This window comes from Plectropomus leopardus, chromosome 8 (assembly GCF_008729295.1).
Source record: "Plectropomus leopardus isolate mb chromosome 8, YSFRI_Pleo_2.0, whole genome shotgun sequence".
In the NCBI taxonomy this organism is placed as follows: Eukaryota; Metazoa; Chordata; class Actinopteri; order Perciformes; family Serranidae; genus Plectropomus; species Plectropomus leopardus.
In genome coordinates this window covers 25,631,437-25,919,794 of record NC_056470.1, presented here as the reverse complement: position 1 = coordinate 25,919,794, position 288,358 = coordinate 25,631,437, and the positions used below count along the sequence as shown (strand labels likewise).

General features: G+C 39.7%; 12 protein-coding genes, 1 long non-coding RNA gene and 2 other non-coding genes across 22 annotated transcripts in view; 9 read left to right on the top strand and 6 right to left on the bottom strand.

The window, feature by feature from the left end:
- LOC121946801 (adenylate cyclase type 6-like) overlaps positions 1 to 41,476 on the bottom strand; it is a 48,341-nt gene extending 6,865 nt beyond the window's left edge. The window contains exons 1-17 of one of the 3 annotated variants that reach the window (XM_042491558.1): positions 41,310 to 41,476; positions 36,132 to 36,396; positions 35,076 to 36,015; positions 10,093 to 10,242; positions 8,202 to 8,323; positions 6,612 to 6,723; positions 5,610 to 5,737; positions 5,340 to 5,498; positions 4,482 to 4,623; positions 3,645 to 3,773; positions 2,869 to 2,897; positions 2,633 to 2,780; positions 2,414 to 2,511; positions 866 to 953; positions 658 to 774; positions 402 to 560; positions 77 to 252 (exon numbers count right to left, since the gene is read on the bottom strand). In XM_042491558.1, coding sequence (XP_042347492.1) covers positions 77 to 252; positions 402 to 560; positions 658 to 774; positions 866 to 953; positions 2,414 to 2,511; positions 2,633 to 2,780; positions 2,869 to 2,897; positions 3,645 to 3,773; positions 4,482 to 4,623; positions 5,340 to 5,498; positions 5,610 to 5,737; positions 6,612 to 6,723; positions 8,202 to 8,323; positions 10,093 to 10,242; positions 35,076 to 36,015; positions 36,132 to 36,151 — 2,717 coding nt within the window. In that variant the 5' untranslated portion in view covers positions 36,152 to 36,396; positions 41,310 to 41,476. Of the gene's footprint in view, positions 1 to 76; positions 253 to 401; positions 561 to 657; positions 775 to 865; positions 954 to 2,413; positions 2,512 to 2,632; positions 2,781 to 2,868; positions 2,898 to 3,644; positions 3,774 to 4,481; positions 4,624 to 5,339; positions 5,499 to 5,609; positions 5,738 to 6,611; positions 6,724 to 8,201; positions 8,324 to 10,092; positions 10,243 to 35,075; positions 36,016 to 36,131; positions 36,397 to 39,727; positions 39,772 to 41,081; positions 41,156 to 41,309 lie in introns of those variants that run through there. The other 2 variants (XM_042491561.1, XM_042491560.1) reach the window with 2 other exon arrangements.
- A 7,622-nt stretch (positions 41,477 to 49,098) lies between these two features.
- Positions 49,099 to 76,557, top strand: cacnb3a (calcium channel, voltage-dependent, beta 3a). 2 transcript variants are annotated; one of them, XM_042492549.1, is made up of 15 exons: positions 49,099 to 49,448; positions 50,589 to 50,681; positions 61,421 to 61,540; positions 62,349 to 62,471; positions 62,554 to 62,669; positions 62,749 to 62,828; positions 62,938 to 62,957; positions 63,747 to 63,824; positions 64,243 to 64,301; positions 64,399 to 64,499; positions 64,580 to 64,731; positions 64,815 to 64,910; positions 67,047 to 67,217; positions 67,416 to 67,461; positions 70,715 to 70,778. In XM_042492549.1, the coding sequence occupies exons 1-14, from the start codon at positions 49,368 to 49,370 to the stop codon at positions 67,443 to 67,445; spliced, it is 1,320 nt and encodes a 439-aa protein (XP_042348483.1). In that variant the 5' UTR covers positions 49,099 to 49,367; the 3' UTR covers positions 67,446 to 67,461; positions 70,715 to 70,778. The 2 variants fall into 2 exon arrangements, with proteins under 2 accessions (XP_042348483.1, XP_042348482.1); XM_042492548.1 differs by lacking the exon at positions 67,416 to 67,461 and having other exon boundaries at positions 70,715 to 76,557.
- Positions 75,782 to 86,395, bottom strand: ddx23 (DEAD (Asp-Glu-Ala-Asp) box polypeptide 23). 2 transcript variants are annotated; one of them, XM_042492547.1, is made up of 17 exons: positions 86,310 to 86,395; positions 84,661 to 84,824; positions 84,355 to 84,474; positions 83,842 to 83,935; positions 83,684 to 83,749; positions 83,454 to 83,592; positions 83,237 to 83,370; positions 82,669 to 82,781; positions 82,400 to 82,543; positions 80,940 to 81,165; positions 80,553 to 80,698; positions 80,262 to 80,439; positions 78,950 to 79,192; positions 78,691 to 78,842; positions 78,488 to 78,596; positions 78,050 to 78,224; positions 75,782 to 77,873 (listed from the first exon to the last, which is right to left on the bottom strand). In XM_042492547.1, the coding sequence occupies exons 2-17, from the start codon at positions 84,816 to 84,818 to the stop codon at positions 77,650 to 77,652; spliced, it is 2,421 nt and encodes an 806-aa protein (XP_042348481.1). In that variant the 5' UTR covers positions 84,819 to 84,824; positions 86,310 to 86,395; the 3' UTR covers positions 75,782 to 77,649. The 2 variants fall into 2 exon arrangements, with proteins under 2 accessions (XP_042348481.1, XP_042348480.1); XM_042492546.1 differs by having other exon boundaries at positions 84,661 to 84,836; positions 86,310 to 86,385.
- Positions 86,396 to 88,685: 2,290 nt separating this feature from the next.
- Positions 88,686 to 92,407, bottom strand: LOC121947447. The gene is made up of 3 exons (XR_006106079.1): positions 91,901 to 92,407; positions 91,747 to 91,796; positions 88,686 to 90,028 (listed from the first exon to the last, which is right to left on the bottom strand). It is a non-coding gene; the product is annotated as an uncharacterized LOC121947447 (long non-coding RNA).
- A 12,612-nt stretch (positions 92,408 to 105,019) lies between these two features.
- LOC121946468 (rho-related GTP-binding protein Rho6-like) lies at positions 105,020 to 123,708 on the bottom strand. Its single transcript, XM_042491032.1, has 5 exons — positions 123,697 to 123,708; positions 116,092 to 116,179; positions 108,601 to 108,710; positions 107,867 to 108,001; positions 105,020 to 106,646 (listed from the first exon to the last, which is right to left on the bottom strand). Exons 1-5 carry the CDS (start codon positions 123,706 to 123,708, stop codon positions 106,401 to 106,403), a joined length of 591 nt encoding a protein of 196 aa, XP_042346966.1. The 3' UTR covers positions 105,020 to 106,400.
- A 25-nt stretch (positions 123,709 to 123,733) lies between these two features.
- On the top strand, positions 123,734 to 130,206 carry prim1 (DNA primase subunit 1). Its single transcript, XM_042492144.1, has 13 exons — positions 123,734 to 124,168; positions 125,144 to 125,301; positions 125,389 to 125,495; positions 125,581 to 125,654; positions 125,742 to 125,878; positions 126,900 to 126,958; positions 127,106 to 127,215; positions 127,336 to 127,427; positions 127,523 to 127,655; positions 127,748 to 127,817; positions 127,919 to 128,031; positions 129,846 to 129,944; positions 130,022 to 130,206. Exons 1-13 carry the CDS (start codon positions 124,060 to 124,062, stop codon positions 130,039 to 130,041), a joined length of 1,281 nt encoding a protein of 426 aa, XP_042348078.1. The 5' UTR covers positions 123,734 to 124,059; the 3' UTR covers positions 130,042 to 130,206.
- Positions 130,207 to 131,848: 1,642 nt separating this feature from the next.
- Positions 131,849 to 140,755, top strand: LOC121946691 (nascent polypeptide-associated complex subunit alpha, muscle-specific form-like). Its single transcript, XM_042491378.1, has 9 exons — positions 131,849 to 131,931; positions 133,389 to 133,463; positions 135,978 to 137,798; positions 138,370 to 138,455; positions 138,751 to 138,828; positions 138,919 to 139,065; positions 140,078 to 140,206; positions 140,303 to 140,425; positions 140,636 to 140,755. The coding sequence occupies exons 2-9, from the start codon at positions 133,394 to 133,396 to the stop codon at positions 140,648 to 140,650; spliced, it is 2,469 nt and encodes an 822-aa protein (XP_042347312.1). The 5' UTR covers positions 131,849 to 131,931; positions 133,389 to 133,393; the 3' UTR covers positions 140,651 to 140,755.
- Positions 138,573 to 138,646, top strand: LOC121947599. The gene has a single exon (XR_006106089.1). It is a non-coding gene; the product is annotated as a small nucleolar RNA SNORD59 (small nucleolar RNA).
- On the top strand, positions 140,486 to 140,559 carry LOC121947596. Its single transcript, XR_006106088.1, has one exon. It is a non-coding gene; the product is annotated as a small nucleolar RNA SNORD59 (small nucleolar RNA).
- A 3,516-nt stretch (positions 140,756 to 144,271) lies between the features above and the next one.
- ptges3b (prostaglandin E synthase 3b (cytosolic)) lies at positions 144,272 to 150,276 on the top strand. The gene is made up of 8 exons (XM_042491552.1): positions 144,272 to 144,453; positions 146,126 to 146,239; positions 146,383 to 146,452; positions 146,587 to 146,685; positions 146,831 to 146,920; positions 148,247 to 148,303; positions 148,448 to 148,475; positions 149,234 to 150,276. Coding segments are annotated over exons 1-8 (480 nt in total). The 5' UTR covers positions 144,272 to 144,451; the 3' UTR covers positions 149,254 to 150,276.
- A 2,406-nt stretch (positions 150,277 to 152,682) lies between these two features.
- Positions 152,683 to 173,700, top strand: baz2a (bromodomain adjacent to zinc finger domain, 2A). Of its 3 annotated transcripts, none has more exons than XM_042491044.1 (30): positions 152,683 to 152,752; positions 154,065 to 154,188; positions 155,398 to 156,306; positions 157,817 to 159,886; positions 160,858 to 161,133; positions 161,535 to 161,909; positions 162,027 to 162,090; positions 163,125 to 163,233; positions 163,375 to 163,476; positions 163,636 to 163,858; positions 164,292 to 164,353; positions 164,445 to 164,510; positions 164,606 to 164,986; positions 165,075 to 165,329; positions 166,068 to 166,282; positions 166,575 to 166,649; positions 166,758 to 166,932; positions 167,016 to 167,078; positions 167,172 to 167,316; positions 167,829 to 168,448; positions 168,551 to 168,908; positions 169,124 to 169,279; positions 169,498 to 169,658; positions 169,864 to 169,929; positions 170,046 to 170,329; positions 170,415 to 170,550; positions 170,672 to 170,818; positions 171,149 to 171,369; positions 171,515 to 171,658; positions 171,845 to 173,700. In XM_042491044.1, exons 2-30 carry the CDS (start codon positions 154,065 to 154,067, stop codon positions 172,002 to 172,004), a joined length of 8,142 nt encoding a protein of 2,713 aa, XP_042346978.1. In that variant the 5' UTR covers positions 152,683 to 152,752; the 3' UTR covers positions 172,005 to 173,700. The 3 variants fall into 3 exon arrangements, with proteins under 3 accessions (XP_042346978.1, XP_042346976.1, XP_042346977.1); XM_042491042.1 differs by having other exon boundaries at positions 152,699 to 152,860; XM_042491043.1 differs by lacking the exon at positions 152,683 to 152,752 and adding an exon at positions 152,992 to 153,143.
- Positions 173,701 to 178,470: 4,770 nt separating this feature from the next.
- On the top strand, positions 178,471 to 196,892 carry LOC121946417 (aquaporin-4). Its single transcript, XM_042490963.1, has 6 exons — positions 178,471 to 178,485; positions 178,879 to 179,073; positions 179,859 to 180,020; positions 180,119 to 180,283; positions 196,107 to 196,187; positions 196,677 to 196,892. The coding sequence occupies exons 1-6, from the start codon at positions 178,471 to 178,473 to the stop codon at positions 196,890 to 196,892; spliced, it is 834 nt and encodes a 277-aa protein (XP_042346897.1).
- A 4,085-nt stretch (positions 196,893 to 200,977) lies between these two features.
- mipb (major intrinsic protein of lens fiber b) lies at positions 200,978 to 202,401 on the top strand. The gene is made up of 4 exons (XM_042491823.1): positions 200,978 to 201,337; positions 201,628 to 201,792; positions 201,874 to 201,954; positions 202,216 to 202,401. The coding sequence occupies exons 1-4, from the start codon at positions 200,978 to 200,980 to the stop codon at positions 202,399 to 202,401; spliced, it is 792 nt and encodes a 263-aa protein (XP_042347757.1).
- A 2,753-nt stretch (positions 202,402 to 205,154) lies between these two features.
- Positions 205,155 to 229,730, bottom strand: rbm38 (RNA binding motif protein 38). Of its 2 annotated transcripts, none has more exons than XM_042491718.1 (5): positions 229,713 to 229,730; positions 225,659 to 226,080; positions 224,153 to 224,276; positions 221,589 to 221,643; positions 205,155 to 206,773 (listed from the first exon to the last, which is right to left on the bottom strand). In XM_042491718.1, exons 2-5 carry the CDS (start codon positions 225,878 to 225,880, stop codon positions 206,422 to 206,424), a joined length of 753 nt encoding a protein of 250 aa, XP_042347652.1. In that variant the 5' UTR covers positions 225,881 to 226,080; positions 229,713 to 229,730; the 3' UTR covers positions 205,155 to 206,421. The 2 variants fall into 2 exon arrangements, with proteins under 2 accessions (XP_042347652.1, XP_042347653.1); XM_042491719.1 differs by having other exon boundaries at positions 225,659 to 226,076.
- Positions 229,731 to 235,156: 5,426 nt separating this feature from the next.
- LOC121946689 (nuclear receptor coactivator 3-like) overlaps positions 235,157 to 288,358 on the bottom strand; it is a 75,745-nt gene continuing 22,543 nt past the window's right edge. Inside the window, exons 2-23 of the mRNA XM_042491374.1 lie at positions 264,613 to 264,701; positions 256,207 to 256,314; positions 254,568 to 254,728; positions 252,586 to 252,686; positions 251,934 to 252,108; positions 249,949 to 250,131; positions 249,405 to 249,491; positions 249,103 to 249,243; positions 247,378 to 247,525; positions 246,547 to 247,076; positions 244,833 to 245,953; positions 244,560 to 244,692; positions 243,480 to 243,641; positions 242,625 to 242,855; positions 241,860 to 241,965; positions 241,576 to 241,747; positions 240,932 to 241,258; positions 239,839 to 239,937; positions 238,672 to 238,924; positions 238,168 to 238,345; positions 237,165 to 237,369; positions 235,157 to 236,026 (exon numbers count right to left, since the gene is read on the bottom strand). Coding sequence (XP_042347308.1) covers positions 236,015 to 236,026; positions 237,165 to 237,369; positions 238,168 to 238,345; positions 238,672 to 238,924; positions 239,839 to 239,937; positions 240,932 to 241,258; positions 241,576 to 241,747; positions 241,860 to 241,965; positions 242,625 to 242,855; positions 243,480 to 243,641; positions 244,560 to 244,692; positions 244,833 to 245,953; positions 246,547 to 247,076; positions 247,378 to 247,525; positions 249,103 to 249,243; positions 249,405 to 249,491; positions 249,949 to 250,131; positions 251,934 to 252,108; positions 252,586 to 252,686; positions 254,568 to 254,728; positions 256,207 to 256,295 — 4,614 coding nt within the window. The 5' untranslated portion in view covers positions 256,296 to 256,314; positions 264,613 to 264,701 and the 3' untranslated portion in view covers positions 235,157 to 236,014. The remainder of the gene's footprint in view (positions 236,027 to 237,164; positions 237,370 to 238,167; positions 238,346 to 238,671; positions 238,925 to 239,838; positions 239,938 to 240,931; positions 241,259 to 241,575; positions 241,748 to 241,859; positions 241,966 to 242,624; positions 242,856 to 243,479; positions 243,642 to 244,559; positions 244,693 to 244,832; positions 245,954 to 246,546; positions 247,077 to 247,377; positions 247,526 to 249,102; positions 249,244 to 249,404; positions 249,492 to 249,948; positions 250,132 to 251,933; positions 252,109 to 252,585; positions 252,687 to 254,567; positions 254,729 to 256,206; positions 256,315 to 264,612; positions 264,702 to 288,358) is intronic.

Sequence of the window (288,358 nt, the reverse complement as noted above, 5' to 3'; positions counted from 1 at the left end):
ATTTAAATATGTAGTTTAATACACACAACATTATCCTGCCCCTCCCGCATTAGCATCCCCAGCCTGTGGCACTTACATGGCATTGGAGGTGACAAAGAGGTCTGCGTTGTCGAATAGTGCTACTTGTGGCCACTCGACCAGCAGCAGGAAGGTGAGCTGGATGAGCAGCATGAGGGCCAGCTTCCCCGTGCTGCTGATCTGCAGGAACACTGAGCAGGCCAGCAGCGTCAGCAGCACACTGTAGCTGAAATACTGGAGAGCAGCATCACAAAGAGGCGTTATCAACAATAGATCTCAGAAAAACGCAAATGCAAATGTGACATTTTCTTCTTTTTGAAATGGTTCGATCGGCCGCGCGGGGAAAAACAAGCAGTGAAGTGGTGATGTAACGGCGACCTCACCTCAGGAAAGGGGCAGGAGGGGCCTTGGCTCGGACAGATCTCTAGACCCCCTTCAACGGACACATTCAAGCTGCGGATCAAACAGGGCGTCACCAGCACTGCGGAGGTGTTCAGCTTCTCGGCAACGCATTGTTTCAAGCTCATGGTGTCACAGGCAAACTGCAGTGGAGCCAAATGTACACACACGCATATTCAGTGTGATTTTCAACATGTATGGTTGGTATGTTGTGGGGGTATGCTGTTTCTTTAATCCTACCATATTAACAAAGGCAGAGATGAAGACGAGGATGATGGTAAATACTCCAACCAGGGTGCTGTTGGTGCGAGACTGGACAATCTTCTTTGAAACAGTCTGCATTGCAGCTGGAAAGAGCTACAAGAGAAAAATAATAAGCTAAATTTAATATACAGTGAATGACATACGAGTAAAGTTTCTGTTTGTGAGTTTTGAAAAGATCCACTACCTTGATGCACGAATATATGGCACAGATGAAAAGGATGTTGGCGAGTATGACGAAGATACTGATGTAGATTCCCAGCATGACCGGGGTGCTGCAGGGAAGAATACAGAAACTCAGTTATAGAGAAACATTTAGACAGGTTTCACAACTAAAACTGTCAGTAAAGCTCTTTTGCCTGCAAGTGTGGTAGAGGAGATATATGTGGAGCATAAATTCACATTTAATTTAATTTGCTGGTTGTGAACTGTTAATATCTTATAAGCATTCTGTATATGTGAAAACAAAGGTGTTAACTTATGGAACAACTGTAGTGTGGAGTTAAAACGTAACGAGTTTAAACATGATTTTAAAAACAACATATTGAAGGGATATGAGCTGGTAAAACAGAGAGGAAAACAGGCACAGTAAATTGTTCTTGTTTTGTCTTAATTCTTGTTTGATTATATCAAAGTGTGTGGTGAGTATTGGGGTAGAAATTGTTTAAAATTAACTCTGTTTTTTATAAAATTGAAAAAAAAGGGGTAGGATCTGAAGCATTCACTTCCTCCTATTCCTTTTCGGACATGAAATACTCACGTTTGTTTACTGAATATGTCTGATGGGGATTCTGGTGGGTTTTTTTTTTCTTGCTTACGTTTTATTTTGTTCTCCTATTTTATTCAGCATGTCGAAATAAAGCTAAAATTAACTGATATTAATGTGTGTGTTGTGTTAAACTATTATTTCAGCAGACTATTTATCAAAACAGTAACTTTCTACCCTTAATTTTACAGAAAAAGACAGCCTTTTGTCCAGTTTCTTCAAGGACATGCAGATATACGTATATTGGGCTGTTTTGGAGTCTCGCCTAATAATATTAATTTTTAAAAAAAGAAAAGTCTCTTTAAACGTAAGTATGGATACAAGGTTTACAAAATGCAGTGATTTTAATTTCACTTTGTAGGGTGAAAGTTACCAAAACTGTCCAACGGGCTACCTGTCAGTCTGAATGACTTCCTGTTGGTTCACTTTTAAATGGGCGGCATAATATGAAGATATGGGGAAAATATACAATGATGTATGTGAGTATCGCTTTTTACATGCGATAAATACATACATTAAGTTGTACTCAGTTATGCCTTTCTGCTGCTTTTAGTGCACTGCTGAAGTACAACAAATTTCTTGGTGAATTTTAAAAAAAGGAAGGAAATTATTTCCAACATTTTTTAATAAACAAATTAAACATTGAACCAAACACAAAAAGAACCCATGAATAAAGAATGAGCTACATTTTAAAGTGCAGCTCTCTACTGATGCTCCTTTTTGAAAAAACTAAAAAAATCCTTAAGTGCAAGATTGCAGTGTTTCTTGCTAAACAGACATCTTAATGACAAAATATATATATACTGTATATCTTGTGCAGCCCTACTATTGATAAGTCAGGGTGAACACAAGGCATCAATTTTTAATTTTTTTTTATATATAGTCCAAACTAAATCAAGCAAACTACAGATGCAAAGGCAACCTTACTTATCAGAGGTTATACAGTATGTGAATATGTGAAGTACTCACTGTGGAAAGATAACAATCTGTATGAAGGATATGAAGCAGAATACTAGTAGAGTACACGCAACATAGCCTCCAAACCGATCGTCCACCTTCTTGGAATACTGCAACAGGAAACAGAAGAAGAAGAAAAGTCAGATATGAGCAGCAGCTGTTCCCTCCTCCAAACACGAATGCAATTTAATTTGACAAAGCACAAACAATAATGTGAGTTTTAGTTTGAACCTTTTTCTCCAGGCTCGACGTCTGGAAGGTGAGAAGAAACTTCTTAACGTGGTCTTTCCTCAGCTGGTCGATGCTGCGAGCATCAATGGCTCGCCCCAGAAATTCATCCACCTCATCCTCCGGGTTCATGGCCTCCTGAACGCCACGGCTGCAGAAACATAAAGGTAGTTAGTGAAATCTACGAAAGCAGCGCAGCAGTCTTCACAGATGTGTAAGCATTAAGAGTCAGTACTCACTTGTCTTTACTGGAGGTCTCATCAATCCCCTGAAGAAGAAAAAAACAGAAAATTTGACTCTCTCAGACGAGCTGCGGCTCTGTCACCATAAAACAGAATGAATGTAGGCTTTATTTAACATGTTACACATTGTATATATTGTATATCGTCGTTGTCGGACGCAAACCTCATATCTCCACATTTCACTATTTTTTTTTTTTCATAAATGAATTCCATTGGTCAGTGGGTTTTACCATTTCTCAACCAACAAAATACGTTTAAAAAGCTTGTGACTAAATGTCCTATCTCCATTGGAACCTCTTGAAAACTGCTTTTTTTAAATTTCTGAAAAACAGCAATTTGGGAGATAGGAGGTTTGCGCCCGACAGCAGCAAAAGATTCTTGGTATTCTTACTTATGTATATTTTTGTTGTTCATTTTTGTATATTTTTAAATTACATACTAGTTTTTTACATTGCATTCTAGCATAAGGCACAGTTTTAAATTTACATACTTTTCATGCTGATAATAATACTGTATTTTTTAAATGTATATTTTTACACACTTATATCTCAGGATACTATAAATACTTTATTTTAAATATTTACATACTGTGCTTATTGTTCATTTTTACTGTATTTCTATTTCATAATTTTATATACTTGTGCCGGTTCTTATTTATACTTGCAATAATTCTCTATGCTGGCATCAGAGCGACTGTAACGAACCACAATTTGCCCTCGGGGATCAATAAAGGATTTCTGATTCTGAAGCAGTGTGTCGGTGTGGAGTCTCACCATTTGTCTGAAGACTTTGGAGTCTTTGGTCCTGGAGAAGGTTCTGTCAGGGACCCAGCGTGGCATCAGACCCTCATTAGAGTTGGCTCTCGTCCGCTGCATCTTCGCCATCATCGCCTTCTCCTCCTTCTGCTCAGAGGGAAGAACATGAAGGCTTGACCAACTGTTCTTGTGCAGCACAGTCAATGACAATATATGTGACTAAATACACTAGAAGAGCTCGTTTTCATTCTTTTATTACGCCCACGAGGGAAGCGCAGTCGGTTCAGGATCTAGAAAGATGACTTCATTCACAAATCTGTCCACTCTCATCTGTTGCCTCCTTCACAGCTCTTTATGATACAGTTATTCGGCTGTTGGCCTGCACCTCAACACCACCAGCATGAAGCATCTAGACCCTGCTTACTTACTCAGTAAAGATGTTTCTGTTAACCAGTTTTCAAGTCCAACTTTGATCAATGTTTCATTTCAATTATATTTTTCAGATCTGTAAACTACTATACAGTTTGGGAAATTCATTTAGAGAAAACTGAAAGTGAAAAACAAGGATATCAAACTAAATTCCGAGAATACGGCTCCAAACAATTGGATATTCTTGTACGTGTTTGTTAATAAAGTGTTGGCTGTTTTAAATGAGCCATTATTGACCAACATTAAATATATGTTATTCTACTACTACTAATAATAATAATATTAATAATAGATAGGAGAGGTAGATAAAAAACAACAGTATGTTTTTAAAGTTTTCTTTAAAAAATATGGTGTTATTCCTGAAAAGCCTGCCGTAACAAACCTATTATGTCTTTATTGAGCTTGTGTGTGTTTTTAATCACTGACCCGTTTCTGGCTGCATCCAAGAACCAGGAAGGTCTCGATGCTGTTCTCCTTCAGATATGCGTTCCTCTCACCTCCAAAACCTGGTTCCACCTCATAGTCTCCATTTAGATACTGCAGGGTGGCTTTAGTGATGTGGATCCGCCTACACAGACATAAGGACAAGGAATTGTATATCAATTGAAATTTGAAAATCCAAAGAAAATTTCTGTTTTTGCAGGTTCTGGTTGTGATAAAAGCTGTCATTTTGGTGATTTTTAAACAAAACAAGGCTTCCAAAAATTTGGGATTTTTTTGTTCAATAAAAGTTTTCAATAAAAATTGCCAAGAGATTTTAAAGAAACCAAAATGATCAAAAATTAATTAAAAAAGAGGGGGAAAAAATGGCCACAATTTTTTAGAGAAAGCATGTCGAAAATCGAAAATTAAGAAAAGCAACAAGCCAAAAAAATCTTACAACACAAAAAAAAGAGCGGAAAAAAATCGCTTATATTTTTTAAGGTTTCTATAAAGATCTCCAACCATTTTAATGACAAAAGATTGCCAATGTTAAAAGAGAAGGAAAGGCACGCTTTCTTTCTAAAAAAAATGGTGGTAAAAATAAATACAAAATACAGTCATTTAAAGTTGTATGCCCTTCCCGTAAAACCAAAAGGGCTTAAAAAAATGTTTGACATGGCTCACAGGAAAATATGAAGGGAGAGATAGAAAGCAGGGGGAAATGAAGAAACTTTTTGATGCACAAATAAACAAAAACTCAACAACAAAACATCACACGTCAATGCATATCAGAGCTACACTAATGCCAACACATTTAAAAAATGCAAACTGTAAATGTGTGAAACTGTTTATTTGCCTCACCCTGCTTTGCCTCCCGCCTCCATGTGATTGGCCAGCGTGACATCATTTGACCACACGTCAAACTGCCACTTCCTGAGTCCCAGCACGCCGCAGTGCACACGCCCACTGTGAATCCCGACGCGCATGTTAACGTTGACCCCCGTTACCTCGCGTACCAGCCTGCAATCACACCGCACAGAACATCAGTGTCTCCTCCACAAAACTGTGCAAAAGACTTTAAACAACATAACCCTGAAGCAAACATATGTACCCAACGCAATGTCTACTCACGAGATCGCCTCTATCATGTCGACGCCCATCTCAACACAGCAGTGGGCGTGGTCGGCACGGGGCTCAGGCAACCCGGACACACAATAATAACAATCACCCAAGATTTTGATACGTAGACAGTGATTCTCCTGAAAAGAGAGAGGAAAGGGGGGACACAAGAAAATAACATAGATAAATATAAACAAAAAGCAAAAGGTGGACATTTTGGGAAAGCCGACTACTATTTATACCACTTTATTCTACTCATTTGCAATTCATAATGTGTGTACATTTTATGACCACTCGCCACTCGCTTCAAAACAATGCAAGCATGATTATAGAGAAACGTGCTTATCTGTCTGTATCAGTCCCGCCCCCATATGCTATATATGAATGCGTGTGTGTGTGTGTGTGCGTGTGTGTGTGTCTGAGGTTGTGTCCTGCCAAGCAGAGAGCGGAGAGTCATCTTCAGTGTTTGACAGATAATTTCAAAGTAACTAATGACAAAACACATTAAGAAATGCATTGACTGCACAGAAAGCGAACATCCACATTGGATGTGCTACTTCAGGAAACACAGGTCATTTTGACGTTTGCACAATTTACAGTAAAAGTTCTACACAAATTCTCCTTTAGAGTGAACCACTTTATGTTTAAAATCAAGAGGGCAAACTCATTAAAATATGCAATAATTAATATCAGTGCACATGATGAAACAGTGGCATTATAATGAGACAGAGAAGCCATATAATTTCGGGTAATTTTTCTTCAGGAGGGAACCTCCTAGCTTATTTTTCCCACTGGCTAGCTACTCCCTGTCCTTGTGGAAAGCGCTGGTAAAGCCCCCTGATATTGGGCTACATGAATATAACTTACCAGACTAACCTGGATCTATTTACTAAATCAGACTATCAGCACATCTAAAGCTACTTTATGTCCCAAAAAGTCAACCTACTCTAACAAACCACAACACGACGTGAAGATACAGACATATGTAGCTGACAGGACGCTGTGGATTCTTACCGATGCCAGTTTGTCGAAACGGGCAAAGAGTTCATTGAGTGTCATGACCAGCTCCTGAGCCGTGCACTGAGAGGCCAGGCTGGTGAAACCCTCGATGTCTGCAAACAGAATACTGAAAAAGAGAAAAAACAGGTGGAAAGACAGAAAAGAAAACTATTAATCCTCAAAAAAAAAAAATCAGGCATCTTCATTCAGGTTCAGAGTTGAATTTTGATGATTTTTCTATAACAACGCAGCAGCAGCAGTTCTACGGCATATTGCAGCATGTTACTATCAGGGCTGCTGACCTTGAGAGAGGTATGAAGTTTGACCTTAAACCTTGAAGTCTTCTGAAGGAGTGTATGTGTGTGTGTGTGTGTGTGTGTGTGTGTGTCAGGGACAGAGGGACTGTGTGCGGTGTGTTTGCTCAGTGCTGTAATTGAATGTGTGCTGAAGCTCTCCATCTTTGGGGATTATCTTATCTTGGCTGCTGGTGATTAAGTATTCCCTCACTAGTGTTAATTAGCCTCCACTCTGCCAAACCACTCTACCCTCTTATGACTCGGAGTGTGTGTGTATGTGTGTGTGTGTGTGTGTGTGTGTGTGTGTGTGTGTGTGAGAATGTCTTGAGAATGATTCTCAGGAAAAAACAGAAAAATGATTGTTTTGTGTTTGATTTTATGGGATTATACACACATGCATTTTTGTGTTTTGAGTAGGGGTGTGCCATATCATATTATTCACGATAATACCAGTATCATTTTTAATATAATAACAAAATTAATACTGCCAATGTTTTAACTTATTGACGTGATGACGTCATACCTTTACGTGCAGCAACAGTCATGCCTGAAGGTGAAATTGCTACCAGCTCCGCGGTGGGAGAGTAAAGGTCTGAGTGACTTCAGAGGTGAATTTTGTTACCAGCCTGTTGCAATGTAAACCTACATGACGGTCGCAGCTCTACAAAAGCTGTATATACAGTATGTAAATGTGCAACAGTAATTTAACAGCCTGTCAAAATAAATGCAGGTCTGTGTGGATGTGTGATGGGTTTGATGGTCAGTGCTGAGTGACACTGTATAAATACAATTGACAGATTCATGGGATTTTTTTGTATTTGGTAGCTGTTTAGATGTGTAATTTGTGGTTGATTTGATTTGTTGTATTATTTCTATTCTATACAGAGTCCGAAACTCACTCTGAGTTACTTTTTCAAATGAGTCTCATGAAGTGAGAGATAAATTTTGTTTAGTTTTTACTGAATATTTGAAATGAATATGTTAAGTTTATGTTGACATATAAAACCATAGTATTTATTTTGTTGCAATTTTATGTTCTTGAAATTAACAATATAATATTTTTCCGTATTTTGTCAAATTACCAGGAATATTGTTATCACAAAAATGCCCTGAAATATTGTGATATTGTTTTAAGGCCATATCGGCCATCCTTAGTTTTGCGTATGTCATGATATGCTACATCATAATACATAATATCATGTACTCTTAAATAAATATTACTACTTCTACTATAACAGGAAATAAGGTGGATAAAGTACGTGACGTTTTAATTTATGGGTAAAACCTGGAATCAAGTGTCCCGGCTGACCTGACATTGTCGTGTTTCTGGATATAGATTTTGTGGAACATCATGTCTTCCTTCTTGGCATTGATGTCAGCCTTCATCTCCATGGCAACGTGCCTTGGCAACACTGAAAGCAACAGACGTTCCTGGAAAAACACACAAAAAAAGAAACAAAATGCAGATTGTGTCATTCACAATGTTACTGTCTATGTGCAACATATCAAGTGTGTGTGTGTGTGTGTGTTTACATTTCAATCACAATACAACATGTTTGAGCTTTAGACTTTATTTATTAGAACATTTCTGACCCGTTCTCGATGACCAATGCTCTTGGTTAAAGTTAAAATTAGGACGCGCTTTCAGGCAAAAGTTAAAAGAGTCTGTCAACTAATCCTGTGAAAAGACAAACAATAAATGAATCCTCTAACTAAGTACTGTCTGTATCCAAAGCCTGGTGTATCTTGAGCTCCACTGTTGTCCATAAACTATTAAAAACACATCAGTGAGCGACACTGTTGCACTGGTTGACATGTTCCTTCATTATGATGAGCATCAGCGCTGTAGTTTATTTTGAGTTGACCCAGTATACACTGTCCTGCTGCTGTGACGACTCACCAGAACTGAGAAATGTGTATTAATGTGTAAATGCGTTGCTTATTAATAAACCAAGAAAGTCTTCTTTGCATTTTAATGTTATCTGAGGTGAAGACTGGATTATTTCAGACAAATTAAGATCAGTGCAGTGAGAGAGAAAAAAGAGCATTTTAAGATCTTAAATTAGGATCTTGCTGAGACAAGAGGAAGACTGTTTCTCAGGAGCTGAATTTCAGAAGGATGAGAAAAAAGCCAAAATATTATATTGATCTAAAACTGAGCTGAGTAACATCAAAGAGAAATAGGCTGGACAAGGATGAGATCTTATTTTGAATTAAATTTTCTCTAGTTTTGAGCCTTCATTTCGTTAGGCTAGCTAGTGAACACAAGTCCTTTAGAGTGTCTTTTAGAGGTAATCCAGTTTAATCGACAAATGTTTGATGCAGCTTGTGCTCGTGTTTTGCTGCCAGGAAGGAAATAAGTTCCTGATGTCTTTACTGCAGAAACTGACCAGGGACCAAATCAGCTGTCCAACAGCCAAAAATATCACATAATGTCACGATGAAGAGTTTAAACAGACAAAAGCAGACTGCCAGTAACTGCCTCCAAGAGCCCGAACGGAGAGTGTGACAGTACGAGGCTGAATTAGCTGCAATTGAAAACACATTTGGAGCTACACAAATGTGAGAATTACAATAAAAGGCCACTATAAAATGTGCCGTTTATCTTGAAAGAAATACATATATTGGGACTTAACATTACTAAGGCTGAAACCTGAGCAAATTGGCTTGATGTCTTCAAAAACATGTGAGGAAGGCAATGAGTAACAACAGAAGAGATGACCCAAAAAATACCAAAAATTGTACAAAAAACTAGCTAAAATTAGTTAAAAAAAAAAAAAAGAAAAGACAAAAGTAAAAAGAAAACAAGCAAATGAGTTATAAAAGTGCTTCAAACTGTAATAATATGGCATATATAGTTTTCCCTTGTTTTTTAAAAATCATTTACTCAATCTACTTCTTTCTTGCAATTTGTGAAACATTTCTTACCAAGTTTCTAATTGCCTTTATCCCTTGTTTTTGAAAGAAATTACACCAATTTGCTCAGGGTTCAAAGGTATAAATACTTGTGAAAGGCACTTGAAAGCAGCACAAGGAAAGAGTTTTCGCTCCAGTTTTTTAAGAGTTAATGGAACTATTTTACATCTTATTTTTATGAAAGAAAAGGCTTCAAGAATAAAGACACCTGAGGACATCCTGGCCAGTACAATCATATAGACAAATGTGTGTGTGTGTGTGTGTGTGTGTGTGTGTGGGCCTACCTGTTGCTGATTCTCCCTCTGCAGGTGTAGTCTGGCCTGGATGTATCCCCTGGTCTCCTGGAAGGCTTGTCTCTGGGAAACCTCAGCGGGGTAGTGGGTACAGATACCGATGATGTTAGTGCACAGGAAGATCAGGACATTAGCGCTCACCTGCAGAGAGGAGGGAGGAAAGAGGTCGTCAGGCTTAAGATGAGAGAAAGCAAGGAGGGTACAGCTCATAATGTGAGACAACAGAGTGAATGAATCAGGATTTAAAGATAAAAGGAAGCATTTGCAAAGTAAAACAGATCGCTGACAGTACTTTCTCATCAGACTAAACAAATGATTCATTTCTCAAGTGCTGGTGTTGTTGTTGCTTCCAGGTGAAAAGGGTTTCATGAATCAAAACCTCAGTCATAACAGAGAGAAAAGTAAACAGGATGTGCACATTTTAAAAAGTGTAAATAATTAAATATTAAATATATTAAAAAGAGTGTGCATGTCCTTTTTTGTTGGTTTAACCCTAAATCATGGTTAAACTGTCTGTTTGACAGTGAGAGTAAAACTGATTCTGACAGAGACAGAAATACAGCACATCTTAAGTGCTCGACTTCACCGGAAAATCTTTACATAAAAAGAAATAAAAACACAAACTGACAGGCTTTTATTGCACTCTCTGTAAGGGATACATTATGCTACTAGTGGCAGGAATTTCAGTCCCCTGTTTACGCCATCTCTCAAACTTTTCTGTTCCCCATCTCTCTCAAGAGACTAAAGACATAATGTATGTACATTAAGGCCCCTTTACACACAGGGTTTCTGGGCTGATAATCGTGAGAGGAACGTTGTCATCAATCCAAGTCTAAATCGCCCTGTGAGTCACGTTTGCTGAAGACTGAAATCTAAGACCAAATTCTCACAATGTGACTGCTCTAAAGACCCACGTCTATAGACCAACCAATCAGAATACAACATAAAGTGACGGAGGACACACAGGTTTGTGCGACATGCAATAAGAGACATTTTCACTACAATGTAGGGATAAAAATCACAAAAATGAAACAGAGTTTGTGGAATTTTGGCCAAACCTCATTCATTCAGTTTCAGGATTCCTACAGCTGAAGGTGAGTTAGATTTAAAACATGTTAAGAAATTTCTTAATGCCACCTGGAATGAAATTTAAGAACAGTTTTATAACAAAATTACTGCAATCAATTTAAAATAAAAAACATATATTGGCAATAAATCTGAGATTTTACAATGTAACGTCAGAAAAAAAGACTCATAAAATCCTTCTTTCAATGTCATGTGTTTTTAAAATTTTTGAAAAAATGTATTTAAGGCATATTTATACCAACTGAGGCCTTATTTTTTGGTTAATGGATTCAATGCCTTTTAATAGTTTTTAACAGTCCACAGGAACCCTGTGGTTTGCTGAATTTGCATATGGATGACATACCTCAGCTATTATCTTCTACTACTGTCAAAATAAACTGATACAACGCCTTTAAAAAATAGAATTTTTGGTACCACGGGAAAAAATGACATTGAGGGCAAAACATTTCTCATTAAAAGATAAATGTGACATGGCAATAACATGACAACGAAGAATTTTCACCTCAGTTTGCAATTATGGGAAAAAGAAAGAAGTTAACCAGATTTTTGTGGTTAAGCTTTTTCTTCATATAAAATATTATTCACTTTGTTAAACATACCATTATAATTTAGCTTTATCATATACCAATCTCTGTATCTTTGTAATTCATTTTGAACTCACAATACCAAATAATTACATTGAAATGCACCAGAGAGAAGCCTATAGATGGCACATCCTGTATCAAACACTGATAAGAGGTAAAGAAAAGTGTCTCAGCTCTGATTTGAAGCCTTGGATCAAACAGGATTTTACTATTTACCCTGCAGCTACTGAATGAGATTAGTTTCCAAAGAAAAGCTTTGTTTCTTTCTCAAGTATTGATGATCATTATTTAAACAGTATGTTGGTATGTGGCCAGAAACTCTGACACACTGACCTCTCCTGGGTAAAAATTGAAATACACAAATGGGTTCTATTAATGTTAGTATAATACTGTCCCTATACACACCGCAAACAAAAAAATAACACAAACACAGAGGATAGCTCTTATTATAATAAAATCAAAATTTATGACAATCACAATCTTTTGTGTTTATAATCAAGTGAATACAGGTTTATACATTTACAATTTAAATATTCTCATTTTATTCATCTTAATATCCAGAGAACTCAACAATCTGACAGGATCCTCACCACTTTTGAGTAACATGTTATGGGCAGACCCCATAAAAAAGCTCCCTTTTCAGGGCAAAAGTTTCCGTGTGGATGTCATCCAAAGAAATATCTTTGAAGCTTGACTATCTTTGTTGACTGATGAGCTACAAAATAATTCAGCGTATTTCCAGATAAAATTTTATTTTTTTATTTCCCTTTATTTAACCAGATTAGCAATTTGAGAACCAATTCTCATTTACAATTACATGTGAACTGTCCAAAGTAAAAGTCCACGTTGTAGGATTTAGTGGCATCTAGAAGTGAGGTTGCAGAGTTGAGACTTCTCTCATGAGCCAAGTCTGAACTACAGTGGGTGACACCAAACATAACAGTTCTTAGTTTCAAATAAGAGCCTTTGTGTGTGTATATGCCCAAAAATCCTATAAACTGCACCTTCAAAAGAACAGTGTGTAAAATTTAAGGACATTTAGTGGCATCGAGCAGTCTACAGTGAAGACTGCAGATTGCAAACACCTGAAACTTCTCCTGGTTAACATTCCTTCAGTGTTCATTGTTCAGGAGATTTTTACCGGGAGCTGAATTATCTGCAAAACAAATGGACTATTAGTAGCAATTTCCTGTTACAAATCAGTGTTTCTCCAATGCTGTCGTTGCTGAGACACTACTAAATATGATGGCTGATGCGAAAACGCGAGCCAGTGTTTGGTTTGTCCCTTCTGGGCAACTGTAGAAACGTGATGTTGCAACATGGAAATCTCCATGGACAGCGACCCCTCTGTAGATATAAATACTGCTGTACGGGGGGGCTGTCAAAGGGTAAAGATGACCCCGGCCCAAGGCCAAGGGGAGTCCCAGGGAAAGGTTCATGTTTGAGCCTTAAATGGGATCCAGTACAACAATTTACTTGCTGACTTAAATCACCGGTGACACAATTTATATGTATTTACATGTTAAATAAAGGAGAAGAGAGACAATGGCCAAAACAAATGTGAAGAAGCTCCCGGTATGACAAGCAGAGCTGAAGATGAGGAGTTTGTCAGACTAATGTTATCAAATAAAACCTACTATAACAGGCTTAGTTCAATAATACAGTGCAGACGCAGGTATTATGTTAAACAAGATGATCCAGGGCATCCATTAGTACTAACCATCTCATGCTTTTTTGTCAGGACGGGGGCTTAATGATGCTTAATGTTGAATATTTCAGTTTTGATTAAACAGTTGTTAAAGGCATTTTAACAAAGTTTTGCTTTGGAGTGTGTTATATTCCGGATTTTAAAAGATTTTAATTTTCATTGTAAATGCATATCGGTTCCATCTTTGCCTGAGGTCTCATTAACTGCTAACAATCGGTATCGGCCCTGAAAAAACAATATCGGTCGACCCCATGTAATTATTTATATTGTATTTATCTTAGAACTAATGATGATACATTTAGAAAACTTCCTAAAAACATGGAGCAAGAGCTTTCCCTCTGTCATAATGTTAATCAAATTAAGCTGGAGAACCTGTGTGTAAACAGAAGACCATAAATGAATGATAATGTATAGGGTGACTACAAAACAAAACACAAGACACAAGAATAGAAACAGATGGGTAATGGGCGGACGAGTTGAAAAAGAAAGCAAACAAAGCCTGGGGTAAAAAATAGACCAGCAGCATAACGGACAACACAGATAAAATGGAAGACGGACAGACGTTGAGGGTAGGAAGGAAATTAGTGGAAAGAAGCAGGACGAGGAAGGAAAGACACAATGTGACAAGAGTGAGAAGAGTTGGAGTGAGTGAGATCTGCGGAGAGAGAGCAGGACAGATATGGGCCACGGTGACATTAGGCAGATGGCTGCGAGCGCTCGGCTCTGTTTACATTACTCTCACTGATCAAGCAAAAAACAGCCATGAGACAAAAGTGAAACCTGCAGCAGCTCAGTGTGTGTTTGCAGGTGAACGCCTCCTGACAACTTGTTTTCTCTTTAAATGCAACGAGCTGCAGCTACTGAAAGTATTTATCTGTTTAGATTCACTCAACGTCCGTATCACACTCCATGTGTCTGAGCTCACAGACTCGAGCTAATTGCTTGCTTTTCTCAAGAGGGCAAGGGCTAGTGGGTTTATAGAGTACACAGGAAGGTCCTGTGTTTACGCAACAGCACTCCACCTCTTTAGGAGCTCTGCTTGGCAGCTTTTACCTGCTACCTGTGTACGCTGCCACGCTCCCAGCGCAGAGCCGCTGCACCTGCTCCGCTCTGCTCAACAACACACTCATTTATCTAAACTCATCACTTATTACCTTTTCCTGTGCTGGTTTGGTCCGGCACCATTATAATCGTACCACTACGCATTATGATCTGCATTGCTCACTCCCTGTCAGGTAGAGTTCATGACTGAGTTACCAATATAATTATGGCCTGCTAAAAGGGTTATGTTTGGTTTGTGGAGACGAAAATAAACCTGGAATTGAACATCACGTCACTCGAACATCACATAGTTTGTTTCTTTGTTTTTTGCCATAAAAGCAGTCGTCAACCCCCCGGGGGGGGGGGGGGGGGGGGGCATGATGGAAGCGTCCAGCCAGTCTGTGAAGAGAGGACCTCGGCCTAATCCCTGGATATCAAAATGGCATTATGTAAGAGCTGTTCTGATCTATGCACGACAGGCAAAACAGCAGTATTACTGGCTATTCAGCACAGCGTAGATTATTTTCCTTATAAAAACCCAACAGCTCAGGGAGGATATGCAGGCTTAATCAATAAATGATCAACATGGATGCTCTGCTGGATAAATGGCCACCTCTGCACTTAGCACATATGTCTGCAGCAAACCTGGGATACCAAAATGATGTTATTTAACCCTTTCGAAACCATGATCAGCATCAGTTGTCCTGTGCTGCTTTCAGGTGCCTGTAACAAGCATTTAAACATTTGAAACCTGAGCAAATTAATTCGATTTCTTTCCAAAACATGGGGAAAAAAGTAATGAGCAACTTAAAGAGAAATGTTGAGTAGATTGCAAAAAAATAGTTAAAGTGATGAGAAAATGACCCTGAAAAGTAGCTTACCAAAGGGGAGGATTACTAGAAATTATATTAAAAAACAGGGAAAGATGTCCACAAAACTACATTTATAATTATTATGATTATATTATCACAAAAAAACATACAAAACATATTCTTTTTTATCTTACAGAACTTTTGCTCAAGTCACTTGCATGTTTTCTTTTTAAAGTTTATTTTCTTCCCTTTTTTGTTGCTTATTTTATGGTAATATCTTGTGAAATCCCATTGCCTTCTTCCCATGATTTCATAAATAGAAAATAAACAAATCAAGCCACTCTGCTCAGGTGTCAACAGGTTAATGTCAGACATGATCGGAGATATTTAGAAGTCTTAATATATTAAGGAAGAGGTTGAATGTGTCTAACAAGGAATAACAGGCCTGTCTGGTGCTCTTCAGAGTGGGGAAATCCTGTATCAGGAGAGATTTCAGAGATTTGGTCCAATGTGTACCCGAGCAAACAGACTTGAGACAACAAACTTTATTTGATGGCTAACGTTTCAACGCCAGGTGCGTCCTCATTAAAGTCTGGCATTGAAACGTTGGCCCTTGTATGAAGTTTGTTGCCTGAAGTTTTATGTGCTCCAACACGCTTTGGACCAAATCGGTAAAGTTTCTTCTGATATTTGGAAGGCCATTTCTGCCATTTGTATAAAAAAGGAAAAAAAATGAAAGACAGGCACCTTGTATTCTAATGGACAGACTTACAATAAACATCCTGGAGCCACGCCGCCACATGACTAGTCGTGGACGACTAAACAAAGGAGTGGCAAATGCAACAATGATATCCACCCGCCCATCATTTGTTCATACACATCAAGCCTCAGCAGCAACAAAACACCTCAGCTCCACATCCAAACACTCATCTCGAGTCTGTATCTAATAAAACCCCTCTGAAGCTAAAGACTCAAAGTTGGACGAGTAGGCGAGGACGAGAGGAGCACTAATGGAACATTCAGAAACTTTATTTATAATTTTTCTCCTCTTTATGATGGATTTAACCCAGCAGCCATTAACTTTAGCAGGAAGTCTCTGGTCCTGACAGTGCGTCTATAAACACTGACTTTTAAGGCCATCAGGCCCCTTTTCAGACAGTAACAAAGTGCGTTCTTTGAGGAGCAGAGAGCAATGTGAGGGAATGTGGATAAATGGGACATTTAACAGCATCCTACAAGAAGGTGAGACATGTCATGTACCTTGATATAACGCTGCAGAGCCTCCGATCAAAACTTTTGTATTAGCATGGCTACTTGTATGTAAAAAAGGTCCTCAGCTCTACAGAGCTGTGTAACAGCTTTTAACTCATTGTTTGGGTTTTCTGGCCCTCAACTTTTCTGTTTTGGAGCCCTTTCTCTGCTGCAGCCATTGTTTAGCCAAAGCAGGCGGACAAAGTTAGTGACTAGCTGGTGAATGTATGGAGCATTTAGCATATACAGACCCAGATATTTCCCATAGGAGTTGGTAGAGAACAAAACAGAGAAAACAGTGAGTAAAAGTTGGACTTAAATTTGCCAACGCAAAAAAGACCAAAAACACAACTCAAAGTGAATGGAAATGTTGCTCCATAACTGCTGGATGTAAAAATAAGCAACTCTTTGCACCAAATCATCTCAAAAGGTCTAAAATATGTCAGTGGGCTTAATTTCTCATTTGTCTATTTTGTGCCTCCTCGTCCCCCCTCTCCTCTGTCCTCCTGCCTGTGATCTGGAAATCCATCTCAGTGCGCCATCTTGAAGAAAGTCTCAATTTTTACCAATCTCAAGGAGATCGGAGGCTTGCCTGAGGAGCTACGAGGGAGGATGCACAGGTTTGTCCTTTTCAGAAGTCTTTGCAGTACCGCTGATGTGTTAAAGAGATGTTACACACAGCTGGTAATGCAGCTGTGCCACAGGTCATATTTAGTAGGGGTGTAACAATGCATCATTCTGGATCAATGTATTGATTCAATGATTAAACATCATCGATGGAAAGTCAAAATAGCAGCCCATATTGCCATCTTTAGGGATACGTCTTTATTTTAAAATTACGTGTCACCACCTGCTAGTAACAGGCAGAAAATGGCAATCAGCCCAGAAAAGACAACAAGAATATTTAGTCTGCTCTTTGGGAATAAATCAGAAGTTTAGAAATATTTTGGATTTCAGAGAAATGACGGGTCAAAAAGCAAATCACATACCATATGTACAAAATGCCATTGCAAGATAAAACACTTGAAACATGCCGAACTTGGCTGCGGATCTCACTACACTAACTTGTTGCTCTCACTACGGAATTAAACGCTCAGTTTCAATAATGTTAGGCTGAGCAAACCTGCGTGCAGGCTGAAATTCAACAGTGCTGTTCTGTCCGGAGATTCTGTGATTTAAACCAACGATGAAGTAAAACTAGTAATACAGATATATATTACGCTGTGAGTAGAGGAGGAGTCAGCTGGCCACTACTATGGGTGTAAATCAAAAGTTTCATCATGTTATGATATGGCATTAATTCCATGGACAATAGCATTTGCTGATATCATGAAGTCTTCCACAATACAATTTTGATTCAACTCAGTTCAGGGGCCTGCGATCAACACGAGACCATGTCAATAAATATTCTCATTGTTTAACATTATCTGCCTGCTGCTAGGTCACTTGCACTGTTGAATGAATGTTTAAGGAAAGACGTGGACAGCAAAGATGTTACAGACGTGTCATGGGAATTTTAAAATAAAAGTGTCTCTTAAAGGTGATGATATGTATTGATGTTTTCACCTTGCCTCTAAAATGTATTTATGATCACTGAATCAATAAATCGATCCAGATAATTGTGTTGTTACACCCCAGCTGCAATGCAAAAGTGCTTAAGCTAATAATGGGTGACTGGCAAAAACTACTGTTTTTTCGATGACCCTTGATGGTTATTATTGAGCCAAATTGTATACTTTTGTTAAATGTTCTTGTTGTTAAGCCACATTTTAGTGTGTTTATAGAGTCAATTTAAAGTGTCTTTTACTGGTCACATTTATGTCCAATAATTTTTGGTGTCTTTTAAATAGAAAATAGCATTGTGGCAGACTTTTTGATATTGACAAATATACAGTTATCCAAAGAATTGATATAATATCATATCATGATGAAACTTGTGATTTTTAAAATCTTTTATAATAATAACTTTATCTATATAGCACCTTTAAAAACAGAGTTTACAAAGTGCTTCGACAAACAATGCAAAGCAGGAAAGGGATACATAGATGCGAAACAACAACAGAAAACCAAACAGTCCTACCGCACACGAGCCAGAAGAAACTAGGGTAGAGTTAGGATAAAAATTCAAACCAGATGACAAAGAATGCAAGAAGCAGGACGTATAATGTCAATATAAAATAATATAAAGAAATAAAACAAAAAACAAAAAAAACAGAAACAATCAAAGCAACCACAAATAAAAGGAAATAAAATTGACAAAACATAAATTTAAAAAAGATAAAAATAAATAAAAGATAAATAAAGAAAAGAAATAATTTTTAATTGGTGTCACTCTCATTTTGTTGAATGTCTGTTGCCTCATCTCCTCTCTCCTTGTGTCTTATCCTTGCCTCCTCTGCTTTAATCTCAGGTTTGAGGGACTAAGTCCCGAGAAGAGGAGATGGGGAAAGGAATCAAGGATGTACAAAATGTTTTGTTTTCAACTTTGTTTCCGCTGCCCTCAAGTGGCCCAAAGAATCCTGTGATTGCAGGTTAAAGGGCCAACATACAGGATCAACAGGAAAAACAAATATAGTCCGTCTGTGCAATGAAGCAGCTAAACAATCCTCTCCAACGCAGACAGTAGGATGTGACTAATAGTCAGCACTCACAAGCCAATTCCATTTCAAACGAGCTTAATCAAACTGCCCGAGCTTTCCGGATGCTGCACGGTCCTTCTTTCAGAACGTCAGCCGGGTATCTCTTTTCTTGTTTTCTCAGCATGTTCACACAGCAGCAGGCGACCTGACCCCACCCTGCTCTCCAACACCCAGCTCTCATCACAGAAAGGTGTGTGCGTGCATGTGTGTGTGTGTGCGTACATACATGCACAAAATTAGCAGGTCAGGAGAGATCTTAATATTTTCCCCTGACGCCCAGTATTACTACTGTACCCCTTAATTTACTCAGACCCCTTACAAGTCAGCTGACAGAATGAAAATTTCAGAGGCTTAAAGATGAAATGAATCTGAAGCCCAGAGGCTCTTTGAGGACATGAAATTTATACCTTAAATCCCTTAAGTTCAATAAAAACATGCTTTGTCTCTTCAATCATTCGCACCGTCAGTTTAGAAGTTGTTGATATGCAAAAAACGAGCGCTGCTTTAATGTGTATGCAGGTATTATGTTCACTTTCCTGACTTAATACTCCCGTTAGAGAGCTCATTTTGAAGCCAGCAGTCATTATAGACCTTTTATGTGTGGAAGATGGAGATGTGATGATGGTGGTGGTTTTATATATAACCCAATGTTGTTCAAGAGTCTCTCTCTCTTTCTCTCTCTGTGCTTCTTTCTCAGTCTTGTGAAAGGTTCTGCTTAGTGTTGGCCCGAGACTCACACCCACGGAGACTGTGAATTATCAGAGATGGCAGCGCAGCTTTCACTTAGCAACTATCACCCACATTCCACAGCCTCGCTCCAAAGACCTGCAGCCCCCCACCCAGGTTCAGGGAGGGTGCATCATGGGGACCAGATGAGGAGGGATGGAGCGGGGGGGTAGTGGGTGCAGGGGTGGACTGATGACTTTGTCCTACAGGCTCATTTCACCGACATACCGCAGTCAGAACATGCTGTATCTCTCAGAGTGTTCTGGTTGGCTCCTTACCAACACATTGTTTTTGCTAGCAATTAATAAATATGTCAAGTGTCAGATAGACGAAAAAATGTTCAAGTTCAAAGGGCAAAAATCCTAACCAATTCACTGTCTGTCTTGCACAGCACCTTTAATAATATGCAGATTACAATGATAAAAGTAGCAGATTTACCATCGAAACTCTGAGTAATTTTTGAAAAACAGTCTGTTCCTGATTTTAGACAGAGGAAGACAAAAGCAAACTCATTTCTAGCCATTCATTGGCAATTTTGCAGGTTGAAATAAAAACTGTCACCTGCAGATTCAGCTGCAGCTAGTTAGCTAAACATCAGTTCCCAGAGTTGGTTGAAAACACCACCACCTGCTGATTTTTTAATGCCTCAAGCTGACGAGTTTTAATCAGAATCAGAATCAGGTTCATGGCCAAATAGGTTTTCATATACAAGGAATTTGCTTTGTATTATTGCATTACATGAATGTAAGTTTCTTTACTAACGCAGGTCTGTAATATAACAATAGTACAGCTCGCAACAGTGTCTTATTGCCATCATTTCTCTTGTTCATATTGGTGGTGACAGGAAACATCAAATAGGCATGCATGCTTTTGCCACAGCTCGACCAAACTGGCCTCCACATTTTCCATCCACGTGAAGCATCATGTCTCCATGGCACTTTCAGATGTTCAGTTTGCCACTTTGCTGAGGCGCAGTGAGAATAAAAGGCATTAACTTTGGGGTATTAACTCTTGGCTCTGCTTCAAATGTGCGAGAGCCTGGCAACAGTTGACCAAAATTTCTGACATGTCAGAAATTTATCCGAACGCCCGACAAAGCTGAAATTGGGTCAGACTCAAAAATGAGTTGTGCAGCTCAAAATCAGGTCAGAATTGGGCTCAAATCATACAGTGTAGGAACTGACAGATTATCAGCCTGGACAATTATTGGAGCTGATATTTTGCATTTTGCCGATTATCTTAATCTGCATTTTATTTTAATGATCGCCGATAAAATTAATTAAAAAGTGCAAAGAGTCAGCATGGGAGTAGCAGAGTAACTTTTACTTAATAAACCTTCAGGGAGCTTTCAATTTTCCTTTGACTATAAAAAATTGCAGGGAACTTGCTGTATATAATGTTGAAAGATTCAGTTTTGATTAAATATTTGCTATATTTGCTCCAAATATCGGTTATCAGTCTCATCAAGTACTAATAATCTCTATTATACTGGCCCTGAAAAACAAATATCAGTTGACTCATAGTACAGTGTATGCACGGCTTAGTGTGGTTAGTTAACAATATGCTTACTCTTGTAAGTGCTGGATAACTGTTGTATGCAGTAAGTTAGTCAGTCCAACATGCTAACATGCTCGAATTTTTTGCTTCTGGGAAGGTTAAAGAAATAGACATTGCCCTAAAACTTTTTAAATGACAAATATCACCCATACTTAAGTCGTATAAACGAGACCTTAATGTATGGAGAGATTAAAAACTCTACAGGCCTGCTGTGCCTAGTTACGGTTGCTAAGCCATGATTGGACAGTCAATTAATCGACTAATTCTTTCAGCACTGTTTAACTTCAAATGGTTTGGAGCTGTCTTGGACTACAGGGGTCACTTGACTACACTGAGAACAAACATTTCATGCTTATGGAAAAAAATCATTGTCCAGAAAACTGTGTGGAGAACAGGACGCTGATTTTTTAAGACCTTTTCCCAGAGGGAGCAATGACTGATGGGATATTGTTGTTGAAACGGAGCCAACGAGAGTGCAAGTCAGAGCTCATCGGCCTTTGAGGAGCATCTGGAACTCCTTAGAACATCTGTGTTAGATCAGGCTCTGTAAAACACGCTCCAGCACCCCAAACACAATGACAGGACTTCACTCGTGACAAAACATAAGTCTCCTCCGTAGGTTGCCCTTTATCTTTCTTTGAGAGCGTCAGTTATTTATTTCTATATTCTTTCATTTCATTTATTTTTTCCTGCCTCCTCCCACTCTGACTCGCGCTCACTGTCACTTTTAGCCTTTGTAAAAGAGTCTGTGTGTGTGTGTGTGTGTGTGTGTGTGTGTGTGTGTGTGTGTGTGTGTGTGTGTGTGGTGAGTGTGTGTGCAGTGCCAGGCAGCTGCTGGGTTTGTGTACTCAGCCTGAGCCTCATGTCTACACACAGCTCGCACTGCCCTTATCTGAAATGACCAGAACCACATCAACAGATAAAGAGTCGAGCCCCGCCTGCGCACTCTGCCGGGTGGTCTGTACACTGTCTGGAGGTGAGCGTCAACCGGCTGCGGCTAACTGAGACACACTGCAATTAAACATTTGTGCCTTAATGTGGAAAAAAAAATCCCATTAAAAATAATAATCTTTAAAGCTGTGGTGAAAATATATTTTGGAGCACAATCACCTGTACAGTCTTGTCATTTTTCTAATTTGTGATGAACAGCAGGGAAGAATTTTGTCCTTTCTCACGAAATCATTTTTCCAGGACAAAATCGATCAGACTGTTTAAACTGGAGTTCTTAGTTTCTAAAATCTGTCATCATTGCCACTGACATGAAGCAGTGTCATTTGAACAACACATAAATGCACCATTGTGAGGCGAAGACACAAAATATATTACATTTTGCTCCAACATTTACTAGTTCTTTGGTAGTTTAATTTCACTTAAAGTTTGCTTCCATTGCAATGAACGACAAGTGTTTGGATTTATGGGAAACAATTTGCGGAAAATGTTTAAAGGGGACTTATTATGCTTATTTTCAGGTTCATACTTGTATGTAAGATTTCTACAAAAATCTAAAGTTTACATGCTTTCATGGTCAAAAAACCCCTTTTCCCCCCTCATACAGTCTGTGCTGGACCACCTGTATTCATCCTCTGTCTGAGACACTCTGTTTTAACACCTGTCCCTTTAAGACCACTCCAAAAAGCCTAGTCTGCTCTGATTCGTCAATGTCTTAGCGTCTCTATGCCGTCATTGCTGTCAGGGAATGACTGTAACACCTCTAACATACATCAAGCGAGGGAAATCTGGTGGTCCAGATATTCTACAAGCGAGCCTAAGCAACCGCTTGCCGTCGCTCATTTGCATCACGTCCAGTTAGGAAGGAGTGCAACAGAGTATAGCGGTACTTTCTACAGTGAAAAATCACCAATAAAAACTTTCAAACCAAAATCTTCACAGCTGGACATTTTCCAACAGGAACATGATCCGAAATCAGGGAGAAATTAACAACATAGGCAACCAAGATTACGTGTTTCCATCACGTTAGCATGTAGTTGTATTTAGCAGTGTAGGCTACATAATGTGTAGCAACAATGCGCAGTAGCCTGGAACAGATGACCGTGTAAAGAAACCCTGAACACTAGGACATCATAGCCAGGGTAGAAAAAACATTGTAAACTGTGTATTCAGAATAACCTGAAGCCTAAGGGATTAAATCTACATAACTTTACATCCCTATTTGAAACTTTGGCCATGTTTAATATTAACACCTTTTTTTGTAACACAGAGAAACATAATAGGTCCCCTTTAAAAATTATGGATATATCAAAATGATATCCTCTTTCACATTGAACGAGGATATTTGTCTCATCCATACACACTTGGCTCTATTTATTTCTGGTAAAGAAAAACAAAAAAGGAGGTTGACATGGAAACTTTTCATTATGCTGCTTAGATCTGTGTCCAAATCCCCCCCGCATTAACTGTTTCCTGTTACACTCAACAGGTCACTCATTGGTCTATAATGAGCAGTAAATTAAGATTTTGCATCATGGAGATTTTTAATCTATCATGGGAATATTTGAAAGGCACTATAACATAAATGTCATTAAATTTCCAAAGAGTAGCAGCTATAGTGCATTTAAGAGTAAATACAAAGTGATTTCGGACATAGCCTTGAGTCTGACATTTCAGTTACTGTAGCTCCGGAAATAATTTTAACGGAGATTTGTTCAATCATGACACATCTAGATTTGTTTTCTCATAAGCTCATAGAATAGATTCAGTTTATTGTAGAATGCATTAGCAGCTGGAATCTTGCAATCTGTGGAGGAAGTTGTGTATTTTATGTGCATTTAAGTAAAAAAAATATGTTTCTAAACAAGCCTGTGATACAAAAGATAAATCACAAAAGAGCAGGAAATGGGGAGACGACATTTTATCTGTTCCCTTAAAACAGGAAATGGTTAGAATGTTCGGCAATTGTTTCTGCTCCCCAAAGGGTAGTTTATTCAAAAAGCCAGTCAATATTTTTTTTATTAAAACAAACATGTTTTTTTTAAGACCAACTACAAGGAAAATCCAAATTTTAACCTTGAGCAAAGAAGAGAACAACGCCACGGATGAGCACTTCCCTCTTGGAGCTGCTTTGTGCCACTGACAGTGTCAACAACACGAGTTTCTCATGTCAAACACCTAAGGAACCAGTACCAGCAACTTGTAGACAATGGAGTATCAGAAGAGAAGCAGGTATAGCTACATATCGCTATTTTGCAATTTAAGATGCTGTTTCACTTCAACTTTTCAGAGCTGGCAACCAGGAACAGAGTTCATCTAACATTGTCAACACATTATTAGCTGTTTGATATTGTAGTTAAGTTATCTATTATTATCTATCTGTTATCTATTACCGTATTGACGCCTCTAACAAGAGTTTTGCCTGAACCTGATTGGGCCCAACCCAATCCATCACGTTAGGCCGTAATTTGTAAACATACCTGCAGTTGTAATTGGGTCAGGTTCTCGACAATCTCCCAGTGTTAGAGCGTTCGCTTTCCATGCAAATTAAACAAACAAGTTAAGTTTCATTTTCACTGTGCTTGGCACTCTGATCTATGCACTGCCGTTAACAGAGTGTGGCTCTCTGAATTGAATGGTATATTCTGAAAATGACCCAAATTTAAGGATGGTCCAATGCAGTCTGGAGCTTGGAGCAGCTATTTGCGAACGCACCTTGCATCACAAATGTCTATTACTGCATCAAAAAATTTTCACATTGACATTTCATTGCAATAAACATTTAAAAATTTAAAAATGATACAAAAAAATAATTTTCGAATTGAGATTTGGCCCAAAATTGCTGCTGTGGTTTGGGCTTGGGTTTGGGCTTGTAAAGAAACCACTGGTTCATGTAAGGTCAGGTCTAATTTATGGGCTCAATCAAAGCTCTATTTTTGTAGAGTCGGAGGTGAGTGAGGTACCCTCGAGCTGCAGGCGAGCAGCTGAGGTGTGGGTTTAGTAGTGGACTATGTTGCATGTTCATAGTTCTGTGCATACTAAACAAGGCAAAGGTGTAAAGTTATGTCTAAGCCATTTTAAGGCAGGAGGGGATTTTTTTAATTGAAAAAAAGTCTAAATATATCATTTTTAACACTGATTACACTGCTACATCTCCCCTATCACCACTGATAGTTGTGAAGAAATATTCTTTTCTTATCAGCATAAAAGTATGAATCATGACACAAAGATGTCTATAAATAGTTCTATTTCTTCACCTTTCTGCATTTCCTTCTGCCGTTTTAGACATCTTTGAGTATTTTAGAAACTATGCTCTGAAACACAAGACCATGCACATAACATAAATAATGCACAGCCAGGTGTGGGACTTGAAAAGTAAAGCCAGTTATCCTGATCATACTGGCCATGTTCAAAAACATTTTTCCTCAGTCATGTTTCTGTAAACAGGAACGTGCTGGGGGTCCCAACGCTGAACAACTACAAACCACACACATATCTGCTGGCAACCAGGCGGGTGTGACTTCTGTGGAGAGAGTGTGACTATTAAAGTATTTTGGCATCCGAGTTGCAAACGTGTTTTTATCTAAATAACAACAAAAAAAGAGGGGAGTTCAAGATAATTAATTTCTTCACCAAGTCTTCACCAATTTTTTCTCGAAGGCATGAGACCCCTGCAGGACGCTGCGTCTTACATGCTGTGGACAGACAACAGGTTCAGGGATAACTGCTGTGATTAGACAAAAAGCCTCTTAGAGGAGGTATGTCAACATTAGAGGAACATAAAAGAATTGTAATTAGCAATAAAAACAATTATCTGTGCCCGAAAAAGAAACTCATATAAATAACAGACCCATATGAGGTCAGTTATTTAAGCCAGAGAGCTTTCTTTAAAAAGTGTGGCCCATAAACACGTCCTGCGCTACAGACATGCACAGTCATAGCAAGCTGACCAGAGATAAGCTTCCCTGAACCACACAACTGACAAACAACATCCTGTGCATCCCTCCTCTCGACTCCCTACCACCTCCACTCATATGACCTCTCCTCTGTCATCGCCATGTTTAATTATGGACCGTCTCATTTCGACAGCAGGGGGGGAGGAAAACAAAGCACGGATCTATCAGTGCAGCCGAGCAGTAGCGTGTCTAGAAAGCTCGCCACCCCACCGACATCGAGGTCCTCGAGCTTTCTGATTCTCAGAAGAGAAAGTGAACAGCAGAAATCAATTTTGACCTGAATTTTCTTTTTTTTTTTTTTACTTGAAGCAACGGTTACCAAACTGTACGCCAGCAGGCTGAACTGGGTCTGCTGGCTGCTTGAGTCGTAGTTGTTTCCATGGCAACCACTGGACCAACTGAACACAAGCACTGAGGGAGACACTTAGCAATGCTGTTTATCCCCCATCATTCTCAGAAGTGATGCTAAACTGATAACTCGTTTTTCCAGCGCTCTTATTGGTCCACAGATTGGCGGTGGCGGTATGTGTGTGTCTCGAGTGTGTGTGTGCGCATAAATCTGCATCCATGTAATCCTCATATATGTAAACACAGGCAATTAGTGAGATGTATTTATATAGAGACACAATAACAGCAATGAGGAATCATATTGTACACAGACATATCCTTACTTAAAAAAAACATCCACTGCTGGAAAGATGATCTTTTAATAAAACTAGGATATCTGTGCAGCAGTAAGATGCGAATACTTTTGAAGATGGTGCTACATGACCAGAGAAAAATTAGAAAACGGGCGCTTTTGCTCAACAGGTAGCAAATCACAACTACCAGAATGCACCAGACTAACAACTGCTCAAGCTGGTGGGTGATGTAATGCGAACTGGTATGTGTGAAACAATGGTAGCCAGCAGGCAAGAGACAATCTCGTATTACATTACAACATTTTAAGCAAAAAATAGACAATGCGGTGACAAAATCTTGGTTCATATTTGTTCAGCTAGGCTTGAGGGATATCTGATTTTTCATACCTTCACTGGGGTAAACAATATATGAGTGTGCAGCCCTAACAACCAGACCGACGGCGAGTTTGGTACTTACTTTCAGCTTTTCACACTAATACACAATAGGAACACACAAAATGTTTAGAAAGGTAATTTCATTTTTTTTCCCCCGTTTTTCCAACGATCACCTGCTCTAGTTTGGTTGAAATAAATCCTTAACTCACCAAGTTAAATACAGATTTCTAGTTAGATTGAAAAAAAATTAAAATGCCGTTGTTCCCCAGTCTTTCTCTGCCTGCTGTTTACAGTCCTGTAACTTCTCCCTCCACCACTAGGTGTTGCGGTGTCTTTCAGCTCAGCTGTCTGTTCCACCAGTAGAGACCTGAGACTGAGCTCTTATGGTGCGTGCTGTGCACTACATACAACAAGTTTAATAGAAGAGAGAACAGAAGAGTGCCTGTATTTATGATGCTATTAAAAAACAAAAACTTCGGGATTTCTAAATACCCTTGTATACCATAATACCATGATACTGCCCAAGCCTATCATCGGCACTGCTCAGTTTTACTGTTTGATCTTCAGTCTTCATTTTCACTGTGCAGGAAGCAGTATGACGCCCACTTCCTATTCACAAACTTTCACCATTACAGCAGAAAACAGCTCTATAGGTCTGTCTCTTGATTTCACTTCAATTTGCATCATCTGGCAGAGTTTCACTGTGGGGGGTATCTAGACACCGATTAGATGGAAGGAATTTTACTACAGTTCATCGACATCAGGGGTACGCAAACTTTTTTGAAATACCTGGAGGCCAGCTGCTTGTCATGTCATTTGGGTTATTAAAAGAAAAAAATCACAAATGACACAAAACGCAACTTTTAAGTGAAATAGTATTCAACTTTCGACTGCTTCTTAAAGCTGCAGCCCTCGCTGTCGACGTGCTTCTTTACCGTGGCCATGCCTGCTACGTTACAGGGAAGATCTGCTGTTGGGTAACTGTTAGTAAGCTTCATTACCACCTGTTTATGAAAACACATTAGTTTTGCCTAAGTAGTTCCTACTGGGTGCATGTCTACAAACTGTGTGATTGTCCTGCCATCATGAGGTAAATGGAAAAAAAAAAATCATGCTTATTTAACCAATATTATGTTAATATTATAGTATATTTTGAAAGACAAGCTGAGGATATCTTTGAATCAATCTGAGGACCACAACTGGCCCCCGGGCCAGAGTTTGGACATGACGGATCTACACATATTGTTTTGATGCAAAGCTGGTTGAAAATCACCAAAGTCTCCCTTCAAATTTGATACACTGCAACCAATTGTGTAACTGCAGTGTGTGTGTGTGTGTGTGTGTGTGTGTGTGTGTGAGCGTGTAGGTGATCCCATCAGTCAGCACCCATCCTGGTCGTGAGCAAAGTGTACATGTGACAGGTGTCCTCGTTAAAATGCTACTGCCGCGTTAAACACACAAATTATTTATCAAGGAGGCTGTGGAAAAGGACTGCGTGGGGAGAATATCGGATTCTCTTCCGATCACACCGCCTCGCCTTCTCCTCCCTCACTTACACGGGGGTGTCTTATTCTATAGCTGCATCTAGGCACAGGTGATCATCGCACACTGACGCTTCCTCCACTGGGATCTGAGCACCAGTCCCATCTTGATGCATGATGCACACAAGGTTATTTGAGCACCGGGAGCTGCTGTGAAACTGTGAACAGCTGATACAGTTGATACGGTGTGAGATTTTCTCTGATTAAAATGCCTCTCTGTGTAACATCCTGGAAATGTGAAAATTGAGTAAACAGCCATTTGGAAAGTTTGACGTGAGCAGACTGAGCGCATTACTACATAAGCGGTACATTATTATTTAAACTCTATTCCCTTATCTTATCTACTGAATAAAAAAATAAAATCTTTAAACACTTAGTGGGAGCTTGACAAGGAGACCAGGGAAACATATCGACTGTCCCCTGACCCAGAGTCCATCTTGTGGCCTGATTTGCCCTTTGTGCCGTTTAATGGGCTTTTAGGGGCTTAACCCAACATCTCTACTGTGGCCAAAGATCAAAGATCCATCCCAAAATGCATTAGCTTCTGCTTCATTAACGTGCAGCGGAAAAGGATAAAGAAATCGTTGTAGTATCTGTGAATGTACAGTATTAGCCCTCGGGGTTTATGTGAGAACGCAAGCCCATGTGTATGCAGAGAAAAGTGGGTTAGAGTGACCTGCCTGTTGCTCTGACGCAGGCTCTGATAAGACTGTCCCATGTGACGCAACAGTTAGCAGAAACGCCAAGGGCTGGGTATTTTTAGGAACCAGTCTTTGACCTCTCACAGCACTTGTGTCAACAACATCCACACAACAATGCTAGCCTTTGTCGGGGACCATAAAGCAAATAACGGGGGGATGAAGAATGTACATTACGACGAGTCTCAGTGACAAAATTACAAAAAATGTCATCGGAAAGGATCAGAGTGTGCATGAAAAGCAGCATAGCAGCATCTATAAAACACACTTGGGCGCATTTTTCTGATTTAATCCTGGACAGAAGCACGCACTGTACATGTCACTCTCAAACAGACACCCACACATGCTGGCAGGACAATAGTTTTGTGATGTTCCTTCCTAAAGAAAACAAACAGCAGTGATCTGACAAAAATTGAATAGAGAGGAAGGTGACAACAATAACAAAGCATGGGATGGTGTGTGTGTGTGTGTGTGTGTGTGTGTGTGTGTGTGTGTATTGATGGGTGGCTGGGTGGGACATGCACATGTGTATGTACTGTACTGCTGGCTAATTGATTTCAGCTGAGGAGTCTGAGGATCAAAGACGTTGTGACAGAAAAAAGCAGCAGAGCGAAGCTCGAATGTAACATGACGTCTCCATCACAAAACCACTTTGGCTGGTGTTTGTTTTAAAAGCAGTTCTGTGTATAACAAGGTGGTCGAACTCTTATATACTGTAGTTATGGTGTGAGCGGGTACAATAAGACAGTCCACATGAAGCTAAGAACAGACACTCGATTCTACTGTACGCAGCTGTAAAAACACACATACCAACCAACGCCAAGAGCAATACAGCTTAGGAAACAAGCAGCTGGACTGCATGTTTTGAAAGGTTTGATGGGATTAAGGGCCATAAATTTCAAGAGACGGACATGAAATACTTCTTATGTAGCAGGCAGACACCATCAAGATGTCTGCAAGGGCCTCAATTTACATGACACACAAAAAAAAACAAGATACAAGAAAAGAAGTATACTACTTATACTAATATTTGATTTCATACACAAACATTGCTAATTTTATAATTACAGATTTATGTGATTATATTAATGTATATTTTTGCCATGAAATTCTGATAATGGTATTTTTGATATACGGATATTCTATAAGTTCTAAAGTAAACTATTTTTTACAGCTGTTCTGTCTTCTGTTTATATTCTTTGTGAATGAAGCTGGTCTTTTCTTTTGTGTTTTTAAAAAGACATCATGGTAATAAATGATCAAATGGCCTGACAAGCCATTTTATGAGGTCTTTTTATTATGGTTTTTAATTTCTCTAGTTTGGATAATTTCTTTTGCGTAAGTAGATAGTCAAAATATACAAAATATGTAACACAAATGTCGCTAACATGTAGACACAGTAAGTGCGTATGGCCTCACTCTTTTAGCAAGTCAATATTTTAAGCAGAATTTGAACACTATGCAAGGTTTTCCTAGGAAACAATGTAAAGACTCATACGAAAGTAATTCCTCGCAATCATCACGTATGAGCCACTATAAGTATGTGGGAGTATATTTATCTGCAGAGACTCTGGACTTTTCAGCACATTTCTGGTCACAGCGCACAGGTGAGGTACTTTATAAAAAGGTAGCAGTCAGATGCCAGATTGTAAGCAGCATGCATCCAGTGAGAAGCTAAGAAAATTGCGGACACAGTGCCAAATTCACAGCACCATTCCTGCATACACCTTCAATTTAAAGTCTAGTGTGTGGGATTTCGTGGCATTTATGAGCAATGGCTACAGATTGCAGCCAAATGAAACTTCTCCCATGTGCCACTGCTCTGGCTGACACGAAAACGCGGAAATACAAATAGCCCTATTTAGAGCCATTGTTTCGTTTTCTGTTCTGGGCAACTGAGGAAACAACATGGAGGACTCCATGAAAGAGGACCTGCTCTGTATGTAGATATAAATTTTAATGTAGCAAAAACAAGATTCTTATTATCAGATGATTATACACTACTGAAAACATAGGTATGAATATTATATTCCATTTCCGCCAATATATCACCCTTTTGCAGCTCTCTTGCGTATTTCTGAGTTCATCTAGGAGCTGCCGTCATAGATGCGGTGATCAGGGTAACACTGATATTGACCCCTGACCTTTGGCCCTGTGTTTCTAAAAAAATTAAAATGGGTGAAGCCGGTTCTCTGCTTTCTTAGAAAGCTATCAATAAATATTCATGTATTTGTGTTAATGTCTCAGACATTCCTGGTCTTACTGTATATGAACTGTGAGTTTGAAATAAAAAGGAAAATACAAGATTTTTGGTAAAAGGCATTCTACCCCCCCTCAATAGCTGCTCAGTTATTTAACTCAGCAATCCACTAAGCTCATGAAACTACAGTTTGATATACAAATAAGACAAATATTTATTTTATGGATGATTAATCAGCACTCATACTTTTTCAGAAATCAACTCATGAGAAGGAGAAATCCAACTGCACATGTTCCCTCTTAATTCCCTGTTTAAATCTGCAGAGCCGGCAGACAGAAGATGGTGATGAAAAGACAGAAAAGAGGATGTGGATTTACACCATTCTTCACACACAACTTCATCATTATCTGTACCCATCAACACCAGCGGAAACCCTGTGAGGTTAATGAGTTATTGGAGAAAGAGGAAATACTTGCACACAAGCGTGAAGCAGTGATTGATGACGCTGTTTTACTGTGTCACATATAGTACACTGGCGACCTTAGGAATAAACAGCACTGCCGGGCTGCAGCTATCTCATGACATTCATTCGCTCAATGACGGCAAACAATGTTGGCGTCTGTGATGGATTGCACTATAGTATATCATGCATGATGTTACAGAGCACACAGAGTTCCCACGAATCCCTAACCTCATCCTATTCTTCAGTAATTAATTTATAATCACAATACTGAAACAAAGTGATTTGTCTTTGAGCGACTGGTTTGGGTTGTTGTTGTTGTCTAGCTAACACGTGAGAGGATATGTTACTGAGTGCATACCATACAGGAATGGCAGAGACATTACAGTGACAATCAGTGATTCATCATTAAGTCCTATATCCCCCTATTGTTTTCATCTAATGGCTTCCCCATTATGTTGTCCATAACTTTTCCCCAAGGAGACGACAGTTGTAAAGCAGCTATGGTTGCACAGACAGCGAGCATCCACCATACTGATTGCTCCCCCACCACCACCATCGCCACCGCCAGTCGGCCTCACCCTAGTCACCCCACCCTTGGAGAAAAGTACAAAGCGTCCCTTGTGTGAGAGCACAGAGACCTGAGTGATACTGCTTTATATCATGGTATTCTCTCACTGTCACACTCACATACACATACAGCCGTCCAGCCGGGGCGTTTCATTCAGCCTGCTGACCTTCAGCGGGCCCATAGGTCCTTGGCATGATGCACAAACAACACGATCCATAAGCCCAAGAATACATGTAAATACACAGAAACAACATGGCGACACATACCACAGCAGAGCAATGCTGCATCCGCTGTGTTACAAGTTCACATGGTATAACACACCTCCTTATCATGACAGGAGACATTTTATATGCCCCTGGACATGTAACGTAGCGACGTGTCCAGTTCAGGCAAAGCCACAGCATAATGGGTATTCCTTGTTACAGCCATAACTTATCACTAGATATCACCATTGACAGATTCCTGATGTATCAATTACTTATCAGTGTTTTCAATTTTCTAGCACTTAAAGTAGCTTCATGTATTGATGTGTATGTATTTCACCGGTATACAGAGAGTCCGCACGTAAAACTAGGCTGTCTATGCTGTAGAAAGACACAAACACTTTTGAAATTGGTGCTACATGACCAGAGAAAACAGAAAAAAAATATGCTTTTGCTAAAGAGTCAAAAAACTATCAGAATAAAAAACGTGCCTTATCAGACCAATAAGCACTCCCACTGGTGGGTGATGCAATGTGGACTGGTTCATGTGAATCAATGGCTGTCAGCGGAAAAACAACTGTACATCACGATCAAACATCGGGCTTAAACATGTTTCTGACAAAATTTTTGATAAGAAATATGCAACTCGGTAACAGAATCTTGGTTCATTTTTCCTATGACCTGTAGCGCTCTTTATCAGTCTAGATTGTTTTGGTGTGACTTGCAGAGTGTCGGACATTTCAGCCATAAAAATGTCTGCTTTCTCTCCAATATAATGGAACTAGATGGCACTCAGCTTGTGGGGCTCCAAGCCCCAAGAGCATACATTTGAAAAACTCAACAGCAATGTCTCTTTTCAGAAATCATGACCTGGTTACTCAAGATAACCCATAGAACTTGTTGTGAGCAGTACTGTGTAGGAACTTTATTTATTTCTTTACCCAACTACACCTACCAACTGTATCACTGCGCTGAAGGAAGTGTGCATGTACTGAAGCACACCTACTCAATATTTTTAAATTAACAAAAAAAAAAACCCAGCAACCTTACTGCTTTAACTCATATTCAGAGTTCTCATTGACCCCTTTTTTAGCCATAGCAGTAGGGATGGGCATCAAATCTGGCAACACCCGGTATCAAACGGGCCCTGGTGGCAAAATTATTAAAGATGTTAAATTAGATTCGTCTCCACTGTGATATTAATACGTTTATATCGTGACTTTGTTGTAAACATCCGTGTTGCTGTTCTAGAAGCAACATTTAGTTATATTTAAAAGAATATATTTTAAAATATATTTAAAAGCAATTATTTAGTATTGAAAAAGAGACGGTAAGAGTATTGATAAAGAACTGCACCAATTAGGAGAATTGATAAGAGTAGTAGTATCTATAAAATCCTAACAATACCAATCCTTACACAGCAGGCAGCTGTTTTCAGCAAAAGTTAATGATAAACCTATATGCTGTTCTGCCCAACACCAAACGACACACAAACAAAGCTGGTACCTTGCTGGTGAACAAAGAGAAGGATTTTCCAGCTGAAGAGCCACACATTTCCCTCAGAGCTGGTGGAGACCAAAAACAGAGCTAAAAGGGCACTGATTATTGGCCTTACATTCATCAGGTGGCCGGAAAGACAACTCAAAATCAATGCCAGTGATGCCCTGTGTCTGCTGGATGTGTAATGACTAGATTATATTGACTTAACAGATAAATCTATCACAATGACTAGAACCTGTTCACCCTCAGAGGCAGTTATCAGCTTTACACAGGAAGTTTCAACTTCTCCACTACCACTTTTAACTCTCTTCACTCAGTAAACTGCAGGAAAAACTGCTGCTTTACACTGTCTGAGGTTTAAACATAACAGAGAGGCAAAACAAATGTAGAACTGCCAAAAACAGTTTCCATCCTGTTCACCATCAGTTCAGGTTAACCAGTAAAAAGTCAAACAGTCAGACATCAAGCCTCTCTTACCTGTTTCCAGAGGAACTGGTCTTCCTGATTGATCTGCCAGGTGGTGACCACGTGTATGATGGAAAGCACTGCTCCACTCAGCACCGCCGCCCTCATCCTCACAGGCAGCAGAGTGTAGATGATGTAGATGAAGAACACGGACCACCAGATGCCTTCTGAGGCGCTCCTGGGAGCCACCATGAGCACCCCAAACACCTGTACTGTCAGCAAGACTCCGATTACCAGGTAACTGACCATCCACATGTAGTCCTGGTGGAAGCCGTTGCGGTTGCAAACCACCATAAGAGCCATAAAGAGTGCCATCGCCACTGACAGGGCTGACGAGTAGGCCACGTGAGGGGCGGCGTGGACACAGTGGAAGGTCAGCATGATGCCGCACACGATGACAAGTACCCCCATGAGCATGGTCAAAGAGCTCTGGTTCAGCCTGAAGAAGTAACGCTGGTATAGGCGCTCCAGTTTTCGGGACTGGAATTTTTTCGACTGGAACACCTGCACCACCCTGAGCCAGCAGTCCGCAGCCGTCACCACCCCTGCTGCGCCATTGGGACCATCGTCGCCCATGTCCCCGCTTCCTCCGTTACATCCCCCTTTCCTCCCTTTCAGCTCCCCGTCCTCAAAGCCCAAGTCGACCGACTTTAGCCCCACCCCTTCCCCGGGAGCCCCTCCCCTCTTGCCGTAGTGGTCCTCCTGCCATCCGCAACGGACGCCGAAGTTGCCCCCGCCTCCCACAGCCCCCGCCACCCCTCCGCGGTGGTGCTGATGGAGGGGGGCTCCAGAGGGGGGCTCCATAGCATCTGGGTCCCGCAGACAGCTCATGTAACGCGGGTTGCAGAGAGATGAGCCTCCCTTCCGTTTGGACTTCTTGCCATTGCGCTCCCCCCACGCAGTCTTGCGGTCGTCCACTCTGGCGACTAGGAAACCACTGAACCAGGACATTCTGTGTGAGCAGAGAGAGGAATGTTCAGCACAAACAAGTCAAAGACAGATAACAGCACTGATACCACGTGGGAAGACTATTTCCTCCTCTCTCCACCTGTCAGAGTTGTTCATTACCTGTTGGGGTTCTGGTACATGTCCCAGCCCTTTCCTTTGCAGCCGGTTCACTCATTTATCCCCGTGGACAAAATTTTGAAGAAGTGAGGAGGGGTTTGTAGAGGCCACGCTGCAGGGTCGCAGGGTGGGACAGAATGGATGGGGTCGAAAGACGCACCAGTCGCTTCACAAAGCTCAAGATGTGCCGGGGCCGGTGATCAGAGACCAAGGTTAATGATGAGACCAGTCTCTGCTGCCAGGCCTATCTCCACGGCTTCTGCTGGATCTAGAGGAAAAAACAAACAAATACAGTAAATTATATGAAAGCACTAGGGTTGCAACGGTATGAGGCTTTGACAGTGCGATAACCGTTTCAGAAAATATCATAGTATTACAGTATACGGTATTAAAAAATTAGTATTATCTTAATTTAGTGCTATTACTGCTTAGGGCAAGCGGGATTTCCAGCTTTTAAGGACTTTGAAATGCCACTTTTAAGACAAATTTTTACCATAGTCAATGTTGAAGAAAAAAAACATGAACTAAAATCAATTATTTAAGGTTAGGAAGAATTTCATAGTATTTTTTAAATAAATATTGAAAGATAAAACGTGACTTTATGGTGATGTTAATGCAAAAGACATTTGGTAAATTATTATTAGTAGTATTTATTTATTTTTGAGGTACCCATTATTTTGAGCTTTTGCAATACAATGTCAGAAAAAAATTATTCCTTAAAATTCTACTTCTCCTGTCTGAGCATTTTTAAGACTTTTCTAAGACATTTTGATGCCAACAAAGACCTTATATTTGAGATTAATTGATTCAATTCCTTTTAAGACTTTTTAAGGATCCATGGGAACCCTGATTATTATCAGCTACAACTGAGAATGAAAACAGATTTTTTTTTTCATTTTTCTTTTTTTTTTTTTTTTCCAATAGTAAATATACATTTTATGATAACCGTAACCGTCAGTAAGGAGAAGCATCAGATTATGACAGTAATGTGGTTGTCTTGTCCGGCCAGTTGATGCTATTAATGAACAGCCTTGACTCACATTTAGCTCTTTAGGTTGTTAGCATCTACTTCATATATATCTGACAGGCTATAAAATGCATCCTTGTCTGCTCAATAAAATAAATCTCATTTCCTGGATAACAGGACACACTTGAGATTTCCTCTCATAAAAATTGAGACAGATTCATAGAAGAAGAGTAAGGTACTTCCAAAACTACGGGGGCGGAGGGTGGGGGGTGGGGGGTGGATACAACCCAAAATAGCTTAAAGGCTTGGGGTTTTTAAGGTGAACCAGAACTTGCTCGATTTGACCCCCGTGCAAAAAACACACCCTCTGCTATGAACACATAACAGTCAGGTTGGCTGAAGATAAAGAGCGACTCCTTCCATGCTCTGTTTATTATCACAATCAATGATAAACGACAAGTAATAAATACAGATAAATGCCACTGGACCACAGGACACTGTCAAGACAAATATAAAGACAGCGATGGGAAACACAGCATGACAGGATCTGTGAGCCCTGCAGCAACAAACCAAAAGTTGTTTTGAAATTACGAGAAAAATCAAGCCACTTCCCTTTTAACATTATACAACATACACATCACAGACATACATGTAATAGTATCAGCCTGTTATTGCTGGGTGACATCTACAATATATGTAGAGATTCCCTTTGAGTACCAGAGAAGAAGAAAGTTTCACCTGTGAATGAAACAATTTTAATATTCTACTGACCATCTGATCTTAAACTTTGAAATAATTCCTTAAAAATGTCTGCTGGATATCACTGTCTGTTTGACAGATAATGTGGAAATACACTGAGTTTGTTTTCAGTTCTTGTTCAAAGGACAGTTCACCCTAAAATCAAAAGTATATATTTTTCCTCATACCTGTAGCACTATTTATCAGTCTAGATTGTTTTGGTGTGAGTTGCAGAGTGCTGGAGATATCGGCCGTAGAGATGTCTGACTTGGCTTGACTATAGCGGTGCTCAAAAGGCCAAAGAAATACATTTGTCTCTTTTGAGAACTCATGACCCGACTACTAAAAAATAACCCACCTTTTTATAAGCAGTTTCACGTAGGAACTATTTTTTTCTACCAAACTACACCTGCCAAGTGTATTACTGCATAAAAGGAAGCGTGAATGTACTCACGCGGGGCTCACGAGAGGCTCGTGCTGCGTGAGATGTAAACATTAATTGCTTCCTTCTTGGCTGAGCTGTAACGTTGGCCAACTCAGTGGTGCATTACGTGAGCTAGCAGTAGATGCACGCTTCCTTCTGAGCTGCGCTATGGTCGGCTGGTGTAGCTCAGTAGAAAGAAAATATATGAAACTGTTCACAACAAGGTCTGCGAAAGAGACATTGCTTTCAAGCTCCTTAAATGTATTTTTTCTTATTGCGCTCGGAGCACCACAAACCAAGTGCCATTTAGTTCAATTACACAGGAGAAAAATCAGACATCTCAATGGTTGATATCTCCAGCACGAAAACAATCTGCAACTCACAGGAAAACAATCCAGAGCGATAAACAGCACTACATGTAAGAGAAAAAAAATAGTTTTGATTTTGGGGTGAACTGTCCCTTTAAGACCGTACCATCATTGCATTAAAGCTTGCATCTGATATTCTATGTTTCATAGATATTGCTTGTTATCCCTTGCAGCTGTATGAGTACAGAAAATCGTGTCTTGTGAGCCAGTGTGGGCTGGGAACCTCTGAGTGTATGACATTCACTTGTGTGTGAGTGGGGACGCATTAAGCCGACTGGGAATCGATCAGACGAGACTGAAAAACATTAAATACAGTTCTTTTGTGTTTCTATTATCAGTTACATTTATTCAGTTGTGGTGGGCCGCCGCTGACTCTGTAGTTAGGGCCACAGCAACGTCTGCCTTCATTTCCTTGTACAAGAAAATAAACCCAATGAGTTCATTACAGCTTGTATTTAAAATTTGGGAAATAGAGAGCCCTGGTATCAGATTGTGAATCTGTATCAGCAGATAACTTGAGTTGAGGTATCGTGAGAGGAAAAGTCAGATTTATGAGGCTACATTGTGGTTATAGTCCTGACAGAAAATACCTCAAATATCCCTCTAATGTTCTCTGGGGACTTAAATTAAGCATTTCTTTGTTATCTAATCGTAGGTTTATTCTGACCTGGTCACATTTTATAGTATCTATATCTCCAATACTACTATAATAACCCTACAGCATTTCTTAACCCTCTGAAACCTGGACTGACATCATTTTTCCTTTGCTGCATTCAGACGCCTCTCAGAAGCATTTAAAGCTTTTAAATGCAGCAAATTGGTTTGATTTCTTTCAGAAACATGGGGGGAAAGCCATTTATCAACTTGGAATGAAATATTTAGATTTCTTCTTTTTTTGAGGGTGAAAAATTAAAACATGGGAAATAAAGGCAATTATGAACTTGGAATTGAATTTCCCACAAACCGCAAAAAAAAGAGTAAAAGGTGGAAAATGACCTGGAGAAGGTTAATAGCAGTCATGATAACAGTAGAGTAGTTTTCGTCCTGATTGAATTATAAAACGTGCACATATGCCTGAGCAACTGCTACCAGCTGATCTTACCGGGCCTCTAGACGCCCTGAGCTCCACGCAGCGCAGAGAGACACGCAAACGCAACGCAGCCGCTTCTGCCGCCGCCTGCTCGACCGGCATTTTCACCGGAGAGGTGCGCTGTGTTGTTGAGGCAAAAATAGCATTTCCACGCTATATCTTGTCTGCATGCGCCTTCTCTGGCACGTATCCGTCCAAGCCTTATCCCTCCTCCCTGGCAGCGGATCGACAAGATTCAAGGAGAACCAGCCCCCCTCTCTCTCTCTCTCACACACACACACACACACACACACCTCCCCTCTCCTCTCCTCCCACCTCCACCTCCTCCTCCCCGGCTGCGTCCCTCACTCCCCTGCACAAGGTCGACCAGCTTGTACCCATTTGCAAACGTCGCGGTGTTGCCAGCCGCTTGGTGTGTGTGTTTGCATGGTGCTTGGCTGTACTCTCCGGTTTCCCCCACTAGCGTTAGGAGAGGGGAGGGGAAGCGGGGAAGCGGAGAAGGGAAGGCGGGGGTGACTGACTATTCCTAGGGGACATTTGCAACCGGACAGCCGCTATACACTGGCGTTACAGTCACAACCAGCGAGCAAAAAAAGTCATTCACTGAGGTGCTTGTTCCAGTAAGACATGCTGTGCATGCATGTATCTCTCTGTGTGGCTCAGCTGTCAAGATATACAGATGCGAAAACGAACCAATTAAGGATAATCAAAGACATGCAACGCGTTGAATTGCATTTTTTTTTCCTTTTCTTTATCATGTGCGGATGATTTATTTGTGATCCGGTGTATAAATGCCATGCAAAAGCAGGCCGTGTGTGAGGGCCCGCATTCAAACAGCGTAGGCTTCTTGTTACATAACACCATGGCCTATGTGACAACCATAGCGGGGACCATAAAACCACTCCGTTGAGTCCGGTTGTTCAACTTAAGACCAACACACGCATCTGCTGGCGATTTATTTTTGTGCAAATGTCCTTCAGGCTGCAGTAATGCAATGGCTTTGCAGAATAAACGTACTGACAAACACGAGTCTTGGGTAAATAAACAGATACAAACATGTTATTGCTGCTGCACATTCCTCAGCATCAGTCAATGGATGGAGGACTAGCGGCGGATAATTCTCTAAAACATTCACAAACCCCATGTGTTTGCTCAAGTACATGTAGGTGTTTAAACTTATGTTATGAAAAATATCTGCGGCTGAATCATTATGAGCATCAGATGCGTCCTGCAAGTCTCTGAATGTAGCCCATTAACATCCCTCAGGACTGTCAGCTGGGATAAGAAACACAATGATGCAGCTCATGTTATTTTCCACACACACAGATATGTTGTTATTGGCCGACAGTGGAAAACATGTACTGACCGTGGATCCTTTGCCAGTGTGAAGCGGAGGCCTTACAGCAACTGTTGCCAGCTATGTCATTCACTCCGGCAGACGTGGTGTATTGACAGAGAAGTGGCAGAGGCGTCTACGGCTCAGTGCAACAGCGTTTGAGACGTTTGTGTGACAGGAGAACATATATTATATATGTCGGCCTGCAGTGTGCAGCAGCAGCAGCAGCAGCAGTTACAGTCAGAAAGACGGACTCACCGTGATCATCTTGTTTCCCCGACAGGACCGCAGCGGACAATCCGATTCGGTGTGGTTGTGGGTCGGAGCGGCCAGGGTGGAGGACCATCTGTAGCCGAGCTGTCCAAGGATGGTCCGGTTAAATTGGTCACCCTGTGGTGGATCTCCTCCTGTCGTCTTCTCGCTCCACTCCCTTTCCTCTCCTCCCCCTGACCCTCTCGGCTCCAAGCACCACTGTCAAGACGGGCAAAACACAAACATCACACTTCCGGTTATGGTTTTCAAATTAAAATCGTTATATCAAGCAGTAGTGGCGGAAGTACTCGCAACTTATAGGGTTGCTAATTGTAAGTACTTTCCTTGATCGGTAAAATTAACAATCGATTAATCCTTGTTTGAAGAAAACAACACATAAAAACTTTGATTATTTCAAACAAAACCAAATGCGTTTTATTCTGTCAAAGCTCACAGTAACATATTGCATATATTTTGACATTTCATAGCCTTTCAGTAAAAAAGTTAAATTTCACGTTTGATTAAACTCTTAATGAGCAATTAATTGATCAATCAATTTATTCTAAAAAATAATAAATAATATCATAATAAATATAATAAAGAAGTTTTATAATTATTAGTAAACTAATTATATTAAATAATTCTAAAATAAAATAAATCTGAATGTTATTATCATCCCTACCTGCATCATTTGGTAAAATTATTTTTACACTTATAGAAATAGCCTAATGAAAACACCGATACTTTCATGTCTTGGTATTAAATATAAGGCTACATCTCAGAGACAGTTAGCGTAGCTTTGCATAAAGACTGGTAAGTGGGGGAAACAGCTAAGGGATTGTTTGTTCTTTATGAGAGAGTGTTTTTATTTTAGCTTAGGGAGGGGAATATATTCTCATAAGGTTGCTTTTTAAAATAATAATAATAATAATAACAATTTTAAACACACTCTGAACCCCAGAACACACTAGCAGACTTGAAAGGCATGTTTGTTTATTTCTTATTGCTAAAGTTACACCATTTACTGTAACAAGAAACTGTAAATGAAAAAAATGATCATTGGGTCTTAAAATTTCTGACAGTCCTTGAACACGTTATATGTCATAAACTTCTGTTAGGACAAACATAACCAAATTTAAGCTTAGAAATAGTAATATTTCATCAACATGACTTTAATCAAATTAATAAATAAATCAAAAATCTTGCACCATAGAGGGAGGGTCATGTGTTCACCTCCAGTCATTCTGGGGAATTTCATAGTTTAAAAAAGTCACACCCCAGCCTCCCCCCTCCTCTGATAAACAACGAACAGTCCCTGATCCCAGAAACCTAAAAATCACATTTCACCATTTAACATAGGATAATGTGTTAAACTAATGCAATACTTTCTTTTCTGATGTTGAATTAAAGATTACAGCCAGAAGCCCGTTTGCTTAGTTTAGAAAATTCCTGGAAGCCAAAGAGCAAAAAACTAGCACACAATTCAGACTATAACATCCTATAACATCCTAGATTCCTCCTGGGTTGCCTGGCAACTACCCAGAGCCAGTAAACAGTCCTGCACACAACCCTCACATTTATTTTCATTTCTGCGTTTGTGCGGATAAAACAAACACATTTTGGGGAAAAAAGGACATTTTGACAAAAAAATGTGGAAATTACCTTTTTTGTATTTTCTTCACAAAGTTCATGGTTCTTTTATATTGTCTGTGTAATCCATCATGTAGGCTATGTATTTTTTTAATGTTAAATACTGTAGGTATCCACAGATATTCATCTAAGACAGTCTATTGGCAATAAATATTGTGCTCCAAGGTATTGCTTGACAGTTTCGCTATCAGGAAAGTATACATTTAGGAAGGCCTATTATATAGTCTAATTATACAATTTCATATGCTTATATACATAAACGTAACCTTGTACATATTTTTTATATTTACACCATACCGCATTTCTGTGCTATATTTAACAACTCATTCAATAGTAATTATTTACATATATATTTTAATATTAAAAATTCTACACACCATGTGTGCATTACAATTATTCAGTGCAACAATATCATGGACATACAGTATCTGTATATGTATAAGCTGCATGAATGTTTTGTATAGTGTAGATTGTTCTTTTTTTGTTGATTTTTTAAATGTAGTTTGTATATTTACAATTTTTTGTCCTTATATATCATGCAATCTTTTTTTTTTCTTGTTTTTGAATCCTTAGTTGTTGGATTATGTGATTTTCCCTTAACTTTACAGTCCTTGTTTTTAGCTGCAAGCTTATTTCAATCCATCTTCCCATAAATTGTTCTTCTGTAAGTATATTTAACCTCAGCATGTAAATAACCAACTGCATCAACCTTGTTTTGTTGCACTCCTTTAGATGCTGTTCACCCTAATATCCGTATTTTTCCGCTTTTACTTTGAAATCAAATATCTCTTAGTTCCGGTGTCGTTCTGTGTGACTTCGGCTGGTTTGACGCAGCTCTCCTCAGCCCAGGCGCGCCGTTGCTCACACCACTCTCTCATTCCCTGTTTTAGTAACTCGGCACTCCCTCTAGAGGTGAAGCCGTGTCTGCAGCAGCCCGGGCGGTCAAACACCACCAGCTGTGATCTCCAGCACAACTCCCAGGAGGAAAAAACTGATGTGGAGGAGGGTAAAGTCGTCTTTCACCTTCATCATTATCTACTGAATAGTGTGCGTAAATTGCAAGACTGACATACAGCAATGGTGACAGATGTACTTAACTAGTTACTGTGTAACCTTTACTGTACTCAAGTACTGTTCTCAAGTACAGTTCGGAGGTAGTTTATGGCACTTCAAATAATACATTATGATATATCATTATACAAGTAGGATAAGATACCCAGCAGATTTGTATTTATACAGTCACATACATCACACACACATGCAATAACACCTCTTGTAGTGCCTGCTCCATCATGCCCGAGAGAGCCAGTTCCTACCAACAAGCACATAGCCATAGCATCATGTGACTTATAAAAGCGAAAAAAGTGTTTCCATTGAGTTTTCTTGAAACTGATGTGTTTCCGTTTCAATTTGTGCAATCTGAATGTTCATGGAAACCTGCCTTGTGTAACTTTTTTGGAGTCCAACACCATCACCACGTTTGCTGAAAATACAGCTGTGGTGGGCCCTGATCACCGAAAACAATGAATAGGCCTACTTTAAAGGAAGAAGAGGACCTGACCAACTGGTGTCAGAACGACAACCTACTCCTGGACGTGAGCAATAAGGAGCTGAAAGTGGACTTTCAGAAGAAGCAGGGAACGAACTAGGTGGTCACATCACTGAGAGCCTGACGCTGCATGCTGAGTCAGATGTAAGAAAGTCAAGGCAGAGACTGTTGGGCATCTGGAAATTACACGAGTCCCCTTAAAATACAGAGGAATTTCTTTCCTGGCACCATAGCCTCCTGTTAGTGAACATCACCGCCTTGTACACGAACAGCACCAAATGGGACCCGAGACCCTGCAAAGAGTGGTTTGTTTGGCTGAATATTCAACAGGCAGCTCTACCCTACCTCAACGATGTTTACACCAGGTGCTTCAAGAACAAGGCTATGAGAAACACTAAAGGTCTTAACCGCCTGGATAACAGACTTTTCTCCCTGTTGAGATCAGGAAGAAGGTACCTGATACACCACGCCAGCTGAGGCTCCAGATAAAAAGTTTTTGATTCCCAGGGTAGGAAATTCACAAGCAATTTAAGTCATCAGAATTAGCCTCACCTTGCAGAGGCAACATGGAGATGAATTATAAATGAATGCATCAATAATATAATAATCTAATAATAATATTATTATTATAAAATGGACCATTCTGCATAATGAGTACCTTTACTTTTGGTACTTTAGGTATAGGCCAAAATGTATGCCAAACATTTTTGCACATTTCTGCACAAAACTGTATATTTTTCTTATTCTAAAAGAGCTACACTGCACATATTTGCCATGTTATCATACCTTTTAGAACATCTTTATCATATTTTATTGTAAATTGAGTGTTGCAGTAATTATTTTCATTATTGTCATTTTTATTCATCTTAATATGTTTATTGCATGTTTAATGTTTTCACCAAAAATCAAAGAAAATTCCTTTTACATGAAAACCTAATTGGCAATAAATTATTTTCTGATTAGGATATTTTGATGGTAATACTTTTGTAATTTTTCTTAAAAGTATAAGTTAGTAAGGTGGTAGTGCTTCTTTTACTTAAGTAGCCTAACTTGTAAGTATTTATTCAACCACTTAGTACATACCATAAACAGCTGACCCTAAACAGTGTTACAAATGCTATTTTAAAATGTGTAATTAAACCAAATGTGTGTTAAAATAGTCCTTTGTAACTGCAGGAACATTAAGACATTTGAGAGAATGTGCTTAAATATAATCTTACACACAGAGACCATTAAAGGGAAACTTCACCCACTTTGAAAAATCATACATGTTCATCCAATGGTCTAAGACAATCCAAAAATATTAATAAAAATTAAAAACTCTCCCAAATCCAAAAGCAAGAGTGCTAAACCTTACAGGTCATAGGGTATAAAGTCTGGAGACGCTCCATGAACAATGAATGGAGGCCTAATTGTGCCGAAACACAGAATGTTTGTTTTCTTTTTTATACACAAATGAGCTTTATTTATTTAAATATTGAAACACTGTGCTGATTGTTTACTCTGACTGTACCTCTGTTTTGTATTTTATATTTTTATATTAAAAAAACTACTTGTAATAATTATCTGCATCAGAACAGCTGTAACAAACCACAGTTAAGTCACAGACTGTAAGGCTTAAATGTTGCCTCACACACAGACTGGAAGCTGACACCTACCAAAGTCAAAACTACATCACAGCCACAACTCTTAGTTACATATTGTGTATTTTATAGGTATGGAAATAGAAAATGAGATGTATTTGGAGGAGAAGTTAGCTTACCTGTTGCAGCTACTTCACCTGGCGTGGCTAGGTTTACTTAGCGTTACTTCGGTAGCTGTTGAAGTCGTGTTTGCTAGCTAACAAACAAGCTAATAAGTCCATTTTGGAGTTGGTAGAAGTTATATTTTTTCACTTAACACAGCCTAACTGTTTAAAATGTGACTGCTAAGAAGGCTAAAGCTGAAATATTTGGTCACTCGGGGCATCTCAGCTCTTCAACGAACACACAGACATCAAATATTAAAACGTTAGCCTTAAAAGTTGTTATGCTAGCGTGTTAGCATCGTTACTTACATCTAAAAGACACATCAACGTTTCCATCGTCTTTCCGGTTTGGATCTTCAGTCTCCAAAAAATAAAAACCCGAGCAAATATCAGGGTGTTTCCAGCAAGATATTTGTTTTTTCAACAGTTAGATGATCGTAGGACAAGCAGCCTCTTGTACAGGTGTTTTCACCTGCTGCCTGTCAGACTTCCTCAGGACTGTGATGGTGCGCAGATCATCAGGCAGCGATGATCTGCCTCACTCTGCTCATTTTGTCAGTTTTTACATTATTATCGCTGGTTTTTGGATCATTGTCATAGCTGCCATCCACTGATTAAAGGTCTAAAATTATAAAATATGTCTACATAAGAATGCTTAGCTGAGAATTATAGAAATATGTTTTTTTTCCCTTAACATGTTGGTCTTTTTTAGGGACAAATACAACTAATACATTCCCAACTAGGGGTCGACCGATATTGGTTTTTCAGGGCCGATACCAATACCGATTATTAGTACTTAATGAGACAATGACCGATATTGGGAACCAATATGCATTTACAATAAAAGATTAAAAATATTTCTGTCTGCCTTTGGCAAATATTTAATCAAAACAGAAACTTTTAACATCATACAGCCTACAGCAAGTTCCCTGCAACTGTTTTTAAATAAATTTCAGTGACAATTTAAATTTAAAAAAATGAATGAATAAAAATAGCTCCATGAGGTTTTAGCCATTTTGCTAAATGGGAAATCTTACTTTTGGGTAACTATTTTTAATAACCTACATACTTTTTCTCAAAAGTCATGTGTGTTAAATTTAGGGGCATCTATCAGTAGAAATGATGTTTCTATATGTTCTCATTATATTCACCAGAATCATTATGTTTTCGTCACAAGAGGCACTGATTTCTACAAATGGAGCAGATCCTCTTCCATGGTGTCCATGATGCTGTTTAACCGACGGCCAAGAAGGGGGACAACAAACACTGGTTCTAGATAGGGGTATTCTTGTTTTGACCGCAATATTTTTCCTACACACTTAGCACACTGTAGTCTTACACCTTCATACAGGACTACCGTCTCTTTGGACTAGGCTATAAGAACATGTGGTCATCATTTTCACTATTTTCCTCATTTTTAGAGTTTAACTATTAGAGTTTTAACTATCTGTTGATCAATAAAAAAATTAAAAATCAGCAGATTAATGCAATGATGAAATAATCATCAACTGCAGTCCTATGCAAGATACAGCACATAGGATTCGAATCTCATGACTTGACTTCAGGATTTTCTAAACTTGACTTGGAGCTTGAGTGCAAAGACTTGAGACTTACTTGTTACTTGCAAAACAATCACTGGGTCTCAGCTCTGTATAACATAATACTATGTCAGTCATGGGGGCATTTTTCTGATTCAGTACCTTTAATGGTAACAGAATATCTGAATACTTCTTCCAACCTTGCTTAAGCCTTTAAAACTGGAGCGACATCACGTTTCTTGCGCTGCTTTCAAATGAATAAGTGCACAAGCGATCGGGTTCCTCGGACGTCTCTTTACGCTGTTGTATATATATATATATATATATATATATATATATATATATATATATAATGGAATATATATATATATATATATATATATATATATATATATATATATATATATAATGGATGGATGTGTGGAGTATTATATTTTGATTGCATTTTCTGCAAATTATGTTGTTTTACTTTGTTTTCTGATATTGTGAGGTCTTGCATTGTGAAGCACTTTGAATCTCTGGTTTAGAAAAAACGCTAGGCTACAGAAATAAACTTTGATTATTTTTATTATTATTATAATTATTATTATTATTTTTATTAGACTGGTGTAATTTCTGTCGAAAACATGGGAAAATGTCAATGAGCAACTTAATAAGAAAATTGCAAGAAATTAGTAAATCTGAGAGGGAAAAAAGCCAGGGAGAAAAGTCAAGGGAAAAAAAGCAAGGGGAAAATCTTTATTTATAATTATCATAATTACATATTTAAAATTATGTTAAAGAATTATTAAAAATTTTGATGCATGTTTTCAGGTAATTTCCTTGTTGTTTGTTTATTTATGTATTTATTTTCAGATAGTTTTCTTATTGTTTTTGCTATTTTCTTGCTAACTATGGGGTCATTTCTTCTGTCATTGCTCATTGCCCTCTTAACCATGTTTTTGAAAGAAATTAAGCCAATTTTGTTTAGAATTTAAAGTGCCTTTTCATGATTTATCTATGTGTATATCTGTGTTACAAAAATCTCCCCTGTATTATGAATTCAGGGGTCCACTCTTTGAAGAGCCCACATATATTTGACTGTGGTTTTCAGTTTGAATCCTCCGTTAACAAACAAATAATACACACAAACGAGGGAGAGCACAGTGTTTACATAAACCAGCACGCGTCTAAATAAAAAAATATTAAAATTATACGCGTGTATCCTGTTTTGAATCGATTTTTGGGCCAGCAAAGCCAACCTTGACACCCCCGGCAGAGACTCACACTTAGTACGGACCTGTACGGTTGCTCGAGCGATGACGCTTCAGTCCTAACGGTTTATTTTAGCTCCGGTATTTTTCCTGCTCGCTTTACATTTTCACACCCGATGTAGCTTAAAACACACATTTTTTTTGTTTTTTGTTTTACCCTAGCTCATCTTTTAACATCAGCTGGATATAAATCGGATAATAATATTTTCCGCTCCTTCATGCCGCTTCCCCCGCTGCCTTTTACTGCATTTTAGATGTATTTGGTGTCCCTTGTTTCCTCCAGTAACCCATGTCTGTGTGCATCCCGCCTCCCTGCGCTCTCAATAGATGGTGCAAGTCAAAATGTCCAAGTCGCCCGTAGACCCTCTGTCTGCTGTGGAAACAGGCTCTCAATCGCACTATTTTCAGGTAAATCCACCACACTTCTCACACACATCTAAGGAGTCAAGTGCGTGTGGAGAGAAATGGTTAGCTAATGTCTTGCTACTTGTTGTTGCAATACAGGCGTCGCGATTTGGCAGGGAGCTACTTTTTTAATTTATATATTTATATATATTTTTCACCTCCGCCTTCACTGAAACTGCAGATTGATCGGTAAAAAAGCCAATGGGTGCGATCACTAAGTGGGCTCACATATGGTTATTAAGCCTCTCATGCACACAGAGAGAATAAAATCTATTACATGTTGATACATGCTGCTTCTGTCTGATCAGGCCTCTTTTTTTAATGGGTTTTTATTATTTATTTCAGTGTATTTCCTGATAGAGGTGTATGAAAAGAGGCATAAATAAGTGACATGAATATATGCTGATTTTTTTTTTTGGCATAAAACAGGCAGATCATGACTCTGACTCACCTGTAGCCTGAATCTACAGGGCCTGTCAGCACACTCACCGCAACATCCACCACGCTCTCTTATTAATGGACTGTGTACAAGAGGCCTGGGGAAAATCTGTCTCCTGCATTACACAGAGCAGCAGTGCAGCTGGAATAATTTAGTCCTGAAATGTAGGTGATATTGGCAAAGCTACAGCAGCTTAAGACTCAGATTCACTTTATTGTTGCATCTTATCATGTTAAAAAATACAAAAAGAGCAACATTTTTGTGTCATGGCCCCTTGACAATGATGTTGCACACAATAAAATGCTATTGTGGATACAATGTAAAGTGCATAGTATATAGTGCATAACCAAAGTGCCTTAAAGTGCATTGTAATTACACTTAAAGCAATACTGGAATTAATAATGTTCTATGAAATATTAAAATGAGTAGTTATCATAAGAACTACACTAAAACCTAAATCAAAAGACTTCATAATCATAGCAGAAATACACTAAAATAAGTAAGAAGCTGCTTGCCTGTGAAGGAGGGCAAGACACAGCAGCCTTGCACGGCGCCATGTTCTCCATTTGAGCTTATTTTAAACCACTTCTCCCCAAATTTAAGCTTTTATTTAGTCATAAATACAAGGCAAAATAGCCTAAAAAACAACTAACTGTCTATTAATCTTTCTTTACTCCCTCCCCTGTGTGTCTCTTTCATCATAGCTGCCCAGGAAGTTGCCTAAACGCAAGAGCCGCTTCAAACGCTCAGATGGCAGCACGTCTTCTGATACAACATCCAGCTTCATCAAACGGCAGGTAAAAAAAAAAAAAAGCTCCCAGAGCCATTTGTTGGCTTCTCTTTTCCTTATTTATGCATGCATTGAAGGCTACATCACAGTCACACTCACTGTCAGTGGGAGGGAGGAGCTGTAGCTTGTATGGAAAATGTAGGCCATGTTGTGCTCTGAAGTCTGAATAAACCTATAAGGGGTTGAAGTTTTCAACAGAACAGGTGTCTTATTTTTTTGGCACATACATTGAATTCACTTATAAGCTATAGGTGTGGAATCAAGTTTCCTCATTTGGACTTGCAGTGGCTACAAAAAGGCATGTGTTGCTCTGCATTCATTATTCTTATTTCCATGAATGTCTCAGTTCTGCATCTTTATCCTCAGAGCCACTTTCTCGGGTTCAGTTGTTGTTTTGCCCAGCAGAGAGCAGCAAAATGCTTGAAAAGTGCCAGTGCCTCACATCAAAATCCCAACACAGCCCATTTTTTTAATTAATGCTTTCAGGTCATGCACATGTGGAAGACTCAAGTGGAGATTTTGTGTTATTTAAGACAAAACTCTCACTGATTTTTGGGCTTTGTGGTGTTACTGCGGGACTGTTGTTAACCATACAATCTCATTTAGATCAGCTGATGTGATCAAGAACTGACTTGTTTGTTTCTGAAGATGTATTTGTGTAATGCGGAGCGGGCTGTAGCAGGGTGTCTGCAGGACCTTAAAAAGTCTTAAAGTGTCTCAAATTCAGTTGTGTAAATATTAGACGTTATTAAAAAGTCTTAAAGTCTAATTTGTGAGGTCTTAATTGCCGCAAACACTTCTATCGATCTAATTTCAGTTTTCCATTGTGAACATTTTTTGTCTTTTTTGGGTCATTTTTGACCTACCACCAAACAAAATATTTTATTTTACACTTATCTGTCCGCAAAAATGAAGATTACTTGACCCACTGTAGTAATATATTCCCTCATTTATTCAACTGCAATGCTTTAATAAAAAAAAAGATGATTTGTTCAAAAATCTGTGTTAAATTTGGCTAAAAATTATCTTGAAAAGGTCTTAAAAAGCATTAAATGTAGTGCCTGACACCTGCAGACAGCCTGTGCAGTGTCCAGCAGAGGGGAGAACTTGATCCCGGTACCAATCAGGTTGTAGGCAGTCAAGAGGTTTCACTGGGCTACAGACGTACTGTGCATGCAGAGCTTATCCCGAACCACAGTTACATCCCCAAAGTTCACGGGTCTCGATACATCAAAGAGTCAGGAGTTGGGAAGGATTCAAATATCTTCCCTCAAAATGAGCCTGATGCACTAATGACAGAAACTACAAAGCTCTCTCTACTCCTGCAGGGGTTTACAACATCTCAGCTATCCACTTAGTCCTGATTAATTAATCTAGAGCTGAAATGATCAGAGGAGGATAGAATAGTAAAAATTCACTTCGACAAACCTGGAAGTTTATTAAAACATTAAAACATACACATGTCAAATAACAATATTGACAGCACCAAGTAGTTGATTAATTGATAAGCTGTTTAGAGCTGCAACATTTAAAAATTAGATGTTAGCGGTTACATTAATCGCCAGATAAGTTGATAATTGATTAATCAATTTGATTTTTTTTTTGTAAGAAAAAGAGGTCAAAATTCTCTGATAAATTCTCATAAATGTGCGTATTTTTTAGGGTCTTTACTCTTCTATGACAGTAAACTGAATATCTTTTGTTTGTGGACAAAACAAGACAATTGAGGACGTCATCTTGGGCTTTTGGAAACACTGATGGATATTTTTCACCATTTTCTGACATTTTATAGACCACACAACCAATTGATATAGTTGAGAAATAGTTGAGAGATTATTGAATAATGAAAATAATTGTTAGTTAAAGCCCTAAGGCTGATAGAAAGAAAATTAATCTGCAAGTATTTTGAAAGTTCATTAATATTTTAAGTCATTTTTCAAGTTTAAATGCCAAACACACTCAATCATATAGGAAAAATAATCAGCAGACTGGCTAATAATGTGAATATTTGTTAGCTGAAACCCTGAGCTGTTTAAAGTAGTTTTTGTCCAGACTTAATCAACTAAATCCTTAAATGAAAATCTAAAAATCTAGGAGATGAAAGAAGTTGAAATGCCTCTTCAATGGAATAAAGTGGCGCTGATGAAACAATCAGTCAATGATCTAATCAGTTGTCAAAAAAACATATTTTGGGTAGTTGATTGATCATTTAATATGAGCCTATAAGGTTTCAAAAATAAATAATACAATCTCAAAGGGAAACTCAGCAGTAAATCTCTGATGTTTTGCTGCTCCAGCTTCACTTCTCAGCCTGGTAAGACCAGTGGCGTATAAGGGCTAATGTTGGCAAACGTTACCACAGAATAGAATAAAATATCTGTATTGTCATTTTACAAGTACAGTGAGGTTCAATTTGCAATTTATGTTTGATGAACTTATGTCAATGTCATAAAAATACCAGAAAGTACAGTTAAAATGGCAATAAAATGGCATTCAAGTTAGAACATTGTAAACTGTATCGGTAAAGTAATAAAATCGTGCAAAAAGCTCAGATGCTGCATTAAAATCAAACAGTGCAAACAGAGCACATGATGTAAACACAGTACAGGTGAGTGTATTAGTCCATGTACTCTGAGATTACTTGTTAGTTACAGCAGCTGTCACCGACTGTGTATATAGTGGATATAAATACACTACTGCTGAGTACTTGACATTGCTAAGATTGTTAAATGATGTTTAAGCGATTGTCCTTTAATTGTCTATAAAACATCAGAAAATAGTGAATAATTCCTGTCACAAGTTCCCAGGGCCCAATGAAATCTTATTACTTTACTTTTTTTGCATACAATATCAACTGTTGTATTTAAACTCAACATGAGGAAAGAATCTCTAGTTAATAAAAAAAGAAATATGTTTGCAATCCTACTGTGTTCAAAATACAAAGCTGATACATATTAAATGAATTACTTTAGTTAAAAAAAACACTCACAGTTTGTTTAAAGGAATATGTTATTCCCCAAAGAACCATTTTTATATCCATTAATTTGTTGAATTTGTGAGGGGAATCTCTGTTTTTCTCACAGGCTTCGATGGTGAACAAAGAATCCAAAAAACTGAAAAAGTTACTGATTTATTAAAGTTATAGGAGTCTTCCTTTAACAACAGTAGAACTAAGTTTCTTCGTTCACCGTGGAGGCATGTGAGAAAGTTTTCTTCACAAATTCAAGATATCTCGAAGTGAATAATTAAAGTACGAGTCATCATTTGGGGGGTTAGGTTTTAAATTCTTTAGTCCACTGCAACTAACCATTATTTTCTTCGTTATTATCAATATAATTATCAATTTATCTGCAGATAATATTCCTGATTAAATAAAAGCAGTGGAAATGCCAAAGTGAGGTCCTTGAATTTTTGGGTTTTATCGAACCAACAGCTGAAAATCATAAAATGTTTAATTTAATATTCCATATGACGTAAATAAGCAGCATATCCTCATATTTGAACACATATTTGGCAATCGTGCTTGAAACTGGCTCAAACAATTAATTGATGATCAAAACAGCTACCCATTAATTTTTTTTTTTTGATGAACTAATCATTGCTTCTGATATCAATATGCGGTTGAAACTCTTCATAAATTAAAATATCACTTTAAAATTCAATCATTAGAGGCCTGATATCCCCTCCTCACCAGAACGAGTCGTTGCAAACATCATGAAAAATACCTCAGTTTCATGCACATAACCATTAACATGAGGGAATGTGGAGCGGTCTATCTGAGAGACGTTAGTGAGAATGAGGGGGAAAAAGGGCTGAGCAGACATCTTCTTCAGGCGGGGACATTAGTTATCCTGATCGGGGGGCTTAATGACAATCTCCAGATTCCTCGAGAATATTGCACGGCTTAAAATATTCATGATGCTCATTTTGAGGGCCTCGGGCGGTGTGATGTGTGGTTTTCATTGTTCACACGAGCACCTTTTAGCTTCTTTTCAATCATTATACCTTCTCCCCGCACGCACAACAGGCATCCCCTCCCCAAATGATATGATGAAGGAGTGTGCAGGAGTAGTAGATCTCACAAACAGAGCAGATAGTTTCTTGTCTGTGATAGGGGTGGGGTGTCTGTGGAGGAGCAGTGGAGTATGACTCATTTCTGCAGCAGGATACAATAAGCAGTATGCTGCCATAAGTGTGGATATATGTGTTGTGTGTAGGACATGAGGAAGCAGCAGGAGAATTCTTGAGCTGTGTGTTGTGATTTTAACAGCTGTTTCCTCTCTACCTGTGCGGGTTGAATTTAACAGGATTTTAGTGAGGTGGTTTGATCAAGTGACGCAAAAAGCTGCGTTGGTTGGTTGGTTGGTTGGTGTGTGTGTGTGTGTGTGTGTGTGTGTGTGTTTGGATGGGATGAGGTGGGTTAAGAATAGAAAAGAAGGTGTTGCCGGATCCAGTGCAGGTCGTCCCTGGTTAGGGGACGGGACACAGTAGAGTCTGTCTGCATTTTACAGCATGTAGTGTATAAAGAGAGAGGGAGGGACCGGCAGCAGCATCAGCACATTAACTGAGTAAGTACAAATGACTCTCGACTGTCTTCTTCTTCTCACATCTCCCTCTTTCATCTTTGGTAGCGTTTCCATCGCATTGTTGCCATTCCTCTCCCTGTTTTCCTTTGTCTTCCTCCCTTGCCTCCCCCCTCTTCATCAACACTCTCTTGTTTCTCTCATTCCTTCACCTACTTTACTTTTTGATTGCCGTCACCCCGTGCGCGCTCTTCACAGTTCCTCGCCGACTCTCGTGATTGATCAATTTGACATACAGTATGCCTGAGCCTGACTTTGATATCGATGTAACCGCAGAGTGATTTATTGCGTGGTGTATCAAGAGAGCTGTGTGCATGTGTAACTTGCTGACATTGAATTATGACCGCACAGTTAATCGAACACTTTTTGAAATTGGATATTTGGCCACTGGATTTCCAAATCACTGGCGCTTGCAGGTTTTTTTTTTGTGTGTGTGTGTGTGTGTGCATTTCAGCCTCCTGAATAATATATTTTGCTGTTGTGCAGAATCTCCTTCCTGCACAGAGAAATTTGATTTTAGTAATAGTATGCACTCCCTGTATTTATTACAGATAATTATATGGAATATAATATGTTTCCCTTTTTTAGTCCCTTAATCACAAATAATTTATATTCAATCTTACTGTCAAACATTTTGCAGGCATGCAGTAGATTTTTGAGTCAGATTTTTCTTGCAATCCAGGCAGTCTTTTTTGGGGGGGGAGGGGTCAGTCAACCACTTTCAGTAGATTTACAAGATGTTAGAAAAAGTTTAATTATTGTGTTAGTCTGACCTAAACGAGATTTTCACAAATAAAAAAAAAATTGCGTCAAGTCCATTTGTCAATTTCGGGCTAACACACCTACACTGCAAAAACTGAAGTCTAAGTAAGATAACATAAAAATAAAAATAAAAAAACTCTTAAATCTTTTATCTAGACATATGTGCTTTTTTTTAAAAAAAAAAAAATCTGTCTGCACTACTTTTCAGATATCTGTGGTTCTTTGAGACAAGATATTTTACAAAACAATCTCTTTTCCTATTCTGTTGGCAGATAATTTTGCTGATTTTAAGTAATATTTTCCTCACTTTATTGCTTTTTTCCTTGTTTTTAGAGTTGACATTTTTGTGGAGTAAATAATACGGTTGGGGGTGGATTTACTTTTTCATGCATGCGCCTCAGTTGGACGGGACTGGTCAAGTCATTCTGCAAATGCTCCATATTCCCTGCGCTGGGCTTTAACCCGGAAGTCCAACAGCATAAATTCGTCTGCCTTTGGACATCACCATAAGCACGAGGGATAGCATGCATCTCATTTGTACAAAAAAATAAAGCGTAATGTACTTATGAAATGTACAGCGCAGAAAAAGTTAGCCATATTGTCACCATTCCACATGCAACCCGTTTGCTACTTGTTAACTTGTTTGGTATGGGACACAATAGGTCAACCGGAGGATGATCCAATTAAATTCATTAAATAGCAAATAGCCGAAAGGGGGCATTTCACCACCTACCATTGCAGAGTCGCACATACTTCTGTCAATAAATCAATCCCCCCACCCCCGCTTGTATACTGGAACAAGGACAGTAGTCCAGTTAAATGGCTTAATCGAGATATAACTGTGCATGTAAACGTACTATACGATCCAAACTAAAATATCTCAACAAATATTTGACAGATACTATATTCATGACTCAGAGGATGGATTATTGTAATTTTAGTGATACTGTAGTTTTTCCTCAGAGACGCAGCATTTTATTTTCCACAGTTACTTCAGTTGTTCCACTGTCTGCCATTTTTGCTACTGCTGATATTACCTGCAGAGAAGTTACACTGATATTGTTTTGTTACTGGGAATAGCTATCGCTAGCTAGTGGGGAAAATAGAGGTGCTACCCCACCTGTCTTGGTTGTGCTACAGTGCTACTTCTCCTACAAGCCTTGAAGTGAACCTTTATTTTCCTGGTAACAGACAGAACTGCACAGTGAAAGGGAGGCTTTTAGAGAAGCAAAGCGTATGGTGTCATTATTCTGTAGTGATTACATTAAGTAATCAACATTCACTTCATCGTGATAAGTTAAAGCATCACGTCGCGTCGCCTCACGTCGCTTCGCCTTTTGTGGTCAGGTGGACACTCACAAATGTCCCCAGCACAGAGCTCAAACTCCCACAGCAGCTACAACCCGTACAGTCTGTGTGTTGAAGTTGAGCGCAGCGTATTTGACAGAGTCGGTAGTTCAGCGTGAGATGCCACCAAAAGGTTTCAAAGTATAATTAAACTGCAAGGTACTCCATTCACATAACGGGGATCGAATAAAGCACTCAGCTGGTATCAGTATCACTTTAAGGATACTAGTATTGGAACTAGTATCATCATTTTTTAAAAGATACCAGCAATAACCAGCTATGTAACTTTCAAAATTAACACTTTTGTGTCTGGCCCAAGGGATGCGCAGTGTCGAGTGTGAAGTTGTTTGGATGAGCGGTTCTCGAGAAAGCTGCAAGCAGCAACACAAGAGGCGAAACAGTCTGCTCGATCTGAACAGACGCGCTTCAAACAGGCACTGCACTAACAATAATAACTGATTTATGTGTTTTCTGATGTTGTTCCTTGTGTTTAGTTTGGGGGTTTTGTTTACATTTTGATTAATGATTGTTGCTTTAATTAAAAATGCTATTTGGCATACTCTGTCATGGCTAACCAGTTATTAACCCTTTGAAACATGGGCAAATTGCATTCACTGCTTTGACTCAGAAATAAACAAGAAATTAGTAAAAAATATAGGGAAATTACTTTAAAAAAATAGCAACAAAAGAAAAAAAAAACATAACCCCAATACAAGAAAAATGACCTGAAAAAATGCTAAAAAACGATAATAATTCTGTAAAATAAATTTAAATATTAAATATTATAATTATGATAATTATATAGTTCTCTGGACATTTTCTTAGCTTTTTTTTTTTTTAGAGTTTAAATCTGCTAATTTCTTGCTCAAGTTGCTCAAGTTCAAAGGTTTATTAATATTTACTTTATATAAATACTTTACTTAAGACTTGCTTTATTAATACTTGTGATACTAGGTTTCAAAGGGTCAACCAAAAATTTGAGAAGCCACTCTTAATGTCTTCTCCAAAGAAAACTGAACACATTTGAATACAAACTGTTAAACCAGTGAACAGTAAATCAGTAAAATCGTGACAGAATTAAAGCAGAAACCCCCTGCTGCTCTGTCCCCAGACCGTAGGATGACTTGGCCCTCTCGAGGACTCGACGAGCTGGATGACACACTTCCTTGTTGGCCCCTCCCTGTGGAGTTGAGGCCATCAGTGTTGCAGTGTGTGAAGAATAATCACAGAAGCAGAATAGAAAGGAACAGAGTTAAATTTAGCCCCCAGACGGGGACATTAGCAGGAAAAACAAAAAACAAGACACCCTCGGACCAGACGATGAAGATGTACTCTCATCGTTACGCTCTGCATTGCAGCTCAGCTTCACCTGCAAAACACAGTTTTCTGCTCACTTGCATCTGCGCTGACACTGTTTTGTTTTCGGATTTGACAGGTAGCAGCAGAGGTCCACAGCCTCGTGTCCAAACATTAATAATGAACAGCAATCACAGCCCAGGTAGCTCTCTGTGTTCTCACATCATCAAACAGCTCTCTGACATAACGCCTTTCCCTCGCGCCCACCACCATATTTATTCCACTTTTATGTCTGTGTGTGTTTGAGCGCGTTCCCAGTGAAGACAGGGAAGCTGTTACAGTGAGAAAAAAAAATCAGATTCATGTCTTTATCAGACTCTAGCGCCGTGCTCCTAATCAGCCAGGTATGCAACTCTCTCTGACCGTCTCTTTCTGTGTGTCTATGTCTCTTCGTGGTCCTTCCTCCTGCTGCTCTTTTCTTCTATCTACGATGAGGATAGATATCTAGGTCTCACTCCACTCCTTCATAGCATTTTATTATGTTCTAATCTCATCTTCCCCTCGAGATAGCCTCGCTTTATCTTGTCGTATAAATCGTTTATACACTCGCTCGTCTCGCCAGCCATCCTTCAGTCACTCTCTGTCCTCGTAAACATCCTTCTTTTTTCAGTATATCTTGTCAACGACATCCCTCCCTCCCCTCCTTTTCTCTGTCTCTTTCCATCCATCCCGTTCTTCTTCCTCACCCTCCTTTTCTCTCTCTCGGTGCTGCTCTGGCACTGGTGCAGTGTTGCCTTGCAGAGCTTGTGAGTGCTAGAAATCAGATCTAGTTATCTAACATAGACACACACACACACACACACACACACACATAAAATAAACGAGGAGAGGTGTTCGCCTGCCGTTTCTCTGGGGCTTGAGGTGATAAAAAAATGTTTTGGATTATATGCATTCTGAAGTGCAGAGAAAGCTAAAGGTGGTGGCTGTTTTTTTCATGTCCGGGCACTTTTTTTGTTGTATTTTGAGCCTGAATTTCCTTTTGTTGTGCTGTTGCTAATTGGTCCTCCAGAGGATTCATTTGTATATGTTGGCAAGATGGATGACCAGGACTAAGTCACTGCACTCCGGAGGAGAGGAAAACCAAAGAGAAAACTGTATTGTGTGCTGTTTTTTTAGTTTCGTAACACCTTGGTTTATTTGTAAGAATATGCCTGATCGTCTCAGTATATACGTGTATTTATAATTATTGGATTTACATTGACCTGTGAGTGTTTTCTTGTCTCGTTCGTCACTTCTTGTATTTTTTTATTTCTTGTTTGCCTCCTGTCTCACCTCTCGCTTTCTCTTTCTGTTGCCTGACTTGGATTTGTTTTTGCTGCAGCGGTTCTCTTTACTGACAGATTCAGGACTGAGTTCCTTCAGAGCAGCCAAATAGATACCAAATATAGGAGCGCTCTCACACACACACACACGCACGCACGCACACACACACACGATACCCAGACTGCATCTAGATCACCACCTCTTATTTTTGTCTTTTTCACGGTTTTCTCTTTAATATTCAGCATCATGGTAACAGTCATATTTCCGCGTTAAATAAATATTTCTCAATAAAATGTCAGAAAATATTTTTTTTTAAAAGCCCATAATAATTTCCAGAGTCCGTAGTGGTGTTATTCAATGTCTTGTTCTTTCCCTCCAAAACCCAGAGATATTAAAGTAAACATGATATAAGACCGATATAAGCGAATTAACTTCACATTTGAGAACCAGTGAAACTTTTGCTTTAGAAAAGATTGAATCAGAATCAGTTAAATAGCAAATTGTCGCAGCTCTACAGGTTACAGCATGAATATTTAAGTAAATAATCGCAAAGAACATCTTACAGCAGCACCTATTAAACCATTTTCACCATTTTTACGTGTGAAATGTCTCTTTGTGCGCTCTTATCTGTTGCTTTCAGCACAATGTGCGAGCCATCCTGGAACGTGTCCTTAAACCTCTTAGAGTGAAAAATGATAGCTAGCATATATTTTGCTAATGAGGATCCGTCCTTGGAGAATAAACATGGGGAGCAGAGGATGTATACGTGCTGCACTGTGGGGGATGATGGGATGGATTGGGGCCAAGCAGGAAAGAAGAGGAAGCAGTTGCCTCCTTTGTGCTATATTTGGTCTACCAGAGGATGGCTGGTGTGGGAGAGCAGCGCATTGTGTTGGAGATACATGGATGTGTTCATGAATACAGACACGTATTTGCATGAGCACCTGCACACGAAGACTGCAGAGCAGAAAGACCAATGAAAGCATGAGTAGAAACTGTAGATTTCCCTTTCTAACCTGGTGGTGATATTCCTCAGCAATCTTTGCATGACTACATAGCGTTAATATTAAAAAAATTGCCAGGTCCTTCAAAATAAAAGCACCACCGCTTTGATTTATTTAATTATAACAATGCGTTTTAAATTTCATTATAAAAGTACTTTATTTACCTTCCTTAAAGCCTTATTTATTAAATGCTATTCTAACAGTAGTGTATTCAGCTTTATTATTTGACAGTAGCTACTTTAACTTTATTGTACTTTATTGTAACTTCAGTTCATTCAATATTTTTTTATTTAAGTAATTCACATTAGTTTAAAGGTCATTTAAAAAAATATTGGGATATATATCATGTATCGCGATATGGCCTTAATATATTGCAATGTTATTTTAAAGCCATATCGCTCAGCCCTAATCATAAAAATAATATGTTACAGGGGTCGGCTGATTCGTACACCAGTAGACCGTCGGATTCAGACCTGTCAGCAGAGGAGGACCGCGAGGCGTATCGGCGTGAAGCCGAGCGCCAGGCACAACTGCAGCTCGACAGAGCTAAGGTACGTTGCATAGCGAGTTACGCTACTATATAATGTAGTATTTTAACAGCGTTATGAGTCAAAATGTGTAGAGGTGAATTCTGGAGCCACATGTGGGCCTCTAGATGAACTTACATAAGGCCACTCCCCCCACCACCAACTCCAAATAGGATTTTTGTGTTTTTTTAAGATTATTTTTTGGTAATAACAGTGGATGGAGACAGCAGTTGAAGGGTAAAGAGAGTAGAGATATGGCATGTAGCAAATGGTTTTGCCATCCAGGAAACGAACTGTGGACTATGCTCAGGGATGTGCCCATGTGGTATGCACCCTAACCCTAACACTGCCTTCTTTCTATGTTTTTTGAGAAATCAACCCAATTCTCTCAGGTTTCAAAGGGTTAAGCTATAACTGGCCAAAGAGCATTAACACTATACTCAACTTAGCCGTCCTTGTGTACCCTCAAATGTCAAACACAGCAGGTCGAACATTTATGATTTCTGCCTTATTTTTGGCATGTTGGTGTCCGATCTTTTTTGTCGATATATCCCACTGTGATAATCTGAGGTCTCATCTGTCAAGCACACCTTTCCCTTCTGCTGTTCCCATGTGACTTTGCGAACCAAAGTATGTGTTGTCAGTAAAATAAGGACCTGATTTACTGCACTCTTTTTTTTCAATGTGATTTTTCATCTTTGTTCTCGAGGTCGAGATCAAAAGTTGAGTCTAAAGCCACCAGATTCATGATTCGAGTCCAAACATCTGTTTCTCGCGGTGTCATACCCACATACAGCAGTTTCCATCACCAACAAGTGTTTTTCTCATTCAGTCCAAACCTGTAGCGTTTGCAGTAAAGACGAATGTGAGTTACTGCGGAGCTCTGGATGAGGACTGTCCTGTCCAAGGAGCTGCAGTCAATTTCGATGCCAAAGACTTCCTGCACATCAAAGAAGTGAGTGATTATCTAATGATGATAAACCTTACATTAAAACAAAATAAGTGACACCACTCTGTTGTCTCTCTGAACTCAACAGAAGTATAACAATGACTGGTGGATCGGCCGGTTAGTAAAAGAAGGTGCAGACATCACCTTCATCCCCAGCCCTCTACGACTGGAGGCCATGAGACTCAAACAGGAGCAGAAACAAAGGTCGGTTAACACAATCAAATGTCTCAGAGGACTCGTTCCCTCGACGTAAGTCTGATAATTTAGTGTGTTGCTGTTGCAGGAAAACAGGAGGGAACTCCTCCAGTTTAGGAGACATGGTGACTGGGAGTTGGAGGACCACACCGCCATCTGCAGGTGAATGTAAGTACTACAGGTATTTCTCTCTGAATTATACTGGAACAAAAACCAACTTTTTTCTCTGCTGTCTTCTTTTTTCTTACATTGATTGTTATTATCTTGTTTTCACAAGCCAAACAGAAGCAGAAACAGGTAGGTTTTCATACTTCATGATGGCACAGCATTTTCTCACAATATGAACTTTGACTTTCCATTTTAAGGGACATTATCAGGGTCTTGAAAAACTTTACATAAGATTAAAATGTTATAAATTTCAGTAACAAAGGTCTTGAATATTTCTTTTTGCCTGCTGTAGAAACCATCATTATTTTATATTTTTTAAACAAGCTTTTGGGGAGATGTTACTACTTTATATTACTTTATCTATAAACTACATGTGAGACCAATGTTACAGTGGATTGAGCATGTAGGAGGCTGTTTAATCATTTTTTTATTTATTTATATATAGTCATTGTTATTATGAAGCTCATTGGCATGTACAGTTTTGGAAGAAACTTTAATTAAATTAATTCAGTTTTCGTCACCAAATTTCTGCCATATATCTGGGTCCAGGTCATGTTAATTTATGAAGGATATTACTTAGAAACACTGTCATAAAAATCACAAAAATACGATGCAAAAGTCATTAAATAAATGTAATGAAATAGCTTTCGGCCTTATTGTCACTACTGTTTTTCTGTCAATTTCTGACTAACATAAATATAAAAAAAGATATTATGAATTGAATGAGTTTAATATTTAAGTCTATGTGGTATTAAAACATCTGCTGTTTAATATGATCTCTGCAGAAACCCCAATTTATTTATTTTTTTAGCTTTTTTTTTTAGCTTTACACAACAAACAAACACAACCCCCATCGTTTACCCCTGTTCTCTCTGGTCTTCGTCCCCCTCCCCTTGTTGTATCCCCTATTTCTGGCAGGAACATGTCCCTCCCTACGACGTGGTGCCCTCTATGAGGCCGGTGGTCCTCGTGGGACCATCGTTGAAGGGCTATGAGGTCAGCCTCTCCCCGTTTCACCTCCACCACACAGACTGACTCTCTTTTTTGTTGTTTGAATCAGAATCAAGTTTATGTTTAAGCATGAAAGGAATTTGGAGGAGTAAAACCACCGTCACCATTTAACATCAAGCTTTTGGTGGGAATCTAAAATAAGGTTGGATACTTCTGAAACTTGTTTGTTTTCTCCATTAATCTTTAGATTTAACTTGACAGAAAAGCAAAAAGTCACTTTTAAAGTAAATTGTACTTGTTGGAATACAGTATTAGACATTACAGTTTTAATACAGTTTGTAAAGAATTCTTTTTACTGTCTCTCAAAAGTTACATTTTGGGACATAAAGTTATACCTCTACAAAACTACATGTGCATACATTTGTCAAAAAGTCTGTTTCTTACCTCTTTTCTTGCCCCCCAGGTGACGGATATGATGCAGAAAGCTCTTTTCGACTTCCTGAAACACAGATTTGAGGGAAGGTCAGTGAAATCTCTGTAACTGTAGAAAGTCGTTCGTTTAAAACAAATCTTAACAAAAGGTCTCACAGCATATTTTTCTTCTCTATTTATGCGGCAGAATCTCAATCACACGTGTAACTGCCGACCTGTCTTTAGCCAAGAGATCTGTCCTCAACAAAAGACCCATCATGGAGAGATCCAACACGCGCTCCAGCCTAGGTGACTAATGTAAAAACTCCTGACATCTTTTGGTTTAAAGAAACAATAAAAGTGAACTAAAATGTGTATTTTCTGTGCAGCGGAGGTTCAGAGTGAGATTGAGAGGATATTTGAACTCGCCAAAACGCTGCAGCTGGTGGTTCTGGACGCCGACACCATCAACCATCCCGCACAGCTCGCCAAAACTTCCCTCGCACCCATCATCGTCTACGTGAAGGTTTCCTCACCAAAGGTACAGCAGGTTACCTCGCTCATGAGCTCTGGATAACTCGTTTCTCTTGACCTTTAACGTTATCTTTACATCGTTTCTGTCAGGTGCTGCAGAGGCTCGTCAAATCCAGGGGGAAGTCTCAGAGCAAGCACCTGAATGTGCAGATGATGGCTGCAGACAAACTCTCTCAGTGCCCCCCTGTGAGTGCAGGATTTCTGTCTACTTTGGTTTTTCTTCGTCTTTGTGCACAGTATGAATATCTTTTATGAACATGTCATCTTCACTAGTGGAAGACGAGGAAGAAGAATGTGCTGAGTGTGCAGCACCTATTACAAACATTTGTGGAATATTTTCAGGGAATCAGTGTCAGTCGCTTCGTCCACCACTTTGACTCAAACTGAAATATCTCACTAACAACCCGATGGCTTTAGATTTTAAACAGACATTCATGGTCGCCAAACGATGAAGCCATCTGACTTGTTCTTTAGTGCCATCGTGAGGTTCACTTTTTTGACGTTAACTGAAATAAAGGATCGACCGATGTTATTTTTTCAGAGCCAATACCAATTATTAGTAATTAATCAGACCGATAACCATATTTGGAACCAGTATGTATTTACAATAAGAATGAAAATCTTTCTGTCAGTATTTAGAATTAGGAATATAACAAACGCCAACATAAACTTTGTTTGAATGCCTTTAGTAACTGTTAAATCGAAACTGAGACTTTCAACGTCAGATACACCAAGATCCCAGCGACTTTTTTATAAAGTCAACAGAAAATTTTAAAAAAAGAATAAATAAGAATAGCTGCCTGAGGTTTTACTAAGTTCCTCCCATGCTGACAGTTTCTTTTCACTAATACAAATAATCAGCAAAATGCCAAATATCAGCCCCAGTAATTGAAACCAAATGCAGACAGACACCAACAGTAAAAGGGAAGTTGTACTGAATCCGCAGGAGAGCAGGGATGGGGCAGAGAAAAGTGCAGGCAGGGTTCAGATAACAGAGTCTCAAAAGCAAAGACACAAAGCAACACTGACAGTCCGACAGAGAATAAGTGGAAATGGGCCGGATAAACACTGCAGGGCTGATGAGAGGAAGTGGAAACAGGTGAGCTGCAGGTGGGCGTGGAAGGTCAGGTGACTGGGTCTGGATGTTAAAGGTTACTGTAGGACAGACTGAGGGGATAAAGTAGAAACATTTGAGGCCATCTGGTAGAGAATGACTGAACATGTTTGAGGAAGTAATAATAATAACTTCATTTATATAGCACCTTTAAAAACGGAGTTTACACGGTGCTTTGACAAACAAAGCAAAAGCAGAGCGATACAACAACAGAAAGTCAAACAGTCCCATTAAACACATGCGAGAAGAAACGAGGGTGGAGTTTGGATAAAATTAAAAGCAGAGGACAAAAAATGCAAGATCCCTTTGCTGCATGTCTCTCCCTCTCTCTCCTTCTTTCACACTTAATCTGTTCTATCTAGAAAAGGCAAAAAATAATCTTGAAAGATTTTTCATGATGGCAGAGGGAACATTTTCTGACTTTTGAAACGGTGCTACATGACCAGAGAAAACAGAGAAATGGGACTTTGGCATTTGCTTTTGCTCAAGAGGTAGAAAACATACAACTACCAGAATGCATTGCGCTGCACCAGACCAATAAACACTCCTGCTGGTGGGTGATATTATGCAAGTTGCCTGTGTGAAAACAATAAGTTGGCCGTCTGGTATTTAACTATCTGAAATTACATTTTAACAGAAAGCTAAAATATGTTTCTGAAAACATTTTAGGTGAGAAATATGCAATGCAGTAACAGATCTTAGTTTATATGAAGTTTTGCTCCCTATTTTGACAGTTTGATCTGAATTTAGGTGTTTGTTTTTTTTATGACCTTTAAACACTTTTATGCTAGTTGTCTATATCTGTATATTTATGCTTATGATTTTACCTTGTAGCACTTTGAGACTCGTTCTAATGTAAAGTGCATCACAAGAAACTCTATTATTATTATTATTATTATTATTATTATTATTATTATTACTGAGAGAGAGAGGTGCGGCTCTCTCGCTCCATCCACGTCTATACGCTTTGTGACCTAATGTTGAAGTACAATAAATCCATCATCAGTGAAAATTTTGCTGGCAAAAGAGCGGGGAGATCTGGTCGTTGGTGGATTGTTTTGTACGTTTGTGTTTGTTTACACATGCTACCCACATTGTTGTGGTACACAGCTGGTTGAAAATTGGTGAAGTATCCCTTTAATACTGTGAAAATCCATCTTTTGTGCCACGATAGCCCTGATATTCATTTTCCTTTTGTTCACGTGCAGGATATGTTTGATGTCATTTTGGATGAGAACCAGCTTGAAGATGCATGTGAGCATCTGGCTGAATACCTGGAGGTCTACTGGCGTGCCACTCACCTCCCAGGAAACACCCCTCTTAACCCGTTATTGGAGCAGAGTCTGATGACCCCGCCTTCCGCCATCTCCAGCCTCCAGGTCAGTTTGTGTCCATCTGTTTAACAAAGCACTGTTTTAATAGTTATTACGACTCTCTCAGTAGTTTTGAACACGTTGTATGTTGTCGCTGTCTTTACCAGCTCTTCCCATCTCAGATTCGCACTCCTTTGTTTTGATGTGATTGTCTCCAGTTGTCTTGTCTGTCCTCTCACTCATTCATGCTTAACATTTTTGCAGTTTTCTGAAACACAGGAATTAATTGAATGATCGCTTACAAAATGGGGTGAGTAGTCAGGGTTTATATATGTATATAAATATAGTTATATATATTTATATTTGCACTCTAAACCCCAACAATCCCCTTGTACACACCTGAACACGACACGGCGGCTGAGACAGTGAATGAACAGCACTTTATTCATTCAGATCTCACCACAGAAAAGACAGCGTGTGTTTTCCTCACTGCATCCTGCCTCCTCTCCTTTAGTTGATGGTCTCAGGTGAATCACCGCTCCACAAGCTTTCTGGGAGGAAATTCACAAAGCAGCTTCACTTTAACACCATAAATGAGAACAGCATTTTTGGAAATCACAAAAGGTTTGAGTGAAATGTAAAAATCTGACCCTCTTTCTCTATTTTCAAACCTTCTCCAAGCATGCTTTGTGAATGCTGCCCCCGCTCACAGTGGCACATAACGCTGTTTTGAATGACGATTAAAGGCACCTGATCAATGCTTAAATAATGTACTCACTGGAAACTAAATAATGCATAATTTACACAACAATGAACTGAGACCATAACATCAGTACTGTAACATTTTTATGTTCTGGAATAACCTCCTGACCATCCATTCAACTGTTTCACTGGCATTTCTTTTGTTCAGTGTCTGAAATATTAATCTGTGTACACACAGACAAAACACTGTAAATTAAAAAGGACTTTGAAGAGACTTTATCAACACTGCAAACACTGCTGCATGCCAATTAATAACTCGCCAATCCTCTGTATATTGTATATGTTGTACAGTTCTGTCAAATTCTGTTAATTGCAGATTATGACCGCTGCTCCTTAGTGGTTTTTCACATCTAAACATTTTAGAAACTGAGCCGTGCACCTGCAGTTTGAGCTCCGATAATCTGACCTCTTTGTTGCTTTCTTTGTGTCTCTTGTGGCTTTGGACACCAGCAACACAGACAGTATTCAAAAATAGTTAAATCTGAGCAAATTAGCTTGATTTCATTCAAAAACATGGAAAAAAGCATTAAGCTATTTAACAAGGAATGACCCAAAAATTTGCAAGAGTAAAAAGTTACAAGAAAATGACCTGTAAAATAGAGCTAAATAGAAAGAAAAAAGTAGAAAAAAACAACAACAACAACAACAAAAAACAATGACAGACCTGGAAAAAAGGGCAAAAAATTCAAATAATGATAAAATAAAATAGTATTTTTTTCCTGTGACATAATTTGAAATATAAATTTATAAAAGCAAGAGCTATAGTTTTTTGGGAAATTTTCCCCTGTTTTTGTTTTGTTTTTTAATTTCATAATAATCTCTTTACCCTCTCTTTTTCACAATTTACAAATTTCTTGCATTTTACAGGACATTTCTTGTCAAATTGCTGCTTGGCTTTGCCTCAATGTATCTGAAAGAAATCAAACCAATTTGTTTAAGAAGTTTAAATGCTTGTGAGAGACCTCTGAATGAAGCAAACTGATGTTAATCCAGGTTTCAAAGGGTTAAAGCGATAGTTCAGTCCAAAGTCAAAAACAGCAGGAAGCGTGCATACCTCCAACACTTGACAACTCACACCAAAACAATTTAAACTAATAAATAACACTACAGAAGAAGAGAAATATGTAATTTTATTTTGGGGTTGAACTTTCCTTTTAAGTTTTTTTTTTTTAGCCAATTTTCTTATGCTATAACTGAAAGCAGTAATTTACACCTAGTTGCTGTATACAAAAAAAACACCAAAACAAAAACAAATGAAAAAAAACTGCAATACAAGGAGTATCGGCAAACTGGAATCACAGCAGCCTTTACTTTTATTAATAATCACCAATAAAAATAAAGGAGCTGTTTTTCCTTTTTTGTTTTATATTACCATGCGCTTATTGTCAAATCTGATTTTTAGCTGTAAAATACTGTGAATAATTAAATTGGCATCAAATTTTGTTGCAGTGTTTGTACTTCTCACAGATATTTAGGATACATATATTTTAAATTCTTTTCAAGTCTGTCTTAAAACAACATTGACATGCACAAAAAACTAGGCTGAAACAGTAACTGGTTGCTGTAATTGTTCCAACTGGTTAGACTGGGTGTAATGGTGTTTCCTCTTAAAGTGCCTTAAATGTAAAAAAAAAAAAAAAAAATCCTGAAATTATTGATAATATTAAACATTTGTAGAAATATCCTACTGCAGCTCAGTTAAGACTCTGTCAAAAACACAAAAACAGATTTATGATTTTGTTGAACTTTACGAGCACTTTAAAGAAGGGACGCAGCCAGGAGGAAAACAAGGAACAAGTGCAGCAACCAATAACTTTTTCAGTGTACGTACAAGCATGTTCAGTGCTGTCTTAAAGGAATACTTCACCCACAAAATGACCATTTGTGTAACAGTTACTCACACTGTGTGATGTTGAATTCTCGAAGAAATATTTGTTTTTCTTGCATGCCTCCACAAAAAACGAAGAATCCAAAAATTGAGAAAATTCTTGATGAACTGAAGTCACCGGGGGTCGCAATAAACAACAGGAAACTATATCAAAACATCTGTTCACACACACTCACAAAACCCGTGCAGTATAACCCAAGTCTTATATGTCCACTCGTGTACTCAGTACTTTGCAACACTGCAGGAGTTGTGTCAGAGTTTAACAAACGTTTCGATATACTTTTGCTGTTTTCGCAGCCTCCTTTTACTGAAGTTCATCAAGAATTTTTAAAAGCAAGCTCATGACCTACCTTTTTAGTTTGGCTTTTAATTGAACCTTAACTACTTATTTATTGACTATATATTTATGCATTTTAGTCTGTTATATTGTTTCCCTATATGGTATATTGTTTTATTATTTTTAACATTTTTATCTATTATTATTTGTGCTGTTATCCTTTCATTTACCTTTTATCTACTATTTAGAGTATTTTATTTATTTACTTATTAATATATTTATTCATTTTTATCTATAGTTTTTGCCTGCCTCTGGTGTCCGGTGTTGTGCTTTACAAATAAAGTCTGATTGAAGAATGTTTCCTGTTTTTTGGTTCCTCGTTCACTGTGGAGACATGTCAGTTTTCTTCACAAAATTCAATGTAATATACGGTGATTACCTAATATACAAATAACATTTTTTGAGTGAAGTATTCCTTTAAGATAGATTTGAACCTGTACCTCAAAGTCCTTCTTGATGTGGTGTTTGCATTATTTTGTCGACCCTCTGTGTGTTGCTCTGAGAAGTCGTCCAGGTTTCAGAGGCTTTTCTGACTCTCACTTTTTTTTCTCCTTCATGACGACTAAAATCGTCCAGAACCAGAACAAGAACCAGCCGCAGCCTCGTGAGGCGGGGGGACTGGAGGGTGAGGAGGAGGAGGAGGCAGGAGAGGAGGCCCACTCCCCCCTGGAGCAGGACAGTCTTATGCCGTCTGACGAGGCCAGCGACTCCCTGTCTCGCGGCCGGAGGGGGAGCCCGTGCCACAGGGGGGGCGAGGAGGACGAAGAGGAGGAGGAGGAAGAAGAGGAGGAGGAAGAGGAGGAGGAGGATGAGTACGCCTCCCCCTGCCATGCTCGCACATACAGGGACATGTACCCCCCTCACCGTGGGCACACCGGCAGTGCCCACAGTGCCAACGGGCACGAGTCGCAGGACAGGCTGCTCCAACGCGAAGCTCAGCAAGGCCACAACCAGAGGAACAACCGCCAGCGCAGCCGCCCCTGGCCCCGAGACACCTACTGAGGAACAAGCCCCTCCCACCCCCACCGGCCTCCAGATCAGCACCAAGCCCTCCGACTGTCCCAAACAAACAATTTAGAGATGAAAAATGTGCCCCAAAATCAGATGCCCAATATATTAAGTAGACAACTTTCGGTCTGTTTTTAAAGTCGCTCTCTTCCAGACTCCCAGTTTTAATTTGAGTTTCGGGGACGCACTGACCTCTCCGGGGTCACGTCGTTCAGATTAAAGTCAACAGGGCTACTCACCTCTGCAATGGAAAGGTTTCAGGCTACCAGCTGTACGCAAACTCAAACTTTAGCTGCTTTGCCTAAGGTTTCTCTATTGTAGGATGTCTCATATACTGGCCTTAAAATTCCTAAGACTTTTAACTATCTTTACTATTGCATGTATGAGTATAATTATTTTACGACTATTTGCACATTGACGTCAGAACAGGAACTGAATGATCTTTACGGATAAACTATGTAGGAATGTCTACCGTTGAATCCACTTATGGGGAATAGTAATGCATTTGATAACAATGTATATACTGAATGGGCACCTGGTTTTGTTTCATTGCTACTATATTTGTTTGATTTCGTTAATTATGGACTAGTTTGTTGTTTCGGAGAAATGTCGCCACCCATGTGTTCAGTCAGTTTTTACTCTGAAGACGGTGAATGGAGACACACACACACACACACAGAGTCAGTCAGACTGAGTCTCTGAGCAGTTACAGTGACTACGTTTACATGCACTAAATTTTTTGCCCTTATTTAAAAAAAGACAATATTCCTACTAAGATGTTTACATGCATACTCAGAATAACGTGCCCAAACATGCCGTTTATCCCGTCAAAATTAGTTAAAGTGGAATGGCTGATGCATGTGCCAGGATTTTTTGCAGCCAAATGTGAAGCAGTCTGGATGAGAGTCAGCACCTCCAAGTCTGAGGCCACGATTCTCGTTGGAAACTGTTGGATTGCCCCCTTTGGGTTGGGAGAAAGTTACTGCCCGGGGTTTTGTTCATGAGTGAGGATGGAGCGTGAGGTGGACAGGTGGTTTGGCGTGGCGTCAGCAGTGATGTGGGCGCTATGCCAGGCTGTCGAGGTAAACAGGGAGCTGAGCCAGGAAGCAAAGCTCTCGATTTACAGATCCATCCACATTGTGACCCTCACCGATGGTCAGGAGCTCTGGGTAGTGACCGAAAGAACGAGATCACGGATACAAGCAGCCGAAGTGAGTTTCCTCTGGAGGCTGGCTGGGCTCAGCCTTAAAGATAGGGGGATAAGCTTAGACATCCAGAGGAGCTCACAGTAGAGCCGCTGCTCCTTCACGTCAAAAGGAGCCACTTGAAGTGGTCCGGGCATCTGATCAGATGCCTCTTAGGTGCCTCCTGTTAGAGGTGATCTGGGCACGTCCATCTGGTAGGAGGCCCTGGGGCAGACCCAGAACACGCTGGAGGGATTATATATCTCATCTGGCCTGGGAACGCCTCTTAGTCCACCAGGAGCTGGAAAGCTTTACTGGTGAGAGGGATATCTGGAGTGCTGCTCAGCCTGCTGCCCCTGTGACCCGACCCAGACACAAATGTATGGATGTATACACGTCCAAAAAATGCTCCTGAAACCTGATCAATAACGGCATATCCCACGTCTTAATCAGAAAATACTACATACAGAAAAAAGACAAATTCCAAAAATCCAAACAGAATATGCTGTATGCTGGTTTCATCCCGATACAATATTATATCTCGATTCTTTGAACAACAATACGATATTTGCTGATATCACAAAGTCTGCCATGATACGATTTCAATTCGATTCAGGGGCCTTCGATCGATAAGAAACAATATCATCTGCCCGTTTAACACAATCTCTTACAGAAGAAGCTGCCACCGCTTTCTCTTTTGCTTTTGGCCATAAAAGATTAAAACGACACATAAATAATAAATAATTTTAACGGGAGTAAAGTTAACTTTAAATTGACACCACTAACACACATCAGACAGCAGATGGGATAAAATAACTCTCATGCACTTTTTTTAGCTTAACATTGTTGAAACAGAGCAGCTAATGTTGCTGCTAGAAGTTAGCAGAGTGAGATGCCGTCATGAAGTCTGTAACGTCATCGTTTACGCATGATGTGCTCTGTCTGTTGACCCTTATTTTCTCTGAAATCCAAAATATTTCCACATTTCTGATTTATACCCTTGGCTCGATGTTTACGCTTTGCATCGATCAAATAGCACATTGAATCAATATATCAATCCAGATCGATGGATCGTTACACCCCTAATGTTTACATGACCTGTATCGAAGTCAGAATACTGTCATACTTATAATATTACTGTGCATGTAAACGTGGTCAGATGAAGCGGTATGAAGCTGCAGTACAGCGTCAGTGTCATCTACAGTACAGTGCGTTCTGGGCATCACCCGTCTTTGCTGTTGCACAATCACTCTTAACACCTCTACAACAACAAAAAAATCTTAAAAAACGGGCACAGAGAATGTAAACACAACTAAGAAAAGGGAATGTTATCTTCTAAAGGGTGAATTATTTGCCAAACTTGCTTGTTTACATCAAACCATTCACATATTATCAAGCACACGCTGCAACCTGCTGCAGCTCCTCTTCAAATCTCCGGAGAATGTAAAGCTTGCATGCCTTTTTGCACCTCCAGCACCACCCGGTGTCTCCAAAAACCCAACCGATCGCCCTGTAATTCGATTGTAGCACGTTATTGATTGTAGCATCCACACACTTATCTCACTCCCCCTCCTCCCCTTGTGTGTCTTTGCCACATGTTGCGTTTCGTACTGCAGTTTATCAAAGCAGATCCTCAGGTGTAAAGTCCTACACACTCATCGTCGCGCTCAAACTCGAATGTGTCGTGCTCCTGAAGGACTCGTAGCACCCGTGACACGATGTCATTCTGTTCCTGCACCATTATTAGTCCATGAGCCGATAAAGTTGGACGTGATGCTGATGAGCAGCGACCCAAACAGAGGAGGGAGGGGGGGTCGACAACGTTATTAACAGCCGGCTTTTGGAGTTACTGGTTTACTGCTTCCATGTCTCACAGGTATCTCTATCTAGTGTTCTGTATATTTTGAAGACAAAAAAAATCAGCATGATTTAAAAAAAAAATCTATGCAAGTGTTGCATGAAATCTGATTGTTTCTTTTTACAGTTAAGTATTTCAGTAATGCATTGATTCTGATTCTCCTCGTTGTCTTGTAGTGATAGTCTTGTCTTTGGGGCTACTCACTCCTCACACCACTAACAACATGATTACTAAAAAAAAAAAAAAAAAAAATCAGAATGCATCACTTTATTTACCACAAACATTACGATTGGGGACATTTTTTTCTTTCTTCTCCACAATATTGGGTGGACACTGGCACTTTTAAAAAGTCACTCACTTAAAAATTGTCCCAGTCCCAGATCAGGCTTACAATTTTTATTTTAATTTGTGATAAAAATGAATGAGTGAATTATTATTATTAAAGCCCTGCATGTTTTAGTTCACCAATTAGCTCTTTCCATTATATTTTGGCAGAGTATGTTTTTTCAAAGCGGACCAATTCAGCAACTGATAAAGCAGTTGAGGTTTTTCAATTTATGAAGCACAATTTTTACAAAGGGTTATAATTTAGTCTCCTGTCTTATTCTGTATGCAATACTAAGCCTAACATTGAAAAACTTTAAACGCCTTAGACCATCTGGACTTCCTCTTTTTTGTGTGAGTAGATGAAAAAAAAATTGCACTACTTTTTTTTGGGATGGTTGCTTTGTAATGCAATAACTGCACTAAATATAACCGTGTATCCACCAGACTACCACAGCGTGCTAGCGTGACCCAACACGCCTCTTCCCTCTATTTATCAAAAGAGACAGCAAATGTGTAAAAAGTGAGACATTTCCTGCCTGATGCTGTATAGAATGCTTTCTATTTGAAAATAGATTTACAATGCTAAGTGAAATATGACTTAAAACAAAATAAACATGACATTTTATGTACTTTTAATAGTTTGGGTCCTTTTTTGTTTGCTGCCTGTACAATATAAGTTTTTATTTATTTATTAACTTTTTATCGTTTAATTATCAGATCGGTTCATGTACTGATGAATTTTCTTCTTCAAATGAAAAATTAAATGAACAGGTGTCATCCAGCGGTACATCAGAATAACAAATTATATAACGACAAATAAAGATAGATAATGACCGAAGTTACAGTACAGGTTTAAATCTTTTAAAAGTTACATTTTGACTGCCTGCTATTTTATATATTCAATAAGTGTTTCCTCTATCATAATTTTAACCTCACTGTACAGCAGTAAAGGGCTAAGAAAAAAAAACCCAAGTACATATATTACCATGTGTTACTACTTGTATTGTATTTTGTAATTTTATTTATTTATGGGTTTTTTTTTTTACATATTTAAATCTATTCTTCAGCAGTGCCACTTTTATACAGACATTTACATTACCTAAGGTGAATTTATAGGCTCTAATAACTTTGGTTCAAATCTTTAATGTTTCTATAGTTTTTTCAAAATAACCAAAAGCAAAACTCAAAGTTATGGCTCAGAAAAAAACATTATTCCTTAAGAGTTTCCACTCAAAAACTCGTCTAATCTACTTTTCCAGGACCGTGTGGGCGTGTTTTGATCAGATTTTATTGACTTAATGTCACATTTTGATTCACAATTGTTGCTGAACTAATCAGTGAGTAGAAATACGCGACATCACAATTTTACAAATGAGCCCTGTCAAAACCTGTGACTAACGCCGTCTTCAAAAGGAACCTGTGGTCGCGACAATTTTGTACACAGTATGTTTCTAGGCAACAGCAACATGGACGCTACTGTCGGTGCCCAGAAACCACAGAGGGCACAATTCAGCAAGCTAGCAAACACGTAACGCACATAAAATGTAAAGGACTAATGACAGAGGAAAAAATGAGACTGTTGGGAAAAGTCTAAAAAGCAAAATTACATTATAATAACTCAACGTCCATCATAATGGAATTTCATGGCCTCTGTCGTTTCTGAAAGCAGCAGACACTTCATAACTTGTTAACTTGAAACTTTCAGAAAATTTCCACTTACACGGTCGTGAATACGAGAAAAGCAGGGCCTTCAGACGGACTCTTCTCATAACTCGATAAACACGACACCATTTGAAGGCAGCAGACACATCTGAAACATTTTTGCAGAACATTAATGTACGACCTCATCGTCTAAAGTCAGACAGTGAGAAAAATACGTTTTCACGGCCTTTAAACACAGAGATGATGATTGGCTGCTGCTGTGTATGAAGTGTCGAGATAATCTGAACATGTGCTGCAGCATGGAGTAATGTGGATTTTGGACTGAAATCCTTTATTAGTTATATGGCTCATTCATATTTAATTGTAATTATTCACTTGGCAGGCAACAAAATAAAAAAACATACAGTACATAAATAATGTAAAGTATGTTTAAGTTCTGTTAAATAGTATGTTTTTCTGTATTTTGTTTTTGTTTGGGTGTTTTGGTTCTAAACGTTTTGGTTTGTTAATTTTGAAATATTTCTGAATGAGCATAATTATCTGCCATCACCAACTATAGTCCTAGTTATCTAATCAATGCAAATTCATCAATTTAAAAAAACAAAAAACGCATTATGATCTCCTGATTTAATTTGATCAAGATCACTGACATTGATCTGTGGATGCAAGATCAAAAACGGTAATTTTTTACCGTTTCATGAATTATTTCATGAACAAGCCATGTCACCAATAAAGGGTTTTTAATCAAAACACCACATTAATCCTGCTGCTCGATGTTCAAGTGCCTGATTTTACCTCTTCTGTAAAAGTTTCAAGATTTCTGCATCCAAATATTTCCCCTCTGAGCACATCAACATATATATATTTTTTTAACTGCTACAGAGATTTTTCCCTACATTTTTTTTTTTTTTTTGGACAATTATGAGCCGGGCGTCATTCACTTCATTACAAATGTTTATATTTAAAACAGTGAACTGCAGTTTAGTCAGAGGATGCGTCTGAAGCAAAATAAATGGCCAGAATTGGTCTCTTCAACAGTCAGGAAATCTAAATTATGCTGAACAGAAAATGAATGAAACACAGCACTTACTGCTCATCTACACTCACATCCCGGCTGCTTTTCATCACATTTGATATCCAGAGAGTCGCATTTATACAGAGCACATCAGCTGCATCGTCACTTTTAGAGAGGCAAACAAAACTTTTACCTCATTTACAAAAACAATCAAATTCACGCACAACGATGACCATCTGCCCACATCAGAGCCTCAAAATCTCAAAACCAGTGTGGTAAATTCCTGCTGAAAAGACAAAAACAGACAGTGAGGGGAGGAAAAGGTGGCAAAAGAACAAATGAAATGGGCGTTGATTACCTGTAGACAAAAACCGATGCGTGATTTCTGATGTGTGTGTGTGTGTGTGTGTGTGTTTATTGTATAAGGTCCAGTTTGTCTGTAAACTGCCGGGATGAATCAGGCAAAGATGGTCTCCTCGCGTCTCTTCTTGGTCAGGATGGTTCCAGGTTTGTGTGCAGCGTCCGGGTGGTTGGCGAGCTCTGGAGGGCAGGTGGAGACCGGGCTCTCCAGGATGGCCTGCTTCAGGTCGTAAAACACCGCCGAGTCCTCTTTGGTGAGGAAAGTCATGGCGACACCGCTCTTACCGGCACGACCCGTACGGCCGATACGATGGATGTAGTCTGCAGGAGCACACAAAGATGGTTAATAAACACTTTTATTTACATGTATGTGTTGTTTGTTAGAAATTCTGAACAAATCTGTTCTTAGAAAATAAATATCAACTTACCGGTGTTGAAAGTAAATGAAAAATTCAGGCAATAAAGAGAAAACAAATACTGAGAACTAGGTTTCTTACCTTCAATGTTCTTCGCCATGTCGTAGTTAAGAACCATAGAGACGTCCTGGATGTCGATACCTCGACCAGCGACGTCAGTGGCCACCAGGATGTCTTTGGCTCCTGCCTTGAGGTTGGAGAGCGCAAACTCTCTCTGCTCTTGACCTTTGCCACCGTGCAGCGTGCAAGCATTGTACTGCATGAAGAAGAAGACAACTGAGGCTGAGTTTTGCTTTATAGTTTCAGTATTTTAGGAGAAAATCCAGCTCACAGACAGGCATTTAACCCTTTGAAACCAGAGCAAATTAGTTTGATTTCTTTCAAAAACATGGATGGAAAAGCAATGACAAACTTAACAAACCATGGCCCAAACATTTACAGGATATTATTTAAAAAAAAAAAAACAAGAAAATGACCTGAAAATAAGCACAAAAGACCCAAAGGTCGACAGTGACTTACCCCCATCTTCTCCAGAGACTTTGCCAGCACGTCGCAACCCTTCTTCTGGTTGACAAAGATGATGATGGGAGGCTCGAATCCATGCGACAGCACCTCCAGAAGCTTCTTCCTGCACCACAAACAATCCAAAATCACTCAGTAACTCACTTTAGCAAAGACAGAAGGGATGTTGGATGTTTATAGCATCTTTGTGTCCGTCTCACCTCTTCTCTCCCTCTGACATCAGCAACACCTTCTGTTCGACTCTCTCGTGCGGTTTGCCGGCAGACCCGATGTAGACCACAGCAGGACGTCTCAGGTAGCTCCTGGCCAGTCTCTCCACAGCTGGAGGCATGGTGGCTGTGAACATGACCGTCTGAAACGTGCAGAAAATCAAAGCTTTTAAAAAACAAAATAAACAGTGAGAGCGCCCGGTGCCTCACAGCACTCCGGTTTATAAATGATGTTTGCAGAAACACATACTTGTCTGTATTTATGTTTTCCAGACTCGAAGTTCATCATCATTTTCTCGGGGTCTTCTGCTTCGTCTGTGTCTGGCTTCTGATTGGTCACTGGGATGTACTCCAGAATCTTCTGGACGTCGGGCTCGAAGCCCATGTCAATCATACGATCGGCCTCATCGAGGACGACGTAGGTGCAGCGGCCGAGGACCAGGTATCGGTTCTCCAGCACGTCAATCAGACGTCCGGGGGTGGCGATGACGATCTGAGATAGAAAAAGGAAAACGCTGGTAAATATGTGTGGGTTTCTTTTGTTCTAAGCATCACTACATCATTATGGAAGAGCAGAGCGGGCTTCCTGCCACGACGCTGCATTATTTACTGTATCTGCCAAAAAGGCTGCGGGCTCACATTATCACACCTGCAGGAGGAGTCTACACACCGTCTGACAGCTGTAGTAACCAGCAGATATACCGGATCTACAGCTAAACTTCAGCAGCTCGAGCGCCATTTACATCACCGAGAACACACGGCCGATACCATCACGAACAAGTCAAGGAAGTTTGATAAAACTGAGAACTGATAAATGTCATTTGGGCTGAAATCAAATCATTTTGTGAACATTACTGTCCCTAAAGGCAAATATTTGTCAACTAGGAAAGCTTTGATGACTTTTGCCCTGTAGACCAACACTGGTGTTTGTTTTGTCAGCTGACAGCTGCGTAAACTGACAGATAACACAACATTCAAACAGTTTCCCAGCCTTCGTCGTCACATGTTGAGAACTGAAATCCTGCAGACCCATCGAGCAGTTGTGAGCTACACCTCGAGCCCTGCATTTAAGCCTGAATTTGTTTCATTTTGGCAAACTTGCACCATTAAAAAAGTGCCAAATTAGCCATTAGCAGTTCGTGTTGTAATATAATCGTGAGTGTACGAGAGATTATCACTGAATTACTGTGATAATGAAGAAAACTTTTAATTATGATGATTATCAGGCAAGTTCTTAACTGCAGTGATGAGGAGCATCTTTATTCTGTGATTTCTACGGCAGATTTATGGATGTTTATTCATCCATCTATATCCTTGTTGTGCTGGAACTAATAACTGTATGTGTAGTGATATTTGGAGGATTTTTGTCAGAGGATGTAAAGAAGAAGAATTACTCATTTAGTTAACATTTTGTTACAAACAAAATGATTTAAGACAAATTATTCCTAGAGAGTAAGAAAACGAACTTAAGTGACATTTTCTTCTTGCGGGCTGCTAACTTTAGATTTTATTGTTCCTCAAAAAAAAAAAAAAAAACAAGTGTAAATTTCTGCATGTTTCACCTCACAGCCCATCCTGAGACGGAAGCCCTGGTCCTCTCTGGAGATTCCTCCAATCACAGCCACCGTGCGGATGCCGAGCGGTTTACCAAACTTTATGGTTTCTTCTTCAATCTGCTGCGCCAACTCACGAGTCGGGGCCAAAATCACAGCGTAGGGACCCTGATCTGAGTCTTCAATCCTGCAGGAGCAGCCGAACAGAGAGCAGAGGAGCGAAACAGTCGGTCAGACAAGTAAAACAAAAGCAGTTATTACTGAGTTTACTTCAGACTATCTGAGCCTGGACTGTGTTACCTGTCAATCTTTGGCAGGGTGGTGATCCAGACGAGCAGCGGAATCAGGAAAGCAGCCGTTTTACCGCTACCCGTCTCGGCCACGCCGATGATGTCACGGTTCTGCAGACCAATGGGAATGGCCTGCCTCTGAATCGGTGTCGGATCCTGAATTATAAGAGAAAAAAAATCACTATTAGTGATTAAATTTAAAAACAAAAGATGGTGAAAAAAAGGGAGAACATACAAATCTGTAGGCCAATCAGAATAAAATAAAAAAAGTCAAATACATAAAATGTATTTCAATCCTGAGCATTTTATTTTGTGCACAACTGACTTTAATTGTCAAAACTACAAAAACTAATTTTCCTCTGATGAAAACTTCCACATAGAGACTCAGAGCACCGACCTTGTAGCCGCACTTGTCGATGACCTCCAGGATGTGTGCGGGCAGTGAATACTCCTTCCAGTTCCTGATGGGATTCGGGATTTTTCCTCCCTTGGTGGTGATGCTGTAGTCCTCTCTGAAGATTCGCCAGTCTCTGTCCGTCATCTCGTCCAGCTTTTTCTGAGACCAGTGTCTGTCGTCCCAGCGCTGCTTCGCCTCTTTCTTACGCATCTTCTTCAGTCTCGTCCTGAGAGGAGGAGAGAATAAAGAAACCATCAGGAAGACGTTGAGTCAGAATGAACTGTGACGACTATAAAAAAAAACCTTTTATTAGATCATGTGAGAATAAACGCTGTAAAAAGGTTATTTCAAAACTATACCCTTGCCTTCAACAACTTCATAACTAAATTAAAACTTAAAGTCACAATAAGATGGGAAAGAGAGGATAATCTGACAATCACACAAGAAGAATGGGAGGAGAAATTTACACAACAACGGAAAACAACGAGCTCGCCATCCTGGAGAGAATTTAGCTGGAAGCATGTTGTGTTATTTCTGTAAACCTGCCCAGAAAAAAAGCTTATTCAAATCAAGCAGACTGTTGGCGATCCTGCAGAGACAAAGAGGCAAATCACTTAAAATCTGCGACATCCTGGAAACGCTTTTTTTCAACCAAAATTACTTTCAACTTTGAACTGATGTATCTGCTCAGGCTGGAGAATCTCCAACGGAGAAAAAAGGATAAATACCTGCTAGAAAACAATCCCTACACAAGAAATGGATGAAAAAAGAAATAGTGTTGACAAATGGACTGATGTAATATACAGTTTTTATGTGATGGAGAGCATGATTTTTAATTTCAGAAACCAGGATACCTTTGTTGAAAACCAGACAAAATGGATAGTGTTTGTTTTATGTATCAGACCTGACTGTGTGAACAAGTATTAGGAACACGTTGTAACTAGTAGCCACCCGTCACCTACATGTGTGGGCTCTGATCCAAAACTCTTCTCTACAGCATGTATTTTTTTGTGCTTTTTGACTTATTTTCTACGCCTATTTTATCTTATTGTTTTTATTTAATTACCTCCCTTTTTTTCCTTTTTCCTCACCTATTTTTTTGTTACACTTTTATATCTCACTTCTTTATTCATTTATGTACTTATTTATTTTTCATTTTTACATGATTGAAAGGGCTTCATGTTCATTTGGTTGTGTATTTTGTTTTTGTATGTTCACACAAACCAATAAAAAGAGAATTACAAAAAACAAAAAAACACAGAATGAACTGTGTATACTTTGCGTGTCTGTCAAACATTTTTCTCTGCATTTCCACGTGTTAAGACTGATTTTCTACCTTCCAGTCAGTTTTATTCAATATACATTTAATATTTTGGATTTAATTTAAAATCTTAAAGTTGCTCCTTAAAGCCAAAAACAGAGCTGATCATCTCTGTTTTTTTTTTTTTTTTTTAACTTACTCTTCCTGCTCCTTCTCTTCCAGTGTGCGCCGTTTTTCCATCAGGTCGCCATAGAAACGTGACTGCTCTCTTTTCTGCTGCTTCAAGTCGATGCCGGCGATGAAGCCTCGCCCGTACAGCTGCACGTGGTGCTTCTCTTTGTAACTGGGACACAGATTGGGAACATTGTGTTGTTCAGACTGTTGCACATTCAGAACTAAACAAAAGATCTGCTGCAATTCAGCACAAAACACGTGTTCCAGTGATACGACGTGTTGGCGTTTACTCACATCGGGTTGTAGTCGACTGAAGTGTCTTCAGAAGCGTCCCACTCAAACACAAACTTCCTGTCGTTCAGGTGACGAGTTCTCCGGCGTTTTTTGACCCCACCAAGATAACGCTCCTGGAAAGATCAGATGTACAAGTTTGTAAATAACATCATTCAAATGTCCGTGTGATCGTGTTTTAGAAAACTGCCTGAATACCAGAAGCTTTTGATATTACGAGACGTTAAATTTTATATTGTTGGCTGGTTCCCAAATAGGCCTGTATGTTTGTGTTTACATGTTTTAAGCTTCTGTTTATCCTTCATTATTTCAAAAAACTCAAATTTTTCACTGAGCTGATTTAAAAAAAGGGACAAGCAGCTTTTGGCAAACTCAGAGAACCGCTTTATAAAACAAAGTCAGTGATTAAAATTGGATTAAAATTACTGAAAAGCACTGGTAATCTTAAAATAACATCACCTCCCCAGAGACATAAATCCAACCTGAATCTGAATTTAAGACTCAATTCAACATAAATCAATACGACATTTTAAACTGCGGGCCAAAGCCACTGTTTCATCTTAGGACTAACCTTGATGGCGTGGAGTTCTTTGCTTTTATCTTTTTCCTCTCTGAGCTTCTGTCGTCCATCATCGTCTTCGTTACCGTTGTTCTCTCGCTCCATTCGTTCTCTTCGCTCTCGTCTCTCCCTTTCCTGAGGGTCCTCTGTAAACACACATTCTCAGTTACAACCATTATTCTTCTAAAAACAACATGCAGGACTGAATGAACCAGAGGCTGAAACACACCCAGCATTTTTCTCCCCATGTCCTGAAAGCTCCTTCTCTTCTTCCTCTCTTCTTCAATCAACCTTCTCCTTTCCTCCGTCTGCTGCTCCCTCCGTTTCAGAGCCTCAGCTTCTCGCTCTGCCTTGGAGAAGAACTTTGGCTGCAAAGGACAAAATAAAAGAAGAAGTGAGGGAAACGTAATCGTGGATTCAAAAAGAAAAAGACAAATGTGAACCTCAGAGACTTCTCACCTTTGCCTCTGCCTCCTCTTCTGCCTTCTTCTTGGCGAGAAGCTCCTCCAAAGATAAAGGCTGGACCTAAGAACAACCCGACACAGGTCAAACACCCAAAATACAAACCTAAGAAACAAAGAGACTCTATGAACAATTCAGCCAAACTGGATTCTTACCTTCTCTTTCTTCTTTTTTTCATCCTCCTCCTCTTCTGTTTTTATATCCCTCTCTCGCTTTAATTTGGCATCCTTTGACTTGGGTGAGAGACTTCTACAAAGGAATGAATTTAAAAAGTGAAAACAAACTCTTATTAAATTATTCTATGCTTAAATTATTCTATTATTGCTATGCTCAGGATTAAAATACATTAATACTCTAAATTATTACCATTACACATCCAGAAAGAGTCAGAAAAAGAAAATATTATATTAATGGAAACTTTCTTAAATACAAATAAATAATAAATACAGACAATTTGCCGTTTGACTAACGTAATGCAACTGTGGTTGTTTGGTTTGTTTGGCTTTCGTGCATTATTAAGTGCCAAGTCTGATATATCAAAACTTATCGCAGCATAAATGTAAATTATTTGTTTGTGAATCTTCAGAGTTGTGAGCAAAACATCTTTTTGGATTTGATTGAGTTAAGTAAATCAAAATGTTCATGAGTGTATTTTAGCATTCAAGTACCTGGACCTCTTGCTCCGGTCTTTATCACGACGATGGCCGTCTCTGTCCTTACGGCTCCTGTCTCTGTCCTTATCTCTGTCCCGCTCCTTGTCTCTATCCTTGTCTTTCATGCGTCGGTCTCTGTAATTATAACAGAAATCAAAAACGATGATTGCTTCTTTTTAATTTCAACATCAGACACACTAAAGTTTAGTTATGCAAAATATACAAACAACAAAAATAGGACAACAGCTATGTATTTAATATTACAGAAATTTAAAAACTTTAATACAGCGTCAGAGATGGTTTGCTTTGCATTTTAATTACCTTTCTGCAGACTTGGAGCGATTTCGTTCACGAGAACGCCGGCTTTTGCGAGAGGGCGAGCCCTTACGATCTCGGTCTCGTGAACGGCTGCGTTTCCTTTCTCTGTCTTTGGTCCCTGAGGATTCACCATCCTTCTTGTCTGTGGAGTCGGCCGCCATCTACAACTTCAGAGCATGCTGTTATTGTTAAAACCAGTGTTGTGACATTCACTTGAGTAGGTCTTCTATATGAAATTGTGCGCTAATTATTTTGAGGACATTATTTACTGAACATGACACTGTCAGGAGGACAACAAAGTTAAATTTGCTTAAACAGCTTTCCCTCACAGGATTAGCTTCAAGTAAACCTTCTTTTACAGATGAAGCTTTGGACATAATTCAGGCAGCGTATGATGCATGATGGTTGTTTGTGCCTGCTCAGTAAAAAGGGTAGAACTCTTTTGTTGTAGTCCACCAATAATATTTAATATGTTGCTCAGTGTCAGCATAACACTGTTTTATTTATGGTCCAACTTTATTGAACTCTAAAATGATAAATAACAAATAAGTAGGTATTCATAGCTAAATAAATACAAGGTATCTAAAACACTGGAACAGATAAAAACATGAATTACCAACAGCAGATAAAGCTAAATGTAGTCAAAGTTATGTGTACAGTCAGACTGCTGCATTGCTTCTTACGTTTAAGTTAATTTGAACATGGATTTAAATAGGACAGAGAATAAAAAACATTTTTCATAATTCTTACTTTTTGATCCCTTTTGGAATAAAGTGTAAGACTAATTTTCTAATAACCAAAACTGACTATGGACATTTCTATTTTGCCCAAATGGTTATCGTTATATAAAACATGACATTTTTTTAATGTCCAGTTAAATAGTTAGATTTTCTACATCGGATGTTGAATAAAACAACCCTTTTTTTAGAGTGGAGCAGATGGAAGACAATAAACATATAATATTACTATTATTATATTTTTTATGACTAAGAGTATCTATTTGGTATACAAACAGACGTGGGAGATTTCACTGTTTGGATTCACATCATGATGAGTTTAGAAGAATTTGCAAAATTATTTAAAAACAACAACAAAAAATAACATAATACCAACTATTTTGAGACTTTACAGTACACTGTCAGATAGAAAACGATTCCTAAAATTCTATTTCTCGTGTATTAACATTTGTAAGACATGTGAAAGATACATTTGAGTCAATTTAATACCAATTAAGGCCTTATTTTTAAATTAGTAAATTCAATACCTTTTAAGACTTCTCAAGGAGCAGCGGGAACTCTGGTGCGCTTAAGTTTAGCATTAATGAGAAGTTTCTCCCATTATTATCAGAAGGTTATGCGTGTTATCAGTGTTACGGCAAAAAATCAAAGTTTGTTTGGATCCGTAACAAAGTTCACCAGCAACGTTAAGAAACAAACGTGTTCAGAGGGACGTAAACAGCGAGACTCTGCACAATGAATGCAGAAAAATGTCAACGAGCTAGCTCCTTACGTTAGCTAAAAACTTAGCAAAACGGCTAATTATCGTCAATAAACCGCTCAAATATGCGACAATGAGACTCACCTGGAGCTAAATGTTTACATTTTATAAAACACAGCAATGACAAGGTTTGTTTTGTAAAATTTGAAGCTTACCTCAATAACTTGTCAACAAAACACTTGCGATTAATGTACGCTTCAAGAAGACGCCATATCGCTCCCCACGAGCGAAAGACAGCAAGGGATTGTGGGAGTCGTAGTACTGAGCGTTCTAAACAGAGTACAGACAGCAGCTGTTTACACTACATTTCCCAACACAGTGGCTATATTTTCGCAGGGCCCCTGTTGTTTGGTACGTGAACACCTAAAGTGCCTGAGCAAAAATAAGTTTTTCATTCTGACTGTTTGTGCGCCACGAGATGGCAGCTGTGTTTCAAGTTAGTATGATACAGATTTTGATACTGCATTATAGGCATAGATTTTTTTTTTATATAACAAATTAAACATAATAAATAACTCATTTATACTAAAGGGGCACACAGTTTAGTCTTTGTATAGTAAACAGCTTACTCTTAAATCAGGGCTGACAACGTTTCAGAAAAGTTTGATGTGAGATTTGGAAGGAGGTGACCTTTTTTTGTGGTGGCCCTGCCCGCAGGAGTGTGCCGTGCAGTATTTTTTTCCTTGCATAAAGCATGGCATAGCCTGGCTCATTTTGTGTAGAAGCAGTTTTGATTTAAAAAAAAATCTTTATTCTTTCAACTGTTACAACAAATAAAAACTCACCCACAGACATGCACTGAAAAATAGTAGAGTTAATGTCAACCTGGACTTTTTGAACTAAAGGGAAATTATGCCTTGACAAGCGCAGTAACTGTAGGCCTACTTTATGTCACACTGGGGCAGCCAGGTATATTGTGTGTGAAAACAGCATAACTTAATCTACAGCCCACCATCACTCCCAGTAAGAGAATGGGTGAAATCAAAGCCAGGCAGATAGACTGGGGCACCAGGCCCCCAAATCACTAAATCCGCTCCTGATAAAAAGCGAAGTAGCAGAGTGCAGCTGGATGATTGATGGAGCAAGAACAGTAATAAACCTTTATTTTTTAAAACTGCTATGCATGAAAACATGGGAGGAAGAGGGTATGACCCAAAACTTTTGATGTATGTATTTATTATGTATATGTATTATGTATTTATTTTTATTTTCATTCATTTTCATTTCACTGATTCATCCTTCCCACTGACACACAAACACAAAAGATTTAGTGGAAAATGTTTAATAGTGAGTTTAACACATTCAAACTCCTGCAAATCAAGAAACTTTTTTATTACATCCAAATGCAAAAACATAAGTTATTTGTTCTGTTTCACAGCTGAATTATTTGATTTTTAATACACATTGCTTTTATACAAATATACATAGGGATATATGAGATCACAGGATATTTGAACATTTTTATTATATCTTACATAATTCATGGACATATTCCTGTGAGGTGATATCATTGGCTTGACCTTGAAAAGACACTGAATGATATTCAAAGCCAGAGAGCCACCAGTGGAAAGATCACATTGATAGTGATAAAAACAGCTCATGTAAATACTCTGGGGAAATAAAAAACAAAACAAAACAAAAAAAAACAACCCAGCACTTACGTAACTTCCTCAGGAGAAAACGATCGTTGACTACCTGACATCGTTCTTCATGAGCAAAGGAGCCAAAGCACGTGGTGAGTATCTGCAGGACCTGGAAAAGCAAAGCGACATCTCCTTGCCAGCCTCCTGATTCACGCTCTCTTCCTGGACTGCACTCCCACTGGTCAACACAGAGCTGTAGCTGCAGTCACTGTCCACCCTCGACCTTCTCTGCAGCCCACCATCCACGTCCTTGTATTTGGGATCTCCTTGAATGCCATAAATAGCCATGGTATAGGAGATGTAGCTCTTGTTCCTCCTGATGGGCCGCTCCTCTGCGTCACTGTCACCAACGCAGTCACCAGCCTTAGCCATGTGCAGCTTGTGCAGCGGGTCTTTGTAGAGGCCAGAATCACTGGTGGATGGTGTGGGACCGTCCACTGTGAGGATCAATGATCATAAAGGGGCCAACAGTGCCATTCAGACCTATTAAAATTGCTTTTTTACAATGCAGTGGTAAACTTAGTCTGATTTACTTGCGTTTATATAACTGCTAAGGTCAAATGTTTTGAGACTCCTATAGTCAGATAAATATAAAAAAAGGTAAATTATCTCAGATGTGCATCTTAGTTGTCAGGAAAAAATAATAATAGCTCTTTCATCTCTTTTAGCAGAAGGAAAAATGTACTCCAGTCTTTAAGCTATGGCTCAAAGACCTCATGCACTATCTGAGAAAATGTGTTATTCTACAAGAGGGTGCCATATTATTAGACCTTATATTATATATAGTTTGCTTTTTAAAATTTTACTTTCTATTCTATTTCTGCTACTTTTTAAAAAAATATTTAATTAAGGCAGGAATGAGAAAAATATATGTAGGATATGTAGGAAGTGTAGGACTTAATCATGCTTGATTTTCTTTTTGAGGTATGGAAAGGCAACGAACCAAACGACCAAAGCAGTACATAAAGCATATCACAGCATAATGCACAGTGTACCACACTAGCACTGTGCAAGCAGGGACACGAGAGAGAGGTCTGTCTGAGATAAGGACAAACAGCTTCTTTAATTTATTCACAACTGATGCTGCTCCTTTCAAAATAGTGAGATAAGAAACTGTTAGTACTGATACAGTCCTACAAACTTTCCTGACTTTGTAACATCTTAAAGGTCTCTGACATGTTGACCCTCGTGGCATCATGTATTAGTTCCCAGGAAAAAAAGGTGATAATTTTTCCAAAGTAACCACACCTTCTCTGTTTCACGAGCTGTGGTCAAAATGTCTCAGTGGCCTGCTCCAGTGTTTCAGCGAACACACTCCTCCAATCAGATAACGTTCAAAAGTCTGGCAGCCCAGTGATGTTACGGTGGTATACTTTGACATTTCTTTGAAAGCTAACAAAGTCATTTCTGTAACTGCTTGAGTTAGATAGCTTAATGCAGGTTAGTACTGAATGATTGAATTTTTCCCTCACAGTCGCAACTTACCTATTTGTAAACAACAGCAGCTTAGCAACAAATAAAAAGCCAAACAGTAAAAGCAGTGGCTTTCGTTATCAGCGTGCATGTGAAGCCAAACATTGTCCATTGAGACAAAATACTAGGTTTTCTGTATCTCAGTGTCAAAAATAAAATATTGGCTGGGACATGTGTGCAGTATCAGTGTGAGAAGTGCACTCTGCTGTATTACGCTGTAATTTTGCATAGCAGGAGATATGATGTGTTATAGTTCCTGACCCACACACGTTATGTATGTTATTTGTTGCTTTCTTGAAAGCCCATTAAACTGGTTTTATTTTATTTTTGTTGTGTTTGGTGGCTTTAGTCCTGTGCAAACAAGTCCTAGTGTCTGACTGTTTTATCAATGGTATTATTTTAAGAGAACAGTTCATCATGACAGATATGCCAGGGTAGATGCATTTTTGGCTGATGAAACAATGTCCAGAATGACCAAAACAAAAATAATCTAAATGGTTTTTTTTTTAAATGCATCCTCATTTTTTTCCAAGACCTACTTTGTCCTATGAAGATTGCCATCAACTCTCCTCTGCGTCTCCAGTGACATTTATTCAGACCTCATCTTGCGCCAGGGCTTTCAACAGCTGCTGTGTGAATCAAAATGAACATGGGTGTGGTACTCATGTAGTGCCCCTGTAAAAAAATGATAGAGAGGTTGATGCCCATGGTGATGGCGAAGAAGACGGGAAGAGCTCTGAGGCCGTTGCAGGGTCAGCCTGTGTGAAGATCAGTGTGTTAGCAATTCAAATAAAGAGACATTTACTCCTTCAACTTCCTAACAAAGTTTAATGTAATGACGGTCAAGTTTTAAAAAAAAAAAAAGCAAAAATGATGAGTGTTGCAGAACTTTATTGTTTCCTCTTTCCTACCCCATTAATCATCTCATGACCCCATGGATTTATCTTGTGATCCTTTTGGAGGGGCTCGACCCTTTGGTTGGTAAGTGTCATTTTAAATGCTGGACTTTTACTGGTTATCCTGTTTTCTGCTGTGTTTAGACTCAAGTTATGACTCCTGGAAAGCTCTCTGGGTCATGGATAATTCTTTTTAATGCAAATTTCAGTGTTTGTGAATTGTATTTTTCCTTGGAAAAGAGCTTCTTAATCTCAGTGGAACCAACATGGTTAAAAAAGGATTTCATAAAATAAGTAATTGTGAGTTCTGCCACATTCAGGACATTCAGTTTCCTTTCTTAGACCTAGACTGCAGAAGCGTTAGTTTTGTTTTTGGAATTGGAACATTTTGATTTGATTTGTAATCCTTTAAATTGTAGAAAAGGGAGTTCATATTTATCTGACTGCTTGTATTTATTGATGAAAAAGTAGCCATGTGTATTAATATAGAAAATTAACGGGGGCGATCTATCATGATGCATTGTGGACTCGAATCCAATCCTTGACATGATAAAGATAATCATAATCAAATTGAATGTAGAGATTAATTAAGATGCACACCCCTATGATTTACTAACTAACTATATTAGGTGGAGTCAGTACATACTGGCATTTCCGATGGAGAAAATATCTCAGCATCTATCATTCCTAAATTATGCCTGCTGGTACCTAATGGCTTATGCCACATGATAATTACTGACTACAATTATTAACAGTAAATACTAAAAAATATGCCATATATATGCCTGGAAACTTGGCTGATTACATGATGTACAGTGCGATCGTGTTGATGGTTGATCGCGTTGTTTTTTATTTTGGCACTCATGTTATCACATTAGAGCTTTTACACTGCCCGCCTGTGCAGAAACGGTGGCTCACCGATTATTTACGCTTAACGCACGCATTTGTCAGCAGAAGAAGACGATGTATATGGTGTTTTGAAGATTATATTGACTCTATGCCACTTTTTACTGCAGTTTAAAAGTATCTCCCAGTCACAGACATGAGGAAATACAAAGACGTCTGTTTTACTCTAACTTCCCCGCGTCCCTTTCAAAACAAAAGCCCTCTGACTGTTTTTGTGGACAGAATCCCATCAGTTACGGATACAAGGCATTTTATTTTGAAACTTTTACAGGACGGTGTTGTGGACTGGGCAGGAGCTTGCACGACTTAACAAATGAGTGAAATTTGTGCTTGTAAATATGGAAATACAGTACTAATATCTGCGGGCTGTGATGCAGCAGCGACCTTGTAAACACAAGCATGAAACATGCTGCTGCCCCACGAGGCTGAAGTCACGCGCTCCTGACTCGCTGTGTGAAACCGGTCTAACATTGAAAAATGCGAATTAGGCTTAATACACCAACCCGGAATACCAAAATATAATCATCACCAAGACAGAGGACACGGAGCTGTTTAAACTTTAAACTGCACTGCAGCAACACAAACACATAACAGCAAAGAGGAAAAAAGGAGGGACTGTAGGCTACATGACTGTAGTTGTTGTTGTTAATATCATCTCGAGGTGTTGTACTCACCTGTATGAGTCACCCTGTGAGCTTTGTCCACGCGGACTCCTCCATCTGCACTGCAGCGAGAGAGAAAAAACATTTAGAGAAGCAAAATAAGGGACTGTGTACAATATTGCCTGTAGTGGTTGTTGATAATACAATCTCGAGTTGTTGCACTCACCTGTGTGAGTCACTCTGTGAGCTGTGTCCACGTGAAGCCCCCCCGTTTAGTCTGCTCTGTCAAACTTCTCTGCTCCTTCATTTTAAAACATAACGTGAATATAACAGTCTATTCGTCCTTTTTGTGCCACTGCGCTCCTCACAGTTTTCCGAAATGTTGAGCTGAATGCGGTCACATTGGGGTTTATTGTCAAAAACAGTAGTAGTAAGTAAACGTAAAATCCCTCTAGTCAAAGCTCTTAGGGACGCACGTGAACATTAGCGTGTTAAGCTAGCACCTGCGTCACGCAGCGTCACAGATGTGTTTGATTTTGGTCATTAGCATACACGCGCGTTTAGCATTAAATGAGTCAATAGTTAAGGTGGACGCAACCTTTCTTAGAGCTATGTCCAGGCACAGTAAGGCTGACCATAACCCACGCGGAAGCTTAATTTGATTGTGTCGTTGGGCATTTTAAATATTAGGTTCACGCGAGGTGAACTGCGTGAACCCAGGTGCTGCAGCAGCCTTCAGTCTGTACAGGAAGTCCCAGAAGCACCCACATCCTGTTAGATTGGATTCCTATTCATTCAGATCTTATCACATCGTTTATCAGTGTGTTTACAGTCATCAGTTATTGTTTTGATGAACAATTTTCAAATATTATACAGGCGATCTGTGATTTCTGTTCATGGTTCAGCCTTCATGTACATTAATTCTCATGTATATCTGCATTATATCATTTTGCTGCTGTATATAAACTGCTGAGTGCATCTGTCACCCTCAAACAACATCAATAAATCAAAATTATTATAACAGCTCTCAGTGCAGATCAGTCAGACAGCCTATGGTCAGGGCTTCACATCTGTACACAATATTTTAAAAATCCTCACATCCTACTTAGACTACTGACCACAAGTTGTGCTGTTTAACCCTTAATCCCCTTTTCAGTTAAAATACTATAGGCCTACAATAGACTGTATAGTTTATGATGATTGTATTTAGTCTTTGTGATTGCAAAACATCACCATCAGTCACAACATGTACTCTGCTAACAGAAAAGCCTTCAAATAAGACAATTCCAAATCTCTGAAATTCAACAAAAATAAAAAGTTTATCTGACACTTCATATTGGTGAGCCAACCAATAAATGTTGTCGATGCATTTTACAGTTTCAAGGGACTGTTCCTTATTTATGATAGGGGAGGGGTTGGTGTAAAGTGGAGGACATTTCAAATAAGTTTTTAAACACTGGGAGGGACTTAAGTTTTTTATTTTTGTTTAGGGAAGGGGTTTACAGCTTTAAATGGCTGTATTTTATATATTACAACCAATGGGTTTGAAAGGCATGTTTTCTGTGCAAATTGCCAAAATTACACCATTTATTATAACCAGAAACTGTAAAAACAAAAACAAAGAAATTATCATTGGATTTTCCAATTTCAGAAAGTCCCCATACACATTATGTGCATCATAGGGTATAGTTGTTGTTTTTTTAACTTTTGACTATGTGAAGTTAATGAATTGCTATTTAATCTATCTATCCATCAATCGATCTATCTATCTGTCTATAACAATAACAAGAGAAGAATTAAAAACATTTATCAGAATGCTCTAAAAAAAACAATGAAAACTGATACGTAATTATAAGAAAAGGCTTATCAGTCCATTGTCAGACTGTAGTGCAGCCATGATGAAACAGGTCGGCCTCCTCAGTATCACTTAAAATCACTATCTCCTGCAGCAGATTAACATTCAAGAAGTGCTGTTGATGCAGACTGTGTTTTTCCTGTAATCTAAACCATCCTCTGGTGTGTATGTGTGTGTACATGTTCCTGCAGACAGATAAAAGACATCTGAGATGCTGCTTTGCCTGACTACAGTCCGGATTGGCCCGATGCTGATTCATATTCTGGACCTGCCTTTTCATCCACGGGGAGATCAAGAGAGATTTATGGAGCCCTTCTGAAGGTGAAACAGTTTCAGTAGAAACAGATCAAAGTTGATGGTATAAAAAATAAAAAAAAAAACATACAAAGGGGAAAGATACAACAGAAGAAAACAACAGACTGTAAGACAGTGAAAGTCAGATTTGTATTTTATATTCTCTGCTGTTGCCTTTAGCATGTCTTTGTTTTCCCCTGATTAGCTCTTAATAAATATTTCAAACAAGTTTGGATAAAAGTCTTAGTATTAAAGCTACAAATTAAATGAATAATGAGCTCCCTCTGCCTCATACAGTAATGTGCAATGGGTTATTATGTTCTTTAACCCTTTGAGACCTGAGCAATTTGGCTACTTTTCTTTCAAAAACAAGGGAAGAAGGCAATGAGCATCAAAAGAAAAAAATGACCCAAAAAATAGCAAGAAATAAGTAAAAAGTACAAGAAAATTACCAGATTTTTTTTTATAAAGAAAAAAAGACAACGTGCACAAAAAAGAAAGAAAAAATGCAAACCAAATTTGGTAAAGTGTTAAAAAAATATTGTTATTTATGTAACATATTTTTAAATATGCACTTATGATAATTATAGATATATTTTTCCCTAGCTTTTTTCTTCTTTTTTTCCCACTAGCTTTTCTAAATCTAATAAATTCTTGCAATATGAGAAACATTTCTCTCCAAGTTGCTCATGGCTTTTTTTCCAATGTTTTTGAAAGAAATCGCACCAGTGTGCTCAGGGTTCAAAGGATTAAATGTATGAAAGGCATTTGAAGGCACCACACGAAAACATGTCACTTGCAGGTTTCAAAGGGTTAATGAAGGGACTCTTTTTCAGGGGTTTTCTTCAGCACAGGTTTAACTAATGACATTGAATACGGCTCTGTTCAGTTGAAACCTAACACCTAAATGCCATGTGGCCATACTGAATGTTCCTGATAAAATCAAGACATGTTCAAAATATCCATCAAATAACAGACGAGTCCATTCTGTGAATCTTTTATAATCTCATTCACATTCAGTTTACAGGATACACTGTTGTCTTTTTGTCTCAAAGAGTGAAATATTTATTTTTTTTATTTTCTGAGCACGAAGCAAGAGATCGACAAACAACAACCGAGAAATGTGCTGCTTTCTCTTGCCAGATTTTGAGGCAACACCAGACTGGACTATCTTGTCACAATGATATGCTTGACTCCAATTTTATAACAATCTAACACAGGATTTGATCCAAATGCAGGCATAATCAACTGGAATTAAAAAAAAAAAGTCTTGACTTATTGGTTAAACAGGCAAACAGAAGTAGTTAGGTTGAGCGAATAGAGGACATTTTGACTTTTCTTAAAAAAAAAAAAAAATTTAAAAAATATCTTGTTATTAGAAAAACCTGCTTTGTTATATCCAAATGTCCCAGTAAGCAATGAGAATAACAGTAAGCCAATTTAATTCAGTTCAATTAAATTTTATTCATATAGCCTACTATCAAAAATAGTAATTTGCCTCAGAGGGCTTAACAACATACCACACTCTCTGTCCTTGTACATTTGTACAAAAATAACATGTAAACAAAATGCAGAAGCACTGTTTAGTAATATAGTGTAGAAAATGAGTTGCACTTGTTTTTTTTTACAATTCTTATACCATATTCTTGTAGTTTTATTTTTAAGAATGGCAAATGGAAGTTTTTAATTTTGCAATAGTGTAGGTTTGGTTTGAATATTAGATTCATATGAAACAGGGGCTTGTCCCTTGCCAGAAAATTTTGCACATCAAACACTTAATTTTCTGTATTCTGGTGGATTGTTATGCACCAGTTTCTGCCTAAATTTACAGTGTAAAGTCTTTAATTTTGTCAAATAAAAGCCCCAGGACAATAATTGTATAATTGCACTTCACACACCAAAATATCAGGATGATGTTACTTCTATGCAATGCCCATAATATGTAGTGTCTGCCAAGTGCTGACACACCTCACTCACACACAAAAGCACTGCCTTGATACTTTTGTGCTTCGCGGTTGCCATGACTACCCTACGTTTGCTATTAAGAGCGTGTCTCATACAATAAGTCTTCAGCTGCCCCTAGCTAGTTATGCACAAAGTGAGGATTTAGTACACCAGCTGAATCTAAAAGCAAATGCTTATGAGCATTACTCTGTGCACATGCTGCTGTCCTTTTGTTGCTGTTTCTACAGTGAAGCTTCAGCAGGAGCACAGGGAGAAAAAGCAGAAGACGAGACGATGAACGCAAGAAGGCACAAATAACTGAAGGTTTTCCAACACAGAAGTCCATTTGTGTTTATTGATCAGGAGGTTTTGACCGGGAGCTGAATTATCCACAGAGATCTCCTCCTTAACAAAACAAACAGACTCGCTGATTTAAACCATAGATTGTATATAAAGATGGACAACATGACAGCTCCCCCAAAGTGAAGCTATTCAATCTGGATCGCCCCCTGGTGTCTGTCTGCAGTATAGGTCATAAAGCCCGCCCTTCCATGTTAGTGAATGGAACATAGCCCAAATTAGAAACTCAAAATACACACCGAATATTTTTTTCCCAACAATGGTTTCTGTCACTGAGTGTATTTCTCATCACAGTGATGTTTGTTCAAGTGTTTGTTTTCGTGATAAATTCAGTTTTAATGAGTTATTTGATTCCATTTTCCATTTTTTTCTGCCATGATTGACAGCTGTGACAGCCAATCTGTGTGCTCGCATTCAATGGAGCTGCTCATGATTGGTCAAATGGCTGTTTTGGTGGGAAAGCCCCCACCGCAGAGATCGCTACAGCGCAGACTCTGGCTCCAAATGACGTCACCAGTGCAAGATGTCAGTGGTCGTATCTAGAATATTTTAGCTCGACTAGCAGGGGTAAATGGGGACTTGTCGTCCATCTTTATATACAGTCTTTGATTGAAAACACTGAACAAAGCAGTTTCATTTTACAAATCAGTATTTTCTCGACACTGCTCAGGGCAGACGGGCTTCTAAAAACAGCGTCTAACATAAAAATGCAAAAGACACTACAAAGAGTCAGCTCTTGGTATGTCCATTCTGGGCTACTGAACCGGTGTATCATGGCGATCTCCACAAACAAGGGCCAGCTCCCTATATAGATATGATCAGCTCATTCCAACGTAAGGAAAACACAGTCTGTTTTTTAAAGGTGATTATATAAAAATAACATTATTTAAAGTCAAATCTTGAGCCAAAACACTTCCAATTGAAATATGGAAATGAATGAGCTGATCAGCAAACATTGACCAGATCTGAAGCCCTAGAAACAGATTCATGGTGGGGTCTTGTGATTGGATGGCACAGATATGAGTGTGCTTAGCTGTTATCCAGATGTGCAAATCACATCTCCAACTGAAACCCTCTGCCCCAACTCCTAACGACCCCCATCCCAGCACCTCATGTGCCCCAGCCTTTGCTCCCTTCCCCCCATATTCCCCGATGCCAGGCGTGGCAGCCTAATTAAACCGCAAGAAGAGCGCTGACTCTTGACATGCCCTCAGGGTGTGCCACACGGGGCACGTGGGCATCGAGAGGGGAGTTAGATCTGGCGGAGGTGAGCAGTGTGGCTAAATAAGGGTTTCTGGAGTGTTATGATATGGTGGTTTGGGGGAAGAGCGGCGAGATAGTCGTACCAGGGGAGTTTATTCACCTCTGGCAGGGACATAAGGGGTCTTATCACTCCAGCAGACCTGAGCTGAGCACCGGTGTGTGCGTGGAACCTGCTCACCTCACTGCACGTGGGGAAAATATGCAGAGCAGACGAGATAAACTGCTTAGTATACACAGCGTACACTGACACACATTCATACACCAATTCACATGTACATCGTCATGCATGGATGCCTGCAAATACAGTACACACACACACACACACAGACACGGACCAATAATGAGACTGGCGCAACCGAAACAGAAACACAGACAAGACAAAGAAACTTCAACGTATTTACAGCCGTGATGAATAGATTTAATTTTTACAAAAGTATTGAATATTTGATTTTCTTGGCAGGACATGATGCTTTGTATGCTAATGTTCATACAGCTGAACATGGTTAATATTAATGTGCGTCAGTCCTCGGGGTCCAGGGCTATAGAAAGGCTGTGGTGTCTGCTGTCTGGTGATGTCTGTGTGCCTCATTGAGTCGCCCAAAGCACACAGACGTACGCCGGCTGAGAGCTGCCCCGCTGCCTGAACTGTCACATCACTACAGCTTTGGACTGAGCAATCAGACAGAGAGGTACGGATTGATTGAAAGAAACTTCAATAAGTCCGGTACAATCAGAGAAACTCAGCTTTGATTTTTGTTATTTTTGTGCCGGTTTTGTCTGGTCTTTTCCACTGAAGAAAGATGATAGAGCAATTCAGACACTTACAAAAATATTATTTTAGAAACAAACAAATAATTGCAATATGAAAATACGATGACAGCTTGAATTTAAAAAGCTAAATGGGACATTTAAAGAAATATTTTGACATCCCCTGTAAAACAAAATGACTTTTTGGCTGTACTGCAGCATGCTAAGCCAACCCTATAAATGTGAAAGTCTGTCTGTGAGTCAACAAGTGAATGATGACGATTCGGTTTTTTTCCATAAAAAGTTTTAAAATTTTAATGGGGCTCAGTGCGATGTTCAGTGTGACAGCAGCATTTGTGTAATTTACTAGACAATGTGCAACACTTTTTGTAGTCACTAGATATTTAACAAAAAACAGAGACTGCAGCATATTAACGTGCTGTGAGCTGTAAATTCACCTTCGTGGTCTCTCACTCCCCCTGTGGGACTGCCTGCTTGTCCGCAACTGCTTGTACCAAAGAGTAACATAAAAGTCAAGAGCACTCACTCTGCAGCAAAATCTGGGGGCCAAGACATCCTCAGAAGTACACTGTACAGCACATCTTTATACTAGTAAAAAAAAAAAAAAACAACCCCAACAACAACAAACGACTGCTCGAGTTGAAGCAATCTCAGTCAACTGGGATATTTTCGACTTTCGAAGGGCAGCTCAAGCTGGCTGTAGCCTTATGTACATGTAAGCGTGATACTGATCTTCTCATTTAACTCTCTGCAAGAAAGCACATACACATATTTCCCAAACTGCTGATAGATTGCTTTACATGAAATTTGCAGACATACAGTAGATGGGGGAATTACACAAAAATCATATGTAGGGAAAAAAAAAATAATCACAGTGGCCACGTCTGCAGGACTGAACCACAGAGAGACAGATGTCCATATGGGACACTGGAGAATGTGACTCCTCACCCAGCTGAGCCTTTGACATACAACCCCATTTTACATCCAGAGACAGGAGTTATGACGCTGTCAGAGCAGCTGTGGCAAGGCTCAGTGCTGTAGTGGATTGGTGTGTGTGTGTGTGTGTGTGTGTGTGTGTGTGTGTGTGTGTGTGCTCGGGTATATAAAGGAATGTAACCTATATGTCAGTCTGCAGATAGCTCATCAGTAACCAGGCAGCATAGCTTTGCAACCCCCCCATCCTCTCATCAGCCCTCTGCTTCCTCCTCTGCTGCTGCGGTGCTGCTGGAGATGTCTGATAGGTTGATTGTGCGAATGTGTGTGAGCTTGCATCATGTGTGTGTTTTTAAGTGTGTCTGCGCTGCCATGTCTGATAGATGATGTGCTCATGTGGTAATGAGCCACGCTGCACTGCAACCATTTTCTCTGACTCCCTGAGAGGGTTTCAGATGGCAGCACTCCTCCCTAAATCATCCTCCCTCTGGTTCCTGATCCTGATCCTCAACGTTCTCACCGTCTCCGCTGCAGGCGCCTATCCATCAACGCAGGAAAGGACAAATGTCAAGACTGCACAGATCACTTGCTGCTGACCTGGTCATTAGTTTACATCAAATATGTCAGCGTCTTACATGTGTCTTTGTTGGCCTGTACAAATCTGTTTTCAAGCGTGGACAAATTTTCAGAAATTCTCCCGGACATGGAGATGTTTGTAATAAATCTTCCTTTTAGTTAAAGGAAAGTTAAAAGAAAATAGAAATTATGCAGTATAACAAAAGAACAAAATTAGTGCAAAATAAAAATAATGTACTTCTCATTTCCAGACACTGAACCTGATTTAAAGGAATGTTTTGACATTTTGGAAAATGCATAAGAGAAGATCTAATCATCAGATATAAATCATATTTGTATGGTAAGTATGTGACTGGCCAGGAGTTAGTCCAGCACATAACCCCTTCAAAAATGTGTTGCTTTTATACTTTGTTTCTTGTGTGAAATAAAAACGACACTATTTTTGCGTGTTAATTTTCAGTTTTTATGCTAAGCCAAGATAATCAACTACTGTCCATAGCTGTTTACCATACTTGCGTGAATGCATCAGTCTTCTCACCATCAACATGAAATAAATGTATTCCCCAAAATGTTGAACCATTCCTTTAACTTGTGAGCTACGATAGTCAAGCTTATTTTCATTCCCAGGTCGTCTAATATTGCATCTGGTGTGAACACAGCACTGCTCCCAGCCAAGACAATTTTTTCTTTATGCTAAGCTAAGATAAATAGCTGTCTGTTGTGGCTGGATTAACCAACAAATATTGGAGCTGTAGGTAAAACTCTTTAAGAAAACCAATCAGAGTATTTTGAAAATGTTGAACTATACCTTTAAATATAGTCTGTAGCAAAACCAGCACAAAAATCCAAGTAAAACAGTGCACTCTTTGTCAAAGGACCACGGCGGTGCTTAGTTCCACATCTACTGGTCGTCACTATAATCATGCCTTGGAGCAGCCTGCCATGGATGACAGGCTCAATACGCCTTTGTCGGAGCTAAATCAGATTCACAGAGACATGTGATGTACACGGGCCAATTTTTGATAAATGTATGTATGTATCTGTATAAGAAAGACAGGGAGAAACTGTAGGGAGAGATAAGAGAGCGGAGCGTCGCAGATAGACGGGCTGGCAGCCGTTTTTATCCAAAACACGATCAAACCACAAGTCCATTTCCAGTTGCAGAAAATCAATGTTGGAGCAGACGGAATTTATCTCAGTCTGGTGATGCAGAGTATATTCTCACAATTTCCTCATCTCCTGTTGTGCAAAGGTGATGGTTAAGAGGGTCAGGAGTCAATGCTGTATCCTGTGTGAGATAGCTCAGGAATGGCAAACATTCAGTTTCTTCAGCCATGTCGTATCATCCGTGGGCAGAGAGTGACAGCAGGACGCAGCCACGGAGATCCTGATAAGAGCCGGTATCAGCCAAAGGAAAGACTAAGCAAATACAGTAATGGAGGTCAGGGAGGATGGCTGGTTACATAAGACGGAGCAAGAGAAAAGGAAACAGTAAAAACTGCAGGAGCAGAAGAGAGAAAAGGAGATAAAGTCTGAATAAATCTTGCTGATATACTTTGTTTAAATTAGTCTGTCGCAGGTGTTTACTAGGTGGAGTATAAAGGTATATTATGCAGGATTTTCTAAAAAGGCCCATTATATGTGTGTGGTGATGTGTTTATCTGCAGAGACTCTGCCCTCTGCCTGTATTTTCTTATTTTCCTCCCCTTTTTGTGTTCGGTATGTTCCTGGGCACAGGTGAGGTGAGGACTCTATAAAAAGGTAACAACCAGGGTCCCCCCAAAAGCTAAGTCCTTGCTGCAGTAGCTGCGGTTGTAACTCCACTCTTGGCCCTTTGCTGCATGTCATTCCCTGGTCTATTGGTGTATTGTATGTGCCAGGTAAGCAACGCCATTGGAATAATCATCTTGGCATCCCGTATGTAGATATTGTTATAAATCTATGGGGTGGCCCTTGAACCAGTGTTTGGTTTGTCCATTCTGGGCTACTGTAGAAATAACATGTTGAACCCGATGGAAGGGGGCGCACTCTGTATGTATATAAATGGTTCGTTCTAAGGACACAAAAACACAACTATTTTTATTTTCAAGTGATTATACACTGATGAAAACATAGTTATGAATATTATTTTGCATTTCTGCCAATATATCCCCTTTAATTCTTCACATTTGAACTTAAATATGTTTAATATAGCTAAGACATTCCTAAAATTCTAAATGTGCAACACAATTAAGCAAAACCCAATTTAAACAAAGACCTTGAGAAGGATTCCTTGGCTCCAGTTCTTCAGTCAGAGCGACGTGGTAATCCAACGACAAAACAAACAACAATACAAAGTGGCAAGTTTTCAAAACTCATCATGTATGTAACATAGGCATGTGGCATCAGCCGTGTGTGTGTGTGTGTGTGTGTTTAGGGGGAAGGGTTGATCCCTTGAGGCTGCGTTCATGCCCCAGTGGTAAACATCCACAGGATTGTTTTGACATCATGCTGTGGATCTGACGACGTCATCGTCTAATAGTAGGCCGCACAGTCCTTTGAGACTGAACAGAAAAGTGTAGTTAAATGTCTAGAAATCTTTCTGAACACAAATCTGACTGCTTAATTTTAAACCTAAAGTAAAACTGGTGCCATTTGTATCATTTTGCAGTCACACTGAAGTCAGTATCACTTTGCCTCAGACGTACAGTAGAATAATCTGTTCTCTGTTTAATGGATGTGATCTGCTGCGCCCTTGACCTGACCTGAGAAATACGAATGTTATCATTCTTTCGCAAGACAAAACAGATAATGTGGTGCCAAACTATCAGTCCTTCTTTCTCTCGGGCCATGAACTTGATTATATTACCCAAATAATCTTGTTTTAATATGATATACCTCCTTAAATTTGTCTGCAATTTAAAAAAAAAAAAAAAATCAGTGATTAGTGCATCCTTCAAAGGTCTTCAGCAAGGGTGTCAAACATATGGTCTGCAGGCCAGAACTGATCCACCAAAGGGTCCAGTCTGGCCCTCTGGATGACTTTTCACACTTTAATAAGGATTTTTAAGGACGGTTAATAAAACCCATGCACTTCGTTTACATTTTTAAGAAGTCAGCAAGTGAAATAATTAATAATAAGTCCATTACACCTACTTGTTAACAATAAGAACTGCAATATAAATAAAATGTAGTTAAATATACGCCAAGATATTGTGTAAGGCTGCAGCAGGAGAGAGGCAGAGCCGACTGTGACAGTTTTATCGACATTTAGAAAATTTTTTTCAAGTTTTGCGCAAGTCTATAATGGAAACACTGCTACTGTCACCTCCAGCAAATGCGTTCAGCGTTGGATGTCTCTGGCGTGAACAACCCGTGTCAGAGCGGGCTTTCTTCAAGTTCGTCCCAATGTCTGAAGACATGCGGGTGAAGTTAACTGGTGAGTCTAAACTGGCCATAGGTGTGAATGTGAATAGTTAGCTGGGATAGGCTCCAGCTCTGGGCTTCATGGGCTCTATGTGGCCCATGAAGTACAATGAGTTTGAAAGCCCTGATTGAAGGTTGATTTATAGGTTTAGTGCAGAAATAATCACTGACTTGTTAATGAACTTCAGACATATTTATTTAAATAAAGATTTAAAGAAAGCTTATGACAATAACAAATACAGAATTCAGTCAATAACTTAAGCCATAATCGGCAACTTGACACAAACATTTTGTTTTGCTTCAGTAACATTCCTTTTAGGGATTTATAATAAACAGTTTAATTAAGAAGGATATGTACAACAAAACAAGTCTGTTAAAAAAAAACACACAAGCAAGAGAGAAAAAGGTAAATGCAGCTGAATATTGAACCAAATGGAGCTTTGTTTGAAATAACAACTGAAGCAGAGCTACAGAGACACGTTGTAGACGGCGTGTTGTTTCCAACAACCCACTCGTGGCTGCTACCAGCGTGGGGGTCTTTAACACCATGTGGAGATCATGAGCACTCCGCCACTCCCTGAAATGTCCAGCCGTCACCTTCCCAGTGGCTCCTCGTCTAATGCTACAAATAAAAGGTGAGGCGCCCTCTCGGAGAGCCCCCCCCCCCCCCCCCCCCCCCCCCGCTCCCTCCCTCTCCCTGATGCAGGAACCCGCTCACGCCTGCCCCTGTTCACGCTGTTGCTAGGCAACACGTAAAATTCCAGTGTTCTGAGCATCCGGAGAACTCGGAGCTTCTCGGTGCAGACCTACAAATCATCAAGTCCTCCATTAGCTGAGCTGTCAACAGCCGCTAATGCCAGAAGACTCGAGTGAATACAAGAACAACATCAACAGCTACCAAAAAAAGAAAAAAACAAAAACCACAAGCAAGTAGAAACATCCAGAAAAAAAAGCTCTGTAATAAATGAAATGTCAAGAATACACTCAGGGAAGTGGAAAAATATTTTTAAAGCATAAAAAGGAAGAAACATCATTCTCCAGACAGGACCCGCCTGTTTGTGTGATTCAATTCAACCTCTCCCACCGACCATCTCAGAGACATTTACCGTTAATGCTGCTACTAAAAGGACAGGTCACCCCAAAATTTTCACTCATACATATTTTCCTCTTACCTGTTGTGTTATTTATCAATCGGCCTGAGAGACGTCTGCCCTCTCTCCAGAATATGGAAATACATAGAATTCGACTTGTAGTGCTCAAAGCGCCCAAAAAATAAATTTAAACACCTCAACAGCAATGTCTCTTTCGAAAAATCATGTCCCGGTTACTCCAGGCCTCCAGAAAGTGTGCCAGGCTTTAAAGCCGATTTCCGTAGTGGCCAAAAAGTGTAATTACACCATCACACCCAGCTGCCTGTAGTCTATAGTTTCTCGGCCACACAGCAGAAGTAGTGTCGATCACGCCCGCATCTTCTGGGTAATTTTCGTAACCATTTCGGCTTCGTGCTCCATTAAGCAACTCTCATAGGAATGAACGAGGCCCCATATTTAATGCTGTATCCAGTTCTCTTAATACATCCACGGGTTACTCATATCAGTCCACAATAAAAATAGTTCCTACAGTCCAATGTAGGAACTATTTAGGAACTATTTTCTTTCTCCTAAACTACACCTGCTAACCAAATCACTGCACAGAAATCCAACATTGCTAGCTTGTGGAGATAAGGTTAAAATTAAACGATACAGCTAGCTCACCTGGCACCACTGAGTTAATTAACATTACAGGTAAGTGGAGAACATTAATGTTTACATCTTGCGCTGACACGAGCCTCTCCTTCATAAGAAGATAAACGCTTTCCTCTGCGTGTTTTTTTTATATCTCAGTAAAAGAAAAAACGTCTCACATTAAACTTATAACAAGGTCTGTGGATTATCTTGAGTACCCAGGTCACGATTACTGTAAAGAGACATTGCTGTTGAATTTTTCAAGTGTATTTTTTGGCGCTTTGAGCACCACAAGCCATCTAGTTCAATTATACTGCAGAAAATGCTGTTATCTCCAACACCCAGCAACTCACACCACAACAGTCTAGATTGATAAATAGCACCACAGGTAGGAGGAAAAAATATATACATTTGATTTCAAAACAAACTGTCCCTTTAACATTATTCAGCTTAACCCAGAACTAGGTCCACATTACATGTTTATAGTCCACAAAGTTAAAAGTTGAGGACTATTTAAATATCCACGAGGCAGTGGATTAAAAAACAAAAACTTCTAAGACTCCTTTTGGAACAAAAACATAAATCTTTTATGTTTTATCTTTCAAAGACCAAGAAAAAATGAATTTTTGCTGGATGAAAAGCTGGTATCCATTAAGCTGCTCAAAGGGAAACAGTGAGATGATGCATCATTAATGGAACATCACTAAAATCAAGCCGTATGACAAATAACACTGAACAATTAAAGACTGCTGTGGTGATGAAAGAAGATCTGACAAAAACATGCTCAAGACGCTTTACACGGCCCGGGATTTTGTGTTTGTTTTTGTCCCAGCGTGTCCACCCCTCCACTGTTTTGTGGCTCATGTGAGTGCTGAGTCACACTGCGCTCCTTCAGATGTGCTCTCCGTTCGTCCTCCGTCTGCCTTTGCAAACGAACACTCTGCGTTGCCAAATCCCTCCCTTCTCTACCCCTTTATTCTCCACTGTCAGCTTTAATTTCCAAATGAAATACTGTGAGGGGTCAGCGGGGGGAATAATTCCTTCCATGGCTGCTGTTTTAAATTCCCCAAGCCGCATTTCTGTAGGTACCACTTCCTGTCACTGTCAGATTTTACATTTCATCTCGTTGCTCAGCCCATACCGTGACCTTAAAGAGACATTCGGATAAAGAGATGGATGGGAAAGGGCACCGCTATCAGAATTTCAAATGAGGGTAATGCAGTCAAATGCAGTGTTTACAGCCTCTCTGAGAAGAGGAGGGACTGACCTTATTGGAGCTCTCGCAGCAACCTTTATGTGAGGAGTATAACAGGCCTTAAAGCGCCTGTTATGCTCTCTCTTTGTACATATTTAATAGATCAGAAATATTTTCAACATCAAACATTTTTCACTCTGCCTCTGCACTGTGTGCTGGTGATGTGTCATGATCAAAAGTTCAGTGTCAGGGTTGAATATAGAGAGTGTCACATTTTTTTTTTAAGTCGTTGACGTGGAGTTTGGGATGTTGCAAAGGAGAGAGACGCTTTTAGAAATGCTCTCTTTCCCTTACAGACCCCACACTGACACCACCTGCTTGTCTTTGCCCTGTGTGATCTCAGCAGTATTCACATGATGGAGCAGCTCTTGGACTTGTCCTTGCTGAAGGTGGAGGACAGCAACTCTGTCTTGCTGGGCAGGTGAAGGAGTCTCTTGGAGAGGCGGCGCACAGGGCTGGGTTTATTGGCAGCCTGGAGTTTGTTCATGCAGGCCAGCGCCGCGGTACGGAAAACACTGTGGATGCTCTTCTCTGATGTGAAGGCTGAGCACTCCAGGTAAGCTTCTGCTCCAAGCTGCTTGGCCAAGGACGAACCCTGCGGTGTGAGGGAGGAACACATACGTTAAGCTCAGTTGGATTAAATCTGTGAAACGTGATCAAATTGACTTGATTTATTTCAAAAACATGAAAAAAGCAATAAGCAGCTAAAGAAGAAATGACCTAAAAATAGCACAAAATTTGTAAAAAAAAAAAACCAAAAGTATAATCAAAGTCTTATTTATACAGTTATATGATCAGTACTTCCCAAACCCCTACATTTTCATTAAAACCTTACTATTTAAAACACTTCAGTACTGAGCAGGGATGAAACATATACACACACTGCTCATCCAGGCGCTAGACTGTCTAGGCAGAAGTTTTTAAATCATAATGTTTTAGCAAAAATGCATGTGATCATAAAATACTGAGCACATGAATGGTTAAGAATTGCATTATACTGCGTGAGCTGTGTAAGAGTTTGTGAACAGATATTTTCATCAGAATCTTCTGTTTTTGGATTCTTCGTTAACCGTAGAGGCATGTGGGGAAAAAAAAGATTTCTTTACAAATTCAGTGTTAGAGAGGGTGAGTAATTGATATAGAAAAGTAAATTTTGTGGGTGAATTGGCCTTGTAGTCAAAATCACCTAAACTAAGTCATGACCACAACTTTGAGAGGTTAAGACCAAGCCAAGACTATAACCAGAGCAAGTTCCTCACTGCAAACACACTCTAACGATAAAGCATGATACAAACAAATCATATTTGATCTGAGAGATTCACATTCTCACAAAAACACCCACAGAAAACAAATTAAGATTGCTTTTTATTCACTTCTTTAAATGCCATACTGTAAATATGTGTGTGCACGTATAAATGTACCATGAGAAATGTCTTACCAAAAGGCATTGTGGAGTCGAATTTTTACGTGAGGGAATCTTCCTTTTCAATGAGCAAATCAATACAAACACTAAGGGCCTGAAATCAAATGAATCTTTATTCTACACAATCCCTGCAGTTGTGGTCTTGACCAGTCTTGAAATAAAATCCTGTCCTCTTTGTCTGAGACAAGACTGTGAAGAAATGCCGTCTAGTTTCAGACAAGGCCGAGACCTTAAAAAATTGGTCTTCAGACCGAGACCAATCTCGAGTACTACAACACTTGGCTGAAGTATTCCTTTAAAACAAAGGGGGATTTCTATGAGTACACAGTCTAGACAGAGGATCGAAATCTAAATCGTCACACAGAGGAAGAAACAGCAGTCATGGAACAAACCTGTTCATGGGAGATGGGAGTCTGTTTCTGATTGGACAGCTCCATGCGCGTGCATACGTCTGTGCGCAGGTCTGTCTTGCAGCCTATTAATAGGATCCGTGTGCTAGGACAGAAGTCCTGGATCTCTGCTTTCCACTGAAAGGAAGAGAGAAACAGGTGTCAGATGAAAGTGTAATTAGTAAATGTTCTAACCATAAATGTCTAATGTTTTTTTTCCTGTAAAAGTTGCTCATTGGTGCATGAAGCCAAAAAAGTTAAACTTCAGGTTTAAAATGATCCAGATCTTCCATATCGTTGGGCCCATAGAGCAAGTCGGGGTGGGTTATAACAAATATAATGATAATTATTGCAATAAAAAAATCATTTAATAGAAATACAATAAATGCTCAGTAAATCGTTGCTATAATTAAACTGCTCAAACACCTGTAGAGGGTGGCAGTAATGCACCTTAACAGCAGTTTCCACCCTCCATTAACCAGAAGAAGAAGAGCCACTAAGCTAATGTGTATGTTAATGTTGTTAAATTCAACGCACTCATAGACAAGGGTTTTTTTGTACGATTATTTTTACCATGTATGACGGCATGGCCTAATCCAACATAAAAAGAGTGTATAAGGGGGAGGGCAGGTTTTTGATCAAAGTGGCTACCACCTGCAACTAATGACTAAAATTAAGTTGTTGATAATGGTGTTGTCAACCTATAATCATACTGCAGCTGTTCGTAACATTAATACCTTCTTCAGGGCACTGTCCACTGTGTCTGGTCGGCTGATGTCGAAGCATAAGAGCACTGCATCTGAGTCGCTGTAACAGAGGGGTCTGACGTTGTCGTAGTATGGAGAACCTAAAGGAGACAAAAATTAAACACAAAAACAATTTTTTTAATGTAATTTAGGAAAGTGGGGACTTATGTAATAGCAACACCTTTTTTTTAAAAAAAGGAAAACATTTATTGAAGTTTTCCCCATGGTCAGCAGAGATAGAAACAAAAAACTCTGCGGTCGGAGTCCAGCTGACACCATTATAATGTTCTATCACAATCAGCCTCCTCATTTTCACACAGTACAAACACAGTCACATACACCCCTGCCAAACTGATAAGAGAGCAAATCATTTCACCAAGCTGGATGCCTCCCACTGAGAGGAATTTTTCCAGTAAACTATAACTCTCTGAGTCACGGTCAGCGCAACTCTGCACCAATCACAGCTTTCCATTATTAGTCAATAACAAACTTTATTTACTGGACTTTTCTCTCAGCAAAAAGAGAAAAAAAATATATACCAGATGTCCTGTGGAAAATAATATAATCATATTGTATAATACACTTCCCAAGATTTTTAGTTTGGCTTACATAAAGTGCCAAAATACAGACACTGTCTGAGAAAAATTATGCAATTTTAATCTGTCTGTTAAATAATGTCTCTGTCTGCATAAAAAAATATTTTAGATTAAAAAATACCTAGGTCATTGAAAAGTTTTTGTCTTAAAGCAAAAACTTTTCAAGTTGTTGATACAATTGTTAGCAGGTTAGCCATGCTTAACATGGAGTCTGGAAATAGGAGTGAGACTGTCCTACAGTAAGAGAGTTCACTCTTCCAACTATCAAAAGAAGCATATTTACAATGTCAAAGTATTTCTTTAGAGATGAATTCAAAACAAAATGCTTTTATATTAATGAAAATTACGTAGATCAAGAGTGAGCATGGAAAACTCAAAGCAGGACTTTCCATTGCCAAATTAGTGACAGTAAACACATTTTGACTAAACAAAGAACCAAGTAGGATCAAAATGTTGTCTTGAGTATGGAGAAAGTGTGTAGGCATTACTTCATTTGAAAATGAAGTTGAAGAATACAACACGAAATAAGGATGAATGGTGAAGTGAACCAGTGCAATGACCACGGTAAGTTACGGTCACTGATGGTTATATTTTTTTGTCGTGCCATCTAATACCATCAAATTTAATCACTGGATGTTCATGTGTGCACAAGTCACCAAAACTTGGCTGCAATTGCATGCTACATTCAAGTGTTTTGTGCAGCTTGCAGCAGGAGCACTGTTAGAGACGAGTCTTACCCAAAAAGTGATTAATGTATCTACAGGCTCTCAGTTGCAACATTGGAATACACCTCTTCATTTTAAAACCGATCTATTTTACACATTTTTCTTGTAAATTTACAATTTGTATTCATTGTTTTCAACAAAGTGGCAACCTCTGGAACTAAAAAAATAAAGCCAACACAAAGTGCCCGAAAAAGTTCCTCTGATGGCCACTTCAGGCTGGCTCCAAATCAATCAGTCCCCATTGACCCCCACGTTAAAATGCCCAACTCTAAAGCAGAAACACACATGTAAACTTACAGCCTGGTACAAAAAAATACAGTTTTGGTCCCTTTGGCTAATTCCAACGTCCATGTACAAAGGGTGAATTTTTATATAAGTCAACAGTTCAAATGTTATTGAGGCCCAAAGTTGTGCATAATTAAGGGTGTGGGCTCTGAGTGACAAGCGGTCTGCAAGACGTATGTGTCAGATCCAGCCCTCACTCCTAACTAGCTCCGTTTTCTTGTCTAAGTTTGGTCACCTCGTGTCACTTTTGGCTCCAAAGATCCAAGATGGATGCTGCCAAAATGCCAAAATCAAAACTTGAAAATAGGAGTCCACACACTGATTATTTTTATACAGTCTTTGCTCTTGACTTGCAATAGGCTACATGTTTGTTTTTCTATTCTTTAACTATCTTTATTGTGAGACAAATTCCTTGTACGAGAAAGCCAGAAATGCACCTGACTGAAGGTGATTCATCAGCAATGGATTTACTTTTCCAACAAATCTCTAAGCCACTAATAAACCAAACCTCAAAATAATATCACACACCATTCATCACCTCACTCTGACAGTCTACCCTGATCGTTGTCTCATAAATACGACACCTCAGTTATGAGAATGTGAATTATGTTGGGAAGGAAACTCACGTTTCCATAAACAGCCCGGCTATATGTGGAGCTTTTTCCTTTAACTCTCAGGAAGACTCCTGCGCTAAAAACAGACTGACAGGATGTCCGTTCTCCATTGTCTTCCCTCCGCCACCTAATCACTCCCCGCACACCAACGCGAAGATTTAATTTCCTACTCCTGTCCTCAGGGGCCAAATGTGCACCAGAAGCGTTTCCTTGCAAATAGAAGAGGATATAATTATAACAGGAATAGATACTTCTAATAAGCTTCCAAAGGAAATAACTAACAGTCACGCTGTTGGGATGAATTCTCTCCTGAGGCATTAATTAAATGTTTTTACAGCAATATTTTAGAGTACTTCTTTTCTGATTTACTCAGTTTATCAGGGTGTTTGACTTAAATCTGCAAAGTAGGACCACTTATACAACTACAATCTATCAATAACACTTTTTTTTATTTTTTAGAGGGAATCAAAGCGGCCATCACATAACTATCCAGGGTGATGTAAGGCTTGAGAAAGAGGAGGCAGAGAGATCTAAAGAGGACACAACTTCTAGCACCTACCACCTCCCACACATTAGCAGCCCCCTGCCTGAACACACAAACACACACAAACCACACACACACACACAACTCTTTCTGTTGAGCAAACAATTATGAAACTTCGCTCTCTACTCTCAAAGAAAGGAAGAAAGAAAGCGCCGGACTCACAAGACAAAAGAAGACTGTGTGACTTTATAAAAGATGCAATGTGAAGTTGGTGCACGTACTGAGGTGAAACCTGTCCTCTCACATCTGTTCTTTAAATAAAAGATCATATATTATATCAAAGGAAGAGATGTGGAGCAATGTTGTATGAGCTGCAACAATAAGACGATTATGCAACATGTTTATGGCCAAGAAATTAATTGACTCTTTCAATAATTGATTGATCATATTAGGTCATTTTTTTAGGCAGAAATGCCAAATCTTCTCTAGTTTCAGCCTCGAAATTGTAATGATTTGCTGCTTATCTAATGTGATTATAAAGTAAAGATCTTTGGCTTTTTTGGAGCCATGACTGTATATAAAGATGTCTGGCATAACACAGAGTTCCTACAGTTTAAGGCAAGTTTTACAGCAGTTTTACAATAATCAAAATCATAGGAAAAAAACATGAACCAACCTCAAGTATAAAGGGCTAGGGAAGGGTTGCACTGAATATTTATAACACGCAAACACACAAACAAATGTGTTCCTTTGTGATCGTGCTCCTCACACTCTCACTGCCCTGATTCCCATTGTGAGTTTGAAAAACCTTTTGCATAAAATAGACAGAACCTCATACGCATTTCCTACCGTTACAACCATGCCACGAAATATTGGTTTAATAGCCAATTTTCATTAAATCTGAGCTTCTCAGTGTCGTCCAGGGTACAGTGAAAGCTAGCAGACAGTGGATCCTCTATTTGGAGCCTCCTGGCTAGTCGCAAAATGTGCTGTTGGTTGCTCTATCCTGATCTGCCTGAAGTTAATATAACAGTCATTCTTACTTAAAAAAAAATAGATTTTAACAAATATTGAAATTTTAGATTTTTAAAAAAAAAAAAAACGCCAATTCATAAAATCATACTTCCTATGTCATGCTTCCTATGTATGCATTTTTGAGACTTATGAAAGATTGATTTAAAACATTTTAAACCAAATAAGGCCTTATTTTTACATGAATGAATCCAATGCCTTTAAAAATCCACAGGAACCCTGATAACTCAATACCGCCGCTCCACTTTACCATCGCTACTGCGCAAACTCTGGCTCCGAATGATGTCACCACACAACGCAGAAATGCTCCTTTCAAATTTGGCTTAATTTTTATACAGTGGGAGAAAGTGGAGACACAGTGTCAATATTTATATACAGTTTATTTTTTAGTACTGTTGGTTGAAAAAAAAGGAGACATGAAGATGTCAAATTGAAAATCTTTTTTTTAATTAAAAAATATTTTCTTTAAAAAATATCAAATTAATCAATGATTAAAAAAAACTGTTTTTCCATCTCTTTTGTTATAAATAAAAATGACAAAGAAACAAGTCAGGCTAACAGGAACTGTGTTTGTGTGTGTTGCAAAAGTAAATAGGTGTTATGCAATGTTTCCTCTGGAAAGGGTGACTGTCCAGAAAGTTTTTACTCCGTGGGAGAAAAACACACAAACCTACATCAGTTCACTGCTGGTTTCAGTTACATAAGACCTTTTTTTTTTTTAGGCAGCTCACACCATAAGGCAGTGAGGAGGTCATGCATATCTTTTCACTCAGTATCCCTCACTTGTGCCTTCTGTTCACAGCGACTGTACACAGCACACACACACGCACACACACACACACACACACACACACACACACACACACACACACACACACACACAGTTGCACACATAGTAAGACAGGACGCACATACACACACGCACGCTTCCACCCCCTGCCATGGTCGAGGCATCCCCCTCTCCCCTGTGAAACAACCCCTCTGCAGGCCAACTGGCACAGATCGACTTCCTCTGAGCACAATGCCTCAGCCAGCACTGTTATGAAATAAATCTCTGCTGGAGTGGATTTCTAATTGATCCTATTTAAATATGTTTCATTACATTTTTGTATGTTTAATCTCACTGTGTCAGTGGGCCATGAATGGTGTATGTGTTACAGCCGCAACTAAGATTGCAGCAAAATTGATTCATTTTTTTTGGTTTGTTTTTGTTTATAAAATATCAGAAAATTGTGAAAAATACCTTTAAAGGTGGTGTCTTTGCATTTGTTGTTCCATATACAGTCCAAAAACTACAAGATATTCAGTTTAATATGATATAAAACAGAGAAAATCAGTCAATCATCACATTAGGGAAGGTGAAAACAAGATATCTATTGCATTTTTGCTTTAAAAAATGACAAAATTATTTAAAACACACTAAAGAAAGTCATATATTATATAAAAGAAAGTTGGTTTTAAAATCCTACAAACATGTTATATAACAACTTTTTTTTAAAAATATGTGAATAATTTGGGACACATTTTTCAATGACCTTTATTATAACACTTACTAGAGCTGCAAAGATTAGCTGATGAATTAATTAGCCGACAGAAAACTAATCTGCAACTCTTTTCGACCACGAAATAATCATTTTTACTTTTGAATCAGAAATGCTGAGAATTAGCTGGTATACAGATGGTATAAAGATAACGGACGTGGCCGCCGTGACGTCACCCATTTGTCTGTGGATTCAGTTTGAAGCCTTGAGTTTGGTATTTTGGTCGTCGCTATCTTGTGTTTTTGGAGTTGAAAGTGACCAACTTTGGACAAAGAGGGTTGACGGTGGGGATGTGAGGGCTGGATCCGACCATAACCGTTTTTCATACCCAGCTGTAAACATGTTTATAAGTCAAGTTTCTGCTGCATTTTAACATGGGAGTCAATGGGGATTTAGTCGGTTTTGGGTCCAGGCTCAAGTGGACATTTGAGGAACTTCAGTCTTAGCTCCGTTTCTTCAGCTGTGGACGGTGCTGTTCGATTGTTTTTCTTGTTTGTTTTTGTCTTTTAATGTAAGAATTTGATGCTTTTCTCTGTTTTTTTTAAAATTCACTGTAAACTGAATATCTTTATCTTGGTTTTAGACAATGATCTAACAAATGAAGATATTTGAAGACATCAACTGGTCCTCTGGTAAACTGAAGAAACATTTTTCACAATTTTCAAATGTTCCCATTGTGAGTTTGAAAAACTTCTTGCCTAAAATAGACAGGACCTCATATTAATTGACTTGTACTGCTACAACCATGCCGCAACACATTTTTTAAAAAAAAATATCGTTCAGATTAATCAACAACAAAAACAATCATTACTCACAGTGTTAATACAGTTCAGAGAACTGCGAGTGTCTTTTTTCTTGGATTTCCAAAATATGTGATAATTTTAATTGCTGTTATGAGAGTGTTTTGGGTCGTGTGAAAAGGTTAACTGCAGCAGCTTACTGACATAATGACCTAAAACATGCAGAAGAGTTACGTAAATAGGATCAATAGGAAAACCCATCCACTCCAGTACAGATTTATCAATAACATGAACAGCCCAAAGCTACAACAACGCAGTAAAATCATGTTTGTGATCAAATCAGTCATACTAAACTGAGAAGCATGCTGTTTATTGCATATGTGAATATATGAACGCATCGAGGGACTAGAAACTTAGCAGATAGTTAAAAAAAAAACTCTATATACTGTGCAGTTAACTAGAGATTTTACAATCTTGGGTTCCCTGTTTGTCTTTGATTATGGGGTCTGATTTCATTTTTGCATTTAAATTTTTTTAATGCAAAACGGTGGATTTTGCACCCAACATGCTCAGACAGGCTTGAGGGTCAGGCCTGTGGTTCACTGCCTGCACCAATCCACCAAGGAAGATCCCTCAGCAGATTTCACAAGAGTGAAAAGCTGCTTTACTGCTTCAAAACAGGATTGGCAGATGTGACGTCTGAAATTCAGCAACAACACTGTTTTGTTAAACAATGACAGCGCTGGAGCTTCATTTACAGTTACAGTCAGCCGACTCCAGGCTGACTGAGCTGTTGTTGGGAGTGCAAAAACCTCCAAATATCAGCCCGTGACTACGGTCACTGAAAAGGACTTATAATTAACCCCTTGAAACCTAGACTGACACCAGTTTTCTTGTGCTACATTCGGACACCTTGTACAAGCTAAATGACCCTTTAAAAGCTGAGCAAATTGGTCTGACTTATTTTACAACCATTGGGAAAAAAGGCAATGACCAACTTGAAATGTCTCACAAATTGCAACAAATTTTACCTAAAAGAAAAAAAGGGAAAGAATATTGGAAAATAGTCAAAAAAATGGGGAAAATGTGCATAAAACTATATCTATTATCATAATAATGTTATATTAAAAATAATGTTAAAAAAAATAATATAACATCACATGATATAATATATTTTTTAAAACTAATTTTAAGTACTTTTTCAAGGTCAATTTCTTCTTTCTTGAGAAAGTTTTTCACTAACCAACTGACTAACTAACTAACAAAGTTTTGGGTTATGTCTTGTTATATTTTTGAGAGAAATCAGAACAATTAGTTCAGGTTTCAAAGGGTTAACTCAAAATACACGAAAGCTCAGGAAGAATTTAAACTGAGTCAAAGATCTCCATCTTTGATCTCCAGCCTAGTTATCTGACAGGTTTGTATTAAACTGTGGTGATAATACAAATCTGTGCGTAATTCTCACCTGATGTGTCCCAAAGGCTGAGCTCAACACGCTGGTCCTCCAGCTCCAGACAGGCCGTGTAGTTCTCAAACACTGTGGGGACGTAAGTCTAGAAATGGACAATAAAGAAAATGGCTTAGGGAGCATTTATTGTTGACCATTTTTGAATGGGATTTTTGGTTATAATAATAATTAAAACAATTCACTGAATGCCTCTCGCATTAACATCATCAAAGATCCATGTTTTATGATACAATGACTATTTGAAAAATAAAATAACATTTCACCTGACCATAAGTAGGTAAAGGAATAATATATTTTTGTAGGCCAACCAGGAAGTTGGCATCGCACTGGTTCCCTAGTCAAAAACCTTTTGTTGACCATTTTTGAATGGGATTTTTGGTTATAATAATAATTAAAACAATTCACTGAATGCCTCTCGCATTAACATCATCAAAGATCCATGTTTTATGATACAATGACTATTTGAAAAATAAAATAACATTTCACCTGACCATAAGTAGGTAAAGGAATAATATATTTTTGTAGGCCAACCAGGAAGTTGGCATCGCACTGGTTCCCTAGTCAAAAACCTTTTGTTGACCATTTTTGAATGGGATTTTTGGTTATAATAATAATTAAAACAATTCACTGAATGCCTCTCGCATTAACATCATCAAAGATCCATGTTTTATGATACAATGACTATTTGAAAAATAAAATAACATTTCACCTGACCATAAGTAGGTAAAGGAATAATATATTTTTGTAGGCCAACCAGGAAGTTGGCATCGCACTGGTTCCCTAGTCAAAAACCTTTTGTTGACCATTTTTGAATGGGATTTTTGGTTATAATAATAATTAAAACAATTCACTGAATGCCTCTCGCATTAACATCATCAAAGATCCATGTTTTATGATACAATGACTATTTGAAAAATAAAATAACATTTCACCTGACCATAAGTAGGTAAAGGAATAATATATTTTTGTAGGCCAACCAGGAAGTTGGCATCGCACTGGTTCCCTAGTCAAAAACCTTTTGTTGACCATTTTTGAATGGGATTTTTGGTTATAATAATAATTAAAACAATTCACTGAATGCCTCTCGCATTAACATCATCAAAGATCCATGTTTTATGATACAATGACTATTTGAAAAATAAAATAACATTTCACCTGACCATAAGTAGGTAAAGGAATAATATATTTTTGTAGGCCAACCAGGAAGTTGGCATCGCACTGGTTCCCTAGTCAAAAACCTTTTGTTGACCATTTTTGAATGGGATTTTTGGTTATAATAATAATTAAAACAATTCACTGAATGCCTCTCGCATTAACATCATCAAAGATCCATGTTTTATGATACAATGACTATTTGAAAAATAAAATAACATTTCACCTGACCATAAGTAGGTAAAGGAATAATATATTTTTGTAGGCCAACCAGGAAGTTGGCATCGCACTGGTTCCCTAGTCAAAAACCTTTTGTTGACCATTTTTGAATGGGATTTTTGGTTATAATAATAATTAAAACAATTCACTGAATGCCTCTCGCATTAACATCATCAAAGATCCATGTTTTATGATACAATGACTATTTGAAAAATAAAATAACATTTCACCTGACCATAAGTAGGTAAAGGAATAATATATTTTTGTAGGCCAACCAGGAAGTTGGCATCGCACTGGTTCCCTAGTCAAAAACCTTTTGTTGACCATTTTTGAATGGGATTTTTGGTTATAATAATAATTAAAACAATTCACTGAATGCCTCTCGCATTAACATCATCAAAGATCCATGTTTTATGATACAATGACTATTTGAAAAATAAAATAACATTTCACCTGACCATAAGTAGGTAAAGGAATAATATATTTTTGTAGGCCAACCAGGAAGTTGGCATCGCACTGGTTCCCTAGTCAAAAACCTTTTGTTGACCATTTTTGAATGGGATTTTTGGTTATAATAATAATTAAAACAATTCACTGAATGCCTCTCGCATTAACATCATCAAAGATCCATGTTTTATGATACAATGACTATTTGAAAAATAAAATAACATTTCACCTGACCATAAGTAGGTAAAGGAATAATATATTTTTGTAGGCCAACCAGGAAGTTGGCATCGCACTGGTTCCCTAGTCAAAAACCTTTTGTTGACCATTTTTGAATGGGATTTTTGGTTATAATAATAATTAAAACAATTCACTGAATGCCTCTCGCATTAACATCATCAAAGATCCATGTTTTATGATACAATGACTATTTGAAAAATAAAATAACATTTCACCTGACCATAAGTAGGTAAAGGAATAATATATTTTTGTAGGCCAACCAGGAAGTTGGCATCGCACTGGTTCCCTAGTCAAAAACCTTTTGTTGACCATTTTTGAATGGGATTTTTGGTTATAATAATAATTAAAACAATTCACTGAATGCCTCTCGCATTAACATCATCAAAGATCCATGTTTTATGATACAATGACTATTTGAAAAATAAAATAACATTTCACCTGACCATAAGTAGGTAAAGGAATAATATATTTTTGTAGGCCAACCAGGAAGTTGGCATCGCACTGGTTCCCTAGTCAAAAACCTTTTGTTGACCATTTTTGAATGGGATTTTTGGTTATAATAATAATTAAAACAATTCACTGAATGCCTCTCGCATTAACATCATCAAAGATCCATGTTTTATGATACAATGACTATTTGAAAAATAAAATAACATTTCACCTGACCATAAGTAGGTAAAGGAATAATATATTTTTGTAGGCCAACCAGGAAGTTGGCATCGCACTGGTTCCCTAGTCAAAAACCTTTTGTTGACCATTTTTGAATGGGATTTTTGGTTATAATAATAATTAAAACAATTCACTGAATGCCTCTCGCATTAACATCATCAAAGATCCATGTTTTATGATACAATGACTATTTGAAAAATAAAATAACATTTCACCTGACCATAAGTAGGTAAAGGAATAATATATTTTTGTAGGCCAACCAGGAAGTTGGCATCGCACTGGTTCCCTAGTCAAAAACCTTTTGTTGACCATTTTTGAATGGGATTTTTGGTTATCACCAAAAATAAGCTCTCTGATGACCACAAATTGATGAGACTTACGCGTTTTGTTTAGCATGATAATCTTCACAGATGAACTCCACTTTTGTGTGTTTTGAAGCGTAAATAAAATCGCCAGAAGCAAAAAGCTATTGTTGGGCTATACATCACAGTCGCATGTATTAAACGTCTCCACTCCAAACACTGTTAAAACACATTAAAACACGATCGAAAAATATTAAAACCAGATAAATCTACGAGTTCGAGTGCGATTCTGTAAAGCTGTAAAGGTGGACAAGTGGGTTTCATGAGTTTCTGTGTCTGCTGTGATGACGTCAAACATCCCCGACAAACACTGTAGTCCCATTTAGCCATTTGTTAGCAACCGCCTTTTTTAAGACAAGTAAAACCTTAAATGTTCAAAAATAGGGTTTAAGCGGCCGTATTTTATGTTGCAGAACAAAATGACTTAATACCTTTAACCTGTGTTAACCGCAGACCTTATTTAAGGCATTTTACCGAAAACCCGTTCAAAAAACCTATAGACTTTAACATGAGGGAAGCGGACGTGCTAAACGGCTAATGGACTTCCGTGTTTTAGGACTCATTACTACACCACTCTGTTGATGTTGGTACGTGTTTTTTTTTCTTCAGTGATGGCTTCTGAAAAAATTCCCTTTTATTTTGTTCCAAGTGGCATTGAAAAAGTCTCAAGAAGTCTTAAATCCCACTTACCTTAGCCTGTAGCAACCCTACGCCCTGAACCTTTCATTTTTACTCATACTTACAGCAGACTAGAAGTACTCCTTTACTGAAAGGGCCAGTGTGAAGGATTTAGGGGGTTAAATTGGCAAAAAAAAAAAATATATAAAATTCACTTTGTTCTTATTAGTTTACAATGACATGACATTAAGAATTGTTGTGTTTTTGCACCTTTAGCCCGGTATCGACAAATCCAGCGACCAATTTGTGTCTTCCACCGTCTAGCTTTGCTGCCATTAGGCCTGCTGCGGTGGCAAGTGCCTGCTGACAGTAACATTCATAGATACAATATTAAACAATAACTTCACAAATGTTTTAGAGTTTTATCATCTAAAAGTCTTCTTAGTTCAGAGGTCAGAGCTTCTTCATGTTAATTTGACCAAATGAAATGGTTGAAAATGACAAAAAAGGTTTATTAAAGTAGACTACCCATAAATTTAGCCCTAAATGTATTTGCATGCTATCTGAATGTCTTTTTAATGTCTATTTTAATGTGTTTTGTGTTTATCCTTTCAACCGACCGTAAGATGCAGCCTTGTGAGGATGCATGCAATTATGTTTTATATGAAACATACTGTATGTGTGACTGTATGTGTACATGTGTTTATACAACACGTAGCGTTCAGGGCTGAGCGCTGTCTCCCGACCTCAAACAGATGACAGATGGCTTCATCAGTCTGAAGTATAACAGAGAATTCAGGAGAGTCAGCCATTTGGAGAGGAAGTGGAGCGTGGCTGGTTGTGCAGAACATAAATGGAAACAGAGGGCTCTTTGATGCCATTAATGTAGAAAACTCTGGATGGAGACGTGAATTGCACCTGCTGCCTGGTGCAGAGGGAAAAAGGTAAACCATGTCTCTCTCTGTCTTAATTCAGGGAAATTTCTGTCTTCCTGCTCCCACATGCATGTCCTGTACACCACACATGCTAATATCATGCAACCATTAACTTAATGCTTTACTCCCTCATGCTCCATTTCTCCCATTTAGTGGGCTAACTGTACGTCTACGTGTGACTTTCCAAACAGTGATGTAAAACAGTCTTACATGTGTCACACAGATGTTGCTGCCTCCTTTTATTGTGTTCCTTCTCTGTATTTGTTAACTTACATGTTGAATTGTTTGAAGAGGATACCCCCATTTATATTTTGTCCATAATGTATAAAGATTAACAGAGAGGAGATGAAGTTCCACATTCGGTAATATAATCACTTTCTTTCAGAGCGTTATCTGTCATTTTTTAGCTGCACTAGTGTCATTAAATGATATTAATGCATTTTTTCTTGGTACGAGTGCTCTGGACCACTCGTAAAATTTTCTTTTACCTAAGAGAAGTGCAAAAAGAAAAAAACATTGGTGAATCACAAAAATCATTGGGGTAAGAAGAAATGTTTGTACATAGTTTCTTGCATGAGGTCCAATGTTTGATCATGTCATCACTGCAGACTGTGGTTAAGAGGATTTTTAGTGACCCACCTGTATGTATCCCCCACGTTTTCCTGATGAAAGGTGACAGAAATCTGAGGTGGTGACACACACTGGTCAACTGAGGATGCACTGACTTTTATATCATCCACAAACTTTGACTCCTCTCTAACAGCTGACACAATGACCTAAAGTCCTCCGTGGCCACCTGACGACTGTCTGACCTAGATTCATCACAGGCACAGCTGAAAGTTACATATTTACCCTGTGTTTCACCTTATCTAACTCGACCCACTGACATTTAGTGCTGTGTGCGTATGTCAATGGATGTTTGTCTGCATACAAGCTTAACACAGGAAAGCCCAAATATATCATCTTAGAGATGGCCGGTAATGCTTTAGGTTGGGAGCTACTGTATACAATGTGCATTAATTTGCACCAAAATTATTAACATACAGTAGTGATGTTGGTAGAAAGAGACAGTGTTCATTCAAAATCCATTTCAAATAATTTCCAAGAAAGGATTGAGAAGAGAAAAACCATCACCACCCTTATGGCTTGCAGCAAAATTATTTGCATAATTCAAGTAAGACGTGGTTGAGAGCGTTTGCATTATGTAAATCAGGGTATGATTAAAGAATATTACCATAAACACAAGTGCAATCATCAAGTGGAAATGTATTGGCATGCTTGTCTAATAATTGCTCCTGAATGTAGCACAGTTCAGCAGTTCAGGAGAAACCGTTAATCCAGTGCACATGTATTTCACATATTGTAATATATTCTGCTAACAGCTGGGTAATTGCAGTGGTGGAAGGTGCTCACTGTCAGAGCTAGCTATCTGAATGCTGTGGAAAAAAGTGCATGGGTTAAATGGAGTGCAGAGGAATGGAGGAGTCTTGGTTGTGCAGAAAAAATATTGATGTGCTTCATTTATATATTTATTTTGTGTCTTAAAAGCTTCATATTTACATTTCACATGCTGCAAGTTAAGATGTGAATAAGGGAGAAATTATTACATCTGATGGCAGCTGCACTGTATTTATATGCAAAATGCCCTCCCATTTACATTCTGTCAAATTTCCATTTTGTGTGAAATCAAGACAAAATGACAGAGGCGTGGAGGGAAATTGGAGCGAGAGGTTTAAATGAAAACAATGGCCAAGTCAAGAGATGAGACAGAATGAATAAAATTGCGGAGAGACTCATATTTAACGTACAGCAGAGGTAGACAGGGCGACTGGTATTTCATATCAGAAGTACAATAACTGACAAGGGCTCTTCTCACTGCTCAGCCCTCAACCTTTGGTGTGAACAGCGCCACTTTAGCAACATGGAGTTTGAGACTCTCTGGCTGAAAATACAGCAGTAAAACCGCATCGTTATTAAGCAATCCATGTTGCCACTAGACTGTGTGAGGAGTGGGTAAGACAAAAAGAGGCACCAGTGCTCCTTCTTTTGTCTTGAAAGTAAAAGTGCCCTTTTCAAATGTCAAAGCAAAGGTTGTCCTTGCAGAGTGCATGTACCTACAACTGTGTCTGACTCAAAGGGGAAAGGCATGAAATAATGAAATGTATCCAAAACAAAAAAAGACAGTTGTGTGTAAACATAAACACGTCACAACCCTGCATCCCAGCCACCTATAAAACCAGGGAAGTGACTGTTAGATTTTAACCTTTTTCCTGAGAGTATCTGTATCTTTACTTGTATTTTGTCTGGTTTTATAGTATTTCTGCAGCCTCAAGAAAACAGATGTTGATGAATGTTTCAGCATCATTTATCTGCAATGATGATGATAACCATGACATTCCCTAAAATGGGGGGTGAGGGTGTCAGTGTGGAAACCCTGAAAATATTCATATTAAACTGTACTGCCCCCCAAAGGTGCAGTAAAGAAATTACAGTCTAAACTGATTACAACACATTCAACAGGAACTCTGCATTTACAACATAAAGCTAGTCTTTTTTTTTCCCAAATTCACAGCAGATCTATACTAGATTAAATGACATATATATATTTTTCTCACAAACATGTTATTGTTGTAATGAAGCTTATATTATAAGATTCTCTTCTGTTTTTTGACTGTTACAACTATTTTCATTAGATTATATTAACTCCCATGTCTTTAAGATTTTTGCTTACTATATTACGTGTAATATAATTAATCTGTCATCTTGTCTTATTCTTATTTATTCGGGTATTCTTTTAAATTATTTCGGGTCTATCTTTTAGTTGTTGTATTTATTTCACTTTATAATAAATAACTGACGAACTAAATAAAAAATCAATATATAAATAAATAAAACAGCACAGTCAAATAACTACAAATCCCACAATCCTCTCTGTGTCTAGCAACACTTCCGCCTTCACTTACGTCGTAAGACATGTATTAGAAGGTTGAGCCAAACTTTGAAAATTTAGGTTTCATAGCGCAGCAAACATTCACATTTTTCTTTCTCTTAGCAAATTGTCTTTACTTATCATTGTTGCCTGATCCGGTAGAGAAGATATTTTGGGATAAAGACCGATTGCTTGCGAAAACAGTTTCCGCATTTTATGACGTGTGTGTCTTGTCCTTGTCCCATTGGTCTTCTCCTCCGCTCAAGAGATTTCCCGCGCTGCTCGCTGTAAAACAACACACTGAGCTGTCAGCCTGTAGCAAAAGCAAGCTAACGTCCTAAAAGCGATTTCACGTACTTTTCCGCCGGTACCGGGGCAGTTTCTTTATAGTCAGGTAATGCCGTCCTCAGATTATGACTCTGCCGCTCTGCCGGATTTGTTGCCGCTGTACTACCGACGGCTGTTTCCCTTCTCACAGTATTACCGCTGGCTGAACTATGGAGGAGGTGAGTGTCCTCAGACAGGCCGAGATAGCTTCAGTAATGTTAGCAAGGTTAGGTATGACAACCAGCCTGTATTTATATTTACCTAGCTGTATGTTTTAATGACATAGGGGACAGTAGTGTGCCAAATTGTCTGTGTCTGCAAAGTATGTGTAGCGTTATACATACAAGGAATTTGAATCAGTTTTTCTGCATCTCTTTCATACACAGAAACAGACATAACAGCTAGGAACAAGGATAACAAAACTTGACAATTAAGGGTAGTAAATAGACAGGATTTTATGTACAAAACTATGTGAAAAATAGACGCATAAAGGTTTATTTATATATATATGGGAAGAGTGGAGTCGTAGCAGAATGACACCACGAGAAACAAGAAAATACATAAAGAAAAATAAAGAACAGCGTAAATTTGACTTACTTTGTTGTTCTTTCCTTGTTTATTTGATTATGTCCTTTCAAGCAGATAATGAGGAATCAAATGTCTTTTTTTCACTATTTGATTTATACAGAAAAACAAATAAACAAAATTCTCGCTCGTTTATTAGTTCTCCAGGCAGAATTGAATAATTGAATGAACGGATGATACACAGACCTGGATGAATCACTGCCAAACACTATTTGATCCAGATCAATGGTCTACACTGAACACAGCAGAGAATTAATTGTGACCTACAGTATGCATATTGGTGCATTAAAAACTGTAAAATAATCATCTTTCATGGGAGCCGCAGTGGAAGTTTTGGTGTCACAGTGTTTTTGACATTGAATGGCTGATTTAGAGCGACAGCCTGTGAGGAAAAGGTGTTCATTTGTCTGGTTATTTTGGCGTACAGGGTCCTGTAGAGCCTAACAGAGGTGAGAAGTTTGATCAGTGCAGTGATGTCGGTGCTCCTCTGCTCCCTCCCATGTCTGCATCACAGCATCAGCAACACTATAGGAAACTAATGTGTCTTTTTTTGTCTTCCGCAACCTCAGTGCAGAAGAACTACTTTCAGAACCGAGAGTTCTCCTTCACACTCAAAGATGACATCTACGTCCGCTACCAGTCGTTTAGCACGCAGACGGAGCTCGAGAAGGAAATGCAGAAGATGAACCCTTACAAGATTGATATCGGAGCCATCTATAGTCACAGGGTGAGACTGCATGCATCTACCTGTTCTTTCTCTTTCTGCATCACTGTACACACATTATGGATAAAGTTTAATCTGTTTGTCACACAGCCCAGTCAACACAACACAGTGAAGTCAGGAACCTTCCAGGCCCTGGAGAAAGAGCTGGTGTTTGATATCGACATGACAGATTATGACGATGTCAGAAGCTGCTGCAGGTAAATTGATCACGTGACTCTTTTTTTTTCTATTCAGTATATTCTGACAGTCACATCACTGAGAAAACACAAACTCTGATTTTAGTGCTGCAGACATTTGCAGCATGTGCTGGACCCTGATGACCATCGCCATTCGCATCCTGGACAGAGCTCTTCGAGGTTTGTTTGGCATCGATTTTGTGTCATATGACCTTCAATGTTCTGCAGAATTAGAGTCCAACACTTTTTTTTTATGTGATCTTCCAGAGGACTTTGGTTTCCAGCACCTGCTGTGGGTTTATTCGGGCAGAAGAGGAGTGCATTGCTGGGTGTGCGATGAAGCTGCGAGGAAGCTCTCTGTAGCAGCGCGCTCGGCCGTTGCAGAGTACCTCAGCCTGGTTAAGGTAACAGTATTTTAACTTTTTATTTGATCTTTAAGACAGATTTATCTGTTTGCAGCAGGGTTTTGTTTTCATCACTGTGTTTATATATCTTTGTTTTTCTCGGGCAATCTAGAGCAGTGTGAGCCCCATAATTTGTCCATTTTATCTCAGATATTTTGGCAATGACAAAAGTAACACAAAATTGTGCAAAAAAAAAACAAACTAAAAATGAATTTCGGTTATTTTCAGTGTCTTCCAAACAGAACTTCTCAACCAGAGAGAACTCAAAAGTTTCAAAAATTATTTATGTATAAAATATATATTGGTATATAGATCATTGTCAGATCATAACCCTCAAATAGAGATACTGATACTAGCCCTAAATTTATTTAAATTTGGGGCGTCCAGTGGCTTAGTGGATAAAGCAGACGCCCCATTAATAATGGCACTGTCCTTGCCGCAGCAGCCGCGGGTTCAAGTCTACCTCGCGGCCCTTTGCTGCATGTCATCCCCTCTCTCTCCCCCTTTCACGCTGTTGATCTGTCCAATCTAATAAAAGGCAAAAATACCCCAAAAAATTATCTTAAAAAAAAATAAAAAAATTAAATTTGAATAAATACATTTTCATCACTGTGATGTTTTATAGACCAAGCTGTTTATTGCCGAATTGTGGGAATAATCAGCATATTAATCAATAATGAAAACAGTCCTTACTTGCAGCCTTTGATGGGACACAAGAATTCCCATAAATCTTCTTTTCCTCCAACTAGATACATTTTCAGAAAGAATCATTAATACTAATTATAATAACTTACCACAATTTACGTTTTTTATTGTAATGACTTCTATATAGAAAACCAATGGGTTGATTTTTTTTTTTTTGCCCCCGTTGAAGGGTTATTTAACCTCATCTGCTGTGAGGGTCCAAGGACAGAGGGATGTTGTATGTTGTAAAGCCTTCTGAGGCAAATTTCGGTTTGTGATAATGAGCTTGATTAATAAAACTGACTTGGCCTGATATTTATTCACTGCTATTTAACAGGGAGGAGACGAGACGGTAAAGAAAGTTGTGCTCACAGATCCAATTCATCCTTTTATCAAGTAAGAATCTGAACATTTTCTGAGTGGCGTTACAGTTTGAAGCTGTAACAGTTTGTTCTGTTTTGATGTTTGTGTCTAACTGAGGATGCTGGTGTGTGTGTGTGTGTGTGTGTGTGTGTGTGTGTGTGTGTGTGTGTGTCCCCACAGAGAGTCTTTGTCGGTGGTGGAACGATACTTCCCCCGCTACGCTATACAGGAACAGGACATACTGGGCCGCAAAGACTCTGTAGACAAAGTGCTGGCACTTGTTCCTGAAGATATCCTTTTTGCAACATTTATTTATTTTAAAAAAACTGCATTTTCTTTCTGTCAGTTGTAAATTAGATATGAGTCTGTGATTGTTTTTATGATTAGGATTTGCTTAACTCAGCCCTTACATGTAAGAAAAGAATTACAGCAGGACTTCCAAAGCGAGAAGAAACCAGAGACACGTTGGAAACTGCTGAAGGAACAAGCCAACAGGAAACAGGTCATACTGACAGCTGTTTAACCTTTAATTTAACGTTAAATATTACAGCAGGAGCGCTTGTAATAAACACAATGATAAACTCTGTCTTCCTTCAGGCCACTGCCAAAAAGAGCCAACACTTTGAGAAAGAAATCATGCTGCAGTATTGTTACCCCCGGCTCGATGTGAACGTCAGTAAAGGCGTGAACCATCTGCTGAAGAGCCCCTTCAGTGTCCATCCCAAAACAGGTGAGCAGGAATCGAATGAGATTTAATCAAGACGGTGCCCTGAATGAACCATCAGTCTCACTGTGGTTTCTTCTCTTCTGAACTCTGACCAGGGCGAATTTCTGTTCCCATCGACCTCAAAGAGCTAGAAACGTTTGATCCCTTCGCTGTGCCCACAATCAGGTAAGCGATAATTTAATATCTCATGCTTTGATGTGTGTTGTGCGGATATTTTCCAGAGCTGATGTTATTATGTTGGGTTTTTTTTTTTTTTTTTTTTTTAGTCAGATCTGTGAGGAGCTGGATCGACCCAGGACGGGCGAAGAGGAGGAGAAGTCAGAGGACACCAAGGAGAAGGAAAACGGGACGGACGCAGCAGAGAGACGAAAGATCAGAGGTGAAATACTGAAGTCTGAATTTCAGGCTCCTCGTGTCACACACAATGACCTCACCTGTTAATTTAATCAACAGGTTTAATCAACTGGCTCAAAATGAAGGATATGATACATAATCAATGACGTGCTGAAGCTCACTTCATTTGTCTTTGATGTGAAAATTATCTAAACATGTAATTTAGCAGATGTGTGAAGGCCTCGTCTGCCTCTCCTCCTAAAAGAAGTTCAATTAGGGAAATTAGGCTCCTGTTTTAGCATCATTAATTGATTCACTAAAGGAAAACTTCAGTATTTCTGAACCTGGACCTTATTTTCTTGTTTCCCATCAATGGTTTTTGAAATTGGTCCAAGAGAGAGCACTGCAGATGCAGGGGCCACACGCGCTGCAATGTAATCCCTGTCTGCAGATATGAACCCTTTAATTTACATCCATTAGAAGTTTTAAAGTGTTTTTGCCAATGACGGGCTCAGATCCATCCATCCATCCATCCATCCGTCCATCCATCCATCCATCCATCCATATTCTTCCGCTTATTCTGGGTCGGGTCGCGGGGGCAGCAGCCTAAGCAGGGAAGCTCAGACTTCCCTCTCCCCGGCCACTTCGTCCAGCTCTTCCCGGGGAATCCCGAGGCGTTCCCAGGCCAGCTGTGAGACATAGTCTCTCCAGCGTGTCCTGGGTCTTCTGTGGGGTCTTCTACCGGTGGGACGTGCCCTGAACACCTCACCAGGGAGGTGTCCGGGAGGCATCTTAATTAGATGCCCGAGCCACGTCATCTGGCTCCTTTCAACGCGGAGGAGCAGCGGCTCTACTCCGAGCTCCTCCTGCATGACCGAGCCTCTCACCCTGTCTCTAAGGGAGAGCCCAGCCACCCTACGGAGGAAGCTCATTTCGGCCGCCTGTACCCGCGATCTTGTTTTTCAGTCACTACCAAAAGCTCGTGACCATAGGTGAGGGTAGGAACGAAAATCGACCGGTAAATCGAGAGCTTTGCCTTTTGGCTCAGCTCCCTCTTCACCACGACAGATCGGTGCAGAGTCCGCATCACTGCAGCCGCTGCACCGATCTCCCGCTCCATCCTTCCCTCACTCGTGAACAAGACCCCGAGCTATTTAAGCTCCTCCACCTGGGGCAGGATCTCTTCCCCGATCTGGAGAGGGCACGACACCCTTTTCCGGCAGAGAACCATGGCCTCGGATTTGGAGGTGCTGATTCTCACTCTTATTTTAAGTCTCCGACAGCATTATGTAAAAGTTCCTACGGAGAACTTAAAGGTTTTTCCAAATATTTCCCTGATCCAGTCCGTTTGATAGTGTGTCTGTCCAAGACATTCACATTTTCAAAACCGGTAATTGAAAATCTTTTAGACTACTCAACAAACTCCTCTCTCCAGCGCTCATTAATGTCTCCACTGCTCACCTCCTGCAACAAGTCATCTCTCGCGAGATTTCAGAACAAGACTTCTCCCTGAGCGAACTTAGTCAAAATAAAAAACAGACCAGTAAAAGTTTCTCTGAGGGTCATCTTCACAATAAAAATTTGAGCCTGTCAGTGGCAAAAACAAACTTTTGTTAATGGACATAATTGACGATGCGCAATTGCTGCAAGGAATAAACTGTAGCCTGTTTAGCCGCGGCGGCTGCAGTGCTGTCTCTCATTTTGACAAATCGTCTCCATCAGCCACAACATGTGAAAATAGGCTCCAGGTTGAAATATACTGGACTAACCACCAATTAAAACACATAGTTTTGGTTTATTATAAATTATTTGAGCAACTGAAGAATGATTCAGCTCACTGATTTTTTCTTTTTTTGACAGATTATAAGAGAACAAGTCTGGCGAAGTACGTGAAGCACTTTGATCGGTTTGTGGATGGGATGGCTCGCTCGTGGAAAGGAGAACTTCTCAAAAAGAGCGGTACGTTTTATTCTTAGGAGATGAAGTAAGCGCAGAGGGAATTTTCTGTCATCTTATATTTTTTTCTTTTCTTTTAGATCTTCAGAAAGACTTCTGAGCTGGATCGACGATCAGGCAGTGAGACACGACAGAAACTGTTAAAGCTCCTTATTACTTTTTGTGGATGACGACACAAACTTTCCTGTTTTGGGGGTTTCATTTTTTTCTGTAATGTTGACATTTTTCTGATGAACAATAATTTCATCCAGATCTAATTTCCAGATTTTCCTAATACAATAACAGTTTTACATTGTTTGTTTGCTCTTTCCTACATTTTTCTGTTGTACAGTCATTTGTGAAAATAAATTTGGTATTTCAACTTTTTCAAAATCTTGTATTCTAGTTACTTTTAATAAGAATAGAAAAGGGTTTGAATATTTAATTTTTTTTTTTTGATATTTGGAAAAACAAGCCTCTGGATTTGTTCATTTAACAATTATTCTAAGTAAATATTTTAAGATATTGTATGCCAACGCTGTCACAAATTTGAAAAAAAAAAACAAAAACGTATCTTACCAATTAACTTACATTTTTCACTGATAAATACTGTGTAGGTCATAGACTCTTGGTTCATAGTTGTAGTACTTTGCACTTTGTTTTTTTGAATGTTACAATTCTGTCGTGTACGGTCCAGGTTTTGCTGATAGACCTATTGTACACTGTGTATCACTTGCCTGTAAATGCAAAATTTGAAGTCTAATCTTTTTTTTCTTTTTTTTTTTTTTTGCAAAAGTACAGAAAAAAAATAACAAGAGAAATACCATTATCAAAAGTACAATTATTATGCACAATATCATATAGGATTATTATGACTTTACTGCTAGGTGATATAATTTATAATAATTCATCAAATTTAATAAGCTGATCATATTTGCGTTGTAAGTCCATAGTCCATATATAGCTGTCAAATAAATGTAGTTGAGTAATAATATAAAATGATGAACCTTATATATTTACAATTAGCCACCTACAACCAGTAATTTGTTGAGCAGAGGTTCAATATTATTATTATTCAATATTGACTGATATTATTAAAAGTATAGAAGTATGAAGTTATATAAAATAAAAATAACTGTACAAATACTCAAAATTGTGATTAAGTGAAAGGTTTTTTTAGTAACAGGGATAATTTCTTTTGCTTAAAATTGGGAAAAGTATAATGTAACATAAAAATATCTCAATAGCCCTACAAATACCTCAAAATTTTGGCCTACTTGAGTAAAATGCTGTGTTTTTTTTCTTATGACAGGTAATATTTATACAGTTCTATTGACTGGAATTTGTAAAATTATAAATATAATGTGACATTTAATGAAATACATAAGTACAAATACTCAACATTGTACTGTATGGAACTTGAGTGAAATGCAGATTTATTTGTTTTTTAGTTACAGATGCCAGATATTTTGACCAACAGGCCTAAAGTTATTTAAGTTCTTACTTAAAATATTGAACTAGGGTGATAAATGCAAGTAGGCAAGGCAAGGTGGATTATTTTTATAGCACATTTCATACAGGGCAATCAAAATTGTTAAAAGTGCTTTATAGAGCAAAAAATTATAAAACATTATAAATAATACAATAAAGGAGTAAAGGGATAAAGTATAAAAAGTCAAATTAATTAGTAAATGAGTTGCATTTTTTTAAAAAATAAAAACATCTATAGAAAATAACAAAAGATAAAAAGATTATTTAAAATCAGTTTCAACCATGAGTCATTACCAGCCAAACTTGTAACGTAAAATACGTTTTTTTAGTTAAATTTGCAGTGTGTGGGTTTAATTTTAAGTCGTATGTGTCAATGAAATCGTAAAAAAAAAAAAAATACCGATTGTGCCTTTATTGAATAACCCGGAAAAAGAAACCGTCCCTGTAAACCGGATATTACCGAGAAACGGAGGTCAGAAGTTCTCTCTCACAGCCATCTTGGATATAGCGTCCCGAGTCGGTGAGTGTCTCTGCTGATAATCCAACATAATCCAGCCGTTTCTAACATTTTCCCATCTGTATCACAGGTTTCATGTGTTAGAGGAAAGTAGCATCACCGGGCTGATACAGATATTTGATATCCGCGGTGCCTCTGTTCAGTGATATATGCGCCGTTGTTCCGCCGTTTACCGGCTCAAAATGGGGGGACATGGTGACTGCTAGTTTACTAGCAGCCTGTCAGGCCCGCACGGAGCTGTGTGACAAGCGGCGTGGGGTGTATTTGAGTGACAACTAGCTGGTCACTTTTATCAGTTTATATTTGGGTGAAAAGTGACTGTTGGTTTTTGTTATTCGCCGTTAGATTTTCTCCCGTTGAGGCAGTGAGCTAACCGAAGCTAACGTTAGCTAAATGTTGTTCCGCAGATAGTAGAAGAGGCTGAGCTAAAAGCTAAAGCATGGGCTCCGTCACCTGTTCAACCAGTGTGACAACTGCAAGTCAGCCTGTGAACCGGCTAACCACACCGAGCTAACGTGTGATTCTCCGCCACATAAATGATCTTTACTGCATTTAAAGTGCAGCACTAACTTCAGTAGTGTTGGGTCACTTCTGTTTTGTAACAACATTAATGTCCCCACCAACTACGTCGTCATATATTTTTTAAAATGTGTTTCAAATAATACTTGACCTGAATATATATATATATATGTATATATATATATCATATATTGAAAACGGGTTTCATTTTGTTTTCCACTGCCCCCCCTTTTCACGTGTAACAGCGTAAATTGTTGTTTAGTATGGTAAAAAACATAAATATATAGATAACGTGCAAAGGTTAAGCGGTTGTACGTGTGAAACTTTTAGATTAACTCATTACCTGGAGAAAGCATGGGAGAAAACAAGCTCTTTATCAAGATAAACTATATAACTTGGAAAAAGTATTCTTCACTGTATTTTTTTTTCCAGAATATTGGTCACATATTAGTTTGTAACTTCATTTATTGTGTACCTACTTTTTCTTTTTTTGCTGACATTGTTAAAACTGGAATATGACACATGCTATGTATTGTGATAGTGTCATGTAATCTCACGCGGGATGGGCCAGAAATGGCATGACACAGACATAAAAACTAACTAACTAAAATCTAGCTCGACATTAAGGTATTCTTTATTACAGATATAGAATAGTGCATGGTAAAAAATAATTTAAAAAGAGAGAAGCGGGGGTGAGGGGTTGTTAATGTGACATGCTTGGTTTTTTAAATGTACCAAACTACAAAAACAGTATACAGTAACAGTATACAGTACAAGGAGAAGCAAACAATTGAATGGCCTCATTTGAATTTTCCACCAAAAAAAATTGACAGTGAAATATGTCACTGTTACTATATGATGAAACAGACAGTTATGAGGCTGGAATTCTGCTGTATAACAGGTAAGAAATAGGTAATTAACTCTTGTCTTTTCCTGAACAGCAACCATGCCTGGTGAAGCCACAGAAACGGTCCCAGTCACCGAGCAGGAGATGCAGCAGCCTCAAGTGGAGACCGGTTCGTATATTTTAACTCCTCCATAAACGCGCATGCAAGAATGCATATTAAACAGCGGGGTCCTGGAGCTCAAAGAACGGGTGAATTGTACAACAAATGGCCTTTTATAGAAGATAATTTGTTGAGTTAGAGGAAAACTATTGCATCTTTGGATGATTATTTGCTTTGGGGAGTTGACCCAGCTGGCTGGTCACTAAGATGGTGTAACAGGTGATAGGTGGTTATTTTGACGCAGCCATGTGTTGGGACATTTGCCCTCGGAGGGGTCTGCAGTGGGGATATTGCAGTGCTTCGTTTGAAAAGAGTAATCCAGGACCCTTCATTTTATTTACACAAACTCACAATGGTGTGTGGTGACTTGCACTGACAACTGGATTTAGCACACAATGCATGGTGTTGTGTGTTTGTGTGTGTGTGTGTGTATGGTATCCCCTGTGCACAATAAATGCCCTGAAAATCCACTTTTGTAGATTTAAAGTAGTCTTGTCAGCAATGGCACTAAATCTTTCTTTTTTGCATTTTTATTTTAGCTTGACTTTAAAACGGTACTATTGCATATTTAAAATAAGAACTGTTGGATCATTATTATATAGGGATGTGTTTGTGTTGACATTTTCTCACACCAATCCATAACTGCAGACCACACTGCTCTTATCTTTGAATTAAGGCCTTTGAAATGGATTACAAATCGATTTTGAATGCTAACCGAATATTCAGATGTTAAGTGGACTCCACTAAGACTTTGCCATGAAGCAGTGCAATAATTTACACATACCGAGCTGTCAAATTTATTTAAGTCTCTAGTTAATATAACCCATTTTCATGCATATTTGTGCATAGATCCTCTGGTGTTTATCTCACATTTGAACTCTGCATGGAGTTTGGGACATGGTGATGTTTTTTTCTTTTCCTTGCTGCACCTAACACCTCCCTTTTTTATACTTTACCAAACCGAGAGCCAGTAACACGCCGATTAACTTCTCACAAACTCATCGTTCCTGTTCACGTGTCGGGCACAGTTTCTTTTCCACTTCACGGTGTCTTCACGAAGCTCTTGAAATTTGGGTTGAAGTAAAATTTCCCCCCAAACAACTACTGTGATTGCTTTTACCCCATTACTCCTGCTGCCTTTCCTTAATCAGCTGCGGGAGTAGTAAATACTTCTGCCCCTGCTGAGACGGCTGCTCCCGAGATGGCCATTCCTGTGAGCAAAGCAGTTACACAAGATAATCCTCCAGAAACCTCTGTTCCTGCTCCAGAGAAAGCCTCCTCAGAAGAATCTAGCAATCAGATTCCTGGTGATCAAGCTAATGGTGTGCCTGAAACTCAAGAAATGACCGAGCAAACTGAAGATACCGGTTTGGCGGCAGCACCTGTCTTGCAGCAGGAGACGGCTGCTGACCCAGCAGAGGCTTCAGCTGACTTGTCAGTTCCTGAAGAGTCTGCACCTTCTGCTGAGACTCCTATTGTTTCCTCAGAAGAGCAACAAGCTCCTGAAGACGCAGCTCCAGCTGCAGAGGTCCAAATTCAGGAAACTGTTGTTGCTGCTGAAGAATCGGCCAGCCAAGAAGTGGAGCAGATTTCTATGGAAGCAAAGGCCTCTGGAGATGAGCCTAGTGCAGTGGCAGAAGAAATTCCAGATGATCTGAAACCATCTGCTCCCGAAGGCATCAGTGTAAACACTGAAGAAGTGAAGACAATTGAAGCCCCAAAGACTGAGGTAGAAGACTCAACAAATCTTTGCCCGGACGCAGCTCAAGATGATGTATCGTCTGGTGATGTGAACGTTGACGTGGCTACTCAAAATGAAGATCTTGGCAAGGAAGAGGCTGTTACACTTCTCTCCAAAGCCGTTCAGTCAAAGGAGTCCTCCAAATGTGATGGCCCATCTCTTTCCTCTCGCCACCTTTCAGGTTGGTCTATCATGAAAAGCCAGCCCCTCTCCTCACTTGATGTCGCAATTTTTTAAACCATCTTTTTTACCACGCTGGGCATATTTTTTTGATGGTCATAATATGAGTGATACAAGTTTAAATTGTCAAAAGTTTACTCCTTCTGCGTCCTCTTTTATAGTGGTTTTTGCAAGGGTGGATCACGGCTTTTTTGAATCTCTGTGTTTGTATATTGTTGCACAAGGAGAAGTTATCATTTCTATTTATATCTCTATAGTGATACATGCTCAGGAAATTTCAATTGCAATTGCATGGTTATTTAGCTGTGTTTATGCACCTGCCGTGTGCAAATGTGATGTTACATCATGATGTGATGTGATATGCATTGCAATTATGGTTTTAAGTGCATCCTGACTAAATATATAATGGTTTTCTGTGTGGAAGTAATTAGTGTGTACTTTGCATTCTGAGTGGTATTTTGCTCAAATTCAAGTTGGGCAGGTTTGTCTTTTTCCTAACTAAGCAAGAAGTTTGCGTCATGGTTTGTGATCACTTTAACCCGCATGAAAAAGACCACCCATTTTCCCGTCAATTTATTTTAAAGAATGATTTCTTTGTTCAGCTACACCTCCTGCCTCAGCTTCCTCCCAGAGCCCTCAGGCAGCTTCTGGCCCTGCAAAGCCCAAAGGCAAAGATGCCAAGAGTGCACAGGGTCCCTCTGCCCCAAAGGCTGTTCCTGGCAGAAGAAAACGATCCTCCATGTCTGCCTCTTCCTCCTCTCCCACCTCCCCAAAATCAACTTCATCCAATACCCCCCGGTCCCCTGTCGCATCTCCCCTAGCTACCTCACCCGGCGGTGCATCTGCTAATCAGGCTAACCGCTTCACCCCAAAAGTTGTCAAGGCTGGCAAACAAACAAAACCTAAGAAAGGAGAGGCATTTGTGCCTGCTCCTGCCCCTGTGGAGTGCAAGGTCACATCAGAACATGAAAAAACAGTTGAGGCCATCCCCAAGCAAACTGTAGTTGAAGCTAAACCTGATGCATTTGTGCCTGCTCCTGTGGAATGCAAGGTCACACCAGTACATGAAAAACCAGTAGAGGCCACCCCAAAGCAAACTGTAGTTGAAGCTAAAGCTGTTGTAGTTGAGGCAAGCAAACCCATACCAGCTGCTGCTGCAAAGCCTGTTGTACCTCCACCTGCTTTTAAAGTTACCTCAATGCCTGCTGTGGCAGCTCCAGTTTCATTTTCAGGTACTCTTGCCTCCAGCCCCCCCTCGTCATTTGAGTTGAAGACAGCTTCACCAAAAGCTGCTCATGTTATTGCAGCTGCTGCTGACGATGATCTGCCTCCACTTATCCCACCCGAGAAGCCAGTTAAAATGCCAGAACCAGAGGAGCCCAAGTCTGTGCCTGTAGAGGTTGCCAAAGCAGCAGCCGTGGTAAAATCTGCTCCTGTGGAAAGTGCTAAAGTGGTTGCTAAAGTTTCAGCTGCAGCTGTTGAGGCTGCTAAACCAGCTCCCATTGAAGCTCCTAAAACTGCCCCACCCAAAACTGAGGCCATTAAGGAGGCTCCTGTAAGCAAACCTGCTCCTGTTGAGGCCGCTGTGCTAGCTGCTGATGCCAAACCTGCTCCTGTTGAGGCTGCTAAGCCAGCTGCTCCCGTTGAAGCCATTCAGCCAGTTGTTGAGGCTGCCAAGCCCGCTGCACCTGTTAAAGATGTTAAGCCAGTTGTTGAGGCCAAACCTGCTGCTGTTGAGGCTGCTAAGCCAGCTGCTCCTGTTGAAGCCAAACCTACTGCTGTTGAGGCTGCTAAGCCAGCTGCTCCTGTTGAAGCTGTTAAGCTGGCTGTTCAGGCCAAACCTGCTGCTGTTGAGTCTGCTAAGCCTGCTACTCCTGTTGAAGATGTTAAGCCGGTTGTTGAGGCAAAACCTGCTCCTGTCGAGGCTGCTAAGCCAGCTGCTCCCGTTGAAGCTGATAAGCCAGCTGTTGAGGCCAAGCCTGCTTCTGTCAAGGCTGCTAAGCCAGCTCCCGAGGCTAAACCTGTTGCTGTCGAGGCTGCTAAGCCAGTTGTTGAGGCCAAGCCTGCTCCTGTAGAGGTTGCAAAACCAGCTGCAGAACCCAAACCAGCAGTCGCTGAGGTTATCAAGCCAGCTTCTGAGTCTAAGTTGGTTGAGGTTAAGGAGGTAGCTGCTGAGGTTCCTGAGCCTTCCAAACCAATAGCAGAGCCTATATCTGCTCCCCTAAAACCCACTCCAGTTGAGCCTGCTGTTCCTGCCCCAGCTCCCCATAAACTAACGTTTGCTGAGGCTGTTGCAAAACCCGCCCCCGTTAAACCTGAAGTAATCAGTAAAGCTCCTTCTGAACCCATCTCACCACCCAAACCTGCCCCTACACCTGCTAAAACCCCAGTCAAGGTGGAGCCTGTGATCAAGAACGACAAGGGTATTTTCTTCTTTCTTTCTCCTTTTGTGCCATCTGTTTTTCCAACTGTCACTGCATTCTGGGAACCGCTCAGAGACCTAGATATGTCACTCCTAAAAACCTGAAACTGTCCTGTCCTGTACTGATCTAGTTGTTGATGTGGATGCTTCTGTTATCGGAAACGGTCAGTTCTGTTGTTGCATACTGTCAGCCAGGTTGTGTATTCCTAGGATGTGTAATTGTCAGTTTTTATTTAGTCAGTCAAGAAGTTCAGTGTTGGTCCGGCGAATGTGGTATTGAATAGGAGGGTAGTAATTTCAGCATACTTAAGAATACAAACATTAGATTTGAAGTTAAATAGTTATCGCAGTGACCCTTTTGCAAAATCAAGTTAACAATTTTTTTTATTTTGGTGAATGTAAGTTCATCTTGGGTAACGACAAACATAGTTGGGTGTTTTTTTTTTTTTTGTCACTATTAACCTTCATATTTTTGTTCCCCAGGATTGATGCATAATGACTTGCAAATATACATGTATGTGAAAGTTTGCATGTTGTGACTAAATTTTGTTTTCTGTCGGTGGTGTCTGTAGGATCTGGTACTGAGTCAGACAGTGATGACTCAGTTCCTGAGCTGGAGGAACAGGACTCTGCACAGACACAGACACAGCAAGCTCAGGTGAGAGTTCAGTCTGGTCTTAAATATTGTTAAATATTGTGTCTGGTGTCGACTTAAACCTAAACAGAAAATAACAACAATGTGAAACACTATGAGTCGATGCTGTTTGTCCTTTACTCTTCAGTGATGATTTATACAGTGACTTTCGTTCTTCTGAGCCTCCTGAAGCCATAATTTCTGTCCTGAGAAGAGAAAGTGTTTACACAATGACGAGCATTACATGAAACTCATCAAATTCCTTAGTCTACATTTACCTCTTGACATTAATCATGGATGGATATTCTGTCTCTTACAGCTTGCAGCAGCTGCTGAAATAGATGAGGAACCCGTCAGCAAAGCCAAACAGAGCCGCAGTGAAAAGAAGGCACGAAAGGTAATGACCTAAACGTTAGTTAATGTAACTAACTCTTTTCTGCCGTCTTTGTGAAGGCCGCATTTGTAAAATGACTCATATTTCTTGCAGGCGATGTCAAAGCTTGGTCTCAGGCAGGTAACAGGGGTCACCAGAGTCACCATTCGCAAGTCAAAGAACATCTTGTTTGTCATTACCAAACCAGACGTCTACAAGAGCCCTGCATCAGACACATACATCGTCTTCGGTGAAGCTAAGGTATGTAGCCAACAACACTGCAAGTCACCTTAGATCACATCCACTCGAATACGTTTTCATTATAAGATGGCATTTTAAAATTAAAACCAACTCTATACACACAAGCGCACCCAAACACACCTAAAAATGCATATTACATAACCATTCACATACACTATAATAACCACAACAATAAACTTTATTTATATAGCACTTTTCTTAGGGTTACAAAGTGGTTTTCAGAGAAACAGATTAAAAAAAGGTAGCAATATAACAATAAAATAACATGCACTAACATGAGCATGTCAGTGTAAACAGGAAGCAGACTGTCTACTGGTTGGTTGCTTAGTTACAGAAAATACTCCAGAGATAACAAAAAGTAAGACTGGAGATTTCTTTGCTCAGACAGACGACGTGATAATGTTAATGAAAGTAATACATGACTATAAGGCAGTCAAGGTGGTGGAAAACGGATTAGGTGTTGCAAAGGAAGTACAGCGACATATTACAGTGGGACCTGGAGCTTTATCCATTGCTGGAGGAAACTTATGAAATTGAGTACCTTTTATCCACAAAAAAGGGATAAATTTGCAAAAGCTGTTTAGGACTAGCTAAAATAACTTGGCTTGGCACGTTGTAGCAAATAGGACCCATTCATGAAGTGAATAAAGGTTTCTTCATTATCGTTTTCAAAGGTCTCCATTTCCACGTGTCAAGACTAGAATGCAACCCAGTGTCTGCAGTGTTTTTTAAAGATGTCTGTTTTAGGGTTTCAACTTGTCAGAGGAATGTGGATGCTAGGCGTAAATGTACCAAAAGTTACACGATTAAAGTGTTACGGTAGCGTGGATGCAGCCTCAGTCTTCAAGTCTAATGATGATTCCTCTAACTGTCCTGTCTAGTCTTGGCTTTCTGCAGTGCAGCAGAATACTGATTGAATCATGGTGATCAAAATTGTTCAAAGGCTCTCATCTGAATTTTTCTTTGCCAAATAATATTGTATTGACTTGTCGTTTTATTCTTTGTTCCCTAGATCGAAGATCTTTCCCAGCAAGCCCAGCTGGCAGCCGCAGAAAAATTCAAGGTACAGGGAGAAGCTGTATCAAACATCCAGGAAAACACACAGACGCCAACAGTACAGGAGGAGAGCGAAGAAGAAGAGGTACGATGCAGTTTGATTCAAGCGAATATGACTTATGAAAAATATTATCAAAAGAAATAACAAATCATTTGACTTATTTATTTTCCTTTTTTAAAGGTGGATGAGACCGGAGTTGAGGTCAAGGATATCGAACTCGTCATGTCACAAGCCAACGTGTCGCGGGCGAAGGCTGTACGCGCCCTGAAAAACAACAACAACGACATTGTCAATGCTATTATGGTAAGATTTCAGAAACTGTTTCAAATGGCAGTAAAATGGTTCAGATCTCTGTCGATAAACTCTTCAGTGATGATTAACACAGTGACTTTCGTTCTTCTGAGTTCACTGAAGCCAACATTTCTGTCCTGAGAAGAGAGAAAATCTTTAAATTACGGTGAAAAACGAACTAATACGTAAGTTAACACATTTTTTTTTTGTTCCATTTTGCAGGAGTTGACGATGTAAGGGAACCCTGGCAAAAAAGGGGTTGAAGAAAGGTTGCTGATTTAAGCTCGTTTATACAATTTATACCCAAGATGGAAATAAAGTTGTGGCTTGATAAAATGAAAATTTGATGTTTTTGCACTTCATTGGGAAATGACGGGGAGTTTTTATTGTGGTCTGGTTGTGGGATTGTTAGCCTGATGAAGGCAGGTATCCCTCAGGAGGGGACGTAAATTACTAGAAATATTGTTTCATAATGTGGATTCTTCCATATATTTTCTATTTTAACGTATTTCTACTTAAGGGTCAGTGAACTGGACCGATCCCGGTGTACAGTTGACGTAAAGACCCGTTCAGGGACTAAAACTGAGATTTAACCCTGTGTTAAACACTAAGCCACTGTGCTCTCCTGTCAGTCAATAAAAATACATACATTTAAAACTACATGTGTTTGATGAGCCCAGTTAATTTGCTTTTCACTGCCTTGAGCATAAACACACATCACTGGGTAGAAAATAGATTGATCCAGAATTGAGCAGTTTTTGGGTCATGTGTTTTGAGAGATCTTCTGAGCTGCTTGAAGGAAGATGAAAAATGGGCCCATTTGGAAAGTTTGGCCACATGCCGATAAAGGTTAGATAGGAACTACTGGTATACTCAGAATTTTTGTATTTTAAAATGTAAATCCTAATTCTAATAATTAGTAATTACAGCCATTAAATAAATGTAGTGGAGTAACCAGTACAATATTTCATTCTGAAATACAGTGTAGTGTATATATATATATATATATATATATATATATATATATATATATATATATAAAGTAGCTTCAAATGAAGATACTCAAGTGAAGTAGAAATACCTCAAAATTATACTTACAGGTTCACTTTGGAGCTTGATCTCCAGTTGCCTTTGGAGCTGTTTTTATCAGTTAGTCCCCATCTGTTTTATCTCATGCATGCAAAAGAAAGGCGTGCACATGGGTGACACATACAGTCCTACCAATGGTGTCCCATTACTACACTGGTCACCAGGTGGCTGTAACACCCCATAATATGCATCAGTGTGGCAGTAAAGATGGTGAAGAAGAAAACTGCAAGCTGGTAAACATGAATGTAAGCAATGTGGTCTTAAAATACTCCAAAAAGGTCTTATGAGTGAGGAAATGCACTTGGTTTGTTGGAGCGTGCACTGCATTCTGGTTCTGAATGTTAATGTAACTTTAGTTTGTTTACAGGAAAACTCTGGGCTTCCTGCAGATCCTTAAAATCTTAACAGGCATTGACTGCATTCAAATAAAAATATGGCCTTAATTGGTATTACAATTTCTAAAATCAAACTTTTAAATGTCTTTAAAATGCTAATACATGGGAGGGAGGATTTTATGATTTTTTTTCTGACGTTGCACTATAAAATCTTGAGATAAATGGTACCTTTAAAATTAATAATTAACAATTAACAAAATAAAAAAACAATGGAATGCCTCACATTATGCCATTAAATCAACCCAAAAGTCAGGCCTTATGTTTCAATAAATATTAGGGCAAAATTATCCCTCATTGATGTGGGTTTATTTTTTTTTGTAGTTTTTTCAACAATATTGTTTTTTTTTATATATAAAAAAATGTTCTTGTATTTTATTCTGGTTGGCATTAAAACATCCTTAAAAAGTCTTAAATCCCACTCGCCTTAAGTTGTAGGAACCCTGAGCACCAATCAGCCCCTTTTAAGCAGCATCTTACACCACTGGGAACAAGCGTATTAAAAGTTAATTCTGTGTTAATTTCAAAATGCTTCTTGAATGTTCAATTCTCTCACTGAAAATCACCAGCATGGACAGCCATTTTAGTGTTAGCTGCATTGTTATTAGACTGTAGATTAAAAAAAAAACGCTCAGAACTCCATTTTGTACATCACAATACTGTGATGCTGAGTCACTCAGTGAAAGAGATAGAGGCAGATTTACACAATCGATGCAGCAGTGTGGGGTCGGCTCATAAATAAATGGGATCCTTCTGTTTATTAGAGCCTTTAACATCGTTTAACTCTGCACCTCCTGTGTTAAAACTGACTTTCAGTGAAAATGTGTCATCCTAAAGTCCAAGCTGAGGTTTGACAAACTTTCTCTGGACCTACAGAGGACACTCCCACTGTTTCATCAGGCTGATGACTCATGACTTTTGTGAGTTTGATCTGTTAAGTTGCCCTTTTAAAGACACTTAGGGCATCCACACGCCCATCCTGCTGCACTTGTTTGGGCAGGACAGATTGTATAGTATTGACTTTTATAACAACTGGTATGTAGGGTTTACTGACTTAGTGAGACTCCCAGCTGAAAATCTGCCCAATCACCAAAAAACTGAAAACACCTGTGTGGGTGTGCAGGTAGCTACTTCTTGCCATGCCCTCTTAAAACCTAATTTCTTTGGAGATATTATATGTATGGAAGCGTTCACAGTCTGCCCTTGCTCACAGCTGGAAACCAGGTTTCCAAGGGAGAGAGCAAAAATATGCAACTTTTTAATTGAGTAAAATACAGCAGATGTGTGGAGGATTCAGTGGCATCTCGCAGGGAGATTGCAGATTGCAACCTGCTGCTCACCTTTCCCTTTTATTGTATCATTTCTTGTGGAAATCATATGGGACACAAATGGATACTCCAAGTATTATTCTAGTATTCTTTAACCATTTGAGGGCAACACAAACTGAGGGGGACTGTGAAATGCCCATTGCATTCATGAACTAGAGCATTGACTCAATGGATCTCACTGAAAAAATATATCACTATAGCTATTAATGTTATGATTTAGTCGCTCATATTATGTATTAAAATGTTAACTTTATATTAGAACTTTGTTGTGTTTTTTTGCAATCACTGCTACACATGCAGATAGAGCTAAAAGGGATTTTTGTTTTTATTAAGCTGCGAATCAGCAGCTACTTTAAGTGTTTGCTGATATTTACTGTCTATAATGGTTAATTGGAAGATATGGGGATATGTCAATTTGGTTCTCCATTATATCTCAAACAATACTTTATTACAGTCATGTCTATAGTCATGTTTGCTTTTTAATGCTGCATTTACTTGTATATTATATAATATTATATTTCTATCCTTTTTGTTCTCTACTTTCTCTAGTTATCTGAATTAATTTCAATCCTCGAGCTACTGTGCAAATTTGTCCTCTGGGGATCAATAAAGGCTTATTTTATCCTCCAGAGTTTATTTTCTATTCTTTTGTGCAATTATTTATATATTTACCTGTTTGTTTGTTTGTTTGTTGATGAATGCACCTAAATGTAATAATAATAATGATAATAATAATAATGCTATTATGATGAGTGATTATGAAGATTATGATTATTATTATTATTATTATTATTATTATTATTATTATTATTATTATTATTATTATTATTTGTGGATTGCGTGACGCCTAACCTGAAACCCTACCAGTTTCTTCTGTAAATGCTCTGCTCGTGATGATTATGTTTTTTTCAGGCGATCATCCTGTGTGGTAGGGAAACCATAGCAAAGCACATTAAATGTGATCCACATGAGATTACACGGTGCCTCCTTCACATCACCCGCAGCTGTGGCTGCTGCTGCTGAAACCTCTAGAAACGTCTAGTACGCTGCATGTGCGTCAGCGCCGTGATTCTCATCCCGGCGTACGTAAGAAGATCCGGAGTAGAGTCCACGGGCTACAGGCGTTTTCATTGCTCGTTTGTGGGCAGCATTCCTTCTTTTTGCAGACATAACCTTTCTTTTCATAAGATTGTTTTATCACCAAAAAGAAGATCACTTCACTTCGAGACATGTAAGTGGTGTAAAGTTAATAATGAGGGTGAAACGGAGGGAAAGTGCGATAGTACGACCTGCAGAGCTAGCTAATGTTAGCCGTCTAACAACATGCTTTTTGCAAAGGCGGGAGGTTGGCCTTGCCTCGGTGAAATGTGAGCTAACGGTAACTCGTGACCTAGCTTGAACCTTGTAGACTGTGCAGAAAAATGCAGGGTAGCTAAGGTGTTATTATAGCAAAGCATGTTCCCCAGCATTTCCTGAAAACTGTGCTTTCCTTTGCTCATATCATGAACCCGGCGCACCGCATGGCTTAACTAACGTAGCGGCTAACGTCAGCGGTGTTAGCCTGGTTAGCAGAGTGGTCACTGAAAGCTACCATAAGATTAGCATCAGGTCTGTGTGAGGAGTCATGATTTCAGCGCTAGAAAGATGGGATTTGTTTGTTAAAATCTAAGCTAACCATATCAAGAGATAGCGGCTTGATCGCAAAGTGAGTGACCAACGTTTAATCAACATTTTTAACGCTAGCTACGATGAACGCTAGCTCTCGAGCGCTGCCGTGGCTGGTCCACGTTAATGTGAGAGGATTTAGCTAATTAGTCCATCAGGTTAATGTCAAAGGCGATAAAATGTAAATATGCAGATGAAGAAATGGTTAAGCATCCCTGTAGTTCACATAAAATAAATAACTAATCAATAAGCAGACCAGCGTTATTGATAAACGGTTGTTGTAACCAGCGACATGTATCTGTACTGGAAGTCTATCCCTAGTTTAAGTATAATGTATATATAATTACATATTTATACGTTAACCATTAGATTGTTAATCCTTACCTTTTGATGTTTGAAATTGTAAAAGATGAAGACGAAATACGGAAGCTGATTTTTTTTATGCTCGAGGGTTAGTTCATACAAATGGTTTATTTGTGACCAAATGAAAAATCATTATGTAAAGCTCAGACAGAAGCTTTCCTCATACGTTGTTGTAGGAATGTTGATTTGAAAATAGACGATAATTTCTGAATTTTTCATTTTTTAAAGAAAAATTCTGCAGTAAAATAAATACAAAATATAGCCATTCAAATTTGTATGCCCCCCCCCCCCCCCCCCCCCCAAACACAAACCACACATACGCATAAAAAACAAACAGTCACTCGAAATATTAGTCTCACTCAAGATTTCTCAAAATGGATTGAGCATGATAATTTTTGCACCCATAAGGTTATAATGTAACAGTACCATATAGGGAAACCTAAGCTGATGCGATCCAAATATCTTTTTAATTTGACTTCATGTGTAGCGTGCACAGATGTTTAATGTAAGCTTTGGGGGCCTCTTGATACAAGAGTGCACAGCGTAACTGGATGCTGTGTGGAAATGTGATACATAGGCTTTTTGATGCCTGAAGTCTTACACACCAGGTGTCACCAGCACTAGTACCCTATGCTATGTATTTTTTATGCACTTTGTGGGTCTGATGTACTTCTACACCACAAATAGAAAATGTTTAATTGCTTTTTTGGGGTTAAACTGATCCTAACATTTTGTTGAAAGCTCTGTCTGAAGGGCCATGAGTTGAACTCTCACTGAGCATGGTGATTTAAAATTGTCTGCTGATTTGTCTAGAAACTACTTACTCTTTAGACCATTTACTCGTGTTAATGTTTTGATGTTTTTTTTCTTTACAGGCATCCAGCAACTGCCAAGTGGTACGATAGGAGGGACTCCGTTTTTATAGAGTTCTGTGTAGCAGACAGCAAAGATGTTAAAATCAATTTCGATAAAACAAAGTGTGGTTTCAGGTATGTTTCATGTTGATAAAAACCTTTAGTTGTATGTAACCATGAATTACTTGTTTGATATACTGTTGTTGCCATCTATTTTTGGCAAGTAACCTGTGTTTGTTGTTTTATTACATGTTGTTTCTTTTTTTTTTTTTGCACAGTTGTCTCGGAGGAACTGACAATGTCAAACATGAGAATGAAATAGACCTTTTTGAAGCCATTGATGAAAGTGTGAGTTACACTGAATGTCTTGAGTTGCTTTAAATGATACATTAGGACATTAAAACTGCATTTTTGGTTGCATTTTACAAACCCAGGTTAAAACTGACCACATATTTCTTCTTTTCATTTTCATGTCAATGCAGGAATCCAAACATAAACGCACAGATCGCTCAGTGTTGTGCTATTTACGAAAAGCACAGCCGGGGAAGCCATGGCCGAGGCTAACAAAAGAGAAGACTAAGGTCAGTTAAACATAAGCACAGTCAATAAATGTAAAGGACAGTGTGTCTCAGAAATATAAATATAAATACTAACAGTTAACAGTACAGCACAGTTAAAAGCACTATAGTGTCATAAATGAGAAATCACTATTATGTGTGTTTACAGCTGAGTTGGCTCAGTGTCGACTTCAACAACTGGAAGGACTGGGAGGATGACTCGGATGAGGAGATGGGCCAATTCGATCAATTCTCAGATGTAAGCACAATAAGCATTGATCAGTATGGGTGAAGTGATTGTAATTGCTTGACACAATGTTAGACACAATTAAGAGCTTTTCCAAATTATTGGCTTTTAATACCATCTGTTGAAGACATAAATGGGTTGAAGAACTTTCAGTTTTCCGGTTTTCATCCAAGGAATGTTTTTTGTTATCATTCATTTAATATAATCTGATGATACAAAGAAGAAATTGGATATCTGTATTTTTCATATAACAATAGAATATATTCACACTGCATATAAAACACCAGTCAAGTACCGAGCATAATTTAAAAAAAGAATGGGAGCGTTCCTGGTTTGTGCGTGACAGATTGTTGCATGTCATTTCTGACCTTTCTCTCCCCTTGTTTTACATCTTATTCACACTTTCTCTATCTAATGATAGAGAGAAATAACTATTAGAGAAAATAAAAAGAAGAAAATATGGCATTAGTGTTTAATTGTCACTTCATATAGGTCAGTATTAGGCATGTCACGATAATTACGTTATCAAAATGGACATGACTTCCATCATTTTGCCTACCTCAATATTGCCCGTTGTGTGTATGTGCATGTTTGTTTACATACGATAGTCACCAACACAATGTCAGAATAAATTGCAGAGTTATTCTGACCATTGTGAGACTTGGGGGAAGGAATTCACTTTTTTCTTTCTCCACACCCGTCTTCTTAAAAATACACACTTCAAAGAGAATACAGCATAGTTTACCAGGAGCCTGCAGCTGCGCTTGTAGAGGTAAACCACTGGTAACGTGCCAAAAAGTCTGTCATTTGCAGTTTTACCCTCCAACGACTTTATCTTCCACTCCGTCAATCCACCAGTAAACTGCCTGGCTCCCTGGCCGTCCATCGCCAGCGGCACTCAGGCCGGTGTTGCCATAACTGCGGTGTCCTGAAGCTTTGCTAACCTTGTCTATTAGTTGCAAGAGGCACAACTTTTGTTCTTTTTCCCATAATTTTGTGTTAACTCTCATACTGAGTCCTTCTGGGCTTCTCCTATAAAGGGTCTGTAATTTCATACATACTTTATTGTTTGTATTAATGTGTGAGTTTTTAAAATGTCAAAAAAAAAAAAATCCTCATATTCCAAATTCTGAATACTTCCACGAATATTCTTTGTTCCTTGCTCTTTAAACGGGTGCACTTGCATTATTTTGCTATTATGTTTATATTTGTGCATAAAATTGACTCATAATTATAAGTGCTGAAGGTAAATTCAACTCAGCAGCTCTGTGTTTGAATCATTCTGGGTGCCAGTTTGACAATTTTGATTGATGTATGAATCAAACCTTAATATTTCAGATGATGAACAACATGGGAGGCGATGATGACCTGCCTGATCTAGATGGTGCAGATGAGGTAAGGATGTTTTTCCCTTTCTTGATTTCTAAGCATCGAGCTTGTATTCACTCAAAAACAGATTAATTGGTGCAGTAAGCCAACAAGTAAGGATTAATGTTAAACTTTGTTCAACCTTATCTCTCTTTTTTTTTGTCTTTTTAGGATGATTCTGCAGATAGCGATGATGAGAGTGAGTATTGAAAAATTACATCTGTGCATGAAGCTTTCCATTTTTGGACAATAAGTTTAAGCAGGGTTCCTGCAGAGAGAAAAATGAGGCTTTAATTGGGGGAAAAATCTTCAATTTTAAAATCTATTTTGAAAAATATTTTGAATTTTTTTTTTCTGAAGTTGCATTTTAAAATAAAAAATGGAAATGTTTGTTTTTCAAATAATTCATTGAATGTATCTTGCACTAATATACAGATAAGGATAGCAAAACCACCAACACTAATATACATTTACCACATTTCAATAAATGACAGATTAATAAGCTTTTTTTAAGCCAAACCAAACTGATACTTTTATGATAAGATTATTTAGGTAAATAATGAAAAATATGATTATATTTTTCAAAATCAGAAAAGGATTTATTGTCACTTACAAAGAATTCACTTTGGTATTTTGGTGTATATATAAAACTTACATTAAACATATTAAGAGGAATAAAAATCAGGTTTTGGTCCTGATGGGCGGCAGCCTTCTGCCAGAGGGGAGTTTAAAATAAAACGTCATGTTTTGTGTTATAATAAACATCTGTGCAAAATTGTCCCTAACTCTTAAGAAACTGATGTTTTTTTTTCTCTTTCAGTGTTGGTTATTATAAAATTGGCCTTAGATTTAAATCCAAGTGGCATTTTAAAAACAAGTCTTTTAAAGTCCGAAGTCTAACTTTCATTAAGCCCTATGACCGCTGTTAATGTTGTTTCTGCTCCTTTTTGCTTTCAGAATTGCCAGATTTGGAATAGAAGACTGTAAGACTTTTGAAAGGAAATGGAAGAAAACAGAGGGCAAGAGGAATCATAACAAATGTATATCTTGAAAATGAAGGCAGTGACAGACAACTGTACATATGAGTCAGTAGCCATATTTAAATCCATAGCCTCAGCTCCAAAACTCTTGACCGATCAGTACACTGAAGGTTGATATGCATGGTATTGTACAGAGCAGCTATCTCCACTTCCATTTGCTGTACTGCACCTTTTGGGTATCTTGTTTTACTGTTAAATATTACAAGTAAGCACACATTATTTGTTGGAAAAGCTGTATAGTTGTCCTCAACTGAGCAATACGTGTTAACAGATTTACAATTTGTTTTCAAATTAATTGTGGTTTAAAAGGATTAGGCCCACCCATTCCCAATGTTGTGGTTTTAAGTAAGTCGACCAGTGTAGTTTATCTCTTGATTTAAAAAGACACTAGCTATGTACATCATAAGAATTAGAAGAATTTACTGATTGGGTTCCTCGAAAGCCTTCCATGTGCTGTGAATTAGATATCCGGGAAGCCAGTCTTTTGTTTCTGTGGCTTAACCTTCCAGCTTACATGTTTCCCTTTTACTCCTTGTTTAATGTTTGTAAAATTGGAATATTCTGAAATCATTGCAGCATCTTCCCAGTTTATCACCTACTTTGGAAATCTGAACAAGTTCCACATATTAAGTATCTTAACAGCTCCTCCCTCCATACCCACCTAACACGCACTCATGTTCAACTGCAAAAGCAAGGTGAAATGTTTCGATAACGAGGCCCAAAGCTCAGTCGGGCCTCGGCATCATGTGGTTTGTTGCTATTCTCCAAGTTCTTTCCGTTTGTTCATCTAGAATGATCCTCCCTTCTCAGCGAGGGTGTGTCGGAACGATATGGCGACGTGTAATGACCAAATTATATTTGCACTGTCAATAAAATGTAAGGGGAGACAAATAATGTTGAATTACAGTGGAAATTCTTTTTTTATTGTCTACATCTTTCTAATAAACTGTTTAAGAATCATTTTTATATGCTTTTTTTTTTCTTAAATGACATTTCACTTGTGTTTTATTAACTTTTGCTTAACCCTTAAAGACCTAGGACAATTTTGGGGGGTGCCAGACTCTCCTGTTTTCCATACAGTGCCATACATTATTTAAGTCAGGATAACTCTAAGTTTCAGCATGGCTCATTTAAATTCCCAGTAATACATTTAATTTTTTTTTAAATTAGTCTTCCAAATGAATTATGGTCCATATCAATCCTTCCCTAAAGAGGTTACAGCCATTTATTATATTTCTATGTTAGTGCTTTCAGTGAAAAACAGGTGTATTCCTGTATTTATTGTAACTGCAGCTTCTAACCTGGATGTGGATGTAAATTTAAGAACTCTGTTTAATGTGGTTTTGTAGCTTGAGAACATCCACAAGTTGGCACATTTATTTCTACTGAAATATATTGTGGATAAATTATTTTAATTATTGAAAACCTAACTAAAACCATGCTGTAATGAAAATTTGAACTTTCTCTCATTTGTTATTTTTTGAGTGGGTCACGTTTAGAGATATTCACTAGATTGTAGAGGGATTAATGCATATTTATAATGGAATTTAAAGATATACAGCCACTATTTGTGTTGTGCAAAATTCAAAGTAGTTTTAAAACATGTTTAATCTTGGTCTATAATAGAGGTAATACTTATAATACAGTATTTCTACTTAAATTTTATGATGCTGTAACTCCTATTTCGGTGCTAGGACCCAGGAACCTGCAGGCTCCTTGGCCCAGAATATTAGCATACTTCCTCAACAGGCCTGATTTCCTCGCTGCCGTTTCTGAGAAGGTGGCTGTAATTTGCAATAGTAGTTTCCTGTTCTCACCATGAGGCGCATTAAAATAAAAGCGTAATTTGATGGTCAGTTTTTAACTGTAGGAGGATGACTAGATTGGATTATCACTGCATACTTTAAAAAGATTTCATGATCTAACCTGGTCAAACAACTAATATCACCCCCTCCCCTCTCATAAATAACAAGCAGAGCCTTAATTTCAAAAGTAACCTTCCAACGCTGAAAAAAAGCACTTTTATTATATACTACCAACCATTATAGATCAGCATATAAAGGTATGGCAGGTATCACATTAATGTTACATATTTATGCATCAATAACAAAGCAATAATGCAGGATAAAAACTGTCAAAAGCAATTCTTGCATAATGAATAATTTTATTTAATTTAATTGTATTTTTTGGTATTTTAATAACATTTTGAGGACACTCTTTTTTTAGTACTGTAGGGGCACTTATTATTATTAGTAGTAGTAGTAGTATGATAATAAGAATAATGAGACCTTAATTTGTATTAAAATGTCATAAATCAATATTTCAAAAGTCTTAAAAATGCTAAAACATACAAGGAGGTAGCAGCTGAAAAAGACCATCTAACATGACCTGAAAAGTCATGTTTTCTATTATAATAAAAATTTGGTTATAATTGTTCTTACCCCCCAGTAATTTATATTAGTGTATGTTTTCACACATTTTCATTTCATTTCATTTATATTGGTTCATGTTTTCATTTAAAAATATATAATTTATTATTATTGTTATCATCAGCATTATTATTATTATCAAAAGCTTAATTGATAGTAAATCAATCTTTCAAATGTGTTAAAAATGCGAAGACATGGCAAGTAGGATTTGTGAATCTTATTTTTTTTCTGAAGTTACATTGTAAAATCTCAAAAACTGGTAACTTCTTTTTTAAATAAATACTGAATGTTTCTTATATTAACATCACGCAGATTAGAATAGAGGAACCACCAACAGTCATATACATCATGGCATATCCCATCAAATGACAAATTGACAACTGACAGATGAATAACTTTTTCATGGGTACTTTTATAATAATTAATAACGTATAATAACTAATAATAATAATTAACCCTTAGTAATTAATGTTCTTTAAGTTTTAATCATTTAAGTTTTTTTATAATTAATAATAATAATAATAATAATAATAATAATAATAATAATAATAATAATGTGAGTTTTCATGTTCATGTTAGATGGTCTTTTTCAGATGCTACCTTCTTGTATGTTTTAGCATTTTTAAGACTTTTGAAATATTGATTTATGACATTTTAATACAAATTAAGGTCTCATTATTCTTACATCTTACATTATTCTTATAATAATAATAATAATAATAATAAATAATAATAATAATAATAATAATAATAATAATAGATAATAATAATAATAATAATAATAATAATATAATAATAATAATACGAAACTTCACAAGGAAACTCACATTATTATTATTATTATTAATAATAATAATGTGAGTTTTCTTGTGAAGTTTCGTGCAGTAACGTGACCGGATGTGTGTGTGGTTGTTGTCGGGACGTTTACACCGCTACTCTCCGCTCTGTTCTGTGATCATGGCTGCACCGGACCACACCAGCCATGTTTGCTAATTTAAAACCCAAAGGTTAGGGAATAGTTGTTTATTATTTACCGCTGTGCCATCTTCACCCGCATAACCGCTTAGACGAAGGTTTAGGGGCGCCTTGCGCCTCTGAAATCCCAGGACTGAAAGGTTGGAGAGCTTTAACTGAATTACCAGAGAAACTTTTGATGGTGGTAGTGTGGGAGGATGATGCTCTGCAAAATTTGTCTGTGTGCGTGCAGCGTAAACAATGTAACTTCATCTGGCTGCTAGCTAACGTTAGCCCGTGAACAAAAGGGGAGCACGCCTCCCATCTGTTAGTAAGCGAGGCTGAGTTAGTTAACGTTTGTCGTTATCAAGAGACCGGCTGATATTTATTTTCATCCGAGGGGCTCTCTATCGGGCATCATGGATCCACAGCAGCGTGGTTGCGGTACCTACTACCTGGCTATTAGCTAACATCGCAGCTTCTGTGCTTAAACGTTGATGATGCTATCAGTTAGCTATCTAGCTAGCGTGTGTTAGCTAGGTTCTATTGTGATGATTTAGCTAAATAACCTTGGAGCTGGAGCTGGGGGTGTTTTTACCCCATGTTTCACGGCGAAGTTAACATTATGTCAAACCTAATAACGAGTTTAACTCGTATTTAACGTTTACAGTATCAGTTGTTAGCTCGGCTGACTAGCTTTAAAGTGAATTGTTCGTTTGCAGCTAGCGCGACTTGGCTAACGCGGCGTTTGCAACGGCCTTGTTGAATTAGGAAATCTAGTATGAATTGAAAGCACTTTTGTATGACGAGGACATGGAAGTGTTAAGCAGCGAGTGGTGTGGAAACGGTGCTTCAGGCCTCGGAGTGACTGTAAAACATCGCCGTTGATCTCCATTGTTTCTTGGCCGAGGCTGCCGGGTCTTGGGTACAGTGTGTGCGGCTGTATCTGCCCGGGCCGGGCATGTATCACGGTAGATTGGGGAGGATGTGCTCACATTAGCAGCGCCTCATCAGCGGCGGTGATGAGCCTCTATCGTAATATTTCGTTTTTCCATTACGGCTCGGTAGGGCCTGGCATCTGCTGTTGCTGGCTGCGACATTTTGACGGTTGTTGTTGTTGGAGCGAAATGGTGCTGTCACAAGATGCAGCTGCCAAAATCATTTAAGAAAGAAATGTGTGTATTATGTAGCGTTTTTAAAGCTGCATGGGAATGAATTAAATAATACATTTGTGAATCAAAAAAGTGATGCATAGCGTGCATAATGCATCTTAGCCCAGTGAAGCAATCTACTTCTATACATTTTTCTGAATGAACACGAGAGTGAAAGTCTGTGTATTTATTTATTTATTTCACTGTTTTTCAGATGGAGTCAAATAATCATTTCAACTATGGCACCCACTCCTCAGCAAACTCAGGACTGAAACTCTCCTCAGGGGATTCTCTTTATACTAACGGGTCCTCCATGAGTTTTCCTCAGCAGGGGAAGAGTGAGTATTTTCAGCCATGTGCACTCAGTGGGGTTCCCAGGGATCCTTAAAAAGCCTTAAAAGGCATTAAATCCAGTAATCTAAATGTAAAGCCTTAATTGGCATTGCAATGTCTAAAATGAGTATTTCAAAAGTTTAAAAATGCTCTGACATGGGACGTAGCGTTGTTTTTGTTGTTGCTGATCATCTTTCTCTGACATTGCATTGCAAAAGCTCAAAATAATTGGTAACTTTAAAAATACTACTACTAATAATAATTGATGGTTTATTTTGTGTGTTAACTTTACTAAAAAGTCATTCTTCACATTACAATATTCATTTAAAAGTAAATAAGTAAAATGAAATTCTCCCTAACCTTAAGTTATTGATGTCAGTTTATACTCCCCCTTCATTATTAGCTACTGTAAAACTGGTTTAAAATTTAATTCCAGGTGTAATTTAAAAAAAAGTCTTAAAAAATCTTAAATCCCACTTTTTAAATCCCCACATTTAGTTATTTACAATATTCAAAAAAAAAAAAATTCAACTGGACAGAGAATCTCATTTATAAAGGAGACTCAATACATAGACTTAAAAGATAGTTTCAAATTAGTGCTAAAGCATGTGTTCAACTAAAAAACATTTCTTTGAGGATAATTTTTACAGATAATAATAGTGTATTACCATATATCGTGAAACTGTGATATTTTCTGAAATGGTATCGAATTGTGAAAAAATCAGACCATTGCAACCCTAATTAAATGAGCTTTATTGTAAAAAAAAAACAACAAAAAAACAAACCCAAAAACTATGTAATCTATAGTGGTGGTTCGCAGTTCAAAAGTGGGTCACTGGTCCATTCTGAATGGACTGCAAGTGGCTGGGGAACATGTCAAGTTTGTTAAAAGAAAAACAACTAAAAAACAGCAACTTTATATTGAAGTACAATGAATTTCCAGTCCAGAGCTTTTATGTTGAAGTGATGTTTCTCTTTATTCTTACAGTATATTTTATTTCTTCGTCTTATAAGTCACTGTGTTGTTTACATTTTGTAAAATAAAATCAAATATGTGGTAATGTATAATGTGTGGACCTTTAACAGCTAAAGAGAGATCTGGACTTGTTGGGAACCTCTGCTCTTTAGAAGCAGATTTCTCTCTCTCTTTTTTTTTTTTTTTTTTTTTTTTTTTTTTAACTTTTTAAGTTGACTCATGTTCTTGTGTCTAACAGATATGAACGGCGAAATGAATGTGAATGGCGTCACTACTGTACTCGGGTCCGGTGTGTCTGGTTCCCACCCACCGACAGCTCCTTACCCACACATGAGCAACCACCACCAGAGCAACATGGGCTATGACTACTTGTGGGGAGGACACCCTCAGTATGGTCCAGCCATGGGCTCCGCTCCTGGGCACGGGATGCACCAGAAGCAGCCTACACCTGGGATGGTGCAGCCTCAGTCACAGCACCACTTCCAGGGTCACGGACAGTACCAGCTGAATGGGGGTATTGAAAGCTCCCACCAGCCCCCTGTGTCAGGCCCACCAAACATGCCTCTTACTGGGAGCCAGTACTGGAACAGGAGTAACCCTGGCCCACAGCAGATAGGTTATAATTCCCACAGTATGTACGGATCCTACCAGAGTCAGGCACATCCTGGAATTACACCGTCACAGCATCACCAGCAGCAGTCTTTACAACCGGCTCCACATCAACCATCACAGCAGCACCTCCACTCCCATCGTCACCCACACCACCATCACCAGCAGCACCAGCAACCACAGCATTATGGCCTCATGCCTAATGGGATGCCCTACTACCAGCATCAACCCCAGCACCCGTCCCTGCCATCTCCCCAGCAGCAGCAGCAGCAGCAGCAGCAGCCGTCACAGCAGTCCCAGCCCCAAAGCCAGGCTCAGATGATGCCCCCAGCTGCCCAGAATTTTACTCCTCCACGTGGCAGCCCACAGCACCACAGTTTAGGCAGAGGGGGCACTGGTAGTCCTCTACCCGTGGGGATGTCCTCAACACCAATGATGTCAGCTGCTTCAACAGTACAGGAGAGCGGATCACCCAAGAGCCACAGCAGGGAACGGAGCCCCCATGCTAGCAATGTGGGAATGTCTACTGTCATGCAAGGTGACCACAGTACATTTTTTACTTTACAGATGTGTTTGTAATACTTTTTGACTCATTTTTTCCCGTCATTCCCTTTGTGTTTCTGTAGTTTTCCTTAAAAAGTAATTACACTTATGTTTGTGGCTGGAATTAATTACTTTTAATATGTATTTGTGGTATCTAACAAACTTCCTCATAAATTAAACTGTTTCCTCTACTTTACATTTCCTCCTTTAATGCCACCGGTTGAGTGACACTCGTATAGTCATATGGTCTTCTTCCTCTTTGGCCTGCGTGGCCATCCCAGCTGCTGATCATATTAAAACCTGACACTCCCTTAGTTTCCAAAAAAATCCATTTGTATAGGAGAGTATTTTCCAGCACTGGCTAACCATTCTTCAGGCAAAAAATGTACTTTTTGCAACATTTATGGTTCCAGCTTCTCAAATGTGAATATTTGTTGTTTTTTCAGTTTCTTTTTGTTGTTGTTGTTGTTAACACTGTTTTTTTCTTTATCTCTTTAGTCTTACATTATACTAAACATTTTGCACTTTTGGTTATGCAAAACAAGACATTTGAATTGGTCACTTTTGGCTCTAGGAAATTATGATGACCGTTTTTTGTTATATTTACAGACAGAAGGATTAGTTTAGAAAGTAGTCAGCAAATGACTTGAAAATGACAGTGTTGAGATGAAGGCCTATGAGTTATTTCTTGCTCATGCTCATGTGGATCCTTAAAAAGTCTTAAAAGGCACTGAATTCTTTCATCTAAAAGTAAGGCCTTTGTCAGTATGCAAATTATTTTCTTTTTCTGATGTTGAGTTGTAAAATCTCAAGAAAATTGCTCACATCTGTTTCTTTTGAATAATTTACAGTATGCTTCTAGCAATAACCTCATGGAGATCAGGAAAGAGGAACCAACAGCATGTTGGTCAAAGCTGAGGATCCACTGTCAAATTCAACAAAAAAACGGCTATGTAACCAAGATTTTGCAGCATGTATGAAACAAGTTTAAGGCAAGGAATACAAGTCTTGGTGTGCTTTATGCAAAAAAGTTTTTAAACTCGACATGATGGGAATTAAGGTAGTGGAATGTCACACGCAGAGTGAGAAACACAAAATTGCTAAGAAAACTACCCTCTTCTCCACCAAATATGATTATTCTACAGTAAAAAATTGGGCAAAATTTGTCCATAACCTTAATATTGTTTTTTTTCCTTTAATTGTGGTTATTGTAAAACTGGTCTTCAATCAAATTGAAACTGGCATTAAAAACACTGAAAAAGTTTTCAATTGAACTTGCCTTAAGCTGTAGGAACCCTGACATCAAAGTCTTGAGTTGGGCCAGTCTCACAGTCGCTGCTCAGCTGTGATAGTGCTGAGATTCAACCAGTAGGTGCCACTGTTTGATTATGTAAAACAGTGACCGTCAGCCTCTTCAATACTAAATACCCTCTCTGTGAATTCATCATATTAAAAAGGCTTGATTTTTTTTAATTGACCTTTTTTCGAAATTCCCTTCTTTTTAGGGCATACGAGAGAAGCTGTCAAGGAGATAGACTCAAGCTATAATGGCATGGAAAGGGCACCTGTTGCCCACAGGCTCCCCAAAAGTGCCGCTCATGTGGGACCCGATTATCGTCAGCACTCTGAACAGCCAGCAGCTCAGCGTCCAGAAATGGCTTCCCCTGTCAGAGAGACAGCCGTTAACACACCTTCCCAGTCTGTCTCATCTCAGCTCTCTGAGTCTACCAAGGCCTCAACACCTCCTCAGGTCCCTGCAGCTCCTGCTGTCTCTGAGTCTCCCACATCCGCCTCTGGGCCCCCTGTAGTATCATCTGCCGATGTAGAATCTACTCCACCACAAGTCTCAACGCCCCCCAGTGTGTCCTCTGCTCTGTCTCCAGCTGCTCCTCTAAGACATTCCTCACCTTCTCCAGTGAAGCAAGGCCTCAGGCCTCCCACTTCTGCTGTGACTGAGACGTGCCCTGCTGCATCCACACATCAGTCAGCAGGGTCCTCTTCCTCCTCCCTGCCTGCATCACCTCAGAAGCTATCTACACCTCATGCTTCGACTGATAGTGCGTCTAGACCTTCAGAAGTTTCTTCAGTCCCTCCAGTCTCCTCTCATTCATTGGAGTCTGTGGCTCATCAAACCAAGTCTTCACTGCCTCGTACAGCTGTTACAACTGCACCCATCTCCTCCCTTCAACAGATGGTTCAAGGGTCAAATTCACCTTTGACCACATCTTGCTTTTTAGACACATCTGGAGCTCAGCTTGAAAAGCCCGGACCACCAAAATTAGTGTCTACTGCTTCGTCACTGGGTGCAAAATCCTCATCTGCCGGTGTGGTTCCACCTCTAATGTCTTCAACCTCAAGACCACCTGGCTCTTGTATATCAACATCTGCATCTCCCATGTCTGTGTCAAAAACTCCTTCAGTTGTCAGTAAACTTTGTGACCCCACACCCCAGCGTCAGACCAACACTCCTCCAGCTGGTGACTCTGGTCTTTCCACTGCTTCTGCAGCATCACCACCACCAGGAGCGGAGAATTTACCCTCCCTAGCAGCCCGTGAAAGTCTTACAGTCCGACCTCTGTCTACCCTACCTCTACTAACCACTCAAGCCTCCAGGACTGCACCCCTGTCCGCCCCTCCTGCCTTGGTGTCTCTGCCCTTTGCAAAGGGTACGTCTTCTGGAGTGGTCCAAAGCTCTGACTCTAAGCAGCATCCTCCTGACACCACCACTCCTCATGCGCTGAAGCAGTCATCTCTCAAGCCTGAGCACCAAAGTGATAGTGAGGATAGGAAAGTGTTGGCTAATAAAAGAAATGGGGAACCACAGGAACACCTCCCTCGACTTGATTCAGGTGTAATAAAGACAGCGCAGAGGGTGGAAGCTACTGAGACGAATAAATCTGACATTCGCTCACTCAAACCTCTCACTGATCTTCCTGTGAAACCTTTGCAGACCACAGTCGCTCCTGATCAAAAGCCCAAGAATAAACAAACCGCTTCTGAAAAGCAACTCATGCAAAGCTGTGAAGCAGACGACTCCATGGTAGAGCAGACTCCACCCAAGATAGCTTCGCATCTCTACAGCACAAGAGTGGAAAGTCTGACTGATGAAGAAAGTTTTGATAACTCTTCACAAACAGCTTCTCGCTTTGAAGGCAATTCAACATCCGACACCCCCTCAAGAATCGATGTCAGCTCTGTCTTTGAAAAGACCTCTCTTCTAGGCGGCGACAGCTCACATGTAGACGACTCCGCTCACTTTGACAGCAGCTATCACCTGAGAAAGGACACTTCTCAGTTTGACAGCACTTCTCATGCAGAAGAGGAACCATCCACTGCGTTTGACACCACTAGAGAAAGCAGCTATTCTGTGGAGGACTCCAGAGGCGACACGCTGGACTCCAGCAGGGGAGAGGGAACGTCTGAGGCAGAGGAGACCCAGGACAGCTCTCAAATCACTGGAGAGTCCATGATGGAGTCTTCCCTGAACAATACCTCTCAGATGGAAGAGCACTCTGTCGACTCCTCTGACGTGTCCGACTCACGCTCATTTGTGCCATCGCTGCCAGGCCGTCAAGGTACATCCTGACAAAGCATACTTTGCAGATTTTCAACCAGCTTTTTATGAAAACAATGTGGGTAGTATGTGTAAACGAACTGTGGTAAACTTAGCTCCATCTAACCAGTGCCCCCCCAACAAAACTCAGCTAGATGACACAAATTAATGCAAAACACTTCATCTGGCAGAGTTTTGCTGGCTCTCCTAGATTGTTGCTTGAATTACAGGCTTAATTTGCACATTTTTTAATTGCCCACCACCCACGCTGCCATTGTGCACACAAACTGTATAAAAATGCATCAAAAGACAGACCCGCCCCTCCCCTTTCTCAAACTCAGACCGAAATTTGATCAAACAGTAAAACATGGCAGTGCTGATCGAATTTGAGTCAAGAATATGTTACTGCACTACGGATATCTTGCCTAAAAAGTTTCCAGAAACACATTTTAGTGCCCGGTTTAGCTGTAATAGCGAGAGTTTGAGAACAGAAAGTGGGCACCATACTGCTTCCTGCACAGTGGAAACACAGGCTGAAAAAACTCTAATCAAACTGTAAAACTAGGCAGCACTGCCACAATATAAACCAATAATCTCTTCCTGTGTTGCCTATTTCTTGCCTCTGTTGTTTTCAGAGATGTGTTTTAGCTTATCGTTTAACTGTAATACGAGATTAATTCTTACTGGCCGGCCGCCACCCACTAGCTGGAGCGTTAATTGGTCCGATGCAGCGCTGTGCATTTTGGTAGTTGTAGGTGTTCTACTTCTCATGCAAAAGCAAATGCCACAGCCCTTTTTCTCTGTTTTCTCTGGTCACGTAGCACCAATTTCAAACGTATTTGTGTCTTTCTACTGCCTTATTTTATTAAAAGGCCAAGTTCATAGTCATGGAAGCTACTATTTAGACCACTGGTCAGTCTGTTTTGTATATCTTTATCCCATATTTCTAAATTCAGCTTACACAGTTTTAACGTTCTTGTTGTTTCATCTCAGGACCTGACACAGAGTGGGGACCCAGAGGACATGACACCGCAGACTCAGCTGGACGCATTAGCATCAAGACCACTGTTAATGAGGCAATGACTCCCCCCAGTTTCAAGATGAGAGATGAGAACTTCATCGCTTTCAGTACTCCAGCAGAGAGCCCAGCTGTACACCCTCTGCAACCTGTAACTGATCAGACTACACCAGTTGCTGGGGGACTTCTGAAAACCCCAGGGAAACCACGGAAACCTCGAACTCCAAAGGCTATATGGATTAAAACATCAGGTATTAAACAGTGTGACTTAGGGTTGGGTAGCATTTTGTTTTTTCCCAATAGAGGTGCCAAATTGATACTTTTAAAACAGTACTTGGGCCTTTATGGTGCCTTAAATGATACTTACAAAATAACGGTTAACAATGTGAAAAAACTGCTTTTTTTAATTGCACTTAGGCGGTATATGATGTATCACTGTGCGGCGCTCACTCTCTCTCAGCTGCACACTCGCTATGCACGTAATGTGCCACAGAAATCTGCATTATGATTCAGTCCACTAGGTACCATTTGAATAAGAACTGGTGCCATAGTAACCTGGGTTTCGGCACCCATGTCTGATTTCAGCTAAATGTAAATGGTAAAATGTTAGATTTCATCTAAAACATTTCTGTTTGTCTTTTTCCCATTGAAGCTCCTGACGAGGCCGAACGGAAGCCTCGGGTTCGAACCCCTAAAGCGGAGAAGATGAAGACCGATGAAGAAGGAGGCGTTAAAGAAGAGGTAACCAAGGGCAGGAAGAGGAAGAAGTCTCTGAAGGTGGATGTCAAAGAAGCGTCAGATGTGTGTGGAGAGGCCGGGCCTCGCACAGCCGGCGTTGATCCCATCACAGCCACGATTGACGCTGTTCTGGCCTCAGCTATCAACACAGCAGTCGAGAAGCCCAAAAAGGCAAAAAGGGTCAAGAAACAAGATCAAGACGGAAATGAGGCAAAAACACCCAAACAAGAAACTGAAACAGCCACCGCTGATGATGCTGAGGAAAATGAGGATGATGACTCCACTGCAGGTAATAAAGAGGGTTCATAATTTTTTTGTGAAGAGGTTCCACATGAAGAAATGGTATTTTGTTGCAACATGATAAACAGTCTAATCTAAATGTGGTTTTGTACATTTTTCTAAACAGGTGAATCTAACAGACAGAGGAGGGTTGCAACTGAGGAGCAGGTTCAGTTCCCAATGCAGCACGGGTAATGTTAAATTTGTCATTACATTATCTCATCATTTGTCTTCTTATGCTGCTGCACTGTAGATAAGAATCACAGTTGGCTTGCGATGTAAACTCATTTTCAAAGTAGAATTTATGCAAATTGAGTTGTCAGAGGACTGCCATAGTCCAAAATTTTAGTGTCTGCACAGTTGATTTCTTTTTTCTCTTGAAGCCTCATTTATTAGGAAAATCTTAATATTAGATAACCCTGATTATGGGCGTGAACCCTCACGGCACTCAGGTGAGGTTGGAGCTTTTTAAAATGAAAGCAACCCTGTGCTAGACCGTAGTGACACAGTGTCGAAAAAATTCAAGTATTGCAAAGTGAAATGCCAGACGAGAGTGAATCTGGCTTTGTCTTTCACTTTCACTTTCGCTGGCAAGCGAACATAAACCAACAATCCTGCATAGTATACCTTCAACCAAAACAGGGCAACATGCATGATTTCTAAGTTAGCTGGATAACCACCATAACTAGCTAACCACCGTTTTACTCAGCAAAGTCATACAGATCATTTAGTAATCTTAAAGTAAAGTTTTCTAAATTGACATGTCCGTCTGACATGTTGATTCTAGTAAAAACATATCCCTATATACAATTCATATCTATGTAGGAAACATGTTCTCTCCCATGGAGCCTGCCATGTTGCACCTCTTGTTTCTACAGTAGCCCAGAACAGACAAACCAAACACGGGCTCAAGATAAGGCCTTTTTTGTTTTCACATAACCTGAAGGCCACCGTAGGTTCTACTACATGCTTGGAAGGGGAGGGTTGAGGGGAAGGGTGTTAAGTTGGTTGCAGTCTGCTACCTCCCTGCTAGATGCTGACACTCTGCACCTTTAAAATTAGCTGGGCTTACCACTGTAACACATTTGGTTTGAGGTCTCAAAAATGTATGTTTTTATTAAGCTGTGAAAAGGTTCTAAATGTGTGCAGTATTTATATTATTGTTACTTCACCGCCAGTTTGTTGGCCATGCTCCTGTTGTAATAATGAACTCTTTTACCTGCAGCTGGAGGAGGGAGATCCGTGTGAGGAAAATGGAGAACCGCATGAAGGGCGAAACCTGGTACTACACACCTTGTGGAAGGAGGATGAAGCAGTTCCCAGAAATAGTCAAGGTAATTTTACGTTGCTGTTAAAAAAAACAAACTATAAATGTATTTTAAGTGAGTAAAATCAAATTGAGAACAGATGATGTGTTGATGTTGAAACACTGATTTTCTTTTTCTGTTACTTTTCCTCCTAATTGCTTCCTCCAGTACTTGAAGAGACACACGGACAGTGTGGTCAGCAGAGAACACTTCAGCTTCAGCCCACGCATGCCTGTTGGAGATTTTTATGAAGAAAGAGAAACTCCTGAGGTCTGTATATTTTTCCAAGTACTGCTCAGTTTGTTTTTCTTTCTAAGAACATCAAGAATAAGAAACAAGATCAAAACAGCTGCGCACTCTCATTGTGTTACACACAGAAAAGTGTTGGAGTCTTTTTGGGGACTCATCATTCTGTACAATATGTTACAGGGTAAGCAGTGGATCCTTTTGGCCAATGAGGAGGTTCCCTCTATGATCATGGCCATCACGGGGCGGCGAGGTCGACCTCCAAACCCAGATAAAGATAAACCTCGCAGGGTTCGTGGCCTGAAAGGAGGGCAGGCCCGCCGCCCTGGTCGACCTCCCAAACCCAAGATGATTGACCTCCTCAGCAAAGTGGATGCCAAGCTTTTGAAGCGACTTGAAGCCAAGGGTGAGTGTATGTAGACAGGAAGAGGCTCTTGAATACAAGCGAGACAAAACCAGTGCAGAGTTTAGATAAAAATTAAAATAAGAGGACAAATAATGCAAGATGTAGGATGGAAAATGTCGGTATAAAATAATACAAAGAGACAGAAAAAACAACAGAAGCAACTAGAATCAATAAATCTACGATTAAAACAAAATAACATAAATAAGACAGAAATGAAATAGGTGAAAAAATAAATAAAAAGATGACATCACATAAAAACAAGTTTAGAAAAATGGGTTTAAGAAGTGATTTAAAAGAAGTCATTGATTCTGCTAGCCCTATCTCCTCAGGCAGGATGCTCCAAAGCAGAGGGGCCCCAGATGGCAAAAGTGTCTTGATCTTAAGATTTAAGTGTTCACTTTTATATTTAATTCTTTGTATTTCTGTTTTACAGAAGCCCTCACGGAAGAGGAAAAGGAGAAACTTGCAAAAATCAAAAAGAAAATGAAGAGAAAGGTATGTAGCTCACTTATTGTAGATTGCAATTTTGAGCTGTTGATGCTGTTGATGATTTATCCTGATTCTGTTCCTGCTGTTCATTATTCAGGCAAGACTGAAGAGAAGGGAGGATGCGAAGATTAAGAAGATGAAAGCAGAAAAAAAGAGAGCTAAGGTACAGACAAACACTCATGATTTGTCAGCTTTTTTCCTCAGCAGCACCACCTCTTCCTCACCTCCACTTGTTCTTTTGTTTCTTTCTGGTTTCAGCTTGAACAAGAGGCCAAGGGCGTTGAGCTGAAGGCTGAATCAACCGACCTGACAGCCCTTCAGGTCACACAGCCAGCGGCAGAGCCCAAGAAGCCTGGCCGCAGGAGGTCAGTCAAAGTCGAGGCTCCTCCACTAGTGCAGCAGACTGATGAAGAGCGGATTGCACAGGGTAAGAGGGTCCTGGGTGCTCGGAGTAAAGCCAAGGCTCTGGCTAAAGCCCAGGCAGAGGCGGAGGCGGCAGCTCGGGCCGCTCTGGCAGCTAAAAGATCAGCAGAGAGGAGAGCGCAGGCCCAGAGACGTTTAGAGGAGCGAAAGAGGCAGCAGTTGATTGCAGAGGAGCTGAAGAAGCCCACAGAGGACATGTGTCTCACTGACCACAAAGTGAGTTTTATCATTCTGTTAGTCTGCTTTATTTTCACTGTGATTCCTGAGGATTTTAATCAAAACATTTGAACTTTGTCTCCATCAGCCCCTGCCAGAGCTGTCCCGTATCCCTGGTTTGGTTCTTTCCGGCAAAGCATTTGCACATTGCCTGGCTGTGGTTGAGTTCCTGCACGGCTATGGAAAGATCATCGGTTTAAATATACCCAAGGACATCCCCAGCCTCGCTACGCTCCAGGAGGGCCTGTTAGGCCTGGGCGACAGCCAAGGAGAGGTCCAGGACTTGCTGATAAAGCTGGTGGAGGCTGCACTCCATGATCCAGGCCTGCCCTCATTTTATCAGGTCTGTGATACGCTTTGAGTATTTTCTTCATTAATGTACTCCCTGATTAAGAATGATCAAAGCTGTTTCTCACCAGTGTGATGCACGAATACGAAAAACGGTCGTATATATTTTTAGCATAACAACTTTGGTCACCGGGTCTGGTGTTAGTCATCAGCATAGCCTATTCCATTTTAATCAGACATAAATAAATAAACAACATGCATGAGGCCCAATGAGATTCGTCTCAAATACAGCTCGTTTCCAATCAACACAACAAAAACCCTCCAGACAGAGGATGTCTCAGGGGCAAACGCTGACTGCACAATACATCAACTAATCAAACCCCAAATTTTGTTTTGTAAGCAACATATATGTTAGCAAGTGCGTATCGGCTAAATCAACATCTTCATGGCATCCCAGCTGCAGGGTGATCTCGAGCCATATATTGACCTTTGTTTGGTTGTTGAGGTAGTCTTCGCCATGTTTGTTGTACAAAATCAGGTATTGAAAAACCCTATGTTTCATGTTTCCCCATTTTGGCAGTAAGCTAACAGTGATCTGGAGGTATGACCTCAGTTAAACGATTTATTTAGTCAAACATATTTCTGTAAGTGGAAATCCGCTGAAATCCACCCAGATATGTTTTCCTCACACAAATGTTATGTTCTGTGTTGTTGTTTTTGGATGAAAAGCCATGCTTGGTTTGAAACAACATCAAATCTTTAAATCTTCATTTCCTCTCCATCCAACCTTCAGTCGGTAAAGATCCTTGGGGAGAAGCTGGTGGAGTTGGAGCTGACCCGCAGCACCATCTCAGAGGTACTTCGTGTCTTTTTGGAATCTCATGGTTATGAAGCAGAAGTGTGCAACACGCTGAGGACCAAAACATTTCACGCCCTGCCTCCTGACACCAAGGCGGCCATCCTTGGTTTCCTGGTGGACGAGCTCAACGGCAGCAACATTGTCACAAGGTCAGAAAAGCACTCATTATTTACAGGTGCTTTCTGTAACTCTGGAGAAAGACGGTTGACTGTTGAGTCTCATTTCCATGTCGTAAAATACCAACGCTTTCAGCTGGTGGTTCAGTCCGACCACCAAACCAAAGCATCAGCATGTGACGACCTGGAAAATGAGACTCAACAATCAACCATCTCATTCCAGAGCTACATACAGCACCTTAAATCTGTGGGATGCTCTTTATCGTAAAGGTTTGTCACAATCACATTTCTGTTACTTTATTAATGTACACGTTTTCTTTTCCAGTGACATTGACAACACATTAGAAAACATGGCAACTTACAGGAAGAACAAGTGGATCATTGAGGGGAAGTTGCGCAAGTAAGATTTTCTCTCTTCAAATAAAGAGAAACTCAAACATTACTCAGATATTTTCTGTTCATGAAGTCCATTTGACATGTTGACCCTGACTGTTTTACCTGCTTTCAGACTGAAGGCGGTGCTAGCGCGTCGCACAGGACGCTCGGAGGAAGAGCTGTGTTTTGAGGAGAGGAGGCGCAGTGCCAGAGTGGCCGAAGAAGAGAACCTCAGTCTGGAGGAGAGTGGCCTTCTTCCGGAGAGAGGCAGCCGCCGTGCACGCAAAGAAGAGCCTAAACTCAGCGATGTACGTGCTAGCTGTTGTATTTTTATTTTCAGTATCTGAAACCGATCACTCTCACATTTTAACGTTTATTCTTTCTGTCACAGAGCGAGAGTCCCACCACTGCCAGCATTCCAGAGCTTGAAAGGCAGATAGATAAGCTAACTAAGGTAAGCCTGATGCCACACAGACACAGTTCATATTCACATAATACATTTATGTTGCTTTCTATAAAACACACCTCTGCTTTTGGATCTTTACAGCGCCAAGCATTTTTCCGTAAAAAGCTGCTACAGTCGTCTCATTCCATGCGGGCCGTATTGCTCGGCCAGGACCGTTACCAGCGCAGATATTTGGCTCTACCTCATCTCGGAGGAGTTCTGGTCGAGGGGCCAGAGGAGCTGCTGAGTGAGTCTGAGATTAAATCTGAAGGAAATGTCATTGCTTGTACATATATAGGGATGCATGATAATATCAGCATGTCATTGGTATCGGCAGATATTGGCTTTAAAATTAAATATCGTAATTGGACAACATGCTGATTTCTGCCATTATAATAATGAGACATTTTATTTAATTTATTCTTTTTTATTAAACATGTAAAAAAACATCAACCCTAATTGGAAATATTTTTCTTATTTTTTCACAATGAATCAATATTACATACACTGAAAAGCATTGTATTTTATGTCTCCATCTGCTGATGGGGCATTACGATGAGAGTATGCATAATATGATGTTAATTCAACGACAGAAGAGACTGACCCCTAAAATTAGGGTGGCTTTATCAACACCCGTGTCAGTTATCGGCCAAATGGATATTGGCAAAAAGTCTAATGTAGTGCATCCCAATTTATAGACTGAACAAACCCTTTATTTGTCAAATTTTATCTAATTTTTTTTGCATTTCTGTTGTGCAGCTTCTGGGGAAGTCCTTGTCGCAGAGGTTCCCGTCACCTTTCTCAAAAAGGAGCCCAAAGTTGAGGAGACCCCGATGCCTACTACCCCGCCTCCTACTCTACCGTCCTCTCCTTCCTCTGCTACCCCTGCCCAGCCTCAGCCCTTGTCAGCAGAGGACGACCCCCTCCCTGGTACTGCGTCCCTCATGAGCAGGCCGAGAGGACGAGGGCGTCCCCGAAAAATCAAACCAGAAGTGGAGCTTCACCTCCGCACAGCAAAGATTCGTCGCCGGCGTCGAAGTAGCGCCAGGTCAGCGGGTGAAGAGGGTCCAGGATCCCCGAATGGCGGCATGCACGACCTCACTCAAGCTGCTTTCCAGAGCTGGCTCAGCCAATCACAGGAAGTGGTGACAAACGGCACATGCTCAGCAGCAGGGGATGCTCCGGAGGGCAATCGACCAGAGGAGAGTGTGAAGGAGATGGCGGAGAAACAGGGACAGTGGTTCAACCTGCTCCCCAAACAACCGTGTGACGATAACTCTCTAACTGATCCCCAGACGCCCTCCTCACCCAGCTCGCCCCCAAAACTCTTCCCTCAAATCCCGAGCGCTCTGCCCGCACTCGCTGCTCCGCTCTTGCAGGTTTGCCACAATCACAACTAAAAATACATTTTATCACGCTAAAATTATGCACTTTGAGTCTTCTGTGTGGTGTTGATTAAATAATCTCTCCCCGCACCTCAGCCGGACCCGCTCTTGCCTGACCTGACTCCTGCTGACCCTGTGACCTCAGCAACACCACAGGACATTCCCTCTGTTCTGCCTGCTCCTGATGCTCCTGCTGCTCCTGCTGCTCCTGCTCTTGCACCAGCACCTCCTCTCCCTCAACTTCTTCCAGCTCCCATTCCTCCTGCCAGGCCTGCTCTCACCACCCCCACCAGGCCAGGTCGCAGGCGGCGGAGAGGAAGCAGAGGGAGCAGTCCTGCTCGCAGAGGGTCAAGAGGAGCTGCAGCCAAACGCCGGGGCCGCCCTCCCAACTCTGTGTTCCAGGAGCTCGAGCAGCAGTACTTCACACAACTGGTGGTCAAGCCCACACCAGCTTGTACGTAGTATCTGGTTAAAAGTCTCTTTTTATAATTTTTTTTTGACCGCTACCACATTTAAAAATTCCTGAGGACAGTTCAGAACTGATCGAAGGTTTTATGACTTCACACTTCTGATCGTTAGTGTGCAAAAATGTCATTTATTACTCTTGTTGAAAACCACAGGTAGTGTGAGTCTTTTTTAAATTGTAATGTGCATATGTTTCTTTCCCAGCGATGGTGCGTGGCTGGTGGTGGATCAAGGATCCAGAGGAGCTGTACAGCACCTTACAGGCCCTCCATCCAAGGGGTGTCAGAGAGAGGGTGCTCCATAAACATTTGGCCAAACACATGGAGAGTTTAGCCGAGATGTGCACCAAACCTATCGATGGTGAGTGTTGTTAGTAAGTGGATGAGCTCAGTTATGTCTTGGGATTTGTCACTGGGTTAACATCTCTCCCCCTTTCACGCTTAAGCCGTCCTATCAAATAAAGGGAAAAGGCCCGAAAATAATCTTTAAAAAAAAGATTGTGTAGAATTTCCTCCTGCATGTTTTCCCCTGTAGCTCTGTGTTCTCCTTACTACTGTCCATGTGTTCTCTCCGACTAGACCCGATATTTGAGTTGAAGGTGGAGGCGAAGGATGTGCTAATGGAGGCTTTGCAGCAGCCATGGCAGGTACAGGAGAAAGCCATGGAGACTGACATCAGCGCCCTGCAGTGGGTGGAGGACCTGGAGCAGCGGGTCATCGCAGCTGACCTCCATCTCAAGGTGAGAGATCGCTTCTTTTTGTGTGTCTCTTCATTGCATCGTCTGATTAGTCCAGGTATCCCAAAACAACAACTTTAAAGTTCCTGATCTTTTTTTCCGTGCCAGAGATAGCCGGACACCCTTAAGTTAGAGCTGTGGTGGGTCTTACTTAGAAAACATTTGGGAAATAGTAAAATCTCATTATATCTGTTTGTGTTTCCTCAAGGCACTTCCTCAGAGTGCAATGAATGAAGCTGAGTCTAACACAGAGATACAAATGGCAGAATTTCAGGTAACCATTAAAAAAACTTCATAAAATCCTTGGACCTTAAGTTATTTTTATATAATTCTATATAACTGGTTGGTTCTCTCCCTCACTGATACTTACACTCTGCCTCTTTTCTTAAGCCCTACACAATCCCAGATCCAGACTCCACACGTGAAGACCTCCAGTACTACGAACATGACGCCGACCCGCGTGATGACTGGATTGTACGGACTAAGAAGGAGTGGTCTGGCCTGCCACGCATCGCCACGCATCCACTGGATTTGGCCGTGCTGCGGTTGGCCAACCTGGAGCGAAACATTGAGAGGCGCTACCTAAAGGAGCCGCTGTGGAACCCATCCGAAGTGATGCGCCTCGCTCCTCTCACCCCGACCCCGGGAGAAGAGCATCCCATGGACGTCATCAGGTGAGCACGGGGCTTCTTGGGAGTGGAAAGGAGGGACTTGTTTTATTTTATGAAGTTTTTTTCTCATCATTTTCTTTTGTTCCAGTCTGGAAAGTGAGATCACTTCTCGACTACGAACGTGGCGACAGGCTCTGGATCGCTGCCGCAGCGCTCCCCAAGTCTGTCTGTGTTTACTGCAGCTGGAGAAGGCCATCGCTTGGGAGAGATCCGTGACTAAAGTGGTAAGTAACTTGACTTCACAAGATTGTTCTTGGGCTCTTGTGTGCTTATTTTTTGGACAAATGACACCAAATCAAATTTGTCATCAGTTTAACAATAAGGATATTTTCTTTGTGATTGCAGACTTGCCAGGTTTGCAGGAAGGGAGACAATGATGATTGCTTGTTGCTGTGTGACGGCTGTGATCGTGGCTGCCACATGTATTGCCTGAGGCCCAAAATCACCCAGGTGCCAGAAGGAGACTGGTTTTGTCCTGCCTGCGTCGGCAAGGTCAGAAAACAATTTCAAAAGGAACTAAACTCAAATTCAGAGCATTTTTTGAATGTCAGAGCATTTTACAGCAATTGTTTCCTTCCAAGTTTGTTTGTTCTCCACTACATCATAAACACATTCATTGCTAAGTAGGTTTTCATTTACAAGGAATTTGCCTCGATATTTTGGTCCACAATGAAAAAAAGTACCACAAAAGTCAAGAGTCATAATAACAAAGTCGAAATTTACAATAATATATATTGAAAAATGTTCAAAATATGTCCGCTAAAATGAAACGAGCTGTTCCTCTTCAGCTCAACCTGCCTCCTTATTTGCTCTGTCTCTCAGGAGGAACATGATTCTCCGCGCTCGTCCAAAAAGAGGAGGGTGAAGAAGAGAAGATATGAAGACGACAGCTCTGAAGATGAGAGGACACCACGTCGTAGTAGCGGCGGCATGGCAACACGGCACAAGGAGACCGCAACACCCCCCTCATCTTCCCGTCACTCAGAGGGCGCAAAACGTCGTCGCATGACAACCCGCAACCAGCCTGACCTCACCTTCTGCGAGTGAGTCCTGCCTTCAGCACACGCAGGATGATCTTAATATCGTTACACAACAGGATTTTAGAGTCATGTCTAAGTCTGCGGGGTAACATCTGGTCCGACAGTTATGTGGTGATGGATTTGTGTTAATGACTTTATTTTCTGTCAGGATCATTCTCATGGAGATGGAGGCCCACGCAGACGCCTGGCCATTCCTTGAACCCGTCAACCCCCGACTGGTGCCCGGTTACCGGCGCATCATCAAGAACCCCATGGACTTCCTCACCATGAGAGAGAGACTGCTACAGGGAGGGTAAGGACGGGTCATGCTACACTTCTCATTACTGCTTTATTTATTAGCTCTTACGCACACATGTTTACTAGCAGCTCTCTGTAACGCCGCCATCCAGCCCTGAAAAGAAGCTCTCCAGGAATATTTTGTCCCTCTCTGGCTCTTTCCAACATCAGTCCTTTCCGTCCTCTCGTTTCCTCGTCACAGGTACTGCAGCTGTGAGGAGTTTGCGGCGGACGCTCAGCTCGTCTTCAACAACTGTGAGCTGTTCAACGAGGACACGTCTGAGGTGGGAATGGCTGGACACGCCATGAGGCGTTTCTTTGAGAGCCGCTGGGCGGAGTTCTACTCAAACAAGGACAAATAGGATCCTATGCCGTTCCCCCTGATGGTGGGGCTGTAAACTGTTGGTGCTGTCACCGTCCCAGTCACACTCTCCATCACTGCTCTGACTGTCTGGAGGTTATTCCAGCTCTGTGTACTCCCTCATGTATAGATATATATGTATAGATTTTGGCTATTTGTCTGTTATTGTTTCCTCTACCGGCCGAATCTTTTCCAGGCCCACAGCTGAGCTGGCCTGAACTCGTACCCATTCCCCGTCACACAGAGAGTGAAAACACTCTTCACTTCTCCTCGTGTCTCCTCATGTTCACCTCAGCACCTCATCTCCTGTTGGCGTTCTCCTGTCACGTCCTCTCACGAGCCCCATGTCGTAGCGAGGCCTTCTGTCAAACCCTGCTTGTGGGGTGATGACATGGTCTCCGGCCCTGAGTATTTTGGCTCTCGGACTCATACTGAAGGTCAGGGACTGATCACACTATGGCAGCCTCGCTGCTGCGTACTGGACCTGCTTAGCGCCGCTCGACGACTAAATGGATCAAAACTCTTCACTGAGCTTGGGCCATTTCTTACCTGTTCAATGGAAATGTAATGTACCGTGGTCTTATGCCTAGAAGTAATTTTTTGCTCAATATATTTTTATTATATATTCTATATATAAATATATATAAAGATTACAATAGCTGGGATTATTTAATAGCAATAGCTTGTAGTGAATGTGTACAGATTACCTTATAGAGATGTCTAGACGATTTTTCGAAAAGGCCAGTTAAACTCAAAGGAATCTGTTCTTGGACTGTCACGAGTAGACGTTGTATAACCTCCACTTAAAGTCTTGCACGCCACACAAACACATGTTTCACCAACACACACATTGACATGCACATGATTTCACACACACATACCCACCTTCTGCTGCTGTGTGAAAGACACTGGTTTCTGGAAATGGGTTGTTTTTTTTATTCGTGTTGGTCAGTCAGTTTGGACTCATATTTTACTGTCCCTCTTGTTAGGGTTAAATTATCAGCTAGTTTCACCTGATCTGTGTACTGAAAGGATGCTACTGCAACGCACGACTGACATTTTGCTCTTTTATACCAGGAAATTGCCCTGAGACAAGATTGTTTGCGGCTTCAAAATTGCAATTGATCATCCGATCCGCGTTGAAAATGTACTTTGTCTGTAGCTTGTCAGACCAGGTGAAAACATCGAAAGGTGGTTTTGTGCGAAGCTAAAATCCTCCCATTTTTAAGACTAGACTTACAAAGAAGCTCTGATAGTGCGGCACATTCCTGCCCAGTTTTCTGTCTTACATTCCTTTTTTATTTTCGCTGAACAAGGGCCAATGTATGATGTTGCGCGGCATGGTCGGTGTGCTATGAAGGCGACAGGATGACTCCACAGTCTTTGGTTTTATTTAAACGTGTTTCTTACACTGAATTCAAATAGGAAAATAAACTTTGATGTTCCTTATTACACTTAAAGGGACAGACGTTTTTTCAAAAAAGACAAAAAAAAGACATGAAAACCAAACGTGGTGTTAAGTGAATTTTTAATAATGTACAGTTTTGGTGACTTTAAATTTGTTCCTTTATATTTTTAGGACCAATTCATCATTTTTAAGAGGAGGTATTACAAGACTCTGTTGTATTAAGGTGATGTAACACGTGTGCATCTGTAGAATGTACTGTGAGTTGAATAAAAACCACATCTAGTAGAGAGTTTTTTTTTCTCCGGCCTTCTGTTTAAATATTTTCTGTGTATGTTTTTCATGTTTCTCTTAAATTTGGGGGTTTCCCATTTCCTCTCACAGTCCAAAGACATGCTGGGTAGCTCACTTAGCAACTAAATAACCCATAACTGTGGATGTATCTGTGTAGTGCATGCTATTTTTACACCCACCTGACTCTGGACAGGACTAGAGAAATCTTTATGAGCCATGTGCATATAGCGCTCACACTGTAAGCTGCCAGCTCAACCACCTCCATGTTGAGAGCTGTATGCACACAATCCCAGCTCAGATACTGAATTAGAGATATACTGCTTTTAGGAGTAAAAAAATAAAAAAGAGTCCTTAACCATGATGGAAACATGCTCAAGTGTTTGAGCGCTGCTCCGTGGAGAGTCCTGTCTGAGGCACATGCTGCTGGGAACATCCTGCCATCACTCCCAGCTGACTCGAGTGCGACACGCGCTCACACACACACGCTTGTATTCTAACACTTTAATCTACAAAGCATCAGAATAAAAAAAACATAGATATACTCAGATTTTTTCAAAAAAGTGTATACAGTTTTTTGGTGCATTTCTCCCTCTCTTTTTGCCCTCTGTTGCTCACTCAAATCCCTTAGCTGGCACTTTGAGTGTGTGTATATTTTTTGTGTGTGTGTGTGTGTCTGTGTGTGTAAAATTGTGTCAGTGTCAGCACTCTGGGTGGAGGGGGCTGAAAACTCCCCACGCCAGCGGGTTCCAGTGCGCCCCCCGCCCGTCCCGCTCCACACAGTTGGGCTTAGCCCCACAAAAGGGGGGATAACAGTTTAACAGTTGCCGTGGAGAGGAGGGGGTAATCCACGGCATAATGGGGCACACCAGCAGCACCCCCGACACCCCCCCCCCCCTTCACCGACCAACCAACCAGTTCATTCTGGACTCGGTCTGCCAGATTGAGGGCCCCTGAAGCCTGGAGGGTCAGGAGCATCAGATCCAACCATCTCCACATCATGTCAGCTTCTAAAACACACAAACTGTAGTAAAATAAAAACACATTAACCCTTTGAAACCTGGACAGACATCACTTTTTCTTCAAATTGCAAATTGTTTTGATTTAATTCAAAAACATGGGAAGAAGGCAGAATGTCCCGCAAAAATTAGTGAAAGGTGAAAAGACTATGACCTGGAAAATATCCTTATAAAAAGAGAGAGAATCATTATACAATTATCAAATAACTAGGAAAATATATGGGGGAAATTATATTTATGATTATAATTGTACATTTAAAATTAGGTTTTATTTGTATGTATGTGTAGTTTGTTTTTGTTTCATTTTTCAGGTAAATCCCTGACTGTTATTTCTTGGTTGATTTCAGGTGATTTTACCACTTTTTTGGAATTTTTTTATAGAGTTTTTTTGTTAAGCTGCTCAGTCTCTTTTTTCATGTTTTTGAAAGAAATCAAGCCATTTTTTTCAGGGCTTTAAAGGGTTAAAAACATCAATATTTGGATGCTGCAAAGCAGCTGTGACTTGTTGCATCGCTGACACTGCCATTATTCTCAGTTTTTAAATCGGGAATTTTGTCGGTTTTACAAAACGTCTTTACAAGGTGTGTGTGTGTGTGTGTTAGAGAGAGAAAGAGATATTCAAAGAGTGAAAATGAAAAGCCTGCACTGATGCAGCATCACAATAGGCTCTATGGCAACAGCATCATGAAAGAGTTTGTCCCCATGGTGATCAGAGCACAAGGAGATTGTGGACGGGGGAAAACACAGAGGGTGGGAGGACATCATATTTGAAATCTCTGGGTTTACAGTTATGTAAGGTTGTACCTGTAACACCACTCTTACTTGGACTAATATCTCTTTCACAGTTTAACAAAAAAAAAAAGCCTACATAAAATGAGAGATGAAAGGAAGAGTCTTTTTTTATCTGATACTGAAATGCATCAATTTAAAGCAGAGGATGTGGTCGATTCTTGTTGCTGTGGTCCTCTTTGCTCTCTAATTGTCCTTTTTTTCTCCCTATAATTGATATGAAAATCAGGCTGAACAGCGGTGATGGGCGCCAGGTGCTCAGGACACACCACAAACACCTTTATATTATGTTAATAATGTTATATTGTAGTCTTTACTTTAAAGTTTTGTTTTTTTACCTGAAAAAAAAGACAAAACCAACAAGTATCTCTCAGTATTTGTTGGTTTTATCACTTCCTCTGTTATCGTCACTATGATCCCTAAACACTAATCAAGATTAGAGTCTACAGGTGTGTGCGAAGCAGCTCTGTGCAGCTTTACTGCAGCACAGGTTTTACTTATGACACTAACGATCACTTTGTGGTATCCAAAACTCAAGTGACAGTGAGCAAAGCATGGACAATATCAGGGAACCGGAAGTACCTGAGCTGCTGAATTCTCCTAATGTCAAGGACAGATGCGTCAGTGCTTCCTCTATAATCTCCTTTAGCATAGGATACACTGGCTTTACCAAAGGAAAGAAGATAATTCATCCTACAATTCTTTGCGGCGACGACTTTTAAAGTGACGCGCGACATCGGCCGCTATTTGGGGAATCAGCTGTTTCATTACATCACACATCCACAGTCTGTATGAGCCGAAACAACCTTAAAACACTATCACGTCAACACGGAGCTGCTTACTGAGCTGTAAAAGCTGCTAATATCTGATTATAAGCCTGTGTATATAAAAAGGCTTATAATCAGATCTTTGCCCTAATTTAGGCTATAGACCTGTATTTAGCAAAAACACATTTATTACTTCTTATATTCTCATTTTGTTATTTTTTTTATCATGTTTTATGTGTATTAAAAATGTACTATTGATCGCTCTCTCTAATAGAGCTTCTAGAGAAAATATAGTTACAATAAACACCTGTTGCCCAGAACACCAGGGGATGTTTTAAGACAAGTAATGTTTTTAATTCATCACGTTTGAAACATAAGGATGATCATATGCACAGTGGTGGATCTAATGCGGCGTACATGTTTTCATATTTAAGTGGGCTATTTTCATGAAATCATATAAGGATTCATGACGATAAATATGAGGGAAAGGAACAGTGAGTTTTTCTTTATTTTTAATTCTTACCTTGGTAATAATGCAATAGCCTATTTTTCACCGGGTTGTCCTCATTTAGCCTTTAAAATGCATTAAACAACGTGGCGAGTACGCACGGAGCGAAGTAGTTCTGATTAAGATAATAACGATAACAATAATAATATTAATAATAATAATAGCCAGAATATTAATACTTAGAGTTTATGGCGCACTTTTCGAGATCCACATTACAAAGGGTTTGAAGAAGGTAGCAAATAAAGTTTTTAAAAGAAAACACAGATAAAACAGTTAGGAAAAAAAACACCTTTTTTTCTGCATAAAAACCAATCCAGTGAGGATGTCCTTTTTGTAGTCCATTGTGTGAAAATTGTAGTTTCATCACAGCAGACCTACGTCAATAACATCCGCCGTCGCGTCATCACAGAGCCGAGGGGAAGTGCAGTCTGTAAACACCAGAAAACACAGCGATCATCTTATCTTAGTCCTTATCAATTAAACTTCACATCTTTTCTCGACCTCGTTACGTTTTCTCTGGAGGTTAAGGAAAAGTGTTTAGAAAAGGAAATTATTTAAACTTTTCGACCGCAGCCTTTGACCCAAAATCAGAGCAGCTAAATGGAGTTCAGAAATTGGTAATTGAATTATTTACACCTGTGTTGTTCCTACTGTGACCTGTGAGACTGTCTGCCCTGAAAAAGGCCTGTGCTAACATGACACCAATGTGTTCACTATGCCAGAGCTAACATGCTGAATTTTAGCAGCTATAATGTTCACCATGTTAGTTTAGCATGTTGGTAGCACCAAGCACAAAGAGCAGCTGAGGCTGATGTGAGTGCCTTTACCTCACAGGGTTAGTATTTGGCCCTAAAGCTGAACACTGTTATTTTTTAGCAAACAGAAAGCAGTAGATTGCACATATATTGGGAAAATGTTGCTCTGTGCTGTAGCAGGACAATGCATTGACAATGGATTGACTTTAGATAGATAATCTAGCCACTAGGACTAAAACAGACAACTGTCACTTTCGAGTGCAGAGGTATCATAACTATAACAGCTAGACGATAATGCCGAAACACCAGTTTGGATACAATGCTTCTCAATACTATTTAATATGATATATTTCTGTTGATTAATTTTTGGAAACTTGCTGGAATTTAGAGATGATTTGTCCTCTTTTGAGCTTTGTATGTTGTGTATTTTAGTAGCCTACTTTTACTGAGCTGATGACTGGCAACCAACTTTCATCACTTTTAAAATGACCCACTTTTGCAACAGTGCTTATATTTGTGATTTCAGTCCTCCTCCAGAAGTGGTTATATCATTTTATGTCCCGACTGCCTCTTCTGAAGTGGCCACAATCACTTCAGCTTCGAGATAAGTGAAATGCTCCTTGTAGTTTCCTGAAGATGTGTTAAATTGGTCAAGGTCGGTAGAACGAGAGACGTCGTTTCAAGGGCTTGCGCTGACTAGTGTTTGTGCACAGGAGGAGGTGATAGGGCCTGAGGTGTGGGGTAAGGAGAGAGGGAAGCTGAGAGGGGGGAGGCTGCTCTCATCAAAGGACCTCTCAGACTCTACAAGTTAATGAGGGATGTAGCAGAGACCCTGACGCCCTCAGACTCCGACAGCTACACACAGACGCACCAACAGGCAGAGAGACAGACGGACATACAAAAAAAAAAAATAAATAAATTACAGAATTTGAAATGACGTGGCGGGAGGTAAGCTTTTCTTTTAAAATTACTTTGTGTTGAAATTATGTCATGATTTGTAGATGTTTTTTATGTAAAGAGAGTGTGTTACAGTGTTGAAAAACAGGTTTCTGACACAAAGTGGCTTGTTTATGTATAGTGAGAGAATCAGAGTTTTTTTTTATGTGTTTTTGGATGTTTTTAGCACTCCTTGGGTCATCTTTAACAGATTAAACATATTTCAATATCAGTTTAAGTGATTTTTAAAGAAGTTCATTGTAAAACGTAATCATCAGCATAGTATACGTCTGACGATATAGATTAGATCAGCATGTCTTTGATTATGTATCCCAGTTATGTTTGTGAAAAGGTGTCTGGTGATCTAAATATAGGCCGCCTTTGTTTATGTCCCCTTCCTCCGAGGAGCTACGCAGTCGGCAGTTCTGGCGCGCCATAGTTGCAGAGCTGCTCGGCACCCTGGTTTTAGTGAGCGCCGTGCTGGGTGCCTCTGTGCCGGGCCCTGGAGAGGCCCCCACGGGACCCCTGTACCCAGCAGTGGCAGTGGGTGTGGTGGTTGTTGCACTGGGACACTGTTTTGGAGAAATAAGCGGGGCACAGGTACTAACACTTACCTTTAAAAATATTTTTTTTGGTGGTAAAGACATGATAATTTTCATGAGTACCAATACTACAATGTTTTGCGTAAAAGTCCGGTATTTATAATGCTACTTAAACACAAACAATGCAGCATTTTCCTAAAAAACAAAAAAAAAACAACCCAAACATGATCACTAATGATTCACTACAAGTGTGTGGCATTGTATTTATCTGCATTTCAGATTTATAAGGGTGTATAAGTTACACTTAGAGTCTTTGTTCACTATCACAGCAGAGCGTATTTTTTTTTCTTGTTTCTATCAATAAACAACAGATTTTTAAAATTCGGGTTATTTCTATTTCTATATCTCTGCTTTTATTGTCTTTTTTTTTTTTTTTTTTTTAAAGGAACGTTGAAACTTTTGAGTGTGAAATACTTAATTTTCTGCATTCTGGTGATTTTTTTTCACACACGTGTGCCTTCTCTGCATCTATATAAGGTGAAAACATCTTTAATTTCATCAAAATAAAAGTCCTCTGTTACGTTCATGCTTTACATTGGGGAGGATAAATGTACATCTTTAGTTTTTAAAGTTTAACTTTAAGTAACTAGAACTGCAGGTGTCAGATAAAGGCAGTGGAGTAAAATTTCCCTCTTGCAGTCAAAGAGAAGTATAAAGTATCATAAATGACACATACTCAAGTAAAGTGCAATAACCTGAGTGAAGTACTTATTTTGTATCACAGTTTTTTCATTCATTTAATTATTTTTCAATATTTGTAACATGTTTGTGCTTTGTGACCAGGTGAACCCTGCACTGACTCTGGCTCTGCTGGCCACTCGGAGGCTGGATGTCCTCAGGGCCGTTGTTTACATGGCTGCACAGTGTTTGGGGGCCACTTTAGGAGCCGGGGCACTCTATCTGGCCCTGCCAGTCAAAACGACTGCCGACCACTTTGTCAACAAGGTCAGATTATTAATTAATGAAGACATTACATTAGACATAAGACATTAAAATATTCCCGCTCCTCTTACTCCTGCCCTACTGCTGTTTTCCTTACTCAGGTTCCCATAGAGCTGAACGCAGCTCAGGCTTTGGGCATCGAGGTTTTGTGCACCTTCCAGCTGGTCTTTACTGTGTTTTCTGTGGAGGATCAGCGACGGAGGGAAAGTCCAGAACCAGGAAACCTGGCCATTGGATTAGCACACACTGCTGGAGTCCTCATAGGGGTAAGAGGAGCTTCCATACAGAATGATTGTATACATGTTAAGTAAACTCATATTTTTTGGGTCCTGCAATGTTTCCACAACTGTAGACAATTCAAGTGAAAATAACTTTCTTAATCCAGTGCCATGATCGCTTATTTTATAGCATAGTATATGATATATTTTTTATGCAGTACTGTCACAGCCCACAAAGAGGGAGATCACACAAGACTAATGTAAACAAATATATTTTTTATTTGAAACTTTTTTTCATTCAATATTTATTGAAGAAATTAAGAAAGTGTTGTACATGAACCGAAAGCTATTACAAGATGCTTTTTCAGTTTTCTGTTCAGTATTGTGGTTTCTTAACCCAGAACCCCCGTCCTCCTCCCACACAACTAAAACAGACAGACAGGGCAAAACAGCAAAAATAAGTAAGCACACACACACACACACACACACACACACACACACATACATATATGTGTATATATTTGATATTTGGAAAAAAATACTACAGTTTGTTTGCCCTTTTTGTGATATTTTGGATGGCATACTGTTTACGGCAGATTATAAGCTTTTCCTTTTGTTGTTATACAAAAGGAAAAAATTTATATAAGTATGTTCTCCTCACAGTACGGTGATTTATTGCGATTGGTGATTTATGCCTATTCTAGGGACATGTCAAATTTCGATGTTTTTCCCCTTACAATAGTATTGCATTTTTGGTTATTTTTTCGACATGCCAAATTTTTGTGTTTTTGGCATTTTTTTTCCTATGCCATGGGGTGTTTCTGCAGGCGATTCTAGGCAGTTTCCAGCTATTTTTGGGACATTTCAAATTTTCACATTTTTCGCCATACTAGTGTTGCATTTTCTTTAATTTTTTTGACATCCTAAATTATAGTGTTTTTGGTCCTTCTTTGCAAATTTCTATGCTGTTGGCTGTTTCGACAGGCTGTTCTAGGCTGTTTTTGCCACATGTCAAACGTTGACATTTTTCGCCATACTATAGTATTGCATTTTCTGTCATTTTTCAACATACCAAATTATGTGTTTTTAGTCAATTTTGCAAAATTTTTTGGAAAATCATATTTTGACATTTTTGCCATACTATAGCCTTGCTTCTTTGGTCATTTTTTCAACATGCTATATCATGATGTTTTTGGCTGTTTTTGCAACATCCTTTACTATGGCGTGTTTCAGCATGCTATTTTATGAGGTTTTAGGGGGTTTTCAGCAGTTTTTTGGAAAATCATATTTTGACATTTTTGCCATACTATAGCCTTGCTTCTTTGGTCATTTTTTCAACATGCTATATAATGATTTTTTGGGATGTTTTTGCAAAATCCTTTGCTATTGCGTTTCTCTGCATGCTATTTTATGAGGTTTTTTTGTGGTTTGCAGCAGTTTTTTGGAAGTGTCATATTTTGACAGTTTTGCCATACTATAGCCTTGCTTCTTTGGTCATTTTTTCAACATGCTATATTATGATGTTTTTTGGTCGTTTTTGCAAAATCCTTTGCTATGACGTGTTTCAGCATGCTTTTTCATGAGGTTTTAGGGGGTTTTCAGCAGTTTTTAGGAAAATCATATTTTGACATTTTTGCCATACTATAGCCTTGCTTTTTTTTTTCATGTTTTTCAACATGCTCTATATTATGATGTTTTTGGCTATTTTTGCAAAATCCTTTGCTATGGCGTGTCTCGGCATGCTATTTTATGAGGTTTTATGGGGTTTTCAGCATTTTTTTTTGGAAATGTCATATTTTGACTTTTTTGCCATACTATAGCCTTGCTTTTTTGGTCATTTTTTCAACATGCTATATATGATGTTTTTGGCTGTTTTTGCAACATCCTTTGCTATGGCGTGTTTCGGCATGCTATTTTATGAGGTTTTCTGTGGTTTGCAGCAGTTTTTTTGGAAATGTCATTATTTTGACATTTTTGCCATATACTATAGCCTTGCTTTTTTGGTATCATTTTTTTCAACATGCTATATATTATGATTTTTTTGGCTGTTTTTGCAAAATCCTTTGCTATGCGTGTTTCAGCATGCTATTTATGAGGTTTTCTGGTGGTTTGCAGCAGTTTTTTTGGAAATTTCATATTTTGACATTTTTGCCATACTATAGCCTTGCTTCTTTGGTCATTTTTTCAACATGCTATATCATGATGTTTTTGGCTGTTTTTGCAAAATCCTTTGCTATGGCATGTTTCGGCATGCTATTTTATGAGGTTTTCTGTGGTTTGCAGCAGTTTTTTGGAAATGCCATATTTTGACATTTTTGCCATACTATAGCCTTGCTTTTTTTCTTTCATGTTTTTCAACATGCTATATTATGATGTTTTTGGCTGTTTTTGCAACATCCTTTGCTATGGTGTGTTTCGGCATGCTATTTTATGAGGTTTTATGAGGTTTTCAGCAGTATTTTGGAAATGTCATTTTTTGATTTTTGCCATACTATAGCCTTGCTTTTTTGTTCTTTTTTTCAACATGCTATATCATATTGTTTTTGGCGGTCATTTTCCCAAAATTATTGTATTGTGTTTTTTTGGACTTTTTTACGCATGCTACACTATGATTATCTGGACATGCTAAAAGTGTTTTCAGCAATTTTTTTTGGAAATGTCATATTTTGACATTTTTTGCCTATACTATACTGTGCCTTGTCCGCTGTCATTTTTTCAACAAGATATATCGTAAATTTTTGGCTGATTTTCGACATGCTTTTTGACATGCTTCAACATGCCATCCTTTAGGAGCCTCAGCTCTCCTCTTGAAGAGTCTGTGTCCCCCCTTTACTCATTCTTTGCAGAATTCTACCTTCCTGTGAGACAGAGGCTCATTTTAAAGCCAGCTTAGGTGTTTTTTTTATTTTTTTTTTTGTGTGATGGATACTCATCAGTGTTTACTTTCACTTCACCAGACCAGGAGATTAACCCCCTACCATCAGGACGGGGGAGCATCTCCAGTCCATCCCCTCTTGGGGAATCCAGAGCAGCTCTTATGATTACCTCTGATATTACCCTCCTTTGGATTTTTGTGAGTTTTTATTTATTCATGGTTTCATAGCCAAGCAACAAACTGAAAGTTCATTTTTTTTGGGCAACCTGTGTCTTCTTTGTTTTTTCACCTATATTCTGATGATGCTGTTTTTGCAACACCCAAGGATGGTAAAAAAAAGGTTAAAATGCTCGATGAGGTTTTTTTTAATCATATTTTGATAATTTTTGCCAAACTATCAAAAGCAACAGTTACCTTCCCTTTTACAGGAGCTACATATTTTAACACAAGATCTAAGCAATATAAGGCAACACCACCAAAAGCCCCAAAAATCACAAACAGTGATCTGTTGTTCCTCTTCATTGGAGGTCCGACGCGTCATCACACTCTCTCCACTCTCCGTCTCTCGTCATTGACTGGCCCAGGGGTGGCATGTTCGAGTAGAAGCCTTCTCCTGCTTTTTGGAGTGTCATTTTTGGGTAAATGCTTCTTTATTTGGGGAATTTCCACCCCTCTGCCTGTGGTTTCCTGTCACTGATTGCTCAAACGGCTGCTGCTGCTGATTTATGAATATGTTAAACATGCTGATGAGCCACGGAGCGGCTGTTTGCATTTTCATGATTTTTTTCTGTTTTTGCAAAATCCCTTGCTATTGCGTGTCTCGGCATGCTATTTTAAGAGGTTTATGGGGTTTTCAGCATTTTTTGGAAATGTCATTTTTTGACATTTTTGCCATACTATAGCCTTGCTTTTTTTTTCTGTCATTTTTTCAACATGGTATATTGTGATTTTTTTGGCTGCTTTTGCAAACATCCTTTGCTATGGCGTGTTTCAGCATGCTATTTTATGACGTTTTTGTGGTTTCAGTTTTTTTTTTGGAAAATCATATTTTGACATTTTTGCCATACTATAGCCTTGCTTCTTTGGTCATTTTTTCAACATGCTATATATGATGTTTTTGGCTGTTTTTGCAAAATCCTTTGCTATGGCGTGTTTTCGGCATGCTATTTTATGAGGTTTTATGGGGTTTTCAGCAGTTTTTTGGAAATGTCATTTTTGACTTTTTTGCCATACTATAGCCTTGCTTTTTTCGGTCATTTTTTTCAACATGCTATATATTATGATGTTTTTGGCTGTTTTTGCAACATCCTTTGCTATGGTGTTTTCTGCATGCTATTTTATGAGGTTTTCTGTGGTTTGCAGCAGTTTTTTGGAAATGTCATATTTTGACATTTTTGCCATACTATAGCCTTGCTTTTTTTCTTTCATGTTTTTCAACATGCTATATTATGATTTTTTGGCTGTTTTTGCAACATCCTTTGCTATGGCGTGTTTCGGCATGCTATTTTATGAGGTTTTCTGTGGTTTGCAGCAGTTTTTTTGGAAATTTCATATTTTGACATTTTTGCCATACTATAGCCTTGCTTTTTTTGGTCATTTTTTCAACATGCTATATCATGATGTTTTTGGCTGTTTTTGCAAAATCCTTTGCTATGGCATGTTTCGGCATGCTATTTTCATGAGGTTTTCTGTGGTTTGCAGCAGTTTTTTTGAAATTTCATATTTTGACATTTTTGCCATACTATAGCCTTGCTTTTTTCGGTCATTTTTTCAACATGCTATATCATGATGTTTTTGGCTGTTTTTTGCAACATCCTTTGCTATGGCATGTTTCGGCATGCTATTTTATGAGGTTTTCTGTGGTTTGCAGCAGTTTTTTTTTTGGAAATGTCATATTTTGACATTTTTGCCATACTATAGCCTTGCTTTTTTGGTCATGTTTTTCAACATGCTATATTACGATGTTTTTGGCTGTTTTTGCAACATCCTTTGCTATGGTGTTTCTCTGCATGCTATTTTATGAGGTTTTCTGTGGTTTGCAGCAGTTTTTTGGAAATGTCATATTTTGACATTTTTGCCATACTATAGCCTTGCTTTTTTTTCACCATTTTTCAACATGCTATATTATGATGTTTTTGGCTGTTTTTGCAACATCCTTTGCTATGGCGTCTCTCGGCATGCTATTTTATGAGGTTTTCTGTGGTTTGCAGCAGTTTTTTGGAAATTTCATATTTTGACATTTTTGCCATACTATAGCCTTGCTTCTTCGGTCATTTTTTCAACATGCTATATCATGATGTTTTTGGCTGTTTTTGCAACATCCTTTGCTATGGCATGTTTCGGCATGCTATTTATGAGGTTTTCTGTGGTTTGCAGCAGTTTTTTGGAAATGTCATATTTTGACATTTTTGCCATACTATAGCCTTGCTTTTTTCTGTCATGTTTTTCAACATGCTATATTATGATGTTTTTGGCTGTTTTTGCAACATCCTTTGCTATGGCGTGTTTCGGCATGCTATGTTATGAGGTTTTCTGTGGTTTGCAGCAGTTTTTTGGAAATGTCATATTTTGACATTTTTTGCCATACTATAGCCTTGCTTTTTTTCTTTCATTTTTTCAACATGCTATATTATGATGTTTTTGGCTTTTTTTTGCAAAATCCTTTGCTATGGCGTGTCTCGGCATGCTATTTTATGAGGTTTTTTCTGTGGTTTGCAGCAGTTTTTTTTGAAATTTCATATTTTGACATTTTTGCCATACTATAGCCTTGCTTTCTTTGGTCATTTTTTCAACATGCTATATCATGATGTTTTTGGCTGTTTTTGCAAAATCCTTTGCTATGGCGTGTTTCGGCATGCTATTTTATGAGGTTTTCTGTGTGTTTGCAGCAGTTTTTTTGGAAATGTCATATTTTGACATTTTTGCCATACTATAGCCTTGCTTTTTTTTCTTTCATGTTTTTCAACATGCTATATTATGATGTTTTTGGCTTTTTTGCAAAATCCTTTGCTATGGCGTGTTTCGGCATGCTATTTTATGAGGTTTTTCTGTGGTTTTTGCAGCAGTTTTTTTTGGAAATGTCATATTTTGACATTTTTTGCCATACTATAGCCTTGCTTTTTTTCGGTCATTTTTCAACATGCTATATTATGATGTTTTTTGCTTTTTTTGCAAAATCCTTTGCTATGCGTCTCTCGGCATGCTATTTTATGAGGTTTTCTGTGGTTTGCAAGCAGTTTTTTGGAAATTTCATATTTTGACATTTTTGCCATACTATAGCCTTGCTTTTTTGGTCATTTTTTCAACATGCTATATATTATGATTTTTTTGGCTGTTTTTGCAAAATCCTTTGCTATTGCGTTTCTCTGCATGCTATTTTATGAGGTTTTTTGTGGTTTGCAGCAGTTTTTTGAAAGTGTCATATTTTGACATTTTTGCCATACTATAGCCTTGCTTCTTTGGTCATTTTTTCAACATGCTATATCATGATGTTTTTGGCTTTTTTTTGCAAAATCCTTTGCTATGGCATGTTTCGGCATGCTATTTCATGAGGTTTTCTGTGGTTTGCAGCAGTTTTTTGGAAATGTCATATTTTGACATTTTTGCCATACTATAGCCTTGCTTTTTTTCTTTCATGTTTTTCAACATGCTATATTATGATGTTTTTGGCTGTTTTTGCAACATCCTTTGCTATGGCGTGTTTCGGCATGCTATTTTATGAGGTTTTCTGTGGTTTGCAGCAGTTTTTTGGAAATGTCATATTTTGACATTTTTGCCATACTATAGCCTTGCTTTTTTTTCTTTCATTTTTTCAACATGCTATATTATCATGTTTTTGGCTATTTTTGCAAAATCCTTTGCTATGGCGTGTCTCGGCATGCTATTTTATGAGGTTTTTCTGTGGTTTGCAGTAGTTTTTTTGAAATTTCATATTTTGACATTTTTGCCATACTATAGCCTTGCTTTTTCGGTCATTTTTGCAACATGCTATATTATGATGTTTTTGCTATTTTTGCAAAATCCTTTGCTATGCGTCTCTCGGCATGCTATTTTATGAGGTTTTCTGTGGTTTGCAGCAGTTTTTTTTGAAATTTCATATTTTGACATTTTTGCCATACTATAGCCTTGCTTTCTGGTCATTTTTTCAACATGCTATATCATGATGTTTTTGGCTGTTTTTGCAAAATCCTTCGCTATGGCGTGTTTCGGCATGCTATTTTATGAGGTTTTCTGTGGTTTGCAGCAGTTTTTTGGAAATGCCATATTTTGACATTTTTGCCATACTATAGCCTTGCTTTTTTTCTTTCATGTTTTTTCAACATGGTATATTATGATGTTTTTGGCTGTTTTTGCAACATCCTTTGCTATGGCGTGTTTCGGCATGCTATTTATGAGGTTATATGGGGTTTTCAGCAGTTTTTTTTGGAAATGTCATTTTTTACTTTTTTGCCATACTATAGCCTTGCTTTTTTCTGTCATTTTTTCAACATGCTTTATCATGATGTTTTTGGCTGTTTTTTGCAACATCCTTTGCTATGGCGTCTCTCGTACGCTATTTCATGAGGTTTTCTGTGGTTTGCAGCAGTTTTTTGGAAATGTCATATTTTGACATTTTTGCCATACTATAGCCTTGCTTTTTTAGGTCATTTTTTTCAACATGCTAAATTATGATGTTTTTAGCTGTTTTTGCAAAATCCTTTGCTATGGCGTTTCTCTGCATGCTATTTTATGAGGTTTTCTGTGGTTTGCAGCAGTTTTTTTGGAAATGTCATATTTTGACATTTTTGCCATACTATAGCCTTGCTTTTTCGGTCATTTTTTGCAACATGCTATATTATGATGTTTTTGCTGTTTTTTTGCAAAATCCTTTGCTATTGCGTCTCTCGGCATGCTATTTTATGAGGTTTTCTGTGGTTTGCAACAGTTTTTTTTGAAATTTCATATTTTGACATTTTTGCCATACTATAGCCTTGCTTCTTTGGTCATTTTTTCAACATGCTATATTATGATTTTTTTGGCTGTTTTTGCAAAATCCTTTGCTATTGCGTTTCTCTGCATGCTATTTTATGAGGTTTTTTGTGGTTTGCAGCAGTTTTTTGGAAAGTGTCATATTTTGACATTTTTGCCATACTATAGCCTTACTTCTTTGGTCATTTTTTCAACATGCTATATCATGATGTTTTTGGCTGTTTTTGCAAAATCCTTCGCTATGGCATGTTTCGGCATGCTATTTCATGAGGTTTTCTGTGGTTTGCAGCAGTTTTTTGGAAATGTCATATTTTGACATTTTTGCCATACTATAGCCTTGCTTTTTTTCTTTCATGTTTTTCAACATGCTATATTATGATGTTTTTGGCTGTTTTTGCAACATCCTTTGCTATGGCGTGTTTCGGCATGCTATGTTATGAGGTTTTCTGTGGTTTGCAGCAGTTTTTTAGGAAATGTCATATTTTTGACATTTTTGCCATACTATAGCCTTGCTTTTTTTCTTTCATGTTTTTCAACATGCTATATTATCATGTTTTTGGCTATTTTGCAAAATCATTTGCTATGGCGTGTCTCGGCATGCTATTTTATGAGGTTTTCTGTGGTTTGCAGCAGTTTTTTTGAAATTTCATATTTTGACATTTTTGCCATACTATAGCCTTGCTTTTTCGGTCATTTTTGCAACATGCTATATTATGATGTTTTTTGCTATTTTTGCAAAATCCTTTGCTATTGCGTCTCTCGGCATGCTATTTTATGAGGTTTTCTGTGGTTTGCAGCAGTTTTTTCTGAAATTTCATATTTTGACATTTTTGCCATACTATAGCCTTGCTTCTCTGGTCATTTTTTCAACATGCTATATCATGATGTTTTTGGCTGTTTTTGCAAAATCCTTCGCTATGGCGTGTTTCGGCATGCTATTTTATGAGGTTTTCTGTGGTTTGCAGCAGTTTTTTGGAAATGCCATATTTTGACATTTTTGCCATACTATAGCCTTGCTTTTTTTTTTCATGTTTTTCAACATGGTATATTATGATGTTTTTGGCTGTTTTTGCAACATCCTTTGCTATGGCGTGTTTCGGCATGCTATGTTATGAGGTTATATGGGGTTTTCAGCAGTTTTTTTGGAAATGTCATTTTTTACTTTTTTGCCATACTATAGCCTTGCTTTTTTCTGTCATTTTTTCAACATGCTTTATCATGATGTTTTTGGCTGTTTTTTGCAAAATCCTTCGCTATGGCGTGTTTCGGCATGCTATTTTATGAGGTTTTCTGTGGTTTGCAGCAGTTTTTTGGAAATGTCATATTTTGACATTTTTGCCATACTATAGCCTTGCTTTTTTTCAGTCATTTTTTCAACATGCTATATCATGATTTTTTGGCTGTTTTTGCAACATCCTTTGCTATGGCGTGTTTCGGCATGCTATTTCATGAGGTTTTCTGTGGTTTGCAGCAGTTTTTTGGAAATGTCATATTTTGACATTTTTGCCATACTATAGCCTTGCTTCTTTGGTCATTTTTTTCAACATGCTATATCATGATGTTTTTGGCTGTTTTTGCAAAATCCTTTGCTATGGCGTGTTTCGGCATGCTATTTTATGAGGTTTATATGGGGTTTTCAGCAGTTTTTTGGAAATGTCATTTTTTACTTTTTTGCCATACTATAGCCTTGCTTTTTTCGGTCATTTTTTCAACATGCTTTATCATGATGTTTTTGGCTGTTTTTGCAACATCCTTTGCTATGGCATGTTTCGGCACGCTATTTCATGAGGTTTTCTGTGGTTTGCAGTAGTTTTTTGGAAATGTCATTTTTTGACATTTTTGCCATACTATAGCCTTGCTTTTTTTCGGTCATTTTTTCAACATGCCATATCATGATGTTTTTGGCTGTTTTTGCAACATCCTTTGCTATGGCATGTTTCGGCACGCTATTTCATGAGGTTTTCTGTGGTTTGCAGTAGTTTTTTGGAAATGTCATTTTTTACATTTTTGCCATACTATAGCCTTGCTTTTTTTCTGTCATTTTTTCAACATGCCATATCATGATGTTTTTGGCTGTTTTTGCAAAATCCTTTGCTATTGCGTTTTCTGCATGCTATTTTATGAGGTTTTCTGTGGTTTGCAGCAGTTTTTTTGAAATTTCATATTTTGACATTTTTGCCATACTATAGCCTTGCTTCTTTGGTCATTTTTTCAACATGCTATATTATGATTTTTTTGGATGTTTTTGCAAAATCCTTTGCTATTGCATTTCTCTGCATGCGATTTTATGAGGTTTTTTGTGGTTTGCAGCAGTTTTTTGGAAGTGTCATATTTTGACATTTTTGCCATACTATAGCCTTGCGTCTTTGGTCATTTTTTCAACATGCTATATCATGATGTTTTTGGCTGTTTTTGCAACATCCTTTGCTATGGTGTCTCTCCGCACGCTATTTCATGAGGTTTTCTGTGGTTTGCAGCAGTTTTTTGGGAAATGTCATATTTTGACACTTTTGCCATACTATAGCCTTGCTTTTTTTTCTTTCATGTTTTTCAACATGCTATATTATGATGTTTTTGGCTATTTTGCAAAATCATTTGCTATGGCGTGTCTCGGCATGCTATTTTATGAGGTTTTCTGTGGTTTGCAGTAGTTTTTTTGAAATTTCATATTTTGACATTTTTGCCATACTATAGCCTTGCTTTTTTCGGTCATTTTTGCAACATGCTATATTATGATGTTTCTTGCTATTTTTGCAAAATCCTTTGCTATTGCGTCTCTCGGCATGCTATTTTATGAGGTTTTCTGTGGTTTGCAGCAGTTTTTTGAAATTTCATATTTTGACATTTTTTGCCATACTATAGCCTTGCTTTTTCTGGTCATTTTTTCAACATGCTATATCATGATGTTTTTGGCTGTTTTTGCAAAATCCTTCGCTATGGCGTGTTTCGGCATGCTATTTTATGAGGTTTTCTGTGGTTTGCAGCAGTTTTTTTGGAAATGCCATATTTTGACATTTTTGCCATACTATAGCCTTGCTTTTTTTCTTTCATGTTTTTCAACATGGTATATTATGATGTTTTTGGCTGTTTTTGCAACATCCTTTGCTTGGCGTGTTTCGGCATGCTATGTTATGAGGTTATATGGGGTTTTCAGCAGTTTTTTGGAAATGTCATTTTTTACTTTTTTGCCATACTATAGCCTTGCTTTTTTCTGTCATTTTTTCAACATGCTTTATCATGATGTTTTTGGCTGTTTTTGCAACATCCTTTGCTATGGCGTCTCTCCGTACGCTATTTCATGAGGTTTTCTGTGGTTTGCAGTAGTTTTTTGGAAATGTCATATTTTGACATTTTTGCCATACTATAGCCTTCCTTTTTAGGTCATTTTTTTCAAACATGCTAAATTATGATGTTTTTAGCTGTTTTTGCAAAATCCTTTGCTATGGCGTTTCTCTGCATGCTATTTTATGAGGTTTTCTGTGGTTTGCAGCAGTTTTTTGGAAATGTCATATTTTGACATTTTTTGCCATACTATAGCCTTGCTTTTTCGGTCATTTTTGCAACATGCTATATTATGATGTTTCTTGCTATTTTTGCAAAATCCTTTGCTATTGCGTCTCTCGGCATGCTATTTTATGAGGTTTTCTGTGGTTTGCAACAGTTTTTTTTTGAAATTTCATATTTTGACATTTTTGCCATACTATAGCCTTGCTTCTTTGGTCATTTTTTCAACATGCTATATTATGATTTTTTTGGATGTTTTTGCAAAATCCTTTGCTATTGCATTTCTCTGCATGCTATTTTATGAGGTTTTTTGTGGTTTGCAGCAGTTTTTTTGGAAATGTCATATTTTGACATTTTTGCCATACTATAGCCTTACTTCTTTGGTCATTTTTTCAACATGCTATATCATGATGTTTTTGGCTGTTTTTGCAAAATCCTTCGCTATGGCATGTTTCGGCATGCTATTTTCATGAGGTTTTCTGTGGTTTGCAGCAGTTTTTTGGAAATGTCATATTTTGACATTTTTGCCATACTATAGCCTTGCTTTTTTTCTTTCATTTTTTCAACATGCTATATTATGATGTTTTTGGCTGTTTTTGCAACATCCTTTGCTATGGCGTGTTTCGGCATGCTATGCTATTATGAGGTTTTCTGTGGTTTGCAGCAGTTTTTTAGGAAATGTCATATTTTGACATTTTTGCCATACTATAGCCTTGCTTTTTTTCTTTCATTTTTTTCAACATGCTATATTATCATGTTTTTGGCTATTATTGCAAAATCATTTGCTATGGCGTGTCTCGGCATGCTATTTTATGAGGTTTTCTGTGGTTTGCAGTAGTTTTTTTTTTTGAAATTTCATATTTTGACATTTTTGCCATACTATAGCCTTGCTTTTTCGGTCATTTTTGCAACATGCTATATTATGATGTTTTTGCTATTTTTGCAAAATCCTTTGCTATTGCGTCTCTCGGCATGCTATTTTATGAGGTTTTCTGTGGTTTGCAGCAGTTTTTCTGAAATTTCATATTTTGACATTTTTGCCATACTATAGCCTTGCTTCTCTGGTCATTTTTTCAACATGCTATATCATGATGTTTTTGGCTGTTTTTGCAAAATCCTTCGCTATGGCGTGTTTCGCATGCTATTTTATGAGGTTTTCTGTGGTTTGCAGCAGTTTTTTGGAAATGCCATATTTTGACATTTTTGCCATACTATAGCCTTGCTTTTTTTCTTTCATGTTTTTCAACATGGTATATTATGATGTTTTTGGCTGTTTTTTTGCAACATCCTTTGCTATGGCGTGTTTCGGCATGCTATGTTATGAGGTTATATGGGGTTTTCAGCAGTTTTTTGGAAATGTCATTTTTTACTTTTTTGCCATACTATAGCCTTGCTTTTTTCTGTCATTTTTTCAACATGCTTTATCATGATGTTTTTGGCTGTTTTTGCAACATCCTTTGCTATGGCGTCTCTCCGTACGCTATTTCATGAGGTTTTCTGTGGTTTGCAGTAGTTTTTTGGAAATGTCATATTTTGACATTTTTGCCATACTATAGCCTTCCTTTTTAGGTCATTTTTTTCAACATGCTAAATTATGATGTTTTTAGCTGTTTTTGCAAAATCCTTTGCTATGGCGTTTCTCTGCATGCTATTTTATGAGGTTTTCTGTGGTTTGCAGCAGTTTTTTGGAAATGTCATATTTTGACATTTTTGCCATACTATAGCCTTGCTTTTTCAGTCATTTTTTCAACATGCTATATCATGATATTTTTGGCTGTTTTTGCAACATCCTTTGCTATGGCGTGTTTCGGCATGCTATTTCATGAGGTTTTCTGTGGTTTGCAGTAGTTTTTTGGAAATGTCATATTTTGACATTTTTGCCATACTATAGCCTTGCTTCTTTGGTCATTTTTTCAACATGCTTTATCATGATGTTTTTGGCTGTTTTTGCAAAATCCTTTGCTATGGCGTGTTTCGGCATGCTATTTTATGAGGTTATATGGGGTTTTCAGCAGTTTTTTGGAAATGTCATTTTTTACTTTTTTGCCATACTATAGCCTTGCTTTTTTCGGTCATTTTTTCAACATGCTTTATCATGATGTTTTTGGCTGTTTTTGCAACATCCTTTGCTATGGCATGTTTCGGCACGCTATTTCATGAGGTTTTCTGTGGTTTGCAGTAGTTTTTTGGAAATGTCATTTTTTTACGGTTTTGCCATACTATAGCCTTGCTTTTTTTCTGTCATTTTTTCAACATGCCATATCATGATGTTTTTGGCTGTTTTTGCAACATCCTTTGCTATGGCATGTTTCGGCACGCTATTTCATGAGGTTTTCTGTGGTTTGCAGTAGTTTTTTGGAAATGTCATTTTTTTACGGTTTTGCCATACTATAGCCTTGCTTTTTTTCTGTCATTTTTTCAACATGCCATATCATGATGTTTTTGGCTGTTTTTGCAAAATCCTTTGCTATTGCGTTTTTCTGCATGTTATTTTATGAGGTTTTCTGTGGTTTGCAACAGTTTTTTTGAAATTTCATATTTTGACATTTTTGCCATACTATAGCCTTGCTTCTTTGGTCATTTTTTCAACATGCTATATTATGATTTTTTTGGATGTTTTTGCAAAATCCTTTGCTATTGCATTTCTCTCTCTGCATGCGATTTTATGAGGTTTTTTGTGGTTTGCAGCAGTTTTTTGGAAGTGTCATATTTTGACATTTTTGCCATACTATAGCCTTGCGTCTTTGGTCATTTTTTCAACATGCTATATCATGATGTTTTTGGCTGTTTTTGCAACATCCTTTGCTATGGTGTCTCTCCGCACGCTATTTCATGAGGTTTTCTGTGTTTTGCAGCAGTTTTTTGGAAATGTCATATTTTGACATTTTTGTCATACTATAGCCTTGCTTTTTAGGTCATTTTTTTCAACATGCTTTATTATGGTGTTTTTGGCTTTTTTTTGCAAAATCCTTTGCTATGGCGTGTCTCGGCATGCTATTTTATGAGGTTTTTTATGTCGTTTTCAGTAGAAATTTGGAAATGTCATATTTTGGCATTTTTGCCATACTATAGCCTTGCTTTTTAGGTCATTTTTTTCAACATGCTATATTACGATGTTTTTAAGCTGTTTTTGCAACATCCTTTGCTATGGCATCTCTCCGCATGTTATTTCATGAGATTTTCTGTGGTTTGCAGCAGTTTTTTGGAAATGTCATATTTTGACATTTTTGCCATACTATAGCCTTGCTTTTTGGTCATTTTTTCAACATGCTGTATTATGATGTTTTTTTGGCTGTTTTTGCAAAATCCTTTGCTATGACGTGTTTTGGTATGCTATTTTATGAGGTTTTATTGGGTTTTCAGCAGTTTTTTGGAAATGTCGTGAAATATGGTGTCCTTGGTCCTTTGCAAATTTCTATGCTATGGGATGTTTTGGCAGACAATTCTAGGCAGTTTCCAGCTGTTTTTGGGACATGTCAAAGTTTGACATTTTTTGCCATACTGTAGTATTGCCTGATCGGTCATTTTTTCGACATTCCAAATTATGGTGCTTTTACTTTTTTTTTTTTTTTTTTAGAAATTTCTATGCTATGTTTTTTTTGCAGGCTATTCTAGGCAGTTTCCAGCTGTTCTTTGGACATGCAATCTTGACATTTTTTGCCATACTATAGTATTGCATTTTCTGTCATTTTCCCAACATTCCCCATGCATATTTTTGGCCCTTTTTGCAAATCTCTATGCTATGGCATGTTTTGACAGGCTATTCTAGGTGCTTTCCAGCTGTTTTTGTGCCATGTCAAATTTTTACGTTTTTCGCCATATTATAGTATTGCCTTTTCGGTCAATTTTTCGACATCCCAAATTATTTAGCTTTTGGCATTTTTTGTGACTTTCTTTGCTGTGGCGTGTCTCAACAGTCTATTTTAGGCAGTTTCCAGCTGTTTTTGTGACATGTCAAATTTTGACATTTTTCGCCATACTATAGTATTGCATTTTCTGTCATTTGTTTTCGACATCCCAAATTATGGTGTTTTTGGCCCTCTATACAAATTTCTATGCTATGGGGTGTTTCGGCAGGGTACATACAAAACTGTAAGTTTTTTTTTCTTTTACAATGTTCTTCATGAAATAGTATATTACTACGTTTTCTACGTTTTTTTAAAATAAAATACTATATTATTACAATTTTAGTGATGTAACTGGGTACCATGAAAGGCTATTAAGTGAAGACAAAGATACCTTGCAAAATTATTTGATTATTTCCAGCTAATAAGCTAGAACTTCATTTACCTTTCTGCATATAATTAAATTAATTATTTGCTATACAGAAGTCTGGAAAAGATGATGATTCACATGGAATATGGTAAACAAATAAGAGTTTAAATACAGAATAACTTGAAAAGCAAATCTATATAGATTTCTCATCTTCCCTTGATAACTAGTTGTAAAGTGTGTGCTTGTGTTGTTTTTTGCATATTTTAAACAACAATATGCGCACGCACGCGCGTGTGTGTGTGTTTTCAGGCACGGTTCTCTGGTGCTAGTATGAATCCTGCACGTTCTCTGGGTCCCGCCATCATTACGGGCTTCTGGGAAAACCACTGGGTGAGAGAGAGAGAGATGTGAAATCCAAATCTTTCTTCATGGATTTTAACAATGCTGTTTATGTTTGAGGTCCACTAATGGTCAGCGTAACAACATAGCAATAATATTCACTGACTAATCCAAATCAATTAATATTTGATATTGATTGAAAAAAAATTGTATTGCAGAAGTACTGATATTCTTTCTTTTTCCATCAATCATCTCATGACCTCTCATATGTATTTTATGACCCTTTGGGGGGTCATTTAAAAACTTTAAATCAAGACTTTAAATCTAGCTTCACATTGAGCAGCAACAGCAGTCTAACAGTATCTAATAATGTTATGCATAATATGTCAGTCACAGTATTTTGAGACTTTTATAGTTGCCAATACTTGTGTACTTGTCACTTTGAAAGAAACTTTTACCTGTTTCATTCTCCATATAGAGTAATCACAGTCTCGAAAATGTCCCTTAAATCTCATTATAACCTGTTTCATTTTTTTTTAGGTTTATTGGATCGGACCAGTGATTGGTGCCATACTTGCTGGGGGGTCCCATGAGTTTTTCTTTGCACGCAGCGCTTCTCGGCAGAAGCTGGTGGCCTGTCTGACCTGTAAGGACATCGGGATTGTGGAGACGGCCAGCATGACGGGATCGTCTCTGTCCACGGTCACACAGAATGCCATGAGAGCCAAGCAGGCCAGCAAACAAGAAAACAACTGAGGACACATGAAAGAAAAACAACACATTAAAACACATTCTGCAGTATTACAGTGATTCTTATAAACGTGCTTAGTGTGCAGCTCGTCTGTCAGGTTTGTGCAGTGACTCCAAATCATTCAAGGGAGGCGAAAACGATCTCATGGGAAAATAGGTGTCGGGGTTTATCCATTATTTAGTGTTACTTTTGAGTTGGAAAGCACTTTATAAAGAATTACTGTATTGTGATAGAAAAATACTAAAATCCTTTACTTAAGTGGAAGTAGTAACACCTTATGAAGTTTTAATTGACATACTGATGGTTTGATCCTCGGCTCCTCCTGTTGAACTGTCTTAGAAAGACACTGAGCTCCCAAAATACATCTTAATGTAATTAATCTGGTGGATTCTTTCTGTATGTCAGAATTTGTCGTTATCATTACCCAGAACATCAGATTAAGTATTTAAATGTTTTGTCTGACCAACAGTCTAAAATTCAATGAATTCAATTTACAGTTATATAAAACAAACAACAACAAAAAACAAGCAAGTCATCATTGCTGAGAGCTGGAATCAATTAATGTTCAACATTTTTGGTTAAAATACAATTTATAAAGTATCCAAATAGTTGTACATTAGTTGTCTGAAGAGTGTGATTTACCTCAAATTGGAGATACAGATTTTACACCCAGTGAAATATACTGTATCTCTGGTGTTGGAAGACTGCTCCACTTCAGATACTGTCCAAATGTCAGTCTGTCACTGAGCTGAAACAAAGTAAATATTCTGTTAAAACAAGACTTCTAGACCTAAACAGCCATTTTTTATGAGTCAGTGTAAAATCAAAGGAAAACTAATTAAAACAGACATATTTAGTGAAAGAGTATTATTTCAATATTTCCCTATAAAGCAAAGTGGAAAAGACCCAGAAGGTGACGCGTTACGAGCACATTCTGGGTAAAATGACTCATTCCTTGATGTTTTTGTTGCACATGAGAAAGCTGTATTTTTAATGTGACCTTTTAGGTCTTGGTCGGCTGTCATTAGTGCATGTGAAGGTGTAGCCAATAGTGTGAGATTCAGCATTGTCACTTTCAAATTTGCACATCATTAAAATGTATAATGGAAGCTCATTGAATCCTTGCTGAAAAACAGCCTCATGTGTGCCATTTTCATTTTCATCTCGTGTCTGTGAATGCTTTGAAATGCTAAAGAGGTCCTTTCCCTGCACTGTGGGTTCAATGATACTCTCAATCAGTCCAACGTCTCTCTCATGTCTGTGGCTGTTAGCGGCCGTCGCCTCTCAGGCCTCCTATTCACAATCAAATGGGCCTTCATACCTGTAATGGCTCTAAAGAAAGAAGACAGTTTGTTATATGATGGATATAATAAGGGTGTGAGAGACAATACTTTTTTGTTTTCGTGTAATCCTTCCACATATGTGTGTTGTTGCCTCTTTTCTCTTGTCTCAAGATGTAAATTTGGTATTTTTCGACCTGAACTCTATTCCCATGTGTCTGTGCCTAAGTGACAAATGGAAATGACAATTTTTTGATCTTGGTCCAGATTTTGGTGAGAGGACTACAGCTGGGACACAGGCTGCAATATTACCACTTGTGGCGTGTGTGCACCTTCAATTTATGCCAACTAACAATAATAATAAAAATGTATAAAGGACTTAAAAAAATGCTTTGACAAACAAAACAAAGCAGAAGTAAGAAGGGTTTCTTGCAGTGGGAATTTAACTATAGGAACCAAACAATAATACTGAACAAAGGTCAGACAAAAATTAGAATTAAACAAGAGATGACAGGCAAAAATATATTAGCAAGAAGACGCATGTTAATGAGAAAAAGAGATAAATACAATTTTTTAAAAAAGAAAAAGGAAAAAGAAAAAAAACATACCAACTGATCCTGTCAGTGGGAAAACAAGTTATTTTAGTGAATGTAAATTAAAGATGTTAACATGCCAAGTGTATGCGTACAGCCAGTTTCGTCGCTGCTGGCTGCAGTGCTTACGCTCAGTAATGGACCAATATTAAAAATGGTTGTTTCCATTAGTCACGTAGAAACATGAAAACAATTAAAATCTGGTTTACATGTCATACTCACACACACACACACACACACACATATATGTAACCTTTAGTGATATATAGACATATGTCTTAATTTTGTGACAATGATCTCTTTTATAATTTTGATGAACTGAAATTAATATAATATAAAGTACATTTATTATGTATAATTATTCATAATTGAGGTACATATATTTTACACTGTATTTTCTGGATATGACAGCAAGTCTAAAATAAGACCATGTTAGCGTCAGTATCACTACAGCAGTGTAATTTAAATACACACACGTACGTAAACTATTTACACACACACAACGTTCACAATAGCTATAACTGCTGCAGTGCTGCCAGCATTTTGCATTGTGTGTGTTCTTTCTAACATGTATAAAAGGGAGTCAAAACAGCAAGCTCAGCACTCTGCATTCATCACTCTCTCACCCTCCCTCCTCACCCCCCCAACAGTGATGGCTCTCGACTGGTCAGCGCGATGCCCCCGGTGCCGTCAGTAACCCCACGTCCCCCCACACATCCCTGCTGCCCTGCTGCACCTCTCCCTTTGCCCCAGCTCCACACACACACAGAACTTTCAGGGCTTTAGTCGTACATCCTCCCGCAACAAACACACACTCTCACATAATGCCGAGCACCTCCTAGAAGCCGCAACAGAACACACAATCCGCTGTGTTGTGCGAATTATTGTTGGGTTGCTGCTTGATGTTGTTCCTCATTTTCTCAGTTTTCCCCCTCCATTGTTTTTTTCATCTTCTGCTGTCTCTGCTACGTTGCCGTCGGCTGTGGAGCAGCCACAGTGACGGCTCTGAGCTCGGAGGCAATGTCAAGTTCACGTCTTAGTGTTCACAATCACAGGCCTCAGCAATGACCGCTGACACTTCCCTCCATTTAAAGATGACTAGTTATCATCCTTTGCAAATTTAAGAAAATGCTTTGTTGTCCATTGCTTCTGTGTTTTAGTTTAATATGTATTTTTGTCTCCGTCCATACGTGGCCCACATGCTGCGTTCAGACAATGGTTTCACAGGGTCAGGCATTTCAGTGTATGGGTCAGTTCAGCACTGTTAGCTTTGGGCACTTCCGTCCGGGGCCCCAACTGTATTATCTGTACGTGTGTATATGTGTATGTGTGTGTGCATGCATGTGTGTGTTTTCTGTCCTTGTCCATCAGCATTTGTGTCCCCTGATTATGACAGTTATGATATGTCAACAGATGACATATGCCCCAAAGAAAACTTTCTCCCTGCAGCTCCAGCTGCTCTTCACTGTGGCTGTTCTTCCAAGTGTCCAACTCCCCCCTGAATATAAGACGCAAATCTTCCAGTTGTCTCTTTATCCGAAATGTCTCCCAGTAAATGCTTTTCACAGATTTCCAATCATTCTCGCTTTATCTGTTTCTCTTCTCGGGTACACTGCCGCTCTTTTGGTTCTGTTAAAGGGGGGCGACAGAGGGGTTAAGTTTGTTTGATTTAGGATGTCCAGCACTGCCGCCCCCCGCCCTTGGCCCTACAGGGGGATTATGGCGTCACCTGGGGCCCCTGGGGGGGTATTATAAAGCCCCTGTCTGGCCCTCTCCCCTCCGTCAGAGAGGCTAAAAGGTCCACCGGACACTCTGTCTATCCCCGTCTCTACTTTAGAAACACCCCTTTAGCATTGATGCCCACCTCCTCTTGACAACTCATCTCACCTGAGATCTCCACCCACACTCCCACACTATCTCACACCTATGTCTTTGCGACAGGTGGATAGAGGTGGCAAGCAGCTGAGTTGACTTTACCAACCCAGTTCACGGCTTGGTAAAGATCCGTTGAGTGGATTCGTCCGTTGACGTCCTGAAATCCTGTTTCGTCTTTGAGCTGACTCTCTGATTGTTTTCCGTCGGCTGAGTTAGCTGACTACGAAAGGGAGATCCTTTTTTGTTATTTTTGGCATCTGAAGAGGACCGGAAAGGTTACCTTTTCTAGATTTATTCCTAAAGAATCTTCATCTGGTGGAGAGCCTCAAGTGAACAGTCACCATGTGGGAGTTCCGGTCCATGAATTTTTGGCGGGCAGTCTTCGCAGAGTTCTTCGGGACCATGTTCTTTGTATTTTTCGGCATGGGTGCCGCCCTGCGCTGGACCACCGGGCCTCATCATGTCCTCCATGTGGCCCTGTGCTTCGGGCTGGCAGCTGCCACTCTAATCCAGTCCATCGGCCACATCAGCGGCGGCCACATCAACCCTGCCGTCACGTTCGCCTACCTTGTTGGCTCACAGATGTCTCTTTTCCGTGCCATTTTCTACATGGCTGCCCAGTGCCTGGGTGCTGTAGCCGGGGCTGCTGTGCTGTACGGGGTCACACCCGGCAACATGAGGGGCAACATGGCTATGAACACGGTAAGGACCCGTCATGGATGTTTAAGGAAACAAGGACACAGATGATGGGAGCAGTGAGGTAGAAGTTTTTCCATTGATGGAGCACATGGCGAACATTTTAGAGTTTTAGGTTTAGGCCATCTATTGAAACAATGGATTCAAATACAAAAAAACAAAATACAGTATGCCTAATTATTTCCAATAACTTGTAGTTTTTCTGAATAAAAGGAAAAGTAGTTTGTGTTCAATATAGCTTGAAGATTTTTTTGACTTGAGCAAAAAAATGTTTTTGTTCATTTGTGTACCTGCAGCTGCAGCCGGGCATCAGTCTGGGAATGGCCACCACAGTGGAGGTTTTCCTCACCATGCAGCTTGTGGTGTGCATCTTTGCCGTGACTGATGAGAGGAGGAATGGACGCCTGGGATCTGCCGCCCTATCCATCGGCTTCTCCGTCACCATTGGACACCTCATGGGGGTGAGACACATGGAAACACATATTCAAGTGACAATTAAAAAACTTAAAACACAATGCAGTAACAAGTGTCTTGTGTTTTAGATGTACTACACCGGTGCTGGAATGAATCCTGCCAGGTCCTTCGCCCCTGCCGTGCTCTTCAGAAACTTCATCAACCACTGGGTAAGACCTGCAGTCACACTAGTTAAGTTTTTTTACTTGCACATTTAGATCTAAAAAAAACAACAGAAAAAAAGAGTTATAAAAGAGTTCATGTGTGCAGGCGAGACAGAAACCCTCAATAGGATTTTCCAGGGACCTTAACTAAAGAAAAGAATAAAAGATACAAACATTTGAAAATACAACATAACGCAATCACTGATGACATTGATCTGATGTTATCAATGACAGAAGCATGTGTTAAGTGATGTTTTTTGCTGGCAGGTGTACTGGGTTGGCCCCATGATAGGAGGTGCAATGGGCGCCCTCCTGTACGATTTCATGCTGTTTCCACGCATGAGAGGTCTGTCCGAGCGCCTGGCCACACTGAAGGGCAGCCGGCCCCCCGAGAGCGAGACCCAGCAGGACACCCGCGGGGAGCCCATCGAGCTCAAGACGCAAGCCCTATAAACCTGCCCCTGCCCCCTTCTCCGACTGGGGCCAAGGGATGAGGGACAAGGCCCTGAGCTACGCCGACCCCACCTCCACTGCCGCCCCACCACCCACCATGCCTCCACAAACACAGCACAAGACTAACCCAAATACTCACATCTAGACTAACACATGATCATTTTTTTCCACTGTAAAAACAGAAAAAGGTTCACAACCTTCAACCTCAACACACAACAAGACTCCTCTTCCCTCCCGGTCCTCACTCTGTATTCTGAACTGGACATGTTTTTGATAAATGGTGACCAGAGCTGGAACCAGCCTCGTCTCTGCCTCGCCGACCCGCCTGCTTCCTCCTCTCAGCCGGGCGCTTATCTGCGACCCAGAGGAAACCCTGAAATTGAGCAGACATGTTGAGGTGTTCAGGGGGAGGGGGGAGGGTAGGATGAGGGTGAGGCGGGGATGTGGGTATGATATGAGAAGGGTATGAGGGTATGGGGCAGGTGAGGGTGGAGTAAAGGGGTAGAGGTTGGGGTTTGGGTAGGATAGAGAGGGCAAAACTCTGGGTTTGTGGTCGTTTCAAGTTGGGTTAGACCAGTGAAGATGGGCATGCTTTTCATTATTCATCTGAATTTATCTCCATTTTTAGTTTTTTTTTTCATTTCGTTTTCTGCACTTCAGACACAAGACGTGGATGTATGATACCATTAGATTTTACCAGGGTTTCACTATTTTCAATCACTACATTTTATCTGTGGGTTTGTGTTCGTGTGTGTGTGTGTGCGCGCAAGTGTGTGCGTGAGAGTGAGCGTGTGTGCATGTGTGTGCGCCTGCCCGTGTGCGTATGAGTGTGTTTGCAAGTGAGTGTGTATATGTGTGTATGTGTGATCAAGATTGCCGATACAGTACTTTTTATTTCGTTTTTATTTTCATTACCGCTCTCCTGTTTCGTACCATTAACTGTGTTTCATTTTGTCATCAATTTTTAAGACATGATCATTTCTCCTCCCCTCACTGTGGTATTTGCTATGATATTCATTTTTACATAAACCATCTGCTTTTTTTGTTCTGAACCAGCGCAATCCAAAGGAAATGTTGTATCCCAGACTTTGATAGTAGGTCTGTTCACTGCAGATCGGCTGTGCAAGCTTTACATTGAGTCTCCTTTTATTATTTGATCCTTACTGGGAGCACAAGGCGTTTCAATAAACATTTCAATGATAATAAACATAAAAACTTGCTCATTTTTGTTCCTTTAAAAGTAACATTTTGTTGAGTTACTGCAAACATGGAAGAAAAATCTAATCTACAATAAATAGCTTTGGCCAGAAGAGGGCGACTCACGCATTTAAAATTAAATTAGCTGAGGGAAGCTGAATGATTTTTGGACAGAAATTGAGTACAGTTCAGTAAGAGGTGACAGTTCACAGTAGTAAGTGTGCTTTAAGAAACATAATACTGTAATAGATTATATTTGGGGTAGGTGGGGAAGTGTAGTTAAGGGAGCGGTTCTTTTACTAAGACAGACTTCACCCAAAGGAGGACGATTGCTCATGTTTGATAAGAAACACAATCATTTATCTTCCCTCTTCTGTTCTTGTGCATCACAGCTGATAAACTACAGAATAACTCCACCTCTAGAGCCCCAGCAAAACAGAGGAAGTTAAAGGATGAGTCTGGTAATAGTATATATATATATTTTTTTACAGTCAACAAATCTCAAAAAACATCACAACAGCGATTGGTCTCTGCACTGAAAGCTTGGCATATCTTATTTCTCTTTCCTAAAAAAGCTCCTTTGTTGTATAAAAACTAGAAATAAAATACATAAATGAGCCACACAGTTGCAGACTGATGTGTCCCAATGCAGGTCCTGTTAGCGATTACAAGCCATAATGTACAGGAAATAAGCCCCCCAAAAATAGAATTAACACCTCATGGTTTTATGCCTCTGCCAAGCAGTTTCAAGTTAGTTTACATCCATGTCTGTCCAGACTCAGATGTAGCCATGACAGGTGACAACAAATTTTGCTGCAAAGAAGCTACAAGTTCTAAAAAATCTTCAACCCCCCAGCACAGTCAGCAGTTTTCAAGACCCAAGATTGTTGAATGAATGTTCTGTTCCTGAGTTGCAAACTGTTACATGAGAAGATTGATAGCAATAATATTTATCCTACAGTCAACATTAGACAGACGCAGCTGGTTTGCTTTGTTTAGCAAAAACACTGGAAAAGTGGAAACAGCTAAACGAACATAATCTACATACAAGTCTCTCTAAATTCACTAATTAACATCTTAACTGTAAAGCTTGTTTTTCTGATAACTACAAACTAAAGTGCAAAAACAACAATTTACTGGGGTTGTGAGCCATACCATTTCTAACCTGGCAACTGGAGGAAACAGCATAAAAACACACTGTATTTTGATTTTGTTTTGGTACAGATGAAACACACAACATGTAAATATGTTCAACAAACAGTACATTTACCGTACTGACATGAGACTGAGAACGCTCGTAATCTAATTCTCAACAAGAACGCAAATAAGCGTATTCACTCAAATGTTGAACCCTTATAACCAATATAGCGTTCACCTCAACACTTTTACCACTCCTTTAGTGCAGAGTATCTCAGTGACACAGTGAGAGTCTTCTATGACTCATGTGTGACTCTCCAGCCTCACAGTCTCAAGCAGCCGCTGTTTCCCACAGTTCACCACAGTTAACTGTCATTCGACCACACTGACAAAACAATAGCATGACTTACTTAGAAATATTGACTTTATTTTGCATATTTGTTTTAAATGTGATGTATGGCTTGGTTCATGACTTTACTAAGGTGGCGCCACAGCACCGTGAGACTCCAGTTTCATCACTTAAGCATCAGTCTGTATTCTGCAGCGAGAGAAGAAAAAAAAACTAAACAAAGAAATAACTGAGCAGTACAATGGGCTGGAGACAGAGCTCGGTCCTGACACTGGCGTATACTGCATCGCTCTATTTCTCTCTCATTCAACACACACACACACACACACACACACACACACACAGAGAAACAGACACCAAATACACTCACACATATTCACTAAAATCACCTACACCCACACACATTGACTTGATATGTAATTGTAATTTAAGTACCATAAAACCAAACAGTCTCCAAAGACTGAATCCAGACACTATTGCTCCAAAAGTTACAGGTGTAAAATAGCCTAATAAGCTGCTGCAGGTGTTTCATGTAATGACCGTTGTGTTTTTAGGTGTTAACAAAGTCTCAGTAATGTTCTAGAAGTAGCAATACAAAAACAAAATATCAGTGTTGTCTACCTTATTCATGCTCGTCCTTTATCACCATAATTGCATATTCTGTTAAACTGTTGATTATCACCGTGTAATGACTTGCCAGCAGCAGATAAAAGGAACTAAAGGGAGCACAATAAACATTTTGTTCATTTGAGATGAGAGACTAATAAAACTGACAAATTGAACCAGGTACAGAGAGAGAAAGAGAGAGAGAGAGATCTCTAAGGCCATGGACAGAAAGGTAACCTTGAAGAGGAGGTAATTGAACCTTTGTTTCTGAAAGAGGAACTGGCTCTCAGCTTGGCGAATATCCAGCGTTCAGCTCGGTACAATTGGAGAAACTGCAGCCGCAGCATCATGTCAAGCAGACATATTTCTCATTGTCTTCACCTGTCCACTCTCCAGCAGTCGGCCTGCCTCCAGCCTCGGTGCTGAGGGTCAGCCGTGTGACAGAAACGTCCAGAAGATTACCAGTCGTCTCACTCCAGTCCCTGACGTCCTCGTGTATGAAAGACATTCAGATCCTGTGCTGATGACAGTAGCAGTAGAACATTTTCATCAACTATTACAACAACAATAATATATATATATAAAAAAACAGGAATGAGAGTGCTTTCTAAAAGCCCTTTTGATTACACCACACTCTCTCCCTGGTTAGTCTCATCCTGATGATGTCACAGGCCAACAGTCACTCTGTTTTGAATCATCAGTATGGCAGCTGCAGCTCCACTCAGAGCGGCTCACTGCATGCGGTCAGGCTGGTGCAGAGGGTAGTGCAGGAAGGCCTGCGGGGCGGCAGACATGGTGGTGAGGGCAGCCAGAGGAGGATGGATGGCAGCCGGAGGGGTCGGGGATGCAGTGAGAGCGGGCGCCGGTGTGCCGGGGGAGAAGGTGTAGCTGAGGTAGCCAGCAGAGGGCGACGGTGAAGGGGTGTAGGGGTACTGCTCCAGTCCTGTGGGGGCGTAATGGCTGTAGGCAGCACTGTAGTCCAAGTAAGGGGAGGCGAGTGCCGTTGCTGTGGGGCTGAGCTGGGACTGCAGCACCAGGCTGGGCTGGAGGAACGCCTGGGGGTAGACGTACTGCTGGGCGAGCCTGGACGGACAGCAGAAGAAGAGTCGGTTAAATGATGTCAATTAACTGACTGGACTGAGCGTTGGGATGATAGATTAACACTTTCAAACGCAAACAAAATGTCTTCAAGCTCTTCAAATGTGAATTTTAGGATAGATTTGAATGTTCTTTTGAAGCTCTTAATGGTTTGGGACCAGCCTGCTGCAGACTCTCAGTCGTTCTATAATCCCTCACGAGCTCTCAGTTCTTCTGCTGTTGGCTTTTTAAATGCACAAAAGAAAAGCACAGCTTTTGTTAACCATGCTCCAAAATTATTGAATACCCGTCCAAAAGGTAGAAAAGAAGCGGGCTCTATGAACATTTTGAAACAACAGCTGAAAACTTATTTAGTTGGTCTGGCTTTTATAAAAAAAAGTAATTCCTGTAATTATTATTTTATATCAGTTCTCTTATTTTCACTATTCTTACTACTCACTGTAGTTTTTACTTTGAGTTTTTTATATTGTTTATCACCACCTGTCGTTTGATTGTCTAATCTTGTCTGTTTTTGTCTTTTTTCTTCATTCATGATTATGGATTATGGTTTTCACGAATTTGTGCATAAAATTTGGATTGAAATTTGGATTGTTTACATTAAAAATGTGAGCACAAACAAAAGTGATGCATATGTTTTTTGTTTTGTGTATTTGACAGCTTTGACCATGAAATTGTGAGAAAATAGTGAAAATACTCATTACCTGCAGCACTAGATTTGGAAACATACTGTACACTCACATATATAACTTCACATGTAAGTGGACGAACTGGAGAGGCAGCATTCTTTGTGTGTTTTCATATAAATATACTGTAGGCCTATGCATATGCTCTTACCACTCTCTCTCTTTCATCATCTTTGAGTAACTTCTTTAAACGTTGACTCCCATAAACCAGACGGGAGGATAACCTTCACTTTCTTTTCTGTAAAACCAGAACCTAAGATATCACGGTGCACAGTTGTTAAAAAGTAAAAGACATGCCACTTTGACATGTTTTACTAGACTGTGTATCTTATATTGGATAATCTGGTAGTTTTATTTTGTTATTTTATATCTCAATCTTTTGTGTGCCTCATATTTTCCTTTTTTCTGTTTTTTTTTTATTCATGTTTTTTATGTTGCACTTTTAGCTGGTAAGCTGCTGTGTAAACCCAGGGGAACTTTATGTCACATTTGTTTGGAGGATTGTTGTCTTTTTTGTGTGAGTTTGTTTAAGTCTTTAGTGTAGTTAAAGGGACAGTTCACCCAAACTACTCCTACTAACCATATCACCGGGCAGAAGGAAGCCTGCATCTACTCAGTCAAAAGGCTCGTGCTTGTGACAGCATGAGGTGTAAACATTAACAACGTCCTCCTCTGCTGAGCTGCAATGTTGGTTGGCTCAGTGGTGCTAGGTGAGCTAGCACTAGAAGTACACATTAGGCAGCTGTAGTTCAGTTTCAAATGATTTTTTTTGGGCACCACAAGCTGAGTGCCATCTAGTTCTTTTTTTCGTGAGAAGGCAGACAATCTCCAATACTTGGCAACTCACACCAAAACAATGTAGACTGATGAATACTCTTACAGGTAAGATGAAAAATACTGTCCCTTTAAATGTAAAAAAGACAAAAAATTAAAACATCTTTATGCTAAGCTAAGTCCCAAGAGTAAGAGATGTAATAGAAGAGACTGTTTCATAAAAATAGAAAAATGGCACACACGGGCCTGATCACATCCATATGAGATTGAATATCTGATGACAACATCTGCAAAATCTGATTAAAGCATTGAGAGCTGCCACTCCGTGTGAGATCTGATCTGATTATTAAATGTCATTTAAACAAGAGTAACAAACACATTGCATGTTTGACAAATGGGCTGCAGTTTTTTCAGTGACGGCTCCTTTTCTTTATATCCATGCATTAAAAACTTGAGTCTTATCACGGTGTCTTCCACCTCTTCCTTTAAGAGCAATTATCAGCACTGATAATTACAGATCTAAATAGACCTCCTCCCTTGTGTACTAGTTTAATTAGCACACTGCCTTAGAAATGTTCAAAAAGAAACGCTTTGTGCCGAACAAAATGTCAAAAAAAAGAAAGGAATAACTATCAGTCTAACTATTAGTCTTGTTTCTTAAACGAATAATTAAAAATTAGGCCTCTGAGTTGAATGCCTGTGCACTCACTCACACACTCACACAAGCTGCCACAACAGATGCAGTGTTTGAGTGTGTTGATACTCCGAGCCACGGCAGTAATGAGAGAAAAAAGTGCTCCGCTGTCCTCCTGTATTCACTCATGCCCTTGCCTGAGGCTGCCCACTTAACCTGAACTGCCTCAGTTACATCTGGCAACAGCTACAGCGATCATATCAGAGGAACTGGGTTATGCTGCTTAAGTAAAAACAACAGAACATGACAGTATTTAACACTTACGCTCCAGTGATCAGTCAAACGTATTAACCTGACACTAACCTTGTCACTGAGTCTGAACAGGTGATCTGAGCAGCGAGAGGCAGCCTGCTGCTGCTGCTGCTGCTTACCCCTAAACAGAGCCGGAGCAGGGATCAGGTGTGCTTACACAACAAATATAGAGGGACCAGGTCTGTTCACACCCACTCTGCTGTATACACAACGAACAGGCACACACCAGTTCATGCAGCGTGTCTGCTAATGCAGTCCCATATGACCCATATTTTAGTTTTAAAGTTATTTAACCTTACTTAGCTCTTCTATGAACATATTTAACCCTACTGTTTCCAACTGAGGGACTCTTAAGACTCCAAAATTCCTGCTAAATTTCTTTAATAAACTGGTAGACTTTATTCTGCCAGAAATACCCACTTTCTGAACACACGGGTGTTTTTGAAAACGTTTTTTTTTCTCTCCTTCATTCGCAAAAATCAATCCTGTCCACAAGCACTGTTTAAAAAAAAAATATCCAAATGAAAGCGCAAAAACACTTCTGAAGTGCTGCCAACATTTTCATTCTGGAAGAAGTTTTACAAAAGGTCAGTTTTAAAATGGTAACTTTTTTGGCTTTTTGTCCAAACATTTTGTATAGACAAAAGGCCAAAAAGTTATGGTTAAAAAAAATATCTGTGTACATGTGAACTAGGCTAAACTCTCTGCCAGAGGGCAAAAAAGTATATTTACTAAAACTGTCAAACTATTCCTGATGACTGTAGATGTGTTGAGCATCATATTTAACACACTTCTTAGTTATTCTGTCTGACACAGTTGATACTTTTTTGAAAACGGAACTAGGATTTCATATGTTCTCAGAGTTCAAATAAATATATAACGAGGAAACAAAAGGGGGAAGTTATTATTGGCTCTGTCCAATGAAAAAAAATCTGCCAACCACCAAGCACCTCTAAAGCTCACTAATTAACACTTAACCTTCATAAAAACCCAAGAGTAAAAAACAATTAAAATGTTTCCTTAATAAACAAATAAGACAGAAAGCATTAATTTGTGAGCTTTAGGGGTGATGTTGGTGGTGTTAAATTGTTAAGGCTTTTTTTTATATAACTAGGGTAGCTCTCAGTAAATTTGGCCTTGTCTGTACATTCAAGAAGACAAGAAGGTTGCACAAAATCTTTAATATGCTAAAAGTTCTGTAAAATCTCAGAAACAATGCCTGTGGCCTTTATTATTGGTAGAACAGTATGTGAAGTTTTTGAAGACAATATTGATCATGATATTTACCACTTTTTGTGTTAAAGCCCAGCAAGACATGTTTGGTCATGCTCAACCTGCAAGCAGGATTTTAGTTCGGCCTTTAGGCTGAAAACACAAGCTGCGCAAGGTGAGGTAGGTGGTATAGTGGCCTGGCAACGTCAACAAACAACCACACAACTGTCATCACATTTTGATTCAAATGTAAAATATGGTAACATCACCTTCATCCAAATGGGCCTTGTCCAAACCAAACTGGAGCAGAGAGTACGAAGTGCAGTGTGTGAACAGTTTAGGCTATTTGTCAATGAATAAATGCTACAACTCCTCAAGGCCCAAGCAAAGCTCTGATGTCTTGCTTACCAACCACTAATAAAAGTAGAGGGGGTAAGCTCCAAAGCTAGCAAGCTAGGTTGGCCTCTTAGGCTCCCTTAAGTTGGACTGTTGAGGTGGACCAGCTGTTCTCATTGTAGTGACAGTCTTAGTCACTCCTGAACAGATAACAGAGACATGTCTGTCTGCGAGACAAAATATGACATGTCAAAAAAACAGCTGAAATACACATAGTAGAGTATGTCGAGACACGTCATGTTGAAAAAACGGCCAAAATCATCATAATATAGTATAGTATGTCAAAAAATGTCAAAATATTACATGTAAAAAAAAAAAGCTGAAAAACACATAGTATAGTATGGTGAGACACGTCACAGTATAGCATGTTGAAAAAAACGGCCAAAAACCGTGATAATATACAGAACAACATCACTCCCTCTTGTGTGATATTGCTTAAGTATAGTATGCCGAAAAATGTCAGAATATGACATGTCAAAAAAACAGCTGAAAAACACAAACTAGACCATGCAGAGACATATAATAGTATAGTATAAGTATAGTTACAGCAGTTTACAGTCCATGTATGAGGGACAACAACAATTCAAGAGAGACTCAAGTCTCTCTTGAGTTAGTGAGGCAATTACAGATCCCAAATCTGAATTTATTTTGCTGTTAGCCCTGTGAGTCTTGTAACTGTTTTTTTTTAGTGTTAAATTAATTAAGTTGAGCTTATTTTTATTTAGAAGGTGAATTTGTTGATAATGCTTTGCATTTATCCATATTTAACCTGTATATTTAAGTGTACTTTAAATCATTAAGTATAGCTTGCCTTTGCAAGAAAAAACAAATTCTTTAGTGTCATCTTTTTTTGTGTTTTTTTTCTTCCAAGTATCGTTTCAGCACCAGCACAGTTTTTAAAGTATCGTTTCAGCACCGGTATCGTAACCATTTGAACTGAGTTTGGTCTGCGTTTGGGAGAGAGAGAGAAGAGAGAAACTCTTTGTGTCTGTGGTGTCGGGCAAACAAAAATGCAGAATACAATGTGTAGTTTGAGCAAGCCAAAATCCCCTACATGAGGCACTGAGGGAGATGAGCAGGGAGATCTGGGCATTGGTAAGATGAAGGTTTACAACAGTTTGTTTACACAAACGACCCACACTGTTATGACACAGAGCTGGTTGAAAATCTTCAAGTATCCCTTTAAAGGAGTCAAAACTCACAGACTAAAGACATACAGCTGAGGCTGATATCGGAGCCCTCCTCGACCCCTCTGTATCTCATCCCTCCTCACTCAAACTCCCTCAGTCTCTCCCAGAGCAGAAGTGCAGTGTCATTCCCACGGCTGTGTGCCGCTGCCTGCTTGTGCACCGGTCTGACTGATTCAATGTGACAGCGGCATCGTATGAGAGAGAGCTGCGCCTCGCCTCTCTCCTCACAGTGCCTAGCATCATTGGGGGCTGTCAAACACACATTTATGTATACAGACACAAACACACACACACACACACACACACGGGCATGAGACACACATGCACACAACACACATCAATTACAGAGCTCAAATGCTGACAAAAGTGAACACGCAAGTCTGAAAGAAAGGCGTATAAGACACACTTAAAAGGTTGTTGCAGTCAGTTAAGCAGCTTAGAAGAGGATGTGAATGTGTGTGTGTGTGTGTGTGTGTGTGTGTGTGTGGGGCGAGTGGGGGGTTCAGGCGTAGCAGGGCTAATTGGCGCAGCTGCATGGGTGTACGCTCACTAACAGACCCACGAGAGCAGAATAACCTCCACCGACTTCACTCTCCCTCCCCTCGCTGGGTTCACTCCCTCACAGCCAGCTTCCTCTGCACTCCCCCTCACTGTCCTTCCTTAAAACCAGGCGGTGGCGGCAGCAGGATAAAAGAGATAGGATGTACTGAATAAAAAGAGGGTCGAGGTCAGGACTCCTTGGGCAAGGAGGAGTGAGCGGGAGGGAGAGATGCTGAGAGGTGAAGGATCAGCCATCATATCCCTCATGCTGTAGGACAGCCGCGCTTTTAATAGTTCAGATCAGGGATGTGAGGAGGGTGAGTCAGACGAGGAGACAAACACACACTTATGGAGACACACACACGACCATCTCGATAAACACACACACACGGCTTGAGGGAGGGTGAGAGATAGAAAGGCCAACATCAGCGCTGGACACTCAGCTCTCATGTCAGCAAGAAAGACTTTTGAATTAATATATCAGTATAAACGGGGCTGCGTGATATCAGAGAAAATGTACAGTAACTGACATGTTTACCCAGTAAACATCATTTCAATGTGTCTCAGACTGTACATGCTAAAACTAAGAGATTTGTCTTTGTATCAGTGTAAATGAGATTAAGGTCCGTACGCAAATTTTTTTGTTTTGTTTTGTTTTTTAAATGGCGACTGACATACCTGTTTTTAAGAGGCTGTACCCACTCACTACAGTGGTCCCTTGACCTCTGACCTCAAAATATAGCTGAATGAAAATAGGATCTATGTGTACCCATAAGTCTCCCTTTAAAAAGTAATGTCCACTTTCTGCTAGTCCCATTCAGTTCGACTCCTAATCAAGACAATCTGGTAAGAATCACTTTATCTTGTCAATATGGACTCCAAAACTGTTTTGAAATGCAAAATAATGGAATTGAAAACATGATTAAAAATGTGATTGCAATTAACTATTGAAATTCTGCAATTAATAGCAATTTTAAAAATCAAATGTTTGAAAATCCTACTTAATAAGTCTGGTAAGACCATCCAGATGACCTGAGCTCAAAATTCTGTTTCACTCTGTGAATCAGTCAGGACTCTCTGCTGCCCCAGAGACTTTCAACCCACTGCAGTCCAGTCGGGCCAATCGGGGGTCCACTCTGTAGCTAAAAATGTCGGCAGCTAATCAGGGACTGCGTTATAGCTGATGATGTAGCATGCAAGCCTCTGCTTTGAAAACAGTAATGGCAGCTCCTGCAGCAACTAGTGCTGACTTTAGCATTAGCAGAAAAAACACAGCGATAAGTGAAATTTATTCAGTAATAGAGTTGAGAACAACAATTAAACAAGAGGACACATTTGAGAATACTTTTTTTGTCATTCTTCTAATCACGGCCATAAGGATCGGTGTTCACAATGTTTCGGACAAACAACAAGGACACTGCCAGCTGGTATTTTGCAGTCCAGAGGCAGCTGGGTGCTGAATGAGAAATGCCGAAATATACTGGCAACGCTAGTGTATCAAAAAAACTTAATGGGGATTGTTGTCAACAAGGTACATGTCACATCAAAACGGTAAATATAAATACACTGTATTTTTTAGACCATTACTGTCTAACTAAAAACGTATTTGTGAAGAAGAACAGATGCTAATGCTAATGTCATGATTGGCTGAAGACGTTTGTCTGTCAAAGCGTGTAACTCGTGCCCACTGAAAGTACTGTGAATGGCAGCGAGTCAAGACTGACACAGAGAGAGAAACAGAATGTAGAGCTCACGTCATCAGGATGGTGTTACCAGGCTACTACTTGTTGCCCATCAACAAAAATTTTAAAAACATCCAGTTCTGATCCACTAACAAGAAACAAGAAACTAATCAATCACAGAAAAAGATCTGACCTTAGATCTAGATCAGCTTATTTCAAGTGACTAGTAAGCAGCTGTTTGTTCAACATCACCTGTCTGCAGATGCCTTAGATTAAAAGTAACACTTAATTTTAACGTAATTAATTAACAATTGACAAGCATTATATAAAACCTTGGTTTGGTTTGTAATGCACATAATGTAGCTGTAAACAGTGGTAAGAACATTTTATCATTTTAAAAACGTGAAACTAGAGTCCAAGTTGGAAAAAAAAATTGAGGTTACCCTTTAAAAGTCAGCCTCAATCTGGATTAATCTTATATTTCATATAAATATAAAATTTTGTTATCAACATCAGTTACTGCTGCAAAAAATCCAGGAGAAGAAAGTGACTTTAGTGACAAAAAACAACAAAAGCTCAAAATGCAGATGAAAATGTGTCATCTGCTAACAGACAACTGAACAAAATGGGAGCTTTCTGTGCTATGAAAAGCTTTCAACATGACCTTTTTTTTTTTATTATATTGTTTTTCAAATTAGGTTTTTCATCCGACAGAAGTGCCTCTCCTAATTGGGTCCCTGGATAAGAGAAATATACACTTGAGGATTCACCGTCTCCCTAAAACCCCCTCGACAGACAGATAAGAGTGATAACTACAGGCAGAGAAAGAAAGATCATTTAGAGGGGGAGGAAGGCAGCCAAAGAGGAAACCGGAGGAAGAGAGAAAAAAATCAGAGATGTAGAAAGAAAACAGTCGAGGACTTGAACATATCAAAGGAGTCAAAACTCGTCTGTGCTGTTTTATGATTCGTTTTTCACTGAACCATAAATCTTTTTCAAACACAGAAACAAGCTCCAGCGTCACGTCGACCACCAGGCCCTACAGCTTCACTGCACCCAGCCACAACTACACCCGGCCACAGGTGTGCTCTTAGTCTGTCACCCCCCCCCCCCATTAAACTGCTTCAACAGGAAGTACTGACACCCCTCCACCTTCAACTGCCTCACCACACATCCATCCCCTTTCTTCTCTGAAAAAATAAACACCACAGCACTTTCCCCCTTTTTTTTGGAGAAAAAATAAATTTCACTTCTGCCAAGCACCGACGTTGGGTGCTAAAGGCAGACAGCAGGCAGCCATGGGCGACAGATGTCCCCCCTGCCTCAAACGAGAACAGCCCCCGCCTCCTCCCCCCACGACTCAGCTGTACCTCAAAGCCACATTTGGCATCAGCCCGTCCTCTGTCCTCTTAAAACTTAAAGCAAATACACAGAAGCAGCAGACAGAGCTGTGCTTTGTTTGAGTTTTGCTGTTTACTGAGAGTGTCAGACCCTGAAGCCCCCAGGAGCCCCACAGCAGTGAAGACGGAGGGCAACAAAAGACCTGCAGACATATTTAGATCTATAGCACTCATGTTTACAAGAAAAAGAATAAAAACTGAAACTCTGACAGTACATGTAGAAAGACTGGTTAGATCTCACCAGTATATAAACCACAAAGGAATAGTTAGGGGTTGTTTTTCAGGGTCAATACTAATACCGTTTATTAGTAGTTAATGAGATCAGAAACAGATATTTGGAACCAATATGCATTTAAATTAAAAATGAAAATCTTTCTGTCAATACTTAAAATTTGGAATAAAACAAACTCTAACACAGACCTTTGTTTGAATGCCTTCAGCGAACATTTATGCAAAAGTGAAACTTTCAACATCATATATAGCACGTTCCCTCTAACTTTTTTTTATAAAATCATCTGAAAATTTAAATGAAAATGAATAAACTAATAGCTTGCTAAAGTTTTAAAAAGTAAAAGTTCCTGCCATGCTGGTGCTTTCGTTGCACTTTTTAATGAATTTATTTTATCGGCAATCATTAAAATAAAACGCCAGATATCAGCCCCAATAATCGGCCAGGCTAATAATCTGTCGACACCTAGGAATCGTTCAATATTTGTTGAGTTTGATGAGAAGATCGACACCACTCTCATGTCCGTATGATAAATGCCAAGATACAGCTAGCAGCCCATCAGCTCAGCACAAACAGTGAAATCAGGAGGAAACAGCAAGCATCACTCTGTCAAATGTTTCCAAAATTCTCCAAAACACACCTCTAAAGCTCTTTAATAAACGCATGATGTTACTTATCATTACATATCATGTTGATTAGTGAGCTTTAGAGGTGGATTTTGCTTTTCGACAACGCAATACAAGCTGTGTCTCCCTGTTTCCAGTTGTTTAGCTAGGTTAAGCTACCCTATATGTGTGTGTGTGTGTGTGTGTGTGTGTGTGTGTGTGTGTGTGTGTGTGTGTGTGTGTGTGTGTGTGTGCGAATGAATGAAAAAAAGTGCCACCAGTTTGTGTGTCATCTAACCTAACATAAAATTGAAACTGTATTATAGAGATTTTAAAACAAAGAAGAGATATTGCTGTCAGTGAATCCTGGGTAATTTTGTGATGGATTAAAACGGCTTCTTCTCTTTATCAGCTGCAGAGGCCTGTTTAAACCTAGGCTTGTTCCTAAAATAAAAGGTCCTTCACATCGCCAAGAAATGTTTGAATCTGACTGCAGTCATACTGATCATGTCAAAGGCTCATCTTGCCTCAGAGCAGAGAGATCTGAGCTGGACAGATGCGCCCTTTGCATGTACTAAAGGCTGAAAAATATTAAGATATGAGAGCCTGTATGGTTTACTTATCTCATACTTAAACATGTACTGTGAGTCTCTTCTGTAATGTAGAGGAATTAAATCACAGGCGCTTGCAAATTCATTTATAGAGTCAATATTACCTCAAGTCTCCTTTAGACAAAGAAAAGACCTTTATTAGTGAGCTGTTTAATTTATATGTAGTTGGAAAGACAAATATAAGGTGTGATAGTGATTTAACATGAAGTGAGTTTCCTGCTGAAAAAAGTGAATCTGCCATTCATTTAAAGTGCAACACATCGTGCAGCTGTGCAGTACTGAGATCTCTTGAGGTTACAGTTGTTGCAAAAACTGGTATCGCTTCTTCTTCTAAAACAACAGATTTTAAATACACACCAGACAACGAAACTGACTTGAGTTTTCCAGATACATCGTAAACAGATTTCTTCCTCAGTGTGTTGTTTTGAAAAGGAAAGCCATTCAATTATTATTTGATTAAAGGGGAACTACAGTCATTAAGCAATGCACTTCAAACAAGTTGTAGGACTTTTGAGAGATATATACTGTATAAATATGTATAAAAGAAGGATCGAAATCAGAGCAACAGAGGACAAAATAGTCTGACATAGTTTCCTAGTCCAACAACACTGGATCCAGCAAAACACTGGAATCTGTCTGTTAGCAATTTGTTTGCTTCTTTTCTCGACTTTACATCTTTATAGATTGAATATCTATCTGTTTAGGCAACACATTCTCACATGCCAGTGGCCCTTCACATCAAAATATGACAAGCCAGGTACCCCTCCTGCATCAGTTTTGGATGGTCAGGAACAGTATGTCAATTTCCAATTCAGTTTCTGCTTATAATATGCTTCCAGTCTTTCAAAATAAACTTGTAACACTGGTAAACACTTTGTTCTTATGTGTGCTTCCCTAGGTTTAGGCAACAAAAGCATCATGCTTTTGCATAAAATTAGTAGGTTTGTTACTTGAATAATGCAACATCACATGATATATGTAACATATGTCACTAGCACAGTAGGCACACTCCACTGACTTTTGGTTTTACAAGGGACACAAACAGCAAGCTCCTGGGTTAAAGTCTCGAGTTTGTTTGACCCGTCCACCTCCCCCTTCCATCTGCCCTATGGGAACTTTCATGCTCTTCTCACTACAAACGTCAACAAATACTACGGTCTGAGGCGTCTCATACCGTTGCTTAAGGGTGTTTAAGCAAGACTCTACTTTTTTTTTTTACATGTTCTGATATTACATAAACTACATAATTTGTTAATTACTCAAAATGGAATTCACAGATTAATTGATAATTGAGTGACTGGGTTGTGCTTTCTGGAACGAGACATTGCTGTTGAGTTTTCAAATGTATTTTTCAGGTGTTTTGAGCACCACAAGCCGAGTGACATCCAATTCCAGAAAAGGCAAACATCTCTACGGGCAATATCTCCAACACTTGGTAACTCACACCAAAAACAATATGGATTGGTAAAGAGCACTACAAGTAAGAGGAAAAATATGTAGCTCAGATTTTGGTGTGAACTATCCCTTTAACGCTTGAATTTGCAGGTGTTTCTACACTGATAAACAAAGTGTTGTCCTCTGTGTGTGTTTGCCTTAAAGGTGTGTTAGTTATTTAATGTGCCAGGTGATGTTTCCACCTCTTTTTTTTCAGTTTGCGAGGTGTCAAAGCTGTGAGACTCTTCCTGGAAGCAGAGATTAAAACTCCCTCTGCTTCGAAAGTCCGATTTCACTGCGGGAGACTTTCAATCAACCCATCATCACTCATTCATAGACTCATCTGGGTCAGCCTCAATTCCCTCATCACTCATTCAGAAATTGAGGACTGCAATATTAATAGCACTCAGAACAGTTGAGGTTTTTAATGGACTCTCTGTAGCCGCAGGATCAAAACTTGTCATTCTGCAGAAAGTCAGTGTGAAGAGTTCTTTTTCTAAAATAAGACATCATACATGTTACTTAAAAACACCTCTAAAATAAAGAAGATCCAGTCGGTAAACTTTCTTATCAACCAAAGATCAAAACATGTTTTGCACTCTTTTCTCTAAAGAGCAGATATTTCATTGTCAAAGTCAATAACACGCCCACAAACATCAAACAGCTGTGACATTAGCTGACAGCATCTTCATCTAAGATTACCTAAACAACATTCATACACCAAATATCTGAGTCAAGCCTCAGTAGGTGCTGTAGGTGTTCGACCTGCAGCGTCACTCTGCTGTCTTTAACAGTCCTGGGAATGAATCATCTTTCCATGATGTTTCACTCAGGAACTGAGTCATTAAGGTTTCCTTTTGAGTTCACACTGAAACTCAGAGAAACTAGATGAGGAGTTTCCGGGCTGGTCAAATTCCTGACAAAAACACCAGAAGTTCCCATGATGACACTGTTCAGCTATCCAAAACATTAGGAGGAACAAATCCTTCATCATGGTGGATGCAATATAATTCTGTAATATTGAAATATTTTGTGATATAGCAAATCTTCCAGAAAATCAATCAAGAGACTATTATTTGATAAGATCAAGAGAGGAAGGTCTTTGTTTCCGATTTATCCAACAAATTAAATACCAGACAAATAGTTGATAATTGATTAATAGACTTACTGTTGCAGCTCTGATGCCATAAAAAAGTCCTGATCATTAATTTTCAACATTGCCTACAGTGGAATACTGGGGTGTCTGACCTTTTTGCTAAAAGTAAAATCTATAAACAGGACAAGTTTTGGTATCAGAAGCTTTCTAATTTATGGTTTTATGCTGTTTGTAGTCTAGGTAAGTAGAAGTGACAAATCATGTTTGAGCCGCAGCTAGTCTGTGAGGAGAGGCAGAATGCATTGGCTCAAATGCAGTTTGATTGGCCATTGTCTGATGATGATTTAGTTTTTTAATACATTTTTCTTATTTATATACATCCATATGCAGATATCTGTTTATAGAGATTACCTAAAATTAATGCCAAACAGAAGAGTTGGCCTTGGCCAAGTCTTGGCCTGACTATCAGCAGGCTACACTGGATCGCCCAAAATATTGGCCCTGAGCATGAAGTTTGCCTTTCTAGCAGAAATCTATTGACAACATTTTTTTTCATTTCACCCCGTCACAGCACCACTACAATGCAACATGTATCAATGCGATCAATGATTGTAACAGATTTAAGGGACACTGTCTACCATGGAAAATCACCAACAAAAGGAAATTCCTCAAGTTTCAGGATATATGATCCAAAATCAGGGAGAAATTAAATACATCAACAACCGAGATAGCATTTTCCCCAACATTAGCATGTAGCTACATGCAGCAGTATACTTGAAGTCAATGAATGACTCTAACTGAGCCATGAAAAATCACCAATAAAAACTTTTAAACCAAAATCTTCATAACCGGACATATTCCAACTGGAATATGAATCAAAATCAGGGAGAATGAAAAACATCAGCAACCATGATTACATGTTTCTCTCACATTAGTATGTAACTACATGTAGCAGTATAGGCCACTTAATAAGACACTGTAACACTTTCAGTAGCATGCCGAGAGCACACAACCATTACAAGTAATCGAGTTGAAAAATTTCTGGAAACAGAGTATTCAAAACAGTCTAAAGCCCAAAGACTGTATGCTTAATATTAATATCTGACTGTGACATTATATTTGGCAGAATATAAGAAAAATCATGATAGGTCCCCTTTAGGGAAAAGGTTTGCAGTGAAGACGTCTTGGCTAGCTGTATGTTACTGGAAAGAAAAAGACAACTTTCTGACCAATCACAGCTCTTGTTGTCTCCTGCAGTTCTGTATCACAGTGGCCACTGTAGCGCAGACGTGTAGTTACATGTATAAGGTCTACATCTGTAACCCCTTATTTTCAGAACAATGAATTCAGTTTGTGACCCATTGTGGGACTTCTCCTCCCCAGGCTGGGAATCACTGACCTACACCCAGAGATATTATATAGATATGAACATGTCTCTACATGCACGAAGATGAGAAAGAAAGCAATCTGAGATAATGGCAGCAGTGTGCATGTGCATGTGCATGTGCGTGTGTGCATGTGTGTGTGTGTGCGTGTGTGTGTGTGTAGAGGAAAGAGAGAAGGGATGCAGGGAAGTTTGACTGAATGGCTTGATGCCTCAGTAAAGCCCAACTCATGCGAGAGAGAAATTCACAATTGAGCCTCTCGTGTGTTTAATGGCCCAGAAAGAGAGAGAAAGAGACAACAGGAGACAAATCCAAATACGATGTACAGATACAGATATGAGCGCAGGGCTGAACACGTCTTTGAAGCATCATTTGTGCTCTATGTGATGGCTATTTTTTTCTTTCACATTGCAGAGTGGCATTAACTACCACAACCTGAGTGGAGAACAAGAGTGCTCACAAATGTCAAGGACGGAGGAGTGAGATGTATTGTGTTGAGGAGGAGGCAGGTGAGAGAGAGAGAGAGAGAGAGAGAAAGAGAGAGAGAGAGAGAGAGAGAGAGAGAGAGAAAGAGAGAGAGAGGTGGAAATAGAGGTATTGATTCTTCTCCGTCTTACCCGTATTGCCTCTGAGCCCACGTAGGATGGACTTGCTGAACTCCAACGGAGAGACCTGCAGACAAAGAGAGGCAGAGCGGTGAGGAGGGATATTTTAGCTACCGGCTGCACAGACAACGAGAAAGACGGGCAGACAAGGACAGAGCTGATTCTCTGCCTCTCTGCCTCTGCTTGTTTGTCTCAGATGTTTGCATGTATGCGGGGTATCTGTTTTTCCCTCAGCGCACACACATGCTCGACACAAATAATAATGCACTCTATTGAACACAAACATCTGTGACCTCGCTGCCTCCAGAGTTCACCAGGAATCAGCTGAGGCTGAGTAAGAAAGAAGAAACCTATCCTCCTCCTCTCTGCCCCGCCTTTGACTTCATGTTAACATTCCTGCAGCTATACTGTTCCTCCTTTCACAGCACAGCTATGACTATCAGCACTCCTCTTGTTGTTAGAACATATATCTAAATGCGTTTTTCTTTCTTTGGCAGCACAAAGAAGAGACAGACACACTGTTATTTCTTGCTCTTAACAGTCCCATCCCCTCCTGCTCTTCTTATTCTCTCCCTCTCCTATTCTCTCTCTCTCTCTAACACACAACAACAAAATACCAAGCGCTGCCATCTCCCATCAGCTGCATGCTTGGGGAGTTGCGTTGCGAGCGGCGGCCACGGAATAAGGACACACAGTCAGTTGTTGTTGGCGCCACTGTTTGTCAATCACACCTACGCTCGGCGGTATCTCAGCCAGCGAGCTGTAAATGAAGCAGCGAGGGAAGAGCTGCTGTCAAGGTCTGGTGTGCAATGAGACGTCGGAGGGGAAGTGTGGAGCGTGTGCGCTGGTGGTTAACATAGAAAAAGCCCGGCGGCATGAAAGCTGTGTGTTCAATCAAATACACAAAGAGTAAATGTATGGTGGGAATGAGCAGAGACTGTTGGCTGAAAGAAAGGTACCAGTTATTTTGCATATTTTATCCCACTAACCTCAAAATTTGTACACATATATCTGTTTTTAGATTTATGTCCTATATTCCATGCAGCTGTGGGGGTGTATTCAATTCACAGCAACATGAAAACCAACATAAAGAGACTTGACACTTGCTTGAGAGCCATTAACAGTGATTATTTAGCTGCCTTCATTTTTCATCAAAGTTAGACTATTAATCATTTGGTAATGTCAAGACAAGCGAGAAATATCTGGATGTGTTTTCCTGCACTTGTGGGAAGATGCGATATTTGAGATGTAACAGCTTCTGAACATCAAATCTTTTCATGCAGGAAACTAAGAAATATATCCACTGATATCCATGTTCCAAGTTGAATAAATGCAGAGCTTTACAATTTGACAGAAATATCTTTGACCTAAAAATACAGAAAACTTCTGTATTGAACCACGGTTCTTGAGTAAGCTTCAAGTCTCTGCAAGCCATCGGCTACCTGGAAATTAGGACACCACTTTGCAAAACTACAGTGCCCAGCAGTTTTAGTCTTTTTTAAAAAAATGTGAAACTATCTGTTCGTTACCTGTTTTTAAAGATTTCTTCAGTAGGAAACACTGAGGCTCAGGAATGAGTGCCGCAGGCAGGATATGAAGTCAGAAAGTATTAAGAGAAGTATTAACACATTATTGGTTTTGATCTTTTACCAGCTTAATCCTTTTTTAGGTATTGGTTTAAAACTATAAACCTGTTGAACTGTTGACTGTTGAAAGAAAAAGACATAGCCACTGTGACATCAACCATTGGTTTGTGGACTACATTTGGAAGCCTCGAGTTTGGCATTTTGCCCATCGCCATCTTGGATTTTTAGATTAATAAATTACCATATTTGGACGAAAGGGTTGAGCTCTTGAGGAGTGAGGGGTGGATGTCCCTCATGAGCCATTTTTAAACAGAGATCCTGCTTTAAGGCAGCAATGGTGACCCTTTATTACACCTGCTTTGCTTCTTCATATAGAAACAAACAATGCCAGCATCATGCTGCCTCACTGCTTTTTAATCTTTTCAAACAGTCCAGTCCTGCCACCTGTCCCTTTAACACAGGCGTCAATTTGGGGTTGTTACTACCTCTGCTGCCAGTTTAAAGGCAAAACAACTTTCCCTCATTCTGTGATTGTACCTTTAATACAGACCAGTGAGGTGGAATAACAGATTAATATTCCCAGCTTGAAACATGCAGTGTAAAAGGGGCTGTGGTGACACCTCACAGTCTGTCATTATGCACCTCATTATGCAATCATGCGTATCTTTAAGACTTACAATGAAAATGGAATACATAAAAATTCAACCCCTGCGCATTTGTCCTGAATGTGTAAATTAGCTATAAAGATCAAAACCTTTTTTTGAATCAGACTATAAACATGTTTATTTTTGCTGTAACGTTAGGCATTTTAACAGGGACGTCTATAGAACCTGACCCGCTTCAGGAGCCAAGAACGGCAGTTTTAAACATTTCTGCGTTGGCTTCATTTTTCAGCCCTCAAAGTTGCCTCTTGGTTAAAACATGGTGAAAAAAACCTACTGATTTGACCCTGTAAATCATGTGTGTTATGCAGTGATCTAACACACTTACTTGTCTGTGAGCTGCGAGGCTTTGCTCCCAGGTACGCCAGGTTCACATTGGCCTTCCTGCCATCGATGATGGGGTTTGCATCTTTGCATGCCCGCTCTGCTGCTCCTCTGTCCACCATGGTCACCTGTTGACAGCGTCACAGCATTATTGATTGACAATCTCTCTTCAAAACTTCATAATAGCGTGTGAAAGCTTCTCTATCCAGGGTGAAGGAGTAATATTAACATGATGTAGCAACAGAGCGGGGAGAGGAGGGGGGTGGCCCTGAGGTAGCTGCTGTCCTTGTCTCTCCTCGAATGATTCAATCTTTTGGCTAAATGCGTGAGGAGACACTGACTCCACCAGATGAAGACAGCCATCAGTGTCTTTTAACGCTTCCAGTGGAGCTTATGTGGGAGGCAGATCTGTTTTTTCAGGCCGAGCTGCCAAGGATGAGATACTGGAATCTACCTTGAGGGAGTGAGTTGAGGAGTGGGCAGATAGCAGTGGGAAGGGGTGGTGGAGGTTAAGACGCACACAGTGCAGTTACACTTAATATGTGAGGTAAACTACAGCTCCAGTGCCAATAAATGGGACACTGAAAGCTAAAACTGCCCCCGCTTGCTTTCGTTTCACAGCGTCAGACTCTGGATTCTTATGCAAACTGTGGCAGCGGATGGTTTGAGATCGCCAGGGTTCCAGAGGCTGCTGCAGGGAATTAAGACTGCTAAGAGGAAGTCAGGGGTGAAATAAGCATTGCTGTCCTTAAACAACTCAGCACTGGTCGCCTCAGCTGATTAGCAGCTATGCAGAGGCTTATCTTTTCTTTCACATATCTTTTTCTCTTTAGCACACAAACTGATAGTCAATCAACAACCAAACACATCCTGGCAGACCGGGGGGAAGGGCTGCATGGGAGGAAGTCAAAATGAAACTACTGCAGCCTTATCTTGCAGGGCCAACTGACGTGTCACACCTCTGTGACCAAGGAACCCCCCCCCCCCCCTCTCCTTTGTCTCACACAAACACAGCAGAAAGAGAGACATCTGTCCACAGCTTAACTCAACTTGTATCCCTGTCTCTCTCTGTGTATCTGTGCTTCTTTCTACACACACTGTAGCACAGTCTGTTCATTGTACACTCCTGTGTGTCTGCCTGCCTGCTCATTTGTTGCTCACTTTGGGACCTCAGAGATAATTGATGACACACTTATAAGAAATAATCTGCTGCTCATGCTTCAAGCATGTGACTGCCACCACCAGACACAGTGCACATGGCTGCTTGCAGGAACAAAGTGGCAATATGTGCAACTTCCCAAGGCAATAATAACATACAATTAACCATAAAGATAAAGTCGCTTCAAACTCATTACTGGCTGCTACAGACATGATCTAGCGAGGCTTCAGCCCCTCTGACTATCCAATTAAAGCCAGAGCAGCTGATAAAACCTTAATTAAAGCCTATATTTCACTCTACATGTGTTAACTCATTTATTCGGCCAGAAAACAGCAACTTAAATGAACTCACAAAGCCGTATCCTCTGGACTTGCCCGTCTGTTTGTCCGTGATAACCACCGCCTCGTCGATGTCCCCGAAAGTCTCGAAATATTTCCGAAGTGAAGCGTCGTTGGTGTGATACGGCAACCCGCCGACAAAGATCTTGGTGTAAGTCGTGTCTTTCTCCATGGTGGGGTGCATTATTTCTAACGGGACCCCGACCAGCTGGCCTAAAAACAGCGGGGAACTCATGCGGCTTCAGATTAAAAAAAGAGGAATAACACAAAGAAAAACAAGAAAGCAGCAGGACAACTTTACGCTCCTTGGTCACCGAGAGGCTATAACGATAACAGCGCGTCCATGGTTGAACACAGCAGCCTCCAGTTGCATCACATACAGCTTCTGGATATGTAGTCCTCCTGACAGGTGTCTCTGAACCTCATGTCTCCTGCCTCGGAGAAGAAAAAAAAACGAAGTGTTAAAGGCTCGGTAGGTGCGTCTTGTGTGCGCCCACTCCGCGTCTGGGCCAATAGACGAGCGGTGCGTCTTTTTCATTGGTCCATCCCGCCTCCTGCTCCACCCTGCTGCACACACACACACACACACACACACACACACACACACACACACACACACACACACACACACACACACACACACACACACACACACAGGAAAACCCCCACACAGCAGCTGAAACTGTTGAATAATTTGATATAGTGATGAGCCTGCACCAAATGTTATTGTAAAGACTGCCAAAACATGACTCATAGTATATTAATCAAATATATAGCCTACTGACATCTCGGCTGTAGCTGAAAGAAAGAGAAACTGACATTTGTTAACATCTAAGGACTGAAGATAGTTAAAATTAGACATCAGCTGCCTCATTCTTAATTTAGGATTTTTCAGAATGGTAAAACCCCCAGTGTTGGGGAAGTTACTCTGATAACAGCTTTGCAAGCTACTAATAATTTCACACTCGAAGAAGTTGACACTAGAGCAAATCCCAGGGAGAAATCTAGTTAACTTAATAGGCTACATATAAAAGGTCACATGCCAGCATAAAAATACCTTTTAACTGAGATTACTGAAAAAAAGTGCCCACTTCTTCGAAGTTGTTGTCATAAACAACAACAAAAAATTAAAGTACCCCTCTATTCATGAGAGACTGCGCCAGTGTCAGCTTTGGTTTCGTATGTCCATCAGTCAGACGCCTGTCTCCATAAACTATAGTTCAGATGGGGAGTACTGCACCAAACAATCAGTTAGCCAGGTAATTTCTAAAATAGCATGCAACAACTTCTCTGGTCATTTTTTAATAAGTAGCAATAATCAAAAGAGAGTTAATCACAGTAGATTAGCAATGGCAACATTTAAAAACCCTATTTTATGGCACCAAACTGGTTATAGTTTCAGTAATTAACAACAAAAAAATGGCTGACAAAAAAACCCAACGTGTGCAAACATAAATGTAGTTCAACAACCAGCAAAACACTGCAAAATGTAGTTAATTCATTTGTTTACTGACACATAGGTCGCTACTCCCCCACACTGAAAATCTTATTTAAAGGGGTTCCTGCGGGCTAAGGGCTGATCCTGCGTCTGCAGGAAGCAGGATGAGGTCATCTGGCACAACCTCATCTACTGCCAAGGCGTATGATGAAGGGAAATAAATCTAAAGGGGTCGAAACTTCAGCAACATGTATTGTATTTATAAAAACTTTATTACTGACTGGTTTGTTATTTAAGAGTCTTAAAAGATATAAAACAAAATAATCCTGACGGTTAGCTATTCATGAAAAAAGGTTTTGTTTTTTTATTTTTTCCCAATTTGTTACTTTTTTTAAGAATCATCAGGGCCCTTGGAGACCAAACAGAGAAATAAGCTTCAATCAGTCCAAACTTACGAAGACATTAAGCTACATAGACCTTTTTCAGACAGTGGGTTAAGTTAATGACAGAGAATGCATCATTTCAGTTAATGATAGCCAACCAGCATAACTGTAGAGAATCATATTTGCTTGTATTGAATCGTTCACTTCCATAAAAGGATTAAACACATCATAGGAGCCATACACTATAATGCACTGACCTTATCTGCTTTTTGCATATACATCTCATGTCATACTAATATTATGAATATTTTTGTTGGGTTTTGTTTCTTTTACTTTGGGTGTACCATAAGGACTTATCTTTGTGTTCAGGCTTGATTTGGAGAACAGGTCATTAGATGTTTCCTACAAGGATTAGTGCTGTGCTGATGGACTTTTGATTCATTAAAACCCTTAAATGGTTTCTGTATCCTGGGGGATACAGTTATTTGGCAGGCTGTGGAGGTAGGGGCATTAACTTGGTGAACTTAATAATAATGTCAAACACTGAAGGGGGAGATGGGTCAGCTACTACGATCATGTGACTTCATGCCAACATTACAAAATATACTCATAATAGGTAGCAAAATCCAAAATATAATCCTACATTAACGAAGTTGATGGCCATGAGGTACGCGTCATTGTTTTTTTTCATGTTTATAACAACAATTTACTTTGCTGCGCCACTCTATTCTTCACTCTACTAACCAAAACAAAAGTACCCTGAAACCAAAGCAGGTAAATAGAAATTGGGCATTGTTAACTTTATTGTTTACAACTGTGTTGTTCCCACTGTGTACTGTCCTATCCTCTAGAACAATCTTTCTCAGTTCATCAGATTTTCTGAGACCTTAGATTGTTTTAACCATTTGAAACCTGAGTAAACTGGCTTGATTTCTTAAAAAAAAGCATGGGAAGAAGGCAATGAGCAACTTTAGAGGAAGCAACCTATTCTTCTTTGTAAAAGGTACAAGAAAATTATCTAAATAATTAATAACCTTTTTTTTTTTAAATCAACAACAAATAAGAAAATAGCCTTAAAATGTGCTTCATAATAATAATATTAATATTAATAATAATGTTAAATATCTTTAAATATATACTTCAGACAATTATAATTGTTTTTCGGACCTTTTGTCCCTAATTTTTAAAAAAAATCCAAATCTACTACTTTCCTGCAATTTGCGGAACACTTCCTGCCAAATTGCTCATTAAGCTTTACCCCATGTTTTCAAAAGAAATCATATCAATTTGCTCTGGTTTAAATACTTGTTAAGGAGTCTGAATGCAGTCCAAGAAAAGTGATGCAAATCCAGGTTTCGAAGGGTTAAACGTCTTCTAAAAACCCACCTTTATAGGCAAGCCTTACTATAAAGCAACTCCATGTGTTTCTCTTGGTTTGTTTTGGTCTCGTCTGTCTCTGCACTGTGTTCCATATTGTAATTTATTAAAACTGGATTAATTATTCATTTCTCTCATTTTTAAAAGTTTGTGTACATATGTTTGCTTTAAAAAGTGCTATATAAATAAATATTTACTGACTTACATGTCAAAATGCCTTCAGTGAAAGCGGCCTATTGTTAAAAAATTCACTATTGCCTGTATATGGTAACCTTGGTGTAACTGTAAGGGGTTTAAGTTTAAGTTACTAAATTACGACTACTACCGTTGCTATTACCGTTAGCCTACTATCGTTACTGTGACGAACAAGGGGGTCTACAGCTAACCTTTAACCAGCAGCACTCTTAGCATTAGTGGTGGCGGTGCTTTAAACTAAATGCTAACAATAACATTAGCCTCCAGCAGCATTGGTGATAATATTTACCATGTAATGTCTTCGTTTAGCATGTTAGCATGCTAGCATTTGCTAGGTAGGACTAAAATAAAAGTACAGTGGAGGCTAATGGGAATATCGTTGAGGGAAGTTCATGAACTAATGTCAGTGTTGAAAAAACATATCTGTTTCCAGTATTTGCGTGAAAATAAAGAGCGACACATTCACATATTCCCAAACCGCACTTAAATATTGCGTTACTTGTCTTGTGATCAGTGTCAGTGTTAGTAACTTTTCTAGCTAGCTAAGTCATTCAACTGTGAAATGCAACTAACGGTTACAATTTAGCTAATCCCAGCGCCGCCGAAAAACAAACATATAAACGTTGCGAATTACATGTGTTTATGCAATACGCTAACAATAAAAATGTACTCACCATCAGCCAAATATTTACTTTCGTCCGCCATGTTTCTGACGTCGAAGTCGGCGTAAGTCACGTAGCGAATTTTCCGCCAACTTTCCCTGTTGTTGTTGAGCCTGACGGAGAGTTCAGGTGAATTTCCGCAATCGGAAACACGAGTTTCCGGTTCTCGTTGAGATTTATAATAATACATCCAGTAGTTTCTCTCAAAATTCATGTTTCCGATTATTTCGACAGCACCTGAATGCGCTATATAACCAAATACCTAACACCAGATAAAAATTTATTTATTTATTTATCTATTTTTAAGATTTGTATTGATTTATGTAGGCTGTTGATATTACGATTATTTATTATTATTATTTATTTTTTATTTTATTTCTGTGTAGAATGTCAATTATATGTGCCCTCATGTATGTTTGTGTTCTTGTTTATATGGCATATTTTGTACATATTTTTTTTGTTCAATAAAGCTATGAAAAAAAAACAAATCTAAGCTATTGATTTCAGATCATCCTGAGGGGAACATAAAGATATTGAGTAAATTCCATGATAATGCATCCAGTAATTTATTTTAAAACCATACAGTATGAAGGCCTAAACCTGCTGGTGTCAGTTCGGTTGGGGGGAAAAGATATAACTAATAATAACTAATAATAAAAGCAATTTTATTTGTGTGTGGCAATATTGTATTGACATACAGAAGCCAAGTATCAGTTTTTTTCTATCATGCAAATTATCAATATTACAAATACATATTAAACTTCTGGTATAAAAATCAATTGCCTTTTCAGTCCACTATACATTTTGCTGCAATGCAAATATTTGAAGTGAGAAACTTTATCTTTTTAAACTTTATCTCATTAGATAAAACTTATGTTGACCATTTTTGTCTTAAGGGACATCATTTTCAGTTGAAAAATATATACATAAATCACAATATGGCTTGCATTACATTATTGCAATACTCAGTATATTGCAAAACATTTAAAATCACAGTAATATTGTATTGTAACTGAAGAATTGTGATAATATTGTAATTTCCTCCCTCAAAGTCAGTTGTCTTGAGAACAAGAATGTCTGTGCAAAATTTTATGTCAATCTATCATTGTTATGAGGCTGAAGCAAATGAGGATCAAAGACTAAAAATCAAATAGATACAACAAAAATATTAGTGTTATTTCCACAAAAAATTATCACTGCATTTAAAACTCAGATGAAAGAAAAAAATGCCTCCTCTCAAACCATTTCTCCAGCTACAAAAGGTTAGGTGAGTCAGCCAGCAGTGACATGACAGACTCTGTAATTTTAATACAAATGACTCTCAAGTCTAAAAAGAAAGTTATTTAAAGCTCGGGACAGGTTGACAGGGTTGTGTAGGTTCTGGTTACAGTAACAGCAGCAAGCAGCAGGGCTGTGACAGCCTGGAGGTGTGAGATGTTACTGTGGGGTGCAAAATCATTAAGAGAAGGGGAAGAAAGTGGGATGATTGATGACAAAAGCTCAAGGTCTGGGGAGTTGACCAGTGGCAGGAAACAAACAGCAGATGAAAGCGAAGCTGCAGACGGCCACACGACCTTCAGTGTCACCGACAGCAACAAGTCTGAGAGGAATCTCGTCCTTTTCAGCTCGCTTCTGAGGATTTGTCACACAGTCGTCCTTCACACTATGAACTCCCTCCTTCCATCCACACACTCACCTCCCATTTCATGCAGACTGGCAGACTCATGTCATTATAAATGATGTGGGGAACCTCTGGTTATAACTTGACAAGCAGTGAAACACACTTCCACTAAAATCTACTGTATTTGCTCTCTGCCTGCTGACAGACTGGACTGTGGCTGCAGGACCATCAAGTCATGTACAAAATGTTTGGATGTGCAAAAAGCAGAAGTGGGTGCAATTATTTTGCATGTCACAAGACAGTCTCAAGTTTGTGCATGCAAGTGAAGTCACAAGTTAAGACTGATGAATCCAAAGTCAAATCCCAAGTACTAAACATTTATTTTCGAGTTTTAAACAAGTCATAATGTGCAACTAAATTAAAGTAATACCAGTGTAAAATAATCAAAATCATGAATGCTTTTAAAAAATTGCATTTATTTGTCAAATTATTGCTAATTACATCAAATTGCTGTTCTTTGTGCAACTTCATTCTTCAAAGTTAGATGTTGTTGGTTTTTGTAATATTTGATGCACATGTTTTGCATACTGCAATCCGTTTTTGTTGATCACTGCTTTGTTTTTGTTTTTGTACGTAAATTAAATTATCATTGGTGTAATTTTTTCCAACTCAGTAACGTAATGTTTGTTCTTCATGGTTCTCTCTCGCAAATTGACTGGATGTTGCTGGATTGGTTCAAACAAAGTGGATAATCTGGGGAATTAAGTGTCAATTTACTGAGATTAAATAGGTTAGGTTTCTTAAATATGTTAGGCCTAGGTTATGTTTTAAGGAGGGGTAAGGGGTCCAAATTTTTTTAGCAACATATAGTTTATTTTCTGCATTCTGATGCATATTTTATGCACCAATTTATTCCCTTTCTTAATTATTTTTTGGTGAAAAGATCTTTAATTTTGTTAAAATAAAAGACCTCTTCTACTTTCTTGGTTTTTTTTGGGGTTTTTTTGAGGGTGCAAATGCATGCTCAAAGCATGGAGGGCAATGTGTCCCCTGCATCCCTCCTGAAACCTGTGCTTAAGAGCGTTAACATGAGTTGATTCAAGAAATGGAGAAGACTAATTTATTCATGGCACCATTTTTAAATAACATACATTTTAATCTTTGGGCTTGGTCATGAAGTCTTTTCAAATTAAACGGCTCAAGTCCAAGTGAAGTCACAAGTCATTGGTATTAAAGTCAGAGTCAAGTTGCAGTTTGATTGTGTCAAACTGAATCTAAAGTCATCAAATTTGAGTCTTCAGGCCAAGCCATGTGACTCGAGTCCACAACTCTGGCAAAAAGACAACAGAGACACTGTAATGTTTAAATATAAATTTGTATTTACATCGATATTAACATCAAGAAACAAGGTAAGAAAAAAATGCAATAGTATTTTACATCCTGTAATAATAATGACTGTAAGTTTCCCAGATGTGTTTTATCTTTTCTTTAGCGCAGACAAGGCGCTGAGAGGAGTTCCTTTCCTTTAAAGCAAAAAAGACATTTTTTTGTTTATATTTGTAGATGTCATGTTCGTCATTGAGACTGGGGTTTTAAAAAAACAAAACTCCAAGCTAAGACATAATGACATCAATGATGAAACCTCCTTTCCGGCTTAGAAAAATCTCGACATTCTCTTGTAAAATAAACATTTGCAGCACCACAATTCAACTGGCCATAAGTTCTACAGAAAGGAAGAAACAACCACAAACAGAAAACTCAAACCACCTCAGCAGAACCAGACTCGTTTCTACTCTATGTCATACAGATGGGGGATATAATATATGCAATTAAACATGTTAAGTTCAATGTATATTATAGGTTATGTGCGACAGTAAAAGCACACATGAGTACTTGCACGATCTACGTCAGGAACTGTTTCTACGCACTGCAGAATGACAAACAAAAATCTTTGGATTGAGCGTGTGTTCAAAGGTAGATTTCTCAAAAACAGGAAATACAATAAAGGCAAACTTAAATGGAAAAGAGGTTGATGGGTATTCAGGGGATCACACTACATCATGTGTTGCTTCCATCAGGATTTTAAACATCTGCGAACAAACCAAAAGGACTTATGGACAGTTATACAGCTGGGCTGATTTTCCAAAATCTGTAAAATTCAAAGCACATAAAAGCTCAGGAGTGAAACTTTAAGTCACACATGGAAGCATGAGGTTCGGTTCAGAAAACATCAGCCGCCACATACTGGTAAGACATCCTGGCCTCTAGAAACCTAACACAATCATGTGTCAACTCCTTTCGTATAGGCATATTTTGTGTGTGCGTGTGTGTGTGTGTGTGTGTGGGTGGGGGGGTGGGGGGTTGTCAAAAGAAAAATAATTTATATAGAAAACAAAATTACACACTAGCACCTCTTTAGCTAAGACTGTCCTCAGAAAACAAAAGGCTGCTTTCTGAGAGAAACAAAGTGGCAGTATGAAAAAAAATCTACACGCACCGCTTACAAAAAAGGAGGCCCTTCCTTTTCCAACTGATGTACTGAAAATAAAAGCTGACCTATGGCAGATTAAGAAAATTACACTTTTAAATATCAAGCCTTACAATCTGTGCAAAAACAGTATGTGACCTACAAAAGCATATATATATTTATATATAGTACATTTGAAGCATATTTACAATTCATATTCACAGACAAAAGAAGAAAGGGGGAAAAAGCTCCAAACAAGACATCATGTCTAATACTGCAGTGCCGTCACTTTGAGTCAATGATACTTCAGCTTTGACCTCAGAGGAAAACCAGGAGGAAGGATTATTGCTAAAACTTTTCTCTTACAGTGGGAGCTCATAGAGACATAATTTCTCAATTGGCAATTTTTATTTCTGCACTTCTTGTAAGACTGTAACTTGGTGTGAGGTAACCAAAATATCTGCAATATTTAGGTTAAAAATGACCTCTGGAATGATAAAACAACCAGTGAATCTGTATAAATATAAGCAGACATTAATAGAGGTGTGTTTGCCTCCAGCATGACTTTAAAATTACTTAAAAATTTCTCTTCTTGTAATAAATCACTGTAGATGAGAGCATTGGATAAAATCTGTGCTTGACGCCTTTCTACTGGTTCCCACTTTAGAACAAAGACCCATTTCCAATCAACAGCCCCTGTTACCCACACTGTAAAATCTGACAAATTGAACTTACTTTTTAAAAGTTTTAAAACCGACTGCCTTGTAAAAGAAAAGTAACTATAACCACAAATCTTAATTTATGTTTACTTCATATCTAATTGTTAAGTTTACTTAAAAAATTATCTACATTTACTTTATGGTGTGAAGTTGTTGCAACTTAAAAATCGCAAGTGGAATTACCTTGTTCTTTTTGAGCGTTAGCAACTTCGTAAACCAAATTAGTCTGACTTTACTTGATCATGACAGAGAGGATTTTGCTGATGGCAGCTTTATATAAATAAAGCTGCCTTGCCTTGCCTAATGATGAAGTTAGGAGATCTGCAAGTTCTGTTTCCTTAATATGTTTAGGAAAATACAAATATGATTGACGAGTTGGCAACCAAAAGAATTCAGATATATAGCACCGTAAACTGAAGTTGCTTAAACTTAGAAAAATTGATTTAATTGAACTTGTCATTTTTAAGTTGCAAAAACTTCCCAATATTAAGTAAATATAACAAAATTTTAAGTAAACTTAACACTTAGATATACAGTAAACATCAGTTGGACTAATTATATTTACTTACATTTTTCAAGGCAATCGGTTTCCCAGATATTTTTAAAAAGTTAAATCAACTTGTCAGATTTTACTGTACAGAGAGGAAAACACACACACACACACACACACACACACACACACACAAATAATAACTAAAACAAACAACTGCTGCTATGCATTAATTCTTGGGTAAAGGCCTCTATATTGCCACAATCCTTTTGATGTTGGCCTCTCCTTAAAGTGCAATCAGCCAACAAGTAATTCACTCGTACTTTAGCTCAGCGGCGTCCTGGAGGGACGAAACAATGTGCTACTGCTTTAATGACATTCATCTGAGTGTCACAATCTGGCGGCTCGTCATTTTGAGCCACATTTACTCTAGAGATCCTCCAGGAGCAGCAGAGAGACGGCGGGTAAAAAAAACCAAAAAAAATCCCACGAAGTTCAGAAACAAATAGTGGAGTCTCACATTTTAAATCTGAACACAGCTTCATGGTACATTCGACAGAGGAGAGGATGTCTTTAACATGTTTGACCAAAGTGTCCGTCCACCTTCACTGTTTGGTCCAGCGAGCGGCGTGTGTTCACTGAGGCACACACACGCCGCTCATAAAGAGAGAAATATTAATCTACAGTCTACGAGAGGAATCACAGGGCTGTCTTTAGGATTTGTGTGTAAATGTGTCACAGTGTTTCTGATTTTTATGAACGCTGTGTGTTTTCATGTACGTGTGAGACAGTCTGTCTGTTTTCCTCCACGGTTGCCAGACTGCCGTTACTGGCCACGAGTCCAAAGGAAGTTCACTCCCCCGTCTGGTGGGAGAGCAGCACTACACACAGACACACACACACACACACACACACACACACACACACCGCTGGGTCCTCCACACACACTCCAGAGCTGCAGCCGTGTCCTATCTCTGAATGGAGATCACAGTGAGACAAATGCTTCTGTCACGATGCTCAGCAGTATTTCTAGATTGAGGGGAGAAAAAGAAAAAAAAGTGAAGAAGAGGAAATGCACAATTGACCAAAAGCATTGTCTGTTCTCAAAACAGCTTACAGAATCAGACAGGATAGATTCACTATCTTTAAACAATACTGACACGTCGATATGAACACTGAAATGGTTATTAGTTACTGTCATTGTTCCTCCTGTCCATACTGTCCACAAAGAAATATCTTCATAAAGCAATTTCAATTTAAGCAATGTGGAATAAATCCACAGCCCGCAGCTGAAATTAAAGCTACAGCAGGTAACTTGTCATATTTGCTGAACCTGTTACTGTATCCTGACAGTAATATGTCAGAAAGATAATCTGTGAAAAAAGAATTACAACAATCCCCTGTGCCTGAATGAAAACAACCAATCAGAGCCAGGAGGAGACTCTAACGCAGCTGTCACTCACTGCTCATATACACGGCTATAGTGACCATCCTAATGTAGCCTCAAATTTTAACAGAATTTCCAGAAAATCTGCAAATTTCAATCCAGTACCATTATGTTGTCTCCAGTCAGGTGTCATTAAACAATTGCAGATGAAGAGGATGCAACGAGATAGATGAGAGCACCAGTCAAACCACATATATTTGAAAAAAAAATGTAGAAAACATGATGGTAATAATAGTAAAATAGTTTTATAGTTTTAATAGTTTTTTTTACTATTTGACACACTTCCCCAAAATAGTCCGAGGCACAGACTAGTTGCACGCCTGAGCTATTTATGCCGAAGTGTTTTAATAGGATATGTGTGTGGGTAGTACTGAGCATAGGACTGGATAAATGAAATTTGGATAATGCTGCACAAGTTGTGTGAGAGTTTGTAAACACATTCTGAAATTGTTTTGCTCTTGCATATCTTCAATTCATCAAGATTTTTATTTCAGGTTTTGGATTCTCTGTTCTCTGGCATGTAAAAAGTTTTGTTCACAAACTCAGTGTAACATAGGGTGAGTAATTATATATGAATGATCATTCGGGGGGCGGAGTATTCCTTTAAGTTGCATGCTTCATAAATGTTAGGATGTCTGCTTCCATTGCATTTTGCCATATTTTGCTTTTATTGATGCACACTCCTTTAAGCACTCAGACTCTCCCCCCCTCTGCACCTACCTGATCAGGCCCCATCGGCATGCGCCCCATCACCATTGGGTTCATACCCATCTGCCCTCCCATCTGGCCCATGTGACCTCCTCCTCCGCTGGCTGGCATGCCCCCGTTCATCATCATGCCCCCATACTGGCCTGGATTCCCTTGCTGCCCAAACTGCTGCTGCCCTGGAGGTCCCTGCTGCCCAAACTGCTGCTGAGGGTACGAACTGGTGAGGGAGAGCAACAGGGAGGAAGATGCATTCAAGAAGTAAAAATTAAAAGTCAACTTTCTCCCATATCTGACGGCACAGTGTTCTATTATCTTCTCATCAGGGGTCGACCGACACTGTTTTTCAGGGCCGATACAGGTACCAATTATTAGCACTTAATGAGACCGATAACCTAGATTTAAAACCGATATGCATTTACCATAAAAATGAAACTCTTTTTGTCAATATTTAGAATTTGAAATATAACAAACTCCATCACGAAACATCATATACAGCAAGTTCCCAATAACTTTTTTATCAAGTCAAGATAAAATTTAGATAAAAAATGAATAAATATGAATAGCTCCCTGAGGTTTTACAAAGTGAAAGTTCCCCCCATGCTGACACTTTCTTTGCATGTATTGCAAACTGCCTTCTCTGGTGTTGGTTGACTGTAATAATACCGTACTGCACTTTTGGATCTTTTCTTTACCATCACAGGGGTAAGTGGGGGCGCATCATCCATCCTTATATAGTCTGTGGTTAATCTGTATCATCGATTATTAAAATAAAATGCTGATAAAGATAATTAGAAAAATGCCAGATATTGGCCCCTTTATAATTGCCCATGCCTATAATCTGTCGACCCATATTTCCCATCCTTTGTATAACTGTCTTATAAGACTTGATTTAAGTCCCATCGTCAGTCCATTAGTAATCACAGTTTTATGTTTCATTAGGGTTTCATTCTAGAGAATATTGTCCTTTCATTACTGTTTTAAGTATTACCTGTTCTATATGTGTTTGATTTCATACCTGTTGCGTCCCATGCCTCCCTGCGACCAGCCTTTCATGTCTGCCCCCTGGTACATGGGACCACCCTGCGGGTGCTGTTGCATCATGGGGTTTTGAGGCCCCAGGCGGCCGGGCATCATGGCGTTAGGAGGACTGCCACCTGATGGGCCAAACGAGGGGTCTCCCTGCTGGCCCATCCCTGTGGAGATAAATCACCAGCCTCAGCTCTCCCCTCTCGCCACAGGAAACACATAATTGATACATGGAGATAAATAAAGACAGATGATGAACTTGCTGCGTGGAGTGTGCTCTGAAACTTACTATCCCTTCAATGTGATGTGTGATGTGATCTGATTATAAAAAATAGAGATAAGAAGGGTGTACAAGCAGAGCCTACTGACAATATTTTTTTCATAAATCAACCAATTTTCCCTTTAATATAACAAATGTGAGAGCCATGCAGTGCGCCGACTCACCACCAGGGAGCAGCAGTATACTGTTGGGCACCAGTCCCAGTGAACTCACCATAGCTCCCACCATATCCAAACTGCTGGGGGCCGGGTTGGCCCATGTTTGGGCCTCCCATAGGGTTCTCCATGCCACCAGGAGCCGTGACGTTTGGAGGGGGACTGAATCCTCCCGCGGCTGCAGCTGCGGCGGCGGCTGCCTGCTGCTGCTGTTGCTGCTGCATCAGCATCATCATGCGCTGCCTCCTCATCTGCAAGGTGACCATCTCTCTGCTGCGCTGAGCCATCATCTGAGCATTGAGGAAGCCCGGCTGCACGAAACAACACAGGGAGTTTGAGGAGGGTTGACACTTAAATACAATTTAATTATATTTGGAGCTTTAGTAAAATATATATGTTATAAAATATACAGTATGTAACGCTAAAAATGGATGGCTGACAAAGTCCTATGTGGATGCAGGAGCTCTAAATTGTTATATAACATCAGGATGACGATTAGAGAGATGCATCAAAAATTTCTTTAGTAAAAATATAACATTTATTATCAAAATGTTACCAAATACAATATATTTCCACCAAGACTGTAAAGGCTCTCCAACAAATCAAAGTCAACAAACAACACTTGCATCATCTGATATGGTGATGAATATGTATACAGACAAGAGGTCATAAACACTCGGGCTCCTGTCTGCCTCTTAACTGAACACGATCCAGTGAAGACAAAGAAAATGCCCCCAAAAATAAGATGTATATGAGACAGTAAAATGCATAATTCAATAGGACTGTGGTAGCCATGGAAACCTTCAGATTTCTGGGATCTATAATCTCCCAGGACCCGAAGAACGACTGCAAAAGGCTCAGCAGGTGATGTATAGTTGCTGCACTTGCTGAGGAAGTTGAAAAAACCGCAGGCTCTGATGAGAACAGTTCTACATGGCAATCAGTCTGTTCCCTTCACGTCAGTCACTGTCTGGTTTAAACTGGCTACCAATCTGGACAAGAGGACAATCAGGTCAGCAGAAAGGACCTGTTCTGTATTCTGATAAGATGTAACTAAAACGTTGCACGTAAGTGCATCCAGAACTACAGTGTGGTGGACATTCTTGGCAAACTTGATTCTGATATTAATTCAAAATCCATGGCATTAAGTCTTAAATCACACAATCATTATTACAGTGTTTCATCCAAAAGTTATCATTTAACCGAAGAAGTTTTGGTCGTCTACCTGTCCTCCCATGCCGGGCTGCATGCCGGGCCTCATGCCAGGGTTTCCTCCAGGGTTCTCCATCTTCATGCCCATGCCCTGTCGCGTCTGATTCATGAACTGAGGAGGGGGAAAAAAAACATTCAAGATAAGAGGGAGGAAAAAATGTCACTCTTACCTTCTTCCACACCCATGCTGTATATTTACAGACAAATTATACATATAAACTAAATGCACTAGATAGTGTACTATTTGTTTGCATCTGTATTAATGCTCTGACTGTCACATACAGCTCCTTAACCCTTTGAAACCTGGAGCGACATCACTTTCCTTGTTCTGCCTTCAGACACCTTTAACAAAAATGTAAACATTTGAACTCTGAGCAAAGTGGTGTGACTTTGGAAAAAAGCTTCACAAATTGCAAGACATAAGTAAATGTAGATTTTTTTTATGAATATAGGGAAAGAAATGTCTAGGGCAAAAGAAAAAAGCTAGGGAAAAACTACATTTATGATGTTACTAATTACATGTTCAAAATCATTGTACTGTTTTTTCCAGGTCATTTCTGTGTCGTTTTAAACTTTCTCCTCTTTCTTTCTTTTTGTTTTAACTTTTTACTGAAGTGATTTTCTTACTTTTTTACCAAAATCTTGTAATTTTTTGGGTCATTTCTTCTTTCGTTACTCATTGTCTTCTTCCCATGTTTTTGAAAAAAATCAAGCCAAATTGCTCAGGTTTCAAAGGGTTAAGTAAGTGATTTTTGTAATACAGTAAATTATGGAGCTCCAGGATGATATTCACTATTTCATAATTTCAGTTAACAAAAGATAATAAGTTAATAGCAGGTAAAATATGCATTGCCAAGTTATTTTTCATCTGTTTGTTCATTTCCGGCCATTTTTGCACCACTGACATTTTAATTACTTTCTCTTGAATGTGATTTGATTTTAAACTGCATGCTGGCATTTATAGTTCACCTATCTTGGTAATTCTTTCAGTATGAAAACACTATATACTACCATGGTTAGATGAGAATCTACACCATACTGGATCAACTGGGAAAAAAGCTAACTGTTTGCAAGCTGGTAAATCAGTGAGCTTCCTGTGTTCATACCTGCTGTCCCTGCAGCCTCTGCTGTAGCTGGAGCCTCATGGGCTTGTTGGCGGTCATCATCCTGGGCCTCATCATGTTGGCGCGAGGGTGACCCATGCCGCCCATCCCACCCATACCAGGGAAGCTGCCGCCTTGGCCCATCTGAGAGAGCATGGGCCCAAATCCCCCCTGCTGGGCTTGTCCCTGCATGGGGTTCCCTCCATAGCCGGACTGCATCGGCATGGCGGGGGGTCCGGGATAGCCCTGTCCGTAAATAGGCTTCTGGTCCAGCACCATGGACGGGTCTTGCCCTGGAAACGGCTCCATCTGCTGCTCGCCTCCCTGGTTCTGGAGCAGACAGGACAAGAGGACAAAAAGAGAACTTTGTCAAAGCTCTCCATCTAATTGATTAATTTCCAACTGGTTGGCTCTGTAATTGTCTTTTTCTAAGCAGCACAGACAGATCCCTCTGGGCTCATCTATCTCCCTTCAGTGAGAGAACAGTCTGAACACGGTGAGTCATGACTGAAATATCTAATGCAAAGATGAACGTACGGCTCACTTATGAGTCATGACATGCAGACTGATTATTTCTCCTTTCACTTTACTTCTGAAGGGATACAGAGGAGCACAGAGATGAGAGTGTCGTTTTTCTGATGGCCTACCTGGCTGACGAGGTCTGGGATGCCAAGTGCTCGGTCTATCTCCTCCAGAGCGATGCCGTCTGTGTTATTCAGCAGAGAGTCCAGCTGGTCCAGAAGCGCCCGCTCGTCGCTCTGGCCCTCACTGGTGGTGGGAGGCACCAGGAGATCATCTAACGTGTTGCCAAACTGGCGTCTACGAGGCAAACACACACACACACACACCATCAGGTTCACTAACAACTCGCTCCTGAACTTATGGCAGCTCATGATGAATAAATATAGACGATGAGGGATGTTGCACTAACCTGTTACCCTCCATGCCCATTATAGCGTCCGGCCAGGAGGGGGACTGGTTGGGCTGGCCCTGCTGGCTGAAGGGACTCATACCCATGCCCATGTCAGCAGAGCCTCCTAAACCACAAAGACAGTACATAATTCATATATACACAAACAAGATACAAACATCAAACTCACATCAAATTCCTGTTAAAGCAGCTGAAGAGACAAAAGCAGCAGGAAAAAATGACTGAGTGAAGAAAAACAAAACAAGATACAACACCACAAAAATAATACAACTAAGTTGGAGGAAAATGGTAAACACACTATATGCATAAATTTATCTCACATTTCATTTATACAGAATTTAATTTATACAGCCCAATATCACAAATCACAATTTTCCTGAGAAATCTTTTCCAACATATCAATCCCTCTGTCGTTGGACCCTCACAGCGGATGAGTGTCCTCACATTTTTTGGCCAGCTAATGACGTGAATCACAGTGCTGCAATGTCAGTCTCTTAGCCAAGACTGAAATATCTCAACAATCATAAAATGGAAGATTTAGTGCAGGCATTCGTGTTTCTCTCAGAATGAACTGTATTAACTTTGGCAATGCCAAATCCTTTCATCTAGCGCCATCAGGTTACATTTTTTATTTGATTTATGACCCATTACATTCACATCAGCTTCAACTGTATTTTATTTTCATACTTTTTTATTGTCACATAAATGTGTTGATGATCATTTTTCCAGCATCATCAACACCTGGCAGCAGTATGACAGACGTACCCATATCCATGAGCTGTTGCTGCAGCATAGACCTGGTGCCCGGGACGCTGTTGGAGCGGCTGACCATCGGTCCTGACATCATGCCCTTACTATTGTTGTACTCCATACCCTGACGCATCATGGAGGGGTGTCCTGCTGAGCCTACTGGACTGCCACTGGAGCGGGTCATGCCCCAGTCCCCTGAACCCCCCATGGGAGACCTCTGGGGGACCATGCCGCGATTCATTGGTCCTGGTGATACATAAACACCATATGTGCATGTGTCAGTATCAGTGAATTAGTTTAGGAGAATACTGTGGCATACTCATGGTCCTCAACATTTAATGTCCTAAAGCTGTGTCTTTAAAGGGGCAATTCACACTAAAATCAAAAACACATATTTTTACTCTGAGCTGTTGTGGTATTTATTAATCTAGATTGTTTTGGAGTAAGTTTCAGAGTGTCAAAGATATTGGAAACAGAGATGTCTGTCTTCTGCCAGAAATCATGACCTGGTTACTCAAGATAAGTTTTAAGTAGGAGCTAATTTCTTTCTACAAAACTGCACCCGCCAACTGCATCACTGCGCAGAAGAAACCTCACAGATGAGAGGCTCGTGCTTATGATAGCATGAGATGTAAACATTAATGGCGTCCTGCCAGTTCAGTGGTGCCAGATGAGGTAGAAGTAGATGCACCCTTACTTCGACACTATGTTAAGGGTGGCAGGTGTAGGTTTAGTAGAAAAGAAAAAGTTTTCTACATAAAACTGCTGAAACTAACAGGATAAAAATTCAACTATACTGAAGGACCTAAATTAGGTAACTCATACACAATGAAAATGTGCTCAAAATGTGCTGAGCACTTGAACACTCACCCATGTTTCCTGGGTAACCATCTGGGCTGCCCATCATGTTCTCCTGCTTGATAAGCATGGGGCGTCTGCCTGCTCCTCCAGGCCCACCAGGACCAGGCTTCCCATCCATGGACATGGTCCTCTGGAAGGGCCCCCGAGGGCCTGCACCCATTCCCGGACTCCCTGTAGACAAAAAAGTACAAACTTATTGGTCATGCGGAAAAAGGTAGAATAAATCTGTGTTGCATGACATTGGGAGTGGGTGATATTGGGAAAACTAATATCTCAGTACCCTCTGGCACTTTGGGAAATATTGATATCTTATGAGATTTTCAGTGTTTATAAATTTCACCTACCAGTCACCCACCATAAATAATAAAGAATAGTTTCATAAAGTTCCTCATAACGTAGACACATTCACCTCTTCAGCCTCACCAGTGTGGTCTTACAAAGCATCAAGAATTTAGAGTGTGGATGTATAGAGGTATATTTTTAATACTGCTATAAAAATAAAAAAATAAAAAAATAATACAAAATGATTTAATCTGAGCTGTCTACTTCTTTTATTGCATTCTTATAGATTTTTATTTCTTGTTTATTATCTTGATTTTTAGTTTTAGTCTTGTTGTATTTTATCCTGGTGACCTTTTTGTCACATTTTAGTTCATTTAATTCCCCTTGTGTTTTAAATGTGTTTAGTTTTAATGTAAAGCACTTTGTAACTGTGGTGTAAAAAGGTGCTACATAAATAAAGTTTTTTATTATTATCACTATTATTTTTGAAAATTACCAAATCATGTAGAAACACACTTTCAAATAGATGCATTGTTTACAATTTTCTCAATTTTCTAAATTAAATGTAATCAAATTAATAAGTGTTATTCCTACAAATAAAACAACAAAAAAACATGGCGAAGGGAGGAGAGTCAGAAAATAGTGATGCTTGTATTTGTAGCATGAAGACCAGAACTAAAGCTCAGCACACACTGCCAGGTGCAGCTTCACTGGCATTTCATATTGATATCATCATGTATGATGTCATGAAACCTGCCCTGCATGTAACTGTCACTTCTTAAAGGCTTTGGTCTTTGAAGCACTTACCCTGCAGGCTGTCGTCAAGGCAACCCTGGGGTTTGCTTCCTGTGTCATTAGCCCCTCCGCCACCAGCCTGATCTGGGTAAAAGTCAGAGCTTGAACCCCTTAAATCTCCGAGGATGGACTCCAGGTTGTGCAACTGAACATGAAAATAGGCCAGATTAGTTATTACGTAAATGTCTATGAAGATTTAAAGTCAAAGTGCAGATACACTCTTCATGGCTCGCGAAACGCCGATAACAATATTAGAGCTGCAATCATCGAATCAAGCAATCTTACGTCATCAGGTGGCTCTGACTTGATCTTGCTCTCAGGATGTTCAGGTGCAGGGCCGGGCCCAGATCCAGGGCCGCCCCGTGGAGGACCGCCAGCGGCCCCTGGGGCTCCCTTCCCCTCCAGCTCTTCGAGTTTAGGCTTGACATCCACTGGCTCTTTGGAATCATCCTTGTTGAGGAGGTAGTGGAGGAGGGCGTGGGTCTTCTCCTTCTTGGGGCTATGCTGCTCCTGCTTGGGCTCCGTGACCATTCCCGGCCCAGCCCCGGCCCCTGATCCTCCAGACCCAGCCTCACCCCCTTCCTGGCCTCCCAGCGTCACCTTCCCTGTCGCCTCAGCTGTGATCTTCGCCACTTCATCTGGGGTATTTCCATTTTGAAGAAGCTTGTGGAGGATCTTGTGCTTTTCTTGCAGCGTACCTGTGTAGTGCGCTGACGATATCGATGCTGACACTCCCCCTGGCCCGGTTGCCTGGCCTGGATTGGCACTGGCTGATGAAGAGGAGGACACCCCAGTAGATGAGGGGCTGGTCATGCCTCCAGTGGGGTCCTTACTGTCTGAGCCTGCAGGAGTGCTGCTGCCAGTTGATGGGGGCGGTACAGGCGGCCCTGTTGGCCCGCTGCCACCTATTCCCAGCTCCTCAGTCGGCGAAGTCAGTAACTGCAGCAACTTCTTGTGCCCCTTACTGTCTGGCACCCTCCGAGGCGGTTCAGAGCTCGCCACCCCCGCCTCATTGCTTCCCTCTCCAGACTCTTTAGTCGCTGCAGCTGCCTGGCTGTCTGGTCGGTCTCCAGAACTCTCAGCCTGAGGATGCTGATGATGGTGATGATGGTGCATGGGGTGGTGATGGTCGCTGGGACCAGGCCCCAAGCCTCCCGCTGGGCTTTTGGAGCCGTCTTGGCCCGGTTTGGCCGGCTGACTGGGCTGAGAGGAAGAGGACGAGGAGTGGACGCTGGGAGAGCTGTCTGGTTTGTGGGCTGGGGAGGGCGACGTTAGGGTGGAGGGGAGGGAGCTCCCTACACCTTCACTGATCGCTTGTAGGGCATTTAGGGAGCTGCTGGAGAAGGTGGTGGTGCTCCCTCCGCTTCCTCCACCACCGACAATACCACTCATGGGAGAGTGTATGCCTGGGGAGGAAAAAAATAACTCAAATCAAACAAACAAATGACTCAAATCAAACAAACAATCAATCAGTGTATAGCCTGGAAAGGAAAAAAAACTCAAAACAAGCAAACAATCAAAACAATCAATCAATTCATAAATAATTGATGCTTGAGTCTTTGTAACCTGGATTGACTTCAGTTTCTTTTGTTATGTTTGGACACCTTTAACAAGCATTTAAACCTTTGAAACCTGAGCAAATTGGTTTTATTTCTTTTGAAAATTTGGCTAAAAAGGCAACAAGCAACTTGGCAAGAGATGTCCCACAAATGACAAGAAAATAAACTGAAAGTTAGTTAAGAAAGAACAAATTAATAAAAAAGACAGAAAAAAGAGTGAGAAAAATATCAGAAAATAGTTAATGAGTAATTATTTAATTATAATTACATATTTAAAGTTAATTACGTTTACATTTTAAGTTTTTCCAAGCCATTTCTTTTTTGTGTGCTAATTTTCAAATATTTTTTTAAAAACCTTTTACTATTTCCTTGCTAATTTGGGTAGCAATTAAGCCAGTTTGCTCAGGTGTCAAGGGATTGTTAGACTCTGATAGACTAACCTCCAGGTGAGAACTGGTTGGCGCCCATCTTTGGGCTTCCTCGGTTACGGGGTGACATCAGGAGTCCCTGCTGGGGGCCGCCCATTCTGGGGCTTCCCGAGGGGCTGTTCATGCCACTCAGCCCAAACCCTCCGCTGCTCTGAAACGGGGGCTGCTGTGGGTGCTGCTGCATGCCTTGACCCGGGTGATTCATGGGACCCATTTGATTCATCTGATTCATGTGCCCCACCTGATTCATCTGCCCCATCTGATTCATCTGCATCATGCGGTTGCCCATGCCTCCACCTCCATTTCCCCCTCCACCGCTCCCTCCATACATAGAGCCGCCTCCCATCGGACCCATGTGACCCATGTGGCCCTGCTCGTTCATGCCGAAGCCCCTGCTCATGCCGCCCATGCCGCCCATGCCCATCCCTCCGCCAGTGTTCATGTTCATTTGGGCGTTGGGGTTGGGGCCTCCCATGCCCTGTTGTCTCATAGTGTTCGGCATCATGTTCCCACCCTGAGCTGAGCGGTAGCCGTTTGGTTCCCTGTATGGAAAACAAGCACAAGGTTTGAAAAGATGCCGAAACCTTGAAAACGCTGTATCACCCACAATAACTGCTCTCAGACTGCAGACGCTCACTATAAACGCAACTAAGATACAAGTTCATGTGTGGTGTCTTCTCACTGTTCACAGGACTTCAGTGTATAAAAGCTACTTCAGCTGCTACTTCAAGTATTTGTATGGCATGAAAGCCTTGCATAGATATGCTTGAAGTGCCTTTTTGTCATGATAGTAAGTGAAAAATCTTTTGCTGTGTCTGAATGTTTGTATTTTCAGGTTCTGACCTCTGCAGCAGATGAGTGGAGATGAAGCCCTGCGGCTCGTTGCTCATGGGGTGACGGTACAGTTTGCTCTTGGTCTGGGCTGTAACCGGAGTGCCATCGGACAGGGAGAAGCGGTACAAGGGTGTCTCAGCATGACCCTGCAGGAAGGCTGCAAAGACGGGTAAAACGACAAATCAACACCCTGAAACACTTATCTGATAACAGACATCATCAATCACTGCCTTGACGTTAAAACCAACTCTGTGATTACGGTGAGGATCAATGTTGTAGCGCTCAGACATTTGTATTCATGAGATCAATATTGATACACTGATGCATGAGGTGTGTATGTGTTTATATTATTAACCAGTAGGTCTCATGAGATTCATTTCTGAAGAGAGGCCTGGCCAAGATAGGCAGTAACAACAAATTAAAAACAAATAATTCAATATAACTACAGCATTGAAAGAGCGGAGATTGAATACACAACTGAGCAAACAGTTAATTAAATACAGCTACATCCTGATGATTTTGCCTCTGGCTCTTTCTTTGTGGATTTAAAGGAGCACTTCACCATCAAATGATCATTTGTATATCAATTACTCACTGCGTGTTACACTGAATTCATGAAGAAACCTTTGTTTTTCTTGCATGCCTCAATGGTGAACAGTCAATCCAAATACAGAAAAAACTCTTCATGGATTTAAGTCAACAGGGGTCCATGTTTTAACAACAGCAAATCTATATCAAAACATCTGTCTACAAACTCTCACACAGCTTGTGCGTTATAAGTCTCATTTATCCAGTTGTATGCTCAGTACCTCCCAAACACACAGCCCTTTTTAAAGGGAACAAAAAGTAAAACTTAACTGTGTTCTCTTTAAAGCCAGACTTCATTGACAAAAAACGTAATTATACCTCTCTGACCATGGGAGCTGCTGTTCTACCACTATCTCTATCAGTTTGTTTGTGTTATTGTGTGACTTTGGTGTTTCAATGAGTTTGTTTAGATTCACCAAACTTATACAATAACACAATCACACAAAATAACAGAGGCAGCGGTAGACCAGCAGTTCCCGTGCTCATTGAGGTAAAATTAAGTTTTTTTGGCTTTGAAGAGAACATTCAACTTTCAGTTCAGTTTCCTGTCATGAGGGGCTGTCTATTTGGGAAGTACTAAGCATTCGATTGAATAAATGAGACTTATATTATACTTAAATTATACTGCACAACTTGTGTGAGAGTTTATCAATGGATGTTTTGAAGTTTCAAACTTTCTCAGGTTTTGAATTCATCGTTCAACACGGAGGCATGCAAGTGAAAAAATCTTTTTCAGAAATTCAACATAACTCTGGGCGAGTAATTCTTATACACATGGGCATTTTAGTGGCAAAGTATTCCTTTAAAATACATGATTTGGTTTCTGAGGAGAAATTTGGGGCTTTAGGGTTCCTCAGTCAGACACATTAGGAAATACTAAGTTACCTTAGTAAATACTAACTTTAAAACTGTTTTGGTGTTTCGAACTTTCTCTGTTTTTGGATTCTTCGTTCACCATTGAGGCGTGTGCGGAAAACAAAGTTATTCTCACAATTTCAGTGTAACACAGGGTGAGTAAATGCTGTTCAAATGGACATTTGGGAGAAGTATTCAGTATTCATTCAACAGCCACCCTACAAGATTAATTCACTCAGTTTGAAGTACTTCAGTTGATTCCAGGTGGGTGTATTCGTGCGTGTGACCCACCCTCGTGGTAGTGGCGTTTGTGCGACCATGGCTGCCCGTCACTGTGCTGAAGGAACATTTGAATGCAACGCCTCAACAAATCCTCCCAGCCTGGACGCATCGATGCTCGCAGAGAGTTCTGGTCGATCTGGATCAGTTTACCTGCCAGGGAGGACAGAAAGAGGGCGAACGGAGAGGAGGGGAAAAAGAGAGATGCAAGAAGAGATGAGTCAAACCTGGTCATGGATAAAGAATGAATGCCACAGCCTATTTGGGCCTTCTGTGTTTTCTCAGTGAGCATTTAGGGCGATGCCGCCCCTCACCTGAGAGCTCATGTCGGGTGTTGAAGCTCTCCGTTCTCTCCATGGCTGTCACCCGACGGGCCACACAGATCATACATGACTGGAGGTCTGCAGGTGAAAGGAGAGGAGGGTCAGTCATGTTTCCATATCATGTGCTTGAGGCTCATTGTTTCTGGTTTTTAATAAATTTCTTTCCCTTTATTCATTTATTTACCAATTACTGCATACACATGCAAACCATATGGACATTCTAACAAAGACAAAAAAAAAGCAACAAAAGATGCACAGATGTTACCGATTTACAAAACATAAAAGGACACATGAGGTAAGAGGGGACAGCGTTTGAAGAAAAGGAAGATACTAAATAAAATAGCTTGAAAGGGAAAAAAAATAAATTGAAAATCTAGAAAAAAAGACAAGAAGAAGACAAATTGAAAAGTAAGCAGAAGGGAAGAAAGTACAAAAAAAGAGATGAATGTGTTATTTTTGCAACACTGTAAAATCCTAAAATAAACTCCTTATCATGAACTAAACAGTGTGTATATTTGTGACTTTGCCAGCGTACCTTCCCCCTCCTCGATCATGGCCTTGGGCTGAGTAAGAGCAAAACATTGCATGGTCTCGTAGCGCGGCCCTCCTGGCCCCTCCTCCATGGGGCCGTGGGTGTGGCCAAACTTGACCAGCATCCGGCAGGTGAAGGTGTGACTCTTCTGTCGGGCCGCCTCGCTTCCCCACGACACTCCATTTACTAAAAAGAAGGAAACACAAATAAAAAGGAGATTTACTCTTGTGAGTAAAAATGGAAAAGAGGCGTGCAACACAACAGCTCACACCCTCTTCCTGAGAGACACACACACACACACACACACACACACACACACACACACAAAACAAACAAAACCAGACTGCAACATGTATTTTTCCTTCTTAAATAGAGAAGCAGAAGACTCTCCTGCTGTCCGGATGCCTGGCTAAATGGACCATGGGATTAATGTAGCCAAGGTGTCGATTTCCAATATCTCTCCCTCTCAGTCTGCTCTGCAGCGGGCAGAGGCCAGGGACACTCAGCCATCTATCCTCATTTAGGCTCTGACTTCTCATCACAGCTCACACACACACTCACACACACTAATTTAGACTGGGGTCACCTTCATAGGGGAAGAGGGAGGAAAAGACAGAAAGGGGAGGCAAACTTCAGAGAGACATCCAACTGTCCTCCAAGGTCTGCGTGGAGCCTTATCAGGGGCCTTGAGTTGGCCGGAGGTTTCTGTCTGGCAGGTGCAGGGAGGATACAAGAGAAGACCCATGAGAGCGTGTTGTGGTGGGGGGGCGCTAACTGATAGTGAGAGGTGATTTAACAAGGCCTTGGGACAGCGAGAGCGCAGCCCAGTCACTGGGGCCGACACCTCCCCTCAGACACAATTAGCCGACAAGACAGAGGGGTCAAAAAACACACTCGAACAAAAGCTCCAACATGTTTTGTGCACGAGCGTCTGTTTTTGTTAGTGTGTATTTAACTGAAGCTGGTGTGGTCAGTGGTCATCCCACAGGAATGTGCAGCGAGAGCGCATTTCATTCATGGGCCCGAAAGATAATGAAGGGGCAGAGCAGCAGAGCGAGACACAATGAGGGGTGGGAGAGAGCAGAGAGGGAGGCAGGTTGAGAAACAGACAATATTTCGTCTTAGCAGGAAGCCGTATCAAGTATGAATGAGGCTGAGAAAGAGTCGAGAGAGAGGCACAAGGGACACTCGGAGGAAAAGTAGATAAAGATGAGTCTTAAAAGATAAAGAGAGTGACTGAATAAAGGAGCGTGCGGGGGGAATGGGAGGAATAAGTGAGAGAACGTGTCAATGACATGTCGGAGCCGCCGCTGCTTAGGAACATTACTGCGGAGTTAATCGAGTAGCAGGTTCAGTCGAGCACACATATCCATAATTAATCAGCTTTATAAATAGTTCTCTGTGCTCGTGGGCTTACACACACACACACACATGCAGGCTGCAGCTTTAATAAATACAATCCTATTGCTGACATAGGCATGTAAATATATACAATAACACACATGCACATGCAAACACAAAGTGAATTAAGTAGCAGGAAAGTGTGGAGGTGCATTATTCAGCAGTAAGTAGTTTCCAGATGGCTGCCATGGGATCTGAATAGAGCTCAGGCCTGTTTTACACTGTCTGGACCACTGAGTGTGACTGACAGCTGCGCTACGCTCTGCCTGCTTAGCACCGAGTGGGTGGGTGCTCCCGTGCACATGTGTGTTTTGTCAGGTGTGCGTTTCTGAAAAGCTCTCGTGCACAGGCTTCCCAGGAGCTCCTCATTATAACGAGAGAAGGAGTTAAGAGCGAGGAGCATGAATAAATAACTGAGTGAGTTTACGTTGACGTGCGAGTTGTTGTAACCTCTCAAAGTTTGTTTTATACCTCGGCCCTGCGGAAGATGTCAAGCAGGGTTTGCTTGTGAGCAGATGTGCAGCTTCCTTCTGTGTGTGTGTGTGTGTGTGTGTGTGTGTGTGTGTGTGTGTGTATTTGTGTCTCACTGCTGGTCTTGGGCAGGTTCTTGTGGAACTCCTCCCTGTCGTCCTCATGGAGAATATTGTACACGCTGGTGTTGATGAGTTCCTCCTGTTTGTACTGCAGGTACTGCGTCACGTTGTCCGACACGAACACGATGCTGCCCTCCCGGTTCACCACAAACAGGAAGCCGTCCAGAGCCTGAGAGCACAGCGACAGGAAGTCACCATCAGCTCAGCAGGCCCATGAATACAAATTGTCTGTTTACGCAATATTTCAAATGACTGTCATCAGATATGAAAGCTAAGATAAAAGTACTGATGACTTTGTGTATGCACACTTACACGTGCTGATGTGTGTCTGTATATGTGTATGCATGTTGTCATGTCCTATGCTGGCCAAATGTATCCTCTCACTTAAGTCTATGAGTTATTGGTAAATTATACTTACGAATTGAAATTTATGTGACCAGTTTATTTTTTTTAAATATCATCTTACATATATGTACCAGTTATTTATTTATTTTTTTTTACATATGTTTTGTATTTTTAGCTTTTTGTATTTTTTAACATATATTTTTTCTTTTCTAATGTGATCAGTAACTCCAGTGTTACATTTTTCTTAAAATGACAAAAAAAACAAACCAAAACAAAACAAAAAAAAAACATCAGTTCTCACCTGCAGCAGGAGCGGCCCCAGGTGGTCCTTGTCGATGACCCCCTGACCTGTCGAGGACACGTCTGATTTCTGGACGTCGTCGTCGTTGGATGAAGCTTTCCCTATAAGAGAAAAAAGAGATGAAATGCATTACAAAAAAACACGAACAGCCATTTCAAGCCAAGCTGCCGACAAAGAAGCAAAAAAAAAGAGCAAAGGAGAAACACAAGGAGAGATACCTGAAACTGGAGGAAACAGTCATTCACTACTACATCTGCGCCAGCAGGGGGCAGCGTTTCTCAATCTTCACTTTTAATTTTTTTTTTAAATTTAAAACTACAGGTGAGGAGGGAGACGGACGGAGGCAGGTTTCTCTGAGGAGCCCGTCAGGAGGAGTAGAGGGCTGGGTGCATGTGGAGCAGGTAGCAGCCGTCCTCTTGCTTTATATTCAGTGTCAGACTCTGAGGGACTGTCTGGTAGGCTGGGGCTGAGAGAGAGAGAGCGCGGGAGAGAGCTAGAGAGGCTCTGGAAGCCGTAATGGTGCAGGGGCAGGAGCTGAAGGTACCTGAATTAATGGAGGGGCTGAGGCTGAGAGAGAGAAAGAAAGATGGAGAAAGCGAGAGACAGGGAGGACCGGAGCTGGACTGGAGGGATGTGGACGATGCTGACAGAAAAACGGCTGGTGTTTTGGTTGTTGTATTAATGCAGGGTTTGGTCTGAGGAAGAGGCGGGGGCTGCTTGGCTACAGGAATCATTCTATCTGATTAGCTCCCAAGGGGCACTGATACCCACACAAAGAAAAAAAGCCACTGCTGCTTACATCCAGGCACAAGTAAAGGTAGAGAAGGACGGAGAGAAAATGAGACACAAACAGAGTGAGCGTGAGACAGAAAGAGAGATGCTGCACTCCATCAGTTCACTCAATATCTTTAAGATGCTGGGAGCAAACCTGAAGATGCTGCAACTCATTGTGCTGAAATACAGATGAGAGGGTGGGAAAAAAATGGGGAGCAGAAGAAGAGGAGGAAGACGCAGGAGCAGAGTACATAAGTGAGATGAAAAACAGAAGTGATTGATGGAGAAAAGAACAAAAATGAAGAGCGGCAGAAAGAGCAACTGAAAGTGAGAGGAGGAGAAGAGGAACAGGTAGAGAGCGAGAGACGAGTCTAAACGCCCGTGTCATTTCTGTCTTCACTTCCTGTAACTATGGCAACCTGTCAGCAGCCAGTCAGGGCCAGCTGTAGCCTCTTCCCCTTCCTGTCGAGGTGGCAGACGCTGACTGAGCCGAGCAGAGACATGAGAACAAAATTCACCCCTGATCTCCAGAAATTCACTTTGAACAGAAAAAACTGACACAAAGGTCCAAATGTGAGAGTTAAAATATGTCCGATCTGCGCCGACTGACGTGTGTGCAAAGCAAGAATCTTAGTCCTAAGCTTTTTAAACTGTTCTCTGTGGAAATGACCGCTGCATAATGGATACAGAAGCACAACAACAGCAGCTGTAACAGAACTAATAATTTGGCAGTTCAGCAAAATGGATGGGCATGTGATTACCTGCAAACGTCCAATTAAACAGCCCCTGGCGAGGGCAGCACACAGCTGTGGATGCCCATAACACACACACACACACACAGTCAGTCACACACAACACACACATGAATGACAGGTTCACAAAGCACTGCCAATGTTTCCTCCCAAACATAAACAGTTGAGGCTGTGAATTTTGTGGGAGATGAATGACTGATTCGTCCTTGCACCTGGGCTCTGAGGAAGCACGTGTGTGTTTGTTTGTGTGTGTGTGTGTGTGTATGTGTGTGTGTGTGTGAGTGTGTGTTTCCAGCTGTCTCTTCTCTCTCTCTCTCTCTCTCTCTCTCTCTCTCCTCAACACCTTCACCATGTTTCCTACACACACTTCTCAGAGGTCTATCTGACTCTCGGTGCACCTGTCCAGCTCCGGCTCTCAGCAGCCTTCAGTGATTTCAGACGACGGCGTCCACTCACCCTGCTCTTTGATCTGACGGATCTGGCGCACCGTCTCTTTGAGGATGGCACATTTGTCTGGTTTGACGTTGAAGCTGTCGATGTCGCTGAGGTTGGCAGAGATCAGCTCCGCCAGCTCCTCTATGTATTTGCTCTCTTGCTCCCGTCGCTTCCTCTCACACCTGCAGGGGGCAATGTGCAAAGATGAAAGCTAAGCTAATGCTGCCCCACTTTAATCAAATGTCAGCGCTGTTTATGTATCTGAAACCATTACAACTACATTCCTAGATTAAAAGTCAGCAGCAGTTTTGATTACATCTGGAGCACACTGACTGTATTGCTGATGGCATTCCTGAAATTAGCTTGCAGAACTGTCCACCTTTCATGCTGAGAGTTAGATGTACAGATCGATAACACTCTGAAGTCTGTACGCTGAATATGAAGCTCCAGTCAGTGGCCAGTTAGCTTAACTAAGTGTAAAGTCTGTAAGCTGCAGGAAACAGCGAGTCTGGTGAAAGGTTGTCTTTTTTTGTTACAATGGTTACAACAAGACTCCAGGAAGTCAGTGCACTACCACAAATGTCCAATTTGTCACTTTTCCACTTCATTTTTGTCTGGATGAAACAAAAATGTGCTGTGCTCATACAGCGGTTACCGCTGATAACGCCATCTTGACCCACGATGGTGGAACAGCAGCTCCCACCCTCCAGCTCTCAATCTCCTCCAGGTTAACACCTGAGCTCTGTCAGCACTGTTGTCATTGTTAGTGCGTTTTTTGGTGTTAGCACCTGACTGAGTCACCTCCATGTAAAAAAAAAAAACATTTACTGACAACCTCTAAATATATAGATCCCGCAACAAAGACTCTTGTGTGATTTTAGGTCGTATGCTGGGAAGCAAAACTGGCGTGATAGATGTGACATATGATATACCAGCTTTGTCCGCTAATGTGCATGTGACATACAGCACTTTCTGGACGATAACAATAGAATTTCAGTCAGATACAAAATGATGAGGTAGAATAACGTTGTGACAGTCCCTCGTTAAACAGTATGTATATACTCTGAAAGTTGCATAGAGCTTCTTCAACTTTGGATCAAGCAAGGTGAGTCATTTACTGTCTTTATGCTCAGCTAAATTAACTGCAGCTTCATTTTTAGTGTACAGACATGACATTGGAGTCCATCTTCATATCTAACTTTTGACACTAAAGACAATAAGCATATTTTTCATATTTCTCAATTTATTACTACTGTACATTATATCTGTATTTATGGCCTTTTTTGTTGTCTTTATTTCATTACGTTGAGTCTCACTGTTTTGACAATGGGATCGAAATGTTGTCTGCTTAATTAAATTTGTAGTTTGGAGTTTGTGCATATCCCTTATTTTTTGGGGGGAGAAGATATTAAACACAATTAATCTTTCACCACGTTATATCAAATTATAAATAGAAAATTAAAAAAACATCTTTAAAAAAGGAAACGGGGTCTAAAAAGTGCTTTTCCTAAACAAACTACAACAAAATCTTCTTATACTTTTGTCCACATTTAGCTTCTTACTCATCACAGCACACAGAGGAGCCACATGGCCCGGCCTCCAGAAGCCACTGACCCAGTAGCCCACTTTCCCCTCTCTCGTGCTGATCAGACACACTCACCCCAGACCAGGCGTGTCGCAAGTGGAGAGCTTGCGTTTCCGGTTTTCTGAGCTCAGAGGCTCCATGGAGTTCTCCCCCAGTCCGCTCATCGTGCACACATATCAGCACCTGAGAGGAAGGAGCACACACACACACACACACACACACACACACACACAGGTGTAAATAAGGCTTTAATACAGGCAGAGGAGGGATTATATAGTCCCTTTTAGCCCTTTAGCTCTTATTATATACCTAATTGTGAAGGGGAGAAGACACGGGAATCATCCTTTTGAACTCAGCAAAAATAAACCAATACAGAGGCAGCGTGTAAAGTGGATACAGTGAGAAACAGAGTAACACAGCAGAGTAAAAATATGCTTATATCATGCAAATCGTATTCTCCTGGCAGAGACTGACGAACATAAACATGTCTCGTCTGCCTCCTCCTCGTCCTCAAAAAAAGAGAGTAAGCATGTGAGGTTGTGTTTGTTTGTGCGTGTGGGCCTGTGCATGTATGAGTTCATCAGCTCATATGGTGCATCCACACACACACACACACACACACACACACACACACACATACACACAGGATTAGCAGTGTCTCTGATGATAAGCCACGCTGCACAACTAACCCCGTTAGACAGCCGTCTGTCTCCCATAATGCATCACATTTCGTCTCCAGGAAGTGAGCTGATAAAGGTTGTGGGGAAGAGAGGCAGATGGGACGAAAGGAGGCGAGGAGGAGGAGGAGGAAGAGGAACGGAAGAAATAAGGAAGGGAGGGAGATGCTGTGAAGCGAGCTCTGATTGGTCACTTTCTTTGCCACAGTGACAGCAGCTGACACTGGGGAAAGGTAGGAGGGAGGGCGGGAGAAGAGGATGGAGGAAGGGAGGGAAGAGAGGAAAGTGAGCACAAATATAGTGGAAGGATGTACAGAGAAAATGCAGAGGGAGAAAAAATACAGAGGGGGGGAATCAGAGCAAAAAGAGGCGGAGGCAGTGGGAGGGAGCGAACCGAGAGAAAGAGAGATAACGGCGTGTCAAAGAAAGACGGGAGGGAAGGAGAACAGGTGAGAGGGGGAGGAATCAGAGGAGGAGATGTAATGTTCAGACTGTCTGGTGTGTGTTTTGAATGCATGTGTGGCACACAGAGTGGGCTGAAAGCTTCCAGTACCCCTCTTAACCTTCACAGCCAGAGCGGCTTTTTCATTCCATTGATTACATGGTTATCCTCTGACCAGAGCACTGCCTCTCCTGCATAGCAAATCAGGTCAACGGCAGGGGAGAGATGCCGGGCCTGTTATTTAATCACCATGCACCATCATCTCATGCTCCTTCTTGTGGGATCAGAGCGGTTCGCGGAAAACGTCTGATTGCGTTCAGTTCCTTTTTTTTTTTCTTGGATAGAGTTTTAAATCTTGGCTCGCAAAACAAGATCCGGCTGAAACAAGCCGCAAACGCGCCTTCTTATTGAGGCAGAATCAATGTGAGGGGCTCACTTTCATGCACATCTTCAAGACCAGGTGAAACACAAGTGTATTCCCTTGCAAGACAACAACGGGGAATACTCGTGAATCTTCTTCTAAAACCAAGAGAGGCTCTGAAGACGCGCCGATCCTCTTGCTCAATCCCTCCCGCTTTGGGTTTCTTTCAAATTTCTCTTTTAATCTCTCCCTTGAGTGCCTCCCATCTGACTGTCTGTCTGACTGTCTCGTTGCCTTTGTCTGCTTGTCTACCTGCACCTCCTCTTGCCTATCCTCCTCCTGTCTGCCTCCCTGCGTGCCTGTCTACCTGCCTCATCGTTAGACAAAACCCCCGCTTGCTGTTGTCTGATGAAACCTACCACGAGGGAGCCGAGGAGCAGGGGAGGCAAAAAGCAGAGAGGGGGAGGTACAAAGTCGGGAGGGCTCAGAACTCGAAGAGCCAAAGCAAAGTGTTTGAGTGAAACTCCGTCTTTGCTCCTCTGACGATCCAGCCCGCCCGCCGCCTGCCTGGCAGCCTATTGATGGAGTTCTCAAAGGGGGAGTTGCTCTAATTGCGGAGTGAATGAGGCGGCCCCAGAGAATGGTTGATTAGGAGGCTGCTGAATGCCCCAGGGAAATGGGTCACCTCCAGCCTGGCGCGGGCCGCCCGCTTTTCCAGTGCAGGGAGAAAGTCAATTACACGCCACAGGCAGTGTGGGGCCTGGTGGCAGAGAGGCAGCAGGGCTGCGGTGGGTACAATATAGCAGCAGGGGGCGGCTGGAATGAGACGCGTAAAAGAGGGAAATGGGAGAGGGTGATGGCGGGATGGAGGACAGCGAGAGGGAGAGGAGAGATGGGCATGAAGATGGAGAAAGAATGAGGAGAAGTCAACATGAGAGTGAAAAGCAAAAAGCAGACACCAAGTCATTTTCTCTGCACCTGGAATAATGCACATTTTGAATTAGAGCATTGAAAACATTAGAATAAGAACTCTGGAATTAAAAAGACTTGTATGAGTTAAAAAAGTTGTTGAGAAGATGTATAAAATCTTTAAAACAGTAGAAAAAAACAATTATGTCGACAAAGGAAGCAAAAGATGAATGAAAATAATGAATAATAAACCACTGTATGTATACATAAATTAATACAAGGAATTGACCAATTATTTATTTATTTATTTTCTCAGATTGCATCACAACATGAACTTCTAAATGTACCCCGCTCAGTTCGATACACACCTAGCATGAAGAGCATATAAGAGAATTGAGATGGAAACGGTGAGTGGGAATTGTTTTGTAAAAGGGGCCATCATTCATGACATCGACAGAAACAGACACAATGCTCCTGACCAACTGCATGTTCATTTAACCCTATAAAACCTGAGCAAATTGGCTTGACAAAGAACTTCGGCGTAACAAGAAAATTACATGAAAAAAGACAAGAAAAACAAATTTTCAGTGAATTTTCTTTCCTCTAATTTCTTGCAGTTTTTTGGGACAGTTCTTGCCAACTTGCTCATTGCCTTTTTATCCATGTTTTCAAAAGAAATCAAACCAATTTCCTCAGTTTTCAGAGGTTTAAATGCATGTGAACGCAGCACAAGGAAACTGATGTTGTACCAGGTTTTAAAGGGTTAAGCCTATAGACTAAATCATAAAGTCGAAGGTAACTGGAAGGCAATAATTGGGCCAGACGTAATAGTAGGAAACTGGTAATCAGCATGCTTACTAAGCAGCTGCTTGTGGTTCGGTCGGAGAAACAAATAAAAAAACTGGACAAAGACTTGAGCTCCCAGCGGCTGAGCCGTCATGGTGGCGTCCTCTGTCCTCCTGATGACATGTACAGGTGAGTGCACCCATGCAGGTAAACAGCTCTGGAACTTTCACACTCAGTTTGACCCGGGTCTCAACCCTGATCTTGACCCAGTGATTTCAAGGGGTCAACGCCCTCATGCTGACAGCTGACCCACATATTTTCCGGGTCATTAGATGGGCGTGAAAGGAGGATCACGCAGGTCAACGGTGCCATGGCATCACCTGGGGTGAAGCTAAACTCCTGCGGCCGCTATAGGACAGCGGCCTGCCAGTGACCCCGGAGCCTGACGCCCAGTGGGAGCGCTGCTTACGGGGCACCACGGAGTTTATGGCAAAAGCAGAGGAAACAGCTCCCCTCGTAAACTAGAAAGCATGCAATCCAATCCTAGTAAAGTTCACAAGCTTCAGGACAAACAAATATCCCCTTAATCAACACTTTGTTTCCATGACAAGGTAACTCGAACATGTGAAGGCAGGTTTCTGTGACTTTTACTGTAGATATTCACCGTTCCCAGAGGATTTCTTGTTGACTCCCTGACCTTCCTGCTCCCCTCACAATCAGGCCAAAGTTTCCTTTTTCAAACAGGAAATATAAATGTTTATTTAAAGCCCCTTTTAGACATGGAACACATAACATTGCTGGACTCATCTTTCTGTTACAGCTACAGTTGGTAACTTTTGTATATGGCCAATCGGTAAATAACTTTTTGTCACCTTTGCTTAAACTGTCACAATATTCAGTACGGTACTAAAAGAGACAGAAATCAGTGGAAAAAAATTGTGTTACTCTGATTCCTTTTGTAAAGCATACAATAGCATTATCACACGTAAACCAAGAATACCGAATTAGAAATGAGAAGCCTTTAATGCAGCTCTCAATCTTGACCGTCACTTCTCTCAAACTGCTGTCAAACTAGGTTACTACATAGCCTCTTGCTCGCCTTAAATGTTTTCAAGAACATATTTTAGTGTACTGATTAGCTCCATTACCTGGAGCAAACTTTCTCATTTTACAGTTAAACAGCGCAGTAACATATGAATTAAGAAATGGGCAATGCAGTAACAAAATCCTGATTCATATTTGGCTGCCTAGCTTGACAGTTTGACCGCAGTTCACGACCAGTGACTGACATGACCGACAGCTGCATCGGCTCAGATTGGTTGCTTTCCATGAGTTGCGGTGGTTTCTAGCAAATGCCATTAGGAGACCCATGAGGAGAAGCATGATTTTTTTTATTTAGGGTTTTTTTTTTTTTGTTTGTTTGGTTTTTTTTTTACAGATTATCTGTCTCACGTACTTCAGTGTGGATGTATTGACAGTTTCAGCATATATGAAAAAAGTCATTTTTTTTATAAAAGTTGACAAATGCATCTGTTGATTGGCCACTGTGTAAGATTTAGGGGGATTTAGTGGCATCTTGCCGTGAGGATTGCAGATTGCAATCAGCTGAAACTTCTCCCAGTTAGAAATCCTTCAGTGGTCACTGTTAGGTGGTTTCAGTGGGAGCTGAATTATCTGCAAAACAAACAGACCAGGTCATCTGAACTGGTAAACGCTGCTCGTCATGGAAAGGCTGCTTACTACTGTTGCCAACGCAAAAAAGCAAATGGCCCCGTCTAGATTCAGTGTTTGGTTTGTCCATTCTGGGCTACTGTAGAAACAATATGGTGGAATCTGTGAAAGAGGAACTACTCCCTATGTAACCTAAACGGCACCAAAAAAGCACAATGATTCTTACCTTCAAGTATACAGTAAAAAAACATACTTATAATATTATTTTCCATGTTTTTCAATACATCTCCTAAAATCGCACACACACACCCTTTAAAATTGCAGCTTTTTATCATTCAGACACTGGTCTCTTTACATAAATATTCCTTACTTCAGACATCACAGGGCTAATGGATAAAAGTCAAAAAGTTTAATATTTATTTCTATGTTGCATGTAAGTCATTTAACTGGATTTAATCATTTTCTTCATGGAGCTGGCATGTTATGTATAAAGTTACGTTTTTTGTTTTGTATAACTGAGATGGATGTGACATTTCAGCTTCTAAGATTTCTGTTTTGTATTTCAGTTCAGAAGAAAATTAAGTTTGCAAAGAGATTTTATTGTTTCTAACAATAACTCTGAAAAAGTTTGTAGAGTTTGTGGATTAAACATTCAATATTAACTTTTCATTTCACGGATATCAATCAGATAACATTTGTTCTCTACAATTTGAGAACGGAATTAGTTCTGTTTTCAGTGTTTTGGGAGGAGGGAGAACATTTTTGCAGAGAGCTGTGAGTTTACCCAACATAACTATATATTCCAGACATCCTTTACAACTATGACTTTGCACAATGGTGCAGTATCCCTCTGTGTGTGGGTTTTTTGTATACTTCAGTGTACACAATAAAAGTAAGCTGCAATAAGAAGAGCAGAGCTTCAATAACGCTGATAAACTCATGGACTCCAGGGGAGCAGAGTGGAAATAGATGAGCAGTATCTACAATCTGAAAGCAAAAAAAAAAAAAAAAAAAAGAGGCTTTGGAAGACAAAGTGGAGAGACGACAGACTTCCCACGACAGAGTGAGTCACGGCAGGAAAAAAAAGCAATGCAACAAACAAGAACGTGTCAGAAAGAGTTACTGAGAGCAGACGACGAGTGCACGGGAAAACTGGCAAGAACAGACACAATCTAGATTTATCTTTAATCTGTGATGTACTTAGTCTGTACACAGGCGGGTTTATTTCTGTCTGAGCATCATCTTAGGTCCCCAGAGTGAATCCAGTCAAGCTTCATTCAGGGTCGAACCGAAACTCTTACGGCTTGTTTTGCACGAGAGACACTGTGTAACGCTTCAAGGTTACACAGAAAGTTTGTAAATATAATAAAAAGTTAAAAATTGGGAGTTGTTTGTGTAAAACAGTGGTTGGCTGTTCATTCACCATCTCTCAAACGCTGAGGTGGCAGAACTGTGGCGCTCAAACTTCCTGTGTGTTTGTTTGACAAGCGTCTCCATTCTTTCATTTTTAGCAGATAGGAAGGCAGAGGGAGGGAGGAAGGGGGAGGGGAGGTGACAGAGTGAGCAGGGCAGGCGGGTGTTTCTCAGGCCGGATGATGCAAAAAGCCCCGCTGTCGCCTCCCCTCTCCACCTACCTGCCTGCCAGCCGCTGTTTTATAATCTCTGTTGACAAAACAGAGGCACGCGACCCTCATCTGGCCATGTAAACTCACAACAGTGACGTTACAAGAGCTGCTCTGCCTGGAGGATTCGAGTCACGACAGTCCTCACCGCTTATGAAGAAGGATGTAGAAGAAAGTGGCTCCCAGCTCGACGTCTGATCTGATTCTGCTGATTTAAGTTGGTCTGACCCAGTAGGATAGATTTCGGGAATATTTTTCCCTTCTGTAAATTCCCATTTCAACATTTTCTTTTAATGATTTTGTCATTGGTCCTCAAGATTCAGAAGAGCTTTACTGTCTCTGAATGACTATGCACTTCACTGAAGAAGCAACTGCAATGTCAAAGAAAATAATAACAACATAAGAAAGAAGCACATAAATAATATAATATAACGGATGATCATCTACATAAGTAGTATTATTTAGTTAGTATTATTTGTTTATATTATGGTCATCAGAGACAAATTGTGATTTGTGATAATGGGCTTTATAAATAAAATTTAATTTAATTGAAACTGAATCAGTTTGAACTATTTCATCTTTATCGGGCATGATGGATGGTGGCGCTGCATTATTCCATTAACTGTTTGGTCTACAAAATGTCACAAAATTGCGAAACCGAGAGCCTAGAGTAGAGATAACATATTTTTAATGGCTTGTTACGAGAGCTGCCCCTTAAAAGTTGGAGATTTGAATCATCAGTCAGAGAAACTGACATCCATAGAAGTTACATCTCATTTTGAACCACAGTATCTGCAGTTTAATTCCATACTCGACATGTTATAAATCATTAAGTCATCCTTAGTTCGAGAAGATGAAATAAAATAGTGTTTTTGTTATCCTCACTGCCATCTTGACTACCTGACCAACCAGTAAGGATGATTCTATCGGGCGCAGCAACGCTGCATGTATCACTCAGAGTGGCTACAGTAAGTTGTGGTGGAGATCTGCGGTTTCCGAGCTCACTTTCATAGTTCAGTTCTGTGACTGAATATTTCTCACCAAAATGCTCACACTGTCCTTATGTTTCATGCACACCGGCTTGTACCTTAGATTTTTACTAAGATAAATTTGGGAAGCACAATGGCTTTTTATTTTTAAGTGCAATATCGCAATCTAAATTGTTTTTTAATTCAACCGATTATTCATCACAAAAATATCATTATTAGGCCATTCAACAATGTTAGCGCATATTTTCCTAAAACTCTGCAGCCTTAGATTTCATGCACTTGCAAATTTTAGAAGTGCACCAACTGCCAGCCACCAACATCATCTCTGTCAAACACAGACTTTTTACTTTCTTGCTTCAAATCTTTGTGGAAGAATCCAGGAGCCACCTGCCTCCTCCTCATCTTCATCGTCTCTATTTTTCCTCCTGTTCATACCCAGTATCTCCTCTGCCTCCTCCTCTCTCTCACCGACCTCACTCTGCACACAATCACCCCTGCTGTCTGTGCAACGGTCTGCAAAAGCGTGTGTGAGACTGCACGTGAACGAAAGAGAAAGTGTGGTTTGGTTAAGTCTGGGCACATTTATATATATGTTTGTGTGTATGTGTGTGTGTTGTTGTCAACTGCAGACGGAGGTAAAAGATTAATGCTCTCTTTCAGCCTCTGTGGCAGGTAGAGCACAAAGAATAATTTGATTTCTCCTCCTGTCTCCCTGCTGCCTTCCCACTCTTCATTTTCTCATCTGCCTGAAAATCAGCCGCTCAACCCTCTTTGTTTCCACCATCACCACCACCAATCTTTCCCAAAAACTCTTCCACCTTCCAAAAAACATCCAAACCTCAAACACAAAACACCTCCATAAAACATTTTGCTCCAGAGAACACGCACTGCTCTCCGTGTTTCAGTGTTCAGGTCAGGAGGATGTTGCAAGAATGTGGCAACAACAAGAAACTGTCTCTGGCAAACCGCTCAACCTAAACCCAGCAGGCCGTTACCATGCCAACCATATGGGATGTTAGCCCACCTTGTGACGGCGCCCGAGATGATGGACGATCAGATCCCCCCTCCCCTCTCTCTGGGGGGTGTGGTCCTATGTGGGCTGGTCAATGGAGTCTGGAGAAGAAAAGAAAAAAGTTTATGCTCAACAGTGCATGTTCATCGTGGTGAAATTAATGAATAACAAAGCAGCATTATTAATCAGCGGCCTGACGACACATGCACAGGAAGAGCTGCATTAACAGCTTAATGAGCAGGAGGAACTGTGAGGCAGCCGTGCCTTTCACTATGTGCTTTTGTCTTCATTACGGGTGAACGCGTACGGAGAAAACACACTGTGGCTCCTGTGCATTTGCATTAAAGAAATATTTCACTGCTGGAAAGATGGCCTTTTCATAAAACTGGGCTGTTTATGCAGCAGAAAGACAGAAATACTTTTGAAATTTGTCCTAAGTGACAGGGGTGGGCGATATGCCTCTAAAATTATAGTCACAATATTTCAGGGTTTATTTGTGATAATGATAGTCTGGCTGATTTGACAAAATACTGAAAAATACATCATTTATTTCAAGAACATAAAATTGCAACAAAAAAGTACTATAGTTTTAAATGTCAGCATAAAGTTTGCTTTTAAATCTTCAGTGTGGAGATTTTGCCTTCAGCCATGCTTGTTGTTGCCATGCGAATAACAGTATGACATAATTACATCAACAAGTCAAAATATTAGCATTATCATGACAGAAATATTTGTTAATCATACTAAAACCATATATTGCATCTATATACCAGAATTACCACAAATGATATGATATGGCACACCCCTACTACATGACTAGAGAAAACCAAAAAACAACGCTTTTGCATAAAAGGTAGAAAACCACAACTACCAGATTGCACTGCGCTGCACCAGACCGATAAATGCTCCAGCTGGTGGGTAACACGATGCAAACTTTAACATGTGACACAATGGAGGCAGGCAAAAAATGATCTCATATAACAATAAAAACAATAAGCTAAAACCAACATGTTCTCATCCCAAGTCATCACATATCGCCACTTTTTAAGTGTACTTTCACATCTACATATTGTACTCTAGGTATGATGTGTTTTAGCTCAATTTGTGTCATCCAACAGAGTTTCACCATGGGGGGAGGAGGGATGTCTCAGCACTGGTTTGATGGAGAGAAGTTTACCATAGTTCATCTACACATACTACCCGCATCGTTTTGATACAAAGCTGGTTGAAAATCAACAAGCTTTTTGCTATGTGCTTTTGTCTTCATTACGGATGCACTCATACGCAGAAAACACACCGTGGCTCCTGTGCATTTGCTTTAACACAAACTGCTCCCACAGCCAGACCACACACACACACACACACAAAAAGGGATGTTGAGACACAAGTTTTACAGGAAGCCAAACCGTCAAAACCTGAAACTGACGACATGCAATTCAGCTCAAACTATAAAAGGTAAAAGTAAGTGCCTTTCCACTAAATGTGCACTCCCGATCCACGCAACTGGATTTAAAGCCTTTATTGGCAAATATCTCTCATGCTTTGTGGACTCTGAGCAAGATTACGAAAACAGACTATTAGGCTAAATCACCGCTCTAATCCCAAAAGCACATAATAGGCTAATTTGTGTCCATTTAGATCCTGATAAGAAACAATGTGTGTGTGTGTGTGTGTGTGTGTGTGTGTGTGTGTGTGTGTGTGTGTGTGTGTTGACCACACCGAGTTGTTGTAGTAGCTCAAGTGTTCTGTCTGAACAATCATAAGAGTGTATCCCGTTGGGGTAAAGAGTGCGTAACCATGGAGAACGTTGGGCGTTTCCATGACACCCTGTCATCAGTGAAGCACGCCGCCAGGATGTCTCATGTTCATCTGTCACTGTGCCTCAACGTGTGTATGTGTGTGTAAATGCTTGCATTGGCTACATTATGAGGACCAAAACATGTCTTTTACCAGCAGAGTGAGGACATTTTGGGAAAGTGAGGACATTTAGGTCGGTCCTTACTTCCTTAAAGTCAAGTCACTTCTATTTATATAGCACATCTAAAAACAACAGGAGTAGATCCAAAGTGCTTTCCAGTCGGTTAAAATCTGCCTCAATACAGGTTTACACAATGAAAGAAGTAAAAGGTGCATAAAAGACAGCAACACAGACTGCAATACAATAAAACAAACAGAAAAAAAATAGTTAATGCATAAGAAAGGTGAAGAAGGCTAATAAAAGCATGCAGGATTCAGAGTAAGAAAATTAAAATTTAAAAAGGTAAGAGGATGTTAAAGGGTGAGCCTCAGGCTGAACTAAAAGCAAAAAAAACATGTTTCTTTAATTTTGATTTAAAGGCCTGTTTGAGGGTAAAGACTTGGTTTTAAAGTTTAGGTTACAATTAGGTTTAGGCTCAGTTAAGAGCAAGGGCTGGTTGAAGGGATAGTTAAGCAACCCCAGTTTGGAGAAATGGGCTATCTGGGGCCAGATTTGGTCCATGGGCCATAAGTTGAGTATCACTAGGCTGGGGAATGCATTATGTCAATGAGGGTCCTCACAAATATACAATTACAAGAATGTGTGTGTGTTAGAGAGAAAATATAGTTTCATTTTGTCACCAGGATGTGTGACAGCGTCATGTGAGAGCGCACGCTTACAAGCAAATATCTGGACACGCCTACATGAGCATGTGTGTGTGTTTGTGTGGCTGACCTCATGCCCAGCGTGCCAATGTTGTGTATGTTTACGTGTGTGTGTCTGTGTGTGTGTGTGTGTGTGTGTGTGTGTGTGTTAGGGCGCCATTCACCGTCAGCGACCTGACCGCTGGCTGCACCCATGATTGGGAGCAGATGGGAGCTGTCGGTGTGTGTGTATGTGTGTGTGTGTGTGTGTGTGTGTGTGTGTGTGTGTGTGTGAAGAGGAAGGAGGAGGAGGGGTGGGTGCTCTAGTTTAGGTGATGTATGGACTCTCACACACCAACAAAGACCCTCCTTCAACCGATGTGTTTCCTATTAATTGAAAGGGGAGAAAAATAGAGCCGGAGAACGGCTGCTTAAGAAGGAAGAATTTATAGCTCCGCTGTGACAAAGAGTAACGGACTCCATTTTTTTGGTGCAAAAGTTGAACAAAAAAAGTATTTCTCCTCTCCATGCACGAGTTGGAACAAGAGAGCCTTCAGTGTGATCATTAACACTCTTTGTGCTCACTTTGACACAGACATGAAAACCGGAGTGAATAAAAACGGTAGTTAACGGCATGTGGCGTTGCTCATACCGCCGTAAAGCCTTGAATATAAAAGCAGTGTGAATGAGCTCAAGATGCAGAGGTTGAGTCTACGGAGAAATGTGAAGCACGCAGTCGTGGCAAAGGCCTTTTCACAGTCCGCTCTCTAACTCTCAACACACGTTTGTTGTGCTCTTCAATTACTCGACACCAGAGAGCGAAACAACCTTTTATTGTGTGTGTTTGTGTGTGTGCTCGATGCACTTGAGCAACACAATAAATATCTTACACCGCAGCGTCCTCCTCTTGTTAAAGCAGCACACTTTAAAGGATGCAATAAAGATGCAGCCAGAGTTCACATTTTACTGTGTATGCTCGTACAGAAGCCATTAACTTCATGAACTCGATCCGCTCAGTATATCATCAACAGTGGAGAGGAGCTGATATCAGAGATCTCATCGCAGTGACAATTCTGCATCTCAAAGCCGTTTCAAAGCTGATTTAACTCTGTGGTCAGTTTGTTGTTGTGACTTCTGAGAGATTTCTTCCTCTTTCCATGTTACCATAATGCAGAACTCACTGCTGATGAATCAATGTTTACTGGGCCTCAAAGGTGGGAGTAAGTAACGCCCAAATCTAAGGTAAGTCCCAAGTTACTTCAGTGAGATTCAAGCAAGTGGAGTTCCTGCTATAAGTCATGCATGACAAGTCAAGTCATATGAAATTCTGACCATCAGCCAGTAAGACAATAACTTAGCTAAAAAGACAAATTCCTTCACTTTTCAATGTTGGTTGTGTAGTCGCCTGCTCACCGGATGTAGACTGTGGATTTAAGCCTGTCATTATGCTGCTGATTGCATTCTCCCTTCATTCTGCTATCTGAGTGCTACCATTTCCAAATCGCCTTCAGTACAGGAAACAACAACAATATCCTCCAAGCTTACAACCTACACACTGAAAATGGCTAGTTTTGATGAAAATTTGTATGGTGCAGTAAGGTATGCCTGCTTTCTTCTTTCTGTGAATTATCATAAAGATCTACAACAAATAAAACAACTTGAGAACGCACTTTGGAAAAGCCATACCTTTTCAATATATGGAAAAATGACATTATTTAATTAAAAGAAGTCAAGTCTTTTAAAGTAAATTGTAAATGGACTGTACTTGTATAGCGCTTTCTAGTCTTATTGACCACTCAAAGCACTTCTGTCATCTGTCTGAAGTCCTCAAGTTGAGTCTTTTACCAATGTTAGTCAAAGTCAAGTCTGAAATTTTTGACTCGAGTCATGTGACTCAAGCTGACAAAGAGGTCCACCTCTGCTGTGTCTCTAAGTTGCTTTATAATACTCTCTTAAAATTGTGTTTTGTTAGATCTCTATTAAAGCTGATATTTGGGGGGCGCCCGGTGGCTGGGTGGATAGAGCGGCGCCCCATATATAGAGGCTGCGTCCTCGCTGCAGCGGCCGCAGGTTCGATTCTGGCCTCGGCCCTTTGCTGCACTTTCCTTTCAAGGCATAAAAGCCCAAAAATAATAATCTTAAAAATTTTAAATAAAAAAGCAGATAATTGGTCATCTTAATTTTATTTAAATGTAATCAACTGAAAACTGTTCCAAGTTATTAAGTGTTGAATCTTCATGACATTTGATGCATGTCCAAAACAGGAAAAACTGCTTTTCACATTGAGTGAGAGGGACTTAAGGAAATATTTGCTCAAAAATACACAAACTACTGGGTCCATGAACTGAATAAACTAGAGTTAAAGAAAAAGCTATTGCCTTGTTGTTTCTGTCACTTAATCTGAATGCACCCGAACCAGAAAAAAGAAAGGACGCTTTCTAAGTTTGTGTGTTAGTGATGAGTGTGAAGGTGCACACAGCCGAGAAACAACCCTGATAAGATAAAGATGGTAAAATCGCACACACACGTCCTCATCTGTCACCTTCAGCTGAACCCGGAAGAAAACTGAGAGCCACGTGCAAAAACTGGGTGAGAGAGCGACAGCATTATTTCTTTTGGAGACAAAGTTCATTTGAATTTTCATCCGTATGAGATTAATCAATCAGTTTGTGACGTTTGTCAGGATCCACTCAGGTATTTGACAAACTGATACGACAACTTGATACCTGCGGCGACACAACATCATCCTGTTAGAATGAGGATAGGTGAACATTCAGACCCCAAAAAACAGCCCTGCATTAAAAATGCATTAAAATGACAAATGCATGGACTTAGTGTCAATTTGGAAATATAAATCTATGAGTTTGAAAATGTATCCGATGCAAAAACAAATGCAACACTTTAAACACACCTTTTAAAAAAAGCATTTCATGTTGAGACAAAAGATTCTCCACCTTTAAGAAACGTCTTCAGGTGACAGAAGAATCGGAAAATAACATTCAGGAACATCCACTAGTTGTTTCTTTGTGAGCTTTAATCTTTTCTTTCTTCTTCTTGCTGGTTCTGTTTTTTTATAACAGGATTTTTCTCTCCATGTGTCCGTCTTCTGTAATGAATGTGAATAAGGGAAATTGTGAGCGCCGGCCAGCATACACAACGGCACAGTGAGCAACGCATAAAAGTACATTGTGTGTCAGTGTGTGTACTCCGGGTAACTCCGCTTTAGTTTTGCTCTCGCTCAGACTCCTCCAACAAATACAGCACTCACACTGGAGCAAAATAGGAGCCAAGCCACATCTTGGCACCTCGCCTCCCCTTAAACAAATCAGACCACAGAGGCTAATAAAAAACTCCACGTCCAAAGCTCGCCTCCTCAGACGAGGGGGTACCGAAGAGGGGAGCCATTCTCAGCTACCCCGCTCGGTCTAAAACGAACAAGACAGAGCGCTGCTTTTCAGCTCAGACAAAAAGTGCCAGTCTCTCCACTGTCTCCATCATCCCGACCCCCTTTTCTTTGCTGTTAAATAGCGCTCTGATGTTACATTGTTCTTAACTAGCCTCCCTTTTAAAAAAACACTCATTGAAAACAAATTGCTTCTTAGTTCAGTGACAAAGTGAGCGTGAACTTTCCATCTTTAGACCAATTACTGCTATCATAGCACACAGCCTGCTGCTTCAAACTTCACACTTCAGAGCAGAGGGATAAGAGGGGGAGGAGGATGAAGAAAAGCAGTGGGAAAGCGTCTGGCTCAGGGCAGAAATAGGCCAGGCAGGTCTAAAAACTAAAACTCATCCAGCCGCCCAGGGTGTGTCTGCTGTAGGCTGCCATCAAACATGCATCTACATATTCAAAAAAGGAAACAGGCGTTTGCATGAGTCATCCTTTCCAAGAAGGTAGAGGAAACTCGCAGCACAAACGCATCACGCTTCAGTGTAAAAAGTACACAACAATGAATCTGCAGTCACATGAGCAGCTAACTAAACTCCCGGAGAGGACGAACCGTAAAAAGAAATAAAGAAAAAATTATTGTATTAGGGTTTTTTGTAATAATAGCTCAAGGCCACTTTAAAATGACTTTACTGTGCAACATCTGTTTTGAGTACGGGCTGACACTCAATGTAATAAAACAGGCAATTTTCTTCTCTTAGAATTCACGGAGTATCAAATACTGTAAGACCACGTTTGAAGATCAAAAAATGAGGGGATCACTGCACACACGCACCGCTGCTCTTCAACAGCGCTTTATTTCTGTTTATATTCTTATTCCTCCTGATGAACTTAGTCTACTATTGAAACTCGTGCAGCCTGACTGTGGTTATCTGTGGTCGTGTGAGCCTGAAAAGCTCATTTATCCGTTATTTGGTCCTGTATGTGGCAAATATACAGACAGCATAGATAAGTATATAGAGCCAAGTTACAATTTAGACATGCACACTGTGGCAGCTTATTAATTACATTTTTTCAAAGCAGAAGACTTGTATTTGTCAGACTATCGTTCCATTACTTTGGTCCAGACTAAATATTTGAACAACTTGAAATTTTTTTGGTTGAAATGTATAACAACTATTGGATGGATTGCTATTAAATTTTGTTCACATGTTCATGTCCCCTTCAGGTGTAATATTTATCACTTTGGTGATCCTTTAACTTTCCATGAAGTGCCATCATCAGGTGAAAATACTGTGCAATACTTTTTGGTACATACTTTCACATAAATGTGTCCATGATACTTTTTTTCCAGCACCATCAACACCTGGCAACAGTATGAAAGATGTGCCCATATCTATACAATCCAATCGCCAGAATAAATGCTGGCATTGCACTTTTCTGCAAACAACAGTAAATTAACACTAATTACATCAAAACTTTACATTTCTTTACATTTGAAAAACTGGAGTTATCATGTGTTTTACCTTAGGCACAAAAACCACTCGCTAGAAACACAGCGATTTCTTGCTTAAACACAATTGGTTTTGTTATTTGTTGGTCTCAAAAAGTGGTCTGCAGCTTGGCAGCTGTCACACCATCCTTCCAACTCGTGATGACAAAGTCAGCTTATATACGTGCAATCAGAATACGTCACTTTAGAAACATCAATATAAAACATGCAAATGTGACGTATCAGCAGTTTGCGGAGGCATAAAGTGCCAACATTTTCTTTTGGCAACTGGGCTGAGCTGTTGCTACAGCATAGTATACTGTGTTATTGTTTTATAACATCCTTTAGTTCAAATTAAAGAGTCTATGCAAAATAAGTCACTGCAGTTGTTGCTTAATACATAACAAGTTTTGTCTGATGTGATGCATAACGGAAAAAATTCTAAAGTTTACTTAAAAGTATTTTGTTATTAATATCTTTGTTATTGAGTTTCAATGCTGACTAAATGGAAAATATCAGTTTACTATCATTCAGCAGGTTTCTGTTAAGATCACATATTGGGGAAATAACTGCAGGTAACAGAGGCAACATTATTTCATTCCCAGTTCCCACACTGGTGAGAAGTGACCCAAATAATAGCAAAATTGACTCAAAACTTTTAAAATAGAATATGAAAATTGAAAAACAGTCTCTCTTTATTTCTTTTGATTTGTGATCACAGCGTTAGTAGTATAATTCTTTCTGAGTTGTCCTGAAATAGAAATAAAGGACTTGCAGGAGGGAACACCACCTTCGCTTCACATTGTCAGCTTCATTTTGTCCATTACTGTGTTGTATCGAGGAAAAAATTACACTGATTAGTGACAAATTAAAGGAAAAATCAACTTAAAAACAGGGTTCCCAACTATTTTCATGACCAAAATTTCAAAATATTTCCAGGACTTTTCTTTTTTATTTGTTTACCATCACATGCACTTTACCATCACATTTTCTCCCAGTATTCCTTTTTTTTTTTTAACTTTACTGTTTTAACTTAATCAGCAGCCTTATGTCTATTTAACCAACTTCATCATTGTAAGAGTTGGACAAATACAGTGCAAAATATTAAAGGATGCATGTTTATTTGACCAATTTAAAAAGTTTTATTGCATTTTGTTCCTGAGTCCATTCTTCTCCGGGGATCAGGATAATCCTCATTTTTGGATTAAAGGTAACCAAATACTACTAAAAAGTCCTAAGTATCAACACAACAGATCGAGATCAAAACCAGGAATGGATTACATGGTCAAATCAGATTTCAGATACCTTTTTACAAAATGCAATCTAATCCAATAGCCATAATTTTATCATATCACTGAACCACTGGGTCCAAAAAATAACTGTAACAGTTATTTTTATCACAACAAAATTCCATGACTTTTCTGAACTTTTAATGAATTACAAGCATTCATTGATTTTTCCAGTCCTGGAAAATGTGATTTAAAATTGAATGACTTTTCAAGTTTTTCCATGACTGTAGGAACCCTGTAAAAACCATCCAGAAGCCACCAGAAAAGCTTCAGTGTTGGAACCATTCAATGACCCTGGTAAACCCTGTACGGAAGCATCTGTATGTTACACCTTTCCGTTTGTTAAGTCACGTTTTCCCTTTAATTCGTCACCAGTCAGCAACATTATATACGTAGAAAGACTTTGCTTATTTTTCTTTGTCAAAACTTGCAAAACAAGAATTTAACAGTGTTTACTGTGACACTGTGTTTGTGTGTACGGTAAATTAGCGTTTCGACAGTCAAGTTTTTCTCCACAGTAAATGAGGGCTGACAGAGGTCATTAAAAAGCTTCACTGAACTGTAATCTCACATTGCAGTCAAACTCTGACAAGCATAAAGACTGCATGTTGTCAACAAGAGCTCCTGAGACTTCATCTGAACCTGTCCACGTGCATCTGAGGGAGCGAACGCTTCCTTGTGTGTTAAGTGATGACAGTAGTGTTGCAGAGCAAACAAACGGCCTTGATAAGATAAGGACAGTAATCCACACATGTCCTCATTTGTCTCCTGCAGCTGAACCAGGAAGAAAACAGCAACACGTGGACGCATTTTGTGAGTCAAGGTGTGTAGAAATCTCAGGGTCAGGACGCGTACAGAGAAGTGCAACACGTATCAAACTCACAGTCTAAACACGCTGCATAGTCAAGCGAAGAACTGGGTTAAATAAAACGCCTCATTGGAAGCCATCAATTATGCAGGAGCTGTACATTATCATAACATAGGGGAACATTTCTGTGAGTTAATTAACAATGAACCGAGAGGCAAGGCTGTCATATCTGAGAGCGATGAATGACTGGAGCTTTGGTAAATACTTAAAACATTCTTGTCATCACAAAGAGTAAATTACCTAGTTACAGGCCTCATGGGGTCGAGAAAGAAATGCAATGAGACGGCAGGAAAACAGTTGTCACCTGCTTTTAGTTACCGCTGGAGAAATGAAAACGAGGGAAAAGCACAAAGAGGCTGAGGAGCTGGGTTGTTTTGTGGATTGTTCATGCCTAATTAGTGTCAACAGATCAATCAAGGACACGCCCCTCCATCTTTAACCCCGCCTCTCATGGTCATTCTGCTACCATGGCAACAAAAAGCCAAACACAATGATCCACACTGATAACAACTTGAACTAACTGCAGAGGACTTTTAATTTGAAACAGAGGAAGGAAAGTTTGAGTAAAACAGATATGGTTGTATTTTCTCATTTCTGGGACACATAAAGATATAAAACTGTAATTAGGTGGTATAGAGTCTATATAATTATTAAAACACAATTTTCACTGTATTTTTACGCTGACAACCGCCACTCTTTAATCTGGGTCAGGTGGAAGCTAGATAGCAGCACCGCCCATTCGCCAATTACTGTTAGAAACACCGCCCTTCCTCGGGATGTCAACAGGGTTAAAGGCAGAGAATATATCTGCACCTCAAGGGTCTGGTGGCAGCTATCCTATCAAAAATGTATAGATTTTGATTGACTTTGATGTTTGACTGTGCAAAATGATTTCCGTAGAGTTTGTGTTCAAATTCATCTGCTGAAGTCAGAGGTCTTTTTCAAAGATTTCTAATTTTCCCAATAAGGCAGAAGCCCTAGACACACTTTTATTAGATTTTATTATTTGTATACATCTTAAAAAACATGTCTGAAGAAAACCTTTTTTTAATTGCTACTTAACAAAATACATTATTTGCATTTATTTGTTTTTGAATGTTTTTACATATTTATGTGAGCACTTTCAACTGCTTTTTATTCATGAAAGGTGCAAATATCAATAAAAATATCTTATTTAATTTATCGTTCACATTTGCAGAGTAGTAAGTGATTGCCTTTGTTTGCATGAGCATGTCAGCTTTTACAAAGTGTAAACAACATTAGTGGTTGGTTTTTTTGCTGCACTGCATTATGGCCTGCGAGGCTGCTGATGAAGAGATAGGCATCTCTGCTACAATTAAATACTTCCTGTATGACTGAGACAGAAGACAAATGTTGGGACTCTAAAAGTCATTGTTTTTTTCATGCCGTGAGACCCAAAAAAACAGCTGTTTAACATTTCAATATATGAATAAAGGCTGTCCTGAATGTCTTTTTGGACATTTGAAAATTTCTATTGAAATTTTGAAATAAAGCTTTGAATGTATGTAACCATAATTTATTGTGTCATCTCCATGAAAAGGAAAATCCTTGAAGGAAAATCTTGATTACAGTAATTCATCGGATAAAATTAGACTTTTTTAAAATTATTTAAATCAGCTTTCTTACATATATAAATGTTAATTTATGGTGCTGTTAGATTCTTGCTATAACGCCTTGTTAATGCAGGTGTGTTTTTTGACTGCTCACTTTCACTGCTTTTCACATTTTTGCCATTTTAGGATTCTCTGAGCTTGTTTAGACCTGGTAACATGTGTTTGGGTGATCCGAAAACAAGTGGACAGCCAAGACACATCGCTGTTCACACCTGTGGCTATTATGCGGCTCCAGCTCAACACTTGTGTCCAGATTTTCTACCTGCCCCGCTTATGCTTGCTCGTCACCTGAGTGGTTTTGTCAGTACAGCTGGAGATCTTGTTGTCTGCAGATTTCAACACGACTCCTTCCACAGGACAAAACAATGGATGGTCATGTAAAACTTGATCCAACTCAACATAAAATGGGAGACTTATAGAAGTTAAGCTCGTTGTCACCAAAACAACACCACATCCTGCACTGATACTGTAGTCCTTGTGGGGGATGCATCTGAACGCATTAGTGTTTACAATACAAAAGACGTGTGGTCAAATGTGTCCCAGACCACCTCCGAAAGTGGTTTGATTGAATCACAATACGTCTTGGTGGTCGTTTACACATGTATTTAGTCTTGTCCACTTGTGATCTCCTAAGACGCATGTTAAAACCAAGTGTAGACAGAGTGAAGTCATAGAAAAAAACACAAATTCAATGCAACACTGTGAGTAACTGATATACAAATGGTGGTTTTGCATGTGAAGTATTCCCTTAAGTCTTTGAAACCTGGAGTGACATCACCTATCTTATGCTGCTTTCAGATGCCTTTCACAAGTATTTGAACCTTTGAAACCTGAGCGAATTGGTTTGATTTCTTTCAAAACTTTGGTAAAAAAGGCAATGAGGAACTTGTTAAGAAATGTTCCACAAATTCAAAAGACATGAGTACTTTTAGAAAATTATTTCTGGGGAAAAAAAGAGAAAAGCAAGGAAAAACTATATGTATTGTTATCACAATTTCATATTTAAAATGTCAGATTTATTGTAATTTTTAAAGCACTTTTTCCAGATCATTCTGTTGTTTTTTTGTTTGTTTGTTTTTAAACCAATTTTCTTGTAATTAGTTAAAAAAGACAATTTTGGGTCGTTTCTTCTTTCATTACTCATTACTTTTTTCCCATGTTTTTGACAGACATCAAGCTAGTTTTCTCAAGTTTAAAAAGGTTAAGTTGATTTCTCTTTTACTTTTTTGTGAAAGATCTGAGTACTTCTTCCACCACTGTATGAAACAAATAGTGACAACCAGGAATAAACCTGTGACAAAAGTCAAATGTGAACGGTCAAACATGTTCACAATAATGCATGAAATGCAGGGTTTGTTGGTGACTGTGGTTTAAGATTGAAAGGTTAAATGAAATTTGGTGGAGTTTAAAAAGATTTTTTTTCTTTTTAAATGATGAGGGCGGACTAAGTTTGGAAGAACAGCATGTCAGTGTAAAGGTGTCCCCCCCCCAAAAAAATAATTGGATGCAGATAAAACTCGAGCTCCTCACTGCTCGAGCTGCCAGGAGAACGAGCACTTCTTTTGCCGACGCGCGTGTGTGATGATGAGTGAGTGTGTCTGAGTGAATAAGCTGCGAGACTTTCTTCAGTGGGAATGGGACATAATTGGCTCACAATGACCCATCAGTGTGGTCTTAGCGAGAGAACACCATCTTCTCCTCCACCTCTACTTCCCTGCTCGCCTCCTTCCTCACGCTCTCGTTCTCCGCGGTGACAGTGAGGGAGCAGACTCACCACATAAACACCCCCCTTTCTCCCCCCTCCTCCCTCTATTTATTTGCTCAGAGTCCAAAAACTGCACAGCACAGGGAAAAAATGATGGGGGGTGGTGGAAGAAGAGAGAAGAAGAGGGGAGGAGGGAGGGAGGTGGATACACAAACACACACTGCAGATTCAGCTGCACACACGTGGATGGGACACGCACGCATGCACACACAAACACACACACATACACACACACACACACACACTCCTGGTGGAGCATCTAAATCACATTAGCTGCCTGCCTGACATCCATCACTCCCACAGACAAAAGCACATGCCGGAGAGGAAGGGAAACTGCATGGCAACATGCATAACCACCCACAAACAAACACGGTCACAGAGCAGCCGACACACCTTGAAACCAGACGACAGCGTGCAGCAGAAAGCAGTCCCTCCTCACACACAATATTCCCCAATCAGAAATCAACTTGCATTCACTTGCACGCACATCACTGTCAGCGCACATCAACCGTACGTTCTGGGATCGCCTCATTCGCCTCTGTGCTCCGCTGCTGCTTCTGTGCACTCGCCAAACTTGCATTAACATCACAGAAAATCAACAATTCCATGATAACACAATGGGGGGAGAAAAACACACCATGGTTGCTTTAAATATTTAAAGCGGAAGGAGCTAAGCAGGAGCAGAGCGACATCTTGAGAAATCTTTTTCTTTTCTGTCCGTATCAATCTTCTTTCCCATTAGAGGGGGATGGGGCCCTTATCTAACTCTGTGTGTGTGTGTGTATGTGTGTGTGTGTGTGTGTTTGTGTGGACCCAAATGTTTGTTGGGGGCGCCTCTTATCTTGAGGATGGTGCTGGGTGCATGTCAGTGGGGTGCTCCTTACCTAATGAGTTACATGGTGAGTGAGTGTGTGTGTGTGTGTGTGTGTGTGTGTGTGTGTGTTATCTAATGGGCTTTCTTGAGTGACGTAATTGGTTGGCAAAATGTTGAAGGAGAGGAAGACTGAGAGAAGAGAAGTGGAGGTTTTGGGGAGGAAGGAGCGGTTTGATGTGTGCTCTATACGTTATGAGACCATATGGTGCCCAGTGTGCAGCGGCACAGCCCTCATCCACTCTATCGAGCCAGTCTCTCAGCTCCCACTGTTCTCCCTCCCTCTCTGTCTTGTTAACTCAATAACATCCACAGCCTCCTCTCTTAACTCACTGTTTTTGATTTTTACCGGCGGAGAAAGCAAAGAAAGAAAAAAATATCTCAGCCTTCTTTCTCCTCCTGCTTCCTCTCAGCGCGGACGACCGGCTCTGGCTCTCGTCTCCTCCACACCTTTCCCCCGTTAGATGCTGCACACTCATCGTAGAGCTTAATCCAAACCAAAAAGGATTATTTCAATCGCATTAAAATCTGAAAACTGACGGCCCTCTTATGTGCCATCTCGTTGATGACAGGCATTGCGGCTGTGTTTACACGTGCATGTGTGCAGCACAAGACGAGGAAGACACTAAAATAACTTCCACATCCTTACTGGATTCAAGGAAGACCCCCGATACTGATCCGAGTCGTTTAATATTTAGAATCTGCTGATACAGAGTGCAAACCAATACTTTAATTTACTTGAAATGTATCAGACAGAAATTAAATCCGTAGACGACTAAATACGACCTTATTTTTACAAGCACCTTGATCCAAATCTTGAAAGTCACTGGTTGAAAAATATGAGGTTTTAAGTTTAACTTACCAATATGATCTGGATAAAAGTTTAACTGAGAGAATTTCAAGTGCTGGGATTGACATGACCCGAGACACTAAAGAGAAGACAATGTCTCACTTTGCTGGAGTCGTTGGGAACACTCAGTCCACTCGTCACTGTGCAGAAAGAGTGCAGCTTCTTTCTGCACCAAACTGCTGAGAATTACTCTTGCATAGCGAGATCTCACTTTGTCCCAGAGCTGGAGAAAGGTCTGGCTAACCGTAAAATAAGGGCATGGTCACACGTGAGCAAATGCAGACAAGTGACCAGACAAGTGACCACTGCCTGCCGAGACGATATTAGTGCAGAATGTGGGCAGTTCCGCATTTGACGCGCACATAACACTAGCTTGTGTTATTGGCACATTTTCAATTATCTTTCATTTCGTGCCTGTCTCCTGACTAACCGCCAACCAGGCAGCGTCTATCATGTGGGGCAGTTTGTAATTTTCATGGCAAATATCATCTGGTTAAAACACGTCTCCTCCACACATACGTCTTTGCTGTTGGTTGAGGCTGCGACTTCACTGGTATGAGTTCACCAAAGTTGAACTCCAACCAATGCAAAGATGCAAATTTGCTTTGCCATTGGAATCGAATGTTTAATTTGCGTCTTTGCTCGCAGCGAAAGACAGTAAAGTGGAGGTGGGCCTTATTCTCTGAGAAGAACACTGGTTTGTTTGTATTTCTTTAAACCCATCACATTTATCCTGTGCAATGCTAAGCCCCAGATGCAGCAACAGAGCTCTTACAATAAAGTATCCGGAGGAAGATAGGTCTGGCTATGCATGACTATAGAATTTTGAGAACAGGGAAATAAGCTGCCAGCGACAGGCTTCATACCCACAGCCTGAAGCTATTCGGGGAAGGCTATGTAGCAAATCAGGGCTGGATTCTCAGGTGATCTCGTCTGCCCCCGTCTCACCTGCCTTACAAGTTTGGGAATTTAAGCAGACATAGAGGAGGAGAGTGAAGTTTTAAATACAGAAACCTCTAACAATTAAAATGATTGTTCTCAGGGAGCTTAAAGACTTAATTTTTAAGTAATTTTAATTTCACAGTTTCTTTTGTTTTTAACACGTGTTCATGTAAGGCAGTTGTTTTTGTATTTAAGTTCTGAAAAAAAAAGAAAATAATCAAATGCTGAGGTATGATAGTTACATTGAATAATTCTTAATCTAATTTACAGAACAATTAGTATGCTGTGTTACATACTGTTATCTTGATATAAAATAACATATACCTTAATAAAAGGATTTTGGCCACCATTCCCACCCCTAAAACACAGTATATCATTTTCAACCAAAGTAAACATATATAAGCAGGTTTTACTTGTTTTTCTTTCTTTTTAAAAGGATATCTGTTACTTATTCAGTTTCTCTTTGAAACTCTCTGTGGACTAACTGTGGCGCCACTTTATTGTATTACGCAGGAAAAGAAACTGGCGTGTCCATTCACGTGTCAACACTGACTGTAACCTATCCCACTTCAAGACAAAAGCCCAAAATTAGTTGGTGTCAGTGGGCTCTTTGTCTCGTACACTGTAAAATCTGACAAGCTGATATTACCAAAAAAAAATCTAGGAAACTGATAGCCTGAGGAAATGTAAATATACATAATTATTAATATTAACACATCGACAATACAACAATATCTAACTATTACTTAAAATTCAGGTATATTTACTTAATTTTGTGAAGTCGTTGCAACTAAAAAACGAAAAGTTTAATTAAATCAATCTTTCGAAGTTATAGCAACTTTAGTAAACCAAGTTTACTGTGCTTTATATCTGTATTCTGCTTGATGCAAACTCGTCATTAATATTTGTATTTTTTTAAACATGTCAAGAATACCGAACTCACAAAATCTCCCGACTTCATCACTGGCAAAATCCTCTTTGTCATGATCAAGTTAAGTCTGATGAACTTGGTTTACAGAAGTTGCACTTATACACCTTTTCCACCAAAATAAGCATTTGCATGCTGTTTTTTTAAAACAATGGCAAACCCTCTAAATATGAGTGATTGTCTGTATTCCAACTGAACTCACTCAACCTTGGTGCAGACTAATTTGGATCGGAGTTTTAGCGCTGCTTTGGAGGAGAGGGAGGGTAATTAGTGATGGCGCATTATTGCATTTTACCGGTTAAGGAGCTGAAACTACCGCGTTCACACAGGTGTTGTATTCCCATCAATGCTGATCGGAGCTGAAGGCGATAAATTCTCGTGTCTACTGCAGAGTCATTTGACCAGGATGTAAATGCCGATCGAGAATGAGGCTTAAGAAAGAACAAGGTCATTCAACTTTTCATTTTTAAGCTGCAACAACACATAAAACATAAATTAGATAGATTTACTTTCCTTTTTTCTGTTTTGAAGATTATTTGAAGTAAGAATAAGTCAACTTATTAGATTTTACATTGTAGAAAATGGGCTTATTAGAGTTCAGTAAAGAATACATGAGATTTTTATCACTTTAGCCGATACAGATCCATTAAAACAAGTGATACAGATACTGAGGACCAGCTTGATACATCTCCGCCTGATTGTCTACTTGTGTACAACAGCAGCAATTACAGCAGACAGTCCTCCACCTCACTGTGTAGTTAAGAAATTGCTAATGGCTGAATGCAGCTGCAAGCCTGTGTGTCTACGTGCATGCAAGCGGCATCAAAGCAGCAAGCAAGAAGGGTTGCTCTTTTAGTTGGCTCATGAAATCATTTAATATCGGCCCACTCCGCGCGCACACACACACACATAAACACACTCCCCCCCAGCCGTTTGATGTGTAATGAGAGAAACCATTAGCAGTAAAAATGGGCTCTCCCCGCCCTGCCGCTCAGCAGATCTTACTCTGAGCCACAGTTACATGTCTATTTATACATTCACTCCTCTTTAGATTTTCTTCCTCTCTAACGGGGAGCAGTTTGTGCAGCACACAGTCAAGAAGGCTGCATTCCTCCTGCCCTTCCTCTCCCTGTGTCGTCTTCTTCTGCTGCTCCTCTCCCTCTGTCTCTCCTCCCATCCCCCCTCTCTCTGGCTGTCTCCTCCCTCTCCATACCCTTCCCCCAGCTTTTTCCTGCTCTGTGCCTCCCCTCCCTGCCTCCCTCCGTCTCATCAGGCTATATGCAGCAAGGCACAAATTCATCGGGGGGGAGCGAGGCAGCGAAGGAGAGCTGGAGATCTAGAGAGGGGGGTTTGAAAACCAAGGAATGGACTGAAAGAGAGCAAAACAAGAGCGAATAACGGGAACGAAGGGGCAAAAGAAACGGAGAGAAAGTGAGGGTAAAGAAGGAGGGAGGGGTGGTGGGAGAGCAGTGAGGAGGAGGAGGAGGGAGAAGCTCGCTCTCGTACAGTGATGGGCGTTCCTCTCCCTGTTCCTGCGAGGTCAAAAGTTTACCGTGGTTTTAATTTCACCTTTCCGCAGCCAATCAGAGCGCGTCTCCAGCTGCTGGGGGAACTTTGACCCACTCTGAGAATTTGACTGTAAAAATCTGAAGCTCGCCTCTGCTTCTCCACCAACTCTCTTGTTTTTCCTCTTTCTCCTCTTTTTTTTTTTTAATTCCCACCTTTTCTACACAGACGTCCCTCCTGCATGTTTATTTGTCCTTCATCGCAGAGGACAAAAAAACAAAACATAGCTGTTGATCTACGAGGTAAAAGGAGAAGGGGGATGAAAAAAAAAGACATTTTTTTGTGTATTTCAGTACTTTTCCTTTGCCTTTCTGTGCAACCTAGATGGCGTGTGGGTCGAAACCACAACATCAACAGCCTCTGCTTGAGGATGAACAATGGATGACACACACTGACACACGAGTCCATGTTAACGCCACTTGATCAAAACAACATAAATACTCGCAGACCAAGCAGGAGACATGCCCCGCAGTGTGCAGTTGTATGAGCACCCCTGTGTGTTTGTGTGTGTGTGCGTGTGTCTGTGTGTGAGTGTGTAGGCATGTGAGCATGGAGAGATTGTAAGTGTGTGTCTATGAAGGGGGAGGAGGCTGCAGTTAGATCATAGCATCAGAGAGGGGAGGGGCAGGTCTGCAAATAGAGCGAGCAGAGCCGGCATGGCTGGCGACGGTAAGGAGAATGGCTTCAAGCCTCTTGTAAGGAGACGAGGCCGGGTGTATGTGTGTGTGTGTCTGTATGTGTGTATATGCGTGTTTCAATAGCCTCTTCATCACTGTCTGTGTGTGTATGTGCGTGTTTGATTAATTAACAGCCACGGTCACTGAAGAAGCTCCCTGTTGTTCTATTCTCCCCACATCAACTGCACAATTGCCCCCACCCTCCTCATCCTCCTCCTCCTCCTCCTCTATCCACCTGACTGCGATAATAAGGCAAACACACACACAAGAACACACACCCTCATGAGAGCAGCAGGCTGTGAATATCACAAGATAAAGTGTGGACCAGAGCAGACTCCGAGACGTGTCGAGATGTACATCCACCTTCCACCTGTAGCTGACTTTCTCTTCTCTTTCTCTTCAGACACTACATGTCCGTCAATAAAATATATTAAATGTCAGTTACAATCAGCTGCACTTAAAACGACAAGTCTGGTCATATTTTATTTTTGTCGTTCTGTCAATAAACAAACAAAAACCAACAACAAATGTATCATGTATTGTCTGATATAATATCTTATTCTTCTGTGCCATAGAGCTCTGTTTTTGCGCTGCAAAAAAATACACAAATGAGGCGATTGTTGCACTGAGTGACATGTTCCTTCATTACCATGAACACCATGGGCACTTCAGTTTATTTTCAGTCAATCCCACACACACCGTCCTGCTGCTGTAAACACACAGTAGAGCACCGAAGATGCAGCTGGAAATAGTCCCCTACAGATGCACTATGAAGCAGCCCAGAGAAAGTGAGCTCCACACACGTGAGCCATTTCTAAAGATTTAGGTCTTCGATACAAAAGAATGGACTAACTGTTGCTTGACAGGGGCAAACATATTGTTGGTTTTGTTTTCTATATGTTTATTACATTTATAAACGATGAATACGCAAGAAGTCTTTCAGGATTCAATGTTAAAGGGACAGTTCACCCCAAAAATCAAAAATGCATATTTTTCCACTTTCCTCTTGGTGCTGTTTATCTGTTTAAATTGCTTTGTTGTGAATTGCCGAGTGTTGCACATATCGGCTGTGGAGATGTCCGCCTTCTCTCCAGAATAATGGAAATAGATGGCACTCAGTTTGTGGTGCTTAAAGCAGCAAAAAAATACATCTGAAAAACTCAACAGCAGTGTCTCTTTCCAGAAATCATGACCCGGTTACTCAAGATAATCCACAGATGTGTGAGCAGTTTCATGTAGGAACTATTTTCTTTTTAGCAAACTACAGCCAACAACTGAATCACCACACAGAGGGAGGCATCTTCTGAAATAACTAACATTACAGCTCAGTCAAGGAGGACTCCATCAATGTTTACATCTTGTGCTGTTGTGAGCACGACCCTCCAGTCTTTAATATGCACACTTTCTTTTGCACAGTGATACGGTTGGTGTGTGTAGTTCAATGGAAAGACAATAGTTACCCAATGAAACTGCTCACAACAAGGTCTGTGGATTATCTTGAGTAGCCGGGTCATGATTTCTGGAAAGAGACACTGCTGTTGAGTTTTTCAAATGTATTTTTTTTCCGCTTTGAGCACCACAAGCTAAGTGCCATTCACTTCCGATATAAGAGAGAAAGCAGACAGTTGATATCGCCAACACTCGAAACTCACACCAAAACAATCTATACTGATAAATATTACAACAGGTAAGAGTTAAAATGTGTATTTTGGAGTGAACCGTTTCTTTAATATTATTTAGCGGACACCCTCTCCATGATCATAAAAGCTGGTATAATTAGAGCTTCCTAACTTTTCTTCCTCAGCCTTGGTGGAAAGAGTCAAAGAAAGATGTGAAGAAGTCATAAGAAGTTACAGAAAGACAACCAAAGGACTAGAAGAACTACATATCCAAGCGTTATCTTTCACAGTATCATTTGGTAAAAAAAAATCTAAAAAAAAACCCCAAAAACTGCACTACAAAGTAGGGCTGCATGCAGTGCTGAAATTGCTGTTTTAAGAAGTAAGAGCAAAAATTCAAATGAGAGTTGGATATGATGTCTTTAAATTGCTTTCATCCAACCAAACAAGACCAAACATGTCCAAAACCTAAAGATATTTATTTTCAACAAACCAGCAAATTCTCACATTGGAGAAGCTGTAAACAGACAACATTTGTCATTTTTCACTCATTAAATGACTTATGAAAACTGCTGTTCGACTGTTGTTGGATTAATTACATAATTCTTTCATTAATGCTAAAACGGAAGATCCCCATTTTCTTTGTAAAGGATGTTATTCTTTACCCAAAGAAGATTGTATCTAAAGTAAAAAGAAAAAATCAGCATTTTTCTTACTGTCTTATCACGGTCATCTACAGAAGATACTTCTGGGATAATTAATGAAGTACAGAAAGGGCAAATTCTGGAACAAATTTTGGCTTTCTGGTATTTTGTTGTATTTTTGTTGTTGTCACGATATCTACAGGATGTCCAACAGAACTCAAACCTTTCAAACTATCCAATGATGCAAACTTTGCCAAAAAGTGCTTGGATAAAAATCCAGCTACCAACAGCCAACCAACAAGTAGAGAATCGCCTCTTCGCTGAGATTTATCTTTTCACAACCACGAGTCATTAAAACACCTTCAGTGTCTAAACAGATCACCTTACAGCTCCCTCATTCTCTCCAAGTGGTGCTTCATCCATCTTTCTCTCAATGCCTCATTCTGTCTTTTTCCTCGTCTCAGTTCTCCGGCTGAACAGAGAAGTCTTTAGTTTTGTGGCAGTGTCAAATTCAAGTAGGTTTGAGTGATAGTGAAGGTGTGAAGACCCGTTTGTTATCTATCTTCCTTCCTTTCCAAACTTCCAAAGTTTGTTTCAAAGCTGAGTTATAAAACTAATTTGCTTAAGTTATTGTTTTTCAATTTTATTTATTACCTTTAGAGAAAAAGAGATACATTCAGGCACTGTCCACATGTACAAATTTTTTTTTAAAAAAACATTTTTTTTTCTCCTTTGTTTCCCGAAAAAAGAAAAGAAAAATCCCATCCCCACAGTCACTGTTAAAGCTCTGCCCAACAGAAAATGTAAAATCACCACTGAAGTGCTTTCAAAACCATGCCAAACCATCAGGTGGCCATACAACCCAAACACTAAAACAATGATGTTCAATCACACAAAGAAGAGGGAGTTTTTGGCCAGTCAGAGGCCTCGAAAAAAAGCTGTTACCAGACGGCCACCTGGAGCACTGACCTCCGTCATGCACTCTGATGCCTCTGCTCCTCAATATAGGTAGTGTATATCTACATGTAAACATGTAAAAAAAAAAAAGTCCTTTCATTGCATGAAAGAAGATAATGGCGCAAACTCTGACAATAAGAGCCCAAAATATTTTTTTTTCATCTGCCTACACGTCAACACTGAAAACAAAAAAGCCAATATAAATAGAAAAAACTGTGTATTAAAATAATCATTATTAGGCTTGGTTGGTGTCTCAGTGTTCAGTTTACCAGGCTATTTCAAAAACCTAATGGTATGACTTCCAGTACCATCAATAATACGGATGGTCTTCTTTCTATTAAATTCATATGGAGATGTTTTATCAAGGATGCATTGTATGTAATGCACATCAATCCGCATCAGAGGTCAGTCACTACTGGTGGAGCACGCAGCTTAACTGACAAACATGGCCACTGCGAGAGGTGGGGATAACGTTACAGAACTAGTAAAAAGCCAGCCTGCAACAGCAGAGAGAGGGGGAAAAACAGATATTTTTTTACATCTACAGCCTACTGCAGAAGAAGGTAGAAGAAGGTAGACGGTAGATTTATTGGTTATATTTTAAACAAAAAAATGTGAATGTGAGATTTTTGCAATCTTTAAGTTTGGTGTACATCAAGTTTGATGTATGCAGACTGCTCAATGACATTGCCTACTAAAATGCAGGCTAAGACCTATGCCCTTCAATGTCAACATGCAAGAACAAAACAGCGTCGGCATGCGTCATCCGTCTACGCCGCTATAGCCATAAGAGGAAAATAAAAAACAAACAAATTGAGCCCTCACTGTGCCAACATTTATGTGAGTCTGGAAAAGTCTAGAGAAGAGGAGGAGGAGAATGTGGACACGGTCGTAGCTGGGGATGAGAGGTCAAATTGAGGCATGTCAGTTTTGCAACAAGAGCTTGGAGTAAGTATTAGCATCTACTACTTTTTAGTATGCACTAAGGTGGGTTGTTACATAGCACAGCACGCAAATCCTGACATATACTGTATACACCGGCGTAATTTCCAAAAGGTATGAAAAAGTAGATACTGCCAAAGTTGAATTCCCGCGTACCTGTGGACTAGCCTTTAATCTGTGCAAAAGTCTTGCAAATATGGGAATTTCACAATCTGTAAAACATCCCAGAACAAGCAGAAGCACTTTAACCTGCCCAAGCTGCAACAGTAAAGTGGTCTGTAGCACCTTGACTGAGGGAGAGAGGTCTCAGTGTTACCCCGGGGTTTACGGTTACACAGTAAATGGACTGTTTGAGAAACACTTGAAATTTAACAATGTCTACTGCATTGCCCATTCTTCTGCTGCTTGAAATCCCCCAACCCCCCTGTGGCACTAAAACCAAAAACCTTTCTCTCCTCCCTGCCTTCTTTCTCTCTTTTGTGTCAGAGAAACTGTGAAGCCGAGGAGAGCCGGTGGAAAAATCAGCATCACTGCGTCCCTCACCCTCAGCCAGGACCTCGGTTTCTGTTGTTGGTAAATACAAACTCTAAAAGCGCTCAGAAACAAACACACCCTGCACAGTGTTTGCCATAGCAGCGTAATCACGCAGCAACAAGTTGCCTAACCCCTCCTCGTAACTCCTCCGGCTATATTTCTGTTCTTTTGTGCAGCTGAAGTGTGGCGGG

What these genes read in the sequence shown, in the direction of transcription:
- cacnb3a (XM_042492548.1), top strand. Translation starts at nt 49,368, where the DNA reads ATGGTGCAAGTCAAAATGTCCAAGTCGCCCGTAGACCCTCTGTCTGCT. An exon ending in AAACAGGAGCAGAAACAAAG is followed by an intron (nt 62,670 to 62,748) that starts GTCGGTTAACAC and finishes TTGCTGTTGCAG; the next exon opens with GAAAACAGGAGGGAACTCCT. An exon ending in CCAAACAGAAGCAGAAACAG is followed by an intron (nt 62,958 to 63,746) that starts GTAGGTTTTCAT and finishes TATTTCTGGCAG; the next exon opens with GAACATGTCCCTCCCTACGA.
- ddx23 (XM_042492547.1), bottom strand. Translation starts at nt 84,818, where the DNA reads ATGGCGGCCGACTCCACAGACAAGAAGGATGGTGAATCCTCAGGGACC. An exon ending in GAAAACATAAATACAGACAA is followed by an intron (nt 78,843 to 78,949) that starts GTATGTGTTTCT and finishes TGCACGTTTCAG; the next exon opens with ACGGTCATGTTCACAGCCAC. An exon ending in ATGTCAGAGGGAGAGAAGAG is followed by an intron (nt 78,597 to 78,690) that starts GTGAGACGGACA and finishes TTTGTGGTGCAG; the next exon opens with GAAGAAGCTTCTGGAGGTGC.
- LOC121946468 (XM_042491032.1), bottom strand. An exon ending in CAGCCTTTGGGACACATCAG is followed by an intron (nt 108,711 to 116,091) that starts GTGAGAATTACG and finishes TGTCTCCTTTAG; the next exon opens with GTTCTCCATACTACGACAAC. An exon ending in TGGACAGTGCCCTGAAGAAG is followed by an intron (nt 108,002 to 108,600) that starts GTATTAATGTTA and finishes TCTTCCTTTCAG; the next exon opens with TGGAAAGCAGAGATCCAGGA.
- prim1 (XM_042492144.1), top strand. Translation starts at nt 124,060, where the DNA reads ATGCCGTCCTCAGATTATGACTCTGCCGCTCTGCCGGATTTGTTGCCG. An exon ending in TTCGCTGTGCCCACAATCAG is followed by an intron (nt 127,818 to 127,918) that starts GTAAGCGATAAT and finishes TTTTTTTTTTAG; the next exon opens with TCAGATCTGTGAGGAGCTGG. An exon ending in AGAGAGACGAAAGATCAGAG is followed by an intron (nt 128,032 to 129,845) that starts GTGAAATACTGA and finishes TTTTTTTGACAG; the next exon opens with ATTATAAGAGAACAAGTCTG.
- LOC121946691 (XM_042491378.1), top strand. Translation starts at nt 133,394, where the DNA reads ATGCCTGGTGAAGCCACAGAAACGGTCCCAGTCACCGAGCAGGAGATG. An exon ending in CACAGACACAGCAAGCTCAG is followed by an intron (nt 138,456 to 138,750) that starts GTGAGAGTTCAG and finishes TGTCTCTTACAG; the next exon opens with CTTGCAGCAGCTGCTGAAAT. An exon ending in TCGTCTTCGGTGAAGCTAAG is followed by an intron (nt 139,066 to 140,077) that starts GTATGTAGCCAA and finishes TTTGTTCCCTAG; the next exon opens with ATCGAAGATCTTTCCCAGCA.
- ptges3b (XM_042491552.1), top strand. An exon ending in AAAACAAAGTGTGGTTTCAG is followed by an intron (nt 146,240 to 146,382) that starts GTATGTTTCATG and finishes TTTTTTGCACAG; the next exon opens with TTGTCTCGGAGGAACTGACA. An exon ending in AATTCGATCAATTCTCAGAT is followed by an intron (nt 146,921 to 148,246) that starts GTAAGCACAATA and finishes TTAATATTTCAG; the next exon opens with ATGATGAACAACATGGGAGG.
- baz2a (XM_042491044.1), top strand. Translation starts at nt 154,065, where the DNA reads ATGGAGTCAAATAATCATTTCAACTATGGCACCCACTCCTCAGCAAAC. An exon ending in TCGCTGCTCCGCTCTTGCAG is followed by an intron (nt 168,449 to 168,550) that starts GTTTGCCACAAT and finishes CCCGCACCTCAG; the next exon opens with CCGGACCCGCTCTTGCCTGA. An exon ending in GTGCACCAAACCTATCGATG is followed by an intron (nt 169,280 to 169,497) that starts GTGAGTGTTGTT and finishes CTCTCCGACTAG; the next exon opens with ACCCGATATTTGAGTTGAAG.
- LOC121946417 (XM_042490963.1), top strand. An exon ending in CTGCTGGAGTCCTCATAGGG is followed by an intron (nt 180,284 to 196,106) that starts GTAAGAGGAGCT and finishes GTGTGTTTTCAG; the next exon opens with GCACGGTTCTCTGGTGCTAG. An exon ending in GCTTCTGGGAAAACCACTGG is followed by an intron (nt 196,188 to 196,676) that starts GTGAGAGAGAGA and finishes ATTTTTTTTTAG; the next exon opens with GTTTATTGGATCGGACCAGT.
- mipb (XM_042491823.1), top strand. Translation starts at nt 200,978, where the DNA reads ATGTGGGAGTTCCGGTCCATGAATTTTTGGCGGGCAGTCTTCGCAGAG. An exon ending in CCATTGGACACCTCATGGGG is followed by an intron (nt 201,793 to 201,873) that starts GTGAGACACATG and finishes CTTGTGTTTTAG; the next exon opens with ATGTACTACACCGGTGCTGG. An exon ending in GAAACTTCATCAACCACTGG is followed by an intron (nt 201,955 to 202,215) that starts GTAAGACCTGCA and finishes TTTTGCTGGCAG; the next exon opens with GTGTACTGGGTTGGCCCCAT.
- rbm38 (XM_042491718.1), bottom strand. Translation starts at nt 225,880, where the DNA reads ATGAGTTCCCCGCTGTTTTTAGGCCAGCTGGTCGGGGTCCCGTTAGAA. An exon ending in AGTCCAGAGGATACGGCTTT is followed by an intron (nt 224,277 to 225,658) that starts GTGAGTTCATTT and finishes CGCTGTCAACAG; the next exon opens with GTGACCATGGTGGACAGAGG. An exon ending in TGGGCTCAGAGGCAATACGG is followed by an intron (nt 206,774 to 221,588) that starts GTAAGACGGAGA and finishes CTGTCCGTCCAG; the next exon opens with GCTCGCCCAGCAGTACGTCT.